Below are 280,143 nucleotides of genomic sequence, written 5' to 3'. Positions count from 1 at the left end.
AGAACAGAATCAGGACATTTTAAAGCCCCTCAGCCCCATTTTTTTGGTGTGTCAATCTATCCAAGCTCTTCTGTTGTGTAAAACCTCACTTTTTAGCTTTGGAAAACCTGAGGCATCGGTACTTCTCACCACTAACAGTGATTTCCAGAGCACCATCCTGATTATCCTGATTTGAAGCAGTTCCCATTAAGACGCTCTTCTCTTTCTCCAGGTTTTCTCTCTCCATCTTAAGCCTAGCTTCTTGTCGAGCAATCTCAGCCTGTAATAAGAATTAGAGTGAGTTAAGAGTTAATATACTACTAGTATCAGCATAAAACCCTTGATTTGTTAACTTAAAGGAAGTAAAGTTACACTAGAAAAATCTGAACAAAATCAGATGTTGCCCCATGTGATATACTAGCCACCATATTAATCATTTATCAAGTATTGAGATGAATATTAAGCTAATCAAGTTAATAAGCATTGGTATTTATCGTAGACCTACATATACATCATGATTTTGAATCAGGAAAATCAGGAGCACGAGCATCAAAACCACAAGGGTGCTGCAATTTTTGCATGGCTCAATACTGTAGAGTAATGTTAACAAAAGAAAGAACAAATCCTCAAAGTATAATGAGTAATTGTTGCCAAATCTAAACCACAAACAAAAAATCAATAGATTTCAGTAATGCCTTGAGAATTTGCTCAGAATCTAAGAATTCTAAATATCAAACCCTCCTTGTAAAGTTGTATGGGCCAGAGCCTAATGCCTAGAAAAATAATATGGCATCATCACTAGATCAAGGACACAGAAAATTCCAAGAAAGTGATCAAATAAGCAGGCTGAACAGTTAGGGAACTCAAAATCACTGACCTAGATGGTATATATCATGATAAAGAACCACAGAAGATTCAATTAAAATTGAAAGCAAGTGAAGAAGGAAAAAGGTACTAATATTCTTGAGGCAAAAATAAGATAAATATGTCTTTGGCTTGGAGTGCTCTACTTCCATGGACTAGACCACCTACTAAGGTGTTAAGTAGTTTGCATATAGAAAATAAAGAACTGACAGATCAACCTTACATCTAAACTGCTGACCCTGACTATCACACATTAGATCTCCATTTCTCAACTTATAAAAAACTGCAAGATAAAGGTTCTTTATGAGAAATTTTCAGCCCCATCAATCCTGAGTACGGACAGGAAAAAAAAAGGACGAAAAAGTTTCAGACTAATTTCTTGAAAAGAATTTCAAGTTCAGGACTAGTGAGAAGCATGAAGCAAGCTTAAGGAAAACACGTTAAAATTTCAAAAAATGCCCATATTTCAAAAGTGAGAGGCACCAACAAAATATGCTTCACAAAATGATAAGTTTGTGATCATGTACTCATGTGCTCTAGATGCAAACCAAAAACAATTACCCACTCAGAATTTTGTGATGAAAATTCTTATTCCCTTCTTTTGGTAACACTGATTGAAACAGCTAATTTCAATTCACAAGACGACATGAAGAGATTGAATGATGAATCTATCAAATTAGGGTGAGAAGCCTCATCTGGAATTAATCAAGCAGATTGACAAACATCTGGTCCTGATTAACTTCTACAAGTTCAACATCGCAGTTTCACAACCATCCATAATTCAATTACTGAAATGGTAGTAGATTCCCCAACAAGCATTGAATTTCCAAGAACAAATAAATCAATACGGGCTGAAATCTGGCATTGGGGTTTCAACACTGATGGCTGGTTGGATTTCCTAATCCATTTAAATATATTAGAATAGGAATGGTAGGACATGATACAGAATTATGTTTTTCATCAGCATAAGGAATGGAATGCAGCACTGAAGAAGGAAATGAGAGGTCTTAAGGTATCACTAAATGATTAAGTTAAAAGATGGATTCACTTCTTAGAGTGGGTGTTATAAGCTTAGTTCTTGGGTCCTCCTTAATAAATCCAAGGTATATGGAACTTTAGATTTAAACATAAAAAAGGGACCCGATGCCAATAATAACAAAAAGTATAAAGCCTGATTAAGAGTTATCCACTATAAACAGCAATTCAAAGGAAAACAACAGATTGAACGATCAAAACCAGTACTGGGTGGGGAAATAAATGATTTATCAGCAAGATATGGATGATATCTCCTTTGATATCAGGGGAAGATTAGGGCTCCAAAGAGGTGTTTCTTTTTCTAACCTGATAGATTTCGCTTTTAAGGGGGAAATGGGATTTTTAATAAGTTTCCTGGTTAAGCTCGTCTATGCTTCTTTAAGAGTCTTGTACTTCATTCTTGGTAATACTGTGCTCTGTTCTTTTAATAATAGATACCACAAACCCAAGAAAGGGGAAAGAAAAAAACAATCATCACTGCAGTTCTTGAATCTCTGAAGCAATTGTTAAGAATGTTAGGTTGTTCGTATTTACCTCTCGACGAGAAAGCTCGGCCTTCCAAGCAGCTTCTCTCTCGGCGACTTCTCTCTCCCTCTCCTCGATGTAGCTCTGCATCTCCCTTTCCTTCATAATTCGATCTTGGATATCAGCATCTAAAGCTTCTTTCAACTCCTTCACGAACTTATCAACAACTACTTTGATTCTCAGGGACATTTTTTTTCCCTGTCTAAAATCCCCCACGTCAAGATTTTCCCTAACCAGCCACCACTATTGCCGTATCACCCTCGCTGCATTTGGCACCATCAACCGTATCTTCCGATTAGGTTTTCTCACTCTGCAACTACTGAGGAATCTCAATGAAGGAGAGAAGAAGAAGAAATCAATTTAAATCCCTTGGGAGAAACAGAACAACAAATGTGTGTGCACAAGAAGAAACGAATCGACTGGAGACCATTCACAAGGGAAAGAAATGGAGATACAAATAAATACCTTACTTTTGAACGAAATTACCAAAACACCAAAATTCTTGAGAAAGACAAACCCTCGAGATTGTTTAAGGCTTGAAGACATAAAAGAGCCTCTTGGCGGCAAAATTTGGTGGATTACTATATTTTGTCTTTGAATTTTTCTCTTAGGTTATTTAGAAAAAACCCCCAAAGATTTCCAGTTCTTTGTGAAAATCTGTATGTTTTCTTTGCAATTCCAATCGAACCGATTTGAATTGATAGAAACTGATCCCGTTTCCAATTTCAGATTTTTATGCCCTGATGGGAACTAGTTTGAATAAGCAGATCCTTACTTTTGCCAATCCATGACTTTTTCTTATAGAAGCATATCAGACCATCAAAGACAAATTCGTGATGAACTCCTAATTTGTTATTTCATGGTGTTTGTGAGACATCGGGTTCCTGTCATCTCTTCTTCTGAACAAAGTTCCTCAGATTCATCCTCATTGATTGATTATTCAGAAGAATCAGAACAAGTTGGTGTCCAAAACCACTTAAAAAGAAAACGGTTTCAGGCTTTTAAACTAGAGGCCAGCAATCCTAATGAATTTTGAGATCAATGATCGCACCTAACAGCGCAGTTCACTTTTATTTTGGAACTGGTAGCTTTATATTAGGAGGTGGTGACTACCACATATACACCGAGAGAGTTGAACCTGTGACCTCTTCAATAAGAGGTGTTAGTCGTTCCTAACAGATGATACCAGTGCAGTCATCATTCATCAAGGAATAAATCAACGCATTGCCTCATTGGCCATCAGAATTGACCCTCAGGTGATGATAATATCTGGATTAGAACAATGTTCAGCAAGGGGAATACATGTTACATTTCATCAGTACACTGGGCATCGGAGATTGTGACCTCCATTAATGCATCTCTCTGTGTTATGATTACCAAGTGAGGAAAATCCCTCTTCCCTACACACCACAATGAAGCTGAAGCATCTGTGATTGCTATAGGATATTGGCCATGTTTACTATTTTCACAACTCGTCTCTAGAAGCAGCATTCCTTGTGTTCTCAGTGTAGGATGTGTATGCTTCGATGATTGACTCATATATTTCAATTCCTTTCAGGTATTCCACTTGATTTAGAAACTGCAAAATCATATAAAGTAGTTAAGAACAATATTAATTGGATACCAAAAAATAGTTTACTGGGTCAAACAAATAAATATAATAAACGAAAATGAAAAGATCAGTAACCCGGCAAGAAAGCAGATAAATAGCAACAGGAAAGATAATTGTATCAGTTAAGGAGTCCAAAAGTGTATAAGAAAATGTAAATAAAGGCTGCAATGTAAACATGCAAGTGAAAGAAGATTGCACTTCGACTTTAAGACTAGCACTGAAACATGCTCAAGGAAAAGATCTTTAAGGTTATATCTAACCCAGTCCAATTCCACATCCGATCTAGCCAGAGAATATTCCAGCCTAATGGCCTCCTGGCATGGAGGCAGGCTGATTCCTGAGTCACCATTATCTGAGATGCATTTGTAAAGTGGAGGAGGCTCAGCTAATAACCACCACACAGTAGGATTGATAGATGTAGCAGCAGATCATCAATAATAGAAGCTCGTAAAAATAAGATGGCTAACACCAAATTAGAAGGAAGCAAATTCTAGGTCATGCAACCGGCAGTTCAGTGTCAAATTGGTCTTGGGCTCCAAATTTGGTGAAGTTTCAATACGCAGAAGTGGAGGTCTAAGATGGGAAAAAGAAAAGGATGTTGGCCTCAAAATTAGAAGGTCAATGCAATAGAACCATTCAGCCAACAGGAAGGCCTACATCTGGGATCATGCAGGCCTCTTTTTAGTCTGGTTCAGTCCTCCAAAACCCTTCTGAGATAAGGCTAGAGTTTCAGAGAAAGGATGATCACTAGGAGTTACTGGCAAAGCAGGCAGAACTCTGATCGATCTGCAGGGGGGTTCTCAATTCTTCTCTGGAGGTGATCAGCAGCAGCAATCCTGGGTTTGATCACCTTCCAGCACTAGTTGATTGGAAAAGTAAGTTGAAGTCTCAAAGCGCTGCAGCAGTCAAGGGAATATCAACACCAGGGAGTCTAGTAAGGGGGACGATAGATCACAGGGGGAGGTGATAAGAGCGGGTTGCCTTTATGGGCAGGTTATAATATATAAGCTCAAGTATTGAACCCAAAAATAGCACGTTAGTTATTAGGCTGAGACCTAGATTAGAAGCAAGAAACTAAAGAAAAGGAAACTATTAGGTTGGCAGAAAGTTCTAAAATAGAAACAAGCAACTTAAATAAATACAAACAAAACCCATGTCAAAAAAAGAGGGATTTCCTCCGCAGTAGACCATTTCTATGTTCAATAGAATTTCCTCTGCAGTTATATCTACAGAAATTTGCAAATAGAATGTGAATTTGAAAAAAAAATGGAAAAGAAAAGAAAAGAAGAAGAAGAAGAAAGAGATGAAGAAAAAAGAAAGAAAAAAAGAGAAGCATAGATGGGAAAATATATGGGTACATTGAAAAGCTGAAAAAGTGACTTTACATAGAGGAAAATTTTGTAAAAACATTTCACCTCATTATGGTCGTGGAGCAGAATAGGAGTGTTTGCCATGGGAGAGAAACCAATTGCAGGCAATCCTCGTTCCCTGAAGTATCGAGAATCTGTTGAGGCAGGAAAAACTTCTGGTTTGCTAAGTTTGCCATTAGCTTTCTTTACTGCCCCTTCTAAAAGTGCCCACCATGGATTGGAGTCATCTGTAGCAGTGAAGACTGGCTTTCCAAACTTATCTAGAGTGGAAACCTTGCCTTTAAACTGTCCCAAGCATAAACAGTTAGAAATTTAGAATTGGAAAATTAAAATCCCAAAAAAAGCAAACCTAAAAGTTCTGATGCTTCTGCCTTCACAAATATATTGATAAGTTTTAAGTATGACAAAACATTCAAGCACACAGAGAGGAAGGATAAGAATAAAGACAGGGAAAAGGAATTTGGTCTCAGAGATGGCATATGCCAGCACTCCCATGACTTCCCCATGTGATAAAGCACCTTTGCTCCCTTATTTTGTGGAGGAGACAGATATATTACATGGGAGTCCAGAAATATGGTAGTACTGATTAAAGTAGTCAATCTGAAGAAAAGACAAGTACAGCTAGTACAGTGATGGCTGTAGTCATTTTCTTTACTCTCTTCCTTTCAATTGATTATGTGAACATAAAATAGTGGCAACTTCTCCAGTCCCAGTTCAATGGTAATGGAATTAATACATTAAACAGAAAAGGCTGGGTAAGCTGCCAGCACCTTATGTCGATCTCTCCCCCCTTTGAGGGTTAAGGGGGTCATTTTAGAAAAGCAAGGGAGGAAGGAGATAATAGATTTATAGGGGGCTACGCTAGCTTACAGAATACCACTATCAATACCCATCCCTCTCCCTGAATTAGATGCTTCCTTCTCACATTTCTAGCTATGTTCCCAAATTTTTAGAAAATCTTCCAAGTCCTTCCATACCTCAAATGTCATGTTGCGTGAAGAAGGCGCCCACTCCTCTTCAATCCGTTTCTCAAACATTTTCTCATCAGCAGTAGGTGGGATTCGAATGTCAAAACCTGCTTCAGCTTCAGATGGCTGCAGATTCATAACAAACCCCTGACAGAAGGAATACAGCAGTCATATCAGAAAGGTATACTAAAATCAGAAAGAAAAAGCTTGCAGGGTGGGGGTTGCTTAATAATCTGTTGATGGTTTTATGGAGTGCTTTTTCTGAACTTTGGGGCCATGGGGAATGCCAAGCCCTTGATAAAAAATAAGGCTACACTGCTATCCAATGGAAGTGGCAGGGGTTACATGTTGGGCCAAGAGAAAATAGTCTCCAACTGAAACAAATTCCACAATTCCTTTTAGAAATGGCACTTTTGCATGCCCTGGGCAAAAAGAAAATTTGTAATTGTGTATGACTCCTCCCAGGCATGATTACTCATTGTTCAGTTCAATATACACCTGTAAGTTGAGGTTTCATCCTCAGTGAAATTACCCCTTCTTTTTGCTCATCCTTAAACTGCTTGTATACTAATGTCTTCCCTTGTTTCAATGCTTCCTGTTTTTTTCATTGCATGGTTTTCACCTACTAAATATAAGCTTGAAAAAGGATAACTTCCTAAATCATCTCCTGAGTTTGATCAGTAATAATTAAAGTTGACAGATAGCTGTGGTTAGAGTACAATCAAAATATTGTTTCTGAGAAGCTGTAAGGTACAACACAAATAATTTGTCTTCTTCTTAAATTGAATTTTAGGGAATAACCATAAACAAATTGATTTACAATCAGATCCAGATCTGTCCAGATTCTATTTTGGGAACTAACACACAATCCAAATTTTCTTGAAAGGCAAAAAAATTTTGAATTAACAAAGAAGAAAGGAAAAGGGAAGGGAGAGATACCCCTCCTTGAACATGCACTGTGGGTGTTACCCATGGTCATTATTTAGCATTTTAGCCTATCTTAAAAGGGAGCAACAATTAGGTTGTTCGGCCCTGCTACTCCACTTTCCACTCCGCAACTGGATTGAAAGAAAACCCATTACTTCCCCGAGCTTGGTACAATTAGAAAATGCACATTTTACATTTTACGGCAAAACCTCCACCAGCCCAACTGTTATGAAAGGAACATAATGAATTATTTTAACTCCCTATGTTTAACAGCTCTTTTCTACTTTATTTTTGAAATCCCTTGATCCACCTCCAGTTAGAATGTTGCATCCTTCTTTGTAGTCTGACCCAGAAACCCTGTGGTAATACAGAATACTAAGAGTTCATCCTGAATCAAACCTCACTTGCAAATTGAAATCTACATATCAGGAAAATAAACTCATATTCCATGAAAAAGTTCAAAGCTAATCCTATCATGTCGACTGCATCAACAAATCCCCAAGCCTCCCACCTTATTCCACACACACCAAGACCTGAAAAATGCCACTTGAGCTAACTACGGAGACAGCAAAACTTATGCTAAGAACCAACCAAATCTCACCAAAGATTGATAGAATTCAATGAAAAAATGTATCAACACTAGGAAAACATCAGGGCAGGGATTTTTTTTTTTTAAATCTTTTTAAATAATTGATAAGTACCATATTATTGTAACTATATATAGAACTAAAATGCAGAGCATTTAGAAATCCCTTTACAGATTCTAACTTAAGCTCTTTTATGGAAACATTTATGTACACAATATTGGAATGAACTCTCTAAGTTGTAACGTTTTTATCGAGAACATGGATTTCGGAAGAGAAATCTCAATGCAGGAGAAATATAGAAAAGTATTCCAGACAGAATTTCAGCTTCTCCAATAAATTCAAATACGAAATATGAAAAGAAGAAACAGATTATTTGATAGAACAATTTCTTAGAAATCAGAGCAACAGTTATTGACTAAGATTGAGGAATTGTACACAAAGTTCGTCAGATTAAATAGGATATCAAGTGTTCCAATTCAATTAAAATTCTCATGCAGGTAAGTCCAATTTGAATTCTATGCACTACCAAAAATGCCAATATCTATTAGATGATATCTCAAATCACTTCAGCTTTATTAATAGGCAAAAACTCGTTATGGGATTTATAGGGCAATGAAGCTATGATCAGAGTGAGAGCCACCTATGAGACGGCAGCAGAAGCGTGGTGGTGCTTATGAAACCATTTAGGATTAGACCTTGATTGACAAATACTGATCTAATGAGTATTTTTCAAAATCTGTTATCCTAACAATCTTTCATAATTGTCAGTGAACTATTGCACCAAGACAAACTAATAGCTAATTCAGGACAGAAATATTGTTGTTACCAGAGAATTAGTTTGTCCCTTCTCTCCTCTTTGGGTAATTCATCCAAAAAAAATAGCTAATTCATTAGCTTACCGTTGGAGATGGCGTGCCAGCCTTCAGGGAGACCATATTCACTGATATGACCTCACCTGCTTCCTTCGAACCCGCCTTCACCATGTCAAATTGGGCAGCCCGGAATCTCATCACACTCTCGATGCTCTTCATGAGGTTCTCCATTGCACTATTGTCGTAAAGTTTTGATCCATGACCAGGGGAACCAGTAGCCTTGATCACAAGCCACCACGGGCTCCTCTCCGCAAAGAAAACGCGGTAATTTTCATTCGAGGATGCCAGTCCTGTCAGAGTTCACAATCAAAAAATTGAACCCTAATTCTATAAAATTCGAACTGATCTTACCTTCATCAAGAACGATGCCGACGTTCATTTTCTTGAATTCTTCCGACTCGGCTAATTTCTCAGCCCCATCATGGCCGCCTATTTCCTCGTCTGGAACGAACGGAACGTAAACAGTCCTAATCGGTTGAAACCCAGATTTCTTCAATCGGCGTATGGCTTCCAGGTATTGCATGCCAACACACTTCATGTCCTGCGATCCTCTGGCATAGATATTTCCAGCCTCATCGATGTGAGCATCAAAAGGAGCATGAACCCATTTATGGTGCTCGGCAGGTACCACGTCCGTATGGGAATACAGAAGAATGGAAGGAAGATCAGGGTTTGTACCAGGCCATTTCAAGAGAACAACAGGCATGCCCTTGACGAATTCAAGGGATTGCGATTCGAGGCCGATAGCTTTGGCTTCAGAGAGGATGAAATCGGCAGCTGCATGGTAGTCAGGGTTAGGGTGAGCTGTGTTAATTTGAAGATACTTCTGGAATCTTGAAATTATCGCCGATGAATCCTCTGGCAACGAAACAACTACTCTCGATGTGAAAAAGAAGCAGTAGAGAATGAAAATTCGAAACCTACGAACTGAAGATAGAGAGCAAGTTCTATAAATTCCCACCATTTTTCTCACGAGAGAGGTCACCGAAGAGCGGCGAAGTGGCACTGAGCTTTCAAGAGCTGAACTCTTCTTCAAGAAGAACGAGAATTACAGAGACCAAACCCACCAAAATGGCATGGAACAGAGCAAAGCTTTGGTGGGCCCGTTGCTATATCACCATCACCATCCAAAGTGACGCTGCGCTTGGGTCAGTTTTATCAGATTTCAGAATATTCAAACCGATGATGTAAATTTTGGCTATTAAAGAACTGCAAGTTGACATTTTACCTCATACCTCATTATGATCAAGGAGCAGAATAGGAGTGTTTGCTATTGGAGAGAAGCCAATTGCTTGAAATCCTGTTTTTGTGTAGTATCGAGCATCTGAGGCTGTTTAAACTCTCGATTGCCAAGTTTTCCATTTGCTTTCTTTACTATTACGTGTAAAAGTTCCCACCATGGATAAGAGCATATCTGTAGCAGTGAGGACTGGCTTCCCAAAGTTATCGAGAGTGGTGTTGAAAATACATTAGCACATGGGCAATCGTATAAGACAAATGAAACATATTCATAAGAATGAAGACTTATCTTATTTTGAATAGCATGAATGATCTCCTTGTTGAAAGCATTGTTGAATACATCTATCTAATGATGTACGAAAAGTTGTGGAGTTAAAACGTGCCGATAGTAGTCGCCACTTTCTTTAAGGTATTTAAACGCCCCGAATAGTGCACATGGGTTAAGAATGCGTTTTCATCTCCAAGATCAGTCAACCCCTCCATCACAGACAGTACATCCCGTAATCGATGGACTAAGAGATCCGTAAAGCTACATTCACCAATTATTTTCTATAACACAATTTAAAGAAAACCAATGCTTTTCAAAATGTTTGTGTCAGAATAAAAACCCCTCCCACCTTTATATAGAAGAGCAAGAGACACCAATGAAGGTTTTCTCTAGAGGTTATATCTCTTCCCTTAAGGCATGTTTGTTAGCAAAGACACCTATTGGTCATTTAGGTGCCTTTTAGGAAAAGACCCAACCTTTAGAAAAACAAATTGTTTGAATTTTCAAATAAATTACGAAAATTACAACAAGTGGAAGCCTTGCTTTTGAACTGTCCCAAGCAAACGTGTTTAGAATCAAAAATGCATTTCCCAAAACACAAAACTAACAATTTTGACGCTTCTGATCCTACTATGGGTATATGACACTCATGAAGGATTGCAAAAAATATATTAGCAGGTGATCGAAGTAGTACATTATAGATGGGGGAAGCAATTTTCTTTCACTCTTTTTCTTTCAGCTGAACTTCTTGATGCAAAAAATATTTGCAACTGCTCGAGTGCCACTTTAATTGCAATGAAAAATAATAATGAAAGGTTCTAGACCTTATGAGACTTGGTCTATTTCACTTTTAGTCTAAAAAAACTAAGACTTTTGAATCTGCTACTATATAAAAGGAAAACCTCCAACACTTGTGGCACGTATTTTCTTAGACCAAAATACCCCTCCTAAATAGACATGAACCTTCTCAAAAAGCCCTTTCGTGCAACCAATGTAACTTCTCATTGAACTCACCCTTTAAAAACATTACACCCCTTTCTCTCCATTTTTTTTTCTTTAAGGAGAGAGAGCACTGAGAGTAGTGAAGTTGTTCTTCCAACTCAGTCTTTAAAGAGGTGAACCCTCCAGTTTGAAACCATTACTCTAAGAGATTTCGAGAGATCAAACCAACGCAAAAGAAATCGCATGGAACAGAACCAAAAGTTTCCAGTCGACTAATTGGAGCAAAAACCATGCATTAGAAGGTTGTTAACGTAACAGATGCATGCAATAATCATGCAGGAAATATATATTGTTTGATTTAGCGATTTAAGGATTCTTTTTAATATTAAAAATAAAAATTTATGCATTTGATTCGCTTTGTGAAGATGGCACCAAGGTAGAGTGCTTACATCCGAAGAAGTAGAAGGAAGGGAGGAAGAGAGGGATAATAGGTAGTTCATTCCCGATTTCTGGTGGATATTTTAGCTGACGATTGTGGCTACAGAAAAAAGTAGATATTCTTGGAAGAAGTTAGTTATGGCCGTTGGTATCCAACCCAAGTATCGCAATGTTGAATTTCATATAAATTCAAATCTCCTGTTGAGAGGAAAATGGGAAAGATCATCCTGAAAACAAATTAAATTCCATCCAGGAAAAAGAAAAAGAAAAAGCCAAATAAAAAAGGGAAGAATTATGCAAGGTGCTATTCTCTTATGGCTTTTCTTAACTTCTTTTACCTGGACCGTTAATGGAGAAAGAATCCTTGAAGAAAAAGCAGTTGCACCGACCCCTAAAGAAACAGCAGTTGCACCAGGTGGCTCCGCCGGCACTTTCGACGTTATGCGTTATGGCGCTAAAGGAGATGGACGAAGCGACGATACCAACGTAATCAATCCTCAATTCTTAATTCTCATTCTTTTTTTTTTTTTTTCTTTTTTCCGGTTTTGCAGAGAGAGATTATGAACCCTAAATTGTGCAAAGCTTTCATGGCGGCTTGGAAGGAAACATGTCAATCTTCGGGTTCAACTGACACTTTCCATACCAAAAGGAAGCTTCTTAGTTGGTCCCCTTAAATTCAAGGGGCCCCGCAAAACACACGGATCCCTTCGTCCCGATGCAGGTGTATTTCTATAGCAAAAAAAGCATTTCTTTCTTCTCAAAACACATTGGATTGTCCCCTAACATGAGGTTTTTCGATTATCTGTACAGGGTGACTTGAAGGCAATCACGGATTTGAGCAAGTATGATTCGGATGACTGGGTCGAGTTTGGATGGGTGACCGGATTGACATTGACCGGAGGTGGGACTTTTGATGGCCAAGGAGCTGTATCATGGCCTCGCCAATAAATGCCCTAAAAGTCTCAAAGATTGTAAAGTTCTTCCAACAGTAAGTGGATATGGATTCAACTATTTTACTTGCTGGTTTTGTGTAATCTATCGTTAGGGTTTCATTAACAAAGGTAACTTATTTTGTTGCAGAGTGTGAAGTTTGTTAGCATGACCAAAACAATAGTGAAGGGGATAAAGTCTTTAAATAGCAAGTTCTTCCACATTGCTTTGCTCAGCTGCACAGACTTCCAAGGGAGCGATATCACAATCACTGCACCAGGAGACAGCCCTAACACAGATGGAATCCACATAGAACGAAGCAGTGGTGTTAGCATCTCTAATTCTGTAATTGGTACCGGCGATGATTGCATCTCCATCGGACAAGCCAATTCCAATGTCCACATCAATGGTGTCACCTGCGGACCTGGTCACGGCATCAGGTTGGTGCATGAATCGATCTTGATCTTAAATCCTGCTACAAAACCTCAAATTCATTCACGAATTTTGTTGATTTGATTGCTTCTTGTAGTGTTGGAAGCTTGGGGAAATACCCGAAGGAAGGTGATGTGAGAGGGCTTACTGTTGAAAATTGTAAATTAAGTGGAACAACGAATGGAATTAGGATCAAGACATGGCAAAACTCACCTGACGCCAGTGCGGCTTCTAACATGACCTTTGAACACATTGAAATGAAAAGTGTTACTAATCCAATCATCATCGACCAGACATATTGTCCTTACGCCAAATGTGATGAAAAGGTTAGTAGCTAGAAACCCCCAAATTCGTTCATTGCTACAACTTTTTTGCTTCGTTGAGGCGTTTTAACAAACACTTTGGAACATGACAAATGGATTAATATTGCAGGCACCATCAAAAGTTGCGTTGAGTGACGTGTCCTTCAGGCACATTACAGGAACTTCAGCTTCTCCAGTGGCGGTGACATTGGAGTGTAGCCAAGGGGTGCCATGTAAGAATGTGAATCTTGAAGATATTCACTTGGAACCTGCAACAGGAGGAACCGCAACTACGTCAACGTGTCAGCATGTCAATGCCAAATATATTGGAACCCAGATTCCTCCAGCCTGTAAATCCACCTTGTAAACATAGGGTTCGGCTCCTCTCCAGAGGGTGAATATCTCCCCCGGGGGGCCCACTGAAATCTAACATCTTGCCAGGTGGAATATACCGATTCAAGGACTTTTTTACCATAATTTTAATCTATGCCTCCCTTAGCCAATGGAGGGTTAGTAGGATGGCCAGGAACCTGACTTCTCTCGAAAGTGAGAGGTCGTGGGTTCAGCCCTGCCGGTGGCATATGTAATATCTCCATCCCCCAATTTCCCTATGTATAACCAACTAAGAACACTTAGTTGGTTAACAGTTAATTCAATAAATTTTATGATGAAAATACCTTTGTGTCCTTTTGGATTTCGTTTATTTCTTTACTAAGGTTGGGTCCCCTTATAATGTAATATATTATGTGTGGGTCCCAATCAAACTAACAGTATTTGTCGTGATTAAGTATATTCAAATTTCAAACGTGAAGGGACCAAAATGCCCCTTAGGTTATTTAATACATTGTGTTAATATATGGGCTTTTTTTTTTTTTTTTTTTGGGAGGGGGGAGAAAATTAATATATGGTTTTAAAAAGAGATAATTGGTCATTAAGCGTTAATTTTATGGTTAATATATACAATAACACAATGTATTAAATAATATGAGGGCATTTTGGTCCTTCTCCGTTTGAAATTTGAATATACTTAACGGTGGCTAACAATGTTAGTCTAGTTGGGACCCACACGTAATGTATTACGCTAAGGGGACCCAACATTAGTTTGTGGTCCACTAAGGGAACCCACATGTATGAAACACTTTTTTTTTTTTAACCTACCAAAATAAATACGAGGAAAAAAAAAAACTTACCAAACTAAACAAAATCACATCTTTCTTTCATTCTGATTTCTTTTATTTTATCTTTATCCTTATTTTTTTGGTAAGGGTTCTTACTTTTATTCGATCTACCAAACAAATTTACAAAAAGAACAAAAAATAAGAACTTGTCAAAAAATTCCCTCACACTAACGCAAGTGAATGTGCAGTGTGAAGCTTCAAACCTCTGCAACTTAAGGCGGAAGGCCAAGAATCTACTTCAAATCCATTGATTTAGTTCTTCATTTTTTGGTATTAAAGTCTTGGTTTTCAACTTTATCAGAGGTTTTGATCCTCTTCTTGAATCCTTTGTTGAGTTCTAAAGTTCAGCAGCAAGAGCTCTGATCACCATGAAAGAGAATCTGTTATGGGCGACGGTAGAGGCCTAAGTCATTATGGAGATTATTGTCAGAACAGACACCGCAAAATAGCGAATCGGAAAAGAAACAAAAATGAAAACACATAAGGATTTAACGTGGTTCACACATCGATGTGGTATACTACGTCCACGGGCGAAGAATAAGAGTTTTTCCACCTTGTAAATGAAATACAAAATGAGATCTTACAACCAATCGCTAAGAACGGCGTTACAAGAACTCTAATCAAAAGTCTCAAATCTCTCAATAATGTGGTAGGCGAACGTAAGATACATATCTATAGACTCTAATCAGGTAAACGGGTCGGGCCCAAGCCCACCTCTTCCACCACAGATCTCCGCAAACGGGTCATTCATGTCGCCCACTAAAATATATATGTGCGGGTTCATCTTCCAAATCGGGTATAAGAATTCGGGTCAAAGCATAACAATTCTAAAACCAGATTTTTATCAGAGGTTGCAACATCGAACGATTACTATTTACCTTACTTGATATGCTCTGATAAAATTTTAATTCATTTTGTTTTGTGTTGTACATGCTCGAGCGCTTTTGGTTGTCAAAATCCATGAGAAATAAAAATGAGATTTAACAGCAAGGGAAGAGACATTTTTGAACTCTGGGCCTTGACATTGAATAGAAAGTTGACTGCAGAGAACAAGTTCTTCTTTCGCAATTCGCAGGTTTGGTGAGTTTTTTTCCTTCTTATTTATTTGAAGAGCTAAATGATGCATTTAGTGAACAGTGGATTTAAGCAAACAGTTGGTCTTCCTCTTTGGTTTGAGAAGTTGCAGAGGAACGGTTTGTTTTTCACCATTGTTTTCAAACCCTACCATTTTTTGTAGGGAGTTAGTTTGATGATTGGGTTAAATAAAAGAAAGAAACTCGAAATAATACAAGGGTATTTTGGTCACAAAAAATTGTAAAATCAACGGTTTTTGTAAAGTTGTATATAGTTGCTCATTTCTGAAAACCACAGGGGAACCAAATGCAAAAGAAATATATTTTGAACAAAAGGTGACTGGAACAAACTTCAAAATGTCCAAATGAAAATTACTTTTTATCTTATTTTCTTTCCTTGTACCCTAATCAAGAGGTCCAAATTACCTATGCGAGAGAGAGAAATTGTACCAAATGTCCAGATGAAAATTACTTTTATCTTATTTTGAACAAAAGATGACTGGGCTCATTGTCTAGTTATTTTGAACTGATAAGACAGTGACCAACTAATAAAGCTATAACTCTTTTTCTCTGTTAGGAACCCGCGAATCGAATGCAAAATTGTTGATATTAGAGCGATCAATCACACACAATCGAATAGAAACCAAGAAAGAAGGAGACACGGATTTTACCCTGGTTCACCTCAGTGTGAGGCAATGTCCAACATTAGGTTTTTCACTATATTATTTCCCCTGTTTTGCTCAAATTTGAATTATTAGTTTATGTTTGAAACTTCTAATTAGTTTTAGGTCTGGAATCAATATCTTCATTCAACCTTTAAGAATTCTCTACTTTTTGAGACTTTAGCTTACAATTGGAGATGGTGCCCCAACCTTCAAGAAGTCTATGTTCATTGAAATGACCTCGCCTTCTTCCTTCAAACCTGCCTTCACCATGTCCAGTTGGGCAGCTTGGAACCTCCTCACAATGTCTATGCTTTTCAATAAGTTCTCCATGGAACCGTTGTCGTAAAGTTTTGACCCCAGTGGCTTTGATCACTAACCACCATGGACATCTCTCCGCAAAGAAAACACGATAATTTTCATTGGGTGATGCAATCCCTTCAGAGTTTCAAATCAAGGGTTTGCAATTCAAGGCCGATGGATTTGGCATGAGAGTGAATGAAATATGTAGCAGCATAGTATTCAGGGCAAGGTATTGTTGGAAACTGGAGATTATCTCCGTTGAATCATCTGGTAACGAAACAACTACTGTCGATATGAATAAGAAGAAGAGCATAATGGAAATTCTCTCCATTTTTTTTTCTTTCAGGAGAGAGAGCACTGAGAGTAGAGAAGTTGTTCTTCCAGCTCAGTCTTTAAAGAGGTGAACTCTCCAGTTTGAAACCATTGCTCTAAAAGATTTCGAGAGATCAAACCAACGCAAAAGAAATCGCATGGAACAGAACCAAAAGTTTCCAGTCGACTAATTGGAGCAAAAACCATGCATTAGAAGGTTGTTAAAGTAAAAGATGCATGCAATAATCATGCAGGAAATATATGTTGTTTGATTTAGCGATTTAAGGATTCTTTTTAATATTAAAAATAAAAATTTATGCATTTGATTTGCTTTGTGAAGATGTCACCAAGGTAGAGTGCTTACATCCGAAGAAGTAGAAGGAAGGGAGGAAGAGAGGGATAATAGGTAGTTCATTCCCGATTTCTGGTGGATATTTTAGCTGACGATTGTGGCTACAGAAAAAAGTAGATATTCTTGGAAGAAGTTAGTTATGGCCGTTGGTATCCAACCCAAGTATCACAATGTTGAATTTCATATAAATTCAAATCTCCTGTTGAGAGGAAAATGGGAAAGATCATCCTGAAAACAAATTAAATTCTATCCAGGAAAAAGAAAAAGAAAAGGCCAAATAAAAAAGGGAAGAATTATGCAAGGTGCTATTCTCTTATGGCTTTTCTTAACTTCTTTTACCTGGACCGTTAATGGAGAAAGAATCCTTGAAGAAAAAGCAGTTGCACCGACCCCTAAAGAAACAGCAGCTGCACCAGGTGGCTCCGCCGGCACTTTCGACGTTATGCGTTATGGCGCTAAAGGAGATGGACGAAGCGACGATACCAACGTAATCAATCCTCAATTCTTAATTCTCATTCTTTTTTTCTTTTTTTTCTGGTTTGCAGAGAGAGATTATGAACCCTAAATTGTGCAGGCTTTCATGGCGGCTTGGAAGGAAACATGTCAATCTTCAGGTTCAGCGACACTTTCCATACCAAAAGGAAGCTTCTTAGTTGGTCCCCTTAAATTCAAGGGGCCCTGCAAAAACACCGGATCCCTTACTGTCCTGATGCAGGTGTATTTCTATAGCAAAAAAAGCATTTCTTTCTTCTCAAAACACATTGGATTGTCCCCTAACATGAGGTTTTTCGATTATCTGTACAGGGTGACTTGAAGGCAATCACGGATTTGAGCAAGTATGATTCGGATGACTGGATCGAGTTTGGATGGGTGACCGGATTGACATTGACCGGAGGTGGGACTTTTGATGGCCAAGGAGCTGTATCATGGCCTGCCAATAAATGCCCTAAAAGTCTCAAAGATTGTAAAGTTCTTCCAACAGTAAGTGGATATGGATTCAACTATTTTACTTGCTGGTTTTGTGTAATCTATCGTTAGGGTTTCATTAACAAAGGTAACTTATTTTGTTGCAGAGTGTGAAGTTTGTTAGCATGACCAAAACAATAGTGAAGGGGATAAAGTCTTTAAATAGCAAGTTCTTCCACATTGCTTTGCTCAGCTGCACAGACTTCCAAGGGAGCGATATCACAATCACTGCACCAGGAGACAGCCCTAACACAGATGGAATCCACATAGAACGAAGCAGTGGTGTTAGCATCTCTAATTCTGTAATTGGTACCGGCGATGATTGCATCTCCATCGGACAAGCCAATTCCAATGTCCACATCAATGGTGTCACCTGCGGACCTGGTCACGGCATCAGGTTGGTGCATGAATCGATCTTGATCTTAAATCCTCGCTACAAAACCTCAAATTCATTCACGAATTTTGTTGATTTGATTGCTTCTTGTAGTGTTGGAAGCTTGGGGAAATACCCGAAGGAAGGTGATGTGAGAGGGCTTACTGTTGAAAATTGTAAATTAAGTGGAACAACGAATGGAATTAGGATCAAGACATGGCAAAACTCACCTGACGCCAGTGCGGCTTCTAACATGACCTTTGAACACATTGAAATGAAAAGTGTTACTAATCCAATCATCATCGACCAGACATATTGTCCTTACGCCAAATGTGATGAAAAGGTTAGTAGCTAGAAACCACCAAATTCGTTCATTGCTGCAACTTTTTTGCTTCGTTGAGGCGTTTTAACAAACACTTTGGAACATGACAAATGGATTAATATTGCAGGCACCATCAAAAGTTGCGTTGAGTGACGTGTCCTTCAGGCACATTACAGGAACTTCAGCTTCTCCAGTGGCGGTGACATTGGAGTGTAGCCAAGGGGTGCCATGTAAGAATGTGAATCTTGAAGATATTCACTTGGAACCTGCAACAGGAGGAACCGCAACTACGTCAACGTGTCAGCATGTCAATGCCAAATATATTGGAACCCAGATTCCTCCAGCCTGTAAATCCACCCTGTAAACATAGGGTTTGGCTCCTCTCCAGAGGGTGAATATCTCCCCCGGGGGCCCCACTGAAATCTAACATCTTGTCAGGTGGAATATACCGATTCAAGGATTCTTTTTACCATAATTTTAATCTATGCCCCCCCTTAGCCAATGGAGGGTTAGTAGGATGGCCAGGAACCTAACTTCTCTCGAATGTGAGAGGTCGTGGGATCAACCCTGCCGGCGGCATATGTAATATCTCCGTCCCCCAACTTCCCTATGTATAACCAACTAAGAACACTCAGTTGGTTAACAGTTAATTCAATAAATTTTATGATGAAAATACCTTTGTGTCCTTTTGGATTTCGTTTATTTCTTTACTAATGTTGGGTCCCCTTAATGTAATATATTATGTGTGGGTCCCAGTCAGACTAACAGTATTTTTTGTTATTAAGTATATTCAAATTTCAAATGTAACGGGACCAAAATGTCCCTTAGGTTATTTAATACATTGTGTTAACATTTTTTTTTTGGGGGGAGAAAATTAATATATGGTTTTAAAAAGAGATAATTGGTCATTAAGCGTTAATTATATGGTTAATATATATAATAACACAATGTATTAAATAATATGAGGGCATTTTGGTCCTTCTCCGTTTGAAATTTGAATATACTTAACGGCGGCTAACAATGTTTGTCTAGTTGGGACCCACACGTAATGTATTACGCTAAGGGGACCCAACATTAGTTTGTGATCCTATGAAACTCTTTTTTTTTTTTACCTACCAAAATAAATACTACCAAATCAAAATAAAATACGAGGAAAAAAAAACTTACCAAACTAAACAGAATCGCATCTTTCTTTCGTTCTGATTTCTTTTATTTTGACTTTATCCTTATTTTTTGGCAAGGGTTCTTACTTTTATTCGATCTGCCAAACAAATTTACAAAAAGAACAAAAAATAAGAACTTACCAAAAAATTCCCTCACAAAAACGCAAGTGAATGTGCAACTTAAGGCGGAAGGCCAAGAATCTACTTCAAATCCATTGATTTAGTTCTTCATGTTTTGGTATTAAAGTCTTGGTTTTCAACTTGATCAAATGTTTTGATCCTCTGCTTGAATCCTTTGTTGAGTTCTAAAGTTCGATTTGGGAGCAATGGTGGCAGCAAGAGCTCTGATCACCATGAATGAGAATCTGTTATGGGCGACGGTAGAGGCCTAAGTCATTATGGAGAATATTGTCAGAACAAACACCGCGAAATAGCGAATCAGAAAAGAAACAAAAATGAAAACATATAGGGATTTAACGTGGTTCACACACCGATGTGGTATACTACGTCCACAGGCAAAGAATAAGAGTTTTTCCACCTTGTAGATGAAAAACAAAATGAAATCTTACAATGAATCACCAAGAACGGCATTACAAGAATTATCACCAAAAACCCTCGAATCTCTCAATAATGTGATAGGCGAACATAAGATACATATCTATAGACTCTAATCAATTAAACGGGTTGATCCATCAGGTCGGGTCCAAGCTCATCTCTTCCACCACAGATCTCCGCAAACGGGTCTTTAAGTCACCCACCAAAATATATCAATGTGGGTCCATATTTCAATTCAGATACAAGAATTCGGGTCAAAACATAACAATTCTAAGACCATAAATTCTTATTAGAGAATGTACCATCGAAGGATTACTATTTACCTGAACTTGTTTTGTTCTGAAAAAAATTTAATTCATTTTGTTTTGTGTTGTAAATGCACGAGCGCTTTTGGTTGTCAAAATCCATTAGCAGCAAGGGATGGGACATTTTTAAACTCTAATCATAGACATTGCACAAAATCATTAAATATAGTAATGTTGAATGCAGAGAACAAATTCTTTCACAAGTCTCAAGTTTGGTGAGTTTTTTACTTCTTATTTATTTGAAGAGCTGAATGATGGATTTATGCAGACAGTTGCTCTTCCTCTTTGGTTTGAGAAGTTGCAAAGGAACGGTTTGTTTTTCACCTTTGTTTCCAAACTCTACCGTTTTTTGCAGAGAGTTAGTTTGATGATTGGGTTAAATAAAAGAAAGAAATTCAAAAAAACACTACGATATTTTTGTCAAAAATTTTGTATATAGTTGGTCATTTCTTCAAACCACAGGGGCACTTACAAAAGAAAACTATTTTGAACAAAAGGTGACTAGAGCGAACTTCAAAAGGTCCAGATAAAAATTGCTTTTTGTCTAATTTTCTTTTCTTGTACCCTAATCAAGAGGTCCAATTTACAAATGCGAGAGAGAGAAATTGTATGATTATATCAAATGATTAAGTCACTTAGTAATAAAAATAAATTAAATTTGAATAAAAAACATCTTTGACTACCTTGAGAAAAAAAAATAAGAGTCAATGGAAGCGTGCATAAGCATTGTCCTAGGTGATATTTCTTGTTTTAGATAACTAAATTGTTACTCTTGAACAAAAGGAAGGAAGAGAACAAAAAATTCTTTTCTTAGAACAGAAGACACAAGTTACCAAGAAAGTTTCAACGAAAATACACCCTTCTTCATCATTTTCGTATCTTCTTGGAATCAAATCGAATATTCTTCGGTCTCAAAAAATTAAAAACTACAGTCCACTAATAATATTTGAATCTCTCTCTGAATAATAAATCAATCTTATTGATTCGTCATATGAAACAAAAAATGTGGGCCATCCTCAGAACCCTTTAAGCTTCATAAAATATTAATCCAAATTTTTTTTCTAAAAAGTATCTTAAACCTAGAAATTCCAAAAAAAAATTGCTTAGGTCAACTTTGTCTCTATCACATCAACATAAATGTCCCTGTGTTTCTAAGTATCAAATACATTAATAGGTGGTGTAGTTGATATGTACTTTCCACCCAAAAAAAAACTATTGATGTGTACTTAAACCCTCATAGTTTTTTTTTTTGGTAGAAAACCCTCAGAGGTCAATGGAGGCATAGCAACACATTCAGTCTTTTTCTTTCCTGATAATACATGCATTGAATTTAAGCTATTTAAAACATCTTTGACAAAGAAATTCAAACTAAAGCATCAAAGCATTAAAGTTTTTCAAACAAAGATATTTTGGAATGCATTAAATTATTTCTTGTTAATTCACATTTAAATTCGAATTCAAATTATTCTTTCCAATATTTTCATATTAATTTATCATTAATTTGTATTTCGTCTCATGAATTTGGATTTTGAATTTCAAAGGTGACTTTACTTTTCGTTAACTCAAAAATTCATTCTAAATTTTCTTTAATTGTTATTGCTTTGTAACAAAAAAATTTATTGAGCTTTGTAACAATTAATGTACAGTAAAAACACCGCAACAAATTATCAAAAGGTTGCTCAATTGACAATCAATCAATGCCTCTATGTGAAGATGCCATGGATTTGAATCTTCTTGATGGTATATTTAAATTATATATAAAAGTTACATAGTAAATATAGTAAAAAAATTATGTGTATGATGTGTCCAAAAATTGTTTAATTCTCAATATATACCTGGAAAACAAGATTAAAAGTGTGCAAACTCCATAGTCAAGAAACCACCTCTGAAAGTTGAGTCAATAATTGATCACCAAAAAGCTTTGAGTAGTTGCAGAGTTTAACTGAATAATGATAATGGAGGGAAACAATTCAATTACTTCTACTTTGTGCGACTATTTAATTTATATAGGGTTTAATTACCTTTTATTCTTGATCGTTAGATTTATTCATAGTTCTCCTTTGTAGCTGTCCGATCTTAGGATTTTTCCCTTTCTATATGAATTGGTTGTAATTTCTATGCATAGCATGATCGCATATTCTGAATTTAACAAGGGCACACCTCTTTCTATAACTGTCGAGTTTCTTCACATTTACATTACTCTTTGGTTCAGGTCTTGAACCGGTCCCAACTAGAATCCCTGACCCAATCACGATCGACCAATTTGCTGTTATTTTATCCTTTATCAGTGTAAAACATAAGTAGTTAGACCTCCGATTAAGGGTGTCAATCGGTAGGGTTTTGGTGCGCTACCAACTTTGAATATCGAAAACCAGAACTATACCATGCCAAATTTACACCGTACGGTATGGTTTATGTATTTTCAACAACGGTTCGATATGGTTTCAGTATTAAATCAGTGCGAAAAAATGGTTTAAACACGGTATCTAATGCGGTACAATTTTAGTACGAACAAATCCATAGCACTTTTGTTATTAGTTCATTAAGATCCTAATGAAATGAGAATCTAAGAAGAGGAGTGAATGACGAAACGAAAAACTAAATCAGGAAATTAGGAATAGAGTAAAGGTAAAGTTTTTTAATTGTAAAATTATATTTATATTCCTTAATTTGGTACGGTACCAAATCGGTACGGTTTTGGTACATACTGGTAGTATGAGTACCTAAAATCAAAACCGTATCGAAGAAGTTTGGTTTCGGTATGTATCATACCAAATTTTGAACGATACGATTTTAGACAGTATGGTTTGGTACGGATAAACGATTTCAATACACAATTCACAATTCACAATTGACCCCTTACTTCGGATTAAATATAATTTTCATTTTATTTATTCTCAAGAAACAAACCAAACCTCTTTTATTAGGGATTTCATGAGCAAAGTAAATGTGGGCCCCACAAGTGGAATTGAAAGGGAACGTGCATCGAAATTGTAAGAGAAAGTGAGATGCAACCCCTTGGTTTCTGGGCCTGCCCTGTTGGCCACTTGTTGAGAACTTGAGATGACTCTTCACATATTAACAATTCTAATAATAAAATCTCACTACCAACCAAAAACAAGTAGAGGAAAATTCTAAGATCCCAGTGCTGTCATGGAACGTTGACGTTTGACAATTCCATAACCAGCTAATCTTGTCTAGATTGATTTCGTCGTCTACTACTTATAATCTTCTCCATCTACCTTCCTTATACGTATCAAAACACGACAGGTGTTGCACAAAACTAGCTATATCGTTATCTTCTTTGGATGGACACTATGTGGATTTCATTAAATTTCAGCGCATAAAAGAATGATTCGATTCAAATTAAGAAAAAACTTGGTTTATTTCATTACGGGTCATGCTTCAGTGCTATGCGATACTTGTACAATATTGAGCTGTCTGTGATCGAGATTTAAAGTGGTGATCGAGATTGAATCTGGACCACCCGTTTTGTTTTGATAAAAAAAAATCGAAATAAGTCGAAACAAAATTTAATCTCGACCACCAAAATTGATCCCGATCGTAGGCAGCTCAGTGCATCACATTAATTGCACAGCACTGAAGCCAAACATTTACATTACACCGATAGAGTCTAGATCACCTGTCGTTCGGAGGAGAACAATATGCACACAATAAGGATGTGACCTACCCATGAGTATTGACAAAAAAAAATCAAAAATAGACCTCCAGTGGGTCACAAGTGAGTTTTACCCTTTATTGTGATTGATAAAGGTTAGGAGAGCACACTCTTCTACCCTGACGGGGAGGTGATCCAAACTCTCTCTCTCTCGCTTCTGGTTTGAGCCTACTCACCTTGACTTACCATCAGATCCATCTCCCTCTTGCGTCTGGTTTGGCCCTACTCGCCTTGACTTACCAACAAACTGTAGAGTGGTGGAAGTCTTCTTACACTCTTCTCTGTCCTTTGCATATATATTAATGTGAGAGTTTCAAAGGGGGGATAGAGAGAGAGAGAGAGAGAGGAAGAAAGAGCAAATCCGACGAAGGTGAGAGAAGCTGAGAAGAATGGGGTTGAAGGTGTTATCAGCCCTTGACACAGCAAAAACTCAGTATTACCATTTCAAGGCAATCATCATCGGAGGAATGGGTCTATTCACCGACGCTTATGATCTTTTCTGCATTTCTCCGGTCATGAGACTCATCGGCCGTCTCTATTACACCGACCACACGATGAACCATCCCACGGTCGGCGTTACTCCTCCTTCTGTCGTCTCCATCACCGTCGGTATCGCACTTCTCGGCACCGTCATCGGTCAACTCGTTTTCGGTTGGTTGGGTGACCGGTCGGGCCGGAGACGGGTTTACGGTCTAGCACTTCTGCTGATGGTGTCGAGCTCAATAGGGAGTGGTTTCTCAATCTGCCGTACAAGAAAATGTGTTCTAACGAGTCTGTGCTTCTTCCGATTCTGGCTCGGCGTGGGAATCGGCGGAGATTACCCTCTCTCCGCCACCATTATGTCGGAATTCGCTAATAAGGCCACGCGCGGCTCGTTTATCGCCGGCGTTTTCTCGATGCAAGGGTTTGGGATTCTATTCAGCTCCGCCGTCACCATGATTATTTGTGCCATCTTCAATCGGGTTTCCGGTTGTCCTGAACAGGGTAACCCGACCCCGGATGAAGCGGATCTCGCCTGGCGTTTGATTATGATGCTCGGAGCTATACCCGCTGCGATGACTTATTATTGGCGGGTCATGATGCCCGAAACTGCCAGGTACGTGTGATCGATCTATAAGGAATCTTTCTTTCTAGCCATTCGATTTGCTGACTTTACACATCACGGTCTCACTTGCCACAAGGATTACCCTAATCTAGACCTCTTAAGAATTTTTTCAATCCACATGATTCAATTTTTGACATATGTCTAATCTCAGAACAATAGATAAATTCTATTTTAACTAATTTACTTAAAAAAATATATTGGTTTGAGATTTCAAATATGTCAATAATCAAACCGTGTAGATTAGAAAATTTTTATCTCCATGCAAATAGGGTTCCAACTTGAATACTGTACATTTAATGCGCAACATGTATTCTCGACCGTCCATTTCAAAGTTTTTGTAAACTGAAATGGACGGTTAAGATTTGATCTTGACCGTTAACAGCATAGTGTAAATGTGCAACACTGAAACTCAACCCTGCAAATAATGGAAGATCATGTAGATTATGGACAATGAGGTTTACTTGCAAATGTGCATGCAGATACACAGCCTTGGTGGAACAAAACATTCGTCAAGCTGTGAAAGACATGGAGAAGGTGTTGGACGTTCCCATGAATGAGATCAAAGAAGATGGAGATGATGATGAGTATCTACAAGAGACACCATCTTATGGGCTTTTCTCTAAGAGATTCCTTCAACTTCATGGTCGAGATCTCTTTGGTTGTGCCATTTCATGGTTTCTCATAGACATTGTTTTCTACAGCAGCAATCTCTTCCAGTCTCATATTTACGATAAATATCTCCCTGAACCCACCACAGTCAATGCTTACCAAGATGCACTGTCTCTTGCAAAGTTTCAGGCGATTATCGCGATCTGTTCGACGATCCCTGGCTACTGGTTCACTGTCGCCTTCATCGATCGAATTGGTAGAGCCAAGATACAGATGGTGGGTTTCTTCTTTGTGGGTCTCTGCTTGTTTGCTACAGGAATCCCTTACTATATGTACTGGGAAGGTCACAACAATGTTGGGTTTTTGATACTCTATGGTTTAACCTTCTTCTTCTCTAATTTTGGGCCAAACACAACTACTTTCATTGTTCCTGCTGAACTATTTCCTGCAAGATTTAGATCTACTTGTCATGGAATATCAGGTGCATCAGGTAAGGTTGGAGCCATTATTGGATCAATTGGGTTTTTATGGGCTTCACAGAATATCCACAGGAGAGAAGTAGCTCATGGGTATCACAAAGGGATTGGAATGATGACATCTTTGGTGCTTCTTGGTGTTACTTGCTGGGTTGGTATGATGTTTACCTTCTTCTTCACTCGTGAAACTATGGGAAGATCATTAGAGGAGAATGAGAAGGAAGAAGAGAATGATGGTGCCAGAAGCTTGTATAGATCTCTAACCATTAATTGTACCCAGAATTCTCCTTCAGCTATCAGTATAGTTGATGTTTTATAGTAGTAAAGTGTAAAAAGAAGGAAAAGCTAAACCAAACCCATCTCATCTCTTGTTTCTTGTATTAGTAGATCGAGTTAGAGGATGGTCAGCACAGGAGTCATGGAAATAGATTTTTTTTCCCCCTTTCTTTCTTTCTCTCAATCTCAACCGTGTAAACCATTGTATATAAAGTGATTAAATAGTTTTGAAATCTTTTCATTGCTCTTACTTCTTTGCCTGATATGAGATCCTCTCAACTAATAATAGAAACAGCTAGTTAAATTCAAATCAGCTGAGGTGGGTTGGGCTTACTTTTCAATGGCACTCACAAGCCCATAGAACTTGAATACTTGCAACCCATTACCATTTGGGCTTTTGGGCTGCCAATGAGTTGCATTTGCAGCCCATGAGTGGCACTTACAATCCATTATCGTTTGACATTTTTTTATTGCGAAAACTTTAGGAACACCCCCAGATAATTGATAAATTCGCAAAAAATAGACATTTCAAGACTATGCCAAATTGGCAATGACCCCAAATGTCTCTTAAATTTGTGCAATAGTATACTTTGTTAGTAGATTATGTTAATCTACGCTAAATAATTTCATAATTCTTAAATTGCGCTTAATCTTTTGTGACTTTACGATGTTGCCCTTGGTAAAATAGAATCCTAAATGTTATTTTTTTTCTCTTCATCCTTGAGTTTCTTCTTCTTCTTCTTCTTCTTCTTCTTCTTCTTCTTCTTCTTCTTCTTCTTCCATTCTTTAATATGCTATAAGATGTAGAATAATCCAACTAAAGGGTATATTCGTCATTTTCTCTAACCAACTAACGGTTTTAAAGGAAAAGTTGGCAATTGCTAATTTGACATAGTTCTGAATGTCTATACTTTTCACCAATTATCTTGGAATGTTTCTAAAAAAAATTCTCTTCATTTTATTTTGTCTTGCATGACAACCATTATTTTCCATTGGGTTTCATTTTGTTTAAAATTTGATTTTAGTTGATAACCTCAATTATTGATCTGGTTATACTGAATTATTGATGACATTACAAGATTCATATTTTTTTCAATTTATGGCAAAAAAATAGACCGACATGTCAATCAAACTAAATAGAAAGGAACACATGTTCAATCACCGTCGCGTGTCACGCGTTAGTTCAAGAGAAGTGATCAACATTCTCATTAGCCCTAGAGAAAGTATCAAAATCAATTATTGTTTTGTGTCATTTTCACATGATATATCTAACCTAACCAGAATCAATAAAGATGTGGTGAAGAGTGCAAATGAAGTCAAAATTAAGCTACAAGGGAGAAATAAGTGATGGAAAATTAAGATACGAGTGATTTTTCATCCCGAGACCATTGATTGAGGTGTGCCTAAGCTGGCCTAATACCTTAGTTCTAGAAAAATAAAAAGGCTTATTACATTTCAAAGTTTTTGCTTCCTACCCACACAATTAGTCCTAGAGAAAATAACAAAATCAATTATCGTTTTGTGTCATTTTCACTTGACATGTTCATACGAATAAAGATGTGGTGACGAGTGCAAAAGCCAACATTAAATGGAGCCAAACCTAGGTGTGCGTAAGTTAGTCTAGATACCTTACACCTAAAAAAGGAAAAGGGCTCGTCCACACTTCTAAAATCTTTTTCTCTTCCATTAAAAGGAAATCTAGATTGCGATTGAGGAGAAGCAACAACGGGTCTCACTGTATTATTTACAAGAGAAAGAGAAGAAAAAGTATAAAGTGAAAAAAATAGAAGCGGTTACTTTCCATGTATATATCGTCCATTCTACATCAATCTCTTGTATGATTGTATTCCACATTATTATGTAAAATGACAACTAATGTGAAAACTACATCTTTGGCATACGTTCAATCATGGTTTTTAAGTATCGATATTGCATCATTTGTTTAGGTCAATACTACATCAATTATTTGTTAGGATATAAACAACGAACGTAAAAAAAAATCCACTCTCTAAGAAATATCAAAAGTCGATATGTTTGATTTATCGATTCCCGACAATTCTAAATCTGGTACTCGATCAATCTCAACATTGACAATAACCATTTTGATACCAATCCCTAAACTGTGTTTGCCGACTTCTAATAAATGAGTTCGATATTTCTGAATGATATATATATATATAATAATCTTCACCCCCTTTTCACAGTAAGTTGATAGAAATTAAATACCCTCTTAAAAATAAATTATTTATCAAAAAAATAAAAATAAATATCTCAATAATTAAATGTAAATTTGTGGAGTATAATTAAATTTTTCTTGCTATCATGAAAGCAACCTATACCCAATTAGACAAGGCCACTATAGGTCTAAAACCATGCCCACCTCTCTTTAATTCTCTCTCTCTCTAACTGGGAGACAAGAAAACTAGAAAAGGAAAACACATCGAATGTGTACAAGCATGAAATTATGGACTTACTATAAAAAGAAGCAATTGGTACACGTCAAAGGGGCTACACTACTTGTCATCTAGCAGAGAAAGGAAAATATTTACCTGTAGCTACCTATGTGGTGTCCATTTTTATGGCATCAATTACCAGAAAGTGCCACATGCTTCAATAATTTCATGCCATTATTTCCAAAACATCACCATCTGATCATTAATTGGTCTTGTCCATTAACTCCCTTATCTTCCCCGGCTCCGTTCTCATTTCCATCATGAATGTCTCTTTCGCAATCTCTTGGGTGGCGTAATTTGTAGGTTTTGGTTATTTCAATGAAGGTTTAAAGTATCCTACGATACCATACGATACTAGTCGATATGTATCTGTATTTGACCCAACCGATTCGATACATTTCGATACGTATTTCCATTAAATTACATTAAAATACATTAGTCGAGTGATACAAGGACTCGATACAGGGCGATACGTCTCTTAAAATCACTTGACCGATACGATACTCGATACCGATACATTAAACCTTGATTTCAATAACAACTTCACATGCATGGTGAGAGAAAAAATCCCAATTACATATTTTTCTTGGGAATGAAAATTAGAGCCAAGAGCTATTCATTGACAAAGGTAGGGCATAGAACTTATGGATTGAAAATTTTGGCATAGAATGGAAAGTGACCACTCTGTGAGATAATTTAGGACCATTATGGTTCAGTGGTTCACTTGTTATCTCTTATTTGGCTCATGTAGGCTCACACTTGTTGGTTCTCCTTTTTTGATGTCGCTTTCTAAATTATTGTGGTCCACATAGTTAGAACTTCTCTTTTATTGAAGGCTCATTCCTCGTTGCAAACAAACTAATGGTACTGTCATTGCATTTGTTATTACCATTGCCGATGCAATTCGAGTTGCAGTTGCCATCTCCTCGCATAGCCTCTCAAAATAATTGATCCCAAAGATGGTAATTTTGCTTCTAAATTTGATACTAATTAACTTACTTGCATTCAATGTAGATGCAATGTGACATGGGTGCATGAGGTCTGAATCTGCTACTAATGAGTCACATTAGTAAATAGCATGATATTGTTCTTTCATTTTGACCAAAAAAAAAAAAGATATATTTTCTTTCATAAAAAATCCACAACAAGAAGTCTTGTTCAATTAAGTGGGATTGATTATATAAATTCTTGCTTTTCAATCAACTCTATTTGATATCAGACTAAATTATGATCCGAATGAAGAACATGCCAAAAGTGATCTAAGAATGAATAACGGCTGCTATAGAATGCCGGCAGCAATGCGTGGAAGGTTGAACTGTAATGAGTGTCAGAACATTTCAAAGGGAGAACCTATATGAACAAGCTTTGGTATTTCAACTTATTTACTATGATTTATAGGATTTGACAAGAGCATACTAATTCAAAATTTAGAGGTTCTCAAAAGTTAGCAAAGAAGGTGTTGTGCAGTGTCCTACCTATCACTAGAACTCGGTTCATGATAACTCACGAACTTGAAGTCTCCTACACCTCTACCATTGAGATAGGTGCTTCAATGGCCAAAACCTCCGAATAGATGAGCACATAGGATATGAGATGATTGTGAGAGACAATAACGACATCCCGCAATGTTTGCAATTACGGGAAAAATAAAAAAACATTTAATATCCTTTACACAGAGATTATTATAATTTTGGTTGAGATAGAGCATGCTAGAGCATTACTCTTAACATGACTTCAAGTTCAACCATTACAAATGGTGAAGAACAAAAAAACCAAATCCTGGATTCTGTGGAATTTTTTTTTAAAAAATTAAATCTTTCTAAAAATAAAAAAAAAGATATCATTATATCAATGGTATTTTTTTTTATCGGTCGTTGTTATTCAAAAAGTAAAAATAATAATAAAATAACATAGATGGTCAAGATTCAATCTCGATCATTGCTTTAAAACATGATTACCTTTGAATATTGTTAGGTTTGTGCGACACTTGAGTTTCCTAGGTGTGTTCTTGAAAAAAATGCATTTACCGATCGACAAGTGGTTGAAAGTAATGCATCTCCGCGCTGGAAGTTGGACTTTGGAGTTATGTGGTGGCGGCGGAAGCAAACAGAAAACGACAGACAGGTCCTCTCGCAGTCCAAGATAACACGATGCATGCATTTGTTTTCTTAGCTGTCCACTTGTTTATTATTCAAAGGTTATTTTAGTAAAAGGACTTACTAGTTTTCCGTAAATTCACATCAATCATTATAACATTTTTTGTCGTCTTGCGCGAACACTTGGGAACGTAACATGCGTAGTCTGGGACCCACATGCTACCAACTCCCACAGACGGTTATGCAAACTCTCCAACTCTCCTTAGCTGCGTCGAAGTCATTGGACTCCTTAGCCACATCTGTGCACTGAAAATCTGTAGAATAATTTTATTTATTTATTTTAGATTTTTTTTTTCTTTAGTTATCATCAGCCAATCATATTCATTAGGGGCCCACAGGCCCAAAGGAAGAGAGGATGGTGTTGTAGGGGCCAAGGTATGAACTCCATAACCTTTTTTATTTTATTGTCCCTACATAAGAATCCATGATAGAAATCTCTAGGAATTTTGTAACTAAGGCAAAATTTATTTGAAGAATTTAGACTGGGGTAGAAAAAAGTAAAATTTTTTCATAAAATCTCAAAGCCTTATTTTTTGGTTCAAAGATATAAGAACTTTTTGTTTTTGGTTCTGGTTGGTTTCAAATATGTGAATTTCAAATCTAGGTTATAATTTATAAAATTAGATGTTTGGTTGTGGAATGAAACCTGTGGATTACATCCTAAAAGACTATTTGATCGACGTGATTTTTGTGAATGTGTAAATTTATAATTTTTTTGAAATCTCTGGATTTCACCCCTTACCCATAAATCTACAGATTTATATTTTTAGTGTAAAAAGGTGAATCTCTAAATTTCATGAATCTAAAGATTTTTACAACCAAACGGGTTTAATTCGCAGATTCATGAATCTAAAGATTTGAAATCTCTGAATTCATGTAACCAAACAGGCCCTAAAAGAATTGAGGTGAAAAAAAATGAAATGTTACGTCTACATAAGCTTTTTTAATGTATGAAAATTTGTCTTCTCATTTTTTCATCCTAATAAATCAAACAATTTTAGTTTTTGAATTTTGTAATTTTTTTTCCAACCCATTTCAAATCTTCAAACAAACGATACTTAAAAGTAAGGAGGTAAAATGATGACTTCAAACCCTCTATTCATTAGGGTAGAGATCTCTACTCCCCCTTGTACAATTCCACAATACATTAGATGGGGGGGTGGGGGGAGGTGCTCACTTGGCATCCAATAGGGGTCCTATATCTATTTTATTCTGTCAATATTTAATTGTAAGCCCTGCACCTATTGTATGTAAAAGAGATATTCATGAGAAGAGCACATACCTCTATCTTGACAAGAAAGAAGATCCAGACTCTATAATTATTGTTCTATCTTTGTCCCTAAGAATTTGGAAGTAAACTCAATGAAGCCAAAATTTGTTTAGTAAAATTTATATCCATGGGATAATTCCATTCTACTGTAGACTTAGTTTAAATGTCATTTTCGCATCACATAAAGGATAAGTGTGTCTGATGATATATTTTCTCTACAACTGTAAAATCCCATTAATTCCTAATTCGATAACCCATTGTTTCAGAAGTTCAAGTAAAAGACAACTTTGGATCATTCGAGTTGAGTCAAATCATTGTGGATTAAAGTGTGACTGAAACACAAATTGTAGAGTTTATCAAACGAAAAAGTAAAGAAACCATCTTTTTCATTTTCTATGGGTTATTTAGGCTGGTAGTTAGTATTTATGTTGAAGAATGTTGGTAGGAGAGTAAATGATTGTTATTTAGTATTGGTTGGAGCTTCTTTTTATGCCTCTTAGTCTTATTGAGTGTTGGTTGGCCTCATTTCACCCATTTAAGACCGATCGAACCTTTCTAAGATATCCACAAGCAACTCTCTAATAAACAAATTGGAGTTTTTTATTTTATTTTATTTATTTAAGACTAATTGGGATGATTGGAAGACGTTTTTGGTACAATATTATTGTTTCATTAAAGTCCTAAAAACCCTTAATCAATTCAATTTCGAAATGAACGCAAAATGGGGCATTTTGATTGCAGCCCTAGGGGGTGATTGATCGGCCCTGATGAACTTGTTGTATACATATGACTAAGAGTATGAAAGTTTATTGTTGTTTTTCTTATTAATTATTTATTTTTATTTGTGGTTGATGTGAGAGAGCATTTATTTTTAATACACCAAATCAAGTTCAAATTTTAATACAAATCCAATGAAATTACAAACTCTATCATAGAATTCAAAACACAACAGAATATGAGAATTTGCATTGTAAAGTTGTTATAATTGGAAACAAAGATATAATTAAAATTATATAATGTTAAATTGAAATTATAATTGAAACAAAGATGCAATTGAAATTGAAATTATAAAGTAAGGTTGATTAAATCTATAAATTTATAATTAGAAATCAAATGATAAAGTAATATTTGTATATCTTTCTAATATTATTACACTATTTACAAAAAAGAAAAGAAAATAAACTTGATCGAAATCTAATTAGGTAAGGTTGTCATAATTGGAAACAAAGGTATAATTGAAGTTATAAAGTAACCCTCACTAAATCTATAAATTTATAATAAAAAAAATCAAATCTTAAGATAATATTTGTATTTCATTCTAATATAATAATTATTAATAAAAAAGAAAAAGAAAAAGGAAGCTTGACTAAATCCCTGCAAATGTTGTTGAAATTTTGATGACATTTCGGAATTTTGATGGTGTCGACAATACCAGCACCCTTTGTATCGATGACATTTTGACCCCTCATGTTGAATCTTGGATCAACCTTTTGGCCTTTCTTTTTCTCCATAGAAATATGGTTGCCTTTTATCTGAAAACAAGGGTAGGGATTGTCAAACCACCATTAAAACCCAAAATTAATTTGTTCCATTATTGAATGGAGTGATTTCGTGAGCTGATTCGTGACCACTTATAACTCATACAGGGCTCGTATAAATGTCAACCATTTCCTAGAAGGTGATCCTTCAATAATTTCATGTCGTTTTCCCAATTTTCTATCAACTGTCACACTTGGGAGGTTTCTCTAATACTTTTCTATCACACATTAAGTGTAGAATCCAGCTCTAAGTACCTAAAATGAATAAGAAATCTCAGTAAGTCATACTCTTATTGTGTGAAGGAGAGCAATAGATCTCTACCCAGATGGATAAAAGATTTGGGACTTTGAGAATAAGGATTACTCTACTCGTGTACTCCACAACACATCTAAGAATGGGATCTAAATATAAACATTGACACAATAAACTAAAAGTGGAACCCTTTTATGTATAAATGTATGGGAACCATATCCGTTCGCCCAGGCAGGCCTTCCGCCCATTCCCCAACACCCGCTAAACGGGCAACAGATGGCTTGCCTATGGTATCATGCATAGACCATCCAAAGTGCGCCAACCCCAGACAAAGAGTAGGGTCCAAATGTATGATGGAATTGAAAGATGTTTTCTTTTTTCAGTAAACATGATGAAAAAATGTTAAAAAGCACCACAATCCATTACCACAGGGTAGGCCACTCAGGATGCGATGGAATGGTCGAAAGGCCTGCTTAGGCGGAGAGGATTTAGATCCAAATGCATGATGGAAAAAGAATTTTTTTTTTGGGGTTAACTTTGTGGATAGAAGATCACAATTTAATATGAATAAGGCCCCTAATCATGGCGTTTTTGATTAACTTAAGATGATCCACTTTGCTATGAAGTGGTGGTAGTAAAGAAGAAGAAAAACTGGGGAAGATCAAGTATTGAATCTACAAAGCAGATACTGAGAATCACATAAAGTCTCAAACAGTATCTTATTAGATTCTGTTTAAGTGATTCTCAGCATGTTCAGGTGGCTTTCACATGGGTTATGACACTGACATGCTTAGAAGAAAATGCAAACATAAACTAAAGAAGATCAAAGACCTGGAACAGTGAGCTTTCTCTTCTTTATTTCACCCAAAATTTTTTATTTTCTTTTTATCATGTTCTTGATCCACTCAAAAAGATAGTTAATAAATTGATTTTGGTTGAGTTTTTTTGTTTGTTTGTTGGGAGTGGGTGTGTTAGAGAATTTTACATTGAATTTTCATTTCCAAAGCCCTTGGAGTAAAACAACCAAAATCTATTATGTCATTTTCATATGATACTTGGAAGAAGGTGAAAGCATGATGTGAACTCATCTTTGTTGGCCATTATTATTTTTTTTTATCATGATATGGTTGGGTTATAATTGATTACTTCTATTACTGATGACATCCAAGATCAATTCATACTTCAATTACATCCAAAATAATTTGAAATGTGGCAAAAGAAGCAAGAAGCCAAGATTATGTTAGCTATAATTAAAATAAGTAATGCTTATGAGGCGAGAGGCACGTGAAGTCGTACACAGTCTCAAACAAATCAGATCCGTATAGGTGGATGATCGATGTGGCATTGTTTTACTCGAGTTTCATAGTTACTCATATTTCATAATCTTGATCAAATTGAATTGGTATTTCTAATAGATTTGATCTTGCAAGGTTTCATACTTTCATTCAACAATTACTGTAGCTGAATAAGGATGGTTTAGTTAGTAGATATTAAGGTGTCATGTTCTTCATGGATGGACTTAATAGAATCCATTTATTTATAATGAAATAAAAAAAATTATATGTCAACGAAAAGACCAAAATGTCCTTATTCTATAGACCATCCAAAAGCATCCCAAAACACCATTAGGAACTCCCAAATAGTCATTTTGAGGCTCTTGCACTCTCCATTTTTTTCTTTTTTCTTTTCGGGGTAAAGGTCCTTATCACAACATGTTATTGTAGAGTCTGGATCTTCGATTTGAAGAGGTAGAGGATTATTCTTTCTTTGCATCTCTCAACCACACATTTAAAAAGAAAGCTCACTTTTTACTATTGCGATATTTTTATTTCTTGAATTTTTTACTATGTGATCTTCCGAGATTTGATTTTTGTGTGCGTGGTTTTGTCTTTTCTGTGAATATGAAAGAGAAAATACTCTTCTTACACTATGTTGTGACCCTGATGTGACAGATATGTGGAGTGGGAACCAATATCATAGTCAATATATAAAGATTGATACACTATCAAATTTAATATCAATTAATTGTTACAAATAATATCTTTGACAGCATAACCTCTCATTCAATTCATATGATATGAATTTAATCTTAGTATAAAATCTCATGGACATATAAAGGAGAAAGTCTTTAAGCAATAAGAGGAGTTCATGAGATTCTAAGGAACCTAAAGAGTTCTAGGGGAATTTTGTACCACACGTTAAGGAGACCAATGGTGTCTTATGTTTAACTCATTGTAGTAGTTTTATACATAGAAGGACGAGATAGATGCTAAAACTAACATTGTTTTTAATAAAAAAATATAAAAAAAACACTACCATGGTTAATCATGTGGTGGTTGTCCATTTTTTAATATCCTCAGGAGAGATCCACTAAACAATTAGACCCACCACACACTACCAATTCCATTATTTTTCTTGGGGTCTTCTCAAAGAAAATCATTGTTTTTTTTAATTTTTTTTAAAATTTAAAATTTTTTTTGTTGATTATTATAATGCATTCAATTATTGAAATTTTTTTTTCATTGTTAATGGTAGGCAACTTCAATTATTGATGATAGAACATGACTTTGTATAACTTTAAATGCCATTTCCATTGCATGACAAGTGTCAGAATTGTCTGGAAAGATTTTTTTACGGTATTCCTATTCGTCAACTTGGCCTACATCCATTGCATTTCATCATGTTTGTCAACATGAAGCAATTCTTAGCTACCACATGCGTCTCTTTTAAGTACATTCTCCCGGAACCTAAAAGAGTAAAGAAACCTAGTTTGTGATATTATAAAGAACAAGTTGATGAATAAAGAATCAAGATATCATTAAAAAAAAAAAGAATCAAGAATCTAAGATATAAGATATTATCTCAGCTATGCCAACAAGCTTAAGGAATAAATGATAATTTTAGGCTTTCATTATTATTTTTGGTGAATAACAACCATTCAAAATCTATGAGGTGGAGATGGGCTAGTGTGTTCAACACGTAATGGACACCACCTTTCGAGACAGAGAGTCAAGGAGACTGTTATTTTGTCAAGGGGGTAAAAGAAAATTGACTCGAAAACTTAATGAAATGAGCTTAATATCCTGCACAATAAGTGGGAAGCCATCAGCTAGTCAAAATAAGAAATAAGTTCCTACAATCTGTCTCACCTTCAATATTTATTAGTTGTTTTTCCCTGCAAAGAGCCTTCCCCAGTTGAACTACTATCATCTACATGTTTAGAGTTAAAAACTCAGACTTTCTACGAAGTCTGTCATCTAGTCTAGAATTCATGTTTAGAGCTAAAAACTCAGACTTTCTTCGAAGTCTGTCATTTAGTCTAGAATTGTCAGCAATGGGTAGGCTTTTCTTCTTTGTATCTGTTAGATATTTTGTTTTATTACATGTAAACGTAAAATTTGGATTTACTATACATATATAGAGATCCACTTGGCAACTCTCCTGGGAAGGAATCTCCAAATGAGAAAGTCATTAAGGAGAGCATCTAAACTTGCTCGAAAAGAGATAAGATGTAGATATATTTGTATATTATTTTCTAAAGTGTGTCTGCCAGTTACTTATTATAAACATTTTACTTAGAGAAATTGGAATATTTATCGGTAAAGTGTACCTATTGGTTACTAGTTTGAATTAATGACTCGTATAGAAAAAAAAGAAAGAATGAAGGAAAGAAGGAAGACGTAGACGCGGGGGAAGACACGTGGAAACTTTTGTTAGTCTTCCTGTAATACCAAAAAGAAAGTAAGAAATGCCTGGTGGGTCCCAACCTCACGTTACATGGAAATGGCATCGAATTTGGGAACCAGATCCTCTCTTAGTGCGCCAGAGTATCAAAACCCCATTGGACAACTTGGCAGCTCATGGAATCTTTTAATAGAAAATTAGATCTGTATTTTTAGTGGGTCCCAGGAAAATCATGATTTTAGATATCAATATTCAATACAATGGATGTATCAGATACCGTACATTATACCGATCATGATGAATCTCCTGTACGAGTTGAAGCACCTGATCCTGAACCATACTAATATCATGTGAATCTCTTGCAGGGTGGGACCCGGAGCAGTTTTGAGCCGTAGTGCATGATGACGACAAGTAACATGTGGACCGTTACGGCCATACCCATAATTCGGCAGCAGGACACGTGTACGTTCAGAAAAATCATTGAACACCGAAAAGCATATCTGCTATGGTAGTACATCTGACATGGCATCAACTATGATGCCAGCATTAGATGATCGCCACGTGGATTTTATTAAATCCCGATCCCAATCGCTTAAACGCGTGAGTCGACATTTTTAAACTAAAACCGATTTTTCGTTTTCAGATATATTTTGAGGGGATGAGATTTAATGGAATATTAACGTCGGCTGGCAAAATTTATTATTTATATTTATTATAATTAATATTCCTTCCACAGTAATAGGAGACAGGTGTCGACTGTCCATAGCATCTAAGGTCTTTGAAGTGCTTCACTTCTGCTACTTAAACCCTTGCCCTCTCCGCTCATTTCACCAGAAACACTGAAAGAGCTTTTCTTGATTTCCACTCTGCTCCAAGTCTGTTCATCATGGGAAGTTCTTCGGCATGGATTCGCCTTCCTCTGTCGATGGCTTCTTCTACCAGATCGAGTTACGGAGTTGAAACGAATAAGAAAACGTTCGAGAGTGGTGGTGGTGTTGATCATTTGAAGGTGTTGGAGAGATCTCCGGCATTGGTTCGATTTCCTCTCTTGAAGACTTCAAACGAATCCAATTCTTACAAAGCCTGCACAATTCCTTACAGATTTCCTTCTGATAATCCTTGGAGGCTCACTCCAACTGAGCAAACCTGGATTGATGTTTTCATGAACTCGGTTCCGTCTTTCAGGTTTGCACTTTCAGATCATCTCAGAAACTCATCTGAGTTTATTTTCTGAATAAATTTTTTATTCATTTCATGAAATGCTCAAGAAATTGTATGTTACATGGATATCCTGCTACTTCTCGCGTTCATGGATACTAGTCAAGTATGCTTGTGAGGATGTTAACATGGTGGTGATGATACCATTAATTATGAACATTATATATTTTTTTAACATAAAATTACTATTTTATCCATTAAATCCTGATTTAAGATTTTTGTTTCTTATTTGATTTGGATTACATTTCATTGAAACAAGATGCCAAAAATCAACGCGAATCACTTTTAAGAGTAGGAATTTACGCATGAAACTGAACAAGAATATTTCAGATTTATTTCTAAGCTGTGATTCTTTTCTTTGGTGAAATTTCTTAGCTGTGATTAAGCTTTTTTTTTTTTTTTTTGAAAGCTATAAACTGAAACGAGAAAAAGTCAAACCAGAAAACGAAAAAAATACAAAAGCAAGCAAAAGCACAATAGCGGAATGATGTTTGAGCGTGTGGGCGCGCTATAGTTTAGCCCACTAGGCTGATCCACAAGGGGCCCAGGTGGAGCCCATGAAGGCCCAACAATTATTCCAGAAAAAGCCAGACCATGCTCTAGGGGATGAATAAGGGTGAGTCTCCAATTTGAGGCTAATATTCAAAATCCACACCTTCTATTTCCTTATTTTAAGCAATTTATTTATTTTTATACAATTCATTTGCTTAAACTGTTCGGGTAATCAGGTCAATTTTTCTTTCCAAAAAAATAACTAAAAGGAAAAGAGGTCAGTTTCTATACCTTAAAAGAACTTATATACGGAAGAGAAAGATCCGGTTCCTAAAGAAATTTGAATTCTTTACACTTTATTTATGAAATATTAGTCTTTACTAATGGAGCCCATTCCTTCGGTGAGACACAAGATTTTGTGACTGGGTTGTCTAAGCCACCTAAGGTTGTGGAGTAAAATTCATGCAAAATAAATATTATTGTATATTAACCTTAATTAGTGAAGAATGATAATTATTAAAATTTTTCTAATAAAGAATTGTTATAATAATTGATTTTTATAATCTTTTAAATGTCTTTAATTTTTTCTTGATGTTTTTACCTACAACCTTGGACATGAGAAGTTTTGAAAAGTCCGGATCTAGGGTTAGAAGTGGGGTGGTAACTAAATTATTTATATATATATATATACTGTCGAGTGGGTGCGAACCTAAGACCTTCCCGTGCGAGGGCGGGTCTTTAACCTCTAAACTAATCTATCATTGACCTGTCTTAAAAATATTTTTATTTTTTTTTATTGACCTATCCTAAAAATATTAGTAAAAAAGTGTGAGAAAAATTCAGTTTTCTACCCTCGGATAGAAGACCCAACACTCTCTTTAAGAGATTAAAGATTTTAACTCTTTAATCCTATATTATTCTATAACTTAAATGATTTTTTTTTTTTTTTGAGAACACACTTAAATGAGCATTACATTGTGACATGGAAGAAAAACCAGAAATTATCAATTCTTTTGGATTCTCATGGATATTTTTAGATCCAAAACTTAAATCTAGACGTCGAAAATCAAAAAATCATGAAATGGAGGAGCTCAATTTTTTATTTATGTCCACGTCAACGTTCTTCTCCTTTAGTCTCCTCATCTCCAGTTCGCTACGCTTGGAACATTCCAATAAATGAAAAATTATAGTGCTTCAATAATTTCATGCCGTTATCCCATCCACAGCCACAGGTAGCCATACACCCCCAACTGCCAAATTCGTCTGCTACTGATGCTTACTCACTGGTCAATAACTGCTATCAACTCCTGCTTCTCTCAATTTCCAGATAGAATTTGAGGGAGGTCATGGAGTGTTATTCCACATTAGTTCGATTTCCTCTGTTGGAGAATCCAACTGGGTCGAAGTACAGAGCTTCCTCATTTCGTTACAGGTTACCATCTGATAATTCTCAGAAGCTCACCCCAACCGAGCTGGCATGGGTCAATCTTCATATGAATCTCATTCCTTCTTTCAGGTTCGCGTCTTAGTAAAGTTTGATATGGGATGAAGACCAGTTACACAAAATCTGGAACAGTCATTTAGACAAATATCTGACCTGCTGGATCATAAATTTTGCTTGCATTTTTGCAGTTTTTTAATATTAACGTTTAATTAACTCATTAGGTTTGTCTTGATGCAGGAAACAAGCAGAAAGGGACACAACAATCCCTGACACTCATATTAAAGCTGAAAAATTCGCTCAAAGGTACTTTACCTCTCTATCATGATAAAGGTGCTGTAGCTCTGCTTCTTAAAAATAATCCTGTTTTAACTGTCACATACCCATTTCTTTATTTCCATTTGTCTTTCTCCCAGTTTTCTTTTTTGGTAAATCATATATTTACTTTGCATATTATGTTAAACTTATGTGTGGTCTATGGCTGGTGTGAAACACTGGAACTTAAATTTCTTTGAAATGAGTCGTGTTCCAAAAGACTTATTTAACTTGATCTGTGACCGTGCAATGCTTTCTGGTACTTTGTGAATTTAATTAATTCGTTGGGCATTTAGTTTTATCTGTTTATGGGGTCATGATAACAAATAATTGTTCCCCAAGTATTCCAATTATCATCTGAAGCTATATTTTTTAAATATCTGTTGGTTGCATAAATAGCTGCAAGATTGTGGATCTCTAATTACTTGAATCTGTTTTTTCTTAAATCACTAGATAAAAACAGTGTTTGTGCTGCTCTATACATTAATTGGATTTTCTACCTACTTATATCACGCTCATAGACATTACAATGCCACACTTATTGGCTTTTAGTCCTCTCTCACAAATGCACATAATTACAAATTTATTGTGCTGTTTGGATATCAACTTCTCTAATTCTGTTTGGGATATTTGTATATGTTTGAAGGTATACAGAAATACTTGAAGACCTAAAAAAAGATCCCCAAAGTCATGGTGGACCCCCAGATAGCATTGTAAGTCAAGCCCCAGAATAGGTCACCAGAATTTACTCTGATGGGAACCTTTTTACATCCCCCCCGATAGAAGTACCATTTTATGACAAAGAGACTGAATTTTATTTTCTTTGTGTGCAACTGAAGCTTCTCTGTAGGCTTCGTGAGGAAGCATTGAGAGAACTAGGATACAGAGATATATTCAAGAAAGTTAAGGTAATTGTCAGTTTTATAGCTTGATAAAGCTCTGTCTAGTGAGCTGTTGTTTCGTTTTCTTCTCTTGGATGTCTATCTCATTTATATTTATATGAATTGAAATTCACTTGGACCAGGAAGAAGAAAACGCTAAAGCCATCGCACTATTTCCAGATGTTGTTCAGCTTAATGATGCCATTGAAGATGAAGGACAACGTGCAGAGAACTTGATTAGAGGCATTTTAGCAGGGAACATATTTGATCTGGGTTCTGCAGAGGTATACCTAGTACTCAGCGGCATGGATATTATAAATTTAACATTATCATACTGAATTCCCCCCCCCCCCCCCCTCTAATGGTATCATAAGGGATTTAAATTACTGTCATTTGAGTCTGCCAACACATGAAAATCAAGTTCTTAGATATTGCATTTTAACACGTCTTTGTGCTTTCATTTCTTGAAGCTTGCAGAGCTTTTCGCAAAAAATGGAATGTCCTTTCTGGCTACTTGTCAAAATCTTATGCCTCGACCATGGGTTATTGATAATTTAGACACATTTAAGCTCAGTTGGAGTAATAAGTCCTGGAAAAAGGTTAATACTCTTGCTACTTACAGGCTGATAACCTTTTAGTTCTCTGTGCAGTTCATATTTTGTGGACAGGAAGAAGAATGTATTACTGCTTTATAGGCCACTAATCAGCTTGTTTGGTTTTATGACAGGTTGTAATTTTCACTGATAATTCGGGTGCAGATGTCATCTTGGGAATCCTTCCATTTGCTAGGGAGTTACTTCGACGTGGTTCACAGGTTTGTTTCTAGTCCCTAAAATGTTTAGAAAAATATTGAAGTTCAACCGACAGCAGTTTAATTCAACCTAGAAAGATGATATTTCAGTAAGTCGGGACAGTAATAAATTGGACACGGGTTCACTTTTAGAATCAATTTGATTCTTATTAAGGTTTAATTCGATGCATCATGTAAATGAGTTTTAATGTGAAATAAGCTAATTGACCAACTAAATGAGTCCTCACTAATGATTTGAGTGAATTTATATGGAATCAAATCAAGATACTTGAATTCACCAACCGACCTAAGAATCAATGATTGCAGTTGAACTCTTTTTTGGTAACAGACTGCAATCAAATGCTATCCAGATAAAAAAAACTATGAACCTGGCAACATCTATATCAGAAAAGAAAAGGGTATATATATAAAGAAAACTCACAAGTACTGGGTTACATCTTTCTTTACATTGAGGTTGGATATTATGCTATGATCATGTATATCGATTGATTAGCATAAATTGATAAGTTCATTTTCTTTTTGGGGCTAGGTTGTTTTAGCTGCTAATGCCTTGCCTTCGATCAATGACATAACCTACCCAGAGCTCAAAGAGATCGTTGCTAAGGTAATGAGAAGATTCTCTTATCTTTATTTATGTGACATGCCTGTATCTCAAATATTCCTGACATTTCAAATGCAACATTTCAGTTGAAGGATGAAAATGGACAGATCATGGGTGTTGATGCTTCAAATCTTATAGTTGCTAGTTCTGGTAATGATTTGCCGGTAAGTATGGAGCATTGTTTTAATTAATGACATTTCTTTTTGATCCATGTGTTATCCATACTGTAATTAAGCAGTTGACCATGATCGTTGTGGTAACTGTTCTCTCTTGCTTATCACCTCATCATCTTCAGGTAATTGATCTCAGTATGGTTTCACAAGAGCTTGTTTACTTGGCAAGAGACGCAGAACTGGTTGTCATGGAAGGGATGGTAAGTAATCCAGATGAATTGAGCTTAGGCTGTGATCCTAAATCATGGACCATTCACATATCCTATGTTTTGCACATAGCTGGAATGAGTTCAACTTCTGCATTGTTGTTAATTGAATTCTTGCTTGTGTATGCAGGGACGTGGGATAGAAACAAACCTCGATGCTAAATTTAGATGTGATTCTCTCAAGATTGGAATGGTAATTGTTGCTCACTGGATTTCATCTTCTTTCCCCCACTCTTTTGTTTATGTTCCTTGACTTCCTCTCCCTTCCCCTCTCCATTCCTTCTTTTTGATGAAATTATTCTTTCTTGCAGGTGAAGCATCAAGAGGTTGCAGATTTCCTAGGTGGAAGGATGTATGATTGTGTCGTCAAGTACAATGAAGTTTCAAACTGATTGTTAACATGACCTCTGTTCCAATTACTTGAAGATATGGGGCTCTGATGTATACCATAATAGGGGGAGTGTCTCTATCATGGCTGGATATGATCTCTTTAACTTTACGGTGTTTCTCATTTCTGATCATAGTTGGGGGCATGTCCTCACAGTGAGTAGTCTTGTGTATTAGTGTTTCTTTCTTTCTTGCTGTTCTCCTATTGTAATTATGCCTCCCTCTTCGGCCTCTCTTTTGGCCTTCAAATAAACACTTTGCGCGAGATGAATATAACTGGGTTGATTCTTCTTCCTTTCTGCTCCTCTCTCTTTTCATTTCTCAAGTACATGGAAGCTCTGTTGTCATTGTACTGTTACATGGCGATAGAGCAATAATCAACCTCTGAGCCATTCTTCTTGACGTATGGTTTGGGAGTATATGTTACGTGCCTAATGGCGCTTAATTTGGTGTATGAGTACTAAATTCAATCTACTTATTATGGGATAGGTTGAGGGGCTTGATTCGATCTATTACATCAATTTTCAAGGCTGATCACAACTTTTTAAAGCTTTTGGTGCAGTAGTCAAGTACTAGCACTTGAAATTTTTTTTTTTTTTTAGAGATGAATCTACCCTCGAATTCAAGGTTGTTCAGCAACCTATGTTGCAATTCTCGAAGATTAGCCCTAGTTTATGTAGATGAATAGGGTTTTGCATCAACGAAGATAACACAATTGAATGCAGTTTCATTCTTCCTAAGGTTGATTACTATGTTCTAGTGGCAGTTTTTTCAGCAATTCTGAAGGTGTACCATTTCAGTTCCATTCATCACTGGGTCAATCAATATCAAAGTGATACCATGAACCATAGCCAAACGATGGGAAAGGAAAGATGGTAGTGTTCCCAAGTTCACTCCCAAGTGGTTTGGTGCCCCTATGTCTTAGGTTCGAATTCCCTCAACTCCTCTTATTTCTCACATTGGACAGTGTAGAGTCACTATTTACTTTTGGTAGTTTACAGGGTTAATGCTTGCATAGGTCGAACTCGAAAATCGAACATTGCCTAGTGGGGGCAAGGGCTCCACTATTGCGGATTTTAATTTGTGCGGTTCTCATAATGCCATGTCATCAATTTTTGATTGAACTGTTGAGATTTAATTATTGATTTTTGTTTTTATATTTTAAGGACTTAAATTTTATTAATTTACAAAAAAACGTCACTCATCTCCTTCCTCTCTGTTGTTGTTTTCCGTCTCTCCGTAGACGAATCCTCCCCCTTCAAGAATACGAAGAAAACGGACAGGCTCAAACCGTTCTTCTTCAAGAACACGGAGAGGCTCAGCACGCCTGTGAAAGTGATCTCTTTAAAATCCTGTTTCTGGAGTACCTAATTCGCCACCGCCTAAATAGCCACGAAGAACCAGAACGGTTTCAACCGATGATCGGTTTGGTTGGAGAAATTGTGCGAGTTTACCGAAGAAAAGGTTTTGATAAATGGAAGCTGAAAGACTTGAAAGACTCTACTTGTTTAATTAAAAATAAAAAATAAAAAAGTCCGGTGTCTCCAGCAGCAGCAGTGCTGCCATGTTTTTCGTTTTCAAGGTCATTATAGCTTTGTGGTTGCTTGCAAGAGTTTGGGTAGCCTCTCCAGCAGAAGAAATGGGTTTTACTTACAATGGGTTCCGAAGTGCTGATGTGCAAGTGGACGGCAGAGCCAAGATCGAACCCAATGGCCTCCTCATGCTGACCAATTCCACCACCAGGCTACGGAAGGGCAACGCCATCTACCATTCTCCGATTCATTTCCACGACAGAACCTCACCAGGTGCTCTTCTTTTCCCATCCTTCAGATCTTGAGAATTTACACAGAAACTGAAGACAGAGAGGGAAGAGAGAGTGATCTTGCCGTGCCGAGGAGTTCGCTGGATCTTCAGCTATCTGTCAAATACGATTATCTCCAGGAAAGCGATTCAGCATTTCAACGGCAACCAATGACGGCCGGTGCTCTGGTTTCTCTGAATCATGCTCTCAAATGGCGTCGGTGAGAAGGCAAATGCGAGAGGGCTTCGGTGAGAATGAGAAAACTAATATTTACAGATAAATCTTCACTAGTTGAATCTCAATCGTTCAATCAAAAGGTGATGACGTGGCACTATGAGAACCGTCAGCGGCAGCTGTTCCGCAAATAAAAATCCCACTATTCCATCCTTTTTATTTATCTTTAGAAAAAAAAATGGAAAAAGCAAGTCGAGAAGATACTAATGTTATTATACACGTGTACGTCGATCTGCGGTGCACGATTTTAACGCCTAGACAGTAGTGGGCCACAGAAATGACCATTTCCAATTTTCTATGCGAGGTGGAAGTCGGAAATCTGCTATTTTCTCGGATGACTCCACGAGCTCGTGTGATGTATTTGTCTTCATTTCATTTCATAGGTTCGCTTGTAGTCATTGAGCGCTGTCAAACTAGTGCTCGAAACTTGAAGGCTTGAAGAAACCACTTTTGGAATCGAATTGCAGAGAGAGAGTGTGTTATGGAGAGTTCGTCGGAAATGGTTCCCTTTCCTCTGCTGATGACTTCTATTGAATCGAATTACAGAGCTTGCACGATTCCTTTCAGGTTCCCATCTGATAATCCTCGGAAGCCGACGCAAACCGAACTGGCTTGGATCAATGTTTTCTTGAACTCGGTTCCTTCTTTCAGGTTTGCGTTTTCGATCATTCATTTCTTTCTTTCTTCAAAGGCCATATTTTTTTAGCTAATTCTGCATAGTTTAGTACAGTAACTTCTAAAGTGTGATCTGACGAAACGTTCTTACTTGCTTCTACCTATCTCCGGAATTCATGAATGATCAATGGACTTTAAGGAAATCGTTTCTTGTTTCTGAAAATTCATCCTTCCCTGAATTTTGGGCTTTGAAAACGTTTTTTTCTGTGCTTTTCTTCTGATCAAGATAAGTAATCAAATTATGCCGTGGTTAACTCATTTAGCATGATCAGCAAATTATGCCGTGGTTAACAATATCAATGACATTCTTAAGAACAGTCTCTTCTTCATGTCGTCTAAAACAACCCTAGTTGTAAAAGTTTTATCCTGTGTCACATGTGATCTTCTGATTCCATGAATGGTGACAACCGGAAACTGAAAAACTTAGTGGCAAACTTGGAAATTCAGTGAACCATTGCTTGTCATGCGTCATGGTACTTAGAGGTCGGTGACAATCTTTTTCTCCTTCAGTCGTTAAATGTATCCCTTGCTTCTGAATTTTCTCCCACTGATCAGGTGGTCAACAGCTTGGGTTTGTTTCTAAGATATCCAAATGAAATCTCAAATCAGAGGTTGTTGTCAGTTAACCAGGTAAAAAAAACTATGAAGGTAATTGATTTCGCAATTATGTAGGTGTCATTAAACTGCAACCCTTGCATTGACTGAGGCTCTACTAAACTGATGTTAGACGACCAGGGTTTACCATGGATATATAATCTTTCAAGGGACAGTGGCAGATTTTCTACTCCCTGTTGACCAGGATTTTGTACGAAACAATTAGATTTCCACTGTTATATAAGTGTTGGCTCTTGGACACTTCTTTTCTTCATCCTTTGTGTATAATGGAATGGCCTAGCTGAGGTCATCGAATTTCTATGTGGATTATTATTGACTGATAAGTAATTGATAGATAAAAAATCTACTGAATATTTGATTTAAAATATAAATGTTGTGTGTTTACTTCTCCTTTGTTCCTCCCTCCTATTTAATAGTGAACTGATTGCATTAATGACTAGGTACTCATCCAAGGAACTTAGTTGCATCATTTCTTAATGTCCAGGACTTGATCTCCTATCTAATTGTAGAATCCTTTGTAATATTCTGATAAGGAATGAAGAGCAGCTGTATTAATTAGGAAGAATCATTTGGAACAATATCTGAAATACTGGATCATAATTTTCTTTGTGATTTTATTATTTTACACTTTTCTCAAATTAGCATTTTGGGAGTTGAGATGCCTTTTGATTCATGTGGACCTAATGTTAATAAAATTAAACATTTCTACTGCATATAGGAGCATGAAAGCACTCACAGTAAAATATATTTACTAGACTATATATTTTGTACTTGGAAAGTGGGATACCGTAATCATTGGCTTTGTCTTGGTACAGGAAACAAGCAGAAAGTGACACTACAGTCCCTGATGCTCATATTAAGGCTGAAAAATTCGCTCAAAGGTACTTAACATCTTTCCTTCCATTTTTTTTAATCATTTTTCTCTACCATGATGAGCTGCTGGACCTGTTTTTCTTGAAAATGATCCTGTTCAGACTGAGATGAAACTCATTTCTCTGTTGTTTCGCCTTGTTATCTTTAAACCAATAATTCCTTATTTGTATCATGCTAAAGTTGTGTGAGACAATCTTATCGTGGTGTCTCAGAATCTGAATTCACCAATCAAATTTAAGGTCCTTTCCACTTGATCATGATTACATCTGTCTTACACATTACCAATGAGCAAGGTGGCTTATAGTTACAGTTGAGTGACAAAACTAGTAGTGAGGTTTCTTTGGGATGAGTTGTGTTTCAAATTATCTGGTCTTAACTCTGGATTAAAAAAAACCTTTTAGTACTTTTCAGTGAATGAATTTTTTGCTGAAGATGGTCGGTTTATGTTCTCCCCCATTCCCGACTGTCTCCCTAGCGATGCCAAGCCACAAGCATACAGATACTATTAATTCATGATGCTTGTTTCTTTATAAAGGTATGATGTCCTTGGAGATGAATGATGGAATGGAGGATCTGTATCTGTGGTTTTATGCTTTGTTATTTGGATGTGGTTTCATATTCAGTTATTGGGTAAAGCTGTCTTTGGTGTTCGACATAATTTTTGCATTTTCTACCTGCTTTTATACTCATATCAACGCATTCATAGATATCACAATGACACACTTATTGGTCTATTGTTATCTCACATACAACCCAATTAACTTCTCCATTTCTATTTGTGGTATTTGAATATGTTGGAAGGTACACAGAGATACTTGAGGATTTAAAGAAAGATCCCGAAAGTCATGGTGGGCCCCCTGATGGAATTGTAAGCCAAGTCCTGTAATATGTCCCTGGAATTACCATGTTGTGAGCATTTTTAATTTTATTTCTATAAATAAGACCATATTATGACAAAGGTTCTAAACCTTCCCTCCCCCCCCCCCCCCCGTGTGTGGTGGATAATTGAAGCTTCTTTGTAGGCTTCGTGAGCAAGTGCTCAGAGAATTAGGATTCAGAGATATATTCAAAAAAGTCAAGGTAACTCTAAACTATTTTATTACTTTGTAGAGCTCTGGTTATTGAGATACTTCATTTCCCATTTCCCCTTGAATGTATATTTCTCATTTATATGAACTGAAATTTCACATATATACCAGGATGCAGAGAACGCTAAAGCCATGTTACTGTTTGGAGATGTAGTTCGGCTTAATGATGCCATTGAAGATAAAGGACAACGTATAGAGAGCTTGGTTAGAGGCATCTTAGCTGGGAACATATTTGATCTAGGTTCTGCAGAGGTATGTCTGGTACTTAGCGGCATGAATATTATAAATTTAACATGTCATAGTGATTCCTTTTTTACGATATTGTAAAGGATCTTTAAGTGGTCTGTCATTTGAGTCTACCAACAGATGAAACTCAAGTTCTTCGACATTGGCTACATTTATTTCCAACAAAGCTTCTATTTTGGAAGAATACTACCTCAACAGAACTGCAATTACTAGTGGGGTTAAATAGTTAGCTAGATGGACGAGTTGCCAAGTTTTAGAAATTCTTTTAACGCTACAAAAGGAAAGAAATAATGGTCTCTGAATATGGTGCTTTCTAATATGGTAGTATGGTGTCACAAGTTTGGACAATGAAAAAAATATATGAGAACTTCCAAAATGCTTTCTATAGGACAGTCATAAGGCTGCTGTGATGCACAAAGCAGAATGTTGGACAGCTAAGGACTATCATCTAGATAGACTAACCGTAGCAGAGACGAGGATATTGAGATGTCCAGAAAAAGTAGGAATGACCATACTAGAGTTGACTTGGGAGCTGCCCAATTCATGATAAGCTCCATGACAGTCATTTGAGGTGGCATTTCCTTGTTCAAAGGAAGCCTTGGGATGCACCCGTTTGGAGGAGTGATCTGATTCAGGTTGAAGAATCTAAAAGAGCCATGGGTAGGCCTAAAATGATCCTAGTAGTAGGAAATACACGAATGGTCTAAGTCTTGTCTCAAGTATGACCTTGAATAGAGCTGATTGGAGGGCGAGGATACATGTAGCTGGCCCTATTTAGGTGGTATGTTCTTGAATTGTTGATTTCCTTTCTTTTTTACTTTGTCTTTTGCTTGGTTCCATCTATTCAACACCGCTTGGATGAGATAAGGATTAGCTTAGCATTGTTGTTTGTTTCTACCAGAAATGATAAATCTGGAAAGTGAATCTTGTCGGAGGTGAATCTTTTTCCTTTTAAGGCTTTACTTTCCGTTTTGAAGCTGAGTCAATTGTTGACATGAATTTTCATATGAAAATATCTAATAGTGGGATCATGTTGCTCAATCTTTCTACTAGTTCTACCATTTCCTATCAGTTTCTTCTTAATTGCGGAGCCTTGTGTTTGCATCATAGTGGGAATTGGGATTCCAATGTTCCTTGCATTTTGACATGTCTTTGGGCGCTTTCATTTCTTGAAGCTGGCAGAGCTTTTTGCTAAAGATGGAATGTCCTTTCTGGCTACGTGTCAAAATCTTATGCCCCGACCTTGGGTTATTGATGATTTGGACAAATTTAAACTCAGATGGAGTAAGAAATCCTGGAAAAAGGTTACTACTATCTTCCTTGCTAGTTTTTTTTCCTTTAGTAAACTGTTACTTCTCTGTGCAATCTGTATTTTAGTGATATAGACAGTTACAAGAAAGTACTGTCGATTTTTATGCCACTAATAAGCTTGTTTTGTTTTATGACAGGCTGTAATTTTTGTTGATAATTCTGGTGCAGATATTGTCTTGGGAATCCTTCCATTTGTAAGAGAGTTACTTCGACATGGTACACAGGTGAGCTTTCAGTGCCTAAAAAATTTAGAAGGGAAATAAAAGATCCTTGTTTTAGTTTCAAGCATGAAACACTCAGTTTGAAGTGTTCACCACAACATTCAGATCCAATGCTTCACATTGGATGAATGCTGATTTGTTCATCTTTTGGATACTTTCTCTGTGTGTGTGTGTATTTTCTTTTCTTTGAATCTGAGAGTTATTGCCAGTCTGCCATGATTACCATGGTGAGATAGGTGATGCTGGAAGCAAGTTTTGAAAATTAAAACCCATAAACTAGGATTTCAGAAAGCAGTGTAAATCATGTAGCAGAATGATCTTCTTGTTTGGAGGTTTTTGTGATTCAGGGGAAAGAGATATCAATTCTGGCAAGTGTTGTGGCAGAAAGTGCTTGTTTTGTGGTTTTTGTCTGGATAGTATGAGACTAGAGTAGAAGTTGGTGCTTTTATTTTTTTGGTACAAAGGAGCTTTTTATAAATAGGGAAATTGGGGATGGGGATATTACATATGCCGCCACAAGGGTTGAACCTACGACCTCTCCACTGAGAAGTGAGGTTCTCAACCATTCTACTAACCTTCCATTGGCAGAAGTTTGTGCTTTGCACATAGGTCAAGTGTTCACTGGCTGAATGCTTGGTCACGGTTTCACATCCTGGAAACAGGGGTAAGGGCTGTAAGGCTGCATACAGTTGATCCTCCCCAGAGCCTGCTAAGCTGGAGCCTTGCCACCGTGTGTGGTCCTTCTGTACAAGACTGGGATACTCGGATGATCCAGTGATCTAACTAATATTACATTGCCTGTGACAGACACTCCTTTTGGAACCTTTTTTCTTTTACTTATGCATAGATTGATCAGATGAAGAATGTGGTAGGAGTTGTACTAAAAATTTGGAATGTTTTTTCTATTGCCTTGTACATTACTTACTTCGAACCTTTCAAAGATGATAACAAAAAGTTGAAAAAACAACTATAATTGTTCTAGACTATCAACTGCAGACCCCTGTGCTGCTGCTTCCAATGTTTGACTGGTAGTAGCATTTACCAGATTCACGGTATACCTGATTTACCTGAGCTCAATTCAGTGTGAATTATGGCTAGCACTTGAATGAAGTTTTCAAACTACTTGTATACTTGGGATACACATGGTATCTGCCTTTTGAATGAGAGGAACTAATGTGTAAGGAAAATCTGAATTGTTGTTTAGATCAAGTTGATGAATTCTGCAGGTGAAACTAGTGAATTATAATAGTTGACTAACTAAACAAGTATTATCTATGATCTGAGTGATTTTTTGTGGAATTGAATATCTATGTATAGCACGGGCAAGGCGGGGGGTGGGGTGGGGTGTTGGACCTGTCAACTGTGTTTAAGCATCTCTAGGAATTCTATGTTTCTTCAATAACAGAACCAGTGGGTGATGCACTGCATCTTTCTTTATATTGAGGTTGGATATAGTGTTATGATATTTTCTTTTGATTAGGTTGTTGTAGCTGCTAATGACTTGCCTTCAATCAACGATATAACCTACCCAGAACTTATTGAGATTATTGCAAAGGTAATGAAAAGATTTCTTATCTTGATTTTTGTGATATCTGACATATAATTTTCTTCTGACATTTCAAGTGGAATGTATTAGTTGAAGGATGAGAATGGGCAGCTCATGGGCGTCGATGCTTCAAACCTTTTAATTGCCAATTCTGGTAATGATTTGCCGGTAAGGAAATGGAGCATCATCTTTATTAAACAAGGAGACTTAATATACCTGCCAATGTGTTGTCCATGCTGCAATTAGTTGATTATAGTTCTATGGTAACTGTTTTTTGGATATCCATCTCATCTTCTTCAGGTTATCGACCTAAGTATGGTTTCACAAGAGCTTGCTTACCTGGCAAGTGATGCAGACCTGGTTATCATGGAAGGGATGGTAAGTGATCCAGCAAAACTCAGTTGAATTCACATTGGCTTCTGGGTTGTCTAGAAACCTGTTCCTTGAATGTAGGTTAGATATACGAGTCTGCCAAGGGCCACAGTTGCAGTTGAGTGACTCCGATTGGTCAGTGTTGTCAGACACATGTTAATGACTAAAGAATTCAAATAATTTTTTGGTGGAAAAAGATCAAGGACCTCCTATTTCTAGAAAGCAATGGGTATATAGTACATATTGTGGCCCTCATGAAGCTTAAATGTGATGCTTACCTAGTTACCTCTAAAAAGGTAAAAAGGTGATGATGATCAATAACTTGAAGAAGAAAAAAGTCAAGACACATGATCCTTGAGCGATGTAGCAGTCCTAATATTAGTTACAGATTCTATGTTTTGCATATGACTAGAATGAGTTGAACTTCTGAATCAGATTGTTATTCAGTTTGTTTCCTCAATGTTGTGTAATATGTTTCTTACTTCCGTATGCAGGGACGTGGGATAGAAACAAACCTTTATGCTCCATTTAGATGTGACTCTCTCAACATTGGAATGGTAATTAGTTTTCTATAACATTTACTCATTGTTGATATGTATGCTCCTTTGTGAGAAATTCCTAGAAAAGTGTTACATACTGGTGCAAACATGACATTTTGTTTTCCTCTTATGTGGATTTTTTTTTAAAAATTTGCCCTTCGTTTTTCCCCCTTCCCTTTTCCTTTACTTCTTTTTGCATGAATTTTACATTTATTCTCTTTTGCAGGTGAAGCACCTTGAGGTTGCTCAGTTCTTAGGTGGAAGGCTCTATGATTGTGTCGTCAAGTTCAGTGAAATTTCAAGTTGAACATTACCCCTTGTCGTATTTGTTACTGGTGTGAGCTTTTTACACTGTTCCATAGAAGTGAGAATTTAAATATGTATGTATTGAAGTCTTGTGGCCTTCACATACAAACAACATTTGAAAATCAGACACTATTTACTTTCAGTCATGGATGTGACTGACCTGTCCACCTTCTGTTATCTTTTGCTTCAAATGCAGAGGGAGGTTGAGCAGAAACTTCTTTTCATGGAGGGAAGTAAAGAAAGCCAAGACATTTGAAGTCACAGGAGATGAAAATTTCTTGGTCATTTTGCTTGTAAAAATGTGCAGAATAGGTACGGAAACACCATTACAATTGATTCAGAAATGTTTGGTGGAACCATCCCTCGAAGATTTATGTTTCCTCTTGGGGAAAAATATTCACTTTTATGTGCATGAAATCAGATATGCATTCTAATGTTTTGATGTAGCTAATCTATCTGATTCACGACATTTGAAGTTGATTTTGCATCAGTTTTTTTGGTTCAGTGAAAGAATATGTACTGGCACGTCAGTTTTGACTCCGGTTTGATTTGTTCCTTCTTGAGTGTTCAATGCTTTTGGTTAGTAAAATTACCTGGGCATATCTAATGCACTGCCACTATGCTTTTATAATCAAAGGAGAGCAAATCCAAGCTGAGGTCACAAACCACTCTTATATAGAGGCAGTAAAATCAATGAGGTCTTAGGTCTTGGGCACAGTGTGTACCTGATTGATTATCATAAATTCCTTCACTTGCATAAGAGATTTGGGAAACAAGAAATGTGGTAGCGATGGTTTTGAGTAGCTTTATTGAGATCAAATGCATCGAATTAAAACATAATCAAACTAAAACAGTAGTGTTAAAGAAAGCCTTGAAGGAAAACACAGAAGGGTTTTAGGTTTGAGACGAGCAATCAGTTCTTCTTGGTAGGATAAGAAGCCATTTTATAGATTCCACATTGTCCTTCAGGTTTTCCTGTGTTCCTCTTCATGCGTATGTAACCTTTCTCACCCCATTTTGGTCCCCATGAGTTCTTCACAATGATGTAGTCCATATTCTTTGTGGTTCCGTATCCAACTGCTGCAACACCATGGTCCAGTTCAGTTCCACAGTGTCCAGTGAAAACTCCCTGTTGGCAAATAGAAGGAAGATAACCCAATCCAAGCAAAATCATGATTAGCCTTTTCTATTCATTTGGAAAGGTAGCTTGTATGACGAATTACAGGATCAGAGAGAGAAGAAAGAAGCATACCCCACTATAAAATTGAAAATCTCTGCCAGAAGCTTCAATAGCAACACTGAGAGGCTGGTGGGCCAATGCCTTCAAAAGGCTCTTTTCATCATTCTCAGGCACATCTTCATAACCACTGATTGTTACCACATCCACATCTCCCTGGATTACATAAAATAAAAAGTTAAAGCAATCTACCCAATTCTGGGTGTGTACTTGGTATCTTATTAAGCCACGGCAAAGCTTGCTTGGCCACCTCAATGGGCTTATGTTTTGATCATTGAGTTACTCTGGAACTAAAAAAGGACTAGTTCACAATCAAGAAGAGAAAATGTTTGCAAAACCCAGATCATGAAACTGTAAAAGAGTGTGAGAAAGCTTCTCAAAGGTGCTTTCTCATGCCTCACTGGCAAGCTTCCTATGCTACTATGTTAGAAAACCATCTCCCATTTATTTTTACCTTCATCTCTAAGTCACATTTGCCTTCCTCCATGATATAGGGGTAATCGTCTTCCATATGGAGTCCACCCTTAGAGACGATGTAGGCAAATGCATAATCCATGAGGCCTCCATTGCACCCATTGTTGTCAGGTTTGTCGCAATCTATCAGCTCTTGCTCTGACAATAGTGTCAGGTTTCCAGTCACTATCTGGTTTATGCCCTCAACTGCAGCCACAGTTGAAAATGCCCAGCAACTTCCTGCAATGTTCACCAAGAATTAATCCATGAACTGTTGAAAACTCTCAACGTGTTTGAAGAAAAGACAGAGAATAAAGGAATAGAGTCCTTACCACAACCACCTTGGTTCTTGACATGAGTGACAGCACCTTTCTTTCTCCAGTCAACAGATTTGGGGATATCAGACACATCTCTATACCTGAAAAAGTCAGAGGAGCCTATCTTTCTGGGCCTACCCAAATCGGTCTGCAAACCAAGGTACATTCGCTTGAACTCTTCATGGCTCAAGTCTGCAAATTCATTCAACCCAAGCCAGTAGCTTGTAACCTTCCTATTAGTCTCATCAATGTGCTTCAAGTTATCCTTGAAGACTTCAAATCTCTGCAACTTCTCCTCGATGCTCTCGTATACCTTTCCATGTTTTGACATCCATGACTCGAACAGTTCAATGAGTCTATCTATTGAACCCAGATCTTCAGACGAATAGCCCACTATAGAAAAATCGTGAGCGGAGGCAATAGAGATGAGGAAAGATGTTGAGAGGAAAAGGAGGAAGAGCTTAGATGATGAAGAAAAAACCATCTTGCACTTGTCTTGCTTCAATGAAGAGGGCAAACGTAAGAGAATAGATTGATGAAGAGAAGGTCATCTGTGTTGTTATTTATAGGTTTTGTTTCATTGGTTGCTTTCAAGTAAAGTTGGTGAAATGGTTTCTGGAAAACTGAATCTTTAAGCATCATTCTGCACAGACAAACTCTTTACTTCAAGTTTGTCTTCTCTGATAAAATAATACATATATTGCATTGAAAACATAACTATAGCTATGATGGGGATCACAGGTTTCCACATGAGAAAATAATATATTGCATTGAAACCATAGCTATAGCTTTGATGGGGATCGCAGGCTCCCCACATGAGAGAGACCAGGAAAACATTCCCCACATGAAGTTCCCCTCTTCTATTTGAATGAAGCCTTTTCACTTCCACACCAGAAAAAATAATAATAATAATAAAATAAAAAAGGAAAAAGAAAAAACCTTAGGACCGTTTGCTGGGTTTCTATTGAACATTTGTTATATGTTGCAGAGAAAGAACAGGAAAACAAATAAACCTAAATCCAATTCAACTTATGCAAGCAATATTGAGGGAACTGGGCCTGGGTTAGGTCTGAAAGTCTAATTCTAGCTAGTTTTGTTTTGATGAACATCAATATGGGCCACAAAAAGAAATGGGCCATATGGAAAACTTGTCTTGACAAGACTTTGAGCATCAATATGGGCCACTCAAAAGTGGATATCGGTGGGTGCTTCTGGCACGACGATGGTAGCTTTTTATGTAGAGGTAGAAAGATCATGGAGGTTTTTTTATGTTATGACTTGAATTCTTGTACCTGATTTCAAAGATGGATCTGCATTGACGATCGTGCCATTCGGCGAGGACTCTCTCATCTTAGAAGCACATGCCATTCGGCGAGGACTCTCCCTGGCACGTGATTATCAGCTCTCGAATGTCCCATGTGGAAAGCAATATTTAGGCGCTCGTGCTCACTATTCTTAATCCAACATCCCGACGCAGTTGGAAACTCCACCACTAAATCAATGACGTCATCAAGTTAGCTGAATCGCTCAGTACATGCACCTTCGCTCATGTTCTCCGAGAGGCGAATTTTGCTGCGGACGAGCTTGCAAAATCTGCAGCATTAACCTAAGATTGGTTTGTGTATAGACATTCCCAACCCCCCTTCTTAACTTGGATCCTACTCTTTGATTCCCTTATGTGTAGGCTTCCTTGAGACTTTCTTCTCAACAATAAAATACTTATTATCACCAAAAAAATCGAATATTCTTTAGTCTCAAAAAATTTAAAACTATGTCAGCTAACCTTGTTTGTATCTCTCTCTAGAATAATAGTTCAATCTTACTGATTCATCATATGAAACAAAAATGTGGGCCCCCCAAAAAAATTGCTTAGGTCAACTTTGCCTCCCATCACATTAACATAAATGTTCCTGTGTTTCTAAGTATCAAATACATTAATAGGTGGTGTAGTTGATTTGTACCTTCTACCAAAAAATATTGATGTGTGTTTAAGCCCTCTAGTTAGTGGCAAAGTTTAGTTGAACAACTTTTTTATTTTTTTGTACAAAAGAGCTTTATTAAGTTGAAGATGGGGATATTAATATGCCTTAACAAGAGTTGAACCCATGACCTCTTTACTAAGAGGTGTTGGTTTCAACACTAGGACAGCTCTGCATTAGTTGTAGTTTCTATGATAGGACGATTACATATCTTGAATTTAACGGGAGCACGCCTCTTTCTATAACCGTCGAGTTTCTTCACGCTTACATTATTCCTTGGTTCAGCTTTCGAACCGGTCCCGACCAAAACCCCGATCCGATCACGATCGAACCCGATTTGCTGTTATTTGCTATATCACCATCCACGCTTGGGTCAGTTTTGTCGGATTTCAGAATTAAGATACATTCAAACCTATGCCGTCAATTGGCTATTAAGAAGAACTGCAAGTTTGACATTTTACCTCATTATGATCATGGAGCAGAATAGGAGTGTTTGCTTTTGGAGAGAAGCCAATTGCTTAAAATCCTGCTTTTGTGTAGTATCGAGCATTTTTTGAAGCTGGATAAAGCTCTAGTTTGCCAAGTTTTCCATTTGCTTTCTTTACTGCTCCTTGTAAAAGTTCCCACCACGGATTAGAGCTCTCTGAAGCAGTGAGGACTGGCTTCCCAAAGTCACCGAGAGTGGAAGCCTTGCTCTTGAACTGTCCCAAGCAAACGAGTTTAGAATTGAAAAATGCATTTCCGAAACACAAAACTAACAATTTTGATGCTTCTGATCTTACTATGGATAATTGACACTCATGAAGAATTGCAAAAAATATATTAACAGTGATTAGAAGTAGTAAATTAAAGATGGGGGAAGCAATTTGCTTTTACACTTTTCCTTTCAACTGAACTTATTCATATAAAAAATATTTGCAATTGCTCCATTGCCAGTTTAATTGCAATGAAAGATAATAAATGAAATGCTTCAAATTAGTAAAATCTTTCAAGTTCTTCCATACCTCAAATGTCATGTTGCAAGAAGAAGGTGCCCATTCCTCTGCAATTCTTTTCTCCAATGCTTTCTCATCAGGAGTTGGTGGGATTCGTATGTCAAAACCTGCCTCAGCTTCGGATGGCTGTAGATTCATAACGAACCCCTGAAGGAAGGAACATGAACATCAGAAAGGCTTTAACCCAACTTGTGGGTATGCTCACCGTCTCTCTTGTTTCCCCTTCGTTTCTTTATCCTCTTCATTCCTCTTCGCACCTTTCTCTCCGATCCTCTCCTTTTTCTGTTTCTCTTCTCTCCGCTTTCTCTCTGTTTTTTGTCTTTCAAAATCTTTTCTCAGTTTCTCTTTCTCTTCGTTTTCTGTTTTTCCCTAACTGGTGGAAGTTTCCGGTTATCAAAAAAAAAGGGAGATGCGAGATCCAATCGTGCATTCTGCACATCTAAAGTTTTTACGCCAGACCTAGAAGTGTCTCCCGCGGATCTGAAAGTTTTGCTACTACGAGCGTCTCTTGTAGTTGGTCGCCTTCGGCATTTCTACGCCGGGGCTTTTGTTTCCGCCCTTGTGGTGTGTACTTCTCTCCGCCCATGTGGCGTGTATTTCCGTCTTTGTGGTGTGTGTGATGAAGGATACGTATATCATATTTCTTGTGCTTATTTGTTGTTGTGGTTGTTACAATCCTTTTTCAATGGACTTATTGGGCTCGACCTATTCCTTAGCCTGGATGACCTTGTCTATTGCATTTATGACATTTGATCAATTTCTATTCCTTGGTTCGGACCGAACCTTGTGTTTTCATGCATTTGTCTTTTGTATTTCTTATTTTCTTTGGTGTGTGTTTGTATTTCCTTTTGAGTTCATGAATGAAGATTTTCAACTTCTTACCAAAAAAAAAAGAAGAAGACTGGGCTCATTGTCTAGTTATTTTGAACTGATTCTCTGTGACCAAGTAATAAAGCTGTAACTCTTTTTCTCTGTTAGGAACCCACGAAAAGAACTCAAAATTGTTGAGATTAGAGCAATCAATCACACACAATCGAATAGAAAAAAGGGGAGAAGGAAACACGGATTTTACCCTGGTTCACCTCAATGTGAGGCTATGTCCAACATTAGGTTTTTCACTATATTATTCATGAAAATAACTACATACAATGCTCAGTTACAAGAGAATAAATATATAGGAGCTTAGAAACCCTAAGCCACAACTATTCATGGGCCCAGGCAAAAACTAAAAAGAAACTTCGAGGCCCACAAAAACATGGACCCTCTATAGGCTATGGAGGCGCTGCCTCCACACCTCTGCCCGCTAACCAGGTAGCAGGACCCCTGCCTGTCGGCAACACAATGAGAAGCATAAGCCATACTCAACAAAAACTAATGTTATTTAATTGATAGAATAATGATAAATTGGTTATAATTGTACCAACCACCCTCAAAGCACTACTCACATTTTATCGGTATTTATAACCCATAATCAACCTTAATCCCCCCCCCCCTCTCTCTCTTTCTCTACCACTTGACATTATCCTGGGGCCTATCATTCTCCCGTCCTATTGCTTATATACAGCTTTCTCCTCCCCTTATTCTTCTCTTTTGTTGTTTTTTTGGGTAATTGGACATTCTATGCTCCCTTGTTTTGCTCAAATTTGAATTATTAGTTTATGTTTGAAACTTCTAATTAGTTTTAGGTCTGGAATCAATATCTTCATTCAACCTTTAAGAATTCTCTACTTTTTGAGACTTTAGCTTACAATTGGAGATGGTGCCCCAACCTTCAAGAAGTCTATGTTCATTGAAATGACCTCGCCTTCTTCCTTCAAACCTGCCTTCACCATGTCCAGTTGGGCAGCTCGGAACCTCCTCACAATGTCTATGCTTTTCAATAAGTTCTCCATGGCACCGTTGTCGTAAAGTTTTGACCCCAGTGGCTTTGATCACTAACCACCATGGACATCTCTCCGCAAAGAAAACACTATAATTTTCATTGGGTGATGCAATCCCTGCAGAGTTTCAAATCAAGGGTTTGCGATTCAAGGCCGATGGATTTGGCATGAGAGTGAATGAAATATGTAGCAGCATAGTATTCAGGGCAAGGTATTGTTGGAACTGGAGATTATCTCCGTTGAATCATCTGGTAACGAAACAACTACTGTCGATATGAATAAGAAGAAGAGCATAATGGAAATTCTCTCCATTTTTTTTTCTTTCAGAGAGAGAGCACCGAGAGTAGAGAAGTTGTTCTTCCAGCTCAGTCTTCAAAGAGGTGAACTCTCCAGTTTGAAACCATTGCTCTAAAAGATTTCGAGAGATCAAACCAACGCAAAAGAAATCGCATGGAACAGAACCAAAAGTTTCCAGTCGACTAATTGGAGCAAAAACCATGCATTAGAAGGTTGTTAACGTAAAAGATGCATGCAATAATCATGCAAGAAATATATGTTGTTTGATTTAGCGATTTAAGGATTCTTTTTAATATTAAAAATAAAAATTTATGCATTTGATTTGCTTTGTGAAGATGTCACCAAGGTAGAGTGCTTACATCCGCAGAAGTAGAAGGAAGGGAGGAAGAGAGGGATAATAGGTAGTTCATTCCCGATTTCTGGTGGATATTTTAGCTGACGATTGTGGCTACAGAAAAAAGTAGATATTCTTGGAAGAAGTTAGTTATGGCCGTTGGTATCTAACCCAAGTATCACAATGTTGAATTTCATATAAATTCAAATCTCCTGTTGAGAGGAAAATGGGAAAGATCATCCTGAAAACAAATTAAATTCCATCCAGGAAAAAAGAAAAAGAAAAAGCCAAATAAAAAAGGGAAGAATTATGCAAGGTGCTATTCTCTTCTGGCTTTTCTTAACTTCTTTTACCTGGACTGTTAATGGAGAAAGAATCCTTGAAGAAAAAGCAGTTGCACCGACCCCTAAAGAAACAACAGCTGCACCAGGTGGCTCCGCCGGCACTTTCGACGTTATGCGTTATGGCGCTAAAGGAGATGGACGAAGCGACGATACCAACGTAATCAATCCTCAATTCTTAATTCTCATTCTTTTTTTTTTTTTTTTTTTTTTTTTTTTTTTTTTTTTTTTTTTTTTCTTTTCTGGGTTTGCAGAGAGAGATTATGAACCCTAAATTGTGCAGGCTTTCATGGCGGCTTGGAAGGAAACATGTCAATCTTCGGGTTCAGCGACACTTTCCATACCAAAAGGAAGCTTCTTAGTTGGTCCCCTTAAATTCAAGGGGCCCTGCAAAAACACCGGTTCCCTTACTGTCCAGATGCAGGTGTATTTCTATAGCAAAAAAATCATTTCTTTCTTCTCAAAACACATTGGATTGTCCCCTAACATGAGGTTTTTCGATTATCTGTACAGGGTGACTTGAAGGCAATCACGGATTTGAGCAAGTATGATTCGGATGACTGGGTCGAGTTTGGATGGGTGACCGGATTGACATTGACCGGAGGTGGGACTTTTGATGGCCAAGGCGCTGTATCATGGCCTGCCAATAAATGCCCTAAAAGTCTCAAAGATTGTAAAGTTCTTCCAACAGTAAGTGGATATGGATTCAACTATTTTACTTGCTGGTTTTGTGTAATCTATCGTTAGGGTTTCATTAACAAAGGTAACTTATTTTGTTGCAGAGTGTGAAGTTTGTTAGCATGACCAAAACAATAGTGAAGGGGATAAAGTCTTTAAATAGCAAGTTCTTCCACATTGCTTTGCTCACCGGGCACGAGACTTCCAAGGGAGCGATATCACAATCACTGCACCAGGAGATAGCCCTAACACAGATGGAATCCACATAGAACGAAGCAGTGGTGTTAGCATCTCTAATTCTGTAATTGGTACCGGCGATGATTGCATCTCCATCGGACAAGCCAATTCCAATGTCCACATCAATGGTGTCACCTGCGGACCTGGTCACGGCATCAGGTTGGTGCATGAATCGATCTTGATCTTAAATCCTGCTACAAAACCTCAAATTCATTCATGAATTTTGTTGATTTGATTGCTTCTTGTAGTGTTGGAAGCTTGGGGAAATACCCGAAGGAAGGTGATGTGAGAGGGCTTACTGTTGAAAATTGTAAATTAAGTGGAACAACGAATGGAATTAGGATCAAGACATGGCAAAACTCACCCGACGCCAAATGCGGCTTCTAACATGACCTTTGAACACATTGAAATGAAAAGTGTTACTAATCCAATCATCATCGACCAGACATATTGTCCTTACGCCAAATGTGATGAAAAGGTTAGTAGCTAGAAACCCCCAAATTCGTTCATTGCTGCAACTTTTTTGCTTCGTTGAGGCGTTTTAACAAACACTTTGGAACATGACAAATGGATTAATATTGCAGGCACCATCAAAAGTTGCGTTGAGTGACGTGTCCTTCAGGCACATTACAGGAACTTCAGCTTCTCCAGTGGCGGTGACATTGGAGTGTAGCCAAGGGGTGCCATGTAAGAATGTGAATCTTGAAGATATTCACTTGGAACCCGCAAACAGGAGGAACCGCAACTACGTCAACGTGTCGCATGTCAATGCCAAATATATTGGAACCCGATTCCTCCACATGTAAATCCACCCTGTAAACATAGGGTTCGGCTCCTCTCCAGAGGGTGAATATCTCCCCCGGGGGGCCCACTGAAATCTAACATCTTGCCAGGTGGAATATACCGATTCAAGGACTTTTTTACCATAATTTTAATCTATGCCTCCCTTAGCCAATGGAGGGTTAGTAGGATGGCCAGGAACCTGACTTCTCTCGAAAGTGAGAGGTCGTGGGTTCAGCCTGCGCCGGTGGCATATGTAATATCTCCATCCCCCAATTTCCCTATGTATAACCAACTAAGAACACTTAGTTGGTTAACAGTTAATTCAATAAATTTTATGATGAAGATACCTTTGTGTCCTTTTGGATTTCGTTTATTTCTTTACTAAGGTTGGGTCCCCTTATAATGTAATATATTATGTGTGGGTCCCAGTCAAACTAACAGTATTTGTCGTGATTAAGTATATTCAAATTTCAAACGTGAAGGGACCAAAATGCCCCTTAGGTTATTTAATACATTGTGTTAATATATGGGCTTTTTTTTTTTTTTTTTGGGAGGGGGGAGAAAATTAATATATGGTTTTAAAAAGAGATAATTGGTCATTAAGCGTTAATTTTATGGTTAATATATACAATAACACAATGTATTAAATAATATGAGGGCATTTTGGTCCTTCTCCGTTTGAAATTTGAATATACTTAACGGCGGCTAACAATGTTAGTCTAGTTGGGACCCACACGTAATGTATTACGCTAAGGGGACCCAACATTAGTTTGTGGTCCACTAAGGGAACCCACATGTATGAAACACTTTTTTTTTTAACCTACCAAAATAAATACGAGGAAAAAAAAAAAACTTACCAAACTAAACAAAATCACATCTTTCTTTCATTCTGATTTCTTTTATTTTATCTTTATCCTTATTTTTTGGTAAGGGTTCTTACTTTTATTCGATCTACCAAACAAATTTACAAAAAGAACAAAAAATAAGAACTTGTCAAAAAATTCCCTCACACTAACGCAAGTGAATGTGCAGTGTGAAGCTTCAAACCTCTGCAACTTAAGGCGGAAGGCCAAGAATCTACTTCAAATCCATTGATTTAGTTCTTCATTTTTTGGTATTAAAGTCTTGGTTTTCAACTTTATCAGAGGTTTTGATCCTCTTCTTGAATCCTTTGTTGAGTTCTAAAGTTCAGCAGCAAGAGCTCTGATCACCATGAAAGAGCTCAGACTTTTTTTTTTGTACGATCATATCTCAAACTTACTAGATGAAAAAATTGGTTGAGGGTAAGGTTTTTTAGTTCAAGATTATTCATGTCCTTTTGAAATAATTAACTTGTTTACATCAGCACATAATTGTGATTTCCTAATGGACTAAGTATCCTTGATATATTTTCCCTATAGGGGGGATCTGATTGATAAATTAGATAACTTAGGGGATGACATTAATTTTAGGGGATAACTCAAGGGGTGGTGCTGAAAATTTTTCGAAAAAAGATTTTTAGTGGCCAAGAGGCAAGAGTCGAGCTCGTGAATCCTCTATTAATCATTGTTTAATTTCTGTGTGGATAACATCACCATTTAATGAAAAACGAAAGAGATAATTATTAGTGCTCCCTTATACTATAGTTTAATTATTATTTGATCCCCCTATACTATTTGAAATTACTAATCCAATCTTATACTTTGCTTAAAATACTAATGCCCCTTGCCAATGTGGATCATCTCTCCTGACGGGTTCTGATGGTATTATAACCACAAATTATATGGAACTCACAAGTAAAAAATAATAAAATATTAAAATAAATAATAATAAAAAACTCCATCCCTAACCCCTAGAAGAGACTATCCGGACTCGTTAAGCTCTGTTAATAACGTGGCATCTTTATATTTTTTAGAACCCCCTAAATAACTTTGAGATTTTTATTTTTTATTCATCTAATCTAGATTCAACTCCTTGAAATCCAAAATAACCGCACCATCTAAAATAGCACCATACCACACCGTTCAAAATTTGATACGATATGTACCAAAACTGAATTTCTTCGATACGGTTCCTATATCAGGTACTAATACTATCAGTATGTACCAAAACCGTATCAAATTAAAATATATAAATGTAATTTTACAATTAAAATACTTTACCTTTTACCTTATCCATAATTCTCTATTTCAAATTTTCATTTTGTCATTCACTCATTCACTCTATTACAATTAAAATACTAATACTACAGTATGTAGGTTTTGTCTCTATTAATTATATTTATTTTTTTTTGTCTCTATTACTATCAAATTCTATCGATTATTTGATCGCAATTTTTTTTGAATCTTAATGAACTAATAACAAAAGTCACATGGGTTGGTTTGTACCAAAAATACCGTGTTTAAACCGTTTTTTCGTACTGATTTAATTCTGAAATCATACCAAACCGTTTTTACAATTCTTGAAACTGAACCGTACTGTGTAAATTTAGTACAATAAATTTCTAATTTTCAATATTCAAAATTGGTACCATACCAAAGTACCGAAATCATACCGATTGACACCCTAATTATCCCAAAAAGAAAATATTTCTACAAAGGTCGACCATCTATTCATATAAATTTTTTTTTTTTGGGTAAATAATCATATAAATTGAAATATCGACTCACTAATCAAAGCATCATTTTTATTACTGAGCAATAAAAGCGCCAGCTGGATGCAGCTGGCAACTTTTTGACATGATCTACCTGTAAAAACACGTGTTCCTTTACAATGGTGACCGGGTTGTCCAAATCCGATTCATGTTCAAATGACTGATTTGCCCTCAGTGAACAATCAAATAACGAAAATGCCACAGAATTCCTATTTTCCTGGTCCGTGGATGATCTCCTGGATATTCTACATTGTCGGAATACGTTGACCATTTGACCATTCCGTCAGTTCTCGATACTGAGTCTGGATCATCCATCGGTCAGAAGAGAACAATGTATTTTTCTTACACTTCTGTACCACACAACAAGAATCAGATCCAGCTTTGAACATAACAAAATAGATAAAAGATACGACTTACAATGGATTCAACGTAAATCCGACCCTCATTGTTGTGTGGTTGAGAAGCATCAGCAGAGCACATTATTCTCTCCGCTCTCATCCGGACTCAAACTTCCATTCGGAAGAATCGCTTTAAACTAAGAGATGGAGAGAACATGAGCTGGAATTGGACCGGCTTTGTCACAGTCTCATGGCAATTTCGTTATTCTAATCAAACGTTGAGGACAATCTCGGAATGGAAAAGATCTCTGACGACCCTACAGAGACGAAGAAAAAGACTTTTCAAAACTTGTTGGCCTTACTCGTTTTTTCGGTTTCTGTCAAATCTTCAAACAGATTTTAAAGACTACTCGATCACAATGGTAACAAACAAATAAATTAACACGAACCCACATTTAAAAGCGGAAGTTGCAGAGTTGGAGCATTGGATTGAGCTAGATTTCTCAGGAATAACACAGAAATCTCCTCGAATTTTTATTGTATTTGATCTGTAGATGAGGATTTTTATGTGTTAGTCCTGCATTTTCAGTTGGCTTCTGCTGCTAAAATGAAGAAATTCATTGAAGGGCGCTAAGAATTTTCATTCTACTCTATTCTTTTTCCCCTTTTCTTCTTTTCTGTCATTTCGAATTTTCCCGTTATGTTGTTTCCCAGATGTTATCGGTCAATGGGTTTTGGTCTGTTTCTGGATTCATAGTGCAGTATGTTTATGGAAGTTATTAGTAAGTGATTCAGGTTTTCAGTTTCTCCTTTTCCTCGGTCATTCTCTCCTTTTTGATTTCGTAAATGCTGGGTACTACTTAGGGAAAATTTTCTCCAGAACAACGCAGAGTTTTGTCTCATTTTTTGGATCTGGGTATTCAGGTCCTTGGTTTTGGTGCTTTTTCTATTTAGGTTCCATACATTTTGTTCAGTTGTTCTAGAATCAATCATCATGGGTTCCTTTTTCCAATCCACTGAAGAGGTTGTTGGGGAGATTATGAGAGCTCACAAATCTTTGCCAATGAGGCCTGGCGTGGATGAGGTTGGAGCTGCTAAGTGCTTGATCTTGAATGTTGAGAAAGAAGAACAATTCAGAATAGATGTAATATCTAAGAAGAGGAAGGGCCCCAATATCCCAGATGAGTTGTTCTCTATAATGCAAGAGATGCAGAGGAATTTAGTGCTTTTCCAGGGTAAAGAACAGAAGAGAGAAGCTGTGCAACTGCTTGAACTTGAAAACATCCACGCCTTATTTGATGAATTAATACAGAGAGCCTTAAATTGCATTTCTTCCTCCTCCAATTCTTATCCACCAGATTGCTCTAACGGTTCAACTTCTAGCAGTTACTCTGCAAGTAATGCTTCTGTATCTGTTGCTGGTCCTGAATCTTCAGTTGCTTCATCTGTGTTCTGTACTGGGAAAGACTCTCTAAGGGGTTCTGAGATGTTTCTTAGAGATGATAGTTATTTGAAAAAGTCGAAAGCATCATATTGCAGTGAAGGAGTTCAAATTGTTCCATCTGGACCCCATGTCTTGGATTCATCTCTCAAATATGTATCTACTTCTGGTGAGTTTATACTTCCCCAACAAATTTGGTTCTTATCTCTGCTACTTGTTCCTTGGATCCTTTCCATTCTCCAGAACGATGAGTCATTTGTATTCCAAATTATTTGAACCAGGTCTCTGGAGAGATGATGTTTTAAATATACAGACATTTCTGCTAGCTCTCCTTTGAAGTGTTTGTGGATTATTGGTGCAATTGGGTTCTTTGGATATATTGTGATAAATATCAATTATTAATTTATTTACTAGAAAATACTGTGTTCTAGTTAGTTTTCTTATGCCTTAAAAGTATTGTGGAGTGCAGCTCAAGATGGTGAGAAGTTAAGTTTGATTAAACTAGCCAGTCTGATTGAGGTCACCTCGAAGAAAGGTACCAAGGAACTCAACCTCCAGCACAAATTGATGGATCAGATACAATGGTTACCGGACTCGATAGGGAAGTTATCGGGCTTAGTCACTCTTGATTTGTCTGAGAACCGGATTGCAGCTTTGCCAGCCACAATCGGAAACCTTTATTTGCTGACAAAACTAGACCTGCGCTCAAACAAGATAGCTGAACTACCAGAATGCATTGGAGATCTCTTTAGCCTGGTTTATCTGAACTTAGGAGGGAATGGATTCACCTCCCTGCCTGCTGCAATTGGCAGATTATGTTGTCTTGAGGAGCTTGATGTGAGCTCAAACAAGCTGTCATTGCTCCCCGAGTCAATTGGAAACCTTATCCACTTGAAGAAGTTGAAGATTGAGACAAACAATATTGAAGAAATCCCATATGCTATTGGCAAATGTGCATCCCTTGTTGAGCTAAGAGCAGACTATAACCGGCTGAAAGCCATTCCAGAAGCTGTAGGGAGGATTGCATCACTTGAACTTCTCTCTGTTAGGTATAATAACATCAGACAACTGCCTACCACAATGGCATCCCTAACCAACTTGAAGGAGCTTGATGTTAGCTTCAATGAGCTTGAAGTGGTACCAGAGAGCTTGTGCCTTGTGACTACCCTAGTCAAGATGAACGTAGGGAGCAATTTCGCTAACCTACAGTGGCTACCGCGGTCTATTGGGAAACTTGAGAAGCTGGAAGAGCTGGATATCAGCAACAATCAGATTCGGGTCCTTCCAGAATCTTTGGTGATGCTGTCAGGGTTACGGGTGCTTCGTGCAGAAGAAAATCCTCTGGAAGTACCACCTAGGCATGTTGCAGAAAAGGGAGTGCGGGTAATTCAGTTTCTTAGCAGTTTTCGGTTTTTGCATAGATGCCACTTTCAAGGCTGACCACAGTTTTGTGTTTCCAGGCAGTCATTGAATACATGACTGAACTCATCATGAGGAGGGACAACAAAGTACAACCAATCAAGCGAAAAAAGAACTGCACTCAATTCTGCTTGTTTTCAAGGCCTAACAAAAAGAAGCATGATGGTGGTCTGCACTATGTGAAAGCCTAATATTGCAAGCTTGAAAAAGGATTGAACATTGCACTCTTCTGGGTAATTTTCCTTTGCTTATCTTCTGATTAATGTGGCCTTGTCCTGGTGCAGCTTTATATAGATCTAAAAGTCTTTAGCATTACCAAGCATTGCAATAAAATATGATCTCCGTAAGTTGATGTAGAAGATCAAACTCTGTTCTTGATGCACCCAATGGAACAGTTGCTTGTGTGTGTTTACTCAACTGAAGAATATCACTCAACATTTTTCATGTATCACATTATTACACTTCATATCATATCATGTCATTTCATCATCTCTCATCTGATTCTTTCTCTCACCCATTTTTGCAGGGAGATTGGGTTTCAGAAGTTTGATGGAAGCTCTTATCAATACAAGTAATCCCCCAGGTCCAAGAAGTGGGAGCTATGCAGTTTATTTCTCATCATCCGTTGTTTTATCACTACTATCTTTTTGTCATCAAAATGGTATCAGATATTCAACTCAAGTGTTGTATTCCTCGCTCATCAATTGTTAAATGAATAGATATATATATATATGCCCTTTTCACCATTATTCATCATAAAATCCATCTAAGAGATATTCTATACTCTTTTCCTTTTCAAGGAAATTTCAGTTAAAGATTTGGCTTTGAATTGGGCATTGTATTTCACACCCATGGCCTTGATGCAATCTGTTTGGAGTCTCCTATTGTCCATTCATCTGCTGAATTTTAGATTGAAAAAGAAAATCTTCTTTACAGTAAAGTATCTGATGCATTCCTTGATGAGTACTCAAACTAAATGTCTTATTCTCACCTGAATTTTGGGAAAATTTGTCCTTCCAATCGGTTGTGATTGGAAGATTGGCCATAACTTAACTAACCCAAAATGCTTTGATTCTCAGTGCAGGCCTAAGCGAGAATCAGCTTGGACTTTTAACCAAATTGGTGGTAGCCTAAGTTCAAGAAGGTTTTGGGTTCGAACTTCCATTCTACATATTTCTTTCTCCCACCCTTTTCTCATCTCCTATTTTTAGCTTTGAATTGGGCATCAAAACGTATGATCTCTAATTATGCTTTTGTTGACACATGCACTGATTCATAGGCCATTTTCTAATTATTAAAGTTAAAAAAATGATAATTGTAGGAAAAAAAGGCATCTGATAAGGGGCAATTCATGTAATTTGCAAAATGCCATTTAGGAAATACTGAGCATAGGATTCCTTGAACAAATAATAGGGGTGAAAAGAATCACTACTATAAAAAATAACGGGAAGACATGTGAATCTCTTAGCTAAATCTAAATTGTCGAACAATATTCTTAATTTTTCTCTTTTAAACTTCTATTGTTGTCTCTTTGGAAACGATCAATGAATCTTGGGTTAGTCATCAATGAACCTGTAGTTAGATGGCAGCGCAGAAGAATGGTACAAGAAGAACAACAACACCAAAAATATAAAAATAACATCGGTGGAGGTTGTGGTGGTGGTAGTAATAATGGGGGAGATTGTTCTTCCAAGAAGAAAATCCCACAAAGAGGCCTCAGGGTTGCCCAACTAGAGAAGATCCGAGCAGCAGAAGGACGTGGTTCTTGGGTGTCTCTCCTTGTTTTGTTATTCCACTACCTCCTCCTCCTCCTTCTCACCAGTCATCTTCTTCTTTGCTTTCCTTGTATCTTCAATTGGTACAACTTCTCCATTTGGAAGCCCTTTTATGGTTCTATTCCAACTCTTGATCTGTTGGTTCCACCACGCGTTTTCCAGCTCCATGAATTATCGTCCCTTGGTGTTGCCGGAGCTGAAGAGGAAAACTATAAAATGAGATAGGAGGCATTGGTGCCCGTGGTGAATCGGTGTTGCCGGAGGTGGAAAGGGAGACAGCAAACACGCGAAATAGGAGAGAGAAAAGTAAGGGATGAAGTGGTTAAAATCCGGCGGAGGTTACTTGAGTTTCTCAAAAAAAAAAAAAATGGCAATAACTGGTGATGAAAATTACCCGTAAGTAGTGGGAAAAATCTAAAACTTTAGAACAGTTCAAACTTAATTCTAAAGATTTGACGGTAATATATCAACGAGTGTTCAGTCAAGTCAATCTATGCATTCAGCTACACTTTAGCCAAAAATAAATGCATAATTAATGAGAATTACCACACACAAAATTACTAAATTAAGATGTGCCAATGAAGAAATTCTCATAACCTCCACTGCAAAACAAGAAACACTCCATGAAATTCTTCCGCGATTTCTGATTACTAAAAGCAAATTCTCAAGTTGGGTTGTAAAAGAAGTGATCGAATTAAGCAGTGGTGATGGAGACAACAAGTTTGCTTAAGGGGTTTTCTCCCTCTGTGAAGCCGAGTCTGGGTATTGCGAGGAGAATGTGGGTGGCGACGAGGAGAATTGCGATGAGATTAAAGAGAAAGAGGCGGAGATTGATGATGGTGTCCGTAAGAAAGATGAAATGGGTTTCTCTGCAACTGAAGAGAAGGATTGGTAGGGGTAAGAGATTAAGAGGAAAGAAAACCCAATTGAAGTACGATGGGTTGAGTTACGCCCAGAACTTCGACGATGGGAATTGGCAAGAGGAAGATGAGGATTTCTATCGTAGCAGATCCTTTGCTTATAGGTTTGGTAATCCCATTATGGATTTCTGAATTTCAAATTTTCAGACTCAAAAGTTTCAATCTTTTTAGTTTTTTTTTTTTTTTTTTTTTTCTCTCTTAATGATCTTTTAATGGGTTTATGGATGTAATCATCTTGATCGATTTTACTAAGGGGGTCGGTTCAGAATCTTCAGATAGGAAGCTGAAAATCAAAACATTCTAATAGAATAAATTAATTCGGTATTGATTTGAAAACTGGAAGCTTTTCTTGGTTTTGATTCATCCAATGATTTTCATGTACAGCATGCATTAAATATAATCATATAATCTTTAAGTTAATTTCTCTATTTTCTCCAAGTTCTGACAGCCAGTAATGATAAACAACTGTATTATTCATTTGGTCATTCCATTCTCGATTTTCTAACTCTAATCATCAAGTCCAAAGAGTTTTGATATTTTTCTTTTCTTTTTTTGAATTTTCTCCTGTTAGTAAGGAGTAAACCTCTATTTTTTCATTACAATCAATTAATTAATCAAGGATCAATGACAATACTTTCAAAAGAGACTTCTCAACATGATCGATTGCTAGTAGGTGTCTAGACAAATGTTCTTTGCATGGAGTTCACAGCCATTCGTCGAGGACTAGTGCTAGCTTTGGAACATTCTATCCAGAGAGTCCAGATTTGTTTGATTCATATGATTTTAAGTAGGTTTATCATACCATGGTATGCAACAGAGGATGTCTATGACATCCGAGACTCATTGAAATGGTTATGCCAATATGGGCTTCATCATGTTGTCCGTGAGCTTAATGCTGGGACAGATTTTTTGGGTGGGCTTTACCCATATGTACATGAAATTTCTCTCTCCTCATTCCTTACCGGAATTGTCTCGTATAATAAAAGATGATGCTGAAAGAAATACTTATTTTAGATTGTAGAAGGACTCTCTTTAACAGAATATATCATTTCCTGCTACGGAGCCCGCAAGGGGGTTGTGGATACAGCTGTCCAAACATCAGATGTTGGATACCTCACGCGCAGGCTTGTTGAAGTAGTTCAACACATTGTTGTCCGTTCTCCCTTGCTAAGGGTGAGCCTTATGTCCTAAGCCAAATTCATGCATCATGTAGGGATTTCGAACCGTTACGCCTAGGAATTCGACACAACTAACGATAAAGTGTGCTTTAAAACTGTAACTTTTTTTTCTTCTTTCTAATACACAGCTATCTTTTTTTAAAAAATAATAAAAAATAAACCATTGACATTCGTATAATATTTACTCTCTCTTCTCTAGTTGCCATTCAATCATATATCATAGACCATTCTCCTAACTAGAACATTTGCCGAGGAAATAGCTTGTTTTTAAGAATAAAGGATTTTTTGGCTAGCCTCTTTCTTGAGGCGTCGTTGATCCATTTTGATCCAGGGGGAATACCTTCTGCCCTCACAGATATTGTCCGTGATGATGCAGAGGGAAAAATTTATTATCAAATGTAATTTTTGTACATTATTTTTCTAATATTATCCGCTACCTATTCCAAAAAAAAAACTTGATCACAAGTTTTTTTTTTCCTTCCTTGGTAGAAGTAAAAATTACAAGGTTGAAACAAGGAAAAGAGATATCTACTTTTGTCTGTTGAAAATAAAGAGAGAGACCCATAATCAAGACTCATAATGAATTCTACCACCTAAGGCAATCAGATTCAATAAACAAGTGTGCATTTGTTTGAGGCAGCTCTTCCTAGAACAGCGTAGCTGATGGAGACACCTTCCCCACCACATTCCATGTGAAGTAATGCATAACGGACTTTGCTAAATGAATCCTCCCTAGCCCATCCCTAACCACCACTCCAATGCGACACTTCTTAGTCTCTGGGTTAGATACAACATAATAATTTTGCTCCTCAAATGTCCCATCCTCCGCCGGCTAAAAATGTTCTGATCCATAGTGAGAAATTGGAAACGCATAAGATTGTATTAAAGCATATAGAACATAAACCAGCATATGAGATTTCTTACCTATAGTTTATATGCATTACTTTGGTATCATCAGCCTTTCCGAACTCTCAACCATTTTCCGACCCCAATCAAGCCTATTTTGAATGACTATTATCGATTTTCATTGGAAATGCAACTCTCACCCTCTCGGTTGGAGCTTCAAAATCTGACATCAATATCTTGATTAGAACCCCCTCGATAGTAGATCATACAGAAAATAATAAACATAATCAAGTAATTACCCAAAAAAAACGCTTTCAAACAAAATGGCATATTCAGTGCCGAAGGCTTCGACACAAGTAGAATATGCATGCCACAAGCCTACAACTATGGGTTTACGATAAATTTTAAGTCGAAATTGAAGAAAAATATCATAAAAAACTTACTTATAAAAATCCACACTAGTAGTATTTTTAAGTGAAAAATAAAAATAAAAACTTGTATCTCAATTCAACGATGCTCTTTCTATTCAACAAGAAAAGTTTTAGATACAGAATGTAAAATACATAGATCACACATCTTTAGAATGAAGACCATACCCTTGGCAATCATGCAATTGATATTAATTGAATAAATCAATATTTAATTTTCCATTGCAAAAGAAAAATTATATAGAATAGTCATGCATCTCGCCATGGTATACTAGACTTCTACAATGGTTAAGAGCCTTGATCAGCTTGGTGCCATTCAATACCATTTATTTTCTTATCTCAAATATCATCATGAATTTCATACCAAAAAAATTTATATATATCATCATGAATTCAAGCAATAAATTAACTGTCAATTTTTCTATTAAAAAAAAAAAGTGATCACAATCATTCACCCACTTTACTTTTTTTTCATTTTTTAGGAGAAACTTTATATTTTTATCTAGTGAAACAACTTTACTCTTTTCTACTGTGGTCTCTCTCGCTTGATGGTGTTTTCCTTACATTCTTATTATAAATATTTTCTCCAGTATTGTTTCTAAATCCATTCTTACATCTTCACCAGAAAAAAAAATCCATTACATTTGTCGTAGGGAGATTAACAGTTGTGCTAACTTCCTTACTAGAAAGGCAGTCTCATTGCCGAATAGGATTGACTGACATATTTAACCACTTGGTTATCCATACTTTGTAACTCAAACTTATCTTGCTCTCTTCTTTTAGAATAAAGGTTGATTTACCCAAAAAAAAAAAAATCATTCCACGTCATCATTTAACAAACAAAGCAAACGATAAGGGGTTTGATGATAGTAAATATGTAAAGCTAGAGGGGTTTGGTGATAATTCTGCAAAGTGTAGAGGGTCAATTAGTGATTTTGTTGAAGTCCGACATATTAATAATTATCCGTAAATAATATTGGTATTCTCTAATTTTTAAGAATTCTTAAAATTAGGTTTTTGTTTTAACTCGACCCGATCTTTTTTATGTTTTTTTTTTTTTTTTTTTTTTTTTAATATTTTTGGAATATCCATTCTTCATTCAAAGTGAGGAGGAGTGGAAGGCGAGCATAACTCAACCAACCATAGACTGAAAAACAACCATTTTTTCATGTCTAACACCGAAAGGTGCCTCGAGATCCGCTCCTACATTGGAACTCCTAGGAATATAAGAAGAGGCAATGCTCAAATTTCTCATTAAGGAACGGAATGTCTTGAATTAGAGGCTCCAGAGTTTTCGGTGGATGCAACTTCATACGGGAAGATTTCTACCCGACTGAATTAGACTCGGGCCTGAACCAAACTCTAGGTCAGGATGGTTGCCGACCGTCTTAGGCTGGGCGTTTCTTGCGCTAGGCTTATATGGCAACAATAATTAAGATGGAAAGTCAACTCAAAGCATGATTGAGCACCAACGACAAGGAGCGTAATCTCAGGAGAAACAACAACCCTCGTCGGGTAATCTTACCAAATCTAGAAAAGGTAATGCATACACTATAAAAGCAAAGGCTCACCCCTCCGTAAAGCAACCAATACATTCTGAACATTATCTTGTGTAGCTCTTGCACGGGATCTTAATATGTTCACCGTCTGACTTAGCCATCGGAGGCAGTTGCCCGGCATACGAGCCGGCCCGCGTCTAACCTTTTTTGCAGGATTTATCGTCTCGACCGCTAGAAGGGGCTTAGTTGGAACCAGAACTATAACTGTGACGCATCACAAGTCTACTAACAGATATTTGAGAAGCTGTTTGAGACTCAATTAGGGGACCTAAGCAAATCCACACCTCAATGCCTCGAAGAGACCTGTTCTAAATGCTATCATCTCTCCTTCTTCTGCAGAATTGTAGTTTTCTGGGAACGATGAAGCCCATAGAGGCTTTCCCTCATGATCTTGCTCCTCCCTTCTTTGGATTCTCTGACCACAATGTGTCTGTGTTGACTTTAACAAAACCATAAGGTAGAGGAAACCATGTGCGATTGCAACAGGTTTTTCGTAGTTAAGGTGACTATAACCCCAGATTTTACTTGTCTTAACTCTTAAGGTCTCTTGATGAACCTTTAATTAAGGAGATGCAAGATTTCTCATGTATGGAGAGGTCCTCTTTAATTAATACATACATGTACATTGTGGGTTCTTTGTTGAGGTTTTCATAAACATTAGGAATTAATCCTAATAAATATAGGATTTAATCAATTTAATTAAAGTAATATAGATATTGATGCGTCACAGTTATATCTCTGATTCCGACTAAGCCTCCTCTCGTTCTCGGGACGATGAGCCCTGCAAGAAATGTTAGACGCGGGCCGGCTCGTGTGCAGAGTAGCCGCCTCCGATGGCTAAGTCAGACAGTGAATATGTTAAGATCTCGTGCAAGAGCTACACAAGACTATGTTTAGAATCTATTGGATGCTTACCGGAGGGGTGAGTCCTTGCTTTTATATTTTATATATTACCTTTTCTGTATTTGGTAAGTTTTCCTGACGAGGGTTGTTGTCTCTCCTAAGATTGTGCTCCCCTGTCGTTGGTCCCGCAAAATCATCCCTGAGTTGACCTTCCATCTTGGGCGTTGTTGCCAAATAAGTCTAGCGTACGTAATGCTTTGACTCAACTGTTCGGCAACAGTTCCGACCTAGAATCACGTTTAGCCTCATACCCGACTAGATCCAGTCGAGTAGAAATCTCCCCATATCAGATACTTTACATGGGATCCACTGCTTTGTATACCCTATTATATAATTAGTAAGGGAAAGTGTACTCTCAAGTAGTAGTGTAAGCGGATCAGATTCGGATCGGATAGTGGTAATACCATATCCGCATCCTATTATATTCGGACAAGTCCGGATAATATCCTATCGGTTTTCTTACGGATTCAATCGGATTCGGATGACAATCGGATAATTATTTTTCTCAAATAGATTATTCTAAATGGGTATAAATACAAGTTTTCAACTACCATGTTGATATCTTTACCATTTTATTTGTGAGGGTTAAGTTTGAAATTCAAGAATTTAGTAAGTTTGGTATTTATTTTAGTAGAGAATCTAGAAAAATAGTCACACATTTCAAATGAAAGGTGTATAAAAATAAGAAAACAAATTCAAATGAGTAACTTTATTTGATAATTTTATCGGATGATAATAGCCGGTAAGAAAGGGGCATATACCGTATTCGCATCCTATTAATAATCGGAGAGATTTGGATACCCCTAAACAAATGCATATGCAAATTCGGAAGCAGATTTCGGTTATCCATTTACACCCCTACTCTCAAGGATAAAAGCTTATGTATTTCTCATAAAAATTTTAGTTTTATTCTCTCTCCTTGAAAAAATGTGACCAAGCATAGGTCACTCCACTTATTCAAACTAGATCCTCTCTGTCCTTCGTCTTGTTCGTCTGACTGGCAGATAGGTAACATGTGGATTGGTTTAATTACACCCATTGGATGAAGAGATTGAAACAGAATTAGGTTGTTTTGAAACGAAGAATCAATTTGCTTTCAAAATGTGTGATTTCTCTCCATGTGACGTTTACAATTAAAACAATCTACACATGCCCATCCGATAATTAGACAGACAAGACAACGGGCAACATGGGACGAAAAGGATCTAGATCCATTATTTAGGAGACTTGTCCAATTTAATTAGGCAAAAAGAGGATGATATTATTTTTATAGAAATTAATGTCAAATAAGTTGTTGAAATGTCTATATAGCAATAGATGGTTGATAAATTGTCACAGTTATAGTGGTAAAAAAATTTAGTTTGAAAGGATTTGTGAAGAAATTTAATGTGTCAAATTCATAATTGTGATATGATTTTGTTCTTGTCAATTCAAACTGAATCAATGTACAGTTGATGAAGATGAATCGGTCAAAATATATCTGAACCCTAGGTTCTAATCAATCAAACCTTGACAGGATTGAAATGGTTCATTGACTACTCCAGTCCCTATTTTGTTCATTCAATTGGAGTGTGAAGGATCACCATAAAATGTCATACAATTATAATTTTACTGTCTTGCTAATTCCAAACTCCAATTCAGATACATGACTAATACAGTATTTCTACTAGGGGCATTATTCATGGCTACCACAATGAATTTGTTCTTATGAGTTGTTTGAATTCATTATTAAATAAGAAACCAGATGAGATGAAGTTGTATTTGCAACTACTACTAATACGTGACAGTTTTAACAAATAAAATGAATTCATTTTTATATTCTTATAGACATGAAAATGTGAGAAGCAAGAACTGAAAGTGGCCTACCTATCTGTAGTTCAGCACAAACAAAGCTGTCAATAAGTTCCTGTAGAAGTAGAAGATTACGTTACAACCTCCCACAGATACAAACCCAGATTATAAAATTGGAAATTGGAAAGATATAAAAAAAAAAATTGCTTTCTAATGCTTCACAGCACAATGGCCATGGGTCCCCATCAAGTCCCCCACATCAACCCAGAAACCGAATAAAACAGCCTGTATCAGAGCTGTGAACACTACATCTCACCTTTTTTCTTTGTTTCTCCATCTTTCTTCTTCCCTCTACAGCACCAAACCCATCACATTTCACAACCACAAGAGTTGCAGGAGAGGCTGAACTCAATTACTCTGTTTTCTTCTTTTGTGGAGTGGTTGAGGACTTTTGTCGAACATCATGAGTTCAGTTCTTGAGAGTTTTCAGAAGCGAAGCTTCTTTCCCTCCAGACCCACAAACGATGAAATCCCAGTATCTCAAAAGGGCCCAAAAGAGCAAGGATTGCGTCGGAGGCTCTCCTCAATTTCTCTGAGAATCAACCCAATTCCTTCCAATGTTTCTTCATTCAACTTTCTACCCAGATCCAAATCAATGTCGGCGTTGGGTGAATCAGCTACTGGATCTATAAGAAAATGGTGGGATTGGGGATGGACATGGATCCAATCAAGAAAACCAGCATTCGCCAAAGATCTAGAGATGAACGAAGAGGAAAGCACACTACTTGGCTACCATAACAAGGGCAGCTTGAAGCATGTGTTCTATAAGGTGAGATCTGAGCTCAGAAAGCTTCTGGGTTCTGATAATGTTGGGTTACCTCAGACCTTCAGGTATGACTCCTACAATTACTCCAAGAACTTCGATGATGGCAAGACGATTAAACCCTAGTTAAAGCCTCTCAAGTCTACACAATGGTGTCTTCTTTCTAAGAAATTAAGATCAACAACAATCTTCATCAACTCCTGGTTTTGTTGAATTAGTTTTCTTTTTTTTGGTGGGTTTAATTAATTAATTTTTTTTGTTATATTTGTTCAATCCATGGTGATTGTTAATTTTTTTTTTGTATTTGAAGTCAGTGAATTGGGTTCGGTGGCCATGAGAAAAATGTAAGATTTGAGGAAGGTGATGGTGGCGTGCAAAATTGGATCTTATGGCTGCTTGGCTTCGAATTGCTTCCGTTGTAAATTATCATTATATTTTTGCATTTCTGTATAATAAATGTCTAGTAAATGTTCAAGAGATCTATTGAAATGCTACCACCGTTCTTGTGGTCGATGGCTTCTTTTTCCTTTTTTGGTAAACCAGAATTCTTTATTAAAGCAGCAAAGCCTAGGAGACTGGAGAAGGCTTCCGCAACCAAGGAGTGGAAGATGGCCGAACGATTGTGCTCACAATCAACCAGGCCTTCCGAGTTAGGAGATCCACAATAACGTTAATCTTTTTAGGAATACAAGTTTAAGAACAAGATAAAAATGCAGAATTTAAGTGAACCATATCCTCAACGCCAGAAGTAATATTCGAGGGAACACGGTTGTTGGAGGATGTAACATAGTTGATAAGTGCCGCACAATCTGACTCTACTTGTATATGAAGTCGATAGCTCATTCTCTAGTGACGGTGAGGTAGTCTATTAGTTCGGATCACTTTCCCTTTGAGGGAGCTCATGAATGTTTTTTCATCCGAAAATTGGTATGGAACCTTCATCTAATTAATAATAATAAAAAAATAAAAGTGGGACTCCAATAAGTTTCACATGGAGGGACTCGCAACCTATGGCAGCTCTTCCAATGGGGAGGGGATCTGGACTCATACCAATCAATCCGCGTTTGTTAGAATATGAATCACCACCCTGTCAAAAAATACATGCTACTTTCTTAACACTTCTTTACTATATAATAAATATAAAATTTATATTTAAATACTAATAAAATAACTCACAAGAAAAGCAGGATTTTGCACCCAAGAGGAGGGTCATCACTCATCAGGTTCCGTTTGTTATGCCAGAAATAATTGTTGAAATTTTAAAAAGAATCATTTTAAAGACTTTACAGTGATTCTCTTGTTTTGATTCCCAAAAAATATTCTCTTGAAAACGAGGCTTAACCGGCGCGAGTCTACGTGGCTGGGCGATCGTCATGGGTCCTAATCATTTGCAAAACAACAAAAGAAATGGTAAGATGGGAATCCTAATCATTAAAATGTGTGCATTCTAATTTCTAAATCCACCGACACCGTCTTCTTCACCTTCTCCGTCACCGTCACCGTCACCGACACTTTTTTTCTCTCTCTCTTCGACGTGTCACCGACACCTCAAAATATAAGAAATGACAATCTCACATGCAAAGCCGCAGCATTCAATCAAATACTCAAAATTCTTCTTTTCTTTTTTCCCTCTGGAAAACTAAATTACATTACAAGCCCTTCACAACTTGTAAAATCACATCCATACTGCAACTTGTATTTAACCGGATAGTCAAAAACTTCGGATGAAACAGGTTGAATCACGTCCTTTACTAGATTGGCTCAATCTAGCGCCCATACACTAAATTGGACCCCATTAAACACGTATCATTTAAGTCATCTAAGTAGCTATTATATACAGATATGCCTAGATATGCCTCTTGCGAGTTGAATAAACTACCACATGTCTCTACAGCTGCATTTTCCTTCTTTGAAATGGTGGAAGTTGCAGGTATCTTTGATAACCAAGTCACGACCAATAAAGGTTGACATGAACTTGCAAGTAGAATGACAATCTCCACACATCCGGGCACTCTTAACTAGGCGTATCGGCATTCCATTGGGTAATGAAATCAAGCCAAAAGCTAATGCTTTGATTTCAGAGTGATAAATACCTTTCCCACATTCTCCCTCTTCTGAATTGTGCAGCAAGTGGTTTCTATCAGCTACATAACCCAATGTCTCCATCTTTTCTTCCAAATCCACCAATTCAGTCAAGAATTCTTTCACTGGAATCTGCTCTGAAGTGAACTCATAGATGGAGTTTCTAACTTCAATCCAACTAGAATTATCTCTAACAAGATTATTTTTGGTTTTAGGCTTCAAAGCATCTTTCCAATTTCCTAATCTCAGGAGAACTTGATCTAGCAATAGATTGGCTGCAAAATCACCAGGTTCAATTTCTAAAAGCTTTTCAATTGCATGTTTTGCAACTTTCATATCTCCATTTACCCGACAGCAAGAAAGGAGGGTCCTCCAGACTAAGTGCCCTGGTTTGAATGGGATAATCCCATCAATGAATTCCAAAGCTTCTTCATACAATCCAGCCCTCCCCAGAACTTCTACCATGCAGCAATAATGCTCCACTGATGGTTCAATCCCATAAACCTCATCCATCAATTTGAAGAAATGAAAGGCTTTATCAACTAGACCCTTTTGAGCACAAGCTTTCAAGATAGAGGTAAATGTGGTTGAATCAGGTGACTTGCTCTTCCATAGCATTTGGTTAAATAGATCCAAAGCCTCCAATGGGTGACCATGATCAACTTTTGCAGAGATGATGGATGTCCATGAGATGGAATTCTTCTCATGCATCCGGCTGAAAGCTGTGATCGAAGCAGCAATCTCACCACATCCAGAGTACATTGTGATGAGAGAATTGCTCGCGTTGGGGTCAAAGATGAGACCTCTTTTCATCAAATAAGCTTGTGCCTGTGTTCCAACATTAAAGAGGACTGGGTTGGCACAAGAGCTCAAAACCTGACATGAATACATGGGGTCAAGTTTCCCTCGAGATCTTTGGATACTGAGCAGTAGTTTGTGGATTGACTCATAATCTTTGGCCCTAAAGCAGGCTTGAATCAAGAAACCCCAAGAGACGGACTCAGGAATTGAAGTGCAGAGCTTGAAAGCTTGGTGATGACACCATATCTCTGAGTAAAGTTTAATCAAAGTATTCACCACAGACACATTAGATCCAAAACCAGTTCTTAGTATCCTGCAGTGCAACTCTTTCCCTCTTTTCACATCCACTAGAGCTAAGCAAGCTAGAAGCACAGATGTATATGTGTATTCATTAGCCTTTGCTCCAGCAAGCAGCATTTCCCTGAACAATTTAAGAGCTTCTTGAAAATGTCCATTCCAACAACATCCTGCAATAATTGCTGACCATGTAACTGTGCCAGGATCTTTAAATCTCACAAATACTCTCAGAGCTGCAAGTATCATCCCACACTTAGAGTACATGTCAATTAACGAGCTGACGACATATGGATCAGCTGTTAAATTAAGTTTTACGATATGGGAGTGGAACATTTGTCCCACTCGGTCATCAGACTGTAAAGAACACCATTTCAAGATGCTTGCAATTATAAACTCATCTAACACCCCTTGTTTTAAGTGTACTTTAAAGAGCCTACCTACTATTCTATCCATCTCATCTAAATAATTGATATCTATGCACTCAATGTACATAGTCAAAAGTGAACTAATCAAATAAAGGTCTGATTCGAAGCCAGCTCTAATTATATATCCATGAACCTCTCTGCCAAGATTCAAAGATCCTAAGCCAGTGATAGCTTGAAGCAAGCTTGCCAATGTGAACTCATCACAATTGGAAAATTCACACATCAGAATCTGGAAAAGATTCACCACTTCATAGTTATAGGTATTATGAACATAGCCTGAGATTATTGCGTTCCATGAAACCAAATTTCTTGCTGGCATGATGTCAAAAATTCGCCTTGAAAAACCCATATACCCACATCTACCATAGAAGTCTATTAGACTGTTAAGCATAAACAGGGAATAAGTAAAACCCATCTTAATGATAAAACAATGTACCTGCATTCCAAAATCCAAGCAGCTCAACTTTGCACAAACCCCTATAACCATTGAGAAAGCAAATGCATCGGGCTGGACTCGAGCCAGTATCATATCACAGAACAGACTTAACCCTTCTCTCTCAAGCCCATTCTGTGTATATCCACTTAGCATCGAACTCCAAGACACTAAATTAGGCCATGCAATGCAAGAAAATGCAAGTGACGAATCTTGAAGAGCCCCACAACTAGCATACATGGTTACAAGTGCATTCTCCACAAATGAATCCATGATACCATCTGTTTTTAAAATCTGGCAATGGACCTGACGGCCGTAGATGAGATTCTTGGTTGCAGCACATGCGCGCAAAACAGTGGAAAAAACAAAAGAATCCGGTCTTAACAAAGTGCTGCTAGAGTCTAGAATCATATTTTGGAAAATCATCAAAGTTTTTATTGCAGGACCATGACGGGTATATCCTGAAATAAGCATGGTAAATGAAACCAACGTTCTCTCGGGCATTTCGTCGAATAGTGACTGTGCTTCGTTCATCAGACCCGCGCTCACGTACGATTGTAGGTACATATTGAACAGGAGGAGGGTTGACCTACCAGCAAGGTTTGGTTTCAGTGTCGTAACATCGTGGACTGTAATGCCATTTCTGTTGTTTTGACGATGAAGACCAAGACGGGGGTTTTGGTGGGTGGACGGAGGAAGGGAAGAAGGTGACAGTGAGAGTTGAGCTACGTGAGTTAGTGCTGATTGCATTGGCGTCGCTCCTGAGCTTGAGTTCCTTCTGACAGAAGAACACCCAAGTCCAGAATAAGAAGAACCAAAAATGGATGAGAAGAAGAACAGCACGTATAAGGGACATCAGTAACGTCTTTTTCCTTCAATGGAGATTCTTAATTCCAGAGATAATGAGATATTAACACGAAAAGAAGATGAGACGCGAATCAAAGAACGGAGAGCTGTTTCGTCCCTCCATTATGGATCATGATGTTTCAAAGGCTATCCGAATCTTGTAAACGTGGCGGGACCTTGCTTGGGTAGTTCGTCGTCTGACGTGGCGGTGTCTGTGGTGCCTACGGCGCGTCACGTGAATTCTATTAAATCGTAGCCGTTCAAAACATGATTTGATTGATTTTAAAGAAAAATGGGTCTTCTTTACTTAAATTAATTATATGAGCATTTTTGAATGGGGGGATTTAATGAAATTCACGTGGCATTCATCCAATGGTGAGCACCACAGACACCACTGCATCAGAGGCACTACCTAAGCAAGATCAAACATGGTAGTCCTGAATGGATTTTACTAGGGTAGTGCCGTTGACTTGATGGTGCCTAGCGTTGGATGGTTGCAACATAATTTTCATTAAATCTCAGCCACTCAAAACACCACGTGTAAATATAACCAACTTTAAAACAAATCAAACCATGTATGAACGGTTGAGATTTAATAAAGATTAGGTGGCAACCATCCAACTCTAAACACCACAGGCACCACCATGTCAGTGGCACTAGCGTTGACAGCCACTAACCAAATAGCGAAAGTTTAGGGCATGATACATGCCTTGAAAGGTTTAAGCTCGAGCCAAGCCTAAAGTTTGCTCAACTTAGTTAGACATGAAAACAAACCAAGAAGAGTACATACAGTGTATTTTGAGTGTTTGTGAGAAGATTTAAGTGTTTTGGGTGAAGCGAATATTACTTAGAATAGTGGATTTCACAGGTCACTACACAAGGGTCACATTGGATGAATTTTTGAGTAGTCATCCAATTGTTTTCTGGGTTCGACTTAAACTGAAGAAACGTAGTTCATGAAGTCTTCTTTCCAACGCACTTTTCAGATTGTAATTTCAATATCAAACAAGGGAGTTATGAGGTTTCTCATGAGAGTGTGCAATATGGAAGCAAATCTGGGCATTGTAGAAGAAATATCAAATTTGGCTACTATGATGTAATCTACTCTTAGAAGTTCGTAAATAATTTTTAAGAGTTCGGGGGTCTTTGTGAAATAAGTTTTACATCTCAAGGAGGAAAGTGTAATTCTGAAAGATTGAATGATACAATCTAATGGTCATTAGAAGGACGTAAATGAAGATCCAATTCTGAGAGTCGAGATTGATGCACTTGGTTTTCAAGTGTCAAAGACGCAAAAGATTTCATCGCGCACCTTTTGGTTGGTCGAAAGCATGATAATATGGTGCACTGCAAAGTATAATGATCAACATGATCCTGTGTATCGCAACTTAAAGGTAAAATTAGAAAATATTCCATTTGAAATAATCTGGTGAAGGGTACTCTAATCTTACATCACTTAAAGGATCTGACGGCCCAGATCTCACCCACCTTTTTTTAAGTGGATATCCAACGGTTGTGGGATTAGATTCTCTTTGGGACTCATTTAGAAGATGAAATCCAACGGTTCCTGTGCATCAACGTTTATTCTCTTTAAAAGCTCGAATTTGAGCGAAACAGAAGTGGGTTTTTGAGTTTTTTTGGCTTGTGGAAACTAAGAAAAACGTGAAGGAGAAGCCAAAAAGCAATATGCGTATGGAGAACAAGCTTGGATGCGTATTTTGGTGAAAACATTGAAGAAGAAGGCGAATAATCTATTGTAATCTCCCTTAATTTGAAAAGTTTCACCTTTCAAGTAATTGTTTGTTAGGGTTAAATTGTTTGAGGTTGTGGCCTCATACTTTTGTGAGTACAAGAGTTAATACTGGAGTGGATGATCTCTGATCATTGTAGTGAAAAGTTTCACCTTCAAGTAGTTATTTATTAGGGTTGAGTTGTTTGAGGTTGTAGCCTTATTCTTTTGTGGGTGCAAGAGCTAATACTGGAGTGTGCTCTCTAATCATTGTAGTGATCAAAATTTTAATTGAAAAATATTGAATAAATACGAAACTTTATTTAAGGCATGACTTCGTGGATGTAAGCAATTTGGTTGAACCACGTAAATTTAGTGTCTTGCGTTTCTAGTTTATTTTTCATTGCATATACTGGAGTGCTTTGATTGCAGAGTGGTAATGCATTGTCTAGTAGACCCAGCCACATTGTAGTGTTTGGTAAACATGCCTTTGTGTAATTGATAATTACAAGATTATCTTGATCAACATTGTCAACCTGAGAATAACAGATTGAGCTCGAATCTATGTAGAAAATTATGCTTCCCACACTCGTCCATCCGATAAAAAGAAGAAAAAAAAAGCCTACATATAACCATTGATAAGAATACATTTATTGCTTTTTAAATATGTAATTTGTAATAAATATGTAACAAAAATATGTGAATAAATATGTGATAGAAAAATGTGAAGAGAAGAGCCTAGACCATCCCCAACCCATCAAACTCCATATGTAAAAATTCAAAAAAGAATCTTTAAATCTCAAAAAATTTCTGGTAATCTCCATTCAGATCTAAGTCGGAGAATTTATTGGTGTACTTCAAAATAAAATTGGCCGTTGAGAGAGAATCCGGATCATCTTCCCGTCATGGGAGCACAGAGTGCTCCCGATGGCTTCCTAATCACAAAAACCAGTGGATTCCACTGGTGGGAAAAAAAAAAAAAATTTCTTTTCCAAAAAGTGTTTTTTACTGTGGCCTCACTGATCTTTGTGATCAGGAAGCGTCCTCCTTGTCGGGGTCGCTGATCCGGACTCGTGATGTTCTGGAGTTGGCCCTGGAGATGAAGATTCTGAGGAGTCAGAAGGCGAGCGTCCTTTTTTTTGGGCCTCTTGCTTGCCTCGGGTGCCCTTAGATTTGTTTTCAGATATGCGGGAGAAGCGAGTTAAGAGAGCCAGACTCAGAGAGAGAGAGAGAGGAGACACTGAATCGCACTTCAGGCAAGACAAAGAGAGTTAATACTTAATAGCTAGCAGAGGAGCAGAGGTATCTGTAACGTGTGCACGAGTCATTCTGCACAGACGTCTCGTCACGTCGAAGCTTTACACCTTCACACGTGTGCCACCTTAACTATCTCTTGACATCTATCCACTTGTCTGCAAAATCTACCCAGCACCGCTGCAATAATACCTGCCCACCTGCCCAACTGCCCGTGCCCATGCCCCGCATGTACGAGAATGAAGAACCTTCGAAGTTCGAACCTTCCCCCCGGTTGTCAGCCGGTCTGGTTTGATTCGAGTTGAATTGAGTTGGGTTGGTTTAGTTATCTATTGATTTCATTATCTTTGGTTTGGTTCGGTTAAGGTTCAGTTTTGTAACGGATATAATTATGGAAAATGTCTCACATACCGTTTTCGTGAAAGACTGAAAGGGGGGAGTGAGCAGACCTGGCATCTGAATTCTGAACTGGGCATTTTGGAAGGGACGGATCACACAAGGAAAACTGAGCACTCTTGCTGCCTTGCAGGGTGGAGTTATGGCTCAGCGTACGATTTCAAAAGTTATTGGTTAAGTTGTTAATAAGAAGATCTATCCATCCATCACTCACTCACTCACCCATTCATTCATTTTCACAGAAGAAAAGACACAGGTGAAGGGAAAGGGAATTGAAAAACTAGGGTTTCTTATGTAGGCTCCTAGGTTACGTGCAATCTGACTCTTTAGTGTCACGTGTCAAAATTATTTGACAAAACAATCAACAGTAGAATTCTAGAATAGGGGTGCTAGCTACTACAAGGCCCCAGTGCAATAACTCTATAGGATATTAGGACACAAGGAAATACTATTTGCCCAATTGGACAAAAAGTAATGGCTAATGACTCCTCCACTTGCAATTTATGATATTTAGACTTTCCATTTAACTTCTAACCAAAATATATTGACTAGGTGCCTAAACATGCATGACCATCGAGCCAAGATTTCGGACCATCAGATCCAAAATTTCAATGGTTGAAATCGAAATTTTGAACAGAATTTACATCCGACGGCCCAAAGTGTGTGGTTTGATGGTCCTGCGCACTTAATGCGCAAGACCCGTCCATGTCAGATTATACGCATCTCAATTAACCGGAAAATTTTGAAATTTTCCCTCTAACCCTATCTTCATGTGTAAAATATAAGCATTGGGCCCCCCTACTAATGTTTTGAAATTTCTCCCCTCCCCTTCTTGGTTTTTCTAAAATTTTCCCTAGAAGCCCTCTTTCTTTGTGTAAAATATTAGTACTTGCCTCTCCCTCCCCTCCTTTAGATCAGAGAAATTTTTTAACAATAAAGATAGTGGTAAAATATCAGTATCCAATCCAATCTCGGCCCCTGCCTAGGGCTAAAATATTCCAATATTACTGAGCTGAACTGATACCATATCCATAATTATGCAGAACCCCAAGTGTGAAAATTCCATCATTGTCCAGAGGACAACCTCAACCCATAATTCAGGTCATTATTGTTCAGGAGCAAGAAAGCAGCTGAAAGCCTACTGAGCTGCACTAGGCTACACGGGCAAGTTAGAATTGGTTCAGTTGTCCATGAACTTTAACATGTACTGTCAAAACCAGTGTCCGCATTTATTCATATCAAGCCCAGAATCTCTAAAAGTTCTATCTTCTTGATAGATCTTGATAGAGAGATCATTCTAAGGTAACATATGCATACTCACATGAGTAATCCTTGCTGTGGTTGAATTAGAACTGTTTTTGTGTAACCTATCTCTACCTGAAGAAACGTTTCTGTGATGGTTTTGCCTTACTGTTGTCATTAATTCAGGTGCAGTATATAGTCCCACCAGCAACAAAAACAAGGAAAAAATGGGGGTACAGAACCTCTAGGGTACACTTGTTTATTCTGAATTCTGAAAAGGTTCATGACAACATGCTCACACACGCACGCATAAATCTCTGCAACTGACTTCCCATTTTCTCCCACCTTCTTTTGTGTTTCCCATTTTTCACCTCTTTCTTCTTTTCCTGTTTTGTACACTTTTCCCAGCTGTGCCTTTCTGTAGGCCCACTTTGAAGCATTTAATGAACCCAGATCTCCCTACTCCTGCACCTCTTTTGTCTTTCCTCCAAGCCCTCTTGGCCATCTTTGGTTTCAGTGTTCAATAACTTCTACTCATCATATATTTATATAGAGTTACAATTACAAGACCCAGTTCACCCATCCCCACAGATATCCTACTTACTCTTGGTCTCTCTCCCTCTCTCACAGACATTCATATCAGTGTTATGATGTTGGCCTTGGAGGAGATTCTATGCGAAGTGCATGCAAAAGATGCAAAAGATACAAATGAACAAGGTTTGCCTCCTGGTTTCAGGTTTCACCCAACAGATGAGGAGCTTATAACCTTCTATCTGGCTTCAAAAGTCTTCAATGGGAACTTTTATGGTGTGGATATTGCAGAGGTTGACCTTAACAGATGTGAGCCTTGGGAGCTTCCAGGTATGGAAATCCAATTCTTTCTTCCTTTACATAATCAGATGTGAACCTGGCCTTATTCTTCATTACCTTACCTTCGTTTGTCTCTCAGACGTAGCTAAGATGGGGGAGATGGAGTGGTACTTCTTCAACCTTAGAGACAGAAAGTACCCAACTGGGCTGAGAACCAACAGAGCAACTGAAGCTGGGTATTGGAAAGCTACAGGCAAAGACAAGGAAGTTTACAGTGCTTCCACTGGAACCATTTTGGGTATGAAGAAAACTCTTGTTTTCTACAAGGGCAGAGCTCCCAGAGGCGAGAAGACCAAGTGGGTCATGCACGAGTATCGCCTTGAGGGTGACTTCTTTTGTCGTCGCACTTCTAAGGTAAATCCAATCTCTCTCTTTTTCCTAATTCTTTTGGTTGGGGTGGTGGGATATTTCTCTTGTCTCTTCCTCTGTTTATAGAGTTACGTTAAGAAGGAAGTTTTTGCAGGAAGAATGGGTGATTTGCAGAATATTTAACAAGGCAGGAGGACAGAAGAACAACCCATTTCTTCAAGCTCACAGACATCTAGTAGAAGCTGCTGCCTTGTCCCACTCAACTGCGTTGCCTCAGTTAGTTGATTATCAATCTCAATCCCAAATGAAAATTTTCCAAAACCCTATTGAAGTTAGTAATATCAAACAGTTCAGAGACACAGTGGAGTCTCAACCCCAACTATTAGGCATGAATAGTACTTTGCAGGCGTCTTTTTCACCCATCACCACCATAGACCCTATGCACATCAACAACCCATCAAATCCTGAGTCTAATAGCATCAAGTCACTGATCTCACACTCAAATCAACAAGAGTGGGCGGTGAAGGAAGCTACTGTTTCCAAACAGTGCAAACCAGAGTCCTACCATTCCCATTATGAACTACTGGGTAATGATAACATTCAACGATGGTGGGACGGTGGCAAGGTTCATCAAGTAGAAGGGACTATGAGTAGCTCATCCAACTCATCGTGTCAAAACCAAAACTTTTTGTTTATGGAGATGATGGAGAGTGGGTTTCTGGGACTTACAGAAGCTGTTCATGAGATGTCCACCTCACCATTTGCTCTACCAACTTTCAGATGAAGCTACATCAGAGATAAATGCTTTATGTTTCTTTTTCTTTCTTCCATTATTGAAGGTACTATCATATATAATATAAGATAATATGTACCTAGCTTCCATGTATCTACTACTGAACTGTCAATCCATATGCAATTGGACTCTTGTGTAAAATATTTTTAGGAAGATTTCCTATAGATATAGGGCAGAGATTGCCTCAGGTTTTGGACTCTGTTTTGCTAGGGGATAATGGAAGGTATTTGAAACTAAAGAGTGAAAGTGATGGGGATGAAGGATGGAATTAAGGGAGTATTATGATTTGACATTTAGGACTGATGAAGCGCGCCCATCAGCTACTGTTGTGCATACGTGTGCTACCAATCCCAGGCTGCTCAGGCCATTAATGATTTTAAGTGAAAGATACCAAGAAAAAACTCATGGGTCTGTAACATTGAGTTTGGATCCTCAGTAAAAAGAAAAAAGCAGGGTACTCAATGTGATTCCATATTTCTAAATGTGATTAGCACTTAGCTCAAGACCATCTTGCACTTGTTCATGATGCAGTAACAGAACAAACTGCTCATTATTCAACGAAAAAAATCAAATCCAGGTACAAAAGACTGTACTGGGAATCTACCTGCAGACATTTGGGTTAAACAAAACCATGTATCTACGAGAATTATTGCACGCCCCACCAATCTTGTAGATCTCCATATCTTCGTCACATGCATCACCATGATGTTTGAACTTTTTCTGCATCAGAATAGAGGTCATTAGTTGCAACAGAAATAACCAAATGGGATCCAGAGACTAGTTATGGAAAGAAATGTTACAAAGAAAGGGGGGAGAAAAGGGGGGCCAGAGAAAGGAAGAAACCAAAACTTGAACAAAATAATTGAAAATCATCAGGACAGTGGAAGCTGCCACTATGAATGATAATATGATACCATCCCCCAGAAATGTTTAACCAAAAAAAAAATTTGATTTCTAGAAGACCCATAGAGGTAGAGTTGCAGAAATGACAACACAAAAAATGGGTTGGTTTGTATTGGCTGTAATAGGGTAAAGGACAAATCAGGATACACATTTAAGCATACAGCAGAATTAACCTTGAATTGGGGTGGACTTGGGTGATCCCAGCATAAATTAGGGAATATCATTCCTACAGGTAGTGCCTGGTCACATTTGAAATCTAAGATAAAGCAACCTCATTAAAGGAGCAGAGTTTCAGATAATTGTGTGACCTCTTGTTTTAGGCATATAACAGAATGGCATTGATCTCAATCTCAACTACTTCCAGACGAGGTATGCAAGGCCCAATTTCCAAATGATGTTACAATGAAGGATTTAACTCTACAGGAATAGTGGTCGTTAGTTGCAACAGAAATAACCACATGGGATCCAGAGACATTAGTCATGGAAAGAATTGTTCAAAAAAGGGGCGGGAAGGGGAAGGAACCAAAACTTGAACAAAATAATTGAAAACTATCAGGACAAAATAACCAATGGAAGCTGCCTAATGTGAATGATAATATGATACCATCCCCCAGAAATGTTTACCCAAGAAAAAATTGATCTCTAGAGGTCCCATAGAGATAGAGTTGCAGAAATGACAACATGAAGAATGGGTTGGTCTATTTGGCTGTAATAGGCTAAAGGACTAATCATTATACACAATCAAGTATGCGGCAGACTTAACCTTGAATTCGGGTTGACTCGTGATCCCGGCATAAATTAGGCAATACCATTCCTCCATGGGAGACTGGTCACATTTGAAGGAGCAGAGTTTCTGATAATTTTGTCAACTCTTGTTTTAGGCATACTGGAATTCGATTGGTCTCAACCACACGCAGACGAGGTATGCAAGGCCCAATTGCCAAAAGGGGTTACAATGAAGGATTTAACCCTAAAGTCATAGCCATAATCCATTGCCAAACGCTAGTCCAAATCTCTGACTAATTTCACAATTTGCAGCCGAAATCCCACATCATCCAATAGTGGTCACAAATCTGCAGTGGAAGCAGAACCTCTCATAGAAGCACATGGTTTCAAGTTTCAACCAAATGAAAACCAGTTGATTAAAAGCATGAATTAAAACTCATCCATATACATGGAGATGAGAATGCACTAAATAGATCATGCTATTATGAACAAAGTATAGTGTGGATGCCGCGGCAACATCTTTCACAGGCCTTGGATGGAGGATACCATATCAAGCCTGTCAAACTGATCAAACTCATTTTCAGCAAAGAATGTTCCCCATTTTCAGTTTTTCTCTTTTCTTTTTCCCTGCTATCAAATGAACTGGCTGCAACTGCAAGTACCATTAGAATATCATTCCTCCCCTTGCCCCCCCCCCCCCTTCCTCTTTCCCCTTCTAAAGGAGGAAAGAGGAGCTGTCTATGCACATGAAGGAGTAGAGAATCTGTAATTCCAGTTTTTGAGATTTTGATTTCCGATGAAGATGTAGCTTCTAGTATGGGATGACTGATTGACAGGATCAAGTTTAAGAAGGTAAAAGGCCCTGTACTTCCAACATTATCCCGCCCTCCTATTAGAGAAGAATGAAAGAAAAAAATGTGTTGAGTCAAAACAGATAGTTAGACATCCTCATACATCTAAATACCCCAGCTCCCTCAGTCTCATCTATGTCCACAAAGTGAAAATACCTCAATCATGTACAAAATTATAGATGTCGCTAAAGCTACCAGCACCTCAGGCCAATTTCTAAGAAAAAGGGCAAACTAGGTGCTGCAGACTTCCACACAAGCAAGAGTCCGGGGGATGGGGGGCAATTTACCTACGCAGCCTTACCCCAACAATTTTTGCAGAGAGCTTTTTCGATGCTTTGACCTCTGGCTACAACCGTGGTCAATTGACCATTGCGCTAAAGCCTGCCCATCTTAGGTGAACTTCTCTAATCAATTGTTTGTCTCTGATCATCTTTCAATTTGGTCTTGTGATTACAATCGTACCAGAAGTTGGTCCAAATCCTAAAAAATTCGCCTACTTAAGATAAGTTACATAATTTAGCTATCCTAAATTTCTTCATTGGGTGTCACGCGCAAATGTCTAGCGGATCAGCCATCAACTTCTACAACAGTTCAAAACTGCTAAGAACATGACAAGCTGAGGATGCTAAACTACCTTCGGAATCAATTTAGCACTGTGAAGAATCTAGTCAACCAATAAATTCATTACATGGTTCGTTTAGAAAACCCAAGATAGGATAAATTTCCAGTCGTTTATACCAAAAAAATAAATTTCCAGTCGTTATGTAATCCAACATGGAGATTCATATCAACAAACACGGAAAACGGAAATCCCATTGGAAAAAAATTGCTAGGTACAGCAATAAACAATCCAACATCAAATATCAAGAAAAGCAGAAGATCTAACCTTCGAAAAAGAAAAAATTCTACTTGGAACCAGAATCATTCTTCTTGTTAGGGTCCTGCGGCGGGGAGAAGATCAGAGCAGCCGCCATGGCCCCTGGAAGAACTCCATATCTAGCCAGCACCGCGAGCTTCGCAATCAATGGCTCTCCTCTCATAATCCCCATTAGAGAAAGCTCAACAACGCTTTATCTCTCTCTGAGTCTCGAGTTTCGAACAGTGGATGTTCTTCTTGCAAAATCTTCCGCGAAGGGCCTGAGGTCGTCGTCTTCTATAAAAGTGTATAGTAAATTAATGGACAAATATACCCCCAAAAGTTTGCAAAATAACTAACAAGTCCCTAACTTGAACGCTTTTGACTCGTAAGAGCCACAGACGCCACGAACTTGGCTAGCTTTCTGCAACACTAGCCATTGGCAAAGTCGAGCCAGAAGGAAGTTCAAGTAAATGGCGTTTTCTGCGAATGTTATCCTTCAGAACAAAACCCTAGTTCCTTTGGATTTCCAGGTTTTGAAGCTTCGCAACCCTAAATTCCCCGTAAATTCTCCAACTTTCTCTGCGCATCATCAAACCAAGAAAAGAATTTTGGCCTCTGCATCCACGACAAACGTTTCTAGTGACTTCCAACTTCAGGAAAATAAACAGACTCCAATCAACAGTAGTAAATTTCTCTTCTGACATATCAATTGATCCTTTTAGCACAGAATTTCTTCCATTCGTCAGTTGGGTAGCACCTGAATTTTACGTATTAGACATTTCTGTTGTAAGCCAATTGAGTTATTGATGTCTTTTAAGAAGTATAAATCCTTCTAATGCTCAATCTTGGTTTAAGTTTGGGTTTTTTCTTATCTTTTCTCTTCTTTTTGTTTCTTTCTTTCATAGACTGGGGAGTTTTTGCTGGAAATGTATCTGGTGAATGGGATGGTCACGGAGCAGATTTCACAAGTGAAGGAAAACCAATAGAACTTCCTGAAACTGTGGTACCTCAAGCTTTTAGGGAATGGGAAGTTCAGGTGTTTGATTGGCAGACACAATGCCCCACACTAGCAAACCCAGAAGAACGCATCCTTGTGTACAAATTGATTAAACTACTTCCAACTGTAGGCTGTGAAGCTGATGCTGCAACTCAGTATAGTGTTAATGAAAGGAACATAGGGGGCACAAATAACCATGTTTCTGGATTTGCTTATCATCCAAGTGGATGTTATGTAGCTATATGGCCATTAGAGGATGATGGTTCTCACAGATTGTTTGAGTTGGAGCATTGCTTGGTTGATCCTGGAAATCGTGAGTCACGAGTGAGGATAATTCAGGTTATACATGCAGAGAATACAGTGTTATCTTTGCAAAACATCAAGGTCTTCAGAGAACAATGGTATGGGCCTTTCAGAAATGGGGAACAACTTGGTGGATGTGCTCTTCGTGATTCTGGGTTTGCTTCTACTGAAGCACTGAAGGTCTCGGAAATTGGTGGTGAATGGGAGGCTTCTGTTGCTGTTGCCAACTTCCGAGGAGCTCAGACGGTGAGTTTCCAGCTTCCTTACTTGTTCTTCTTTTTGAATCTTCCGAATATATTAGCATGAAGCCTGGATATTTTGAAAAGACTTGGTGCTACAGTGACCTCTGTAGTCAATTCTTGTTTATGACATACTATGTACAGATTTCAATATTGATCTTCCATAGCATTTCTAAGTTGTCAATTTTGATTCTTTTTATGTGTTTCAAGATTGCAATCCCAATATCACAGTCTTCCAACTCAACTTAGGGGGGTGTCTTAGATTGTTCTAATAATGCATGGGAGAGGGGAAAGCTGGTTAATGACTGTTTGAAGCTAAGAAGGGTGTTCCTTTTTGTATCCTGGCTTCTGGACAACTCCCCTGCCAATTCCAACCTATCATATTCATTCGGTTTTGTCCTTTGGCTCCATTGGTGGTTGCGAGGAAGTAAAGTGGAACTTCCAGACCTAAAAAGAAAAGTTCTGTAACCATTACCTCCCCCCCCCCCCTTGAAGATATTAGTAACCCCAAATCATTCTATATCTGGTTACAAGAATTCACTTCGGTCTCCATTTATATTTCTTGAATTTGAAAGGTCAATAAAGTATTTCATAGAAGTATTTAAATATGGTAGGCAATTTAAGTAGTTTGTACAATCAAATGGATATTGATTACCAAAGTTTCATTTTAAGTTTAAAATTTTTAATTTCCTCCCCCTTTAATTTCCCTTGCAACGAAGTTTAGCCTTTATGAATTTTTTTTTCCTGGAAGGGGAATATCGGTGAAACACCAGTTGTGTGGCTGACAGGGGTTTGTTGGATTGAATTTGAGAGATGCTTTTCATGCAGCCAAATATATGAATCCCATAAAAGTATATTGCATGAACAGTATCATGTGGCTGACATGACTTTGTTGAGTAGATTTTGAAACAGAGGGAGAGAATTCTACAATCTACACCATTTAGTAAATTGTCTTATGTGAATAGTTGTACCTTATGTTTGTAGCTGTGTGCATCCCTGCAAATTGGTAAAAGTGTAAAATCTTTTGCCATGCCTTTGGGCACGTATTTTGCTTGTTTTAGTTTTACTTCTAGCACATTCATTTTGATGTTGGAAAGCAAAATAAAGGTTCTTCCTCCCCATGCTATTTTGACTCACCAATGATAGTCAGATGATTAATGATTTTCAATGAATTTTGATGTGAGATTGTAACTGTAACTGGATTTGATCCTCCAGAATATTTTCCAAGAACTTGTAGTAGACAAGCCACAGAAGTCAGTAAGAGAACAACAAGGTTTAATACTGCTTCCAAAGCAGTTGTGGTGTTCACTTAAAGAAAGCGACAATGGCGAAATTTATGGAGAAGCGGGGTGGTTGTTAGATCCTGGGCTCTCTATCACATCCAAATGTTCCATCTCAAAAGACAGGAAGTTGAAGGCAAGTTCCTCTTCCAGTCTTTTTATGCTGCTCTTGCTTAGATTGTTTTCTACTACATTTGCCTTCCAATGATTTCATTTGGGATCTAAGCTTCATCTTAAGTGACACTACCAAAGGTGTAACGTCCTTGCAGTACATGTGAGCCTCTCAACCAATCACCTAATGAGTTCTACGTTAGGATTTTCAACCTTGTACAGAGTTTTTGAGGATGGTCAGATCCACATGGTGCCATCCCTTTCCAGCAAGCATTTATGTTCTGCTACAAATCTCAGATGAAACATGCAAATGGGTTTGGCCGAAGTTTGTCACAATGCCAACTGCTAATGTGATGCATTATTCCTCCTTTATCCAGGCTTGGGACCAGCAGTATAAATCGCAGCTGAAACTTGAACTATAAGAAGATGTGATGCTAAAACACAGTAACATAAGATCTTAATTTTGAATGAACAGTGACCCACCTACCTCTATATATGTAAAACACCCTATAATCTTCTGTAATCTATTTTTGTGCTGTTCGCATTATCGTTTAATTTCTGATTTCCTGCATTAGCAGTTTAACATTTATGATAGTCTCTCTATGTGGTTTATATTTTACCTTCGATTCTTTTTTACCCTCTTCTTCACCTCCCAAACACTTTGACTTGATGGATAACCCAAAAACTTCCATAGTTGTATGGCACTCATTAGTTAGTCCACCTGCCAATACTATGCCTTAGTGATATCTCTTGGTCATTTCCATATTACCATGTACAACAGATATGAACCTTAGCAGTTGGTTTTAATGTGATATAGCGCTGCATATGCATTGTTTCAAGAGCGTTCTATCATAATGCACCATAAGAAAAACACACACCTCTTCACATCTATGAACTAAAAGGGGGGGGGGGGAAGAAGAAGAAGAAAGAACATAATGATCCCAGAGATCTTTAATTGTCATGGTAACTACAGTAGCTTTTAAGACTAATCGATTTACTTCAAGAACTGTCAGTTCTTTTATGCTGTTGTTGAACTTTTGCAATTGACAGATTTCCTTTTTAACTCTCTTATGCTAGATCTTGTTAACTCCTTGCTTTTGGAAGACAAGGAGTTTCAAGATTTATCCATGAAAAACTGCATGCTTCTACTAAGATTAAGATGATGCCTGGCTTCTCTTGACACTATTTTGTTTTTCTTCTGCAGGAAGTAGCAATAGCAAATGAAACTGCAGTTTAAGAGGAGAAATAGCTGTCAGTCACAAGTTCATTCAGCGCATCCCCACCAGAAGCCTTCAAATATGTTTTCATAGAATCATAATTATCAGGTTAAAGAAAAGTTTTTCCCTTAAATGTTCTATTGTATCTTGTTTAATGAAGACTGTCAATAGAAAATTGTTGAGAAGAAAGTGTACCATTTGCATCAAAGTGATCAAAACAAAATATCGAACTTCAGGTGCCATAGGTAACACAAAGCTACCTTTAACTTACAGAACAAGAAAAATGTATATTGTGCCCCTTAACTGTTGAGGATGATAATAAACTGTATACAGTGTCATCGTCTCTCTTTTTTAGTTGTTACATGGACTTCAATGCATACCCTGTTTAAGGAGATTCGTTTAGGTTGGCCAAAGTTGCCAGGTAATTCAGCCAGTAAAGTATTGGGGGTCTCTGACGAAAGATCCTATATCAGCTTCTATCATGTTTTGACCGAATTCTTGTACCCGATTTGGAAGATGGGCCTGCACCGACATATTTTAGTGGGCAACCTGAAAAACCTATTTGCGGAGACCAATGGTGGAAGCAGAGGGTTTACACTTTACCCTACCCAATGGGTCGACTTGTTTACCTAATTAGAGTCTTTATATATGTATCTTATGTTCGCCTACCACATTATAGAGAGATTTGGGATTTTTTATGGGTTTTGAGTAAGAATTCTTATAACGTCATTCTTAACAATTAGTTGTAAGATCTTCTCTTCTTCTTCTCCATAGTGAAAAACTCTTCTTCACCCATGAACGTAGCATATCATATTGTTATGAACCACTAACGGCTTCTATCTCTCAGCTACCAATACTGCTCTATGCTAGCGTACACGTTGTAATGCTAACTTTGCACCTTGGGGGTGGGGTTGAACTGGAATGAGCCAAGGATGGTTGGATGATAATCTGGCCGATATGGGCTTGACCTAGGGGTTTGTTATCAGTCTGCCAGTGGTTTACTATCACCAGATTTGGATGATTGGAGCTCTGAGATCATCTTAACTTCCACCATCTGTTGTTGAAGTTCTAAAACATTATTCTTTTACTCAGAGAAAAATGATTAATCTTCTATATCTAGAGACCATCTTTCCACCATACTTGACCATACTTGCAGGAAAATAAATGGGTCACAGGGTGAGTACTGAGGCAACCATATTATACCTTCCATGTACAGAACAGGGTATTTGTATCTAACTCGAAATTGTGAGATCTAGTAATCTTTTTATCAGGAGGGATTTGTACAGAAATCATGTTCACATCATACTGCTTTGCCATGCTGTTTATCTGGAAGTTCTCAAGATACACCACCGAGGAACAAGCTGAGAACCTGAATATGAAGAAACCCAGAGTGATGTGTTTCTGGTGATGTCACAAGAGGAGCATATCGATCTTTATTGGGAGTGTGGTACAGCTTCAATGTTTAGTCTGGGTTCAAATTGCAAACAAGATTTAGAGGCCCTTTCTCCAAAGTTTTCAAAGTTCGATGATCCGTGTTCTCCTGATCTTTTTTCACCACACAACAAGGGTAAAGCCTACCTCTGAATACTGACACGGTAACAATTAGTCAGAAGTGAGACTCCAATGAGCCCTATAAGCGCTCAACCCTTATTGTGTGATTGAGAAATGTCAGGGAACACGCACCTCTCCCTTAATGGGAAGGTCATCTAGACTCGACTCTGGACTGGTCTGCATCTGGCTTGCCATCACGCATAAATTTCTTGACCAATGATAATACTGATGGAAGGAAAATATAGATAGATTAAACTTGCCGGTACTCAGGGTAGAGCTTGATGCATCTTAGGCTGAACCTTTTGTTCAGTACCCAGTGCATTGCCTATGACCTGCAAGCCTGTGTCAGATTCATATGCAGGTACAAGACTAGCTACAAGGAACTGTGCAGAAAAGGAAGTTGGTGAACAAACTTGTGACTTTCAATAACAGAGCACCTTAGTTCAATAAAATCATCTGAAGATTCCACTCACCCAACCTGAATTTTAGAAGTTAAGAAAGAGAAAGAAAAAAAAAATTACTTGGCCACAAATAGGCATGGCTAACTAACAACCGAACCTTCATTCCCAGTATTTTTCTTTGTTTCAGAGTAGTGGAAGAACCGAAATTGCACAACCAAGACACCACAGATCTTAATCTTTTCTGGCCTTGCTGTACAACCCAGATCCTAATATCTTCTGGCCTTGCTGTACAACCCGCCAACAATTCCCAGCTTTAGCATGCCTGCCAACAAGTCCCAGCTTTAGAAAACACGAATCACTAGTAGAATTTAGGCTTTAAAGACGAATATGATGTGGAAGGCAGCTTTCAAAAACAAGAGACTACCTACCAAACAAGGAGACAAAATATATTGGAAAATAAACAAAAATGAAGCGTCACAAGATGGACTAGAACAGGCAAAATCATTTTTACGTTTTGGGACAACCGTCTGAATCACAAATTCACAAACCTGACAAATTTTCCCATACAAGTAAGAATGGAAACAAAAGAAAAAATGGTATTATAGACTATATATAGCAAATGAAAAAGGTCCTACAAGACAATAAAGTGGATAAGACAGGCAAGATATAAGATACTACGTCCAACTGCTTTCAGAAGCCACAACACAGGATGACCTTTTTGCTCACTGGCCTTCATGAGAAAGCACTAAAATACATGGTGTGTGAGAAGACATAGGAAAACTATCAATTCATTTCACTCTTAAGGGGTTTCCGTTCATGTGATGATGATATCTATCACATTTTAACTTTCTCTTTGCAACCAAAACATCAGTAACGGGAAAAAGGAGGGAACAAGATGGGAGGATGAAACATTAGTTCATCCATAGTTATAGGCATTCTGGCTCCTGATCCTGTGATCAGCCAATGAATGGGGAGATACCTAAGAGTTCTTCTTATCCTCATAACTCCTTCCTACCTAAACTAAGAATTTAAGTGTCCACCCACTCCCCCCCACCCCCACAGAAAAAAGAGAGTCATCCACTAAAAACTTTTTACCAGCTGTGAGACTGAAAAATAAACTAGAAAAGAGATCTTTTTCTCACATTACTAGTCAATTCCCTACCTGATCCCCATGGTGACTCTTAGATGCCCACAAGCAACGAAACCCAACTGATACATTCTATGGTGGTAACCCAACTGTGAGTTTCTAAGGTAGTGTCCATCAGTTCTCACACCACAGCTGCCTTGAACATCAGAGCACTGAACCATGTGCCTACAGCAATGAACCACCAACCATCCTTCAGGGAAAACCAAGCCCACTTCCCTACTTAATTTAGCCTTGCCCACAAAACAGTACTACTGCATCTTTTATAACTTCTCAAAGAAATTCTCTTTCGTGTAACTCCAGCAGGACAGGAATCAATTCTGCAAGGAGGTGAAGTACATGAAATAGAACAGGCCAAATTAGAGTTGCTCTCCACCTCTGCATATATTTACCCTTTCAAGCAGCTAGGTTGTTACACGCTTTTAAGACTTGCTCCCGACAGTGATCTAATGATAACGCAAGTACCCAGCTCAAGAGCTCATGTATGGAAACAAAATGCAGCCTATATGCCAACATCCATAATTCCATATCATGTTGCAACTTGTAACCGCTTACCCAAATCCTCAAGATATTAGAAAGAGCACACAACAATGCATACAATAAAAACTTTTCATCATTTCATGAAATGCTGTTCTTGTGAACATGTTGCATAGGTTCACAGAAATCCCACACAAAAAATAAAATAAAAAAATAAAAAGAGGAAGAATTTCTAAATACATTCAGATACACTATTTTTCAATCTCCCAAAAGATCAAAAGATAATCTACAGATAATATCCTTTTAAACTCTCGAAGGACATGGGAACCAAGATAAGACATTTCAGCAAAAATATCGCTGAAACGATATTTTGCCGTTTCAGAAGTTGGCGAAATGATAACTACACAATGTTGCTGAAAAATCGGTGAATTATCGCCAATAAGTTCGGCAAAAAATCGAAAGTGCAGGTTTTGTTTACCGTTTCCCTTCAAACCCTAACCTCCACTGTAAATCATTCATGGCTGCCGCTACTGCTACTTCCTACCTCTCTGACTCTCTCCCACCTTTCTTGCAAAACCAGATAACTTTCCCATCTTTGGAGCTGTTCAAGTTCGATGGTTTCATTCCTGACCGTAGAAGTAGATGGAACCGCGGAAACGGTGAAGGTAAGTAGAAATGGGGAACTGGGAAGCTATGAGAGCGACAAATTCCAGGCTCCAGCAAATCCCAATAGTGATCATCAACGGACAGAACCAACAGATCGAGAAGATCGAAGCAGTAGCAGTGTTGCTTCTGATTGCTGCCGGCTTACCATTATCTTCTCCTCCTCCCTGTATACGACAGAATCCCCAATGTCAGAAGCCTTGTAATTGGCTCCACCATCAACCGATGAACTCCTTTCTGTATGCAACAGAAGTCTCGTGAAGAGTCTAAAGACTGAAGAGTTGGGGAAGACACTGTTTCTTCCGACCGAAATACCCCTAAAATGTTGGCTAGATTTCGCATCTTGAGGGGAACTCCACCTCAGAAACAGGCCACAGTATCTCCAAGGGGGAAAAATCAAACCAACCAGCAATATAAATACCTTAAAATCATATAACTGCCCCCCCCCCCCCCCCCCAAAAAAAAAAAAAAAGAAGGAAAGGAAAAGAAAAGAAAAAGAAACCCACCAAGAAACTAAGATATGGTGATCCACTTTGGATTAAAAAAAATAAAAAAATCTCGAGGGTGGACTTGTTGCTAGCACCACAATGAAATGGCTATGCACATGTATGTCCCAAATGAGATCAACGGAATAACCCACATGTTTGTCATGTGTACAAGTATGCTAATAGCCATTAAGCAAACATCCCCTTCTGCTGCACTCATTGGGTATTTTATACCTATCTAGTAGGCACAAATTGTCTTCCATGAGTAAAATTCGTATTCTCTTCTAAAAAACTATATACAGGAATTGTGCCCCATACTTCAGTTCACCGTCTAAACACATAAGTGGGAAAACTTACAGTTTGGTGTTCAGCTTCATGTAAATTACCCATATTTTATCCTCCAAAGTAAAGAACAGTAAACATTCCTTAAAAGAAGAGAAAAAGACATTACAAGGTATATGAATTAGTAAAGTACCTGTACATGATGCGTGGTTAGAAATCAACGAGCTCCTGGTACATCTCTCAAGCTCATATTCAGACTCATCCGCATAGTTCTTCGTCCAATTCCAGCATTACCTTTTTGCATCATGGCAACAAACTCACCATAGTCTATCCTACCATCCTGAACATACATAAAAAAACAATAATATAAGGATAGATCACAAGTTGATCAAAACTAAAAAGAAATAACAAGAAGAGTACAAAGGAAAAAAGAATATAATGTCAAATAACAAATGCATGTTTTAAGTTACCACAAACAATCATGATTGGGCCTTGGCCCTGACAACAGCACCCACGACCATCCACAAACATAACTACAAAACAGCTAGTGGGCTTGCAAATACAGTCCAGAACCCACACCATTCAGAGGTTATCTGGAAAGCCCATGTTTTTTTATGACAGGATCCCACATCCCCAGACTTGCTTTTAAATACTAAGCCAGCATAATGTAGGTTTGCTAGAGAGTATATAAGATTATAAACTATAATGCATCTTCAGTCCAGATGTTCTCGTTCCATAGGCCCCCACTGAAGATCCATTAAGAGAGAGGAAGAAGTATCCTTTTTTAATGGCCAAGAAGGCTAGCAAGGAAAGCATGCTTTGGGGATATGTAAATAACTGATTACAAGTAGATAATTACAACCTTATATGGAAAAACTGCATTAGTCTAGGCATGAATTAAGCAATAGCAACAAGTGATCATCAAGTTGCATTGGCAAGCCTTCGCACAACAATTAAGTTGTGCTATTGCAACCGACAGGTTGCATGGAGAAACATGATTACAGCCTCTCTGCGAAGCACATGTATGGCTGTGAACACTTGGCACTCCCAGACCCTTCAGTAACATGAGTCTCATGCTTTAGGATGCTCTGTGACAAGTGAACCACTTATTGCTCAATAGTAGATGATTGAGATACCTTTAATCTTCTACACACCATCCAATGGAAACAAGTAAACTTACTTCCTGAAAGACACAACATAAGCTTTCAAAATTCTCATCACTTACGTTGTCTTGATCGACTTCTCTGATAATATCATCAAGAAGAACATCAGTCATGCCATGTTCTGCACAAGCCTGCTGGAGTTCATCAACTGTAATGTAACCACTTCCATCTTTGTCGAAGTATGAAAATGCCGCAATGAGATGTTCCTCACGCTCCAATTTGTTAAGATGTACAGTTGCAGCAATGAATTCCCCATAGTCAATGGTCCCACTGTTGTCCACATCAGCCTGAGGTGATCAAACTCAGTTACCACAACAGAATCCAGTACAGAGAATCACAATCCTAATTAAAACCTCACTAAACCAGAAATTTTATCATTAAAAAGGTTGAAACTCCCCATGAATGTAACAGTGAAAAGGGTAAAAACCTTATCCATCATAGGGAGACCAGATGGCTAAATTCATATCTACTCGCCACAACTTAACCCTTCACTAATATATTATAATTAATTCTTCATTCACTCATCAAGAAAACTTAAATGCTATAACAAGATCAAGATAGATACTTGAGATTCAAAATGAAATAGTGAAATGGGGGAAGCATAAGAGGCAAAAAGAGATGATCTGAAGCCACCATAGAAAAAATTAGAGGAATAAAGGGCCTGCATGATAAAACTTCTGCTATTTGGTTATGCTTACACTCCAAAATAGATTATCTGTATTTCTTTTATGGACCAAATTTCTCTGTGTGCCTTCCTTTTTTTTTTTTTTTTTTTTGGGTGGTGGGGGGGTTGTTTCAGTGATGCATAGTAATTTCTATTTCTATGCCAGAAGAGGAAACTGAAGTGTGAATGATATTTCTATGCCAAAAGAGAAACTGAAACGTGTATGTTACGTTGTGAGGTGCTGGAGGTGGCAATGGTGGCGGTGAATTTGTATCACTCCCCTATATTCCCATTCTAATAACTCAAACTCCCCTATCATGAGTTTCACCGCTAATTTCCCAAAAGAGTGAACTCTTACATCTTCTTCTCCCCTGCTTTTTCAATGGCCCTAAGGAATATCAACATAGGGCTTCATATTTAGTCCCCAAATTAAATTATTCTGATGCAGCAGGATTCAAGCATTTTTCATTGTTTTCAAAAGAGTTATTACTTTTGTTTTCTGCAAAGGAGATTATCTACTTTTGCAAACCTATCTCTCAAATCATAGAACCACATTAATATCACAACAGAAAACGGTTTTCAACAATATCGAATCATAAACAACCATGAATTTTTTCCCCGTTTTCAGAAGAAAACAATTAATCTCACCGCATCCATAAGTTGACGGATCTCTGCCTCCTTCATGGTAGAGCCATATCTTCTCAAACCAGCCTTTAGTTCATCAAACGTGATTGCACCACTGTTATCAGTATCCATTGCTTTGAACATCTCTTTCAAACCAGCAATTTCCTCCTCAGATAAGCTTTCAGCTATAACCTGATAAAACCAAAAAAAAGATAAATACTGGCCTTCAGTAAACCTAAGAATACGATCCTTAAGACCATAACTGTTTCATTGAATAATCTTCCATGAAAATGATAGTTTACAACCTAACCTCTTTTATTAATTAACATTAAAAGGAACATTGAAAATCCTACTTTACAGGGAAATTTTCCTTCTCTCCCATTCTACATGGCACAAACAAAGCATAGAGAAAAGCTACATAGTTTTGTCCACACAATGAAGAGTTAGGAAATGCATTGCAAACACCAAATGGTCAACTATGAAACAGAACTCAACCATAAATAATAACAAAATAAAAAATGCAAGCAGGAATTAGCTCAAAAAATTTGACATATCAATGCTTCAATTCCTAGGAATCTTAAAATGTAATCCTCTTTTTTGCTCCTGCTGTCATGCGACCCTGATGCAGCACAATTTGAGATGGAGTTCCAACCACATGAATTTTCAGTCTATTCTTTGAGGAACTTACTTGCCGAGAAGATAATTGATTTGAAGGGAAAATATTTCCCAGAATTATCTATTAAGTGTTTCCTAATCATGTGGGCCCACAGCCAGTTACTTGTGATCAAGACTGAAGTTGTATCACAAAAATAAGACTCTCAACACTTTTCACACTACAGTGACGTGAACTATCATGGGGTTTTTTTCTTCATTATTTTATTGGACAAATATGTAAGCAGTTTTTTCTCTTCTTCTCACGAGTGTTATTCTGCCTCCTCTTCCTAAAGTTTGATTCTTCTCAAATTTCTCCCCCTTCCTCCCCCCTGCCCCCCAATCTTTCATTAACCTTCTTTCTTCTCCATTCCGTCCCTCATCCCCCTCCGGCTCTCCCCAACACCCCCCCCCCCAATAAAACAAATAAACAAATAAATAAAAATGAAAAACATAAAAGCTTCCTTATGAGCTCCTTGAAATGTGCAGGGCAAAAACTACCACCACAAAAAACCAACCCCATCTCCCCCCCCCCCCCCAAAAAAAAAAAAAAAGAGAAAGAAATTTAAAAGAAAAAACAAAGGCAAAATGGTGGTTGTGAGAAAGTCATCCATTGAGAAAGATTTGAAATGATAATCTCAAAAATGATACTGGATGCCACCCCCAAAAAAAATCCTACCCTACTGGAATTAATTATTGGACAATTATGACATATGGCAATATTTTGGATTCAACAATGGCACTTCTCATTATATTGAATGCTTTAAGCCTTGTTGAGGTCCTCAAGAAGTTGCCTTTCCTTATTTTCCAATCAAGAATCCAGCATTCAATTTTCACATCAACTCCTCTGAATCACCGAATCCAGATTTATTTCTTCCCTTTTGGGGCTCTTAGTATAGTTTTTTTCATCCAAAAAGATAAAGTTTTGAACATATCATCAAGACAACCAGGAGACATGATGAGTATAGTATCAAATGAAAGTTGTCCCAACTAGGACCCCCAACATTGGTTAAAGCATTAATATGTTAATCTACCTCAGTGTACATTCATCTTATTGAATACAGTAGCAAATTACTCACCCGTAAAGCCATCTTCTTTAACTTATTCATGGCAGAGAACTGTTTGAGCCGAGAAAGGACAGCAGAATCCAAAGCTCTGTCAGGAGCAACTCCATTTTCACATATCCAAGGATGACCTAAATTAGCATGAAACAGAAAAATATTATCAACACTGTCTCCCACTTGAGCAAAATGAGGGAGACCATAATTCCTGTAAGCACTTCACTAAGATAAAAGAAAACGTTTTCTTATTCTTAATTTATATTGTATTCTATTAGGGTGTGTTACAATCATGTTATGGAAGGTTAATCTAATTGACGGGGAAAATAACAATTCCTACAGAAACACCAGAAAGTCTTCAAATGGACTAACAAAAGGTGCTGATTTATGTCTTACAAAGTACTTCATGAGCAGTAAAACGGTCAGATGGCTGAGAACAGAGCATCTTTCGGATGAGATCCTTCCCACTGTCAGAGATTAGAGGCCATGGGTCTGATTCAAAGTCAATATGTCCCTTCAACACTGCATCAAATATCCCCTGCTGCGTTTCTGAATTCCAAACAAATCCAGTTTTCAGTATAAGATGCAGAACGAATCAGTAGCTTGTGCAGCATATGTATCAAACCCAGTATACCTGCCCAAAAAGGTGGTACACCACTCAGCAATATATATAATATCACTCCTGCTGTCCATACATCAGCTTCTGGCCCGTAATGCTTGCAAAGTACCTCAGGAGCTACATAATATGGGCTTCCAACCACATCAGTGAAGATTTGACCTATACAATCATAAAGTCATAAAGTAAAGAAGGGTCAGACCATCCAAAATATGGAAACTTCGGAACCAATTCTATGAGATCATATGTTATAAAATATATTAGATCCAGACAGGTCACACGAGACTACGAGAGCCCATCCCTTGACAGAAAAACGAGAAGTGCAAACTGGTGGAACCATCCGAGTTGCAGAGCACAATGGCCAGCGGACAAAGAATACTTTCCTTTTTTTTCTTCTTCCCTTTTTCTCTAACGAGAAATACTTAACCGCCATTTCCAAGAAGCTTTTCAAGAAATTTATTACGATTACCAAGTGGGCAGCATCTAAAATTTTCTTATGGTAAGCTAAAATTTCTCGGAAGCATTCTTGGTGAAAACTAGTTTCGTACATTTTCTCGACAGACGATTAAAGAAAACATAGACAACAATCGGAATATGATTTACCTGGTTTGAAGAAGACAGAAAGCCCAAAATCAATGGCTTTGAGTGAGAAATCATCGTCTTTGTTGACCAGCAAGAAGTTCTCCGGTTTCAAATCCCTGTGCATAACCCCAAGGGAATGACATGCCTCGACAACACCCACAATGATCTTTGTCAACTCAGCTGCCTTCCTCTCACTATAATGCCCTCTCTCAATGATGCGATCAAACAATTCACCCCCAGCACAGAGCTCCATCACGATATGCACATACAATTGATCTTCATAAGCTCCTTTAATAGTCACAATGTTCTTGTGACCAGAGAGATGATGCATTATCTGAATTTCTCTCCTGACATCTTCCACATCTTCTTTCGCGATGAGCTTCCTCTTGGTGATAGATTTACAGGCGTATTCCTTACCAGTGGCGATCTCGGTACACAAGTAAGTGGTACCGAATTGTCCTTGACCCAATTTACGACCCAGCGTGTAAAGGTCACGGATGTTCGCAGTTTGGTGACCTAACACGTAATAAGTCTGGTTGTCGATCCCTCGTCTCATGGTGATATCCTTTACGGTTGGACTGTTAGGCTCTTTCTTGTGATTTTCTTTAGCGAATTCCTCAGCAATCAGCTGCTGCGCCTTCAAACTGGTTGGAGAATGATCAGAAGTCGAATGGTCAGAAGTGTTTCGTTTAGAGATCGACTGATCCACAGGCTGATTATATTCCTGAAAGTATTTGCTCCCAAAAGATCCTCGGCATGTGTTTCCCATGAAACAACGACAACTCTCTAGGCTTCAAAGCCTTTCTCTCATCAACCAATTCTTAATAACCAAAACTGACAAGTGGAACGAGATCCAAAGAAAACCCTAGTATCAGAATTATCTAATTATCCTTTCAATACCCGTTTAAAATAGAACCCCAAAAAAAAAAAAAAAACAGAAATCCCCTGCAAGCTTCTAAAGGCCACAATTCAATCTCAGCTAAAACACAAGGAAATGAATCAGTAACAACTCGAATTTAGCAGAATTTCAAAAAGTTGAAAACTGTCAGATGATGCAATGAACAGGAAAAGTGGAAAAACAAGAGAAAGAGGAAAACAGAGAAGAGGATACCAGAAAAGAAATCAGAAAGAAACTCCTTCTTACCAGCTGATATGCAGAAACAAAAGCGAATCTTTGATTTAAAGGTGATGACTGCAAGAAAGGATCTTTCATGGCGGCTTCATTAGCACAATAGAAAAGAAGATATAGGTAAAGCTTCCTGGAACTTGTTGTATGGTTTTCTCCGTTTTATATTTTCTTTTTCTTTATTAATTTTTTTTTTTTTTTAAATCCCCTCTCTATGTCTTCTTGTTTTCGTTTCTTTCGCGACCAGCAAGAAGTGCTGACCAGCTTGCTTACCGCTCTGTTTCTCTCTCTCGCTGACGCGGTTTGAAAAGTTTTATTTTCACAGTGACAACAAAAGGTGACCGGAAGAATCGGTTCCGAATAGAGGGGGAGAGGCCATTTCGGTGGGAAAGGAGACGAAGGGATTTGACCGTTTACCTGATGATTAATTTCGAAATTACAAAATTTCTTTAAATTAATTACCTTTTCTTAATAATTACGGATAGATCTAAATTTAGGTCAATCTTTTTCAGGATTTTATCTGGATCCTATCGTGACACGTCAGCAGAGTTTTCGGGTTTCCGCTTATCCTAATTAAATAACTCTTTTAAAGTCTGTAAAAAGTACTATCACGTAATTAAACACGTGTTACTTAGCCATAGGAGAAAAGTCTGGGTATGAGCTGTACAGGTGACCTGCTCTACCACTCAGCTTCTTGTCGCTTTGTGGATATTTTATTTACCGTAGGATGCGAAACAACCGGAGCCCTACCGTTATTGGCCTTTTTAAAGATCCCTGTACTGGTGGGACCAATGCATATTGAATATCTGTTAATTACTCACAACTCCGGTTCGCTTTAAATGGTTTGATTCGGATCAATCAATACAAGGCAAACCAATTACAGTGGTTTGTAGTAGGTTACGTTACTGTGGGACTTCCCTTCAGTTAATGCGATTCATTTCGATCCGTCGGAAACAATCGAATATAAATCTCGACCGAAATTTCGCTTGACATAGATGTGCATGACTGAAGCAATTTTGGCCAAATTCCAAATTCCATAATAGACCAGACCGGTTTAGAAGGGCGATTTCAGCTTGTTGACTCAAATGATGGTCGAGACACCCCAAGCAGGGGGTTTCATTGATAAGAGGCTCCTAGAGTCAATAACTCTGAATGTACCCATCCTCATACGAGGAGCTTGAAGGGGATTGAGACCTAGCTTTTTATCCCAAATAAGTAGTACAGTTTGTCCTTACCTATCCGGAGGTATGATATTTCTGTACATGTCATAAGATACATTGACCTTACCCCAAATCTTCCTATGCCCCAATCAAATTGTCGGGAGAGCATGTTAAGCCCTGACAATATCATTCTTAGCATGCGTTCAGTAAAGGCCAAGGAATAGTTTTTAGACTTCTTTTCGTTCTCAGAACACCAAAGAACTCCAAAAAAATGTTTGGTAAAATAAATCGTTTTTTCGTTTTTAGTAAACGAAACGACTAAATTTTCTTGTCTGATAAAGCTTTTTGCAAAACAACTTTCTTGTTTCGTTCTCAAAAAACAAAAAGCACATCAAAGAGGGACATTCAACCCAAACTCCATTCATATGCAACTTTTAACTCATTTTCGCCTTCAAAATTTTTATTATTATTATTTTGAATATCCATCGCTTCAAATGTTTTCAGTGCATTATTTACCAAACAGTCAAAATTGTGCTCGAATTGTCGTTCTTTGATAAAAACGTTAGGAAAAAAAATTACAAAGAACAACGTTTTTAGAAAAGATTGTTACCAAATGCACCCTTAATTGCATTGTCTATGTCAAGCCTATATCCCTAGACACGCTAGACTATTATATGCTTAGAAGCCATGTGTCATCCCCATAGGAGATTTGGGACATGTTAGACGATCTGACAACTATGAAAACATCATGTTCCACTATAAGTACCCCTCATCCACCCATCACCGTATGCTTATATAATATTTATATTGTTCATTAATTTTGTAGTTTCCAAGTCCCTGATCTCGAGCCGTGCTATTCTCAAGTCTGTCTTAAGCCTTGAATATAGTTGATCACTCTCAGAGTCAACCCATACTTAACCTCTCTCTCAATCTATGTGAAGATGTTTTGGAGCCAACCAATAGAATTGATCAAGGTTCATGTGAAGGGATTAGATTTGAAGCAAAGTCCGACATGTCGGTGGCTGGCGACACCACCGACACGGCCACATTTCTCATAAATGTCGACGATTTTTTATAAGGTGTCGATGAAAATTTGACCCCTGATTTCGAAGGGTGTTTGGTCATTTTGACTTGATTTTTGTTGTGTAACATAATTTGATACTAATAAACACATTGGGAACATTATTTTGACATGAAACATCACTTAATCTCAAGTTTTTGATTGGCACATGTCCGACTATATGCAAGCAAAACTGGGAGTTTGGAAAATTCATATAAACTAATGTAAACATGCAAATATAACACACATGCACAACTAGTGAATAGATGTACTAAAGTTTACAATTCATTATACAATTATGTTGAGTATGGTTCATGTTTCATATAAGCTAATGTAAACATGCAAGATAGAATAAATGCTCCACATGATCGATTGTTATGGACCCCACGTATGAGCAACTACCAATTAGAAATAACATAAACCTTTTTTTTGATTCATTTGAGCTTCAATCGACAGGTAGTGTCCAAAATAAGTACAATTATGCCCTTCACCTTTCCTCTCTATTTCTCAATCTTCGTTATAATTCATGTCTGAGAGAGTACCGAGAAGAGGAACATGAGAAATGGGAGGAAGAGCTTGAACCGAATCTCACTTCCGAAACGCCGGGGGGTTGGTCTATCAATTCCGATTTGTTGAGCAATTCAATTTGATTTCAGTTAAACCGGTTTTTGGGTGAGTAGTTCAGTCAAACGGTTTGGATTTAGAATAAGCACCCTTTAAGTTGGAAGTTGACCATGGATCGTTGAATGGTTTTTAAAAAAGAGGAAAGGAGACGAAGAAACCACACCCCATTGTTGGAAGACCAACGAATAAGGATTAAAGAAAGTGAAGATCATTGTCCGCTAGGGCTAATGGAAGGGGCACCGCAATTGGTATGATAACCGGAACCGTTTGAGAATAAATGCTCCACATGATCTGATTGTTATGGACCCCACGTTATGAGCAATTACCAATTAGAATTGTGATATGGATTTAAATAACATAAACCTTTTTTTGGGAAATCCAGTACAATTTGCTCATTTCATTTTATTGTTTTTCTTTTTCTCCTTTTGCGGGAAAACGCCTTTTCAGAGCTAGTACACATTGAGCAAAAAATATCTTGTGCTTTCTTGTCCTTGACCAAAAAATAAAAAGGAAAAATATCATCGACTTGTGGTCCACTTTGTTCTTTTAGAAAAGAGAAATAAAATGTTGCACCTTTTTGTTTTGTTTTTTTTTCTTTTTCTCTAGCATTATAGTGGCCTACTTGGATATGATGATGTATTTAAAATTTGTTTAATTATAAATGCATGCATGCAAAATAAGATTAGGAAGTGGTCGATTTGACGGCCGGAGAGTTACCTCTGAAGGTTAAGTACAATAGTGAATCACCACAAAATTTTGGCTAGTTGTAGAACTTAATTGAATGACGATAATGGAGGGAAATGATTCAGATATTTAGAGTTCATGTGGTATTTTTTTTTTTTGTACAAAGGCGCTTTTTATAGGGAATTGGGGTTGGGATAATTACATAGGCCCCCGGATTGAACCCATAATCTCTCCACTGAGAGGTGAGTTCTCAACCACTGCACTATCCTTCCATTGGCAGATTCGTTTATGATCTTTTTTAGTAGCCGTTCGATTGTAATATTTTCCCCCTTCTTTCGGAGTCAATTGTGGTTTTTATATATGGTACAATTGTGTATCCCGAATTTAATAGAAGCACGTCTCTTTCCATAATTGTCAGGTCCCTTCACACTTACATTACTTACTGGTTCAACCCTTGAACTAGTTCCAACCGGGATCCTTGACCCTATCATGGTTGAATCCGGTCTGCTATTATTTTATCCGTATCAGTTGATTTCGAATGAGATTTGATTTCATGAAACAAAATTTTGATCAATAAATTGAATTGATTTGTTTGCAATCATATTAATCCTTAAGTTGCAACAAGAAGGTTTTTTTTTTCATCATCAGTCAAATCTTGAGGATTGGTGCCCATGGTGCAACATATAGAAAAGGAAGGTTTAGATGGACAAAAGTTTAAATCCAAACATTGCTTATGTTATTGCCTTTGCATATGACATATTCCTCAAGACTAAGTGGCATGTTTTCATTTCTTTTTGGTTTTATATTTTAATATTTTTAGTTCTTTGTGCAACCTCCACAAAAGCGCACACACACAACCTCCAAAATCAAGGAGAGGTTTTTTTTTTGAGCAATTTTGTGCCTTCACCACAACCAACTTTTTTTTATCCTCGGTAGCTTGAAGCATGTATTTGAACTATAACCAGTAAGATTAGGAATGCATCATAACCAACTCAATCTAGTCATAGTCCATCAAATCATCGATTATCTATAAACGTAATTCTTCACCCATCATGGACTAAAAATTTAAACTCAAATTTGGTGATACGATGACTACACGAGAGGTTTTGGATGAAATGGCCAAGAACAATGTTGTTTTGAGGTATTTGGTGCTTTTGTGTTTTTATCGTATTCCATTCATTGAAGATCTCTATTCATTGGAGACTATACAATAGACAATGAAATATTTGAGAGTAGAGTTGTTTTCTAGTATTTGTTACCATCAAATGTTTGTTCAGTTGACAATGACCAATGCTATTACTTAAGAGGTTATGCGTTAATTTGTCATTGTGACGATATTTAAATTTAAATTATATAAAAAAATTATATTTAAGATACAGTCATGGGCATAAGCTAGTCTAAGTGAACTGTAAATTAAAAAATAAAATAAAAATTATATTCGCAATTCAGTGCTTGACATGAAATGTTGTGTATAACAAAATTTGTAAGGTCATTGTTTATCTCCTCCTCGCCCAACCAAAAAAAAAAAAAGTTTACAAGGTCATCGTTGTTTTCAACCATCCCTTACCCTAAAAGGCATTTTCTTCATTAACATGCAATACAATGCTTAGTGTACCATATTTACCCAACCCATGTATAATCAATGTCTTTAATATGAATGATTTTTTTAACAAAAAATAAATATTAATATCATATTATATTTATTAAACCATTTGTGACCAATGTCTTTTATTTTGTAAAAGTATCATTGTTATTTGAGACAATACGATACAATATAAAGTTTATTTTTGGAAAAAAATAAAATAATAAACAGCATAGTTTCGATTTTAATAAACATTGGAATGTGCGTCTACTATCCAATTTATTATTATATATAAAAATGAAAAGGGAATTCCATATTTTGAAAGTCAGACTTAAATAGCTTGAAAAAGAAAAAATTAATAAACATGATTTCAGAATGTTATTTGTCCCACATCGGATGCCAAGTGGGAATGATATAGAAAAAAGTGCTATAAAAGGTGAGACATGGAAGCATTGAAAAGCATCTTTGCGCTTGGGGCAATGACGCAGCTAGTGAGGTAATAACCGAGGCGCGTCAATTGCTGGTTGAAAACTATTTCCAAACCCCCTCTTCGGCTTGGGTTACGCTCAAGCCGTCGAGAATTTCTGGAAAGGCTCCCTTTAATTAGGGTAAAGCCTTACAATGCAAGTGGTTAAATGGTTCAAATATAAATATCTGAGCGACAGAATCTGACGCTTTGGTCATGGGTGGTGGGTGGTTCATAACTTCTTTTCTCAATGGTGGGCCTCCATAACCGTGATCGACCTTAAATGAAGTGTTAGCAATGTTACATAACGTGTAGGATCTGTCATTTGAAACTTTCATTGGAGGCCCTCCTGACTCAACTCATAGGTTAACGTACAAAATGTCTGGCCTGTAAAAGAACTTTAATTATGGTGGAGGGCCGTGGGCCTTGCAATGCTGGTCTGGTCAGCCTTGTGAGCGACAGAATCTGGCGCTTTTGTCACGGGTTCGTCTAAGCATTAATGGGTCTCTTGTACCCTGACCGACCTTAAATAATTGCACTTTGCACCCCAAAAGTTATGAAGTGTTGGCAATTTGGGGCTCGGTTTTGGGAAAATTGTTTTTTCTGGGGGGAGTTGGTATTTTAATATTTAGGGGGTGCGTCTATTATACATACCAAATTTGTAATCCTCATTGGAGGCATCTAACTCTCTTAGTTTTTTTTTTGGTAATGATCTAACTCTCTTAGTTATATTCAAGATATGGGTATGAAATGTCAGCCGATTAGGGGGTTTCATTTGCCTGAAAGCTTAGATATATCAACGACATGTCACCAACATAAGGGGTTTCTAGTCAACTAAGCTTTGGACGGTTTAGATCTATTAGCCATTGGTAGTGTTTCACACTTTCACTTTCATATGCCGATCTGCATTTCTTGGTTTCGCTCTCATCTTCCTTCGTCTCTTTTTTGTTTCCTCTCTCGTATTCTTCTTCACAACAACAGCTTCAAAATGCTGAGTACTGACTTTGCAAATCAAAATAACAAAATTAATTCTTCTATTTTTCTCCCATTCTCTCTCTTCTCTACCATTTCTCAATGACGCACAAAGGAATAAGATTGTTGAAGAAAACCCCAATAATCTGCGTGATCTATGGTTGTGTGTGCTAAAATCAAAAGCAACCAGCTCATGATTCTAATGTTTCTTCAAACTATGAATTGGAAGGATAGAAAGCCACCATTGGGTTTCGAACAAAATTTTTACCTTTCCTTGCTAGTGGTTCTTGTTTCCTTTTCTGCTCACATCTTCTTTGCTTGGAAGCTTTCACAAAAGCAACAATAGTAATAGCAAAAGATGAAACGGCAATTGAGGAACCCATCGGAAAAGGTAATTTTCCGCGACTTAGGGTAAATTTAGTTTCAAAGATGAGTTTCATGTCACTATATAGCAAACGACAAAATATCGCCGAGTTTCGGTGAAATATCCTTCCTTTCTTACATTTTCAGATTTTATTGAGATAATGGGAGGTGAAAACAAACCATAACTAGCTTAATAGGGAGGTAAAGAACTAGAGCAGAGTTTTGAATTAAAAGGTCATGGGTAAAGGGTGTCAATTGTATGATATAAGTCAGTGTTTTGCAAAGATACTTCATCAGTATTGTATCGAATACCAAATGGTACAAATATGCCATATTGTTAGTTGTTACCATATTATATTTATTCAGTGTAGAATAATTTACCCTTTAACATTCTAGAAGAATTCTCCTCTTTGCTCATCATGGTCTAAAAGAAACTCGTGGAAACTGTCAAAAAATTGAATTTTATTGAGACCCAAGAAAACGTATCTGCATCCATGATTTGAACCATAGAAAACCATATACCATGCATTACACGTTACACCTAATCCTTCCTGAGAAGCAATAACAAGACCAACCTAATTTTTTGAGTAACATCGATGGCATGAGTGCCAAGTCCACAATCTTCGTTCTGAAGATTTGATAATTTTGGTCATTCGTGATGTGTGATTCATTTGTTTAATGCTCCATTTATGACTTTTCTATTGTTTCCTCTCTATTATTCTATGGTTTATGGAGTGATTCTACCTTTGCTAGACTTGTTCTTACCCACACTCCTCAATATATTCAAAAGGCAAGGTTACTTGTTAGATGTAAACATAATGGTTTTTTCAAACAAAAAAGTATTAATTCGCTTAGATTTATAACTTAGTATATGGGTTTTTATTTGCAGCTTGCTAAGGCGTTCTTCTTCATTTTTGACTTCAAATTCATTTCACTATCAAGGACAATTACTTGCAAGTTCTTAAGTGTTTCTTGGGTCTTTGTAATGGATTTGATTCAATTGCTTGAAATCGTTTTCACGTTGGAATTTGAAATCCTGATTTCATGGTGTTTTTATTTTATTTATTTATTTTTCAATATATTTATTATTTATCCATATGTCTTACCTACTGTGTTTCTAATTAAATTGCAGATGAAGTTCCCAGCAAGAGAATGAGAGTTGTAGGGCAATTAAAATTGATAACGTCCATTATTTTTAGAATAATATTCAATGGAGGGCTTGGGTGGAGTAGGAAAGAGATTATACATCTTAGTTATGTTCAACTAAATCTGATGCAATATATATGGGCTTTGCTTGGGTGCAGTGGCTACACTTGCAGCCAACGCCAAGATGGGCAGCTGTACACCCATCCAACATCTGAGTTATTGAATTAAATGGCTTGGATTAATATGTGAATACAGCTGCTACCCATCAAGGCGTTGGCTGCACGTGCAGCAGCTGCTCTGAAGCAAAACCAAATATATATATTCCATTTCGTCAGTAGTAAAAAATCAACATGTCATAATTCAAATATCCTTTCCCAGTGTCAATATGAGAATACAGGCATTTATGCAAAGATCAATGTTACTTTTATTTATCCCACATTAAATAGAAAGGATAAGAGATGAATGAAAGCTAGATTATAAGAAGAAATAGGGAAGTAACTTTTAAGTGTAGGGGATGTATTGCATTCGTGCTTTTATTTTTGGTGGTTCCCATTTTAGATATATATGGTGGACAATTAAATGGGGTATTGTTTTTGGTGGGCTTTTTTCGAAATATATGGTGGACAATTGAGATGTAGCACTTTAGATCAGATTTTAAGAAAGATTCGCATAGCCTCCATGAAAGTGGTGGATAATAAAACCTTGGAAGGTCTTTGTTTTTAGGGCTCTGTTGCAGGATTTCAATCTAATACCCTCGCTGCTCGGAAACACCCAGTGCTGACCACACTGAGAGACACGAAAGTGTAGGTAACGCCAGTTGGCTAAGTGGCGTTAAGCATCTCTAGCGGTACGAAAAGAGAGGTCGTGATGATATCATCTACGTCCTTACCACTCCTCGTGGAGAGTAGATCCCGCATTCAACCAAGCCTTTGACTAGGGAACGGGAGAATTCCCAATACTAGAGAAGATGTTGGAGTTGGAATGAGGGTTTCATTTCGTAAATTTATGAAACGTAGCGAGATCTCTACCATTGGCAGCAGCTATTGCAAATAAAAATCCGTGATTTGTGGTTCTGCTTTTAAAACCATTCAATGTGAATGTAAAAAAAAAAAAAAGTCACATTTACAATTAAACCCCTAATTTTTAACCCCACATTGGATTTTCTTTTATAGGCGTAGCGAGATCTTCACCAGTGGCAGTAGCCGGCAGCTGCTGCCGCAAATAAAAATCAATGTAAAAATTACAATTAAACTTGACTTTTAACCCCACTTGGATTTTCATTTATAGACGTGGCGAAATCTCCACGATCGGGCTGCCGCGAATAAAAATCCTGGTTCTACGTTGCTCGCCTTGTCTGTTTGAGACTTCGGAGAAGTGAAAAAAAATGGCGATGCTGCAGTTGTGCGGCACAGTAGTGAAAAGGGTAATGGCAACAGGGCAAGCTGCAGCGCCAAGAGCAGCAGCAGCAGCTTCGGTGCCAGCGCTGTGTGGTCGAGGGGACAAGAAGACGAAGAGTGGAAAGCGGTTTAAGGGTTCGTATGGCAACGCAAGACCCAAGAAAGAAAAAAAGATCGAGAGGATCAAGGATAAGGTCGAGGTGCCCAGGTCTACTCCTTGGCCTCTTCCTTTCAAGCTCATCTAATATTGTTTCAATTTCTTCACTGTATCTCTCTAGCTTGGTTGGTCTCTTTCTCTGATCTCTGTTTCTAGGGTTGGAGTTTTTGATTCTATGCACGTGAGAAAAATCTCTCATAACTGTAATTTCCTATTGTTTATGAGTAGACATTTTTCCATCCAAATTTTTTATTTTCTCCAGAAATTTGAACTGGGATTGAGAATTTTCTGGGTTAATTAATGCAAATTTCTACTTATGTCAAAGAATCGTCTGAGGAAATCTTTTGAGGGTTCTTAATAAAATTGCTTCTTTGCAAGTAAAGTGGGCATACAGGAACTCTGCAGAACTGGTGTTCTGTAGAAAACGTAGAATGTAGCAGTTTGAGTCACCGCTGTTTGAAGGTAAGACTGAATTGCTTGTTTGTGTTGAGTCATGTGACTCTGACTTCACTGCTAAGTAAAAAGGTAGTTTGCTACTGCAGAAGTGTTACAAAGACGACAGCATTAATCAACCATACCATGAAATTTGCACAATCAAGTGTCTTGACTGGTTGACTGATAGGATTCAAGATCTTCAGTTCTGTATTTGGCAGTTATTTCACCCTAATAAGAGCAGCTTGTTTGACTTGGCAATTGAATTGATATTCAAGGTTTTGATTGAAGGCCTTGCAGCTCTGTGTTTGGCTGTTTTTTCACCTAATTTAGATAAGATTCTAGCTTGTTTATTTTCTTGGCAACCTAAATGATGATCTAGGTTTTGACTTAACACCATTGAAATCTGAATTTGCAGTATTCACCTTAGCAAAATACCCATCTTCTTTGATTTTTCATGGCAATCTGAACGATGTTCCTTCTTTGGATTTATGACTTTTTAGGCCCTTAGTTGGCAGTTTTTATCCTATAGTATTTGTTGGGTAGGACTCAGCCTCTTTGATGTTCTTGGCAATCCAAGTGATGAGGTCTTTATTTAAGTCAATATAAGGGGCAGGGCAAAATAGGAAGGATAAAGTAAGAATCATGTTAGAGCTGGTATCGGAGTAGTGGCTCCAGTGACGCGAAGTCATTTGACATGGCATAGCCATGTTCAACGGAGACATTTAAATGCCCCATACGAAGGAGTAATTTAAACTAGATTGAAGGAACTAGAAGAGTTAGGAGCAGGCCTAAATAACCTTTGGAGAAGTGGTGAGAAAAGATATGCATCGCTTAGGCCTTGTACTCAGTATGGCCTCAAATTGAGCCGATTAGGAGGCAAGGATCCATATTGCCAGCCCCCTGTATGGGATAGGTGGTTTTCTGTTGTTGCTTGTTTCTTTATGAGGGGCAGGGCAGAGCTGCATTTTGAAGAGGACATTCAAAAACTGAGTGTTTGATCAGACAATCAAAATTTGCTCATATTGATCGTAAGACGGCGTATCTTTTGAAGGTAGATTTTCCTGGGCCTCCCCAAGTTTATCAAAAGGTTAGTGTCATCAGATGTTTGTTTGCCTACGACAAAATGTCATTTGGACTCTGAAGAAGAGCCCCAAATTCTGGATCCATTGTCATGAGAATGCGAAGTCCTTAGTAGCACTCTTCCCAGTTGTAGACTTGTAAATGTGCTACTGAAGTTGTGGAAGAGGAACAAGAGAGCAACATTAATTCATGGAAGCTTTTCTCTTTGGGTGGAGGCTGGGAGAAGAGGAATCTATGGAGATGAATTTCTAACAAGATAAATATATTTTTGGAGGAAAGTGTCCAAGTATTCAACACTAGAAGGCACAGTCTGGGTAGCCTGTTGGCTATCTGAGTCTCTCTTACAGTAATAATCAATCAAATTTGAGTTATTAACCTCTAACTTATGATTCATATGCAATATATACGAATCCATTTACAATATTTTCAGCAAAGAAGATAAAAAGACATAACAGGCATTGGTGCAACAGTTAGGTTGCTCTAGATTCAAGTGAAGTCTGGAAACAGCCTCTCCGTGAAAGCAAGGGTAAGTCTGCATAAACAGTATTGACCATTCTTGATTGCTCTGTCTGTTGAGCTATGAGAAAATCTGCATTGTCTTTTCTCAGGCTGCTCTAAGGGTTAGTCTGTTGCTACTTTTATGATACTCCTGTGCCGCCTTCGTTTTATTTCGATGTGACGAAATTGGCTTCTAGCTTTACTGCATTTGTACTGAACAATCTGGAATAACTCATAATGAAACCTAGTATCAAGAAGAGCCAGCAGGAATCCAACTTTGCACATCTCTACAATCATGACAACTGAACTGAGCAGGGAACAATGAGCTTCGTTCTTGCGAATCCAAGAAAATTACTTCAAATGAATGAAGAAGCTCTTGGAAAACTTTGATCCACCATTATGTCATCCATTTATTGTCAAAGGTGGATGAACTGTCTGATATTTACTCCATTCCTGCTGGACCATTGGAAATTCGGATTCATGAATGGGAAATGATGACTGTTATCAATACCATGTATTTTCTAACACATTCGTTTTGTTCTCACTCTCTCTCTTGCATGACTTGACCCTCTCCATGTATATCAATCAGATGATAATTCTAACAAAATTGAAAACTGAGTGCACATGTAGCATCAAACAAACAGGCTTTCTTTATACTAAAGCAAAAACCAACCTATTGATTTGGGACTTCTTAGGCCTTTATTTGGCAGTATTTTACCCTACTGTATTTGGGTAAGACTTGCCTTGATACATTTATTATAGTTTGTAGATAAGGATTGCATTTATGGTAGTTTGTATATTCCCCAAGCGTATGTTCCTTCCTCCCATTATTACTTTGTAGGGATACATTGGGAAGTGAACCATTACATTGAAAATATGATAGAAATTAATCATTATTTGTAAATGATTATTATGATTGCACTTATTAATAAAATTATACTAGTAAAAGTGTGACGTGCAAATGCACGAGGTATTTATCAATCACCATGTATTGGCTTGAAATTGAATGGCCTATGCATAAGTGAACCTGTTAACAACAGCTAAAGTTGGATTTTAGAATAAGTTTGTCTTTAAAATGCGTGATTTTGATTAAACGTTTTTAATGCAGTTTTTTCTTCATCAATTAATATTTCTTTATTTTCGGGAGAAATTCTTCATATTCCTTTAATTGTTAATGTTTCTTTGAAAAAAACAAGAAAGGGAAAAATTGAGAATTAAATTGATTCAAATAATTTCAAGAATTTTAATTGACCATTATAGACATCATTTATTACTAATATAAAGGTCTACTTGATTGAATAAAGAGGGGTATTAGAGGGAAACAAAATGTAACCGTGTCCCTTGAGTTCATACTTTTATAATAGTAGTATGATAGTATGATGATAGTATGATAGTATGATGTGGTGGATAATTTAGATGGGTTTTTATTTTTGGTGGGTTTCTTTTTTAGATATATATGGTGGACAATTGAGATGGAGCACCATAGATCATATTTTAAGAAGTAAGGTGTGACTAGCTAAGTGTGTTTTCTTTAGCAAGTTGTACTCGCACCTTTAAATGGATGTTTTAGGGTTTGGTTGGTTATCTGAAACCAGAGATTTCAAATCTTAAGATTTATGAATCGAAAATTTATACCTGTTTCGTTGTAAAACATTCCTGGATTCATGAAATCTAGGAATTTTACTTTTTTGCTTACAAATGGGAATTAAATCATTTTTGGGTATTAGGTAAAATCCATGGATTCTATATAAGTATAAAATTGATGAAATTTGTGAATTCATGTGGAGTAATCCAACGGAACTCTATGAACTTCGATAGATTTGAGGTTAACCAAATGGTTAACTTTTTAAACAATTGATCCGTAGATTTGAAATCTAATTTCATTTTAAATCCTTAGATTCATGTACCAAATAAACCCTTAAAACACTGACACCTTACTTTATGTTTAAACAACACATACACCCTAAAATTAAAATTTTATTGGACATATTAGTTTAATTTGTCACTAAAAACTATTAAATCACTATATTTTTTAATGACACGTTAATATTTCTGGTTGTAGGCCATTTCCAGCTTTAATTAGGGCAAGGCCTTATAAAAGCTTGTAGTTAGAAAAAACGTAATGCTATGCCAATGATCGGTTAGTCAAGTGGTTAAAGACCCACCCTCCCACGGGGAGGTCTTGGATTTGCACCCACTCGACGGTGTATATTAGTAATTTAGTTCCCACCCTATAGTAACAAGCTTCCTTTTCCAAAAATAAAAAACAATAATGTAAATCTGGCACCGGGAGAACCTGACCTGAGTTCTTGTTCGCAGCCTCTAGAGCCAACACGTATCATCTTTTAATTGAGCAGGGGTAGTTTGTTAATTAGATATTTAACTTTGATTGAGTAGGGTTAGTTTGGTAATTAGCTTTTTAACTTTGAGCGGTAATTAGGTTATTTAAGTTAAAAGAACTTTTCAGATTTACAATTTGAACACTCAATTTATTTAATTTAGTCGCATATACCCATTTCATGATTTGGGGAAAAATTGAATTGCAGCCTTAACCTGGATTTTTATTTGTGGTAGCCCTAGTGCTTGCGGCAAGTGGCCATGATCTCACCACATATACTATGTTGCATTTAACGGTATTGTTAATGAGTAAAATGGTCATTCTATGCCTTCTGGTTTATATCCATGGTTGGACGGTCCGACTAGGTTCGTTACCTAACAAGGTTTGACCAGGCGATTCATGGTAGGACCGACCATGATGGAAAACACATCCGCCAGCAAGATGAGGAAACCTTATAAAGGTAGACCCCTATCATCTAACGACTGGAGAAGATAGTTAACTAGGTAAAAGAACTCTTTATAGAGTTACTTTCCTATAAACAACTCGTAATAGAGTCACATTTCGAATATAACTCTATTAACTTACATTATATAAACACCTGAGGTAAACCTTATTAGGCAGGTATTCATATTCTGTGTGATCAATTACTTGAATTCTCTGTTGAGTAGTTGAGATCATATCATTGGTACTGACTTGCTAGTCGGAGACGTACCTCGATCCCCCAAGGTCGAGCTCGTATTGTGTAGGTTCGTGACAAGGAAGGACGAGCGAGATTCCGTATCAACAGGTATGAATCAAAAGTAAATAATTGGGCTAGTAACTATAAATTTTACTTTTTACCTTTTAAGGGTTTTAATTTTTTTTTTAATTTGCAAAAAGAAGTCCCTGATTCATATCTGACTCTGAACCTCATTCTCCCCATCTTTCTTCTCGTAGCCTGCAACAACATCCAAATCACGTTTGAGCTTTAATCGACAACCTGTAGGCTTCACTAACAATTCCTTCTTTCCTTTCATTAGTTTCTATTCAAATTTTTTTTCTTGATGTTCTCTTGAGGTAGTTGTATGTGGTTAGCATCAGATGTTGTTTCTTTGTAAATGGATCTAGGATTCAGAGCCTTTGCCTTTATGTAGTTTTTGCTGGTTTTGGTTAGTGAATCTAGCTTATGAAAAAAAACAATCTTTCAAACACCGCAAATCCAATCAGTTTGATAGATAACACCACTCCAAAGCTTTTCAATATTAGAAAGGAAAAGAAGAGAGGAAGAAAGAAAGCGGAGAAATCGAAGAGCCTCAAATTGCTAGAGTTACAGGGAGTTCTTTCTATAAATTTCAAAAGATTTTGTGTTGTATGATTAAAAAATTGTACTTACACTTAAATTCTGAATTTTCATTTACAACCGTTGGATTAGCAATTGGGCACGTGGCGCGATAGTAGTGGTCGGCTGATGAAATTAAAATCCCCCTAACCCTAGGGCAAATATAGGACCAATTTGGATTTCATAAAATGAGCAGGGGTACTAACGGAACCCTGCACATGAACAGTAATTTTTTTTGGGGGTAGAACGGTAAACAACTACGATTTAACTGTTCCTGCGGGCGTCTTTTCATGCCGCACGTGTATAAAATTTTTCTGAATCGGTTTGCGTGCGAGTCAACTCAAGTCCTTACATGCGTGCTTAAGGCTTAAAGCTTCGAAGCTTGTTCGTCTTACGAGAGCTCTACATTGTAACCCTAATTAGGAAGCGAGATTCTGTGCTCAAGGTAAAAGTTCATTTGAGAATAAATTCTTCTCATTGTTTCTCGATCCACGTCGATATCTGGTTTTGGAGAAAAAGGAATGAACTTTTGACGTAATTCGTTCATTATAGCACGAAGAATTCGATTGCTTGTGCTTGATTTGATATTGGGGTTAAATATTCTAAATTGTCCCCTGTTCAGTGTTTATTGAATATATCCGCAAGCTTTTTGCTAGCTATAGTTGTTTCAATAGAGAAAACATTCATTTGTTTTCCGAATTGATGACTCTGAATTAATCCTTGTTTCACTTACTGGTTATTTCTCGTGCTTCGCTAAAACTGTAGGTGCTTTAATCTGTTGTTGCAGGTTTTCTTTGTGATTATCTGCAGTTTGATATTCTCATCGTGTTATTATGGCAAACCGTAAGTTCACGACTTATTTATTTATTTATTTATTATTGTTATTTTTTGTTTTTGGGGAGTCTGCTGTGTTTATCTGAAGCTTATTAGTAGCGATCATGGGATATTATGATGTTCTAGGGCTAAATGAATAATGGCTCTGTATTGATAACTGGGTATTTTATCTAATACCCTGTACAGTGTTCTCCATTCGAGAATCTGTTGGGTGAAGCTTTTCCTAAAGACTGAAGCAGAGAAACCACACAAATATATAGAAAAGTTATAAGTCAAGGACGCAGGGGAGATTCATTTTCCTCTAATAAGAACCACAGAGAGCTAAAGTATCTTCAAGAAAGGGAAGTTAGATGTAGAAATATATCTGTTTTCGGCTACATGACTTTGGATAACCGAATACATGGTTGGTGATTCAGGCAGCAATGGATATGTTAAAAATAAAAAGAAAACATACCGGAGGCACCTTACTGGAATAATTTGCCCAGAGGGTGTCCTGGACCAATGTACTAAGGACTTGCATTTTGCTGTATGTATGATTTAATTTTAAATCAGTGCTTTTAGTCATATGTAGACCTTCATTTGATGAAGTTGTACCTGTTATTCTTTTCTTCCCTTGCTATTCTATATTTCACATATAAGTGTTCAATGCTCCATCATGGATTTACCTTAATTTGACCATTTCTCTTTGGGCCTGAGAAGCTATGGAGTTCACAAGAGCCTCCTTGAATTTTTATGGGGTGACTTGTATAAAAGGACATAAAACAAGAAAAATTAATGAGTGAAAATTTCCCAAATTTACTCTAGGTTTTCTTCAGCCCAAAGTGACAGGATGGGTACTTTCCCTTTGCAAAGCTGACGCTACCAACATTACTCATTGATCTCTTCTTCTTCTTCTTCATCCTTTTCTTTTATTTTTTTCCCAGGGAGGTTTAGGAAACTGGGAAACGTTGGACCATTAGTTTTATGGCTCTATCAAGTAATCTTTCATGTAGTCCTACCAATTTATTTATTTTTTTACTCGAAGTGCCCTTTGGATTAACACTGCCAATGGTCTAGTATGGCTTCTGGCAGCAAAATGAAATTCTTGAATGTCAATAACTGCTTTGGCTGCTGCTCTCTTTTGAGATATCTGAATATGGGAGAGCAACTCATCCACATCCCCATTTTCTTTCTCTCTTTTCTTCTCAACTCCCTGGAGATCAGATCTAAAGTGTTGGCATTCTCATAATGTTTCACTTTTGATTTCTCCCTGCTTCTTTTTGGCCTGAATTGCATTTATACTTCAACTTCCCACTATTCCCCTTGAGCTAGAGGAATTGTTTGTATCTCCTATTCACTTGCCATTTAGGGAATAGGACTTTCTGTATTTTGGAAAAGGAATGCCCCTGTATTTTACTTCCTTTTTCTTTTCTATAACTGGCTCAAGTAATCTGGTTGAGGGGAAGTTGCTATTAACTAGTTCATAGTGCAACTTTTGTTGCTTAGAATGGGAGGTAGGCAACAGCAGAAAAACTGGTTTAAATAGGTTAGAGCTCACCACATTGTTTGGCAAGAGTTGCAATAAGGTTTGGAAGCCATGGTAGCAATGATGTTTTAAAATTGAACAGGCATTTTTGTTCTTCTGTTTCTGTTCCATCTTTCTCGGCCCTGCTCCAAGGATATGAGAAAATGTCTTATCTATGGATAGATAATAGAGTATAAGGTTCCAAATTCGAAAGTCATTGTCTTGGTGACTTGTATCTTGTCATTACTGTTATATGTACAGTTTAAGGTTTAATACTGGACTGTTTCACTATTCTTGCTTGAACATTCATATTCTTTTATATGATGGAACCTATGCAGGACTCCAGTTTGAAAACTCCTGTGAGGTAGGGGTTTTCTCCAAGTTAACCAATGCATACTGTTTGGTTGCCATTGGAGGCTCAGAAAGCTTTTACAGGTTACAATGTTCAAGCTTTATTCACCTTACTTTCTTTCCATTGCCATTTTGTGTTAAGAGGATGCTGATGGTTTCCTGATTCTCTGGCAGTGTATTTGAAGCTGAGCTAGCTGATGCTATTCCTGTAGTTAAAACATCCATAGGAGGCACTAGAATTATTGGTCGGCTATGTGCTGGTATGTGATTTGAAGTTTTGAACTATAAATTCATATAGGCTTGAAGCTGATAACCATCAATTTTTACAATGTGTTTTGCTCATGTATTGCTTATCATGGCAGGAAATAAGAATGGGCTTCTCTTGCCTCACACCACTACTGACCAAGGTAAACTTCAACTACGATAAAGTCACTGGAGATGTAAAAAATTTATTTCCTTTTTTGAATAAAAATAAAGGAATGGTTTAACGGGAAGAAGCGATGAGAAGTTATGAATGGCTTTGTATTGACAGTAAAAATGGCCTGAAATGTCATTAAAAGTCAAAACAGGATCCAACCCCACAGTTGGGAGAAGACTTGTTTAACGGGATTGTCTGTATTCAGGTTTAGTGGCCTTTCTCTTGTACTTGGGAGTGGGAGGTTTCCAGAGTTGCGCTTGGCTGTGTTTATGCTTGTAAAGATCATCCCCCCCCCCCCCAAAAAAAAAAAAAAAAAAAAAAAAAAGAGTAAGTCAGGGTGGTGAAACCTGCCTGTTGCAGAGGAACTATCCTCCTTTTTTAAGTCAAGTTTGTCTTCATGTTAATGAAATGGCAGCCTTGTCAAGATAACCCTCATGAAGTAAATAAGTGGAAAAGCCAGAATAGGGAGCTTGTACATGTTATTTGACTGTCAGAAAATATAAATATTGCTTGACATAACATCTTTGCTTGCTTATTTGTTTATTCCATTTCAGAGCTTCAGCACTTGCGGAACAGCTTACCAGATCAAGTAGTTGTCCAACGTATTGATGAGCGTCTGTCTGCTCTTGGTAATTGCATAGCTTGCAACGACCATGTTGCTCTTACACATACTGATCTTGACAGGGTATATTTATTATCATTCTTTGGCAAACTGTTATCCATGCACGAAATCCACAGATTAGAATTCGGTGGGAATTAAGTCGATACATGCTTCTTCCACAAAAGTTGGCATTGCATATTAGTGGCCTTTTAGTGATATAGCTTAATTTTTGTTTAGTAACTTGCAATGATTGATTTGCTTGGGGTAACTTTCATCAGGAAACTGAGGAGATGATTGCAGATGTTCTTGGCGTGGAAGTGTTCAGGCAGACGATAGCAGGAAACATTCTTGTAGGCAGTTACTGTGCCTTCTCCAACAGAGGGGGATTGGTATGGAAAAAGTACCTTAGCACAACTCTTGCTTGACAGTATGTTTTTCTTTGACTAGTCAATGAGAAAGTCTACTGAAACAGGTCCACCCTCATACATCCATTGAAGACTTGGACGAGCTTTCTACGCTTCTTCAAGTTCCTCTTGTTGCTGGTACCATTAATCGAGGTAGTGAAGTCATAGCTGCTGGCATGACAGTCAATGATTGGACTGCATTCTGTGGGTCAGACACAACAGCAACTGAGCTCTCTGTAATTGAGAGTGTGTTCAAGTTAAGAGAAGCTCAACCAAATGCCATAGTTGATGAAATGAGAAAATCGTTGATCGACAGTTATGTCTAAGGTGCCGATCTTTAATTTTGGCGCAGGTAAAGGGAAGAGTCATTGGATTGTATTGCAAATCTTATATTGATATGATGCTATTTTCATCCTTCCAAGTTTACTGGTTGCAATGACCATATACTGGATTCTCACATGTATAGACTCTTTCTTTTTTGTTGTAACAGGAGTTTGGCATTTGATGCATGCAGATATGCAAACCCTCCTTTCGTTTGATCCTGAGACGAATGTCTTGCGACCCAAAAATGCTCTCCGAAGAAACCTGAACTTGATTCATACTCTGAAGAAGGATAATAATGTTCTGATTATGTATGAGTGCCAATATAGCATCTAGTTCATCAAGTTAAATTGAAGCAAGGTAGATAAATATCTTACTGGAGTATGGATTGCGTCTTTCTAGGCTATGCTGCCTTTGTTTTGCTTGTAATATGGATTGCGTCTTTCTAGGCTATGCTGCCTTTGTTTTGCTTCCAAAATGAGTTAAACTCTCTAAAAATCTTCATCAAAATTGTGTCATCTTGCTTGCCTCTGTGCACTATTCTTGTTTATGAAAGAAAGATGTCATGGGCTCCATGAATATCTGTTCAAGGTTGTAAATTTTATACCTTAGAGAAGTATTTGTGAAGGTAAAAGTGGAAAACTGCAATCAGCAACCGATTCCAAATTGAATCGGCTGAACTCAATTCGAAACTCAGACCTTGCCCAGCTTAAAAATCGGTGAATCGGGTAACGAATCAGCCGGTTCATATTGCGGTTTGCACTGACCGGTCCAACCATCCTATTTACACTAAATGAGGTTCGACAGATCATTAATTGTCGATTCCGGAAGGGCAACCTTAAACTGCAGATCTCAAGACATGGTAGAAGATGGTTTTTTTTTTTTTTTTTTTGGGCTTGCCAACCCCGAAGGGCTACTGGCTCCTGCGTAAGCTGGTGACTCTCCTCTATGGCGGCCCACCAAACGCCCTCGGGGCGCCTTCTGACCCCCCCCGCCCGTGTGCTTGCCGCTCGCTCCGCCCTTTTCCGGCCCGGCGCGGCCCGGCGCCGCCCTTCCCTTTAAACCGGTGTTCGACCCGCGTCGCACACCTAGCTGTGGTGGGTGAGTCTCCCAGCGGAGATTTTTTGCATCCACAAGGATTCGATACCAAAACCTTTGTTTAAGGTAACCAAGCTGCTTATCATTTGGACCAACTCCCATTGGTAGAAGATAGTTGGTTACTTATACTCATTCTAGTCCCATTGATTAGTCTCGGTTTCCACTTGGTTGCAGTAGGACTTCAAATTTTGATTAAAAACTTGAGATTATAAAATTGTTATAAGATTCTAAACTACTAGTAAAGGGCACAACTAATATTAAAAAAAAATAATAATAGCAAAGCATATTTCGGACAAATTCAATATTTCAGAACAGATACAAGAAATTACTTATAAAAAGAAAAGAAAAAATAGCTATAAAATTAATTTTGAAAGTCCGGTTAAGCTTGATTAAAGTAGTTCGATCAGCCGGCATAGCTCGACTAGGTCCAAGATTGAACCAAACCGATGATTAAATTGGTTGCAGAAGAACCAACCTTTTTGGATCAATAGACCCGATTAGGCACGTCGAGGCCCACCTGGCCTGGCCGATTGACATTCAGGTTACCTAAAATTGCTCGGGTGCTGAGAAAAGGTTGAGATCGAGATTTCGATATTGACCGTCCGTTGCTTAAAAGTTTGAACAGACGGTCGAGATTAAGATTCGCAACAGTGTTGTGAACGGTAGAGACCGAGATTTTGATATTGACTGTCCGTTTCTCAAAAAGTGTGAACAGACGATCAAGATTGAACACAATGCTGCGAACAGTCGAGACCGAGATTGAACACAATGCTGCAAACAGTCGAGACCGAGATTTCAATGTTGACCGTCTGTTTCTTAAAAGTATGAACAGACATTGATATTCGCAGCACTGTACTATTGAGCATTAATTGTCTACTATTGAACATTAATTGCGCAGCACTGTAATCGACTACCTCCCGTTACCGGTCGTACCTGCCAGTCTTCTCTCAAGTGCAGGCTGGTGTGAACTGCATCATGAACACGTGTCGACATCTGCTGCATGTGGGGCCGTGAGAGTAGCCAATCATACAGACCAGACAAAACCAATAGCTTGCGCGGGAGAGAACGAAAAACAGTCCATTTCCGCGCCCAAACAAACAATAAATCTGGTGGGACCGGATTTTCTCTTCTGCGTTTCTACAGAGCAGCTGAGAGAGATAGACAGAGACGAGAGATGGCAAACGATGCCAGCATATGCTCCATACGTTCTACTGACCCAAATCCTCTGGTTTCCATGGCAGCTCCTCCACCTCAGAAGCCAGAAACCGCAAAATAATTTCCAAATCCTTATCCCAATAATGTAATTCCATCTTCCACTCTTCGTTCTCTGATCAATTTCTACTCCATACTCTGCTGCTGCCGCCAGTAATTTCTTCTTCAATGGCGAAGGAGCTCCCAGGAAGACGCAGCTCCAATTCTCAGCTCCTTGAAGAACTCGACGCGTTAAGTCAATCCCTCTATCAATCGCACCCAACCTCCCGAAGAACTGCTTCCCTTGCTCTTCCCCGGACTTCGGTTCCTTCAATCTCATCCACTAATGCCACTGTAACTGTGAAAACAGAGGTCGACAAACCCCAACCCAAGCCTCGTTCCAGGCGCTTGTCGTTGTCGCCATGGAAATCCCGGCCGAAATTGGATGATGAAGAGGAACAGGACAGGGTGACTTTGCCCTCTGATCGGCCGCTGCAGTTGAAGAAATTTACTGATGATAAACCAGCTTCAACAGAAAAGAAAGGAATCTGGAATTGGAAGCCAATTCGAGCTCTTACCCACGTAGGTATGCAAAAGTTAAGCTGTTTATTTTCTATTGAAGTAGTTACTGTTCAAGGCTTACCTGCATCTATGAATGGGCTTCGGCTTTCTGTTCGTGTAAGGAAGAAAGAGACCAGAGATGGAGCAGTACAAACGATGCCTGCTAGGGTTTTGCAGGGAGCAGCAGATTTCGAAGAGACTCTCTTTGTTAGGTGTCATCTGTATTGCAGTAGTAGTGGTACTGGAAAACAGGTCAAATTTGAACCACGGCCTTTCTGGATTTATGTAATTGCTGTTGATGCTAATGAGCTGGATTTTGGCAGAAGTTCTGTGGATTTGAGTCTCTTGGTTCAGGAATCCATCGAAAAGAGCTATGAAGGAACACGGGTTAGGCAATGGGATATTAGTTTTGATCTATCGGGAAAGGCAAAAGGAGGAGAATTAGTTCTGAAATTAGGATTCCAGATTATGGAGAAAGATGGAGGATTTGGAATTTATGGTCAAGCCCTCAGTCCTGGAGCAGCTAAAGGGACGGATTCCTCGTCTTCTTTTGGTCGTAAACAATCCAAGTCTTCCTTCAGTGTTCCCAGCCCAAGAATCTCTCGTAGAATGGAAGCCTCATCTCCTTCAAAGACTGGAAAATCAATGGATTTTCAGGCCATGGATGACTTGAATCTTGATGAGCCAGCTCCAGCTCCTGCTCCTGCTCCTGCTACTTCCTCTACAATTCAAAAACCTGAAGAGACGGAGCTGATCAACGAGGACCTCGATTTTCCGGAATTCGAAGTTGTGGATAAAGGAATTGAGATCCAGGAAAATAATGAAGCAGTAGACACTGCAGATGGGAGATCAGTTTCCAGTGAGGTGGTTAAGGAAGTTGTGAATGATCAAATCCGTCTAACAAGATTAACAGAGCTTGATTCAATTGCTCAGCAAATCAAGGCTCTTGAGTCTATGATGAGTAGTGAAAATTCAGTTAAAGCAGATGATGATGCTGAATCACAACGATTAGACGCAGATGAGGAAACAGTAACGAAGGAATTTCTTCAGATGCTCGAGAATGAGGAGGCTAATGAATTCAAATTTGATCAGCCTGACATTCACAGTCTCAAACTGGAAGCTCCTGAAGAACCTTCAGAGGCTGAATCCAAAGTTTTCCTGTCAGACCTTGGAAAGGGGTTAGGTTCAGTGGTCCAGACAAGAGATGGAGGTTATTTGGCTGCCATGAATCCTTTCAATAATGAAGTAACAAGAAAAGAAACTCCAAAACTTGCTATGCAGATCTCGAAACCAATGATTTTGCCATTGCACAAATCCATGAATGGGCTTGAGATCTTTCAGAGGATGGCAGCTGTTGGAATTGAAGAACTTAGCTCAGAAGTCTTATCTTCCATTCTAATTGATGAATTGATGGGTAAAACACCAGAACAAATAGCTTTTGAAGGCATTGCTTCAGCAATCATCCATGGAAGGGACAAAGAAGGTGCTAGCTCAAGTGCAGCCCGTACCATTGCAGCAGTAAAATCCATGACAGCTGCAATGAGTACAGGCAGGAAAGAGAGGATCTCAACTGGAATTTGGAATGTGAGTGAGGAACCACTGACAGTAGAAGAGATTTTAGCTTTCTCAATGCAAAAAATTGAATCTATGGCAGTCGAAGCTTTGAAGATACAGGCAGATATGGCAGATGAAAACGCTCCTTTTGATGTTTCTCCACTTGTTGAGAGGACAGAAATAAAGGGGGGAAATCCAAGCCACCCCTTGGCCTCTGCCATTCCTTTCAATGATTGGTTGAGAAATGGAGGTCTAACTACCTCTAAAGGTAATCCCGGAAACCTGGAAACAGTCACACTATTGGTAGCTGTACAACTAAGAGATCCATTGAGGAGGTATGAGGCAGTGGGAGGACCAGTAATTGCACTGATTCAGGCCACTCATGTAGATGCCACAGGATCTAAATATGATGAGGACAAGATGTTCAAAGTAGTGAGTTTGCATATTGGAGGTTTGAAGGTGAGGTCAGGAGGGAAGCGGCCTCAATTAGATACTCAGAAGCCACGGTTGACAGCAATGCAGTGGTTGGTTGCATATGGACTAGGTAAAGCAGGAAAGAAGGGCAAAAATATCCAAGAAAAAGAACAGGAGGATTTACTCTGGAGCCTGTCTTCACGCATAATAGCAGATATGTGGCTAAAGTCGATGCGGAATCCAGATATAAAATTCCCCAAGCAACAATAGACATATCATGTATGATCACTTCAACCGGCAACATCTTTCACGATGATTGTGATCATGTAGTAAGGAAAATGTGTGCTTCAATACATCTGTAATTAGGAAAATGTATTTGTTCAGTTAATAAGTTCTACTTCCTACTTAGTTCGTACTAATGAAAATAAGAGCATGAGAATTGGTGCCTAGGAGTGGTCCTATTGCTTTTTGGAGTGATTTTGTGATCATTGTTTGATTCCAATTGATAGAATTCATAATTTGCTCAGCAGTGCCAAAGAGCATGGATTTTTTTTTGCTTTTTCTGTATCACCTAGACAATTCAGAGACAGGAACAATGTGAATAGGCCCTGTGATTCCAAAGATGAAGTGAGAATAATAGAGGTATTTAACTTCCTTATTATTTTCTGTAAGCACCCAAAAATTCATTGGCTTAAGTAATCTGGTCAGAAGGAAGTTAGGTTTCATGTCATGGACATGTTTGTGTAACTGTTCGTCAAAATTAGATTCAACATTCCAAGGAAGCTAGGGAAGGATGATAGCACAGAAAGTTTGCATATTTCTGGTTTGCACATTCAAGATTATTTTATATGATGAAATCTGTGCAGCACTCCAGGTTGAGACTCTGCGAGATATGGTTTTGCCAAGTTGACCATTGTATAGCTTTAGTTTCTAATGGAGGCTCAAGAAACTACCTTTCTTTCTGTTGCCATCTTGTGCAAAGAAGATGCTGATGCTTTCCTCTCTTGCAGCATATTTAAGGCTGAGCTAGCCAATGCTATTCCTGTGGTTAAAACGTCCGTAGGAGGCTCAGAAGCACTGAACTATTGGTCAGATATATTAGAGGTGGGTTTTGTAGCTGGTTCTAACTTCTAAATGGTTTCTGGGCTTTTTGGTTCAAGTGCACTCACAGGGAAGACTAATATTGAAAGATATCAGAGAAATTAAAATACAAAGGGGTAGGTTGAAGGTTACTCGGGAAGAAGTGTTGAGAAGATATGAATGGCTTTTGGGTTGACGGCAACATGGCTTTAATAGAGTTGAATGGCTGAACAGGATACAACCGTGCAGGGGGGAACAAGATTTGTGCAGGAGTTGAGTCCGTGTTCAGAGTGTTTAGGTTTCCTCTTTTACTTGGGAGGATTTCCAGAGTTGTGGTAGATATGTGTTTATGCTTGAAAATAACTGCCCACCTCTCAGGACAGTGAAATCCTTGAGGCTGAACCAGCCCTGCATTTTGGTCTGGGAGGAGAAAGGATAACTACCTCAAGTTATTGTACATAAGTTTGTCTTACTGTTAGATGTTCTGGCAGTCTTTTAAGACAACCTTAGTTAATTTGCAGTGGAAAAGCCAGAATAAGAAATGTGTATCTGTATATATGTATCTACTTTCTGAAAATACACTTGCAGAACAACTTACTCATCCAAGTTGGTCAATGTATTTGCAAGCAACTATTGACTCTTAAGGGATTGTAAAGCTTGTAGCTACCATTTTGCACTTCCACACACTGATCTTGACTGGGTTAATTCGTTTTCATTCTTTAGCAACTGTTTTTTATGTACCAAACTTCAAAAGTCATAAATAAATTGGAGTGTACATGTTACTTTAAACATAATTAGCTGAGTGTGTTGAGGCTTTGCAGTGATGTAGCTTTCTTTCCTTGTATGCAAATACAAGGATTGATTTGCTTGGGATAATTTTTATCAGCAAATGGAGGAGTTGATTCCAGGTGTTCTTAGCATAGAAGTGCTCACGCAGACAATTGCAAGAAATTTTCCTGTTGATTGTTGCTGTCCCTTCTTTAACAAAGATGTACTGGTATTTAGGAGCCTGGGGAAACCTTCCACAACTCATGTTTCATTAACAGTATACTCTTTTGACTGACCACCATGAAAGCTTTGTTCTACCAGATGCAACCACATACATCCACGGAAGTCGCAGGTCAATTACTGATTCTGAGTTTGATGGATCAGCCATGGCTAGTAGCCACTACCTCATATGAGCATAAAACCTATCTGGAAGTTGTTTTTGTTGTTTTAACCCGGAAAAAAAAAAAATATTTTGCTGAAACATTTGAGACATAATTATACAACTGTTGGGTTTGAGGGCACAGAGAACGCTGCGTCACCATTGCTTATGGGAACATCAAAATTCAATGTCCAGTAAAAAAAAAGGAATCTCTAATCTGTTATGGAAATCTTCTGGGTTCTTTTACATTAGCTACAAAGATGTTTTCAGTTCCCATGGGTTTAGCACTTGATCCAGTTTTTTTTGGTAATCACACTTGATCCAGTTGGAATCAAAATTTGATTCTGAGAAGAAATTGAACCAAACAAAATGTTTATTTGGACCTTCTTCTACACCAAACCCAACTGGTCCACCCTGAAACCGATACACAAAGCTAGATCCGAAACGAACTCAAACCTAGTAAGAAACTAATAGCTAACACAAACTCTCTTTTTTCTGGTAGAAAACACAAACTCATTTAAAGGAAGAAAGAGAAAAAAAAACACACTTTTCTGTAAAAACATTGTTTGCATGGTGAACCTATGAAGCCGAAACTGGTGTAGAATCAATCGTGTTGATTCTGGCAAACCTGATTTTCTTTAATTCACTGCTTGATGTTGTAAGGAAAACTACTCAAGAATATGTTGATTTGAGTTCTGATCCAGGCTGATTCAAAGACCAATCTAGATCAGGCACCATTTTTGGAATCACAAAAACCATGTATGTATATAGTGAGAAGTGACAAAAACAAATTTCACTAAACTGGGCTACAAAAAAATGAAACCTTGTGTGGAGGAGAAAGGAAACAAAGAAATGAAGAATCATATGGATTAAACTAACTGCATTCAACAAATTTCACTAAATTGGACTACAAAAAAAAATGAAACTTTTCTTACACAAGAAACGAGGGGAAAGGAAACAGAGAAATGAAGAATCATATGGACTAAACTAACTGCATTACAGTATCGACAAAACAAACATTCAAAGAAAGAAAAAATCCAAACAGACAAGCAAGCTTAGTGTCTTGGAGGCATGGCAAACAGAAGCTCGAGATCAGGTGGATTGAAGTAGCCATTACTGGGTGGATCTCTGCTTATCTTCCCATAATAAACAGCTTTCTTCTTTGGTGGCGGCGGGCAAACCATAGCTTCCTGGATCCGATACTCTCCTCTCTTTGGTGTCTCCCAACCTTGTTCTATCTTCTCCGTCTCCATTTCTATCTTTCTTCCCATCTCTATCCAGAACTGGTTCACCACAAGTATGAGTAGAAGAGAAAGAAGAATGAAAATGTCGAGTACTGTGAGGTTCTAACTTCTAAGCTCTAATGGAGAGGGAAGAGCTTATTTATATAAATCTTGAAAAGGGTTATGGAAGAAGATTCATAATTTTGATTTGAACGCAGAAATACGGAAAAGTGGAGGGAAACTGAAAACATGTTGCGATCGTGGCTTATTTCAGAAGCTTGAAACCTGTTAGTTGACTTCACTCCTTTTAACCCTCAACCCCACAAACCACAATCGTGACTCAGTTCATGACGTCGTGTGTGGTCGACCGAAGAAGCCACGTCAGTAACCTTTGCTTTTCATTTCTGGAAACCTGAAGCTTCTTCTTCATTGAATGATCCTCAGGATTTCATGGCCGCTCTTGAAACCCTTCTCTTCTTCTTCTACTTATGGACTCTTCCGTTACTTATCTTCCCAAGAAGATCTCGCAAGAAAGGGAATGGATTCCTACATGGGTTTCTCCCAGAAACTTTCTGAAGCAATGAAAGCCTGTGGAGATCTCAAATCTATATCCGATGCTAGGAAGCTTCATGCGCACCTGATATCAACGGGTTATGGGTCTTCAATTTTCCTTCAAAACCATCTGTTGAATATGTATTCAAAATGTGAATTAATCGAAGATGCACGAAGGGTTTTTGGTGAAATTGAGAAACCTAATGTTTTCACTTGGAATACGATGATAAATGGTTTGGCAGATATGGGTCGGTTTACAGAGGCAGTGCATTTGTTTGAGGAAATGCCTGATAGGGATTCTGCTTCTTGGAACTCAATGATGTCAGGTTATATGCAAAACCTGCAATATGAAGAAACTTTGAAGACCTTTGTTTCCATGGTTAGAGATTTTCAATGTAGACCAGATTCATTCTCTTTCTCCTGTGTGATGAAGGCTTGTGGTATTCTCCAATTCCTTGAATTTGGTTCGCAAGTGCATTGTCTTGCCTTGAAAGTTGATTTTGTGAGAGACCCATTTGTTGAAACTTCGCTTCTTGATATGTATATTAAGTGTGGATCTATGAAGTCGGCTGACCAAGTGTTTCACCAGATACCCAATCCAAGTCTTTTTTGCTGGAATAGTATGTTGTTTGGCTATTCGAAATCTTCTGGTGTGAAAAAAGCACTAAGATTGTTTCATGAAATGCCCGACCGAGATGATGTATCATGGAACACAATGATTTCCATCTTGTCTCGACATGGGCTTGGTGCCCAAGCTCTTTCTATGTTCATACAAATGTGGAATGAAGGTTTTAGACCCAACTCTATGACTTATGCTAGTGTTCTCAGTGCTGCCACGAGCATTTTTGATCTGGAATGGGGTAGACATCTTCATGCCCGGATTGTTAGATATGAATTCGAAGTTGATGTTTACATGGGTAGTGGTCTCATTGACATGTATGCAAAATGTGGATGCTTAAAAGAGGCGAAGCAGGTGTTTGACAACTTACTTGAACGTAATGAAGTCTCTTGGACTTCTTTAATTGGAGGATATGCACAATCAGGCTATGAAGAAGAAGCACTGATGTTGTTTAACCAAATGAGAGAGGTTCCAGTCGCCACTGACAGGTATACTCTTGCCACTGCTCTAGGCATGTGTTCAAGTAGAGAAAATATTTCTGTTGGGACACAACTACATGCCTATGCAATCAAGATTGGACTGGACTCCTGTGTTCCAGTTGCAAATGCTCTGCTTACAATGTATGCTAAGTGTGGTAGTGTTCAAAATGCAAACCATGTATTTGACTTAATGCCAACAAGAGACATAATATCATGGACGGCAATGATCAGTGCCTGGTCCCAATTGGGTGATGTTGATAGAGCCCGAGAATACTTCAACAATATACCTGAACGGAATTTAATTACTTGGAACTCAATGTTGGCCACATATTTACAACACGGGTATCTGGAGGAGTGTCTGAAATTGTACACTTTGATGCTAAGAGAAGGAATGAATCCAGATTGGATTACTTTAGCAATTGTTTTCGGTGCCTGTGCTGATGCTGCAGTACTGAGACTCGGCAACCAAATCATAGCTCAAACTACAAAATTTGGATTTAATACTGATGTGCCAGTTGCCAATAGTCTTGTTACAATGTATTCAAGATGCGGGAGAATTAATGAAGCACGAGAAGTTTTTGATTCAATAATCAGTAAGGATTTGGTCTCATGGAATGCCATGATGACGGGTTATGCTCAGAATGGTCAAGGGAAGAAAGTGATTGAGATTTTTGAGGAAATGTTGAAAGTTGGACAGACTCCTGATCATATCAGCTACATTGCCATTCTATCAGGTTGTAGCCATTCAGGACTTGTATCAGAAGGTCAATATTATTTTGATTCTATGACCAAAGATCATGGACTTTGTCCAAGGTCTGAGCATTTCGTGTGTATGGTTGATCTTTTTGGTCGCGCTGGGATGTTAGAACAGGCCAAGAACTTGATTGACAATATGCCAATCAAACCAAGTGCCAGCATCTGGGGTGCTCTTCTTGGGGCATGCCGCATCCATGGCAACACAGAACTGGCTGAATGTGCCATCAAGAATGTGCTTGAGTTGGATCCAGAAGATTCTGGAAGTTACGTCCTTCAGGCTAATATATATGCAGATGTTGGCAGGTTAGATGGTGTTGCAGAAGTAAGAAAATTGATGAGGGAGAAGGGAGTCCGGAAGAACCCTGGTTGCAGCTGGATTGAGGTTAATAACAGGGTACATGTGTTTACAGTAGATGACACAAACCACCCACAAATAGATGATGTCCTCAGGATGTTAGAAGAGTTAATTAAGAAGATAGAAGATACAGGACTATATGTGAACAAAGTTAGTACCAGCAGATCTCAAGGATACCATAGTGAGAAACTTGCAGTAGCTTTTGGATTGATCAACTTGCCCTCTTGGATGCCAATCCATGTTATGAAGAATCTCCGAATCTGCACAGATTGTCACATAGTGATGAAGTTGATATCTCTGGTCACCACCAGAGAATTGATTGTTCGCGACGCCCTCCGTTTCCATCATTTTAAAGAAGGATATTGCTCTTGCGGGGATTACTGGTAATCTACGATATGTAGAGTATCTTCCTATTAACCAGATCCCCTCCCTTCCCCTTCCTTTTTTTTTCTCTAGCTTCAAACTTGCTCAGTAATTATGTTGTTTTATACCGGGAGCCTCCCTCAATAATAAATAGGAGAAAAGCAAAACAAAACAGAACTTCCAGATGTTGGACTGTTACATGATGTAATGGCAGCCATTTGAGTTCAGAGTCTTCTGAAAATCATAACTTTTTCTGGGTAGGGTGTTGAAGTACAAAAACCTATATCATTCTCACTTTTGTTCAGAGTCAATGACTGTATATGATACTGCTAAAGCAGCTTTTCTCACATTGTTTTTCATTTCTGCTTTCTGTATATGTGGAGGAAGAAAAAACAAATTTGTGTTTGTTCATGCCAACGTAATTAGGAAGTTAATGATGGCATATCAATGGAAATGAACAAGCTACAGGATACTTTTAGACACCGATTTTTATGCATTTGTTTTCATTAATTTGATCTAAAAGCCAATGAGAATCATCAGGCGGAATGGCAGTGGCCAAGGGATTGTTTGAATCTTTCACACTGATTACTTAATGTCCTTTCAACAAGTGGAGAAACCCTGAAAGGTGCATCTTTATCTGCCATGCCTGCATTTATATTTGAAGCTTTGATTGCCATAAATTCAATTTCTTACACTGAAAAAGCTAAAAATTACAACCATCATCACTCATCGTTTTCTCATATACGAAATCCCAGTTGAGATCCTCTTTTTCCTGCCTGTACTCATTGCAGCAGTCATCAATGTTACTGCTGTGATGGTCACAAGCTGCAGTACTTGAGCCAGCACCTTCTTTTTCCCTTTGGAGTTCTCTTTCCTTATTACCTCTATTTTTTGAAAGGATTCAATGATTCTTTGGTTTCATGGTCTGCATCTAGTTTCTGTGATTCAGGTCCATTCCTCTGTTTTAGCTGGATTATTATAATCAATCATAGATTCAAGAGCTTGACCTGCTGAGTAGTTGAATTAAGCTCAGTGATCTTGGTAGGTGGATTTGAATATTCAAAAGTCCCTTAACTACCCATGTAGAAGCTGATCTTTCATTTGCAGTATCTTCAGATATTTCCTCTTCTGGCTCATTTTTGTCTTGGATCTCAAATCCATCATCCACATTCCCCAACGTCAAAATCTGATTATATAAATAGTTCCTTCTAGGATCCCTTCGTAATTGAAGTTATTCCATGTTTCTTCAATGTGATTCCGTTGACCAGTCAAAACAACACTCTGGTAATTAAGATTTTAATAACAACACTGATATCTAATAAATAACTAATCTCACGGATCATAATTACTCTGCCAAAATCTATTTATTAAATCAATTTCACTAAGGTAAATTAGGGTTTCATAAAGTAATCACATGCACTTCCTTGAAAGGGGAGTAGGTCCTGCAATTATTGCTTGGTAGTAGTGTTCTTTCTCCATGGCATTGTCATACATGCTCAAACTCAACACTCATAGTAGTCTGAAAATCCAAAGTCTGGTTTTCCATTAGCAGTCATCATGTTCACCAATTTTGAACCTTACCAGCCTCTCTTTTTTTTCCACTATATATCACTAAAGATGGGCCACGCCACATCGGCCAAGTAACGAAACCAGAGCTCCATCTCACTAATCCTAAATAATGGCATATAGATCACTGCTACCAGAACGGAAGAAGTTTGGGTGCCTGAAGCAAGCAGACTTACAGCATTATCAAAGTAACCAAGGCAACACTTATCATTAATATGAATTAATATCTCAGCTTATAGCTTGATACATGAGCAGAAAAAGCAACTACAAACCATACCAAATCCACAAGCACACACACTAAATGTCAATGTCCAAGGTCAGAAACCTTAATCTTCTGAGAGAGCATGAGAGGGATTTTCTACAACATACAAAATCCCCATACTTCTGATCGACGAGGGAAGAAACGGGCAGTGCTCAGAGTGAGTTACGGTTGTTATTATGATGCACTGCACCAAGAAAAGTGTCACTGCTGTTGTAGTCTCAAAAATCAATCTGCAATTTTTGTTGGAGAGCCTGATAGTGACAACTAACCTGAAGCAAAAAAAATGCTAAACAAGCCTGGGAGTATGATTGCCTATTTACAACTCGAGCTTTTCAGTTCACTTCTCTTCTAAGTGACTTTTTACAATCACCACTTGTAGGCCTGAAAGAAATATAAGAACAATACACAATCTATAAGAGATTTCACTGTGGAGGAAATTTTTAGATAGGTCCTCTTTAGGATGAATAGCTGAAGAACTGTAAAATAAATTCTGAAAAGATGACATAAAATCCACCAACAATATATACAGGATTTTAAAATTCTGTTTATGTAGACTATTACTCTAGAACTTAATCCCACAAACTGGATTGTGACACCACCACTCCTTATTATGCTTAAAGACCTTTTCCACCCTGATCTTGGTCAGACCATGGACACTAATGTACTGACTAGAAGAATAAAACAAGTGTCTGAGACCATTTTCAGGTATCAGGCCTAGGTGAGCTGTTCGGGTCAACCAAGGTAGGCTGGTGACCATCGATCAAAACAGTTCAGATACTGGGCAGATTTTTGGTACCTTGTACACATTTAACTGTTCCTTTCCTGTCCACTTAAACGGGAATACCAAGTCCATAACCCATTTTCAAAATCCCTAACTCTGTAGAGAACTGCTGCATCATCAATGAGCTAAAAACGAACTCATTATCAAACAACTAAGAGTGGTCAATGCAGTAAATAGTCCCCAGACCAATAAATTCTACTCTGCTTTGCATTTTATTCATGGGCCAAATACTAAAAAGAAGCACAATGCAACCTACAATCCATTAATACAACACAATTAGTAGAAAGAAAATGAAGTTATTGTATATGTAATAGACAACATATTACTCACAGGCAATAATATTTGTTGCACAGTTTACAGATGTAATAATCAAAGACACGACTGCTTTTTTTTTCTTTCTTTAATAATACATGACACAATAAGATAGGAGCGAGCCTTGATGCAATGGCTGTGGACCACAATTGTAGCCTGAGGTCATGGTATAAAAACTGCCGGGGTAAGGCTGCATAGGGAAGGTCCCTCCCCTCCCCCCAGCTGGAGTCTGCTTCTGCTGAAGCCTTCGGCACTGGGTTCAACCTTTTTCAAGAAGATATTTCATTAAAATAAGAAAGAAAACACAAACTTACAGTCCACTTAATACTTTGATGGTGTCATAGAAAAACCATTGCAAGGTTACAAGTGGCCCCACAAATGCGATCCTAATAGGTAGACTTCTTGTGAACAGACCGACAAGCCCAATATTCTTCACAGCCTGAGGATAATTAAAATCCAAATAACCCCAGAGTTTTTCCAGATGTTTAACATGGACCAAAAGCAGGTAAACCAACAAGAAATTACCTGAACCACATTATCAGCCTTTTTGTGATAAATGGATGAAACAATATTATCTGCAGGATTAGAAACTAAGGTACCAACAGCTCCGGCCGTATAGCCAGCTATACATGTCACACCCAGCTGCTGAGCTTTTGAGCAGTTCTCTTTCCTTCTTTGAATGATTTCACGATATAAAAATTCCACTGAATGCTCATACGTCGAAAACATAATCATAGAAACTGCCCTCACATAACATTGAGAAAATGAGATCAATAAATATTCGGAAAATATTGTGCATCAAAAGTAGGATAAAACAAGATTTAACATGGACTCTTTGGCCATTTAGTATCACACAATCTTTGTCCAATAACGGTAAATCATATCATTTCACATTAAAACTGCATTTAGTACTCTCAACATTTTGAAAATCCCTTTTTACCCCACATTGAACTACACTAGGTTACAACTTCTAACTTTCTCCACTTTGATGATAACAAGTTGTCCCCATAGATACAATAATTAGTAGAAGATGCACTGCAGATTAATAAACCACTGTAACATGAAAAGATCAAGAGCAATACAACAAGAATCTAGTCAAGCTTATAACTAGTAACTAGAGGAAGGATCTTGTGTCAGAACGAGATTGGATACTCCATAGTGTATCTAGGGCAACCCCAGCAAATAAATAGACAGAATCCTTGAAATTGAGAACAGTGAAGGGTCCTTGTGAGATAACCATAAGCAGAAAGTACCAAGCCATTCCTTGAACTAATTTTGGGATGATGAGATTAGCCCAGAATCCTTCCCCCCCCCTTCTTTTTTTAGGGGTGGGGGGACGACTAACACTCAGAGCATCAGTAGTTTCATCAAACTGGTAAAAGTTAGGTTGCTTACTAGGTGCTCAGAAAGGAAGACCATGAGGACTTGGGGTTATTAAAGCCAATGCTCAACTCAATTGGACTATCAGCGCAGAAAGGAGGCCACTAGCTGTCAACCTGGTGTAAAAACTTGTTGATTTTTCTATCTAATAGGAAAGGTTGATGTAAGACATTACTATTAACAGACAATGATTGACACAGGAGAGTATCTACAAGATAATAGGCAGAAGAGCAAGCACCCATTCTACAGGTGTCTACCTAGGCATGTGCAGTACATGAATATATGTAGCAATGGTAACCTTTTATATAATTATACTTGTATCCATTTATCCAATATAGAAGTCATATCCATGAAAATATGATATAATTCTGTTAGTAATGAGTGTCAAAAGAGCATGGTGTTGTATTTGATCCAAGAAAAAGCCTAGCCGCATAGGCAATGGCCTTGAAAACTACGGAAATATTACTCCTCGGATGGACCCCTTGCTACTTGGTGTATAAGTGACAATTGACTTTTCCCATTGACATATAAACTTTGCAAATTAGAATACATATTTAAGTAGCATATCATGCATCCAGTTCCTATTTCATAATGATGCAAAAATAAAAACACACAGAACAGGGAAAGAACAATTACATGGAAGATTCCGACCCCAAAGCGGAAAAAGCCCCTTGTAAAAGCTGAAATCAAATAAAATGGAGTAACCCTTTAAACATCTACAATAAAAAAGAAACAGAAGAAATATACATATTCTTGATTTTTTTACCCAGAGAGGCCTTCAGTTGCATAAAACTTTGGAAATCCATCACCCAGGCCCTTAGCAAAATTAGGTTGTGTTTGAACACGAACTTTGACAGCTTCAAAAGGGCACAGAGCCACATCAGCAAACACCTGGGCAGATGCACTGCTGATGAAGTAGATGAGGCTCCTGTTCTGGTTTATCAACACATCAGAGTAAAGCTCCTTGAAATATTCATATAGACCAAATCTGCAGCCGCCTTGAACACCATATCCAAGTAATTTCCCAGTCCAACCCCTCCAAAGGGCAGAAGGGCCTCCTTCCCTCACGAGGGTATTTAATCCAGAATAAATGCTGTTGTACTTGATGGGATTCACCTAATTTTGATTTCTTTTCTCATCAGTACCACAAAATTTGTTGTACTAGAGAATGAAGCTCGAAATTAAGAAGGATACATATCTTGAAGTAAGATATAAACTGACTGTAACAGATTTCAAATTGGCAAATTTGTCTGGTGCTAACAAGTTTTCCTAGAAAAAAAATGTCAGAAAGAAATGTAATATAGGTAAATCTTTTTCTTTCAAATTAGCAAATTTGTCAGGTGCCAACAAGTTTTCCTTGACAAAAATGTCAGAAAAAAATGTAATATAGGTAAAGCTTTTTCTGTTGTCTATTTTTGTTTTGAAAATGTCAGAAGCTACTTAATTTCAAAATATTCAAGTAGAATAGTGGGCCTCACTAAACCTTTACATCCATTATTGCATTTATTGATGATAATGATAAAAATTACTTATCTTTCGTATACTTCCACCCATTTGCATTGAAACAGACAAAAACATGAGGGGAAAATAGAGATAATAAGAGCCTTTTTTTTCCCAGAGGAGAAAAGTAGATGGCAAGAAATTGAATAATTAATGGCAAATATCTAAGGTTTTTAAAATAATAATAATAATAATATAAGCCACAGATCCTATCTGCACCCAATTCTACCCATGGGAGCAAATGATGGCATCACCAATTCACCATGGTTCGCCAAGGAACCCATTCAAACTCTTTGGTGCTGCAAGTTTCAGTTTTGAACAATACCAAAATGAGATTCAACTCATCTACCACTCATCCGAATAAAAAATAACACACGAAAATTAGAACGCTAATCATCAGTGGGCAATAGAGCAATATATGGTGCATGGGCTGAGACACACAGAGAGAGAGAGAGAGCAAAGCTCATCCAGAGGGTCCTCCAACGAACTGATTATGGATTAACCATGTCAGTGTCAGCATGGTAAAGAACCCTTGTGACTCAGGTTAGAAGTATGCACTGGTAGAGCAGAGCTTTAAGAAGAACAATAATAGTTGGAGAAATGGGGGGATAAAAAGTTGAAAAGATGATGCTTCATATAACAAATGATCATTTGAATATCTTCTGGTTTTGGTTTTTTGTTGGTTCAGAACATTGATATCACCACAGAGTCAAACGCACCAATATAATGTGTAAACACTTTGACAATTCAAAACTCGATCATGTTTAAGCTCCAATCATGCACTGGATCAATTGCTTTGAAGATAACACAAGGTGTCAGCGTGATTCTAATATTGTTATTATCCTTTCTGATGTCTAATTAGACAAGACTCTTTGTTGAAAAGTGACTAGTGGAAGCTACTATTAAACTTGATTGACTCGACAACAGCTCTGAATATAGGCATCTACATTTGTTAAAGAAATTTGGGTTTTGGTAGTGTCGAAAAATAATACCAAATGTGATACTAACAAGAGGAAGACCAATCCAAAGTCAATGTATTTCATCATCATTCTTCTGAAGTTCTAAACCTTTTTCTAACACGTTTTTATCCATCCAAATACCAGTTAGGCTTTCATGAAAATTTCAGGATGATTGCTAACCCCCAGAATTAGCAAGAATCCAGAACCCGCCCAACTTCCAGATCAGATAGTTATTGATGAATTCTATGAAGAGTCAAACAAAAAATGTATTTTCAAACCACAAAAAGATGTATAGAAGATCACATAGTCGAGTCAACTTCTTGAAGATCAACGCTTAACAGTGGCTGTCTTCCCAGATCATACTCACCTGCATATTCACTTTCAAGACGTCAAAAGGAGTAATAGCAACATGGGATGTCCCCGCACTGAGCATTCCACCCAAGGCGCAAACCCCGTAATAAGCTGGTGAGAATTCCTCACAGAATCTTCCATCAACAGCTCTCATAGTGACCATCTTCTGTTTGTTCTAATTCCTCTGTATTTGGAAACACCTCTCTTACTCACCCAAGAGTCTCTCCTCCCCAACTAAAGATCTTGGGAAGCTCCAAGGCAATCTACAGGGTTCATGAGGTTGTTTACGAGAAGGGAACATAGAAGGACCATTTTGTATATTTCAAATTCGGTCAACACACACTCCATGATCAGCTTTACCCGCTGGAGAAAGCAAAACTGAAAATGGTTAGGGTTAGCAAACGAACCTTTCATGAAGCAAATCAGATGATGGAAAACCTCCATGTAACAAATGCTAACGCACCCGAATAAACCTTAAACCTAATAAATTTCTTAAGCCCTAAACCCTTCACGAGTTGACATTTGACTCATGGTGTCATTATCGTTGAGAGAAACAGAGGACACACTGGGTGGGCCTAGGCTACCGAACCTTATAAGGCTTTGGGCCTTGTGGGCCTTTTGCTTGGATATCCGTGTGGGCTAAACTCTTTACACACAAGTCTAAGCCCAGTCCAGTCCAGCCCAGGCCTTTATTGAAATGACAAAGACAATGGATTTGAGCAAAAGGGTTGGGATTTTTTTTCTAAGTAGCTGACAATATTAGATAAATAAAATACAAAAATTACATTCTATAATAAATCTTCCCTTTTGCATCATCACCAACAATATTCGTGAAGGTATAAGGGATTCCCCAGGATCAAAATGGATCAACGACGCCTCAAAAAGGAGGCTAGCCAAAAAATCCGCACTATAATTTAACTCCCGGACATGATATATGAACACCCAGTCCATGAAACGCTACTGTAGGGAACTGATCTCATGAATAGGTCCAGTCATTGGATGAAGGCCACATGGACTATTTAAATTCACACTGTCGAATTTCTCTCATGCACAGAACCAGAAACTGAAAATCTAGCAATGTAGACTCTGAGGCTTCAAGTTTTAGTTTAGTTTATGTGCGGAATCAGACGGTGTGAATTTAAACAGTCCACATGAACTTCATCAAACCAAAAAGGTCAAACATATACGATTTGAATCCAGAGGATTATGGGGTAGGTACCAATTGCCAAGTAAAATTAAACCAAAGTAAAAGTAACCAACTAGGAGATGATGATGTAGCCAAAATATTCTTTTCTACGAAACAGTCGATATGCCTAGAAGGCTAGAACGAAGGTTTGTGGAATTGTGGGAGGGTTTTATCTCTCTTTAGTCCATGGACGACTTTCGTGTGTTGTAGTTTTTTTTGAATATTTTTAGAATTACAATAAGTCAATTTTACCTTAACAAAATAGGGTCAGTTTACATGGATTGATGTTTGCCAATCAATTTTATTTATTAGCTAAAACAAACACCATTAATTACTTATACAATTCTTAAATTATATTAATGAGTCTTCCTATTCAGATAATTCTCACCTAATGTGTAAAGCGAATGAAATGAAAAGAATGACTACTAAATTTAGTTAAACAATTTTTCAAATAAAATTTGGTTTGTTCATAAGTCAATGATACCAGCTTCAAATCATGCATTTGTTTGCTTTACCAAAAAAAAAAAAAAAAAAAATCATGCATTTGTGTGTTGCTTGAAACATCTAGAAAAAACAGTAAAAAGCATTTAAAACTTCTCTCTCTTGAACATTATTATTTTTTACTCTCACCTTCTCTTGAAATAATTTATGTTATATTTATCAAAATAAAATAAGTATGTTATAGAAAAATAAAAAATAAGAATTAACTTCAAATTGTAAATAATAAATATATTTTATTTACAAAAATATATGTCATTATGACTTTAATTATTCATTCCATTATAATATTTTATTTCATTTCAATTAAATTTTTTTGTATTATATCAATAATACTTACATAATATGAGTTTCAAATAGCACAAAACCTATGATAGATGTAGAATATCTAAGAAAAAAATTATCCCAATTATATAATCTACATGGATTTGAAAATATAGTTTTAGTTCCTAACTTAAACTATAAACAGAGACAAGTTAAGACATTTTACATAAACTCAAAATTATTGAAAAAACATAGCAACCAAATCTAGGCGGATGGTGGGGGGTTGAGTGGGTCACATAAATTGAAAAACATGGTAGGAGAACTTCAGGGTCTGTTTGGTTACATGAAACCAGAGATTTCAAATCTCTGAATTCACAAATGGGAGATTTATGCCCGTTTGGTTGTGTGAATCCCTAGATTCATGAAATCTAGAGATTCACCTTTTTACACTAAAAACATTAATATGTAGATTTATGGGTATGAGTTGAAATCTAGAGATTTCACTCCTATTATAAAAACATTAAACATTTGAACCATCATTCCATAGATTTGAAACTTATAGATGAATCTACAGATTTCATTCCAAAGATTCAGAGCTAACCAAATAGTTAATTTTATGAACCATGACTCCATAGAGTTGAAATCTCTAAATTTTTGAAATCTCTAGACTCAAATTACCAAACAAACCCAAAGAATTGGCTCATTTGATTAAGATCAATGCCTCGTAGAATGAGATCAAAAGTCTACATTTCCAAAAGGGCATGGGTGAAGTCCTGTCATATATTTAAATAATTATAAAACTAAACTCCATAAAATATAATGAAAGTGCACATATTTGGGGGGGGGGGGGGGGGAGCCCTTGTGAACATGAATTTGTTTCGGTTCAGCCTGTCAGATCAAGATCTTGGTTTAGATTCGGTCTTGACAAAGTCTCGATTGTTGAAAATCAATGGTCGAGATTTAGTTGAGACAGATCTTGATCGACAACTATATTGCTTAACGATTGAGTGCATTAATGACGTTGAACCGAAGCTTAGAAAGAGACATTCTCACCAACGGAGGTTGGTCCAAGTAGTAAGCAGCTTGGTCCGCTTAAGCAATGTTCTGGTATCGAAACCTTGTAGATGCGAAAAATTATTACTGGGAGACTCACCCACCACAGCTAGGTGTGCAACCCGCGTCGAACATCTGATTAGTCAAGGCAAAGCCTTGAAAATTGGATTGGCAAACAAAAAAAAAAAAAAAAAGGAAATGGACATTCTCAAAATCAAATCTGTAGCAGTGACTATCACCAAAAAGTACATTGATGGTGATGGGTGAACATAATTAAGATCCACCACCTCATATCTCTGTAAGATTATTTCTCATGGATCGCACGTTCTGATGTTGTATGTTGATGGGCCTGGCTGGCTGGCCCACTTTTAGTTAAATCCTTAAATTTTCTGTCGTTTCGATCTTTATGGATGTACTTTTAGAATTTATCACATAAACAATTCTTTATTCCTTAAGATTTTCCCGTCAAATGTGGATCTGATATCTCTTTGCTATATAAGTATAAACTATACACCACACAAGCACACGCCTTGTTTTTCTACATGATTCGTTTCATTTGGTTTATTTTTTTTTTTTTTTAATATGAATAAAAATATAACGAGTGCATTTAAATTAGAATATTACATATTGCCAAATCTTATTTTTGTTTTTTTGGTAAAATTGTTGAATCTTATAACTCACTACCCAACCCTACATCATCTAATAGTTGTTTAGGTATTGTGCAGTACCATTATTTCCTTTACCCTTAAAGAGTAAAAAAAATATTGCTGCTTGAGATGAACTGGCTTCACTTTCTCGTATGATTGAGGACAATAAAAATCCTCTCTGTTCGAATAGTGCTCTGCCCATACCCCGCCCATCCATGGGTGGACAGATTGGCTAGACGAAGAAGATTTTGAATTCAATCAAGGCTTTTAATTCAGTTCTGCAGTCAATGGATGGTAGCCACATGGTTAAGTTTAAATCCCAACTACTCGTTGCATCTTTTTTTTTTTTTTTTGGTGTCTGTGGTTCATCCGGGCCAACTTGTGCGCATCTCGATTACATCATTTGAGGGAGCTTTATTGTCGGCAATGGTCGAACCCATGACTTTTCTACTAAAAAGTATGAATTTTACCATTCTACCAACCATACATTGAACCCCGACCATGTGACGACTATCCACCGGCCCCATAAAGCTTTTCTGCATTAATTAGGTAGGAGTGAAGCAAATTGGCAGGGAAGATAGGTACGTGACAAGGCATGCATGGTGCTTCTCCCGTGACGGTTAAGCGTGACGCGCCTTGAACTGGTTGTGAACCCCATGAGATTGGAGATTAGGAATTGGGATTCGGAGTCTGTTTCATTTTTCTTAACTGTCACTCTGACCGTGACAGTTGGAACCTACACTTCCAAGAATAATTATCATCAATTCATAACAATAGTCGAGGCAACCGACTACTTCTTTTAGAACCAATAGGTTGGCCTCACGTCCTTTCTTTCTTCTCACATCTCATCTCATCTCACTCTCTCTTTCTATTTATTTGTAATATTAAAAGAAAATCTATAATATTCGATAAATAGAAGTAAAATCTAAAATATTATTTATAATATTCTATTTATTTGTAATATTAAAAAAATTTTAAAATATTATTTATAATATTGCTGTTTCTCTAGATTCTCTACTCAATGTAGGTGAAAATAAAAACAATTCAATATGCTAACTGACCCTTTTTTTGAAAGATAGGGTATTCAGATCCAATTCCATCATCGTAGGAGTTCGCTTCACTGCTGGATCAAACCCCAACTAGGATGGATGGCGATAAATTGTGATGGCTCTATTGCTTGGATGCATGGTGATTATGGTTCTATTGGTAGAATTTTCACTGGTCAAGTCATTTTGCAGCAGTCGGTGGAAGTCCTATTGCAAACGTTTTGAGAATGGAATTAAAGGCAATAATATGTGGGTTAGCACATGCTCACCAACATGGTGCGATTAAAATCCAGGTGTGGTCTGATTCCTAACTTGCAGTCCACAATGTCACTGGCAGGTTAAGTGCCCCTTGGGCAATGCTGGACCTCGTGGAAGATATTGCCAATCTTCAATCGACATTCCAACACTATGTTGTCCTTCATCATGTGCGTGAAAAAAACCATTGTGCTTACTTCCTCACCAACTTTGCAAAATTCTCTCCTGAGATAAGCCTAAGCCCTACCGCCCTCCCCCATAGGCTAGGTGAGCTCACTCAGTCTGACGCTAAGGGGAAATGGTATCTCATAATACAATATTTCCTCTTTTTATTTCTCAGTTCAATATAAAAGCACCCTTTCCCAAAAATAAAAAATACAAAATACAAAATAAGGAACAAACTAACTCAATATCATCAGATTAGACCCATTAAAAGTTAATTTAATAGGTATCTCAATATCATAGATTTAATGTTTTTTATGGTATATGTAATAATTCTCAAAAAAGTGAAAATTAAAATAAATTGATTAATTAATCATGATGATTATTATTTTTTTGTAAGTTTCATGATTCATTTTTATTCCAGTAGTAATTCTATCTCGAGTAGTGATTTCATTAAAATTCAATGGCAAAATAATAATAATATACATGCATTGAGAATAAAATAACTTTAGTTTCAATGCATTTCCTTTGCAGATAATAATCATTTTTTTAATAATATTTAACAAATTTCATTCGGTTGAAAAACAGTATTATAAATATTATATATTCTATTGATGTGCCATTCTATAAAATGTCAAAACATATAATAGTAAAAAGTATTCGTAATATAAATTGTCAATAGGGATTATCTAATATTATAGCTTAATTACATTATTTTGTGGCTAATTGACTTTATTTTTCAATAATATATTATTACTCTCTGTTTTCTTCCTTCATGTATTTTTGGCATAATATTGCTTTAAAAGCAAAATGTAACATTAAATGCTTTGATCCATTTTTTTTTCTTGAGGAAGGAGGAGTGCACAATTGATTTTCTAAAGGTTGGTCTCTCTAACTCTTCTTCCTCTTTGTAAGAGAACTACTTAAATTTAGTTGTTTTGATTCTTTCTCTTTTAATGTTGATGAACCAACAACAAATACTCAAGTGTAGATTGTGCTTTGCAAATTTTATGTCTAAGTGTAAGAATTTCATAATTAAGAGTTTCAATATCAAACAATCAAACCCAAGTAGAGGTCTATGTTTTCCTCATATTTATCTATTACACATTAGAAAGAGACCTACTGAGGGTTTCATTTTTCATTCATTTTATCAAAATTCAGAAGTAGGGTCTTCGGCTTGATGATATGTGGTGAAGACGAGAGAAAAGCACAGAGACTTTTTCCTAACACATAAGGAACATCATTCAAGACATCCAAGCTCTATCATTGCAGTTTGATGTCGTTTCCTTCAAATATGTCAATAGAGAGTGTAATGCTGTAGCATATTCTCTTGCTTGCAAGGTTGTGTCCAAGGTGTGTTGGACTCTTAGGCTTGTTTTATTTTTATGGTTTCATGATATCTGTATTTTTGATGCCATGCATGGAGCACGCTTAAATATATAGCCCTCTTTGTACCAAGAAAAAAAAAAAAATCCGAACCCTATAACTTTTTGGGTAAACCCTACCTCCAAGATTCGGAGAATATGTACACATTTTTATTTCCACATCAATATTAGGTCCCAAAGTGACATGGAAATTGCTTGTTAATATGCATGACTGTTAAGTTGAGATTTCGGACTGTCAGATCCGAAATCTTGCTCAAATTGAATCTTGAACATTGAATTTTAATGGTCTAGATCAAAATTTCGACCAAAATTTCAATCTGACAGCCCATAGTGTGTGGTTTGATTTAACGCGCAGTATCCAAACACGCCCCGCCACGCTGAACTTAACGACGTGCATGACTATTTTCTGGTAAGATTGTAAGAATCTTTATTCTATTAAGTGGGGTCCACGACATTTCCATCATTTTGTAATTTTGTTTGGTTTGGGTTTGGATTTACATGTCGACCGTTTATGGGTTTTGGACCGTGGAACCACGCGCGATGTTTTGCCGTTATTTTCTGCGCCACTTTTAACGGATCCTTACATCGTTTTTTTGGTAAGAAAAATAATAAAAAAGAAAAGCGTATATTTTGGTAAATACGAAACTTTCTGTAACCTCTCATTTTCCCAAAAGAGTCAAGATATTCCAATAATTTGATCCGTAAATGAAAATTGGTAAAACAGATCAATGCAGCCACGTTCCTCTTCCGTAGCTTCTGCTTTCGGATTGGAAATGGTGAGAATCCTCGTTTCGTTCTTCTGACAGGTAGATTCTTGTATTCTTTTTTCACTTGCAATGAATTATTAGAGAAAAAGAAAAACGAATTTCTTTTCCATCTTTCTGACGATCTTGTACAGTAGAAACCAGAAGATCAAAGCACATTGTTTTGGTTTTCATCTCAATCTCTATACAGTAACTTTAGGTTTTCTGGTGCGGAAATTTGTGCTCTTAAAGAATTAGAAAAGATATTAATTTAATGATTTGGACAGGAAATCGAAGAGTCAAAAGATGTTTACGTTTCCGTGGTCAAAACTATCAAGGTTTTAACGATCTTTGATCTGTTTCCCTTTTCTTTTCTTTTTTTAAAGATTTTGTCAGTCACACGGAAGGTGTAAATGTAAGTTTCACGAGGAATTTTTACAGTATTGATCAATGCCAGCTTGGAATCTCAGGAAGGTCTCGACATTTTTGAACTGGTGGTGTGGCCAAGATTATAAAGAGTTCGCATTGGCAAATCATTTCTAATACGGAGATCTGTGATTGTTTGTTTTGATTGAGAAACTCCAGCTGCGGCATTGTCTTGCAAATGTGGCCTGAGAAAGTTATATAAATGAACTCGTCTTTTGCAGATTTGAGACATTAGAATTGAAGACTGCATAGATTTTTGATCGGTTATCAGTATTCAACCTGTGATCTTTGTACCTATTTTAGAGTTGAAAATTTGCGTTTCTTTGGGTTGTTTCAACTCGAATCTGGATACAGTTCGTGTCATGTTTATTAGGAAGTTTCACTTTCGGAATCTCCGAATTTGAAGTTTCTCCTCAGAGCGTGAGTGGTGGCTAATCTTAGGCGGTTCGCTTCGCAGCTGAGCTATAGCAGCAAAACGCGAGTTCAAGAAGAGAGATTCTGGATGCTGACGTCCGGTAGTGAAACGGAGGTTTAGGTGTCATACAGTCGAGGCTTTTACAGGGGAGCTTGTAACTCTGGTATTTCGACTTCTGAACCGCTTTCAATCCGTAGATTTAACCATTTTTTTCGTCAATTGGTTCTTCCTGACCATAAGAGAATCCTGTTAATTTTCTTGCTGCACTGACGCAACGGTTACATAAGCAACAGCATTGCTCCTAATCGAACAATCTATTTCCATTCTGTGGATAATTTTTTTCCTTTTTGTAATTACTTGGTCTTTTTTATTTTGGTTGCGGAAGGGGAATTGTGCCGATCCAACTGTAAAGTTGTGGTTCACGCCTCGATAGTGAGAAGCGGGTCTAATGAGTTTTCATTTAATGTTGAATGTTAAGGATTGTGCTTCTTTTTAGAATTTCTCATTGTGATTGGTTTGTATTTAAATCTTTGCCGATCTGGAATTTTCCTTTGCAGGTTGGTCACTAGTGGTTGGGAGCAATTAAACTGCAGGAAAGATGAGGGGTGCTGTTCTTGTAGCTATTGCTGCTGCGATTGGGAATCTGTTGCAGGGGTGGGATAATGCAACGATTGCAGGTGAATGTCTGTCACTTATGTTATTTCTTTGTTCTGAAAATACATGTTTATTAGGTTTGTCAAATTCAGAAGCCAGGAAGATAGAACCGTGGGACTGTAGATCTTCATTGCTTAATACATATACATACTGAAGAAGAAGGAAAAAAACAATTGAAAAACTTGAAAGGGCCTTATCTGGCAGACAGTTGTTCAAAATAGTTGAGTCTTCTTTACAGGATTTAAGGATTGTAGACTTAACTCTACCTTGTCATTGAAACTGTTATCTGTTCTGGCGAAGAAAGTTTTTATGTTTTCTGCCTGATTCTTCATTTTCTTCAATAACTATCCTTCCCTTTATGGAACACAATGTACAAGTGGAAGTAAGACATTTAACTAAATTAAAATTTGATATCTACAGGTGCTGTTCTTTACATAAAGGAGGAATTTCATTTGGAAACTCAGCCAACAATGGAAGGGCTGATTGTAGCTATGTCACTTATTGGAGCTACAGTTATCACAACATGCTCTGGACCCATATCAGATATGCTTGGCCGGCGTCCAATGTTGATTATCTCATCGATGTTCTATTTTGTTAGTGGTCTCGTAATGTTATGGTCTCCAAATGTTTATATCCTTCTCTTGGCAAGACTTTTGGATGGATTTGGGATTGGTCTCGCTGTTACTCTCGTTCCTGTTTATATATCTGAGACAGCCCCACCGGAAATAAGGGGAATGCTAAACACCCTTCCACAGTTCACTGGTTCTGGTGGAATGTTCCTGTCATACTGTATGGTTTTTGGGATGTCACTGATGCAAGCACCAAGCTGGAGGTTGATGCTTGGTGTTCTTTCCATTCCATCTCTTGCTTATTTTGTGTTGACAATATTTTTCTTGCCTGAATCACCACGGTGGCTTGTCAGTAAGGGGCGGATGGTTGAGGCTAAACAAGTATTGCAGAGGTTACGTGGAAGGGAAGATGTCGCAGGTTTGTTCTTAAGAGCTCTTTCCAAGTAATTATTGAAATACTTCCTGTATTATGCTACACAACTTAACTTCTTTGCAATCTGCTGTGGGGAAATTTAAAATAAGATGATCAATTACTTCCACTTATTAGTTAATGAAGGAAAAACATTAATAAGAGTTCCATAAATGATTTCATAGCTCAGTTATTGACCCTATATAAAGAGCATATGAGTAAGATTGTTTGTAAGTTGAAACTTCTGGGGTTTGTATATATACTCTAAGCATTATTCAAAAAATGACATTTAAAGTAACTATAAGAAATTGCTCTAGTACTTTTCCCTCTTTGTTGCTTCTTTCCAATACTGATGTGTTGACATTTGTGAAAACCATGAATCACTAAAATCGGTTCTACTTTAATTATGTATATACAAGAAAATACTGCCACTAGTAATGGCCCACTCTTTATTTTTGTAATCTGGTAACACAGGTACCTTAACCGAGAAAGTTCTAGTAATAATATACTAGAAGTTGTATTGTGGGGAGCCTTGTGTACTATGATGGCCTTTTTTCTTTTTCCTAATATTTTCACATAAAGATCTCTTTTAATGATTTGATCATAAGAATGCAATGGCATCAATTAGAATGTCAATTGCCCCTCCCCTGAACCCCCAATTGCATATTTATTATGATTTTCAAAAGTCACAAATCCTAGATAGGTGTATTTTTCCAGTTTACCGATATGATTTTTCAGAGGGTGTGTAAAAGGTGGATATATCTCTGATCTAAGTTTGGTGCTACAGATTTGGGGTTCTTTATCATCACGTCTCAAAATTTCCCTTAGACCTGTGTCACCTGAAATTAATCTGTCCTCTTATAGCCATCCATCAAGTCCTATGCTGGTGTAAGGATGGCAGTCGTCCATGGGATCTGAACTTCTGTTCCTCGAGGCAGTACTCTGATGTACATTTTCCTGTTGTATTTTATATGGTTGAGACATGGGAGGTATATAATCTTAAAATTTGGGCTCTTTTGAAGGGATTGGTCATTGTGTGTGGAATATCGATCTGCTTGGTTTTTCTTATTTAAACTTTAGGGGAGGAAGTAGTCTCTTCAACCCTACGAAGTTCTATTGAGAAAGATAAGTTCCATATGACCTCTCTCAGGATTTTTGTTCTATTTTTTATTTTCAGTTGAAGTTTAGAATGCTTAAGGAGAGGGGTTTAAAGGTTTTGTTGAGGTTTTCTTTTCCTTTCCCTCTCCCCCTTTTTCTAACAACAACAGCAACTCAGCCTTATCCCAACTAAGTGGGGTTGGCCACCTCCTCTTTTTTTTTTTTTTTTTTTTAATTGTGACAATATCTTTTACCCACTTCTAGTAGTGGATGTATTAGAAAAATCCGTGCAGTTTTGAACTTGATGATGTCGACTTTTATATGGATGCCACCAAAGTGATTTTCTAGTTGTAGATATTACTTTTGGAACAGCTGATGTTAATTTATAGTTCAATGTAGCTCTATAACCCTGTATTGAAAATCTCAGTAAACTTTCTATGCTGTATGCTGATGCGACATAAACATGATTAACAACTTACCGCAAGGATTAGAGTGATTCTTTGTGTGGGATCCTCACCTGAAACTGACAGCTGAAGATAGAGAAGAACTGTGATTATAATGAGTCAATCTTTGTTCTACAAATACTTGTCTGAACATTTTTTTCTCTATCTGTATGTTATGATTTATCAACCATGTTTTCACCTCCATCCTAAAATCATAAACCTGGTTCTTGTTCTATTCATAGAGGTTTTAATATTTGTATTCTTCTACCATAACAAATTTGATGACTGCTGGTACTGGACATTACTGAAGCCTCTTGCGTCTACAGGTGAGATGGCTTTGCTGGTTGAAGGTCTTGGAGTTGGAGGTGAAACTTCAATAGAAGAGTATATAATAGGCCCAGCCAATGATCTAACAGATGAACATGACCCAATGGCTGCCAAGGACCAGATCAAGCTGTATGGTCCCGAAGAGGGTCTTTCTTGGGTTGCCCGTCCCGTTACTGGGCAGAGTAGTCTTGGTCTTGTGTCACGCCATGGGAGCATGGAGAACCAGAATGTTCCCCTTATGGACCCTCTAGTCACCCTCTTTGGTAGTGTCCACGAGAAGCTTCCAGAGACGGGAAGCATGAGAAGCATGCTTTTTCCGAACTTTGGTAGCATGTTCAGTGTTGCAGAGCATCAGCATGGCAAAAATGAACCATGGGATGAGGAGAACGGGCAGAGGGATGGTGAGGATTATGCATCTGATGCTGGTGGTGGTGATTCTGATGACAATTTGAATAGCCCATTGCTCTCACGTCAGGCAACAAGCATGGAAGGCAAAGACATGGTGCCACCTCTTCCAGCCCATGGTAGCAATTTAAACATGAGACGCAACAGCAGTCTCTTCCAAGGAAATTCTGGGGAGGCAGTCAGCAGTATGGGTATTGGTGGTGGTTGGCAGTTGGCATGGAAATGGTCTGAGAAAGAAGGTGCAGATGGAAAGAAGGAAGGAGGATTCAAGAGGATTTACTTACATGAGGAGGGCATCCCTGGCTCCCGGCGTGGCTCTCTTGTCTCACTTCCTGGTGGTGATATTCCTGAAGGTGGTGAATACATTCATGCCGCTGCTTTAGTAAGCCAGTCTGCTCTCTACCCCAAGGATCTTGCAGAGCACCATCCAGTTGGACCTTCCATGGTTCACCCATCTGAGACTGCTGCACAAGGGCCAAGATGGGGTGATCTTTTTGAGCCAGGAGTCAAACATGCATTGATTGTTGGCATAGGGATGCAAATACTTCAACAGGTAAGAAACAATTTCTAATGTAGTATTTGGCTGTCATTTGCTTCTGAATGTTGCGTTAAAAACTCATATGGTGAATCAGTTCAACTTTTTCCAACTTATGAAATGTTCAGTAGTGGATGTGAGGTGTAGGACATTTTCTGTCTCATTTGTTCAAATACACATTTTAATTCAGGGCTGATAGAAGAACTAACATGATGTACATCCATCACTAGCTCCCCCCACCCCCCCTCCCAAAAAAAAAAAAAAAAACCTTTATTCCTTTCTTGTTGCTTTGATGAGTGATGGTCAGGTAGCTTCTGCATGTAACTTTGTTGACATTGGCATAATGGGGTTCCATTCATCATACTATTGGTTACACCTTGGAGAAATGTCTTCCCATTCCATGATGTATCCTAAACCTAAATTTTAGGCACCACCTCTTTGATACCCTTAGTAATTTATTTTATTTTGAAACTTGAAGTTTGTGTCTAACTTAATAAACTTCTGTGTTTGTTTATCAATTCATGGTTCTTTTTCCTCCAAATGTTCAAAGATTTTACCATCTTTTTCCCCGTAAAATTTTCATGGTTAAAAATAATGTAGTAGTCTTCTACTCTAGTTCAGGGTTTTGATTTGGTGATAAAAACAGTTTTACTTTTGCAACAAATTGAAGGCAACCAATTCAGTTTGACATACCGCCTGAACTCCAAATATTATTTCACAAGTCTTCTATTTTTCCACCTGTTGTTTTTTCTTACATTGCGTTACTAAATGTGGTCCAGAAGGAGTTGGGTCTATAAAAGTGGGTTCTTTTTATTTGGGTTGTCGGTAGGAGAGTTTCCTTATTTTTCTTGTGCTGGCTTGTTTTCTGACAAAGATTTTATGCATTTTTTCTTGTGTATACAGTTTGCAGGCATAAATGGGGTCCTGTACTACACTCCCCAGATTCTTGAGCAGGCTGGTGTTGAAGTTTTACTTTCAAACATGGGCCTCAGTTCTGCCTCTGCATCTCTACTAATTAGTGCTCTTACAACCCTCCTGATGCTTCCTAGTATAGGTGTTGCCATGAGGCTTGTGGACCTCGCTGGAAGAAGGTAAACCAGTCCTCCCCATCCTCCCTCCTCCCATGACTAGAGCTGCAATTTACTTTTGATATACAAGACATTGTCAAATTTTTTTGGGTGTTTCATAGTGTACTAGTTTAATTGGCAGATTAAAATTCTGCCACTAAACAGTGTGCTGAGAATTTGAGATGGCCCATTTTAGGCTTTGAGCACTAGCCTTCAATTTGGGTGTTTCATAGTGAGTTTAGTTGGCAGATTAAAATTCTGCCACTAAACAGTATGCTGAGATGGCCCATTTTAGGCTTTGAGCACTAGCCTTCAAGACTATTAACTCCTCAGTGAGTTGAAGATCTAAGTAGGGTTATTTTCTTCGAACTTTGAGATCTGTGGTGATTAAAATCATTTACTCAAGTTATGATTGATATAAAACCCTTTTTCCTATATACTTATTTTGAATACATGCTTCCTTTTAATACCTTTGACTTGTGCCACTATCTTGGAGAACTGGGTCTTCTTTGTGATTACTGATTGACTCTGTTTGTTTTTTGGGCCTGGGAGGGGGGGGGGGTGATCTCTTATGCTCTTTTGTTCATAACAGAATATTCATTCTAGCCTGAGTCTGCGTTGGATTACACAGGCAGGATTCATGCTATAAAGTGGCTGACCCTTTATTGGTACGGGCCCCACTTCATGGCTAGGAGGATCCCTGCCTTGTGTCATCCGTTGCATGATATGTGCTTCAGAAAGCAGTGCTTCACCTTTTATAACTTTGTATTAATGATATCGGTAGTAATGATCTCCTTTTCCAACTTTTGTAGCCTTGTCTTTAAACTTTAGTGCTTTATACATGTGTCCATATTTGGAGTTTTGACTCCTGAATTAAACTCTCCTGTGCAAAGAGTGATGCCAGATATTACTGGAATTGATTATTATATTGAAAATTTTGGCTTTTGGTTGTTGAACATTAAGCATTTATGACGATGGTGTACCTAAAATTGTACCAGTGTGTTACTTGTGTAGTAAAAATTTTAATGATAATATGTGGTACCAAGGTAGATATGGTCATGAATTATACCATAGAGAGTTTATTATACTTCCTCATCACATATAGTATTTCTTCCCCTTAAAAGATATCATATGCTGCTATATAGTGCATACAATGTCTTGTCCTCTAATTTATCCTTATTGCAGGGCACTGCTTCTGACCACAATTCCCGTATTGATAGTGTCACTCATCATTCTTGTCATTGGCAACACTGTGAGTATGGGTACTGTTATCCATGCTGTAATTTCAACTATCAGTGTTGTTGTCTACTTCTGCTGCTTTGTCATGGCATTTGGACCTATTCCCAACATCCTCTGCTCGGAGATCTTCCCCACCCGAGTACGTGGGCTATGCATTGCTGTATGTGCACTGACATTTTGGATATGTGACATCATTGTTACCTACTCACTCCCAATCATGCTCACCTCCATTGGGCTTGCGGGTGTCTTTGGTATCTATGCTGTTGTATGTTGTGTCGCTTGGCTGTTTGTCTTCTTGAAAGTTCCAGAAACCAAGGGCATGCCCCTTGAGGTTATCACAGAATTCTTTGCTGTTGGTGCAAAACAGGCTGCTGCCAAGATTGAGTAGTAGTTTAGTGGTCAGGAGAAGGTGCCATTTTTCAGCATTCTGAGGTGCCAAAGTTGTTATCCTGCTGCCAGCTGCAGATTGCCTGTGCTGTTTGGATTTTAAGATGATAAGATGGTTGGTTGGTTGTGGTGGTGATTATCTTTAAGAAGAAGAGGTAAGCATCAAATGGATGGGGGAGTTGGGTAAATGAAGTAATTAGTGTCTTCAAAGTTTGTTTGTGTTCTTCCCTCCTCTTCCACGAGTTTTGAGAGCAAGATACTTTGATTTCTTTCTCCGGCATCACAAATTTTTTCCCCCTATTTGTTATTTCTGGGTTGAAGCTATATTTGATTTGTGTATATGCATGTAAATGAGAGTGCAGCATTTGTGGTCTCAACACAAATTTCTTTTGAAGAATATAACATCTAAAATAAAAGCTGCCAATAATTGTGGGAAGAAATTCTTTTAATTCTCTTATATTTTGCTTTTGTCAAAGGAATGCCATGGAGTGACGGCTATGAAATCTGTTAGCTATTAATCTCTCTAGGGAAGAAAGAACTATTACCATCAAGCAGTTCAGTTAGCTGCTTTGATTCTTTTTTTTTTTTTTTTTGGTAGAGTACTGGTGGCTATAAATGTTTGCTTGCAAATCCCAGAGCTTCAGTGACCTCCCTCATTCCTCTTGCCTGTATACCAACAGTAGTTGGCTTGGAAGTTTTGGCAATGCATTTTAAACCAACCCTTTCCCTCTAAAAGGTTGTCTGAGTGGATGCTTACAGAAGGATGATTTGAGGATTTGGAATTAGATCACCGATCATTGTCCAACAGATCAGAACTGGATGATCTCAAATTCCAACTCTGGGTGGTTCTAACTGATTGGAAATCCATGTAGGCTACTCCCTCTCACTTTTTCCATGCAAATAAGTGGTTTTATGGTAACCTTTTTCATTCGTCTCCTGTTTTTAGGTAAGAAACAGTTTTTCTTGTTTCTAAGCATTTCATGGTTTCTGATTGCTGAAATCTTGTATGGCTGTATTGGAAAAAACGTTTTTTATTTTTTTATTTTGAGAAATACTAATTTGGCGTTTCTCAAACTGAACTCAAAAGATGTCAAAGCACTGGTTGGTTTCAATATGTACTGTTTCTGTTCCAAATTAATTAGAAAACAAAAAAAAAAACAAAAAAAAAACGAGAACGCTGTCATACAGTGATACAACTAAGCTTCTTTCATGTGGGAACCTTATACACATTTAAGTGAGAGGTGGCGTGAGGATTAGATTTATTTTCCTTATAAAATGAATTAATTGGAATATTTTCATTTCACATCTACATGATGATGTCATTTTAAAATTGTGCTTTATATTATTTTTATACTTGTAAATAATTTTTGTGAATGTAACACAAAACACTTGACTAACCAACTAAAACAGAAACTCATATGTAGATGGAGTAAAGATCATTTTGGGAATTAAAAAAAAAAAAGAAGATAATTTTTTATGGCTACTTGCAGCATGGGTTGCCAAGGGTCCACCTCTGCTTGCTCTTACCCCTGCGTACTGGTTTTTACTCTGGGTCTGGTGGAGGTGTTGGTGTAAAGTGTGAACGGGTCACTCGGGTTCTCTCTCGCCATATCACTAGGGGTTCTGGGGGTGTAGGTATTTGGAAGGTTTCTGACTCATCCATTGCAAAAGATTGTTCTGAAGATCTTCAAGTCTTCGTTAGCGTGCAAGATATAACCTTCGAATTTCCATTCGTATTCGTTTAAGGGTTTCCAAATTCAAAATTTTTCAGATAATTTCTTATCAATTAAATAATATCCGATTAAAAATTTATCTAATAAGAGTAATATACATATAATTTTTTTTTTAATGTTTATGTTTTAAATTGTACCTCATCAAGTGAGATTTTGACCGTCACTAAAGTTGAACCTATTAACCCTAATTAATAGGTTTAACTCACCCTGAATCTCATCAATTATTTGTAGCCAATTGGCCAAACTATGAAAAAACTGTTAGACTAAACATTTTTCCCTTTTTAAAGGGGTTGGTAATCAAATTCGGAAACGGGTAATTGACAACCAGAAAATTCTAAATAAAAAATGACAATCAACAATTAGTAATTGGATAGTTTATCGAATTGGATAATTATTGGATATTCGATAAAATTCGAGGTTCAAATTCAGATACCTTTTGTGAAATTTGGTTGGATATTGGAAAGGAATAGTAGTGTGTCCAAGCCTAATCCGATTCAACTTTTCATATCCAACTTATATAAATTACTAAAAAAATCCAATATACACAAAAAAAAGGGGGACAAAAAATCAAAATTTTCATGAAATCTTAAATGTGACTTGTTTGATTCAATAGGATGAAAAAATTAGCAAAAATTAGTAGTTTGTCTAAGGATGTGACATACTACTTTTTCCACCACATCTCTTTTCAAAGTTCTACATATTTAATGAAACTTAATGAAAAAAAATGAGGGAAATAACAAAAGTGAGATTCACATATAATTTTTTTTCCAGAAAATTCTTTCCTTTCAAATCTTGTTCCCCTATTTCACTTCATATGAATCTCACATATTTATTTTCCCTAATTTTTTTTGGTCCATCCCACTTGTGCAAACAAATGGTGTCTTAAGGTTAAGGGAGAGGTATGTGTTTACCTACGATATTTTCCACGATACACTTAGGGGTGGAATTCAAGTGAAAACCATCGGAAGTCCGACTCTTATTTATTCTGTCAATATCCAAAAATACTCTTTATCTGATGTGGTGAAAAAGTGCGAGGGGAACACATACCTCTTTGGTACTCCCCGACGGTATTATCACCACAAAATCGGTGGGCCCCACAGTTGAAAAATATTAAAAAAAAAAAACTCCCATCACCCACCTCTGGCCCCCTGTATTTTGGGGTGGAAAAACCGTCGAGGAGCACACGGGGTCGCAGATCCGGACTCTGGTTCACAAGTTGCATCGAATCAATTCATATGAGATAAAAAAAAAAGAATAAAAAATAAAAAATTCCCCCAATAACGTTCGCAGGACACAAGAATCCTTACGTCCCTCTAGTACTCTTCGGTCCATCAGCCGCCCCGGTCATGTAGAGAGAGACTGTCTGGGTGAGCGGTGAGCATGTGAAGGTTGGAAGCAAAGGAATTTTTCGAGGAAACTTCTGTTCAGAGCTCTTCTAGGGTTTCGAAATCTGGAGCAATTGTTGGGAGGAGAAATGTCTCCGCAACTCGACAAGCTTCCACTGGAGAACAGGCCTGGGATCCTTATGGTTGGATCACCCAACGTTGGCAAGCGAACACTGCTCTCCAGTTAGCACTCTGTCCTTCTTTCTCATTAGATTGTTTTTTTGCAGTTGCAAGAATTATAAATCCTCTCTGCTATTCTATTCCATCTAGGGCTTTAGGCTACACCTTTGGATGAAAACTTATCGTTAATTGCATCTACATTTGTGTTGACATTGAATTAATACTATACAATCATGTTTTCTTGGCACTTCTGCCTTGTTTCCTAATCGAGATACCTGGATGTTGATTTTGTTTATACTTATTAGGTCCTTGAACTATACTGTCAGACTGATTTGGCTGCAAAAAAGAGGAGACTCCTTAATCCCGCTTTAGCATGACTGTTTGCTAGTGTTTTCGTTTTATAAGATTTAGATAATCAATGGCAGTAGTTGGAAATACTGTCTTCGATGATTTGTTCCGAACTAACAACAATTGAGCAAAATTTGTAATAGTCGAAAGATTATGAAGGTTTGTTCCTCCAATTATGTCCGTTCTTCTAACCGGTCTAATGTAATTTACAAATGTCTAAGAGATTACAAAGATTGAGTTTGTTAGCGTCATCTAATTCTTATGTTTGGAGGAACCGCAGATTCGATATTTTTTCGATCATGCATATTAGCAGCAAGAAACATGTGCTTTCTTGTGCAATAATTTTTATATTATAATATTTCCATTTCTTAATGAAATTAAGAAACCTGCTCTTAATATTTTACATTTTGATTGTAGGGTTGCTTTCTGTTGATTTTGATGATGCCTGCGATTCATCCTCTGAAGTACTTAGCTATGGGTATGTTGAGACTAACTCTATAATAGAATCAAGCCTCCACCCAAGCGCACCCAGAGTTTAACAATCTGAATATGCCTTTCAGCCCTGAAGTATGTTTGGGTGAGATAAAAATAAGAAAAGGGATAAAAGTGGCTCCTGAAATTTAGTTAGTTCTGTGATTTTGATGAACAGGTGGACTATAACTACAAAGTACTATGATGCTGATGTTTCTGTATGGATGGCTCATCTCGATGATGATTTTTCGATTGGGAAGCTGCCAATTTCTAATCAGTTAGCTGCTTTGGTGATGGTTTTTGACATGAATGATGTTAGCCTTATATCCTTGTCCTTTCATTTTCTTTTTTCCTGAAGATATTATGTCAAGTTTTCCACTGTATACAGTGTCCCGTCTCCCCTAACCCAAAAGCGAAAGAAAAGCGAGTTGATATTAACTGTAACACTTATGTTGCTATTATTTTCAGCTATCATCCTTTGCTGTTCTCAAGGATTGGGTTTCTCATACCGATATCCAACAGTTTGATATATTACTATGCATTGGTAACAAGGCAGATCTTTTGGAGGGTCACCCTGCTCATGCTGAATATAGAAGACGACTGCAAAAGTATGGAGAGGCATCCAGTGATCCTCATCCTGAGTTCTTGGATTATGGAATTCTGGAAACTGAGGGAAGCAGCCTGTTGGGGGATGAAGAGCCCTCCTGGGAGGTTAGGAGATCATGTTTGGAATGGTGCAGTCAATACAACATCGAGTTCATTGAAGCTTGTGCATCCAATGTTTCATTTGACAAATGTGAGAGCCACTTATGCCCTCTTACCTTAGAGTTGCAACTTGCTTCTTTTTTTTTTTTTTTTTTTTTTTTTTTTTTGTTTTGGGGGGGGGGGGGGGTTATGACTTGAGCACTTCTGCTACATCTATCAACCTTGATTAAAAGTATTGATTCCTACTCCTGCTAGGTCTTTGTTATAAGCAAAGTGACAATTGCTAAAATTATTCATGCTTGAGAAAATTTCTCCTTCATTATTTTTCTAATATTAGTAGCAAGGTTCATACTCAGAAATTCTGTGGAACAGAAAAATGTCAGTTGGAGTTGCTGGTAATGACTGATGGTTTTGAGGCTCAAAATGGCCAACTTAATCACTGAAACTTCTAGATAATCTTATTTTAGATCCTTCAATATTGTGGAACCTTTGGATTGTTAGAAAACACAACCAAAATGGTATTTGGGCTCTGAAACCTAGGTTGGTAGTATCATTGTGCAATATTGTATATAAAATTTAGTACTAGAAGTAGATCACATGACCAAAACTACTTAAGGATGCTTTAAAATGAAAAATTAAAATGAAAATAGAATTAGAAACCATTTCAAGATTATCAAATCTTATACATGACTCATAAGTAAGATATGGAAGTTATTTGGCCTAGTATTACAAAAACTGAGGTTTTAAGGAAGTTACTCTCTTATGGAAAGGTACAGAGAAATGTAGGAAAGACCTTCCTATGATTTTTATTGACATAGAAAAGGCTTATGATAGAGTTCCTAGAGAGTTAATTTGGCATTTACTAGAGAAAAGAAGTGTTGCAAGTAAATTTGTGGACATAGTTAAGGATATGTATGATGGTTTAGTGACAAGTATAAGAACAGTGGGGGGACAAAATAATGAATTTTCAATTATAGTTGGGCTACATCAATAATCCACTTTAAGCACATATTTATTTGCACTTGTAATGGATGAATTAACCAAAGACATTCAAGACGAGGTCCCTTGGTGTATGCTTTTTGCTGATGATATTGTGTTGATAGATGAGACTTTATTGGGGATTAATACCAAGTTAGAATCATGGAGAGCAGCTTTGGAATCAATAGGCTTTAAATTAAATAGAAGAAAGATAGAATATCCAGTTTGTAACTTTAGTCATGATCGGGCAGACGATGAGGTGGTGAAACTTGATGAAAGGAGATTCCTCGAAGTGATTGTTTTAAGTACATAGGTTCCTTAAAGTGATTGTTTTAGGTACCTAGGTTCAAATAGATGATATAGAGGATAATGTTTCCCAAATAATTAAAATAGGGTGGATGAAGTGGAGAGGTGAGTCTGGGATCTTGTGTGATTGACGTATCCTAGTAAAGCTTAAAGAAAAATTCTATAGGATTGTCGTTCGATCAGCTATGATGTAGGGTGTAGAGTGTTGGACTGTTAAAAAGAATCATATTGATAAACTTAGTGTAATAGAAATGAGGATGCTAAGATGGATTAGTGACAAAACTAGGAAGTATAAGATATGGAATGATCATGTTAGAGTTGGTCTGTGAGTTGCTCTCATTATAAGGGTGTCAATACGGTACCGAAACCGTTTAAAACCGCACCGTACCATACCGATTCAAATTCGGTACGGTATGTACCGAAACCGTTTTTTGGAATTTTGTACGGTACGGTTATGTTTTAGACGGTATACCGTTGGTATGTACCGTATACCGTACCGAATTACCGAATACCGTTTTTAAGGGTAGTTTTGTAATTTTAGTTTAACCTTTGAACCCTAATAGGTGAATAACCAAGGTGTTAAAAGACTATAGTTGTAATAGATGGTTCTTCCATTTCTATAGATCTTAACCAATTAATCTCTAAACAACTTGTGCTAATTTTGGATTGTATTTATATTATTTGTTTCCCCACCAAACAAGTTGCCTATTTGCCTAATAACCATTAACCTCCTAGCAGCAAGAGCCAAGAAAGCATAGCGTTTCATTTGTATTTGCAATTTTCCAAGCATTTCAAGTATGAAATTTATATGGATGTTTCGTTATATATTGGAAGCCTAAAAAATGTTGTCTTGTATAGGAGAGAACAGACAAACATGTAGGCAACTTTGAATTCTAGAATAGCTAATGTTGTCTCCATTTTTTTGTCTCATTCATGTCCTTCAAGCTATCTTAAGGTATGTTTTCCCTGGCTGTTATTTGGCTTAATCAATCTCTTCTCTTTCTCATCTATTGGAGTGCCCTTCTAAATTAAGGTTCATTAGCAAAGTGATATGATTTTATACCGAATTCATACCATACCATATACCGAACTGTTCCATTTTTGTCGTACCGATTTCATACCGAAACCATACCGAACTGTTTTTAAAATACCGTTTTCATACTGTACCGAATTTATATGGTACGATACGGTTATGGTTGGACGGTTTGAAATGCGGTACCGTACAGTACCGTACCGTACCGTGTTGACACCCTTATCTCATTAGTGATAAGCTTCAAGAAACTCGTTTAAGGTGACACAACCACGTTCAATGGAGACTTATAAATGCCCTTGTACGGAGAAGTGATATAATCCAGATTGAAGGAACTAAAAGAGCTAGGGGCAAACTTAAGATAACCTTAAGAGAAGTGGTGAGAAAGGATATGCATAGCTTACGCCTTGTATCTAACATGGCCACAAACAAAACTGATTGGAAGGCTAGAATCCATGTAGCTGACCACATTTAATTGGGACAAGGCTTATTGTTGTTGTTGTACTCTTTTTGGAGTCAAAACTAGAAATATTAACTCAATTGGAACCATGCATTAAATAAAATGGTTTAAGATGGTCAAAATTTCACCTTTAACTGTGATATTTCAGCTGAAACAGGGTAAAATCCAGGTATCACAGCTGATATCTATTTGACAAAGTTGGAACTGAAGATTTCATGAAACTTGGTCGTTTTGACCAAAATTTTGAATTTTGAATGGTAATAGCTGGAAATGATTGTCTTGTGTTGCTTAGTCTTGTTGTTTTTGAATGTTCAATCACTAATAGATGATATATTGTAGATCTTATGGGAAAATAAATCTTCGTTTGCGACCTTATTAAAGTATAAGATATAGTCTGTAATCAATTATTCATTTAACAAAACCATTTAGGTGTATTGTTATATCTCCTCTATTTGGTGCATGGCTGATTTCTTTTCCTTTTCAAATAGTTGTTCTTAAAAAGAAGGAAAGTATAAATGGACATCCACAGGCACATCTGCACATCTCTAGTCGACAAAGTATTATCTCACCTTTCCTTAAAAGGGGGAGTTGCAAGTTAGACTTAACTAGTGAACCATGTTCCATGTAATCAGCCAGGGTCGTTGCTGAGGCTATGGGAATATATACATACAGCATGTGTTATTTTTGTATTCACATGATAATATTAAACTTTCATTTCATCTTTTTCCCCGAAATTCTCCACTTAAATTTTTCTCTTCCCCCAAACTATAAAGTTATTAGAACAAGGTTCCCATACTATTTTATTGTGTGTTAATCTTACCTTTCTTTTTTCTTCTTTTGATGAGGTTATACTCAATTATCCATTCATAACTTTAAAGGAGATTAAAAGGAAAAAAAGTTGTTCTTATCAGGTTTATCAGTTGACGGTGATTTACAAGGAGTCGAGCGTTTGTTTGGTGCACTGTCTGCTCATATGTGGCCTGGAATGGTCCTTAAATCTGGCAATAAGATAGTTGAACCATCTCTGCCTGATAAAGAAGGTTTCATCTTCCGGAATATTTCTTTACCTTATGCCCTTATTCAGATATCTTCCTGATATTTATTTATTTATTTATTTTTTCTCTTGTGGGGTTCCCTGGTCCAGAATTATCTGAAGAAGAATCTGATTATGAGGTAGAATATGAAATCTTATCAGCTGGTTCAGCGGAACCATGGGATGGAACAGATGAAGTATGGGTCAGTGCAAGTGGTCAAACTGCAACTACAGAAACAGGTAGTTCAAGTGCTGCTCCAGAGACTAAGGACGTCAGCCAGGAGCATACAACTAATGGCAGTGCAGAAATGCTGCTACCATCTGCCTCTCAAACTCCTTCAGAGAGAAGCATGGCGGTACCTGAAGCGATTGAAGCTGACAAAGCAACAGATCCAGTTGAAGGTGTCCATTTAGGGCTTGAGGAATTGGAACAGTTGATGTCTGAAATAGGGATCATTCGTGACAGCTTGAGATTGATGCCAGACTTTCAGAGAAGGGAGATGGCTGCAAAGCTGGCAATGAAAATGGCAACCTTGTTTGGTGATGACAGTGATAATGAAGGGAATTTAGACTTATGATTAGATCCCCTGGTAACCTAAGTAATTAGGATCCCCGTCTTCGGGTCCAAAGAAGTTGACCATCGTGAGTTAGGGAGAAGTGATTGGGTCAGTATGGCTAATGTTCTACATTGTCTGCCCACCTCTCCTTTGGCTATCTAATGGTGCCTGTATGTAGGTAAGCCTCAATTGTGCTCTTCGTCCAGCTTATGAGGATTACATCTAGAGGATGGAACAAAGTTTCTATCTTGCTCTCAGCCTGCCAAAATTGTTGATGGAGTTTCTATATGCAGGCGGTGATAACTAGGGGTTGTTTTCCAGTTATTGTTGGTTCTGCGACTCTACACCTCGTTTCACTAGGCCATGGCTGGGATTTGCCATGGAGACGCAGCTGCAGCATGGCCATATAGGTGTGTGTTGGGTGATTTGTATCTTATTTCAGTTTTGATTTTTGTTGGAACAGGGGAAATAAACTTTTTTTTTTGGGAGTGGAAAAGGCAAGACAAGACAATTGGGACAGATTGCAATAGTGCATTGGATATAAAGCCCTGAAAAAATTAATGATTTTGTAATGTGCCCATCGGTCATGTGTTTGTGTTTAGGTCAGTATTCGGGCCTGCTTATGCTTTACATAATTGTTCTATTAGGTTTTTCAGATCTTTTCCAACCCTTCCCGACTTCAAAAACCAATATGTCTGAATTTGAGAAGCATGTCCTCATTTCTCCAGGTGTGCTCGGCTATGCTTTGTTTTTCCTTGCCTTGCATGGATTATGTGTAGGTCGGTTCCTTCTGGTTTTTGATGATTTACGTACACCTTCTATTAGTGATTGCAATGGCTAGCAGAAACTGGAATTATTGCTTTTATCAACTCATGTACAAGTAGCAAGCCTACTCCTGCAACACAATCTGGGTTTCTTTTTCTTCCCGGGTTATGATCTGTTACCTTCCCAAATCCAAGTGATGTACCAAACGCTTGCTGAAATATGCAATGTCTTTGTGTTCGTTAAGCACAGAGCAGGTTATGAGGCATCAAATCTGGGAGAACCGGAAGGTGTTTTGTGATCAACACCTCCACTTGTGCGTATTGCTTGGCAGTTTCTACCGTGACCAAATTAGAGCCACTTCAATGTGGTTTATTTCCTCTCTAATGATACAGATCTGACTAAAACAATTTATGATTGGGACAATGTCCACAAAAACAGGGAAAATCTTCAAAGGATATTATCAGTTTGCTCTACCCATACTGCTAATTCTACCAGCTTCAGATGCCATACGTATGTGACTCGCCCTTATACGTCTTAGGGATCCTCGCATTAGTCAAAATCCATTAATCTAATCTGATCGTAAACAATGACAGAAACCCAGGTCAGGTAATCTCAAGGTTACACATTAATGAAGAGGAGATCCTGAGCACGAGGCAACATTAGCAAAATAAATAGAGAAAACAACCTCCGGAAAGGCTACCCATTCTGAAGTTTGATTGAAGTCCAAAAATTATACTGAGAAAACCAAAACACAAACTGTTCCAAATGAATACAACTCTCTACAACTTTAGACAACACTACAGTAGCAAACAATATAATGTTTGCATCTATTTACAAAGCCAGCCTTTCCCTGTGCTTAGTTGGATTTTTCTGCTCGGGCTTCAAAACTGTTAGTTTCATCTACGAATGATCAACTCATACAGATGTTCAGCAGCTCTTGCATGCAGCTGATATCAAGATAGTCCCAAATGTACCTCACAGTTTCTGTAGCTCCTAAGATGGGGTGTTGGATTCCAAGGAATTGGGAGCCCTGTCTGACTTGGGAGGAAGGGAAACACCATCTTGATTAGCGGATGGATTATGATCTAGCTGTTCATGAGATTTGGAAAATGACTTGAATGGTCTTTCAAAATCTCTGGCACTAGCTGGATCAATCGCCAATTTATTGAGTTTTTGCTCCTACAAAACCACATGAAATAAGTTGCCTCGAAAAGAAAACCTTACGATTGGGTTTGTGCAAGTGACTGGAACGATGAATAATAGAACACAACAACCATTAAATTAATAATATCACATATATCCAGCATCAAATCCTGTGGATGAAGAGATTCTCTCTTCACCACGAGTTATTAGGAACTGGGTCATATTCTATTTTTAAGGACCTGAAATAGGACAAAAGCATATTGAACAACTTTCTAAAGAGGGAAGAGAAATGGACCATTTAAAATAAATGTAGAAAGTATGTGCAAAAGCTAATAAGGTAGGGGCAGTGAAATGGGAAGAGGGTTAGCAATAACATATATAATAAACAAAAGCATACAAACAGATTAGCATCTGAGGACAGTGGATCCTAACAGGTAAAAGTTTGTAGTAAGGATCAATACTGCTTGCGATAAGAGACTAGATGTAAAGGTAAAATGACTAAGGTGTTGGATAGCTTTAGACTTTGGAATACAGGTTTTGAATTAATAGAACTAGAGCAGGCATCACAGGAGGAAAAGATCCAAAAAATGACATGGTCGATGATTTTACTGCAGATGGAGATTGTCAAGATAATTAGGGTTTATGCACACAAGTAGAACTGGTAGAATGCAGTTACAATTTTGGTAACACACGGATTGATTAGAAGGTTAAAAGATTATTATAATGGATGATCAAAACAGACATTTTTTGGGAGAGGTTGTAGAGGCCTAGAGGGTATGAAGGGATATATGGAGGCTATGGATTGGAAGAAAGGAATGAGGGGTTTAAACTCCCTTTAAGACATCATGGAGAGACCATGAAGACTATCAAGACTTTGATGCACATATTGTCCAAATACTCTCTACAAAATGCTCAATGCTTAACAGTTGACATAAAAAGAAGAAATAAACCTGAATGATAAGAAAAACTTACACCCTGTAGAGCTTCTAGCTTTTTTTGCAATGCATCATGCTCAGCCTGAATCCGGAATGGGACTCCATGCTTTTGATACACATTGTTTTGTGCCAATTCCTCATCAATATCACTGACAGTTGTTGCAAATGGATGATTTGCTGGAATCCATCTAACTGTGTCCGGGTCAACATCTGGGGGCATTGAATCCCCTTCCTTCAAAAATATCGTCGGTCTCTTCCATTGATATGCTCTCGACCTCCGTTTCTGATGGCTAGATTGTTCCTCTTCTGTAAGAGTCACGGGTGCTAAACGATACACCTTTCCACACATCTCAACAGACGAATTACTCTTACTTATCTTCACGAACGGGTTATTGAAAGGATCCTCATACTTGAGAGGTTTTGAACTGTAAGCATCCAAATATACAAGTATGACAACAGTTTTAAAAGAAGTACGTGATGATTTCAGTTTAGAATTACAATCCCAGCATTACACATGCCAGTTTCTTACACCAAAACTTTAACCAGAATATCATAATAAAAGGGTAAGCTCATCATGTTTAACATGGTGGAGTAATTTGATGCATGATTCATAAAAAAAGTGATTGGCAACAAATGGCGGTTAGAGAACATACATGCCTCTTCTATCAGACCTCAACTGGCCTCGTTTGACAAGATCAGCTACAGAGCCACGTTGATTGTGCCTAGACTTGGAAGCTGTATATTGTTTGACAGCAATAACAAGAAATACAATTGCGAGACAAAACCCAACAAGGAAATTAGTGTCATGCCGCCTTTTCATCTGTGACATAGAAATACTTAACAATGTGAGCATTACAACAAACAACAACAAAATTAAAGCAAGGCTATACTGGCAATGTCTATGAAGATAGATCATTAAAAAAAGATATTAAACCGCCATACCAAGAAAATAACCGGAGGAAGAGATTTTATAGCTCCTCCCAAATTACTGAATGAGTCATTAGAATTCATGACATTCCTCTCCACCAGAGATTTTATGGCTATTGGGAAACTCCTGAATGAATCCTTAAAGTCCACAATATTTCTGTCCCCCTTGTCCCCAGAACTCGTCGAACTGCAAAACACTCGAATCGCAAGATAGTGTTCTCTTTTCGGAGGGTTCCAATTCATAGAACTTCCAAAATTAAGCTGTACTGCGGGTCCGAATTCTACTGCATTTCTAGAATTCCGATTCCTCGAAGCCCATGATGCAGGCTACAAAGGAAAAATTTCCAGTTTCAATATTTTAAGAAGATAATAACACACAACATAGTCAAAATGTGAGAAGAAAATTGGCGAATAAGAATACCTGGAAAGTGATAGCATGAAATTGAAGAGTCGAAATCGATGCCATTGTTGCGCAGAGATCATTCGGCTAAAAACAGAATTAGGGTTTGACGGCTTGAGAATATCGAAACATCCATGAACGATACAACTGAAGATTTCCCCTTCTCCTGATTGTCGCTCCTGCGACGAGAACTCATCCACTTTCAGGTTGTGTTTGTTTGGCAAGAATTGAACCTAAATGTTTCAGGTGTTATTCACTATTTCATCACAGCCATCCAAACGGAACCTAAATAACTGGGCCTTTAAACCTTTTACTAGTGGGCTGAACTTGGGCTCGCTGATAAAACCCAGACCGTAGGGCTTGGGCTTGGGAGAAGGCCATGCATTCAACGGAACCTAAATAACTGGGCCTTTACACCTTTTGCTAGTGGGCTGAACTTGGGCTCGCTGATAAAACCCAGACCGTAGGGCTTGGGCTTGGGAGAAGGCCATGCATTCAACGGAACCTAACTGACTGGGCCTTTACACCTTTAGCTAGTGGGCTGAACTTGGGCTCGCTGATAAAACCCAGACCGTAGGGCTTGGGCTTGGGAGAAGGCCATGCATTCAACGGAACCTAAATAACTGGGCCTTTACACCTTTTGCTAGTAGGGCTTGGGCTTGGGAGAAGGCCATGCATTTTACACCTTTTTCTAATGGGCTGAACTTGGGCTCCTTGATAAAACCCAGACTGTAGGGCTTGGACTTGGGCTTGGGCTTGGGCTTGGGAGAAGGCTATACATTCAACGGTAATATTGGGTCGAGCGTTTTATTTTTCCTACGCAGAACTATTTCCATGCATTCATCCGTAATCGTTTTCTTCACTTACCCTCATTAAAATAAAATAAAATAAAATAAAATAAAAAAGTCTATCTTCCTCTAATGTGAGTGAAAGATTTTACTATTTGGAATCCAAAATGACAAGAATACAAGGGTAAAATTAATTTTTTATATTATTTCTTTTCTAAATGAAGAAAATATTGTCTTTTAGCTTCTTAATTCTAAAATGATAAAATATACATTAAACATTCAACCATTTATTAATACTGCTGGAACTGAGGGGACAATAATGATTTCATAAAGAACATAATCATATAGTAATTAAGCTATAATTATGGGGGGCAGTAATTATCTCTATGATTTAAATATATTATGGTGTTTTATCCCTGGTCTCTAAGAGTTTCAACTTTGACCTCATATTATGAGACATTGATCTTTGCTGAGGCTGTTTCAATGCCTTATTTTCAAGCTACATTCATAGTCCGTCTCTATAAGTTGGAGAAAATGAAGGCCATGATAGGGGAAGGATGTCAAAATCAAACCAATCGATATCGGCAAAGGGGACCACAAATGCACTTAAATTAATTTCATGTTTTGATCTGTTCCTTTTTTTTGGGGGGGGGGGTAAATATATATTTATTCATAAGAAACCTGAGGAGTGGCCGAGCAAAGCTCCAACAATCACCAGTTGGAAATAGGCCACTCAACCTTGTTTGTAAGGTTGATTGCCTTCCTAAATAGGATATCCGCAATTACATTGGATTTTCTAGAAATGTGCCTTGCTCCAAAATCCAAGAATTTAAAGTCTAGCATTCTATATATCCTAGACTATAGGTAGAATATATGGGAGAGGTATGGACTCATTCAAAACCAAATTGATTAGATCCTAACATCGAGTGAACCTCCACATGTTCATAACCTTCTCCAATTGCTTCCAAAAGTCCAACGTGCATGGCAAGGGCTTCACCTTCCAATGGGAACATAAAACTTTGTGGATTAGAGACTGCTAGCAGAGGTTTTCCATCACCTCCTCTAATAAGAACTCCCAAGCCACATTTTTTTCTTTTGGCTTCCGAGAGGCATCTGTATTGATCAAAACAGAATTTTGTCTCCAGAGAAATCTTTGTAATGGGTTAGCTTTTGTATCATTGTTCACACCTCTTTTTTAAGTTGAATTGTGCATTTGTGAGCTTTTTCTTGTGGTCCCAGCATTCGCCATGGGTACTAAAGCTTGTTGAATAACCTCCTCCTCTGTCTATGTACGGTTACCAACAACTCTATCATTCCTTGCCCTCCATAGATTCCACACAATAAAGGCACAGAGACTTCTTAGTTTTGTTGCTTCTTTCTCTCCCATTACATCAAATCGATCCCAAGCTTTAATCCATAGATTCCACACAATAAAGGCACAGAGACTTCTTAGTTTTGTTGCTTCTTTCTCTCCCATTACATCAAATCGATCCCAAGCTTTAATCCATTTTTCTATGGACGATCCTCCTTCATTAATGCACCATGTTAGAGGGCAAGCATAGTACACTTATCGTGCCAGAGGACAATGGAATAAGACATGCTCAATTGGTTCCTCTACTTCCCCACACGCCTCACATAAAGTCTCTATGTGCATATCACTGATTTTGAATCCTTGGGCTGTTGCCAGACCTTCATTTGCCTCCATGGTTGGCAGTGTTTCTGCATAAACTAACAAAGTGCAAAGATTCCCATCCTTTTGCCTGTCTCATTCTAGGAGATAAGATCTACAAAGAGCTCAACATAAAAAAAACCACTAGACCAGGCAATTCAAAACCAACACAAGAAGTGTATTGAGAATAGAATCAATTTGATAGATTTTGTGTGCCAAAAATCTAAGACAGAAAACTTTAGTATATGATTTGAATCTCCTTTTTTAATGTGGGTCAAGCTTTTACACAACTTGTGGAAAAATACGAGTTTTATAAAGAAAAGAAGAAGAAAAAAAACACCCTTTTCGCTCATTAATTTGAATACATCTGTAAAGTCTTCATCTGTTGGATAGAAACTCACATGGTGAAATGAATTTAGATTGCCATGTGATTATTGATATGATTTTGAGCTTTTGAGACATCTTTCTCAGAAGTATCACAAGATTTTGTCATGATCTTCCTTGTTTCTTCATTGATTCACTTAGTTCACTTTAAGTGATAAATTCTCTCTTTATGGCTCTGTCCTATATTCTGAATTAAAGTAATTGTTGTAGGGCATCTTGTCCCAAGAAAAAGAAAAAGAAAAAAAAGTAATCTTTATTTTAAGATGAAAGCCTCCATTCTTTTGTTCTTGAATTTTTTTCCTGTAGCCTAGTTGGGTTGTTTTCCGCTCATGGTTTTCGTTTTCAACAAATTATCTTTTTATAAAAGGTAAATATAAATAAATGAAAAAATAAAGGCAATCTTGAAAAGCATAAATTAACTATGTAAAGTGACATTTTGATGATTGGGCCAAACCAACTTTGGCTATGGTACCAGTTCCCTACTTTGTGGAAGGTGCAGAAAATTGTTACCTTTTAACTTCAAACGAACAATCCAGCAGAGAGCAGACACAAGCTTCAAGAACACTACACAAGAATATAAGCCCATAGATTAACAAAATAACCCATTGGAAATGAAGTGTGACCTCCTAGATTAAATCAGGTTTAAGACATTTCAAATAGGAGAAGAAACCAAAAACAGTTAAAAGTGGATTTGTACTGTTGAGGAATAGAGTGTTTCTGTTAATAAGGAATCTAGTTATTCAGCTTAAAAGAGGTAAAAGCAATAATAATGTTTTGGTGTAAAAAGAAATTATTTATTCAAAAAATTTAGGGGGAAAATGTCTCCAGACCTGGGGATTGTAGGATTTACGATGAAAAAAAGTGGTAAAATCCACCAAATTTTAGACAACTTCATCCTAGAGGAGCCAGATGCAAAGAAGTTAATCAGGTAATGTCGAAAAAATGTTTAAAACTTATGTATAAATATATGATTTATTTATGTCGTTTTATCTTATGATTTCTATGATAGAATTTAGGTCATACATCAGATAGTAAGGAGTTGGTTATTTTATTTATATATAATAAAAACTATATAATATATCTTTAAGGTTAAGAATCACACTCATGTAAGTTTCCATTCAGAATTGAGATAATGACATGCAACTATTGTACATAACCACTAGCTAAAGGTTGTTAAACTTTGTCAAAGACTACAACAGCATTTCTACAAGCCTCCATTTCTAATGCTATTGTTCAGAAATCATATTCCCATAGTCCCCTGACCTCCCATATAACTCTGCCACCTGCTTGGTCACTTTTTTCATATTTGACTTTTGTACCACACCATTATGGACCATTAGAAAAGATTATTTATTTCCACTAAACCCACTTTTGAAGGATCTTGAGGCATAAGATCTGATTCCCTTCATTCAATTATGATCATTCATTAACAATTATTAAAATCAAAGCTAAATAACTTATGGTGCTAACAATAAAAGTTTTGTCTTGACTGGTGTGAGGAAGAAGAAACCATCATAGAAATTCCCTTAAAAGACTAAGTTAAACAAGAGACTTAAACATAGACTCAAAGTGTTTAACAAAATTAATAGAACAACAAGTCAACAATTGAATCCAGACCATGTTCAACCATAGGCTAATTGAAAATCAAAGTACACGAAACAAAACCTATCTTACTCAATTAAAGACACTACAGAGTTATCAACACGCAATGCAGAATTCTGAATTGAGATCCTCTACCTCAAGGTGAAGTGGGCTATCTCTTAATCTCTGACTTTCTGTTGGGTTCTCTTCCTGTGTCTTCTTCTGATCTAGTCGTCTCTTTGTTTCTTCCCTGTTGATAGTCTTCTGGTTTGGAAGTTTAAACTCTCAGTCCCACACTGTACATCACTGTTTGGTATTAATTGCTTTACCATTTTTCAAACCCAGATCAGATTTCCATCATATCATAGCCTACTAAAACAAGGAAAGAAGAGTTATTAGTCTAAGCAAAGTAAGCAGCAGCTTGTGCTTTAAACACATGGGGACACACATTAAAAACTGAGAGGGATGTGCAGGTCCCACCTTACACAACTCTAGATGGAGTCCAAATTCTTTTTTTGGTGTAAGGTAAAGACGCATGTAGATCAAATTTCAAAAATCACAACAATCACTTCCAATATCTGATGAGATTTGCATTCACTTCTACCAAGAAAACAGTCGCATTGCATTTATGAATGAATTTCTATTGCGAATTTATCCAGAAGTTAAATAAAAAAAATAAAAAAATTCTATTGCATAGATGAACAATCTGAAGATGACGAACTAATCTTGATTTAAATCTCCAATTATATTCGTATAACAAACATATTTACATCTCCCTACAATTACAACATTTCAAATTCCAAGAGGAAGGGGAATAAGAACCCTAATTGGAAAGGAATTCCTGAACAAGAAAGGGGATTAAGAGCCCTAATGGGAGAAGATTATACAATTTTGGAGGACAGAGAAATTTTCCGGTTGATCTGGAGGTTAGGGTAAAAACCTATTGACGTCATCTTCTCTTGATTTCGCTCCAGATTCTGTGTCAACGCCGACGCCGGAGGTCGCCGGTAATCCACCGCACTTTTGACACATGGTGACGACGAGAATCTGACGGCAAGAAGGACAGGAAGAATGGGACCCAAGCCAGGTATCGATGCATCCGACGTGGAAGGTGTGACCACACTGAGGCAGCATCCGGATCTCATCTCCATCCACGAAATCCGTCAAGCAGATAGGGCAATCTGCAACTTTTCCGTTCACGTCAACGTTGAAGGTGAGCTTCGGAAGTGCTCGAAGTACTTTCTTCTTCAGTCCTTTATTCGCCGAAGCACGCGGCTGTGACCGTCCAGCTTCACCGGAACTGTCCGAAGCGCGGCGGATCCAGGCGCAGCGAGCTACTGCTATTAGGCCTACAACACAAATTAGGGCACAAAGGAGAGCTGCGAGAATGACCACGAAATCTGAGTCGACGTTGATGGAGCTCGGTGGTTCTGCCGGCAGCTGCTTTGACGAGGAGGAGTTGTTGATGCTTGTTAGGTATCTTAACGGCATGGTGAATCACTGAGAGATCTCAGAAGAGAGAGAGAGAGAGAAGAGAGAGAAGTTAGGTGAGAAGAAGAAGAAGAAGAGAAGTTGTTGGGGTTTCTTTCTTCTATGAGATTTTCTTGAACTTCTCGTTTCATAGAATTGCAGTCAGTAGCTTCTGGTCTGGTTGATGCAAGAGACGTTTTTATAGGGCAGATAAGGAACAACCGAACTACTAACTGTCTGGCCGCGTAGAATGCCCAACTACACTTTTTGCATTTTTGTTCAATGAGAAAAAATATATTTTCAAGAATTAACCTTTTTGATTCTATTTTATTGGCTGCTAACAGGGATAGTAATGAAAAAATGTTGATTGCTACCATTTCTACAAATAAAATATTATACGTGACTGAATCTTATAATTTATTGGAAAAATCTTTCAAAAAGAGAAACCATAAATGTCAATGGAGAGAAGCTTAAGTGGAAAGTTTGAAAATCTCACTTCTCAGTGAATCGCGAGTTCAACCCTTGAAAAGTCCATTTGTATCCGGAAAAAAAACAAGCTAAATACGTAACTCTTTCATCAGTGACCGAGTAACAAAAATATTCATAGTATCGAGTTCCGTTTTTTACAGAAAAACTTTCTCATGGGCGTATTGATCATTTTTTATTAGCTAAGTTTTATTCCTTTGTGTAAGAGCTTTCTCACACTGTCCTAATCATTTAGTGTATCTTGGTCTCTCGTCTGTGCATGTACCAATATCCAGTCTATTCATTGTAGGTATGTGATATGTGTTCCAACATCACATCAAAAGATTGAGGTCTATTTATAAACCATATTATTTTAAAAAAAAATTAATCACGACTCTTTGATGTGACTTATAAATAAATTATTTTAATCATTTGATGTGATGTTAGGAGTTAGGACACATGTCATACATTTATAAAGAAATAGCTGGTTGGTGTCACTATGTCAAAAATGGATTGGACAAATTTCCACATTTGCATTGCTAATTTTATCCTATAGAATGGTAACCTTGTTTTTCTTAACAAATAACAAAAAAATTATTATTTTAGATGTACATCATGTACTTCTATTTTCTTTGATAAAAGGAGACTACCCTAGAAATTCATGTTTGAACATCTTATTAATATCCATGTTTAACAAGAGGTTTGAGTTCATTCCATTCCATGCTATTGCATCCCTTGTACTTTGCTTACCTTATTTGAGAAAAGAACCCTTAGAATCTTAGAGTTCTATGACTTGAGGTCCAATTCTAAGGTAATTAATTTGATATAGTTCCTAATTTATGGCTAGAAACTTTAGAAATTTAGTGTTTTTTTATATAAGGGTTAATTCTAGGGTTTTTGGAATGATTCAAACCTTTATTCCATTATCTCAAGTAGTTGATTATTGGATACAACACTCAAATAAATAGTAGGTAGAAAGATGGTATACATTATATGGAACACCTTGAAAGAAAAAAACAACATTGCTATTCTCTTTATTTTTATCCTAGAAAAGTTGGTATTATGGAGATACCTACTCTTGTTAGCAAATAGAAAGAAATACAAAGCTCTTTTTTATTTAAGATTTCAAGCATTAAGCATGACGCCATTTAGTAAAAATTAATATTATAAATTAATAATTACATACAATAAATAACAAATCAGAGTGGCGCAGCGGAAGCGTGGTGGGCCCATAACCCACAGGTCCCAGGATCGAAACCTGGCTCTGATAGAGTGGCTTCCAAATGATTTTTTTATTTTTATTATTTAGTCCAAGAATTTTAAGTCTCATTAATAAGTTCTTATTTCAATAAACGATTTAAATTTTCTTCAAGAATCTAATCATGCTAAGAGACTGTACTAGTTATCTCGAAGAACACAAGAGTCGAGTAAGGATTGGATGAATAGAACACAAGAGTCGAGTAAGGATTGGATGAATAGACAGTGCAGGATGTGAACGGTTAGCGGAAGAAGTTGAAAGATGACAGAAAATGGAAAGCTACCCACCAAAACAAATGTCTTTCGGTAGTATTATAATGTGGCATTATTCATGCACGATGATTTCTATGAAAAGATCGTAAGATATTTTAACTTAAAAATGATGAAATGTTTGAACCCTTTTCCCTTCAAAAAGGCTGGAGATCTAAGTTGTTAAAGTATGTTAATTTAGACATATACATTTTATTGATACCAATCAAAATCACTAGCACTCTTCATGATGGTTTTTTGGTCCCCCTCATTGCTCTTTGTTTCATAGACAAAGTACTCATTTTTTTCTTTAAAATTTAAACTATATTTATTCTTTCATATGAACATTTTTCTTTTCAAGGGTAATATTAAAAAATAGACATTTTATTGATTTTAATAAAAGAATAATTATACATGACATGAAACATATTTAAGTATGGGTAATAATTCTTGTCAATTATAGTACAATATATAAAAAAAAATGCGTCAGTGTGTCTCGCAACCTTTCCCACATAATAAATAATATGGTTCGCGTCAATATTCTTATAAGTATGTCAGAATTATTCGAAATACTTGACACTCTCATCTTCTTTTTTTCCCGTGAAGTGGGATGGGTTTTGGAATGGAGAAAGAGATTTGATTACTATAAAATTGCATAAATATCTCTATAAAATTATTTTTTTATATGAAAATCCCCATAAAGTTCATGTTGCAACTTGCAACTTCATCTAATTTTGTCTACTTTCAGTGCCCTTATAGTGGTGATTTTATAAAAATTTGAACCAAAATTATTTAAATTTAATTATAGTGATAATCTTACATCAAAAGTTTATAGTACAAGTCAGATTCTAAGAATGAGAAGGGTCTGGGTCAGGCATCAATCTTTGTTGTCTTAGCTTTCATGAAAATGAATGTAAACTAGGAACTCCTTCCATGTGAAGTTTGTCTCAACAATGCCCAGTTGGCCCTACCTTACTTACAAATTGCTTTTGTTCCAAGTCATCCAGCCATGAGTGGTTACCGGCCATGATGTCGAGCTCGGAATCAACAATGCCATCTTTGCTAGTTTATCGGCCAGGACATTGGCCATTCTAAGAACATAACAAAAACTACAACTCTCAAATTGAGAGCTAGAAAAATAGACATTTGAAACTATAGCTTGGACTCTTAAAGGAGTTGGTTTGTTGCTGTTATTTAGGATTGAGATCAATTCTTTGTTGTCTGCCTCAATCACCGATGTCAAAATGCCCAACTCTAAAGCTTCTCGTAGCCCTTCATGAACTGTCATTGTTTCACCATTTAAAATATTCAAAAACTCCACAGGAACCGATTTTGCAAGCAAATAATGATCCTCCTCATTTCTTATAATAACACCTAGACCGGATTTGGCTATGGCCTTGCTAAGAGTAGCATCTATGTTCACCTTAAAGGGACCTTGTGGAGGAGGTGTCCATGAGACTGATTTGTTGACTTGTAGCCCCTTTCTCCGCGACCCATTCTTGATTGAGTTGTTGTCTATAAATTCTTTTGCATATCGTGAAGCCTTTGTTATCACCTCCGCTGATTGAATACGACAACGGCCTTTAATGACTCTTTCATTCCGTGCTAACCACAACTGCCACATTATAAAAGCTGCTAAACATTCGGATTGCTGCCCCTCTGCCTTTCCATTTATTGAAAAGAATTTTCATTACGCAACCCACCCAGCCATTGGCATGTGTGAATCCATATCCATATTTTTACTTAATGAACTGCTACAACCAAGTGGCTCTAGCCAAGGATGAATGGAGATTGAAAAGATGTTATATGCCTAATGGTGTTCAATTTAGTGTCTAGAAGTTAGATCTAGCTAGCTTAGTGTGAGATAGATTAAAGAGCTTGATTCTATATGTTTCATCAGTTTTGGAGTTTTTGATGCACTGGTTAAATACTTAACATTTGGTATAAAAATTGACACCACATTAAAGGTTCAAATCTCATAAAAGAATATCTAGTTAAAAAGAAGTCCATAGATCTTCTTCCTGATTCCTGATAAGAAAGTTAATTAACCAAGTGCTTAAGGTCTATTGCTCCATCTTCCCTTTTTTTTTTTTTTTTTTACAGGGTTGTGTTTGGATAAGAAAAAGGAGGAATTTGAATTGCTCTTTATGGTAGAACCTATGCCCTTGCTCTCCAGAGAAGAAAAGGAAGTAATTTTCCCAAGGACTTATCCTCAGAGGACTTTTAACAAACACATTGGATAAGATAGTAACATGGATAATAGCATCATGGGGTCATGGGCACGGCTGCTGCCACTAAAAGCAACCGCCACATAAAAGAGTTAATCATCTTTGTGAATCTGAATGTGAATGAAGATTGGAATCCAAAGATGGGACCCATCAGATTTTGATTCCTATGCCAACTCATGAATGTGTCAATTACATCAAGATTCAAGGAAAGAAGCTAGTTGGCCTACTACATCTATCAACAAAAGCTCAGTTCCAAGTGGGAAAGGGAAATAATTAATTGGAATTTTCTACCAAATTTTTTTTTTTTTTTATTGAAATTTTATGTACAATTTTGATATGTATTCAAAACAGAACTTGGAAAAGGATTATTAGTGAGAGATTAGAAGGAAGAGAACAAACCAAAAATGGGAGTTGGAGTGGAGCTGTTATTTACTCTGCGCTACTGTTTATTGCTCTAGTTGCGATAGCGGCTTTTGCGGGCGATTCTGTAACCGCAGGCAGCCCAGGCCCGACTTAATGAAGGCCGAGTTTCTTTTTGTCTGGAGGGAATCATTTTTTTTTGACTGGTGTGTAAAAAGTTTCAAAGTCGATAAAACATGTTGAAATGCTTCTGCAGTCATCTTCAATGGCTCCCACTCTAAGCAGCTCAGTAGCAGTAGATAGTCGTCTCCAAGAAGCTGCAAACTGCTCATTTTTTTACATTTTTTGTAAAGCAGCAGATAGCTTTTCTTGACAATTTTCACAGCTTTCACACTACTGCAAGTAGCTTTCTCTTATGCTGATAGCTCTGAAGTTAATAAAATAGATCGAATCAAGCACTTTAATATATTTGTACTAGACTCGCCCAATTTAACACGTATAACTAAATTGGACCCCATTAGTCATTATAACAAAAGCTCTTCGAGACTTGAAAACGATAAGTCACAACCGCGCACGCATCCTTCTTTGTAGCACAGCTTTGATTTTTCTCTTTAGGAACATGGTCATCCACTTTCACTACCATTCATAAATAGAACAGAAGAAACTCTCTTTTTTTAGGAAGAAACTTGGAAGCCTACATAAAATGAAGCTTTTCTAGTGCTCATTCTTTTCCTCACATGGTGGAGTGGAACATGTTTGTCTCTCTTCCTCTATTAAAAATTTTCTTCATTTTGAAAACCCAAAGCAGAAGCAAATGATATGATGAGTGGGCCGGTTATAAAAGATTATTGTCCATAGAAGATGCATTGTAAAGCTTGCTTGTCAAAGTGCCACAGCACTAACTTTTTCATATTCATACCATATGGTATGAAACCTAAGACTAATACCCACAAGATTTCTATATAAAATACACACTACTTTAAGGTAATGGGATCAGATCTTGGCCATCTGAAAGTCAATTTTAATACTATTCAAAGGGAAATTTAAATATAAAAAAGAGGTAATGGAAGTACTATATTTGGTGATAGAGACCCTAGAGATTAGGTCAAGTGAGGTCTAATGCTTCACATGCCAGCCATGTATCAGCACTTGTATAAAAATATTTTTTAATACTCGGTTGTCTTCACTTAGAGTTGGTATCAGAGCTAGAGTCAGTTTACAGTGTATAGCTCAGAGGATCATCTTGACGTCTATACTGTACTCAACTACTTATCTGTGGATTGAAAACTACATCCCCAGATTTGCATCACTTGCTACATTTTCTTTTACGAATCATCATGACGCTTTTCAATCGATGTCGGGATCGGCCGGTCCCACCATTTCCAATCTCCATATGCTAATTTCTACTCATTTAGGACTTCCTTCCTAACACAAGTCTGACCCGTAAGAAGGCCAAGTCCAAGTCCAAGTAAACTTATAAAGCTTTTTGACCGCCGGCCAAGGGAAGGAGCCTTCCTTGGGGCACCTTATGTCTCATTTCACACAACTTTCCGGCACTGGATCATATCTAACCACCTTCCTAAAAGATGAAATAATTAAATAATATCACAAGTGGCAAGACTAAAAAGTCTAAACTCTTATCTTATTTACCTAATTAAAAAAGAAAAAAATATTTAGAGTGTATGGTGGTTGATGATATGATATTGTAAAGATTGCCAACAGGAGCCCTTTCACTTAGTGAAACTTGGCATGGGTGGGTCCATGCTGTTCTCTTTCCTGTTCTAACTGAATAGATCTCATGTAGAATATCCAGATTCCTTCCCACTAATGTTAAGGGAAACTCATTTGCCTTTAATCAACTTTTTTATTCATTTTTTATTTATTATTTTTATATATATTTAGAGAGGACCTAAGTCATATTGAAGCTCTTAAGAAATGTTACCTAACCAGTATTGTTTTTTAAGTCCTTGTTGGTTCTAGTAGGGTGTTAATTTGCAATTCAAATCGTTAAAATCAAATCAAATCGAACCAACCCATTGTCGCCTAAACTGGCTCAAACCAAATCTTAATGGGTTGTATTTGGACTGAGGGGGCAAAGTCCAAATGGTTTTTTATTTGTAATTCAAACCGTTAAAATCAAACCAAACTGAAACAATCCATTATAGCCCAAATTGGCCCAAACCAAACCTTAATGGGCCGTGTTTGAGATGAAGAGGGAAAGCCCGAATGGTTTTGCACTTGTCCAGGCCAACCCGTAATGCCTGTTAACTTGTTAGTTCTACTAAGATATAGTTTTGAAGAGATTTGTTAAAAAAAAAAAAAAGAAAATAAGTGAAAATTTCAGTAGACTAGTTTTCCATTCAATAGCATCTACATTTATGTAACATCCATAAGTTCAATTTTGAGCTTCAGCCCTCTAATATATTTCGAGTTTAACTTACACCCAATGGCATAATAATATATTTTGCTTCAAATGTTCCCTATTTTCTACTCAAAATCTATTGTTTAGTAATGGTCTCTCAATTGTTCCAACCCAAATCCAAACCATTAGTATGAACAATAGCCAACCTGAACCCAAATAGCACCAAACCAAAATCGTTATTTTGCAAATAAGCTGTTTTTGAGCTTAGTGTTTTTCAGTCCAAAAACGTCAAGGCCAAACCGAAACTGCCGCAAACCCAGCCGTTAACAACTCCTAGGTCCCAGTCTAGTTGATTGGAAATTATTGGCATCCAAATTAACAGTCTATTGATTCATGAGTACCTGTATTGATTCCTGCAATGAGCTTTGTAGCCTCCCAATTTTGAGGTAGGATGGGGAGCCACTGTTTGACATTTCTTTGAACACAACTTATCTTTGCTGGTGACAATACATCAGGCCCTGACCAAGGGGTTGTAGCAGCAGAGAACAGTAAGATTCGGATATAGAACTGGAGGGATGATCAAAGATTTAGCTACTACCAAAATCTAGTGGGGTGGCATGGTCATGGGGGACATTCAGATTTCTGCTTGATAATCATAAGGATAGTTGTAGCTTTTGGATATTTAAGTTGCAGGACAATGGTTTTGTTGGACTTACTTCTGCCTTGGCAATGAAACAAGAATCGGTTGGAGGAGGAGGGAGTGTGGCACCATGCTCTCTCTTTATTAAAAAGAGAAAGGCTTCCAGCCTGCAATGGTTTTTGAAAACTGTGGCCAAGTTTGCAAATGCTCAAGTTGTATACTGGGTTAGGTAGGAGGACTGGACACCAATTGGTCCTAAAAGTCAAGCTTGAATTGGTAGTATCACAGAGGCAGCCCTAGCAGATTTCTCAATCCATTTGCATTGCATTGAAGTCCAGAGTGATGACTTCAAATGGTGAAAACAGGATTAAGCTTTATCTGTAATCTAGTGGCCTTGTAAAACAGGCATACATCCTCCTTGGTTACATGCCACAACAAGATGAACTTTAGTTCACAAATTTTGGAACTAAGAGGCTTCAAAATCAATAGTAGTGTCTATGTTCTAAGATTTTAAAAAATAATAGTAACTGAAGACCTGAAATAAATGAAGGTTTTCGTAGCCTGTATCTTGGCCAAATGCTAGCAATCAGGATAGAATTTTCATCTCAACATAACAAAGATTTACCAACTGCTAACAAACTAAATTTCTCTTTTACAGATCATATCTCACATACCATCTGCGGTTCATGTCTACATTGAGCGTCCAATTGTTTTCCCTCACCTGCAAATATGGTACCTGCAATAAATCAAAGTACCAAACAGACTTAAAGACTGAAAGCAGAGGTGAACAAGCAGTTTTTTTTAAGTTCAACAGTTAAGTAGACAATCTTTACAGGAGAATGATACTCCATTCATCCCAGTAGCAAGAACTATCCTGCTTTGGAATTGCAATCCAAATAGAATTGCTCAACAAACGCGCATCGAGAATGGAAAACTGAAACAATTATTAGAAAAGGAAGGAGAATCTTTCCACAAGTAGTTCAAGGAAAAAGCAAATAGCACAATGTAGTGACATTAGGGTTGCAATATTTGCAAACATTAGCTGGGCATAACTAACATAGCTTTAGAGATGCCACACAGAGATCTGCTTGACCTTTTGAAGAGTCATACCTAGGGAATCTCCTCCAGCTAATAGCTACCAGGAAAAGATAAATTACATATCAATCTTCAACCCTTGTTTCCAGCTAAAAACCAGATAAAAGGAAAATCTCATGTAACTCCTTATCACGCAGGTCCTTTTGTGTGATTTTTACCAGAACAAGGAAGCAAAAGGAGCCTTGCATAAGTTGTCTACTTAGAAAGTAATAATAAGAAAAGAACACAAAACTTTACCCCCGCAAAAACATATCAGAAAAGAGGGTGTCCATTAACTTCAAGACAACATTGGAAAGCTTCGCATTCTAAGTAACAGGAAAGCACATGCAAGAAGGAACGAGGGTTAACATGCCCTTTGTAGGAACCCTTGCCCACACACCAATCTTTTCACATGGGGAAGATGAACGCCAGTTTTCCCAAGGGATAGATAGGTTCCATAAATAGGCCACAAGTCAAATCCAATGGCCCATTTTGGCTGTATGGTTCACCTTGTATGCAGCTTCTTGTGTTGTTTTCACAATGCTCCTGCTATTTAAACAGTTTCCAAAGTAAAATAATGGTAAGACATGATGACAGCCTAGTCAAAATTTAATACCACTGCATTTGGTTGATGTCATGGCAGCCACTTGACAGGTTATATAAAGGTTTTAGTTTACTCTTTCTTTCTTTTTTTCTTGGTATTTTCCACAATTGGCATGCCAGGACACCAATACAGAAAACTTCAAAGCAATGATGAGCTATGCATATTTGTGTTCCTATGTTCACGTGCATACCTTATTGAAGATTTCATAGCCAACTTTGAGCCTTACATCTTGGTCCTTTTGAAAATTAAGTATACTCCAACTTAATTCTGCAGCTCCTCTTGGCCTCTTCTGTGAAGGACATCAGATCATAGTGGAGACAAGTATCAGAATAAACCAATCGTGTGAAGGGTACAACCCTCTTTATCATTTACTGTTGCATTGTACCCAACCAGAGGTATGAAACCAAGATAAGAAAGATGCATAGCTACAGGAACTATACAATGACCCCAAAAATCAATGGCATTCTTTTCCTTGCTAGTAGGACTTCGATTAATGCAGAAGGAGAAAAGCACATGATACCATCAAAAATACCACCATCAGACTCATGAGGCAGCAGTTGAAGAGAGATTCAGTGGTACAAGTAAGATATTACCAGAAACTGGATGAAGATTGCACAAAGAGAAAAATCTGTTGGGAGCCAGGCCCCTCTGCGCAATTAGGCCATTCAATTAAAATTAACCTCTGGTGCATCATCACTGAATCTGGGGCAGGCAGAACTTGACATGGGAAGTATGTCTGCACTAGGTTCACTTGTTTAGGTCCAGTAAGGTAATAAATCATTCACAACAGGAACTAGATCATCAGTTCCAATGTAAATAAAGCATCTGTTTTAGCATTAAGTGGTCGGTGGTTAAAGGTTATTCAAAAATTGAGGTTGAAGAGTTTTATGTCTTCATGGGTCACACCAATATGCCATGGAAAGTTAGCCACGTTGTGTGTCTTCTTTCTATTGTACTTACCACTCGTCCAAGATTGCCTAATTCCATGAAAGACAATCTGGCCAGGGAAGGGTCATCTAGAGATGTGGTTTAAGATAGGGCATTATGCATTACTGACACAAATAGATACACATACACATCTAATGGAGCTCCCTGCTCCATCATTCTTAGTATTCAGTAAAATCACCTTTTTTAATTATTTTTCAACTTTCAATATGAATCTAAAAGGGTAAAAAGGCAAAAAGATCTTCAGGATTCAGGTAAATAATGGATTGCCAAGTCTTGCTCTAACCGGGTACCGTAGCAGATTGCCCTACTTGGATTCAGTCTGCCAATATCTATCACTTGAAGCTCCTTCAGGTATGGTTGATCTCTCTCTCTCTCTCTCTCTCAATTTTTCTTCTTCTTCTTCTTCTTCTTCTTCTTCTTCTTCTTTTTTTAATTTTTTCAGAAATCTCCTTGCTAATCAGTGGCTTCCGATGAAGATGAAAAAAGAATGATAATCTGGAAACTCTATTTTCCTTTTTCTTTTCTTTGTTGGTTCATTGTATTGTAGAATCAATTCGGATCCGGTTATAGAACACCACTTTGTTTATGAAGACAAAGGAGAAGATGAGAAAGAAAAAAAATTATGGAAAACGAAAAGGGAATGTAACTAGGTGGAAAAATGGTCTTTCTAAGTTCAGACTTAAAACTAAAAGTTGTGGGGACAGTTGACATATCTATATTCCTGAGGGGTGTTTGTAAGTAAAATCAATGTTTTTGGGGTGTCAGTTTGCCCTAGTTAAAAGGATATTTTTCTGGTTATGGGTCTTTAAGACCAATATATAGTGTTGCACTACAAATGTGATAAGAGAATCAGGGACCAGAAATTGCTTGAAGAGATTGTCAACCAAAGTTTTTTTACTGAATTCATTTGAATTGTTGAAAAGAACCCAGTAATGATTCAAAAAGTGCTGGAAGCATGCCCATTTTTCTGTTAAATTATCTTCAGGCCCAATCTTCTTTACCATGTGAAATGTAGTGAGCTATGAAGATCTCGAGGCCCAGACCCATCCAGAATCCCTGTAGCACCCAACAGCCCAATATTCACCCTGGAAACAAAAATCTCTAATTTTACTCCTGTCAAAGATAACCCTCAAACTGAGTTTTGACTGTGCTACGTATATCCCTTGTTATCTGAGACAATTTGCTGTATTTGCATCAGGTTCAAAAAATAATCATTAAGACAAGCTTTTGAATTTGTTGGAGAGGAATGAAGCACTCAAAAACCTCAGGTATCAACTAGGAGAGTTTATCCCATGTAGCCCGAGATCAGTAAGAGACAAGTAAGTTGCAATTTTGGGAGGTTGAACTAGTGTAACATCTAAAATCGCCATGATTTATTGTTTTGTCCAAGTCAACTGTCTATGTCAATGTTGATTCAGGATCGTATCTATACTGATCAGTCTTTTTACCAAATCTAACTCCAATAAATTGTATAACTTGATATTTTCCAGATTGCTCCAACATGCGAAGTGCCTTTTTCATAGACTGAGAATTCTGCATGAACTATGCTATCTAAAATTTGTTCTTAGTAATAAAATGATTCAAAACAAAGTCTTCAGTATTTTCAACTTTGTATCCTCTAAGGCAAGAAGAGAAGGGAAAAGTAAAAAAATCAGATTGACAGCTCTTAAATATATACTGAACTAAAAGTAATTTTTCTTCAAGTTTACATTTTCCAGCTCAGACCACGTACCTCCTTAAACTCTGTATTGCAATCATACCTCCCCTTGATAACAAAACTTAGTAGACCATTGTCTCTGAGAGGAATTTTAGTCTTCCCACGCGCTGTATATCTAGACTTATCTTGTTTGTCATACTCTAACCCAAAATCAAGGTTGGTTGAAAACTACAAAACAGTTAACCATCACATATCTTATCATGAGAAAGGAACAAGAAGGAGAAGAAACAATGTAGAGAAGTAGGAGGCACCTTAGGGGAAAAGTTTCTAACAACCCCACTAAAATAACCCAGATCTCCACTTCCTGCATCTAGTGCTGCATGGACCTGCCACAACAATCACCTTTATTGTTAACAACAAAAAAATGTTGAATAATAGCAAGTTATGTACACCTAGTATGTACTTTGAAAGTCTATTAGGAAACAAATGAGATAATGATAGCGATGCAGCCAATAAAACCTAAGGAGCATAAAGAATGAATCACTCCATAAGGACCTGCTCCCCCCCCCCCCCCCAAAAAAAAAAAGCCTCTCTCATCCTTTCCCGCCCCTCCCCCTCACCCTGCTTGGTCTGCCTCTGCCTCCTTGTTTCTGTGTCTGATCCTCCTGGTTGCTTTTTGTTTTTGTGGTTTGGGTTTCTTCCTTCCCCTCTGGTTGGGTTGTCTGTTTCCCTGGCTCTTTCGTTCCTGGTGGGTCTGTGGTGTTTCTGCCTCCCGGTTTTTGTGCGGATCTTTCGGTCTTTCAATCTGAATCAGCGACTCCTCTAAAATGGAGCACCTGAAGGGCTCTATTGAAATCCAACAGTGAACCTATATACTAGAGCAGTAAAAATCAAAAGCACTTTATGGGTGTACCATCTGATGCACCATGTGGGTGCACCCAAAATGAGAAAAAAAAATTGACCAAAGCTATCCATCGACTGGTTAGGAAAAGCTTCAAGATCTTCTTTGCTCCGCATGGTGGAAAAGGGGCTTTTCTAGTGTTGTAATGCGGGTGTGAATAAGACCACCACCTTTTTAACTCTATCGATACTTAAGGTGCTAACTAGTTTTCCTACAAGAGGAGTAGGAACCAAAAAATCATTGTAATTGTCATAGTTGTTTCGTCTCCAATAATACGATGAAGACCATACAGTAAAAGTTTCCTCCCTTCTAGGAGTTAGCACCAGGCCCATGAACTGCTATGGTGCATCTTTGTATTGGGTGTAAGGTAATAGTTAATAGGAGTATAGATTTCTTCATTTTTTCCCCTTTTCTCTTTTCTGGGTACTTTTGGGTACCATTAATTTTCCATTTCTTCTTTTGTCCTCGTCCCTTAGCAGTGCTCAACCATATCCAGTTTAAATACATCATACACGGTCACAGCTCCTAATCTTCCTTTATCATTCTAGCCATCTTATAGATAGCTTTCTCTTCTTTGTGCTCATATTGTCATAAAAAAAATCTTTAAATTTATTTTCCCTTGCTTTCCCTACAATCATTTTAGCTACATTTCCAGCAAATTTATACCTTATTTGATCCTCTACATCCTCTTTAGTTTTGCCATGTCTTAAAACCATCTTTCTTAGTCTTAGTAGCCACTTGAACCTCATCAACCCACCTCAATGTCTCCCAATTGGCATATCATTTTGCTTTCAAATCCTCTAAGGCTTCTTTAGCCAACTTGCTAGATGCTTGTTAACATCTCACAGTCCAACACATTGATGTAACCTTAGAAGTCCTACTTTCCTTGTTTGACCACTTTATTAGTAAATGAATTCAACCATTCAAGTAGTTTTTAGGCTCCACAACCTAATCTTAGGGCAAACAGGCTCCCCTATCATATGATTTTGAGAAATGAGGCACATATCTATGCCCACCAAACCTACGTTGAATGGCTAGGTTCTCCTCAGGTTTAACCTTATGCCCCTTTCAGAGCAATCTATCCGACCTTCAAATTAGGAAGAAATCTATCTAGTTGATATAACAACGACTTTAGCAGGTGATGTTCCTCTCTCTTTTCAAATGAAGTGTTCACAGTGGATGATCAAAAGCCACCAGAAAATCCAATATTTAAATCTCATTCCTTTCTCCAAAACCATTACCACCATAATAGCCTGTATGATCTCTCGTATGTGGCCAAGACTCCCCCCCCCCCCACCCCAAAAAAAAAAAAAAAAAAAAAAAATTCTATAAACATCTTTTCCCTTGAATAAAATCTCACTTTGATCCATCCATGTGTTCTCAAAAATATAACATACTATTTTTTTCCAATTTGACCTGGAGTGTGTAAATGCTATTTATATTAAGAACCTACTTCTCCCAGTCTTATAAATCCAAGACATCATTCTTTAGTTCTTAATCCACTACTATGGCCACTCCACAGGTTCGCACAACCAAAACCATGAGGGCAATTTGTTTCTTGGGAATTCTAACAAATACAAATCAACTTGAATCCCAAAAATTATTCCAAGTGAAGGAAGCTTAATCCACCAACCTGGATAATGATACATGATTTACATTAGCAAAACGGGAGGAAATAATCATCAGTTGGAAAGACCCACTTTAAAGAACTGAGTTGACGGCTGTATCTAATGACAGCAGCTTAAGCCTCTTTGTTGTAAAGGGACGAGGCCCTTGAGTGGATTGAGTGGATTATCTGGACCTGGACTAACGAGTGAGCTAAAAGAATGGTAGGGAATACGATAAGAAAAACAATTGGAGGCCTCAATATGATAGCTAGTTCCCAAAAGCATCAGCTACCGAGTGAGTTCCATTATAAAGTTTCTGATAAAATTCATTCTCATAAAACACAATGAACGAATTCAACAGAAACCACCATTCTATCAACAACAATAAAATCTTGTCCAGTGAAGCATAGGTAAGATTGAGAAACTGATGAAATCAAGAAAGAGGTCAGACACGGAACCCAATGGGAAACCAGTAGCAAACGCGAATCAAATTGTGCGAGCACAAAGTAACATAACGTGATAAGTGGGAGATGATTTACAAGAAAGGAACAAATAATGAAGAAATTATACTACTAGTAGTGCGGGGAGAAGCTAGAGAAGGAGAATATAAATAGAGTGACAGGTACCTGGATGTGATGGTTGGTGATGATGGGTAACTTCTCCTTGGCATGGATTCGAAGAGCTTTAGAGTCTCCGCCATATCTGAGAGAAGTCTCCATTTCTTCCAAGTTTCAGAGCTTCTGGTCAGACGAAACTGGAGATTAGAGAAAAGAAGAAAAACGAACCCTGTGCTTTAGTGTGAGAGAGAAGGTGTTCGCTAAAACTAGTACGAATTTTCAATTGAGATAGAGCGAATTTCCAGTAAAGAGATTCTTTCTTCCCCCACCGGTCAAAAAGTACGCCACACGGCCTGTTTGGCTGGAGGAAGAGTGTTTTCCGTGGAGATTTCATAAGTTTGGAATCTCCATTTTGGATGGATAATCGAAATCCGTTTTCATATCCGTATCCGTTTAGGGGTATCCGAATCAATCCGATTATTAATAAGATATGATTATGGTATAACCATTTTTTATCAATTATTATCCGAAAATATCTGATTAAGTTACTTTTTAATTTTTACAAAATTTTACCTGTGATATGTGACTATTTTTTCTAGATCTATTAAAATAACTACCAAAGTTGTTAAATTCTTAAATTTCAAATCTAGCCTTGACAAATAAAATGATAGAGAGGTAAATAGGCAAGGGTGTAAATGGATAACTGAAATTCGCTTTCAAATTCGCATCCGCATCCGTTTAGGGATATCTGAATGTGTGTCTGATTAGTAATAGGATGCGGATATGGTATACCCATTTCTTACCGATTATTATCCGTTCGATGAAATTATCCAATTAAGTTTTTTATTTAGATTTATTATTCTTATTTTTATAAAATTTTTATCTGTGATATGTGATTTTTTTTTTTTTTTTGCCAAATCTAAATTTTCTACTAAAATAGATACAAAAGTTGCTAAATTCTTAAATTTCAAACATAGTCCTCACAAATAAAATGATAGAGAGGTAAATAAGTAGTCGAAAACTTGTATTGAATCTATATTCATGCCTATTTAGAGAATCTACTTAAGAAAATAACTGTCCGGTTATCTTCCGAATCCATAAGGACCATAATATTATCCAAATCGGTCTAAATATGATAGGATGTGGATATATTATTACAACTATCCCATCTGAATCAGGTCCGTTTACACCCTATTCCATCCACTTTGATCCAGTGGTTTAGGTTGGGGTCGGTCCCCAAAAACCTTAGTACCGGTTCCTTTGTATCTGAAAATCCAAAAATGCGACCCAAAACCCTGAGTTCTCGATCCCCATGCTTGATAAATCATATTTTCTGATTTGATTTTCAGGAAGGAAAATTAACTTTTTTATTATTCGATCTCATTAAATCCTATTGTTACGGGTAAAATATCCAACCGCCGAGTCAGGCCGGTTCACCCAGCAAATCCACGAGAACTCTAGAACTATAAAAAAGTAGTTAGGGCCATTGAATAAAAAAAGGTACAACACAAGTCATTATTCTTGCTCATTTCCATGTTGTTCACTTTCACTCGTATTAACTCTCTACAAACATGTAGGCACAGCGAAAATTAGTGAATCCAAACAACTCATTTTTCGTGGTGCTCATTGATCCATCTTGTTCACTTTCACTGGCCTATTAGCCACAAATGATTCCAGAGCATTTAAAATTTTGGTTCTTCCATTGTCTATACTTGTCTTTTTTGGAAAAATCTCTGGAGATTCATGAAATCTAAAGATTCACCTTTTTACACTAAAAACATGAATTTGTAGAGTTATGAGTAAAGGATGGACCCAAATCCCCTAGGGAAGTTAAGTCAAAAAAGCTTTAACATTTCGCATATTCACAAAAATCACGCCGATCAAATTGTTTTTTCGAGGATTAATACACAAATTTCATTCACCCAACCAAACATTTAATATTATAAATTATGAATCCTTAGATTTGAAATCTCTAGATATTTAAAATTTCCAGACTCATGTAACCAAACAGGCCCTAACAGAATTTTCAAATTTTTGTAGAGAAACAAAGTGAAATGTGTGTTTAACGAGAGAACCCTAATGGGAGATTCAATGCCGACACCTATTATAGCAAAATACTTTTTTTAAACAATAAATATCTGTACATTACAAAAGATAAAAATACTTTTATCAAAAAATAAAGCTACCATATATGTCTTTTTTCTTGCTAGGAGTATCACTTTAAGTGAAAAATATATACATATATATTTTTCCCCGAAACCCTATTCGTTACTTTCCTAGCAAAATTGTCACAGAAAAAACAAATATCTTCAATAATTTTCCTTGCAACAAAACGTAGGTATAGTAAATCATTACACCAGGACAAAGAGAATCATCAAATCGGAATTTATTAGACAACAATTAATATCCGGATCACCTCCCTAAAGATAAATATGACTTCCCCCAAAAAGTTATTAAATCAATACAGATAAAGGGTGGAGTCCATATATGTACTTATTATAGAAAAATAATAACAGAAAAAATAAGTGGACCCCATTCAATCCTCTCCCCTGCCAAGCATCTGATAGAGAGAATTGATCTAGACTAACAGGAGACCCAAAGAGTCTGGATCACCGTCATCGAGAGAACAGATCTGCGACTCCGTCGGAAAGCCGTTTTTGAATCATACAATAGGGGCTGAAGTCCACTTGTAAATATTAAAAAAATAATATATAAAATTTTGGTGGGCCATACTTTTAATGGTCGCGCCCTACCATGTTTGTGGTTCGAAAAACCATCGGCGGGGGGGCTGATCTAGACTCAGGCCCAAGAACCTGTTTTGGTGACCGGTCGAACCAACTCCCAACTAAACTGCAAACATATTTTAGCAAATTCAAGTAACACAACGGTAAAATAATTTTCAAAGTGGAAAAACTAATGCTCATCAAGAAGAAGAAAGAATTCCAGGAAACATTTGAGTACCCCATCAGGATATTCAACTACGAAACAAAATTCTGATCCAAGCATATCCCAAAAATTAAATATTAGAGACATCACTGAAGAATCCTATTAGAACTATCTATTAGATTTCGTCCAAACAAAACAGCTCATCAACTAAGAGACAGATTTTGATCAAAGCATATCCCTAAAATTAAATACTTAGAAGCACTACCCCAGTGAAACAGAAAAAAAATCCTCAGCTTCTGATCATATAAATAAAACTATCTATTAGATTTCATCCAAGAACTCTAGTAGTTCATCCACATCCTGCCTCAAAGCCACCAGTTTCTGTTGAAGAGAAACAATCCTGTTCTCGATTTCCTTACCCCCTGATTTCTTTTCATAGCTATCCACCACTGCTGAGTGTTTCAGCATTAGTTTCTCTTGCATCTCTTTCTCCTTGGAGACCAGGTCCTCCACCTGTACCAGAAAATCATAATTTTAAACATTGTTACCATGCCATACTGAAATAGGCAGAGCTTTGCACAACTTCACAACCGTATCATACAAGTGAGCGAAAGCAACAGTGTAACAACTTGGAGGAGGTAAAAACTTTACAGATTAAGGGCCATAAAGGGGAGAGACAATGCTTTTATGGCAGAGCAGACACTTGAGCAGTAATGGAAAACAAATTATATGATTTTCTCTGCATTTGCTAAGAAATGCTCAGAAGATGCTCAAACTATCAATAAACATAGTTTTTTTAAGAAAGCTATCAATTCCTGATAAAATATATGTACAAGACAGGAAGATGCTACGAAATATAGAATAAACATACGAAAGAAAGTTCCAGATGTTGCAATCTACAAACGGAAGGAAATTGAGTTGGTGATAGGATGCCCCAGTTTGGAGGAGTTATTTATTCAGATGGAAAGCACCAAAAGAACCAAAGGCAGGGCTAGACAACCTAAGAAGGTGACAAGGAAAGAAATGCAAAGCTTAGGCATTCTACCAAATATGATTTCAAATAGAGCTCGGTGGAGAGCAAGGATCGATCCAGACTTTTTGTTGTAAACCCATAGGCTGACAGTTGGAGCAATTGTTAGAATCTGATGTATTCATCAGTTGGAATAACATCACAGTTAACATGTAGTTTCTACCATCCAAATAGGATGCTAATCATATTCAAGTCGATTTGTTTAAACAAGAAATGTGAGATTGTGACCTTTGGTTGAATATATCCATTTCTCCCAGTAAACCAGAAAAAGGATCCAATTAATAAAAGCAGCAGCATTAGATATAACCTATCCAACCTTAGGCAACAGCTGAGCAGCCTGGGGAGAAGAGTGCAAAAATGCTAGCACTGGTTTCAACTCTTTTGCCAAATCTTTCAACAAAGCATCAGCTGCTTTACGAGCTGCTTTACAAGACTGTACATCCCCTGTCCTCGAGAGGTCTCGCAATGATGCTTCCAGTTTATCATGGACTGCTAGACACCGATTGATGTTGTTTAGGACTTGTTGTATTGCTGCTTGCACCTGAAATTAGAATGCATCCAAATCACAAAAGAAAGTAATAGAAACTACACATCCTTCTGGACTGGCATTTCATGATCTGAATAAATTTCTGTTCACCTCATCCCACTGTAGTTTTGCCAGATAAGAAGCAGACGATTTGGATATTGTCACATCGGCATGCATATATACAATGCAAGCAATGAAGAGGAGGAAGAACCCACATATCAACATCAATGGCTCTGTAAGCAACGAAATAGTATTGAACCTGTAATAAACCTGAAATACAACCAAGTACAATTCAGCAAAAACAATCCACAGGAAGAGTAACTATGTTACCAGAATTGGCATGCTTCACCATTTAAACCAACATAAGCTACTACAAGAAAGAGAAAGGAAAAAAAACCCTTCACATAAACTAGATGAAGCCATTTCTTCCAATAACAGCAAGACAGCTTTAAGATTACATACATTAAATGCTGTCTGAAGTCTGAACATGACATTTTTTAGGCATGTTGAAACCAGTCAGAAGCTACAGAACACAATCCTGATCAGAAAAAGTGCCAGTATTGCTTTTCATATCGATGAAAAGTACGAAAGTGCAGAAGTATCCCCTTGCCCAAGGAAAAATAAAATTCATTCATTGAATGTAAACTATGCTGTTGGATTCGCCTGCAAATTAGGGCCCATCAAACAAAGCCTCCAAGCACATCCACACACAATGAACACCAACAACAACTAACAAAATAAAAAATAGAACAAGACAACACAGAGATCTAATATGATTCACATACCACCTAGATGTACTATGTCTACAGAATAAGAACTTTCACTATGTAAAGAAAAAGACCATGATATGGACCCTCAAAATACCCAACGTGGTGAGAAGAACTCTTACCCAAAAACCCCAAGTCAAAACTCCCCAAATCTCAATGACTTTACAAGAACGTGAGGTACAAATATAGTATTCCAATTGGGTGAATGGGTCGAACCATTGGATCCAACGTCCCAAGCCCTCTGTTTCAGTCATAGATTTCAGAAAAAAGGCTATTCAGGTTGCCTCCTAAGATACATCGGAGCAGGTCGATCTTCCAAAACTAGCTACAAGAATTCAAGGCATACATGACAATACCAATCGCAGTATTTTACACATGGAGAATTGATGCACTGACCACTCCAAGAAAAAATAACATCCTTCACTTGGAAACAAAGTTACTATTCTAATATAGGGCATTCACCAAGACCATGTTAAGCAAAAAACATCAGTCAGTACTTTTCCAGCTTGTTAATCAGCGGGCACCTAAATTGTTAGGAAGTTAAAACAATGACTGATGAAAATAGAATCTGTCCTTTCTTTCACTTACCTTAGGCCCTATACTTTCATGGGAAACATTGTTCTCAGGTTCACACTGGTTTTTCCCCCCTTATTTCTGTTTTTTTTTTGGGGGGGTGGGGGGAGGAAGGGAGGGCAGCGTTGTTGTGTGAACTATGAAGCTGTGCACTGTTGTCAACAATTAAGAATTCATTACAACCAGTCAATGTACAAACAAGATAAAAACTGTACACTGTTGAATGGGTGGCAGCACTTCTGCTTGGAGTTTCAGAGAGCCCCAACTACCCCTGGTTTAGCAAGTTGGGTCAGTAAATCTAGAGAAGGCAAAACAAGCACTATTGGTTTTCTGCCCTCACAGTTTGGCACATGCTACAAAATAGAATCTACTCCATTTGGTCTTCTACCCTCAAAATGGACCTTAGCATTTTATCCCAGAAAACCCCCAAGATATCTCTTGACCTCCACAGGTTTCAATTAAATAAAATTCCACTCACCAATATGAAGTCATGGGTTATACAAAGTTTTGCTAAACAACTCAAAGCTGTATATTGCCACAGAATTCTTAGCAGAGACCTATTTCCCAAAAAAACAAGGGCAAAACTCAAAAGACACAAGAGTATAGTGCAAGCACACAAGGTGCTGTGAGTCTTAAGCTCAACGGTTTTTAATTTTGAACCTTTGATATGATTTTTATGGTAAAAAAGTTTGTATCAATATGTGACAAAGGAACAGTGCTGTTTAACCACCACACCAACATGTGATCCTTAATGGCAAAAAACCTCATCAATATAGACACCCAATTGATTTCATAACCCCTATGCTTTCAGGATACATTTTGGTCTTCCTCCCCTACGAAGACCAAGGTATCGCTTCTTAGAAACCCCAACACCAAGTTCAAGATCCTTTTCTGAAAGAGTTTTTGACATTCAATCGTATAATATGCATTGATACAACTACCACCTAAAAGAAACTAAACACAAGTACACAACAACGACCACCTTACCATGAAGTCCATTAAGGATGGAACAAAAACAATTGACAAAAGAAATATTAATTATCAGAAGGAAAAGCGGGAAAAAAATAACCTGGAAATGCATGTTATGTTCTGGCACAATGTTAGTCTTTTCTAATACAACCACTGGCCTGCCTGCAATATCTAAGTGGGAATACTTGATCTGCATAACACATCAACCCAGTTTTCAGATATAAGTTGGTTAAAAAAAGTGAGCAATATAAAAGAAAGATTCCAGGAAAATATTTATGACAAGAGACAAAGCACTATATACCTCTTTCTTTTGGTTTACCACAAATGGAACAGAAACAGAAATGTCCTTTGACCCTTCCGGCAAGACGACCTGCCATCAGAGGAGAACATGTTAATGCCAATAACAAAGAAATTCACAATGCACCACAGGTTCAGGCAGTTCAATGCCATTCATAGATTACAGACTTCACAATTGCACGTTGGAGAAATAGACAAATAATATAACTAGCACCTTACATATGGTAAAATTGCTCCACTCTGACCAAGTAGTCACAAGGTCTACTCTAGAAGCAGCCTCTTTGATTATATTTGGAGAACCAAATCTTATGGAGAAATGAGATCACCACTAAGGTAACCCAAATTTTATGCTACTTCATAAACAAGTTTAGATGTGTTGGGCATTGGTTAATAAAGCAGGTCCATATTCACTAATCAGTAGAGCAAGATTATAACAAAGATCAAAAGGTTGAGCTTCCCTTCTAGAGTATTAAATACCAGCCATGAAAAAGTAAATTATAAGACGACCAAAGTTAGAGACATGCCGAATAATCTAGTACAACAGAAATCTACTTGCCTTTACAATGAGGTTCTCGACAACCACATCATCTATTGGGCATCCAAAGGTAATATTGAGGAAACGGTTCTTTCCAGATACAAACAAAAAGTCCTTGAGTGGTAAACCATAACCAATTGTAAAAGCTGTTTTCCAGCCTCCAAGCATTGGATAACGAGGTTCAAACTCTAGTTCTGTCTGCATGCAGATAAATGTTTGGGTTAAATCAAGAAACAGATACAGTAGTCAGGACAAATATCTAAAGCAGGCAACAGAGTATTTACCTTTTTAGAATCACCCCATAGATGGGACGTTGATATATTCCCAATCTCATCTCTATAATAAACAGAACGAGCTCTTGGGGGCAATTTAGCAACAAGATGCCTAAATGATGATGAACCCCTAATATGGGCCCTGACTTGATAATCAAGTCTGCAGAACATACACAAAATGCCAAAACTTAACTTTCACATCACATGTAATACAACAGAAATGATGAATCTGTGCATGAAAATGTAAGCAGACCTGGAAAATCCCCCTTTGTTTTGAGCACCTCCATGTGCAAGGTTGAAATGCTCTGTGACCTGTACATTGCCCCAGTGGGAGATCTCTATCTCTCTTACCAACTGTTGAGCAACAGCAAAAGGTCTGTTGTTTTCAAAATGAATAATTATTGGTGAGTACAAGAAGGGAGAAACTTTCTCATATGGGCCGTATTTGATCTCTGAGTCTACTTGCTTTGTATTAGGAAGTTTTGTATATTTTTCAACTCTTGTATTCGGTAGTTTAACAGTGAGCGACTGGACCCTGACTTCATAAGGAGAAAGATAGTATGCACTATCCTGGTACAAGACAACCTGTGAATCATCCTGAGTAATTTCCACAGGGAATGGTCGTACGGAATGTGTGAATACAGAAAAGACATCCAAATTGAAGCTCTCTCCCTTCTTTAGTGCATTGGGCAAAGACACTGAATAGAAAACCAAAGATGAAGGCTTCCCTTCAGGACTAGCAACTTTAAAAGGAAGATTGGTAGCAGAAGATTTTGTTTTCCCTTTTCCTTCACTAGTAGATACTTTCATAAATGCTAAGTTCTTATCCAGGTGATCAGGTAAAGCCAATAAAACCTCTGAGACAACAGCAGTGCCTGCATTCTCCACCTACAAAACAACAGCCATTACAAAACACAAACGTTGAAAAGCATTATCTAGATTTCTTAAGAAAATATTCACATACAAAAGCAAAATTCATCCCAAAAAAAAAACCATTTCATTTAATCAAATTCATGAAGTACTCAAATCTAATTCAAGCAATGTTTATGCACCTTCAGTGATGAGGTGACACGAACAATCTGAGAAGTTAAGTCAATCTGCAAGAAAGGATTTAACATGGTCAGCAGCAGAAGATGGCCCATAGAATACACTCATGAAACTCCACTACTTTTTGGATGAAAGAGACGCAATAAAAGAAAATTATAAAACAAAGGCCAACAAGGAAGTGGAATGCAGAATGCTATTATAAAGAACTCTTGCCAACCAACCAAGTCCAGTAGATTGATGTCTAAACTGAAACTAAGCTGCTGCACTAAAAGCCTCCACTCAGCCTCATCCCAGCTAAATTGGCTGGCTACATAAAGTTGAAAATTTTGTTTCCTTATGGAAGGGAGTATGACAAAGATCAACTTCCATTGTTTACATGCACGTATTATTTTGCATTAAATCTTAGACGCACTTAGATATAAAAGATGGCTTCTCTGTCCAACACAGTCAGTCATTTATCAAATATCAACTCCCACTTATTGTTGTTTGAGCTGGAACTAAAGTAAGACCATATCGAAATTTGTGTTTCAAAATTTTGTTCTGTAGTTCTATGTCATAAAAATTAGAAGATGGTTAATTTCCCAAGTTGACCAACTTCTAGACATAACTCGGCATGTAAGCTCCACAAGTTTCAGCATAACACAAGATAGTCCTTGGCAGAGTGATCTACTTAATCATCATGATTCAATCATATAAGCTTCATCCAACCCAGCAAATCCCAGAAGTGCCAAATATGCCACTCAGCTGGCTAACAGAGTGCAGCTCAGTCTCGTTAGTGTAATATTCAGGCTCATAAAAGTGATAATGCAATCACACATATTCTTAACATCTGACAGAATCCCACCAACAATTTATTTATTTAAGGGTGGGGATGGAGGATTTATCAACTTTCACTTTAAGAAATTTTTTAGTGTTTAAACAAATCCCATGGAGCTTCACAATAAACAGAACTCAGAAATCCTGTAAAAAGCAAATTGCTAACCTTGACCGACCAGTAGAAATAAACCTTCACTTCCAAGTGTTTCACTCAAGGAAGAGGATTCACCAAGAAAGAAGCATAAAGAGAACGCACCATCGAGGTGTGACAGAATGGTTCTGTACGTTGGAGAGAATCAAGGACATTTCATGTGAGGATGAGTGAAATAGATAAAGAGGGTGCTAGCATACCTTCCCAGGTGACAGATAACCTTCTACTTCTAATTAAATTATACATGAAATATCTATTATGACATGTTAGCCATAGACATCAACACAATTTACCTTCCAGATAATCTCTCTCTCACACAGATTGCCTTGTCACTTCTACCAGTGTTGTATAAGCCTCATGAGCAGACAAATCACAAATAAGCCAAGCAAATAAGATACTGATTCCCATTACCATATGTACCTTAACTGTCGCCTAGATATAAAACCCACTCATTTATGCATTTTCATAAGTCGTAACAATTCATTTCAAGTATCTAATTTTGAAACGAAGGTAGGCCAAAGCCCATTATATCTACATTCTAGACATGCCTGTTTATGCTCATACATTGTATATGTTCAAATGAATCATTAAGATCGATGATCCACAAGTAACGCTGGAAGAATAGCTAAATCCATAGCTGAAAACTTTGAAGGTAAGAGAGATCAAGAACACTTTTTGGACGTATTGCTGTTAACTAGATCTGAAGAAGGAAATTACAGATAACAGAACTCGTTTTCATGAGAAAGGGAACTTAACAGAACAGAAGAATGGTATCAAAGTGGATTGAAGAACAACTTACCCGTCGATCAACCCTTGCGAGTATCAAGTCGGAGAGCACAGGTGTGGAGCAAATGGCAATCAAAAACAGGAAAAGATTGAGGCGAAACCCCATCCTTCCTCAGTTCCTCTCAGTGCTTCGTGGTCACAGTTGGATTGCAATTCTTTCCCCTCAAAAGCTCTGAACCTCCGACGAGCGATGAGTAGCAGAGACGTCTCTCGATCTCTAGACGTGCCTTGCTTGTGGGAAAGAAGACCATAACCGAAGACCGTATAGGTAAGAAACGGGCGGAATTTTATCGCGGTCCGGCCCGTTTGAGTTGACCCAACTTCAGACCGGGTTGTCGAAAGGGTTGATACTGGCCAATACCGGTCCCGGGTTAAGGATGGAGGGGTATTTGCAAGGTTTTGATTTTGGAGGGGATGCGATTTGTTTCCTATGAAAATGAATGAGGCTCTTGTAAAAAACTCTTTTTATTAATATATATTACGAAAAGAGATTGAAAATGTTCATCAGTAGCTGTTTTGATCTGAGTCCAATGCTAGCATATGTAATAAGAAGTTTACAAACATTTGATGGTTTTCGCTGATGATATTGTATCGATAAACTAAGATTAAAGTGATGATTTACCAAATTAGAATCATGGAGAGTATCTTTGGAATTAAAAGGTTTTAAATTAAGTAGAATGAAGACAAAATATTTAGTTTGTAACTTTAATTATGATCAGGTAGATGATGAGATGGTAAAACTTGACCATAAGGAATTTCCTCAGAGTGATTCTTTTAGGTGCCTAAGTCCAATCATAAATAAAAAAGGTGATGTAGATGATGATGTTTCCAAAATAATTAAAATAGGGTGGATGAAGTAGAGAGGTGCATCCAGGGCATCGTGTGATCGACATATTCCGTTAATACTTAAAGGAAAATTCTATAGAACTGTCATTCAACCTATCTATGATGTATGGTAGAGAGTGTTGGGTTGTTAAAAATAATCATATAGACAAACTTAGGGTACCAAAATGAGGATGTTAAGATAGATGAGTGGCAAAACTAGGAAGGATAAGATAATGAATGATCATATTAGAGTTGGTCTGGGAGTTGCTTTCATAAATGTTAGGTTTCGGGAATGTCGTTTGAGGTGGCACAACCATGTTCAATGGAGCCCTATAAACGTCAATGTACGGAGAAGTGATATAGTCCCGATTGAAGAACTATAAGAGTTAAAGGTAGACCTACGATAACCTTAAGAGAAATGCTGAGAATGGATATGCATAGCTTAGGCCTTGTATCTAGCATGGCCTCAAACAGGAATGATTGAAATGCAAGAATCAATGTAGCCGACCCCGTTTAGTTGAGACAAGGCTTATTGTTGTTGTTGTTGCATATATACAAAGTGAAAATGCCATGCTATTCGTGGCTTCAAAATAAAGTTCTCCAATCTTGTCAAGTGAGTAATGACTCGGTGAATTGTTATTCTGAAATTGCTACTCGTGAAAACCCCTGATAGATTTTTACCCAAAAAAAAATATATATATAATCAATCAATCATGGATAGAGCATATTTGGCAAGATAATTGGAAACCAAAGATGTGATTAAAATGTATACGGTAAAATTGATTGACTCTTGCAATTGAATCCAAATATATGATTGAAATGCATATTTGAAGACTGACGCTTGCAATTAGAATTACAAGATATAACAAAAATGCATATGGTAAGAGAAAGAACAAGGTTGAATTGGACCCAAAAAAAAAACCCCACAGAATCTGCAACAACAAAAAGCCTAGAAAAGTTGGATCAAATAATCCATTATCAGGATCAGATGTAGCACATTCCAATCTGAATCGGCCAATCTTGTCATGATTCCTCATGCCAACTTTATCTACAAATGCATAACAGATCCAAAAATATTTCTCTCCAGAGTAACTAGGTTTTTTGTGTATCCTGAAGTATATTCATGTATACACACCTTAAGATTTGACTTGAACTCCCAAAAATAACAGCACTTCTAAGTTCTAATCTTGAAGCTTCGTTTGATCACTCAGAGCTCACCCAATAGTCTTTAACTTTCCATACCCAAAAAAAAAAGAAGGAAATCCCAAGTTGCAGTACCATAAGGAACATTTGCAACTGCTTCAAAAAAAAAAAAAAAGAAGGCTGGCACTCAGCTAAACCATATCCCAAGACCTGTCCAAATCATTGTATTTGTGGTAGTAGAAAATGATTCCAAGAACCACTTCTAACACGTCTCAACCATGAAAACAGCATACACAACATTTTCATCATTGCTGTCATCATCATCATAAACTTAGTAGGTCTGTGTTATGGTGATTTGCATCACGACGCTGCCGTTCCTCTGTTCCAGGTTGCGGACAACCATTATCCACGGCAGCCATCAGGTTGGCTGCTGATGAGTTGGGTGATGTTTTAGTTTGCATGTCTGATAATTCACAGCCATCATTCTGGAAGCCAGGAGTTGGATCACCAAGGGTATGAACTGCTGGCTGCATTGGCTTTGTCTTATGTACAGCATTCAAGTGCCACTTCTTAAGAGCCTTATTCGTGTGCTCATCAAATATGCTTTTCTTCATAGTTGATCCCATCTGTGCATTCCCATATTATAAATGGTTAGAGAACATAATCACATCAAACTTGCAATTATTGAAGAACAATGATTCACTAGCAAAGAAAACTGAATATTATGATCGGGTTGGCAGGTTGATCTTCAGTGCTACCATTCACCATCTATGGTGGGAGCATAACCTCAGGAGATGGACTTCCAAATCTCACTCTACTGACTTGATTTGGAAAACCATCTATTTTGATGTTTCTTCTAGGCTACAGTCTATCCCCATCCCCTGACACCCCAAGGAACACGCTTATTGTTGTTACCTGGGGTCTAACCTCCTCTTTTCAGCCTCTCCCTTGAAGGTTGGATCCCCCCCCCCCTTTTTGTTTCTCCTTGTTGTTTAATATACTATTTATTCATCCAAAAAAAAAACTTCCAAACAGATTCATGAAATCAGAGAGAATGGATTTTCGTGTGAATGTTTAAGTATTAAGTCAGGTCAATCCCAGTCAAACTGACAATGCTGCATAGTCTGGGAATTGATCCCTACAAATCAATATGTTGACAGAAAGTGGCAGAAAAAGGAATCCAAAAAGTCGGAGGCCATAAGTTGAGTTGTCAAACACAATTTGAGGATCTGTTGTACATTCAGAATATAATTATCAAGAAATCCATTTAACCCAATTGTGCAATGAGTATAAATTCTAGCTTTCATCAAGATCGTCAATTTCTCACCTGATTAAAAAGGGGAAAAGAAAACGTTTGCAATTGGAAAGACATTCAACATGAACAACTTTAATCTCATTCATACCTGTGTTACCAGCGCATAGAGGGGGAGAGTTATGTAACTACACGTCACTTGGATCCCAATCCTGCACCAATCAATATAATTGGTTCAATAACTCATTTCAGAAAGGTAGGTGTCACAATGTTGCAATCAGAGAATGCATAATAAGGTTCTGTGTTGGTGCAATACTCCTGGATAGAACTAATGCAAATTGCATAGAGAACAAAATTTCTGCCACAGTTGGATCCAGGAAGGACAGATGCACAGATGTAATACACCAAGTACTTCTGAGCAACATATGATCCAAAGAAGTTAATGATATCCTCGACCCAAAGTTGCAATTTACTAGACCAAGTGGAAAAATAAGTTTCAGAAATCAAGTGTTACCCTATAAGAATTCTTATGACTATAAGCTGCAAGTTCTCATGGAAGCAAGATTTCAATCCAAACTCGTACTGCAAAAAGAAATATCCCCGTTAAGCTTAGCCTCAAGAAAACTTCCATAGAAGTAGTGCTGAAGATATAAATGCTGTCTCAAAGTGGAGAAAAGAGTCCTTACCCAAATCCACAAGAAATACGTTATTTGGAATGCATTCTGCACAAAGAATATGACCATAAGCCAGGTTCAACATCTCAAAACTTAGTGACCATACCAAGAGCAACTCTCAAGACCTCTGCCTCGGATTAAGTAGCTTTAATGAGAAAAGAAGTGAATAAAAATAGATGAAACAAACTGAAAATTTAACTCCAGGGAGGAAAAGCTAGTTGTTTCTTGTCTGGTATATTCAAGTGGCACATAAATTTAAGAAGGAGATCCACCATCAGTTGATTCTATACCAGTGGAGCTCGTAAGTCTTTGATTTCAAAAAGTACCGGACCTACTCCCAAGATCAGCTATAGCAAGACAATTTCCTTAATTTATCTTAACCAGTTTTCTCCGTCATCCATCTCCACTAGGCAGCATGATTGTTCTATAAAAATTTCCTTTTTAAGTTTTAATAATCCCATAGAAAGAAGAAGAGTAGAAGCAAAAAGTAGTTTAGGCCTGCTTTGTTTTGCTCTGGTTTTGGCTACCTTTTTCTTTTCCCCTTGCTCTGCTTTTAGCCTAGTGCCCGTGGGCTTTTGGTTGGCTCCTTGCCTTAGTTTCTCTACTGTATTCTCCACCCCTTTCTCGTTTTGGTTAATAAATTCTTCATTCATCCCGAAAGTTAATTTTGCATTCTTGAGCTTCCTAATTAACAAAAAATTATAAACGAAAAAGAAAAAAGAAAGTCATTTGAGGTGGCATGCCCATGCTCAAGTGTTTGGATGCTCCAGTATGGAGGAGTGACTTGATAAAGATTGAAGGAACTAAAAGCACCACTGGTGTACCTTAAACTCCTTAGGAGATGCAGTGAGGAAAGACATGCATAACTTAGGCCATGTATCAAGTCTGGACTCTAATAGAGCTGATTGGAGGGTTGAGTTGTTGTCTTATGACTTATGAGCAATAGTTCAGTTCCGTCCTTTACTGTAATTACACTTCACAACTCACTAATACAGTGGGTTATGAGACTCAGCTAAACTGTCCATTCTAGCCATGATTTCTATTCTCTCCCTATCTCTAGTTTTCCCTACTCTCTTCCTTTGGTGGTTCTTCTTTGTATTCTCCTCTTTAACTGCTGTTTTATTAGGCCAACATTTTTATAATTAATAAAGAGGAGAAACAGTTTTTTACCTGAAACAGAACAAATTGGATAAGATACAGAACTAACTTAGGCCTGCCAAACCAAAAGTGCTTGTCACTGACTTTCACAAGAGGAATTCCTTGAACCACTGCATGTCTTTCTTGAATTTCAAGAGCCATTTGTATTACAATCGACTGAAGCTTGGTTCCAACAGCCAACATTACCTACAGCCAAATCAATGATCATATTTTTATTTGTGACCAAACCAAAAAATAGTGACAATGATCAAAAGATTGGATATAACAAATTCTTACAATAAGAGGAATTGTGGCTTCCCAATACATTGCATGCCATCCTGAAGGGCATAAAATGAATCACCAGGGAAGAGTCAATTCTATTTTAATTTCCTACAGTGAAATGTTATCTTAGAATATGACTGCAGAAGTGACTCACCTTTCACATTGCACAGCAAAAATAACACAAATGAACCCCATAACACAGGACTGCAAACATCATTTTCATTTGTCATAAGGATAAATTGAGATGTAGGAAATTAGAGACACACCTGCTTTAATATAAACAAGATTGGGCTCGGAAAAATACCGTATACATAATAACTCTTTACCTGATTCCCACGACTACTTTAAAATCATCTTCTAGTGACCGTTTGATATACTTCTGGAAGTCAAACTTACTTCCTGGAGCCAAATGAACCTATAAAAATAAGATTATCAACATTTCTGTCTGCTATATCATTCTTGGTTGATGTGCATGATAAAATGATTGATCCCCACCCCATTTAGTCATCCTCAAAGCTAATAAATGTGCCACATAATCCAGTCTAGGACTTAATTCACTTAAAAAATGGCATCGCCACTTTCTTTTCTTGGTTTTATTCCATGATCAAAGAATTTTTCTCCCCCTGTGCAGAGTCCCACTTGCTACTCCCGACTGCTCAAGGCAACAGACGACAAACACTTTATTTTGAATGAGAGCAAAGCCCCTAGTTTTGCAATGATTCAACCTTCTCTACCTTGGGATAAAGGATGACCTCCTCTACCCCCATATCAACTTAAACACATGGATCTAACTTTTAAAGAATAGGAAAAAAGAGGTACAACAAGAAAAAAAGTTGGATTACGAAAATCTTCAGGTTGAACAAGCTTACTGTGACAAATCCATGACGCATAGTCAAATAGTCAGCCCTACGAACAGACCTGAAAAATTGTCGGAAAAAGCAAACCTGCCAGAGATGGAATTATTCTTCTTTTGGTAATTAAGGAATGGATATTTTAGGAAGCCTCATATAATGAAAATATAACAGGAAAATACATGCAGAAGTACTCAAGCTTTTAGTATCCTTCAATGTTCGTTAATATTAAGACATGTAATATATCATTAAGATACAGATATGATACAGCAGTGATATGATGCCTAGAAAAAATTTTTGGATGAATAGAATTATATGTAAAAAAACCAATGGGAGAAAGGAATGGGGTGAATTCAAGGATGAGGTGGGGGTCTCAGTGGGATGGAGGGGCACCAAGTCAAAGAAAGCCTTGGGATGGACAATAAAAAACAAATCTAGGCCCTTAGGTAACAGTAAGACTGTTCCCTGAGGTAACCAACAAGGGGGCTGGGGAGAGCAACGAGTGTTTTCAGCAGAAATCATTACAGTCTATAGATGGACACACAAATCCAGTCATGAGATCTGGATTTGATAGTGCATTTGTGATTGTGCAAGCTGAGCTCCAATCATGGGAAATGCATGCACCAAACATCAGCTGCTCATGATCTATTGATCATGGTGGTTTTGAACTCTTTATTCACCACATTATAAGTGAGATGAAGAATGAATGAAAACAAGTTAGATTTGTCGAAGTCTCTGTTATATTAGACAACCAAATTAAAAGGAGGAATCTCTTTTGCAATCAGTTGGTTTTTGGTAGTTACTTAATAAAATATTATAATTTTATCTAATCATGTATTACTATTTAAGTATTAATGTTAATTTGTACCAAGTTGGATTGGGCAGATACATGTTATGGGTTGCTTAAAATTAAAATAAGAAAAATATGAACAGAATCATGGCACACTGTTGCATCCTTCCAAATACTTTGCTTGCTTGTTTGCTTTCTTTAAATAAATTCCAGTAATTAGAAGGTGGGAAAATGTAAGGATAGAAGGTAAATGATGTATTTCTTACAATGACAAAGAAGAATGGAGTCTTAAGCAAGGCGCTGTTGTGAGCTCTCACAAAAGATGTCTCATGAGTAAGCCTGAATCTTGATGGATCTGCATAATCAGGATACCCAGTTCAGCCTAAAGCAGTTGCTGGTGAGAGGGGATGGTCCTCCAACATTAAAGAATTGTCACCAAAAATCTCATATCGAAAAAGCAGAGATTGAAAGTAACAAAGAAAACTAAGTCATTGCCCAAACCCAAATATTGAAGTTCCACTTTGTGGACATACTAGTCTACTAGCTGGCCAGACAATAAGTCCACAAATCTGGCATTGCGATGGTGATATATCTGAGCTCTTACAATTGTTTCTCTAGGTTGCCCTTAGATCTGCTTGCAGACCCACTAGTAAAGCAAATCATATATGCCAGCAAACTCATTTATACCTCATATGGTCATAAACTACTTAGCCGTGTAGCACTTGAAGAGAAATCTGCTCAGTGAACTCTGTCCAGAGTCAGTGTATGTTGGAATGATTACATTTTCTCCAGAAAGGATATTTTTCTGGTAATTAAAAATATTGTTTATAGCATACTGCCAACCAATAGTACTTCATAATAGGGGGAACATTCCCTACACGACCCATCAAGGAAGCCTTATCGGCTTACCATCTTCCACTTGGCATCTTTGTTGGCACTCACCTTTCATGTCAAAATCCACCTTTGGTGGAATACTCAATGTTGGTGTTGTCATTTACAGCACAAGGGCAAAATCCTTAAATGGTGGGCCTTGTGGCGTTAATCCTAGGCCATCCAGGCAGCCTGAGATGGTGGACACCTAAGAAAGCCTACTTTTACAGGCTGTTTAATTATGTGAATGATCTTTTCCTTGATTTGATGGAAAATATTGACTAGACTTAGCAATCAAACTTTACTTTTGATGAGCTTAATTAAATTAATTAATCAATTGTTTTCTTATACAGTGACTTGGCTTTATTAGGGTCAGTCAAATGAATCTACTAGACAACAAGAGAGACGAAATCTCTATCCATCCTATTGCTTTTATTTTCATGTCATTAGATTCTACATTAGTTCAAGTTCCTGAAATCACTGATTCTGATTTGTTGAAGATGAGATACATAAATCTATTAGAGTTCCAGTTTTCATGCTCAACAGTTTGTCTCTCTAAAACCTCCATAGTCACCTAGCAACCAGGCTTTCTATTAGAGGTTTCCCTACATATCCAAAACCTAAAATCCTTAATTTTTAACAGAAATTCTTGATCCAAACTATGTTTGTGTTTGCGCAAGTGTGAGTTATATATTCTAATTGTGAAACTCTTTGCATCCCTACCTCCCCACCTGACCCCCCAACACCCCCCCCCCCAAAAAAAAAAAAGAGAGGAGAAAAAGGGATCAGAAAATACCATTGGACAGTCCTTTCTCAAGTGAAGTATCAACTTCCCATTCTTTCCATCCACGTATCTGTATCGAACAGTTTGTTAGTAAGTTGGTCTAACATCAGACCTGTCAAGATTGCAGTATTAAAAGAAGATTTTCCCAATACAACAGATCCAAGCCAGAGTAGGCCAACTGGGCTGTATTGGTCAGAAATTGAATTCCAATTAAATTTTGATTAGGACCAATCTTGGACCAGAAAGCAGCATTGTTTGTGAGCATACGTTTATCTGACAGCAGCAGGTTGTGAAAAATGCTGGCCTGGCCTGGTTGCCAGGTCCAGACTCGAGGCAAGGCTTTTTACAATTACATCAAACCAAGTGAAAGTGCTGGGATCAACCATTTATTTCCAATGAATCAATCTATTATGTCTTCCAGGTCTAAAGTCAATAGCATCAGAACTTACTGAATTCTGAACATTTCATCCAGTTTTTATCCATCCAGAATATTCAGACAGAGAGAACAAATATCTCAGAGAACCAGATAGACATTTTAAATACATTATATCCTGGAACTGGATGAATAAATCAAAAGATAAAGTATAACCACCTGTACTCCATGTGCCAGGATATAATGCTCAGATTCACAGTCTGAGTATTAGAATTTAACAAAACAAGTACTTTAAAATGTCTATTCACCTTTAGTCTTCCAAGCATCATCACTGTCGCACTGAACAGTACATGAAAGACTGCTAAGAAGAATATGAAGATGTGCAGTTGATGTAACCCATTTACTGAGATAAGGGGCTCATAACCCTGTTTTAGGAATCAAGTTAGACATAATTTGAGAAAGATGTAATTACATAAGAGAATTCAACTTTATTATTTAAATACGATATTCTAGGTAAAAGTCAATCTCCAATGATTCTATCGATGTTGAATCGATGTTGACAAAAAGAAATGAGTATGTAGATTTAGGAAGGATCAACCTCCTACACAATCCAGCTAGGAAAGACTTTTGCACATGGCTTAAGTATCTACCATGTGGCAGCTCAGCCGAAAAACAGATAGATCCCAAGCAAAGCTAGCCATATTGGAAAGTAGAGCTTTCAAATCAAGGACTGCCAAGAGGCTGTATGCAAATATAGGAATGAATGAAAAAAACGGGAGGGTATATAATTGAAGTAGGCATCAAAATTTGATTCTTGGAAAATCCAGATCATGCCCTTTTTGTCAAAAACTCAGAATTGCAACATCATTCTTTGAAAGACAAAATGACCTTTCTGCACCCCAAAAAGGAAAGGCTTCCTTTGGCCAACAGTAATGAATAAAAAGTTTTTAAACCGAATAAAGGAATTTTATTTCAAAACCAACATATAGATGAAAAGCAATCTATATAGCTGTGCTCTCAAAATTGATAATAATGATTAAAAATGAATAACCAAATAGAAAAGTTTGAATTGAAGCAATATGAGACAAAATGACTAATCAAAAATGAAAGTTCAACTATTGCTTCAGGTAATAGTATAGGTATATGGAAAATGTACACCCAATCCAATGACTTCTTATCTCTAGCACAAGACGCATCCCTCTTTGTTAGGCCTCATCTTGGGAGAGCGAGGTAAACATTATTGTTCAGGGCACCATTTAAATATCTAGGACCATTAATGTCTCCTCCTTTCAAGGAAAAGTGTTGACTAATGAATGAGGAAAGAGTCCTCAAAAATCTCTGGAAAAGTTTAAAGTTATGGGCCGGAAAGGTGTGAAGCACCTAGTCCACCCAGTGGGGCGAGTGTTAAAAGGTTATGCAGTAATGGTACCACAGAAACTAGGTGTCAACTAGTTGTGTTATATTTTATTTTTTTCGTTTTCACCTTTTACTTCCCTTCCCCTCTCTGGATCTTCAAATTCTAACTGGGCCAGATCTCCTCCTATTTGAACCATTCCTGAGATCATTAGTCCTCTAATCAGTCCAGAGTGAACCACCATGTATAATCATCCTCATACAACAGCAACGGATCCTTTCCCAGTGAAATGGGGATGGTTACATGGATCCTTTCCTTCCAGTCAATTTTATTCAAAGTCACACGTGATACAAGGCCTAAAGTATGGATTGCTTTCCTCACAAAGGGCTAACTAGAACTAATTTGTGGTAGGCCATGGTTAAGAAACTCATTCTCGACAACTATGAACTCAGTTACTTACACAAGTTCTCCTGCTTCCATTTCTAAATAAAACAGGAAGAAAGGAATGACCAATGTCCTTCATGACTAGTGAAACTTTCAACGGTGCAACTATTCTTTTTTGAAAAGATTAGTAAGCCACTCCTGAAAGCTTGGAATGTGTCTAGTCCTCGGTTTGCACCTCATCAAGCAGTAGAATTTTTCTACTACTTAAAATTAGTACTTTCAGAAATTAGTTACACATGCATCCAAATTACCCCACATTCTGGAAACCTTGCATCCAGATTAAGCATGTCATCTGTATTGATCGACTCCTATTGATGAGCTGTTCCCTGTTGCATTACGACTTAAATCAACCTCCAGTCACTAGATATCTCACATCAATAGCAGTCCTCACATGTGTTATGTATTATCTATAGTTTCTCATTGAAATACAAGAGCCTGAGAAGCAGTGTCCACTAGGACTACAGTAGGACTGTAACTTTATTAATCAAAACTATTCTTAAAATCTATTATTAGAGTGAGAATAACATAAAGCATGAGCTTAACAATATTGATAACTTGATCAACTGCTCCAAAAATCAGGTGATCAGTTTCTTGCATTGATTTCCTAAAGTCCTATGGAAATTTTGACAACAAAAAAGTACGTGAGGGGAGAGGTGGGCAGTGGATTCAAAATTCATTATTTAGTTAAATTTGTGGCTGGAAGCCTGAACATATTCTCCATTTAAAGATTTTTTTTTTCTTCATCCAGGTAATGAAATTCTGGAATTCAAATCTTAGCACCATTGGTAATTGCATTATCTTGAGTCATTCTTCATGAAAATGGGAATCTAGGATCCCAGATTGCATGTATCATCTTTTTCGTTCTTTTTCCCCCCAAGTAAAGGATTGAATTTATTAATAAGAAAAGAAAGGATTTAAGACCAATCTTCAAGGGTTACAAATAAAGTATAAAACCTCCCAAAAACCTACAAATTAAGTCTCCTAACCAAAACGAAATCTTGATTGCATTGCATGTATCATCTTTGAAACCATTACATTGCAATAAGAAGTATCCAAAAGTATATGTCATTCAAGATGAGCTTACTTTTTTGCACTTGACACCTCCACCACCACCAGCTAAGAATCTACGTTCATCCCATAAAAGCCTCCGGTGATGTTCCTCCTCCTCCTCGTCCACAGGGTGATGCTTCCCTCTAAAACGGCAAGGCAACATTGTATTTGCAAACTCTAAGGGAATGCATATTCTGGCGATGTAGCTCTGACAGAATGTCAGAAGTAAAGAAATGAAACCTAGAACCATCAACTCTGCAAAGATTACAGTCAAATGTTTATGGTTTCCCACCAAAAAATGAAACGATAATTACTTGAAGAGGAAAGGACAAATTGATCACCACCCACCCCAACCCACCTCAACCTCTTTTTCCCTAGTGACAGATAATTATTATGAAGAAGCATAAGTAGTGATTTTACCAGCTTTAACCTTCTCAAGAGCTTCATAAAGAGCCTTCTTGTTTCTTTTTGTAAACCACTGAAATCAAAAGACCAGTGATGACCAGTAAGCCTAACCCAATGGAACATCATTTAAAGGCTATTGAATAAATGAAGAAAGCAAATAGGTTTGGCAAGGAATAAAATGCATGTCAAAGTCTTCTGGTGACTGCCTAGCCAAGCTTGGCTGCTGAACTCAACCAATGGAAATTTTTATTAATGCAAATTAATACCCAGATTGATTTTTTTTTTTTTTTTTTGGGGGGGGGGGGGGGGTTCTCTATTCATCTGATTGTGTTATAGAAGAATCAACATAGAAAAGCAAAAGTGTAGAACCAACATCCTAATCTCTCTCATTTTATTCATGAAACCACATAAAACAGGGGATCAAATCGAAGAACCAAACAGAGGAGATATAAAATGGCAAAGGTTTTCTGAAATGCTAACCTCTCCAACCTTGTGAAGAACTTTCTCCAAAACAATGGAGATAATAACAATAACAGCACAGACAGTAGAAACGGCCCATGTGGGCGTCTGATCGAGCTCCCTCTCATGGGAGTTTCCTCCTCCTGCCATGACTAAGACAACCAGAACTAGCTGTCCCAAAGAAAGCTGAAAGAGAAAGAGAAAGAGAGAGAGAGAGAGAGAGAGACCAATATCTCTCCTATGAAAACGGTCTTACTAATAATATCTATCCGGTCTTCTCCATCAATGCCCAGAATAACGTGCACAGATTCAATTCAAGGGTTCTTAATGCACAGACAGAGAGAGGGAGCAAACATCAAACACGGTTTCATGCATCCATAACTCCCAACTCCCATTAGTTTCATTCCAAAGCTTCCAAACAGAAATATTATATTCGGTTTTGAAGTTCCCAATTTTCCTGTAAATGATACGTTCAATGTGGCCGTTGGTGGGGAAGTAAAACCCACGTTTTGAATAAGTGTATTTATGAATCAGCCATTGTTAAAACTCTTTACAGGAGAAGGAGCTTTAGTAGGCATTTTGTTTGGCAGCTTGTGGTCATAAACTCGTAACATCCCAACCGCCCAAAGTTTAATTTCAGCTTCTTTGGAGATTGGATGGTGGCTAGCACATTTGATCATAAGAATTCCAATTGTTTACACGTTAAACTCTCTTCCTCCATTACAAATGATATACATGTAAGGTGTCACGGTTTGGCAATGACGATATCTTTTTGATAATCGGCTTCAATTTTATTATTACACTTTTTTTTTTTTTTTTTCCTGGTAAATTTTGATTTCCCACATATTCGCAGTTAAGGACCCTAGTCCTTATTTTATATTCAGATCCTGTACCCGTGTCAAGGATTGTACTTATTATCTTCCTTCTAAATGTGTGGGTAGAGAAATGACAGGTAGAAGATTCCAACTAATTATTTTGATGTTCGAGAAAAAGAAAGGACATTTTGGATATCTAACAAGAGTGCTCCCTGACAGCTTCTTGACAACACAAACATGTGAGACCCATAAGTGAAAAACACTTTTTGAAAAAAATACAAAAAAAATTTTAATTTTTCACCTGTGGGCCCCACATGTTTGTGTGGTCGGGAAACCGTTGGGGAGCACAGACGGGTGAGGATTCGGACTCATCCGACAAATGGGGTGAAGGGTTAAAGAGGGTGAACTCTTTAACGTAAATTTCACAAAAACTTTCCTTTTGTTATTCAAATTTTTTTTTTTAATATTAATAATAAAAGGGAAAACTTTCTCTTTCCAAGAGAATAAGGTGGATAAGAAAATTGTTTCAGAAGAAGAGAAATGAGATTGAGAAATATTAAGACCTTTTACCTCTTTGCTCGATTTAAAAATAAAAAATAATAAAAATCCTTTTATGAGGTATTATTTCCTTTTTTGTAGAGTTTTGATCAATTTGAACAAGCACAACCATCACCCAAAATCTCCAAAACAAAGATTAACCGAAGGCCTATAGCCAACCATGATACATAAATAGGAGTGCATAGGGCAAGTACTTGGAAAAACATCATACACAGCAATGCACATATATGCCAAATAACTGGAAGCTGCTAACCACGGTAGTGAAGACTGGTGATACTCCGCTCGTTTATTATTAGCATTTTGGAAAATTGGAAGTAGTTTTCAGACTACTGATCGCATGTCGCATGTTGCATGTTCAAACTGGGATGCTGAAGTATACCTTTGTTTAGATGATCCATGGATGTGTAAATGATGAACAGGGCATAATGTGTTAGTGCACAAACTGAGCACAAGAAGGATGATGAAGATGGATGAAGGTTCAGTAAATGCTCCCAAATAAAGGATGATTGAAAATTGATATATATACAGACAATCCAGCAGGTTGAATCGTGCATACATGATGATAGAAGAAGACAGCACATACAAGAAAGAAAGAAATGCTGGTTTAACTCAATTATATACCTGGAAAAAGAAAAGCCCGTCTGGTTGACCCCTCAGGGCAATCTAGAAGAAAACTCATTCACCTGAGAATCACTTGGAACAAATACGGGAAGTTGGCCTCCTCTCTCTGGTCTAGTCTGATAATTTGAGGTGGAGCCTCTCCCCACACTGGTTTGCCTCATTGAACTGCCACTTCTAGAGCCTCTGGTCAACCCTTCATTCACAAGAGGACCACCATAAAAGATTGACTGACCTGTGTAGAGGAGTTCTGGTCCCTGCGAAGAGGACCCAACGGTTCTGGAAGTAGTTGTAGACACAAAGCGTCCTGCTTCTTGATCCCAAACCACTGAAGATCTAGAATTCTCCTGAATATTTCTGTTGCTTCTGTTAATTGGGTCCTGTGGTATATGGAAATTATCACGAGGAGCAACCTCATCACCAACACTTGCTTTTGCTGACCAAGGAGATTGATCTGCTGAAGACTGATACATCGGGTTGAAGTGTTCCCTGTTAGAAGTTTGCTGCTCCATGGGGGAAGACATGAGATTGTTAGTGTGCTGAGGGCTACTGAGGTTGCTGGCACTATGAGTACACGTTTCAACATCATCCTTGCTAGCCTGGCTTGGTGGATAAGAACTCCTGAGTGAAGGTAACCTTCTAGCCCCCATTCTAGAATCCCTGTTGTACCCATGATCCGTACTGACTGGACTGCTTCTGCCACTTATATTGCTACTTGATAAATGGTCTGCATCATATGGCTGCTGACGAGAATTCACAGGACGCAGAACTGAGGATGATGCTCTAGCTTCGGCAGCAGCTCTAATCGCCTCATTGGAATCCAACTTTGCAAGTTTCCATGCACTAATTCTGACTGGGCGCTGGGCCACTTTTTTTCCCTTTTCAGATGTTCCAATTGCATCTGGATCAACTGTCGATGGTACACGTCCTGGCCCCAGGTGTGGGATGATTTCATCCTGCAAGGCAGACAATACAGATAGGTTGAGGTCTCTATAATTTGGTCAACAATTAATGCTCAACAGGTACAATATGAACAGCACCAAAAACTAAGAGAACACCTGAAATGTAAAATAGGAAAATTGTTTGCGGCAAGCAGCAGTATTGTAAGGTTCCATGATCTACACCTTCTGCCATCTGGAGCCAATCATCTGCCCATACTTTCCTTTTGGGTTGAAGGGGGGGGGTAGAAAGGGTATATTATCGGGTCATTCTGACAGAGAGATATAGGGAACCTTATAATTAACTCAGTGGACCACCATTAATCTCCAAAACTCATCAACAGGCCAATCTCTCAAACAGAACTGATTTTTAAAGTAGATTTTCAAATCATAATGTTGACATGTGGGGAAGTTGGACAGCATAGAAACTTTATCCATAACAGGATTGCCACTTACTTTACACTAAACAACCTGTGGCAAGGCAACAATAGCATCAAGCCATTGTGGATAAATTTCGAAGAAAATAAGTCAAGCTTGACTTGTGCTGTTACCTAGGTTTAGGCTCAACTATGTAAGAGTTATGTTCCTTGCTACAAATATGCATTGGTTGATATCACAGAACACATATTCTAGTGCGAAACCCTTTTCTCCCATTGTTCTCTCTTATTCTCCCTCAAACTTTATTCTCTCTTCTCCTTACCAGTACTAGTCATAGGTTGAGGTTTACAAGATTATTTAGACTATTTCAGAAATTTCGTTAAGAAGTAGACATTGAGGAAAAGCTGGGTAAACTGTTGATAGGGAGTTAATTGTTCAGTTGTCTACATGATTTCAGAAATTCCATCAAAAGAATTTTGTTTATGCTTGCAAATTTCAGAACAAAATGTTCGAAACATTCTCTTGAAAAGATTTGGTGGGCAAAGGATCTGAATTATTGACAAAATATAAAAGACTATTTTTGGAGTCCAAGTTTTCTTTTCTGGGCGACTTTTTATCTACCAAATTATTCACTAACTAATCAGGAACTCTAGGAAAAACCATCAAAAAAATTTCCCAGTTTGTTCAAACTAGTTCAGACTCTCTGTGAATTTTGCCAAAACTTTCGTGAGTTTCCTACCTATAGTTGAAACTGGCATGAAATCGGGCATTGTTAGTGACAGAAACAACTTCTAGGAAAAGCTTGCTTGTATAAAAGAATCAGCTAATTTTGGTGCTGTCAACAAAAGTATACAGACCTTGGAGCATGTAACCAACAATATAAGAATCGAACGAATTGTGTTGGTTGAGATCATACATCATTTAGCATGGATCCATTATCTATCTCTTGGTTATGGTTTCAATGGCCTAAAGTTATTGTATCATACAAAAAAAAATTGCCTGCATTTTGAGGTGAATGATTCACTACAATGTGCAGTGCTGAGTATTGTACTATAGATTATATCTTACCTGCTGATCCACAAAGATTCTTGGAGGCGTGCACCAAGCCCCTTTATATTGCAAACCTAGCCCAAGGGAGCTTCGTCCACTTATGGCAGTCACAGCCGAACTTGTAGGTGAAGATGGAAGACTCTGCTGGTCCCCTGCATCTACAGATGGCCCAGGTGGTTCACTTTGCGTTCTCATAGCAACAACATAATCATATGTTGTAATACCCTATACAAAGGAAATCCAGGGGAGGGGGGGGGGTATCAGAATTGTGTTGTATTTTCCTGCAGGCATGTAAACACAAGATAAAGAATTAAAGGAACAGACCTTTCGAATCAAAATCACATGGAAAAAGAACAGCTCTCCCAATGGCACGGTAGCCAGAAAAGAAACAGCCGTGCAGAGGGCCTGAAACATAACTTAATACATCATTAAAAATAAAAGATAAAAAATAAATGTAAAGTGGACCCTAGATTTTTCTCTGGATCCCTTGCTTTCCATTTTCTATCCTATGTGTTTTTACCATCCAAATGAACAAAATTGATCAATAACATAATTATCCCATGGCTTTTTTTTTCCATTTTAATATTTCACTGTGACCTCCATGGTGGACTTCCATTACGCTCGGCAAGATACCATGAATTTTCCATTTCCAAGTTCAAACAGATATTTTAGCCCATCATAGCTATTGGGGAAGGAAGAGAAACCAGAAAGTCGACAGGCTACATACAACTACTGTAGCAAATGGGGGCCTAGAGAATCCAACTCCCAGCCTCTCAATTATCTGATTTTCAGTACCCTTTCTATCAACAAAACACCGAACAAGGACTGCTGTTCCAACTCCGAATTCAACAATGAGCTGCCAAAAAGAAGAAAAAAAATGAAAGAAGGGAAGTGCAAAATCTAGAAGGAGAAGAGAGAAATGCTTGCGGGCTAAGGGAAGTAAAAAATGACAATATTAAACAGCACCTTATTCTCAGAACTTACCCATACAAGACTCACTGCCATAAGGCACACAAATGTGATATAATTTTTTCTCCCCACGCAATTATTTAACCACTGCATCAGAAAGACAAAAAGAACTTATGATGCCCATAATAATCCCAATGCATAGAAATGATAAACATAGTCAATGTCAACAAGGTAGCAACTAGCAATAAAAAATCAAATATCAAGATAAACGGTATATTCCGCAATGAGTGCTGAAGATGCAAGTTCTAGAGAATACAATGCTCACATACCCTACAATGATGATCAAATCCATCCACACATTTGTCACAACTTCTGCAATGCTTGCTAAACTTGCGCACCTATCCAGAGGGGGAAAAAGCAAATCACTGTAAATTCATCCAGCATTAAATAAACCAGGCAGTGCATCTACATGATAAGATTACCAGTTAGGCTACAGATGCAGTTGAGGGATAAACAATTAAACCATATGAATCAAACTGAACTTTTCATGTCAAATTCCATTTGGTTCAACACATAATTGGATATTGTTTGATACATGTCATGATCTCTGTTTCAGGTTTTGGGTGAAGGGCTCTTAGTTCACAATCCATTGTCTGCAGATCACTGAGTTCCTAGATCTTTATCAATTCCCAACACGGCATCACAAATTCTAACTAGAATCATGCCCCCTAAGTTTCACTATTTTTTTTTTATCAAAGTCAAGTCAATTAGCATGTTCTTTCCCCTCCCCCCCCCCCTTCCACACTTAAATGAAAGGAAAGATATACTCTACCTCCGCATTGCATAATGTGCAAAATAAAACATCTTCCTCGCCAGCTTGCCGATTCATATAATCTACATCGCTCCGGCAATCTTCTCTTACTAAACACCCACAGAAGAAGCCTCCAATTTTTGAGCAGCAACTAGAATTATCCCTGGTAAACCTTTCTCCATCCTTCATTTCCACTTTGTTAAGTTCTTCTGTTGGAGCAGCATTCCCTGATTCTATGACAAAGTTTTCATGAAAAATAAAGAGATCAAAGAAAATAAGCTTTGGAAACTACAGAATTCAATTTTTGAAAAATGGCTGAAAACTGATGAACAACTGAAGATACAAGACACAATGCGAATACACAGGGCTTAGAGCTACATGACTGAATTTAGATTTGGAGTGTGACCTATAAGGAGCATGCCTTATCCATACAATTGTCTGAATTGGCACATTATCCTTCCAATGGAACAATTAGATGGACCACAACCGGAAGCCTTTATATGTAGGCCACTGAAAGAATTTTTTTTGAGAATCATATAATTTAAACAGAAGGAGATAAATGTCAACACACAAGGATGGACAGAAGCCAGTCTGCCAGCACCTGTCATCCATGTCGCTCAAACCAGACTCGATATGCAGAACTCCTGGGAATTTTACCAGGTTGTTGTAACTATCCGATCTAAAACCTCATCTCAGGACATCATAGTTCGTTTTATAAATATTTAGTGGGGGTTGTTATTGATACACTTACTGAATGGGGTTCCAAACCTCCCAGAATTTTGAACTCCCCAACCAGGATAAGTCAAGTTAAAATCACTCACCAGGCATCTCATTGTTATTCTGAGCCCTATAAGCAGATATCCCCTCTCCCCCATTGAGTATCCCAGAGTCAGCTGGATTAATGGCCGTGCATCTAACATAGAGAATAAATACTGAAAGAGCCTGAAATTTAAAATGATAATAATAAAAAAGAGTTAATGCATGACCCAGGGGGGAAAAAGAACTGCCCTCACTATAAAGAATCTTACTTACCAAGAAAGAATAAACACCAGTAGCCACGAATTCGTAAATGTCCCTACCAAGAAACGGAGCAAAAAAGGCATAGTATGCAACCGATAGCAAGAAAAACACAGTTATAGCCACAACCTGGAAAGCAAGGATAGCTGATATGAGAAGAGAAACTCTTGTAGAAACTAAAGTTTGAGTTTTGGAATGTTCCCACAGACTGTTCAAGGTCTCAGATAATTGGGACTCACCATTACCAGGAAAACTAGGAACATCAAAAACTGCTTCGAAGAATACTCACAAAATTGTGTCAAAATAACAGATCATCAAAGAGTCCATGACAACGGGCCTACTTGTTCAAACACCATGGAACAGGAAACCATAGGCTAGACCTAACAAACAAATTGATCCTCTCTGACTAAACGATTAACATCTAGCTAGCACTGCTTTAAAAGAACAATATACGACCAAAATTCAGGAGTTCAAGTGGCAACCAAGAACAATGATTAACTGGCCCTCTAAAATACCATTTGTAATTTTGTACTCAAATGATCAACTTATCAACGACGACATGATTTCTATCTTCTACAATAAGGTTATTACCGCTACGGGGCCAAGCTTCTGAAGATGTGTCATGGGACAGATGGAAAAGACCTCTACTAAGATCCAAGAAACAAGTAGAAACTTCATCGCGTTAAGAATCATACAGGAGTACCAGGAATACTACAAGTGCTGAAAACAGGTTGTACATACACCAAAGTGCAGAGATTCACCAAAAAAATCCACTTAAAACCATCTGTTGGCTGAGGTTTCCTTCATCAAAAGTCACAACATTCAGAAACTTTAAAACCTTAAAACATAAACAAAAAAAAAACTATCTATCCTAGAGTACCAATTTGTTCCATCTCCCATCCTCTAAACAAAACCCACATTGCAGAATTCGCCTGAACAGAGAGAAAAAAATTCGCATTGCACACCAAAATCTAAGGAGCTCAAAGAAATTAAATAACCATGATCATACAGTCAGTATTGTCGTAAGCCCTAGTAAAACCCAAAACTCCAAATCTGATCTGAAACGAACGACGAAACAAAATAACAATGCACCTGAAACGTGTGAGCCGGGAGCTGCCATCCATGACGCCTCACCATGACTGAAAAGCGAAAACCACTTTAAATTGTGCTCCCTACCAGCACTTACATTTCAATAACTACACCCAACTATACTCTGAACGAAGTGAGAACGCCACAGTAACCCAACAAACAACATCTATTAGATCAAAAACTGATCCACTCCATTTTCTCACTGTCCAGATCACACACTCTACGCCCAGTCTCCAGTTAGTTTTCAGAAGACTTCGATCTTGAGTTCTCGACCCACTAGTATAAAACTCATTTAGAGACGACCCATGAACTTGATTTACAGTTCTAGGGTTTCTTCAGTTTGAAACATCGGACATCGACAGGAAAGCCATGGAAGCCAGCAAGCAGAGCAGAGAAGACACTCTCGTAATGGTTTTTACTGTGCTCTACAACCGCAGCGTTTTATCATTTATTAAGCATTTAGGGTGTGGAGGGTGGTGTGAGACCAAAAAGCCGATCTAAGTAATTTTCATTTGTTTCCATAATCATTATTATACGAATTATGATTATTGTTTTTTTTTCCAAAATCATTCCTTTTGTAGTTTCTTGTTGACTTGACCATAGAAAAAAAACAAAAGACGCATATATGACATGTTTGCCCTTTATGGTAATTGTATTACTGGACCATCTGCTATGTAAATTTGGCTTTTCTTTCTATATTGATTGTAATTAAAGTTGAGGTCAATTTTAATTTTCGGTAAGAGAAATTTTGGTACATAAATTAGGGGTATAAGTTTGGTACTGACGGCCCTAATCTTCTTTAAGTCCGAATAAGGCTTGGGTTCAAGAATTTGGCTCTGAGGGCAGATTAAGACGAAACTATTTTAGCCCTGACTAGGACTAGGGGCACACCTGAGATTACTCTTTGGCCCAGTAGGCCTGTCTTGATCCGTCTCTAATTTTTTGTCTTAACTTTTGCTTTGATTTTAGCCATGATTCTGGCTTCTTTTTTTTTTTTTTTTTTCTCCTGATGCTTGATCTCAATGAGTTAGGAATAGGGACAATGATAAAGCCAAGTATAGGATCAATTAGAGGCAGAGACAGGGCCAATCAGGATAAGGGCTTGGCTTAGCCTTATAGGGCTTCAGGTCAAGAATAATAATCATTGCCATAAATTAGAGTCAAAACGAGAATGAGCTTAGATTATAATATATAGGGTTGGGCTTGGGATTGCAAAAGCCTAGCCCTACCGCATATTTTTTAACCACATATTAAAAGGGGGCTCACCTCTATATGTTAATGAAATAACTTAGAGGTGAGCAGCTTCCTAATGTGTGATTTGGAGGTGTAAGAGAGCATAGACCCCTATTTTGAGAGGTAGAGAATTCAAATTCAAATTCATTATGGGCATGTTTGATTACATTAACCCAAAGATTTCAAATATCTGGATTTCATGAATGTGAGATTTGTACCCCTTTAGTTGTGAAAATCCCTAGATTCATGAAATCTAAAGATTCATATTTTTCCACTTAAAACATGAATCTGTAAATTTATGTATAAAAGTGCTAAACATTTGCGCATTCACAAAAATCACATCAACCAAACAATTTTTTAGAATGAATCCACATATTTCATTCCACATATTCAAGTTAACCAAACAGTTAATTTTATGAATTATGACTCCATAAATTTGGAATCTATAGATTTAAAATCTCTAGATATTTGAAATCTCCAGATTCATGTAACCAAACAGGGCCTAAAGTTTTAGTCTAGATCTTAAATTTATAATTATCATATACATTGGCTCTGCAATAGAGTTTGCATTAAGTTTGAATAGGGCCTGAACTTAGAACCCAGTGATGGGAAGAAAGAGGAGGAGGGGGAGGAAGTGTAAAAGGACAAAGATTGAAACTCAAGACCTCCTTAGTCTTTCTGTTTCTTGTTGTAAATATGTTTAAAACTTTATATAAATATTTTATTTATTTTAATTGTGTCTTTTATCCATGGTTTTGTTTAGTCCCACATCGGGGTGTCTAAATACCTTAAAGAAAGTACTTCATGTACGATTTCAGCTCTAAAGAAATACTGTGATTACAACAACAGTTTTGGTGTGCGTGCAAATCCCTCAGACGTCAATAACATTTCTGTATAGGAACTACCATTATTATGCCAAAAAGCATTAATATGAATTTTATAAAATGTTCATATAATTGAATTCATTTAAAATGCAAGGGGAGGGGGAGGGTTGAATTGATAAATAGACCCACACACGAAAAAACATGGATGATTTTACTATTTTTGTTTCAGCTTTGACTTGGGACAGCTTTCCAAAAGCTGATATTATTTAATTACAAATTCTTTGCATGATGAATAATTTAATTAAGAGGAACATGGATCTGATTTAAAAATAAATTCATTTGCTTATTCATTGCTTATTCATTCTTTTGATTCTTTTCTGTAGTGCATGTTTGTGTCTTATGAAGGAAGCATGACAGAAAGTGTGAATACAAATCATTATGATTTATGACACTGGGATGGCTTGATCATGGCATAAACATGAACTCCAGGGGTATCTTCAACTATCAAGTCAAATAACTCTCTCTCTCTTTATGGTGCACTCAAAAGAAGTCCAAGCAATGAAATGAAGATGCTAGTGTGAGCTGTTACTCAATACTCATGGCCAGAATGTAAAGTTGTCCCCCCCACCCAAAAAAAAAAAAAAAAAAAAAAAAAAAGAGGAGAGGTTTTCTCTTTATTGGTAACCTCTGAAAGATGGCAGGATTGAGGATAGATGATGACATTATTCTTACATTCTTTCCCGTACATTTTAAGGGTTTTTTTTTTTTTTGTAAGCGGTACTTTATTTATTAAAGAAAAAAAACTACAGACACACAGCTGCATGAAAACACAAGGTTCACACCGAACTAAGGAGCGGAAAGCGACCAAATTGTCATACATGCAATAGACAGGGTCATCCTGAGTAAGGGTATCTAAACACTAGAAATGTGGAACCCCTCTCCTAAATATATGGTGAAGAAATGTCAGGATGGTGTAATTAGACTTGTTTTGATCTCCTTCTCTTGAAAGTTTGGGGCTTATGCTTTTCTTTACACTTCTCTACCATGTGTTTATAAGGGTTTCTACCTCTGAGCATTGATTTTCTTGAGAGTGTGGAGACTATGCTTCTTTTACACCTTTCTATCACATGTTTAGAAGGGTTTTCACCTCTTGCCCATTTTATCAGTGCTTAGAGATAGGTCCTCTCTTAAATGTGTGATAGAAGAGGGTGTGGGGGGAGTACGATCTTTTACATGCAAGAGTAAAGATCCCAACTCTTACATTGAGGGGTATACATTCAATCATACCATCTATACCACACAATTGAGTGGGACCCACCTCTAAAAATTGGCATAGTGGGACCTCTTGAGTTTTGTGATTGTTGGTCATATAGGTGGAGTAGTGTCATGCATTATCCTCCAAGGGAACAAAACTAGATTCTAAAAGATACTGACAATTTGCCTTCCTATATACCCATGCAGGGTCCATACTACTTCGGAGTCTTGATCACCTCTCCGGCGGTGGAAAACGACATGCTCCTTGGATGGTTTTCAACAATATAAAACAAGGTAGGACCATGTGAGACTCATTGGGATTTTCACTTTTTATTTTTTTAATATTTTTAGGTGGGCCCTCCCACTATTATATAGTTAAAAATCGTAAGAGAAACACATTGTTATCCCTTAGGGGGAATTGATCTAAACTTGCCACTTTGCAGCATGTTTTTTGAGCTTGGATCATCTTCCAAGTTCCACCCAAGGAGAACAGTGTGCTCCCATGACACATTACCACCATATAATAGTAGGCTCCCCTATAAATATTAAAGAAAAAAAAAATTTAGTGGGTCCCACGTGGTTCAAAAGCGTGTACTTCCTTGACGGGAAGCTAATCCGAACTCCATCTTTTTCTCTATTTCTCAGATACATGGCCAAAACGAGATTGAAGCTAAAACTGGGCCCCAAGCATAACCTGCCCTAGATCAGTATAGAATTCGGATCATCTCCTCGTCGGGGGAGAACAGAGTGCTTCCCGTCGGCTTCCTGACCACAAAAACCAGTGGGTCCCACTGGTGGAAAAAAGTTTTTTTTAAAAGTTTTTTACCAAAAAAATATTTTTTACCATGGGCCCACTGATCTTTGTGGTCAGCAAGAGTTGGGGAGCACAATCCCGTCGGGGTCTCTGATCCGGACGCGTCAATATAAGTGTGCCAGAATCATTGTTATACAAGTTATACGACCCCTAAAAATATCATCGAGTTTCGCCATCAAGCCCATCTAAAAAGCTTTTTTGTTTTTTCATTTTTGGTTGAACGATCTAAAAGACTAAAACGCATCAAACATAAGATCGAACAAGAAAAACAGAAAAAGGAAAAGGAAAAAAAAAAAAAAAAAAAAGAATATCAAGCTTGGTCATCGTTTCTCTGATTAGCTCCATTAGTTCGATCTCTCTCTGTTTCACTCTCGATATTCGAAGTACAATTTCAGCTATGGCTACTCTCGCGAGTCCTCGATTGCATCTTTTAAATGGTAATTCTGCTCTGAATTTCTGTTTTTGATTTCATCGTTAATGATAGTTTTCTGATGAACTTCGGAATCTCTTTCTCCAGTGGTTTAGTTTTTGCGCAACTCTTAGTTATCGTTGCTGTCCATATGGCTATTTCCTTGCATTTTCTCTGGATGAAGTTTTTGTAGGACATGGAGTTAGGAAGTTTATTTGAATTTAACGCTCAGGATATTTGTCGTAGATTTAGATACCAAATTGGATATGAATTTCTTAAATGATTAAAGTGCCCATGATCTGTTACTCATGGTGATATATTTTTCTGCTTGGAGTTTCAAAATTTTAAGGACGTGTTAGTTACTGTGGACTAATAACATCCCCAACTACTGGAGTTTAGAAATTGCTGCAGAGTCAGTAACATTCCCTACTATTGGAGGTTGGGAGAATCATTGGTTGTAGTGTCTCCTTCCCCTATTCAAGCTGAGGACGTGAGAGTGACACCCCCCCGGGCCACTCCGTTTCTGTTTTTCCATCTTCTATGTTATGATTTAGTAAGTAGTGATATATTTTTACAAGTTTTGCGGCCCTATAACTTCTAACATCCTAGGAACCCTGATACCTGTGTAACCAAGAAAGTTACAGGATTTTTTTTTAAACCCAGTGAATTGGGAAATAGCTTGCATTGAGTTCAGTTTTGATCTTCAAAATGATAGAAAATCGTGGAAAGTTAATAAATGTTCAAAAACTTGTTACTGTTTATGATTAAACTTTAGGGTACCTAACATTAATATTATCTTTCATTCATGATGATAAAAAACACCACAATCTCCGTATAAGAGGAAAATTAGGAGTCTCCTAGGTGCTGCTGCTTGTCATCAATATGATTTCACTTTAGGTCTGTGCTACACTGGATCAATGAGTTATGCACTTACGTATATTAGTTGTTTTGTACATTATGTTTAGAGTTTACTTGGAGCCTTGGAATGTATGAACTGATCTAATTTGTTTACTAGGTCCATCACTGAAGCCAGTGGATCAATTTACTGTGAGCAGCAGCCCCAGAAATTTAATCCTTACGAGGAAGGCAAAACTTTCAGCTTATAGAAGGCCACTTACAGTTCAGGCAGCATATAGGTTTTACTTTTCTCCTACCCTGTAGATTTTTATGTATTTTGTTTTATACTTTTTATCCTTCAGTTTCCTCTATAGTCCAATTTTTTACCCCAATGCTTTATCATGATTTGCCATTCCAGTTTGATGCGATGTGGATGAATGTCAGGTTCCTATCACCTTAGTTCACCATATTTAACTTTGAGATCTACAGCCTGTTCACTTAGATGTGCTATTATGGTCTTTTATGGTATTTTGTGCATTGGTTGTTGATGAAATTATATGTGTCATCTCCACTGAATATCTCTCAATATTTTTCCTTGTATAGTGCTTTTTCTCCTCTCCCTTCTTGCCCTATGTTCTTAGCTTTGGTTGTTTCTTCTCTCTTTCAAAAATTACACTTGTTTTACTGCAACTTTGTACCTTCTTTGCGAATGCAGTGATGGTGAAAAGCCAAACACTGCAAGCATCTTTGTTGGTGGATTTGTACTGGGAGGCATAGTGGTTGGGGCACTAGGCTGTGTATTTGCACCTCAGGTAATTTCTTTTATTTTTGCTGCATGTATTGATTGTAATTTGGTTGAGGTTGTATTGGTGGTCAAAGTCGCTTTTCATTCTAACTTCCATTGCAGAAGTGCTATTAGCTAAGTAATTTTTTCATCATTGGGTATCTCGTTATTGAATGCTCCACTTAGTCTAGCAATTTGAGTGCTTCGATTTTTGAATGGGACTTAGTGTGAGCACTGGATCCCTTTTCCCAGACTTGAATAACTTGTGGTGACTAGGAGTTTATTTAATCATCTGAAGCTGCCATTGTTGCACATGCGCCTGCCTATCTAATTTGGGAATATCTTGTTGTGCTTGTAAGGTTGGAGAAAAAGAAGTAACCTTACTTTTTTACCTTTTAAATATGGCATACTTTTCTATTTTCCTACGGATAAAATTCTGTCATTTCACATGTTAAACCTGAAAAGTGTGCAACACAGACTCAAAGAACTTTGGGGAATAAGTGATGCAGAAGTTGGGTACCAAAATCCTATTTGGGTTCCTTGTATGTGTTAATAGAAAAACACCAAGAAACACGAAGAAAACAAACACAGTGCAAACATGACACAGATCTATTGTGGTTTACACACCAATATGATGTGTTAAACCCACGGGCATAATATACCATGTGATAGTAGAAAATACAATGGAGATCTCCTAAGAGCACCCAAGGGTTGCAGCAAGAACTCTCCCCAAGAAAAATGTTAAACTGATGAATCCCCAAATCTCACTTCTTGTCTTGCTTATGTAGCTAGCCCATGAACAAACAAATACTAATTCAAGTCAGATTGGTCCATTGGCTTACCATACCATGAGGGCTTCACGCCTTTCATCCACAACATGAATTAGTGCTGGACCCTACCACCTCTTGTTGCATGCATCTGAACCATGACTGCAGAAAAGTTTCACTGTTAGAATCGATTTCCACATCAATGGCGTCAGGATTATCAACATGATCAGGTGACAGAAGGCAAGCAATCTCTGCAATTCTCCAGAGATGTCACTACTGCAAACAGAAAACTCAGTTAAAACTTGAGAGAGTTTGAGGAGATCGGATTCAGGAATGGATGACTTCTCTGGCTTATTTGTCTCCATAGTGAGCTCTGTCAGTCTAAAATCGATGATAGATTCAGACAAATTCTCAGAAACTGCTCCAGAATTACCGTTGGTAGCAGAAACAAATGAGTGACAAGAATCGTTTTGGAAGAAATTGTAACAAATCGTTTGCATGGAACAACCAGGAGTTCTCTGAACCCTAGAACCATTGAGAGAAGAGATGGCAGTGAAAAAGTAACGATTCTGTGCTGTTGAGAGAAATCGATTGGAGTGAGAATCTCTTACCAGTGAAACCATGGTGGAATGAGAGATCAATCTGCTCAAGTTGTATGAATAAGGAAGTGAAGCATCAGAAGAGAGGAAGAGGATTAAATTACGTTTGGTTAGATTCTAAATTATCCAACATTCTCTCCAGTTGTGGTGGAGTGAGTTGCAGATGGGAGTTGAGATGGAGTGAGACAGTGTGAGTTTAAGGGCGTTTTCTTAATATTACCCACCTTAAAGGCATTTTCGTTGTATTACCTACTATAGGGGCAAAGTCATCCTTTCGGATTCAAATTTTGAATTTTTTTAACTGTAAAGGTGAGGAATGTTAACAGTAGGTAACGGGTAATTTAGGGTTTTGTAGAAAGTGGGCAACCAGTAATTTTTCCCACTTAAGTGGGCTACCAATAAAAAAATCCTTCTTTTTTTCTTGTGGGCAGGGGGAGGGGGTACCAAAGATCTTGAAAACAGAATAACAGTTAGGAAACTAAACTAGGACTAATCCTAATTATGGTGGAAAACTGTTTCTTATTACAAAGGGATTCTTTAACAAACTTAGAGAGATGGAACAAAACCATCCACTATATGTATCTTTATCAATAACAATAGATCTACCCAAGTGTTAGACAACTCAGATCGAATGTCCAGCAGTAATCCTGTGATTATTTTGCAATCTAAAGAGAAATACCAGAACTGTAAATGACCAGAATTTCAAAGATAACTGAGTGGTTAAGTGGTGAGAAGGATTGAGAAAGGAGATAAAATAGACAATGAAATCAAATAGAAGATAAAACAGAATTTAGATTGAGAAAAGCAGTGCTTTTGGGGACAAGGTATAATAGGAGGATAAATAAAATAGATGACACTAGAGCTATATTTGGATGCTCAAAGAAAGAAAGAAAGAAAAAAAATTGATTCTGAAATTTTCAAACTTGAGGAAAGGATAACAAATAAATTAGTCATCATCATCATGATTTTCTCATTATTTTTTATTTTCTTGGCATCCAAACATAGCCTACAAGTTGTTTTCTACTGTCGGATGAGATTACTTAAAATTAGGTGAAACACAACCTCTTTTTGAAGTGAATCTCCTCCTAGAAACCTTTGATTGAGCTGGAAATTCTGGTGGAAAGTCATTACCCAGAGCTCAAGTTATTCTAACTAAAGACACTGAAACAGAGATCATGAACTCAAGAAAATACCTGCAAGTTGGTTGTTGTTGTTGTTCAGATCTAACAGTATTTCTAGAACCAGTCTGATTTTAGATATGTTTCTCAACCCTGAGGTATTCTTTGGGACTCAATTGGGCATGATAAGTTGAACCTATGAGGTTTCAACATATGAAGTCTCATGCTAGAATGAGAAGAATCAATAGCATTTGATATGAATCTTTTGGACTGTAAGCCACAAACAGATGATAAAAGTAGAGGATGGTTCAATTGTTGACAGCAGGATGAAGATATAACTAAAGGGTGTGTAGAAGAATGAACATACCACACCTAATAAGGAATCGATTCTGAAGTTGAGTTGAGGAAGAAGACAGCCATATATCCGCGGCATAGCAATTCAATTATACGTTAATCCAAAACCTCAAATTCATTTCACTTGTTCAATGGCTACATATGTTAAGAAAGGAAAAAATCAAGTTCTTGATCAAACTGCAAAACCTAAATCAGAATTCTAATTACTAAGTTGCTAAAAACCTGTCTGATCTCTTATGTGTAGCCAACTTCCCTAACATAGAATATGGCAAAATTTGCAAGGTACTCTCAGTCAAATGTTAAGTATAAAGTCCTTAATATCCTGTGACAGCATCAATAAGATGAGGGGAAAAGAAAAGATAGAACTTCTAAGTTTTTCATTTTTATGACAGCAAGGACTCATCTAATTTTCCTTTATTTATGGATAAAATTAAAATTGCAGACAACACTCTGGACAAATCCACTGTCTGAATGCTTGCATGATGCATCAGTACAGATCAAGTAGGTATGTAGTTTAATTATGCCCTGGGTAACAGATCATATTATCTACAGATTAGCAAGGCATTAGCTGGGACTGACAGAAAAGATTTGATGAGGAAGCTGCCAAAATTTATATATGATGAAGAAAAAGCTTTGGAGGTGAGTACTTTCACTTTTGCTTATTATTAGATTTCAATGAGCTCTACTTTTAACAGGAGTAACCACTTTGATTTGTTAATCTCATTTTCTCTTTTGTGTTCTTTATGCTTTTCCACTTGCTAGTAAATTATAATAGAGAGATAAATTTCTGAGAAAACATTGTTGGTTGATAATCTTAACACTGAAAATATTTCCTTCTTTTGTCATTCAGCTGGATCACTTCTGGAGCTTTGATAAGGATGGTTGTTAGTATTTCAATTTTGATGCTTTTGGTTGCATAATCTTACCTAGTCTGTGCAACATATTGCATTTGAGGCTTGTAGAAGTTATAGCATCTTCCCAATTGCTGTATCGTTTTCTGAGACCCACCTTGTGCATGTGGGTTTGAGTTCACTAGGAGGGGAAAAAAATTATAGTGTGACTTTTGATCGGTTGCTAGTTCACCAAGCAAAAAATGGTTTTGACTCCAGATTTGTGGCAGAGCAGCATAATTGTATCATAGAATTTAGATGTCTAAGTCCTGTTTACCACCTGTGATTAGAGTGTAAGCATAAGAATTTAAATGTCTAATCCTGTTTACTACCTGTGATTAGAATGTAAGCATGCCAATAATTTTGCTTAGACAATTAACATAGTTTTTCCACTTGAAAAAATAATCTGATATTTCCCCACCTTTCTGTACTTAATGTTTTCACTTTAGACCATCAATTCCCTTTCTCTCACCCACCCCCCAAACTCCTCTATATATATGATGTAGGTTATGCCATATGTAACATATCTAATTGAACTAGATAGGACTTGCTAAGTGAAATATGTTTGTATTTCTCTCAGTCTTGTACAGATATAAACCATTTCTTCATCCATCTGCTTAAAACAACTGAAGTATCTATTAGCCAACATTTTAAATGGTCTTGGTGCATATCATGTTTGAATCCCATTTCCCTGAAACCTGCACTGACATTTCTCTGCATGATCCATTGATATCAACAGAAGACAAGGAAGATACTGACAGAGAAGATTGCACAGCTGAACGCAGCCATTGACGACGTTTCGTCTCAGCTCCGTGCAGACGATGCTCCAAATGGAGCAGTGGCCTCTGATGAAATTGAAGCGACTATTTGAGTGCGTTCAATTTGTTCCATAAGAATTTTCAGACACATTCTGGATGTTATCCCAGATGAAGGGCAACTATTTCTTTGTACTTACAATGCTTTTGTTCATTATAGTGATGAATGTTATTGATGGACCTTTCTTCCATAACCTTGCATTAATATGATCTTGCATCTTCTGGTATATTGTTTATCAAGGATACATTAAATTTTTTCCTTTTTTTTTAGCATGGGATAGCATGAAACCTCTTGTTTCGCTTTTACAAAGAAGCTATGGAGAAAAGCATGTAAGAGCAAAGAATCCACAAAAAGAAAGCCTCCTTTTGTTGGGTTTGCTGGGCAAGCTTAGTAGTGGCACAGCACTAGAATCCATGCCCCCTTTAACGGTCACTAGTTTATTAGTTGCGTCCACTTCATACTCTACCAGCCCTGCAATCATACAATTCATTAGGTTTTTTTTTACAAAATATAACTTGTGATTGGTTGCATTTTTAGAATAGATTCTAGGTTTCCAAACCATTCTGAAATTAAAATATTGAAAAAAAATGTGTACCAAACGCACTTGTATTAGTTTCATATAAATAAATCATACATAAGGTACTAATTACTAACCGTTTATTTTTGAAACAACTTGTGATACTCTATCTCTGCAATGTCTGCAACGTAGGTTAGCTCTCATCACAATTACCTGAAACTGCATTTTTACCCCAAACCAATAAGTTAATCTCTATTTACATCCCATAATTAGTCACAAGTTTAGGTTTTCATGGCAAAATGTGCATCTTTTTCCCTCTTCTGCAAATGTTCATTTGAAGGGGGAAAATCCCTTCCAATTTAATGTGATTGATTCAGTTCTAATAGCTCAAAGCTTGCTAGGGATGTGTGCTTAAGAGTTGGGATGCATAGAGGACTATGCTCCCTATAAATTCCTCTATCATATATTTAATAGGAGATCACATTTCTGGTCTGGCTTTTGGTCCACCTTGTTCAAAGACAGGTTCCCTTCCTAAAATGTATGATAGAAGGGTTTTAACGAGAGCACAACCTTCTATCCTTGTGGGTAAAAGATCTAGACTCCAAAACCCACTGATGATAAACTCATGAAGCATGAATGAAAGAAAGAAAGAAAGAAAAAAGAATATTCTAGGTCAATGGTGTTGGCTTATTAGATATCATGCTTGACAATTGCCATGACCCAAGCTTCAATGGAATTATAAATCACTTTCAAATTGAATTATTTTTATCTTCCTTAGCACAATGATCATTGACATACAATTTAATAATACAAATACAAATGAAAAGATAAATATCTACCATAAGATCGCATTAAAGCAGTCCTAGAAACATTATGAAAATAAACAAAAAAATATATTATCACAAAAAATATAAGATGATGGGTTTTTTTTTTTTTTTTGGTTCAAGTTCAAATCAAAAACCCATTTAAAGGAAAGAAGCTTTTGACATCAACCAACTTTGCAGAACACCCTTTTTTCTCAAGAGAAAAAAAAAAAGGATGTCCCAGAATACTGTTTAAGGCCTTGGCCTAAAATTTTTCTGTTATGTTTTCATTCTTCTTTTGTTGCACGAGATTAAGAGAATAGAGACAATTTTGTGATTTAAGCGTGGGTGGATTGAAGGCAGCAACGTATGTGGCAGTCATGACTCATCCAGATTCCAGTATTCCATAGCCATTACAGTTTTCAAGCTTGGCATGGCAGATGCAGAGGGAAACCACAGATTTGTTGGTTTGACAAGATTAAAAGTTTGCATTGCCAAAAACAAGAAAATGGAACACAATAACCAGATTGAAGAAACAATATATCTTTGATCGTATAAACAAAGAAAAGATTTTGAAGATTGTTTTGAGTGAGCCCACAGTAAATAATAATCAGCCATTAAAGCTGAACAGAGAAACAGACGATTTTGATCACCATTTATGAGAACTATAAGACGAGACAAAGTTCTATGGATTTGAAGCTTACCGATGGAACCGTTAAATTCTCTGCAACTTTGAGAGCTTGTTTTGCTACCTTCTCCATCAGTTATCGTTTCTTCTGTTCTTTGACACAACTCTCCCTTTCTGTTCTCTCTGGTTTTCCCTCTCTCAGAGGGAGAGAACAGGAGAGGCTTGCACTCTTTCCCTTGTTGACTTGATCCTTTATGATAAATTACATCCCACTTTTCTGTCAATCTGAATTTTGAAGTAACATATAGCCATCAACACCCAACTTGATCTCAGTTTCCTCATAAGACAATTTCAGATAGCATATTACTTAAAAAAGAAGACTTTTATAGCTGTTCTACATGTAAATGTATATCTGGGTCATTGTTATTGGTGAAGTCTCCTCCCAGAGAAATTTTCTAGAGATGTTTAGTGCAGGGGAGCAGTTATTCCTTTTGGGAATTTGGGTTTTCTTTGTATTCTAATTAATACAATAAACTTTCATATATAGCAGTGATCATGCAAGGAAGCGGGTATATCTGGGTTTATCATTTTTAATATTTTTTTTCCAAAATATTCGAAGCTCTGGTTTTGATCACGGGCGTTTGGATCAATCTTGTGAATCATTCTCTTCCATGTCTTATGATTTCTTAAATATGGATCATTTATCTATCAGTATTCTTCTTATGTTTCTCCACCATACAATATAACTGAAATGTATGATTTTCATGGGTTCTTTGTGAATCTCTCCTTCTACCATATGGTGTAGAGGTGTCATGAGAATACAGATCTTTACGGCTCTACCCATCAGGGTTTAGTGTTTAGATCAATTTGCTCAAAGTTCATGTGATTTGGAGCTTGGGGTTTACCCTAAAGAAAACCATATTGAAGTATAAAAAGTATCCCATCTCACTGGATCTAGTCCATGGTGGAGCGTTTGTTTAAAATAGACAACTGATTTTGTCTGTTTAGCTTTATTGACACCCTATCCTACCATGAATCTGTCATGAACATGCCAAATCATAGAGAGAAAGAGATGGGTTTGGTTAGCGTATGGATACTTTGGCACGTTATACCTAATACTATTATTCCTTAATACCTTATACCTAAAATACATCTAGAGCCCATCAGGTTCACTTCAAATTACTTAGGTTTGATTAAAAGAAGATTCAAATGATGAAAGTATGGATAAAATTAATATTAACTGTCACTGTTTCTTATCATGTTCATCTCCAACTCACAATCCATACAAGAAAAATAATAAAGAAAGAGAGGAGAAAGTCACCCACTAACAGATCAACTGTGACAAGGGATGGAACTCGGCAAGTTTCAGTGAAGTAGCCTTAAGTAATTCATCATTCTTATAATACCACCCAGAAGAGTATACTGCTGGGTTTTTCTTCATTGGAGCTCCACTTATTTACATTATGAACTGGTCAAAAAAAAAAAAAAAAAAAAAAAAAAAAAAAAGAGCAATTCAGTCTGGCTAAAGTTTTTACCATTTTGGTTTTATTCTCGAGTGTCACCATTTTGGTTTTATTCTCGAGTGTCATGCAACTGATAGAAACTGGAACTGAACCCAATCAATCAAACCCAGAAACAAATCTACTTTAGAGAGAGAGAGAAAAACACACCAACAACAAAAAATTGATAGCAGAACCAACCCTCATATTTAATTTCTGCTACTCAGTTTTAACTCCAATACGGATAAGACACACAGGGGAGCGAAATGAAGTGTAAAATCCATACAACTCTCTTCCATGAAGTAGAAATGAGGTGACCCAGTCTCTAATTATCAAACATGGATATGTAACAGAACAATTCATGGCTCAAGTTATTCACATCGCATCAATTCACTCTTAACCAGTACTTAACAACCTCGGATTACAAGCAAGGTTCAGAACAAGAACATCTATTCAAAGCCTTTACAAATTAAACCCCCAAAATAGGATGTCTTGCACCACAAACTTCAACGATATACACCCACTCCAATATGAAGCCATTACTTCTAGTTTGGCTTGAGCATGTATCAGGATTTGAGAACAAGTGCAACCTCCAAGGCTACAGTTTCCTGGCAAGCATATGAACTAACTTTCCCCCAAACAACCTCATTATGCGGCCGCCCTGCAATATTAGACATGCTATCAGATTCTCTTTGGCTTCTGAAATTAAGACAGCCATGTAGTACAAAAATATTTACATTACAATCAAAATCAAGTATGTGTATTTTATCATTTTATCAAAACCACCACATGGCCCACCTTGGGCATTTACTACCAAATGGTTCTAACAGAGGTTTAGAGAGGTATTCTGAATCACTAGAGAATAACCGAAGGCAAAAGGTAATTCTAGTAACTTCAATAATGTGCCCAAGGCTGAAGCATTAACAGTCTTAAACAGAAAATGCTATTAACTGAACTAGACACTAAATAAGAAACTGGAGCTAATACTAACCAACAACAAGAAATAAGAATACTAATAAAGACTGATTAAAACTCCAAAACCAACCATGAAACAGAATACTAAAACAAACCATGGAATTTCTTCCTAATCACAAGCTAAAGAAGTGCCATACCGACTAGAACTCACACAAATAGGGTAGGAAAAAAATTGGAATTCATGACCAGCCTCCAGCATTTTCAAGGAAACTATGATCAAGAACACTGTCCCAAAGTCAGAAAAGCAGGACCATTTTCTGGTCTGGTTCTTCTCATTTACTGGTTGGGTGTGCCCTAAGCCCTGAATTTGCATTACCTATAGGTTTGATTGAATGTCATAATGATAAATCACGAGGATGCATATAGTTTTTGAAACAGCCACTCTTCAGTTCACTCTTTTTTAATATTTGTACGGAGGACGGGGATCCACAATCATCCAGACTTTTATTTAACTGCTTCATTGTTTCAGACCCAAGTGGAGGCCTCAAAAGTTACAAAGATGAATCAGAAGAAAAGAAGGGGAAGAGGATGGGACTGCTCCAACAGATGCGGAGGCAAGTAGCATAACTATCACAGCAAAAGTAGCACGCAGGGATATCTTCAGACTGAATCTCCTATATACAAACATACATCATGAATACCTGCTAAGCAAATCAAATAGAATATGTTTAAAAGACCCAGTACCAGTAAATGCAACGCAAGTTCCTGTGGGAGATGATTAATCTATTGACATTCAAGTTGTTTGTTGATCAAAACTCAACTTACAGCCCATGCCTGCAGAAATAATCTAGGTAAGAGAAATGGAAAAGATGGATAAGAAGCACACTCTTATGATGTCCTCCAATAAAATAGAAGCCTAAGAGGAAGGATAGATATAAACAACTTACCTAGACCGTTTGGCACTAAAATTGGTTCCATCTCTGCTGGTCTTGCCCAGGAGCAGAGCTCGTTCCCTCTCCTTTTCTCTCTTCTCTCTCCTTAGCCGCTCCTCCCTAAGTTCCTCTAGTGTCTTCTTCCCTGATTTCTTACTCTCCCCAGGCTTCCCTGATCCTGATGAAACTCCATCACTCTCAGGTTTCACATCATCAGATGGTCTCAAAAGGTACCATGGTTTTTTCACGCCTTTTCCAGCAACACCATATCCCAACCTGTACTTTTCATCCTCTGGCAGAACCACTTTTGGGGCTTTCTCTTCCTTCTTTGCTTTCTTCTTCTTGGAGCTCTCCCTTTCAACATCTTTCTCTTCCTCATCACCCAAAGAGGGAAATATTTTTAGGCCTTCAAAGAGATTGATATGACTTGATTTTTGTTCGGATGAGACAGGAGCATTTTGCTCGGATGAGACGGGAGCATTTTGTTCGGATGAGACGGGAGCACCCGCTTGATCGGCAGGAGGTAAACCACGGTTTTGCCTGAGCCTCTCTAGACGGAACTCTGCTTCACGCTTCCTGGCTTGTTCTAGCTTGAGCTGCTCTTCTTTGGCTGCAGCTTCCTCATCAAGTCGGACTTTTTCTCTGTTTTCAAAGTTATAGACATTCCAGCGCTTTTGCGGCAGAATGTTTAGACCTCCATGACCTCCCATATCTTACCTGCAATTGACTCACAATTCAGAGATAATATTTTTAGGACTTCATGAATTTCTTTGGTTGGAAGAAGAAATAAAGGGGAAAACACTCAGGGCAAAAACAACAGAAGAAGGAGAATTAAACTTGTAGATTGGGATTTCTGATGAATGGACATAACAAGAAAAAAAACCAAGTAGGGAATGGGGGTGTTAGTCAGTTCTTTTGAAGGAAGCATTTTTCATTAAAATACCATATGACTGATATTCAAAGTCCACGCAAGCAGAAAAATAATTTTGCACTAGACATAGGAAGCACAATAAAAATTATGGCGGTAAATTAACATAAATTATGTAAAGGCAAAAATCAGGTTCTACAAGAAAGAGAGGACAAGAAGTGTTTTAAACTAACAAGAGATTAGTGATGGAAACCAAACTGCAGGCAGCAAGTAATGCTTCATACTTTGTTATCCTTGCCTGCAGAAATAACAAAGGCAGCAGAAAGAACAGTTCACTAGTTCCAATCAGCTTCTTTGGAACTCCTAAAGTCATAATGGAAGGGAGAAAAAGTAGCTGCTGGAAAAATGGACTAAAGGGCGTAGGAGCTTTAGATGACAAACACTGCAAAAATAGTTAATAGAGACAAAACTCATGACACACTTGGTATATAAATTATGACAAAAGTAATGCAATCACAAAGTGTTAACTATTAACTATTAACCATTAGTCAGACCCATTTGTGTCTTGTGATTGCATTAATTTTGTCATAATTTATATACCAAGTGTGTCATGAGTTTTGTCTACTGAGTTTTGCTGGGTCTGATGGCAAGTGAACCATTTGAAGGCAAGAAAGAATTTCTGCACAAGAACCAAAGCAAAAACTGGGTCTGATTGCAAGTGACCATGCCATTGTAGTACTGAATAGCCCTTCCTTTTTTTTTTTGGTGGGGGTGGAGGGTGTTTTGGGGTTTTTTCCCTAGGGGGATCAAGGTAAAACATGGGCGAATTTCACCTGATTCGGTAAGTAGCGAACCGAAACAACCTCGAATTTCGAAAATGCAAAATATTGCTGATTTTTCGACGATATCTCGCTTTTTTATCAAAATTTTCACAACTTTTAGCGATTTTTCACCAACTCCTCTCTCCTTCTTTCTCTCTCATGTCATCCGGGGTTGGGTGCCACAAATTAAGAAAAAACAAAGAGAATGTATGGTGTTGAGGAATCAAACGTGGCTAATGTAATTAATGTACACTTCACCCAAGAGTTTACCTTATTATTCACGCTATTGTATTCTCCTTTCTCTCACCTTCTCTTGTTATTCACATTATTTTTTTCTCCTTTCTCTCACCTTGTCTTATCTACTACCATTAAAAATCGTCTTTTGAGTTTTAACTTGTCTTGTCTTCATTAATTTTTTACATTACATTGTCTTTTGATGAAAGCAACTACAGAGGAAGCCAAACGGAGTAATGTCATCTCCGTTGAGTTGAAGACATTTATTTGCAGAGATCTAATGAAATGGAAGAACAAATTTCCAAAAATCTAATTGTTGCTGCTCCTCTTCCCCTTCTGGTTTTGGATTTTGGAGAGGTGTACTTGAAAGATATAAGGTGAGTCTTTGATTGAGATATATGCTTAGTCTCAAGAATCAATATCGGGTAATAAAGTTCAAGTGTGGGGGATCTTAAATCAATGGTGAGAAAAATTGTCATAGCTATTGATCCTGTATGAGTGCTTACCAATTGTTAGAGTTGGAATTTGCAATGTTTTATTTTGAACTGAATTGGAATTTTGGATGTATATTCTCTGCAAACATCCACGAGACAAAACTCTTCCTTTAGGGGTAACCTCGTGGTTTAAAGGCTTATTGCACATGCTAATTGTAACCGTGATTCCTACGAAAGTGAGTTAGAATTTATTTTGTTGCATTAGTTTCTTACCTACATTTGTATTTTTGCTTGAGGACAAGCTTAGTCTAAGTGTGGGGGAATCTGATGAGCACATTTATGTGTGAAATTTTAGGGCAAAAAGCATGCCTTTTACCTTGGGGTATGCAAAACTAGGGGGTTAGGGATCATCTAAAGCCTAGTAGAGACATCAAAGTAGATGACTTTCCAAACGTGTCCAAAGATCTGGAGTTGGAAGTTTATCTTCTAAGTTTCCAACCAAAGATGAGAAATGTAGCACCAAAGACTAGCTAACCGACCACAGCACAAATATAGGTGCTGGAAAAGGATCTCAAAACCCAGGATCAATCCCTGAGAAAGCCAAAAGAACACCTAGAGTGGCACTAGATAGACTGGGAGTAAGGATAAAGAAGAGATGGTTGATGACTGAGAGGTCCTAAAATATGCAAAAACAACATAAAACCCAAGGTAGCTCCACTCTAAGTGGGTAAAATGCATGCTTTACGCCCTAAGATTCCACACATAAATGTGCTCATCAGTGTTCCTACTTTGTGAAGAAAAGAGCAAAAATATATAGATCAGAAGATTCAGATCGGGCTCAACAGTTGACGAACTGGCTGCACATACCGTCGACAAACCTATTTCTCAATCGACGAACTCAGCGAAACGGCAAAAGACACGATGAGTTAGGGGGCAGACTGAAGGAGGAACTACAAACTATCGGCGAAATCTCACCCATTTTGCTGGTTTCGGCAATTATGTCTTGACAATGTTCGCCGAGTTATTAATTTCTGGGGGATACGGTTTGCATTTTCTTTCCTCCCCCATATAATTAGGGCCAAGTCTTGTATGAAATAAGGGGATCTTGTCTATTGCTTTGTATGCCCAGCAACAACATGAACTTGAGGAGGCCCCTTTACAATTTCAAGCCATGAAAAGGAAGCAAAAGGAATCAAAATCAGTCTAGAAATTAATAATCAACATTGTCAAGACATAATTTTTTCTGGCTTCATCTTTGGAAATTCCAAGGTTAACCCTTCCCCCCTCCCCCTAAGTCTCGCTCAATTTTGGTCCTACCTTCCTTCCCTACACCCCTCTTCCCTTGACCAAACCATCTGGCTACGTTCCCCTACAGGCCCCTTCCCCACTTCCTTTGCTTGTAAGCCTTCTCACTCTCCTGGTCCTCAAGTCACCCAGCACCCTCTGGTTTGGTTGAGGGCCATAAACCCCACCATTCCTTCACTTTATGGAGAACCTTTCACCATTACCTTGCCAATAAATCTTTCCCTAACAGCAGGACCTCCCAGTCATTAACCATCTCTTCTTTGCCCTTTCTCCCAGTCTATTTAGCGCCACTCTAGGTGTTCCTTTGGCTTTCTCAGGGATTGATCCTGAGTTTTGAGACCTCCCAAAGGGGGGGCCTTTCTCATCCGCTTCTATTAGAGGAACCGGAACCCCAACTTGGCCAATCCGGGGAGAGCCTTTCACCTGAGCTGCGCGCTTGCTTAAGCCCTTTGCCATCTCTTTCCAGTTAGCACCTCTATTTGTGTTGTGGTCGGTAAGCTGGTCTTTGGTGCTACATTTCTCATCTTTGGTTGAAAACTTAGAAGATAAACTTCCAACTCCAGATCTTTGAACATGTTTGGAAAGCCATCTACTTTGATGTCTCTACTAGGCTTTAGATGATCCCTAACCTCTTAGTTTTGCATACCCCAAGGAAAGATTGAATGATGTTGCCTCGGGTCTTGGTTCTAATTTAGTGCCAGCTAGTCGTTTTAGTCCTCCACCCCCCCCCCCAACGGGCCCTTTCCCCTGTTTTGGTTGCCCTAGTTCTAGGCTCTCCTCCCTCTTTTTTCCTCCCCTGCTCTCCTTTTTGTACATGCCTCTTCCTTTCAAGGCTTTCGGTAATGGGATTTTTCATTCATCTGGAAAAAAAATCACCTAGTACAAAAATATGATCTCCATCAAGCTTACAATAAATATTGCAAGTATCACAAACAACCTTGACTAGTTTCAACTAGCGACAGAAAAACTTAACAAGTCATAGTGAAGCATAAGCATTTGACGAATAAGTAACAGTAAACCATTCGAATTTCAATTTATTCATAAAACACACAAAGAGCAAAATGATTTGCTGAAACCACGAAATTGTAACTCAAACCTTAACTAGTAGTCGAAGAAAGACACAGCCAGCTCGAAGTGGACCAATTCAAACGAAACCTGCGAAAGATAATAATAAGAATACGATATTAGTAAATCAAGCAATTATCCGGGTTTCGCGGAACATCGGTGGCAACCGCAAGGCGCGTAAGTTGGATTGGCAAGGGAGTAGCGGATGAAGATCGCATACGTAGCCGGTAGCCCTGGCGCTTGACCACCGGTGGAAGTGTAGGTTGAGGTTAGCGTTAGGGTTAGGGTTTAATGAATCGATAACTGTAAGATCAAGGATTAAAGAGAGAGATAGAGAGGGGGAGAGGCGTGGTACCTGTGATGCCAGCGATCGTTTGTTTTTTCGCCTCTGCAACAAATCGAGTTGAAGAAAACGCTTTACCAAAAAAAAAGAAAAACAAATCGAGTTGAATCGCGAGACAGCGGGTTAGTCCTCCTTTATATACAGCCGCGCTGTCTCACCGCGAGCGGGAAGATGCCACATCGATCAAATGGCTCATCCAATACCATCATTCCACGTATGTAAATTTAAACGTATTTAAAAAAAAAGAGATTATGTTTTGTAGGCCTATCAAAAATTAATGTTGGATTTTTTCAGTCAATGTAATATGTGTGGCCCCAAGGCAAGCAACTATGAAATATATTCAAATTTCAAACATGAAGTCACTTAAATTAGTCTTTAAAGTATTCTCTCATTCTTAAAACTCTCTCTCTCCCCTCCCCCTCTAGACTCCATCGGATAACTTGGGTGTGCAGCCTCTCTCTCTCTCTCTCCCCCTCCGGACTCCATTGGATAACTTGGTGTGCAGGTAAGTCTTCACTTTCTTCTTCTTCTTCTAACGTTTGTGTTGTTGTTCCTGCTTGGTTCTTGGTATTGTGAATATAATAGTTTTCTTTCTTTGGTTATGGTTGGGGGGGAATATTAACCTAGTTATGTCCTCTACTTTGGTCGTGATTCTGGCTTTCTCTTTGGTAGGGCATTCATCATTTTTTGATAAGAAAAATAACCCTTATGGGTTATGTCCTCTATTTTTTCCTCTGCAACGAGATCAAGTTAGTGTTACTAGAATCAGACTTTCAATCTTTGGTTATGGTTGGGCATTCATCCTTTTTTTGATAAGAAAAATAACCGTTATACGTTCGAGAGAGAGAGACCAGCCAGTCTAGGGTGTAAATGGTCGGATTCGGATTGGATGGTGACAATATCATATCACATCTTATTATATTTTCGAATAATATTTTTATCGGTTCTTGGACAAATTTAGTAGATGATATTCAGATAGTTATTTAAAAAAAAAAAAATTATTCTAAATGAGTATTAATATAGATCGAATACAAGTTTTCGAATACCTCTTTACCTTTTTGTTTGCGAGGACTAGGTTTGAAGTATAGAAATTTAGCAACTTTTCATTTTTCTCTACTCTTTTGAGGCTTTTATTTTCTTAAATTTTTTATTATTGATTTTTCTTTGATTACATCATCAGAGAGAGCTAGGAGGATGTAATCAAGGTGTGCAATGTGTAAGGAAGCTGACAGTCTATTCAGAGACCATAATAGCTGAGACGCCGTGGCTCTCTCCCATTTTCTCTTTGGCAGTAAGGAAACCATTTCCCATTCCATCCGGTTGAGTTGATCCAAAAAATACTTGGTGTAATCCCAGATGAGAAACTTTGCTTAAATTCTGTTTTTGATTAATTTTCTTATAATGCAGAATGGCAGATTTTACATTTGATCTCAAACTTGTCATCTTGTATGAGATCTGCAATAAGATACAAAGAAATTCAAGTTGCTGAGGAACCAAGGAATCCTAACAAAGATTTAGTTGCCAACAGTGAGTCTCACCTTCTCAGTGAAGTTTGTTTAGTTCAAACATCTGTATCAATGTTATCAACAAAGCCCATTAATGAGGATAGCGGAAAAGATTTTGTAGGCTCCCTTTCTGCCATTAATATTAAGGATATAAAGAAGAATTTTAAGAACATAATCTTGCTCTCAATCCTTTGACATGTCCCATGATTTCTTGATGCAATATGAAAAACCAAGTTTCCTGACTGTTGTCTGCAATACTATTAGGTTGTGGCTAAGAGTGGGTCCTGGGGAAAAGTAACAGGGTTTCTTTACCAGATGGAGGAGGAGTTGATGGCACCACCAACAGTTGCTGCTGTCAGTGTTTTTGAGTTACTAAATCTAAGAATCTGCCTAGTTAAAGAGGCAAGCTTACCTTCTCTGTATCCTTACAGATTTTGTGGGATTCATCTTTGGGTGTGTCATGGCTGAAGAATCTTCTTATCGACACTCGACAGAACTGCTCATCTGCAAGTGGTCCAGGACTCAATTAAATTGCTTGGGTATGTTTTTTGCTTTGGAATTCTGTCAGTTTCAAATTATTAACTTTTTTCATCTTAATCATGAAATCTTTCTTAGGCACAAAAGCTCACATTATTCAGAATCATCTTCTCTGTACTTATCTTGGTGTCTCTGTCTGTATCTACTACTACTACAAAACATGTACATAATGCAAGAGAAAAAAAGTTAACAACACTTGAAGCTAATCACTCTTTTCTCCTTTATATGGTCTCATCTTACCTTGGATTCTCATTCTTCTATTGACATAAGATCTTCTGTGTAGAGAAGGTGCAATTCCCTGCAGCACCCTTATAGTAGGAGCTAACCTCATTGAAGATGAATGAGAGATCTCTTTATTTATCCAATTATACATGTAAATGAAAGCATTGATCTTCTACCAAATGTTCTCTTATGCAGGTTTACGCTCAGCAAAATTGAAGCCATTGCTCATCGTAGGAGTTATTGCAGCGCGATATATGATATTACCAGTAATTGGAATTTGTGGTTAAGGTCGCGGGCAAACTGGGTTTCTTCTCACTGGACCCTCCCTATCGATATGTCGTAATGTTACAGTTTACACTTCCACCTGCAATGAGCATCGGTATTTACTCAATTCCAGATTTTATTTCACACTTCAGTAAGGCTTTAGTCATGTTCATGGTGCCTAAAACCTACTCAGTAGATATCAAGCATATATCATATGAAGCCCTTCACTTCCATTAACAGAACATAAACTGTGATGCAGGTCTGTTTGATGTTGAGAAAGAGGAGTGCACAGTTCTATACTTTTGGACATACCTGGATGCATGCAGCCCTTTCCCTTACCCTGTGGTCTACAGTGTTCATGTGGTTTCTATCATGAGCGTGATAGAAACTAAGCAAAGATTTTGGTAGACCAGAGCTGCTGAGAGATCCTGATAGTTGAGGCAGTCATTCTTTTACATGTTTGATAAATTACAGTTTGCTTTTTGTTCTGATTTTGTTTGAAATATATTTAATTAGAATGCCAAGGGAAAGATAAGTTGCACCATTATGATTAAGCTCTCTCATGACCTTGGATAGGGTTTATCAAAAAGATTGAACTTCTTTCAGTTTATACACACAAAGTAAAATTTTGGAAGGACGATAAAATCAGATCGCCTATCATACTCGTTACAGTTGTTTCGGAGGAACTACCAGAGTCTGTTACTGCAGTTCTAATAAAGCGCATGTTGCCTGGAAGGATTGAGCTCAAAGATCAAACAGGTGGTGATCAACATTGCAACTGTATAATGAACTAAGACCATAATTTCTAGAGTAGACACAAGAAGTAAATTATCAACTTGAAATCTCAAGCTCTCACAGTGTTCTCTTACTGCCAAGCTTCCCAATGAATTTAACCATTACTGAAAACTGATAATACAATAAATGTGAGGTCTGTTTCTCTAAAGGGTCAGTAACTGTATTACATGTTGCTAGACTATTCAAGTGCGACTGAATTGATTGAGAAACTCGTCAGTACTAGAAAGGTTACAGGGTAATCAAAATAAATCTATTCGAAACGTATACAAAAAGTGAATAATGATGAGAGAGCAACTGATATTTGATATTTTCCATGCTACAGCTCCAGTTGAGTGAGTCTTGATCATCAAACACAGTATAACTTACTATTTCTTTGAGAGAAATACCTAAACAAAGGATGCATTGTAACTCGTGACTTCTAGATAAGGTCAAGCCGAAGCTTTGGCCGGTTCGGCTGTGGCTCCACAACCTCCATGTGAATCCTCACAGTCTGGAGGATGCTGTAACTGATGCTACCATCCATCTTCTTCACCTTCTGCTGTACCTCATCCACGAACCAATCACCCCGTGCCTTATCTCCCTTTTCTGTCAAGTAAACAGGGCCTTCTATACCATATCTGCAACATATTAAAGCACACACAAATTCCATCATAAAATCTCTGCTTCAGGGATTCAGCAACCGTCGGAAATCATTCTCCAGAACAAGCAGAAAACAGCAGCATTTGAGTACGGAAACTCATATAGGCGAACAGAAAAAATCACTAGATCTCCAAAAAGAAAATTTGTTTGATGGCCCACTGGGGCCACCCAGGAAGGGGAATGTAAGATGAAATTGGAGCTCCTAATAATCTTTCTCCACAATCTGAAAATGTTTTTGAGAATAATAATGTGTAATCATAGCCCAAAAAAATAAAATATAAAAGGCATAAGGCATACTTGGGCACGAATACAATAAAGCCATTGGATCTTATCTTCACAATTCTAGCCTCAGTGTCTGTAGGCCTGCAAGAGAAACAAAACTGCATTAAACAGCTTTCAAAAACAGAATATCTACTTGGGTAAGATCCGTGCTCAACTTACCGCTTCTTGAAATAGATGAGCGTATGGAGCTCCACTGATGCCCGACTAGCCATCTGGGCATTCCTATGCCTATAGTTCAAATCTGAAGAGATTCACAAATAAGTAATGACAGCACAAAGTAGCAATCTGACTAGGTCATTGGCAGCTTAGTTATCACATCATTGAGAGATATTTTTAAGACGTATAATACCGCAACCACAACATTATGATACAACAGCAACTTAAGAAATTTGAGGAAAACTAAAATAGGAAACCATAAAATTTTTTCTCAATTTAAGTTGTTGTAACCCCCCCCCCTCTTCTCTCTCTTCTATTTGGATGGTCAAGCTGAGGTAACTTTTTTCTTTTAAAGTGGATATTTGACTCATAGAAAGCTATTTTCTTTTCTAAATAAAAAGTAAATGTAAATATCTGGCCAGCATGAAATTTTCCATCCACACAAAGGAACAAGGAAAAAGTTGGATATACTTTCATAGCATTGAAAACAAGAAGAGACAAATTAAGATATTTTTCTATGAAGAACATGAATGCTCTTACTGTCAGCAATACTGGTGAGTTGGGGTCTGTCTTGGAAAATTGGTGGAAGCTTTAATATCCCTAAAGCTGCAGCGAGCAGCCTGTGCACAATAACATCTGCAGGAAAAGAAATTAACCCACTCAATTTCAGAAGTCCCAATTCCCCAGGTTGACATTCCCATAAAAGAAAATAAATCGTCTGTTCAATAGTTACCACTAACCTGCATATCTTCGAATAGGAGAAGTGAAATGAGTATAGATAGGTGACGCAAGTCCATAATGGTGAAATTCTGGAGGAGTGAGATCTCCACTACAGAAATAAACTGCCTGAAGGTGCAAAACAACAATTAATTGATACCCCATGAATGTTCCTCACTGCCAACAAGAATTAGCACCATTTTATACTAATTCAAGTGACAATACCTGAGTCATGCATCTGGTTGCCAATATCCTCATCAGCTTATTGAAATATGGATCATCACCCTATCACACATTTTTAAAGGCATAGGTTAGAAATTTTATTTCTTAAAAGAAATGGGGAGATGGGGTAGGTACACATATGTACTCAGATAGCATATCTGTATTCCAAGGAGAAGAGGGGGGAAAGAGCACAGCAAATCCCAGAAAATGTCCAATAGACGTTTGCCTGCCAAGATTGTGTACGTGTTTGATCCTCTCTTGCTGTCGGATGGTTCTTAGACAAAAGAATGGACAGTAAAGACCAAATCATCTCTTGAGATTGCCAAGTTGATCTCCAGTAAATGAGTTAGATAAACAGAGGGTACCAAGTAATATTTTGAGTTATGCACATATACCTTGTTAATATAACTATTAGCTATTGAATATTGGTTATTAAATGAGTTAGCATTCTATTATAGGTATTTTTCATTTTTCCTGTAGTCCCAGTTTTTGGCTCATGCTAGCCTTACAAGGAAGTTTGTTATCTTCCGTTGTCATGTACACATACCTTGTTAACATAACTATGAGCTACTGACAAAAATCCGTATCCGATGCCGAAGCCACTCTCACCATGGTAACCATATAAACAGGGTAGCTAATCCAAAAAAACTCATATAAGTACATAATCTTACCACAGCACGATCAAGAGAATCAGCCAATGCTTTTGATGATGATGCATCCAAATCGAGACCAACAGCAGCAGCTGTACGCAGCAATGGTTCTAGCATCTCTTTTGTAGGACTAGGATGACGCCTGTGTGTGCAATCAAGAACTGTAAGTGCTTAATGACAGATGGATACCGGCAATTATGCAGTTCAAAAGAACAAGGCCAATAACAAACCAGCCCATTGGACTAGACCATGGACTGATATGTTTATCTGGTATAATGGGTCAGAAAGACCATAGACTTGGTACTTTTGGGGTTACTATTGTAATAGACCAATTCAGTTTGTCTCAGCATTACTGTTTGATGCATACAGGTTTAATGTTAGTTTCTATTTATTTAGTTGCAAGCTTTTTTTTAATGGACTTTCTTGAAGGATAGGGAAAGTAGGCCACAACTCAGCTATAATTTCAATCTCAAAAGGACACTAACGGTCCAAAGTATTCTCCTTACCATACCTAGGACTTTTCCAATTCTACTTGTTTTATTGATGTTATAAATATAGTGCTTCAATCCAGGGCTGAAACACTGCTAAGGTTCTCTATGGGTGCACAAGAGATATAGCCAACTTATAAGAGGGTAATGGAGTCTCATAAATGTGAGGTTTACAATCTAGTTAAAAACATGGGATGCCTCTTGCTTACAGCATTTGATTTTTCCCAGGCTCTCGTTTCTGCTTGAAACCAAAAAAGAAAAAAAAACGAAACTGTCCCCTTCCAAACATGAATACTCCGTTGCTCTAGTTCTCAAGCATTTGTTTTTGCATAAGATATCTAATCCACTCTTTGGACTCATATCAAGTGATATATCGCATTGCATTTGATATTAGGGAGGAAACTACTTTCAACTCCCCAATACAGAACCTCAAACTGCAGCAATAAAATGCATGGTCTAAACTGCATACACTATTTATACCAGTCCTCTGAAACAGAGGCCCTAGTTGACACCAACTGGAATGATGTGCAAATACCTTAGCAGTGAACATTGAGGGAAGTGTTTCAGGATTTTTTCTGCGACTGAAACATTAGCAGCAAGCATAAACTCCTCAACCATTTGGTTTGCTTCACGAATCTGGTACATTCCTGCAGAAAGTGTCCACAATAATTTATATGACTAAGGAAAGCCAAATAGACCAGAAAATAATGGTAACTGTGTAATACATAAGTTGGAGTTTACAGTCAAAGCATCTTAAGCCATTGGTAGATTTCTGTATGATGCAGCATTGTGGACATACAGCAAGAAGAGGACCAAAAAGAAGGCCAGGCCTAGCATCGCCTTTGTGTTCAATTACTTCAGTATTATTACTGTTCTGTGTATGTTTCACCCAAAAAATTTTTGTTTGTGGTTCAGTAAGTTAGCTAACTAGTACTCTTTTGTTACTGTTTAAACCACTTCTATTTGGGACACCCTCTAAAAGTTGCAGTGGACTTCTAAAAGGAGTAGCTGTTGTAATGCAATGCCAAAGAAACTCTGTTAGGACAATAGGATGAGGCCAGGTGGAATGAAGGTTAGTTAGGGATAGTTGAGATAATAAATAGAGGGAGAAGAGTGAGAGAATGAGGGTTAGTTAGGGTTAGTTGAGATAATAAATAGAGGGAGAAGAGTGAGGAGAGAGGATCGAATGTTTGGAGAGTCCTGTGGGCAGCCGTAGGCTTAGGGAACATTGTGAGGTGTTGGGGGTGACTAGCACCATAGAAACCAGTGTTATCTTGTTAATTCTAGCATTCTTGTATGGATTTTAGGAAGTATTAGTAGGGTTTTATCAATTGGCATCAGAGCAGTTCGATCCTAGAGAAGGATGGTATTGCCGCTGTTTTCAGGCACAAAAGATGTGCAGAGTTGGTTTCTTGAGATCCTGTTGTTTTGTTGGGAACGCAACATCGAGGATGACCAATGATTAGGCATAGCTCTCCAACACTTGGAGAGAAAAGCATTGGATTGGGTATACAAAAGGGCTTGGCCGGAGTTTACCTGGGCGAACTTCAGTAAAGCACTAGTTACTAATTTCAGTGATGGAGAGAATGCAAAGCTTCATCATATCGAATCTGCATTGGTTCTTGGAGAGGAGGAATGGCAGCACCACATCGATCAAGCGCAGGTAAAGGCGCAAGAAGTGGCCGATGGTTGTGATCGATTAGTTGCAGCAGTTGTTTCTCACCAAACCATGAGAAAAATGCCACATAGAGGGTTGAAGGTTGCGGAGGCTATTGATCTTAGCGGTAAAATGAAAAATGAGGGTCACAAGGGGAATGGAAGAGAGTCGGAAGCATCTGGCGGAAACCGGCAGGCGGCGGCAAAGCTTTCTGTTCAAAGGAAAGGAAGAAGAAGACGATGGAAAGTTAGGGTTTTTCGAATTTGTTCGGTTCACCTCAAATCGGTTCGTGGGTTTGGTTCATTCATTAAGAGCCATAACTTTGGCCCAACTCAGGTTCGCCCATCCTCACACTTAGGGCCCAAACGAACCAAATTTAAAGATTGGGCCGCTTGGTTCCCAAAGAAACCTTCTTGGGCCCAACCTATTTCTTTAAACCCCAGCCCATTTTATTCCATTAGCCCAATTCCCAACCTATCTTCCTTCATCCACACTTTTAAGTGTTTAGTCCTAGCCCATTCAAAAGAATTAATTTGGGTCCATTACGGTTTAATGACCCAAAACCCAACCCCTTCCATCAAACCATTACCCAGCCCATTTATCTTAACCCAGGGTTTAAATTGGAACCCCACCAACTCAAAAGACCTACTATGGGCTTTAAAAGACCCAACTAAAACCCACAATGGGAAGACGTTGGACCTGAGTCTTGGAATTGAGGTTCGCAAATGGGTTCTTATTGGTTGGGTTCTTATTGGTTTCAAGCCCAGCCCAGCAGTTTTGTTTTGGGTATTGTCAATCGAGGCCCAGCTTGGAAACAACCCATTGACAAAGCAAAACTGCCATGGGCATTTTAGGAACACTACTGTTCCTCCTCCTTCTAGCTCCAACCAAATGCAGTGTGAGGCTTGCGTCGCAACGGCAGCAGCAGCGGCAGTGGAAACTGAACAAATTGGCCACTGATGCCCTTCTTCCAACCACGTGCAGGTTCCTCGGACTTCTGCTAGGGCTGTGGCATTTGGAGTTGGGTTGTTTAATGGAAGCGGAAATCTTGGAGCAGGAAGGGATTGTGCTTTTGCTGTAATTTTCAAGGTTTTCTTTTTCTTCATATGGGCTGCTTACAGTTGCGAGGGTACCCAGAGTATGGGAAGCCAAAGAAGGCTATCAATCAAGATGCTGACCTAGTGTGTTTACTTGGCAAGCATGTAGAGGGCTAAAAGTCTTCAAAATTTCCATCACCTTGAGGACAAGGTGATTTTCGAGAGGCCGGTAGTTGTTAGGACCCTAGGATGAGGCCAGGTGGAATAAAGGTTAGTTAAGGATAGTTGAGATAATAGATAGAGGGAGAAGAGTGAGAGAATGAGGGTTAGTTGAGATAATAAATAGAGGGAGAAGAGTGTGGAGAGGGGATCGAATGTTTGGAGAGTCCTGTGGGCAGCCGTAGGCTGAGGGAACATTGTGAGGTGTTGGGGGTCCACTTGTTAGGAATAATGGATGCACAACCACGAAATGAGAAGAACACAAGCAAAGCACACAAGAGGGATTTAACATGGTTCGTCAAAACCCTGTCACGTCCACCAGAGAGAAAAAAGAGTTTCACTATTTCCAGGAAATCTCACACCACTCTCACACTCACAAAGTATTACCCTTTGTTTGCCCCCCATCCTTATCCTCAGGATGGGTTCCCCAATCCCCTAGAGGGATTAATTCCCCAATCTCCTACAGAGATTGATTCCCATAGGTTATCCCACAGAGACTATTTATAGGGAAGCCTAAAACCCTAATCCCAATGTAATTACAATTTTACCCCAGTATTAGTAATTGACCCAAACCTTGTTTCAATTACAAATACAACCAAAACCATAATTACATGGACCCATAGAATACAAGACACCCAAACCCAACAATCTCCACCTTGGCTTGAATTCTACAAACCACCTTGAAGAAAAGCGTTGATGATGTCTCTCTGCAATCACCAGTCTCTGTGTATCCACCACACCTTACCGCATGGCCCACATCCCCTCCTGGGATGCTTTTGTTACCGCCATCACTAAACCAGCATGGCGCACACCCCCCACTTGGGGTGTCTGGTACAGCTCATCACCGCTATATGACGTGACACATATCCCCTCCTTTTTGGATCTTTGCACACCTCCGGCGACGATCCACCGAACCTTGCTCTAATACCACTTGTTAGGGATAATGGATGCACAACCACGAACAGAGAAGAACACAAGCAAAGCACACAAGAGAGATTTAACGTGGTTCGGCAAAACCCTGCTTATGTACACCAGAGAGAAAAAAGAATTTCACTATTTCCAGGAAACCTTACACCACTCTCACACTCACAAAGTATTACCCTTTGCTTGCCCCCATCCTTATCCTCAGGATGGGTTCCCCAATCCCCTAGAGGGATTGATTCCCCAATCTCCTACAGAGATTTATTCCCATAGGTTATCCCACAGAGACTATTTATAGGGAAGCCTAAAACCCTAATCCCAATGTAATTACAATTTTACCCCAGTATTAGTAATTGACCCAAACCCTATTTCAATTACAAATACAATCAAAACCATAATTACATGGACCCACAGAATACAAGACACCCAAACCCAACAACTGGCACCATAGAAACCAGTGTTATCTTGTTATTTCTTGCATTCTTGTATGGATTTTGGGAAGTATTAGTAGGGTTTTATCAAACTCCAACACTAATTAATGGATATCAATAAATAGAAGTTTCTTTTTTTAAGTGTGTGTTCTCATTTTTTATAATTTTTCTTTTGGGCTGTTGGTTTCTTTTCCTTTCTTCTTCTTCTTCTTCTTCTTCTTCTTTTTTTTGGGGGGTGGGGGGTTGGTGTCATGGGAGAAAGAACTGGTGCTCTGGTCCTTGAATAAAGAAAGAGATGTGCCTAATCAAGGAATCAGTTGGTGTTAGATCCAACCAAGCACCTTGCAGTGGGAAGCCCAGTTTCATTTCTGATTTTCCCAGCATTTCTGCCATTACTAGTACTTATGTTTCTTTGATCCTATTTCCACCAAGAGTTGCTAATTTCAAGGTGAGATTTATAGCTAACTTACATTCCTAAACACAGAAGATCTTAACAGTCCACGGTCTTCATATTCTGTTTTCAGATTCAATGTCTGTTGGTTAATTCATGGAGTTGACTTCGAGTAGGAACTGTTTAAAGCTATTGAATATTGGATTCAGTCCTTATGCCTGATGACTCATCGCTTCTGTTTTAACAGTATTACATATTAAATCTAGTGTGAACTTAAGAATCTCTAATTGGATCTTTCTCAGAATTTTAATTTGACAGTTTCATCCTTTACCTACTATTAATAGGATTCCTCTCAATCCTGATCTAGCCATTAGATCTTGCTTTACTTTTCAGCAATAGTACGCATCACTACTAGAATATCGCACTCCAGACTGATATATAGAACACCACAGAAAATCTTAACAGGAATGAGATAACTGAGCTTTGGCACATAACATTTGCAAAAGGGAAAAGTAATTTCTATGGGTTCCATCGGTAAGGTTGCCTTGTTTGCACTCAAATATTGTGGACACATCATCAATGCCATAATTTATTAGCATTCTGAATTTCAACACCTAATTTTCCCATGTCAAGATATAAATTTGTGACAACTAACTAAGGGAGGGGGGAACTTGACGGATGGCAAATTCTAGCAGAAGAAGGGCCTCCCAATTCAATGGTTCTAGCCCTACATATGTCAAATATTAGGCATCCCACCAAGTATGTATGTATTGATACACATGTATTCAGACAATTCCATTTGGAATTAAAGATCGGAAATTGAACTTCCTATTTTGGGGGGAAAAAATTCTATGGTATTATCATGATCAATTTTACTAGCTGTATGGCTGAGACACTTCCATTATTGGTCCAATCTTCAAATGAGGCATTGATGCAGATCAAGTAGATCTGCTGGTGATGAGTGAGTGAGAGAGAGGAGGAAGAAGAAGAAGAACAGAATCTCAGGTTGTAGGGTAGTAGGAAAGGATAGGAAAGGAGAAAAAAGTGGAGAAGTATGGAAGAGAGGAGGGAATGAGAGCAGAGGCAACAACCTCATTCAATCCAAACAAACTAAATCCTTCAGTAAACCAAAACCACAAGGGTCTCTTAGAGATATCAAGGTATTTTCAAATTAAAATTAAATAAATAAATGATATCTGAATATATATATATATATATATATATATATATATATTAAGGCAGCAAAAAGTCTTCCATCACTTACACCTAGCATTATCAACGATACATACTAGATAAGATAACTTCAAAACAATTGTTACCTACTCCAGCCAATAAGGTAATAACTATAAAAAGAATTTTCCGAGTATAAATCTAAAAGACAAAATTCTAACTCCTAAAATTGGATTCTTGTTTCAAGTAGAAACACAACAGAACCATGCCTTGGGCTGAGAGTATGAGGGTAAACCAAACTTCACCCAAGTAACCCAACCATGGACCAACCATGTCCTGGATTATACATGTTTCAAGCTACATGGCACTTAGAATATCCTACATCTTTTGCAACCGCCAATTAAAAAGAAAAGAGATTGCCACATACAAGACATTCTATTCACTCATGGCTGGGGAAACAGTATAAAGGCCCAAAAAAAAAAAAAAAAAAAAAAAAAAAAAAAACAAGAAGAAGAAGAGGAAGAAGAAAAGAAAAGGAAAGAAAGAGCAGGCAGGCATCTTGTAAAAAGACAAATGCAACTATAAAACAGCTGGAACATGATGACACTGTATAAGATACTAAAGGTTCAACCTTTATGAGAATGTTTGAAGTCAGTTGTGCATTGGAGAACTCTTTACAGTTTACTCCCACTTTTTAGTAGCAAAACAGATATTCAGCAAAAACCAATATCATACCAATATCTAGAGGATCATGAGTTTCTGTATCAATCTGAAATTTGACTTCAGCTGAAGCAAGAGTTATAGCTCCTCTTTCAATACGCCTGAGCCTCATGATCTACACAATTGTATTTATAAGAGAATTTAAATGAAAATCCAGATAACTATCATAAAAGAGAGAGTATTAGTGACTTAAACCTATGACCAAAGAAGGTGAAGATATACACACACACCTTTGCTAATCCGTTCATATTTCGCAGATCAGTAGTTAAAGGATCCATCAAGCGACTGCCAAACATAGAAGATAAATCAACCTCCATGAATTATGAATGGTAACAGTTTGGGGGGGGGTCAAGATAACAGCAACTACCTATGTGAAGAGAAGTAATCTAAACTAGGCGTGAGATTATTTGTAACATGCATGAGTTGAGATTCTGCAATATCATGCTAATATCTGGGTTTGGCAGATCTTGAACAAGATCATAAGTGATACAGACCGCTCCAAGTCACACAAATACCATATTTCAAAGAAATTTTGACTTTCGCCTTTGAGAAGGGAAAACACCTTTCTAAAGGCTTTGTTCGACTTTCTGGGCAAACATCACCTCCAAGTAGTGATCAAAGCTTGAAAAGTTCAACATTGAAGCTCCCACATCTTTCATTCTCTCTTGATTGATCTCAATCACACTGCTAGGTATCCTTTCAGCTCAATAATGACTACTTTTTCCCATAAAACATGATTTAACCTTGTCTGTTGACTATGAAGTTATTCTATGAGATACAATTCCACCGATGCATGTATCGATGGAAGCTGAGATTTTTTCTTTTTGTAATTTTATTTTTTATTTTTTTATTTTCTCTAAAATAAAATGTTTTTCTTGCAGATACAAAATAAAGGGGAAAAAGAAAAAAGGACAAGTTTATTTTGAAATCCTAATGCTTAAATTATTTACACCTTCACTTCCATTATATGAGTTACTACGTTCTAATTCCCAAAAGCTATGTGGCTTAGCCTAGGGTAGAGCTCAATTACAGCATAGACCATCAACCTAGGGTCCAAAGTCAAAGAACCATTTTGAATTTGTAAAAGTTAATGTTTCCACTGTGCTTAGCAGGTCTAAAATAAGGTGGATTTCAGTTCTAAAATGTTCCCCACCCCCAACCCCACCCCCCCAAAAAAAATTCAAGCTGAGACAGGGGAAAGAGATACGAGCTCTAGGTATATAGGGATTTCATCATCTGATGAAGCCAGGGATGAAACCAACATCCAAAACCATGAAAACATGGTAACAAGCAATATCGCAAGTGCAAATATACTAAATCAATGTTAACGATTTACTTCATTCATTCTACCCCTAACCCTTCCACTGATGGTAAGACACCAGTGCTTTAGCATCAGAAACGAGCATGAAACATAAAGTATTATCTGCCCAAAGAGAAGTGAATACAGAACCGGGTGTTTTTAGAATCCACAAATTAAAATGGAAAAGAAGTCAATGCCACCCAGAAAAAAAATACAATAGCACAAAAAGACGAGGGAGGGAGATCACCTATCATCCATCCTGGCTTGAGCTTCAACATAAGATAATGCTGCACACGACTTAATGACACTTTTAGTGTATCTTGTAGAAATTATCTCTGCCTCAGGAGTCATTTCCTAAAATTCAGGCAAAAATTACAACCATAAATTTAAGATAATAAATTACCAAATAAGCCAAATCACTGCTGAGAAAAAAGAAGGAAAAAAAACCCTGAGAAAGTAGACTTTTTTATTTTATGGTGGTTCTCCACCTAATCATGCAATTATAGCATGTAGATTACATCCATCTGTTTAACACAAACAATGTAAACTTTGGATGACATTTCGAGTTGGTTTACTTGTTTCATTGCTGACGAACCCATGGAACTATCAAATGTGAGGTGACCGCTAAGGATGTAAAATCAGCATCTACGGTGGTGACCGCTAAGGATGTAAGATCAGCATCTACAGTTGAGTCGCACACTTCAGTTCCAGGCCCAAACATTCCACATTATTAAGGAGCATCAAAGATGTAATGCTTTTGTTGGGTATTGTCATTAGTCAATTGACAATCACCCCAACCAACGTAGGAGCACATCCTTGGACTAGTATGCCCAGACAGAGAAGAATGGATCTAACTTGAATATTGAGTCCAATAGGATACTTAAGGATTTATTTTCTTGTTTGTGATTATCTTGTAATATTTAAAAGTAGGATTGACGTAGGTCGCCACATCACCCCAAGAAGACTCCCAAGGCCTGCAAGAATAACTAGGCTTGCTGCCCAGCAGCCTAGGGTACTACCAGCAGCATTAGAAGCATAATCCGGCAGCAGAATGTTTTGGTAATTTTGGCAGTCCTACTCGAGCTCTCAGATGGGCCTGATTGTAATCAGGAGTTTGTTAGGAGTCAAAATCTGTTTTCAAATTGTTACTTAAGTCAGTCTAGGATGACACAAATAGAAGTCCTATTTAAGTTAGGAATCCTATTTAGATCCTGTTTTTTATGTTAAGTACTGTTAGGAGTCAGTAACAAAGGCTACAATAGCCAGTCTATGCTTGTAACAAGACAGCTTTGATGAATAAAATTATTAAGAGTGTTTGTTGCAGCAAGAGCAGGATACAAGTGGAGTTTAGACTTTAGAGTTCAGACTGAAGGAAGTTCTTTCAGTCAGACTGAGTTCAGACTGGTCTGCCTCCATTCATCTATCATCCCTTCCAGAGCTTTCTAAAACAGTTTAGTATTAATTGATATTAACTCTACACCTTGCCCCATTGCTCCTTGCTGTCCTTTTCCCTCCCTCACCCATTTGGCCATCTCTCTTCTCCCTCTTCTCCCCCAAACCCTAAATTTCATATTCCTCACTACCGTTCCCAAAATTCCCTTTCCTTAGAGATCCAACACCACCCCCACCCCCCCAAAAAAAAAAAAAAAAAAAAAAAACACTACATGCTCCCATTAGCACTCGATCCTATTCCCTGCCCCAGTTATCTTCTTCAAACCCTAATTTCCCAAGCCCTAAAACCCAGAAACTAGAATCTGAAACTGCACTCAATATAGTTCAGGTTCTTGTTTCAAAAACCCTAGGCCTATAACCCTAATTCAAACCCTATCCACCCAGCCTAGAAACCCCAAAGCCCTAAACAGCCTTGAAACCCTAGCTGCAGGGTTTGTAAGCCCTAGTTTGTCTTCTGATCATCAAGGATCTTAGTTTATTGGCCCTCATCTCAGTGAGACTACATCAAGGATAATGCATGAGATTGATTTCTTGTTTGAGGTAATCACTTAGTTTACCAGAGTTTTATGTTAGAATACATAGCAGTTTTTTCTCTCTCCCCCCCCCCCTCTAATTTTCCCCTCATATACTAGAATAAAATTTCAATGAGGAATACTTAAAACATAGGTTAGCAGTTAGCACTACGAGCGTTGCAAGCTTCCCCTCTCTCGTATCCCTATTCTCTCCCATGCCTTTGCTGCGATTGTGCCATTCATCTGTCTCTGCGTACTTCACTTTTACTGTCCGGTGGAAACTGTCAGCCAGAAATAGCAGCCATAAATGTTGACATCGATCTCTCTCAACTGTTCTCCTTTCTTACCAAGAGTTTTGAGTGTAGATCCTGGAGTTTAATCTCCCAAGACCCATCCACTTGACAGAAATTGAATCAGCAATAATGTCGTTCCTGAGTTTTCTGGCAGACCTGAGTTGCAAAGATTTTACCTTGTTTTATGATCTCTCCCGGATGTTTGTGTGGAATCCATAGGCCTGCAACCAGTAGAGTGAGTTTTCTCACTTGAAACAGATGTTTGGTCTCAGCACTTGTCACTTTCTTGATCTTTTCCTATCATATAGGAGTTTGAAGGGGATGGTGATAATGTTTCCAAAATATTTATGTCAGCACAATCCTCCTCTTTCCAACGTTACCTTTTGTTCTTCATTTAATCAATTGAGTCCTTACTTTATCTTTCATTCCAAGATACCCCTGATCAATGGACACAAGTCCTTTACAAGAGTCCTCCTATTTACCTACCTGCCTACCTCTTTCAGTTTGTAGTTAATTAGAGGACTGCAAGGAGCAATCCAAACTGGATCTTCTAGAGCCCAGGCTTGCATTACCCCATTGTAACCAACAATAGCACATACATGCATACGAAAAACATAAGAAAAAAATAACACTACAATATATGGCTATATCCCCAAGCAGAAGTAATACATCCACCAAAAAGGAACTGTAACACACTAAAGCGACACCTTTGCAATAGGTTAAACAGGGTCACCTTCTGTCTGGAAACTCTCCTAGATGACGTAAGAAGAGTAATACTAAAGCGACACCTTCTGTCTGAATTAGAAAGCTCAGTTTAGTAAGAAGAGTAATACCTAGTACAGCATGAGCCAGTGTCACAAAAAGTGTGGAAGTGCAGGAACTGCCCCACGAGTACATATGGATCAGTCAAGCAGTAGCTACATTTTGACCAAAGTTAACAATTTCACAACTTATGTTCAACCCAAAACACAAGATGTTGACTAGGTTTCAAGTTTTTCTTTTTAATTGAAGAAAAAACTATATGTGTTAAGGAAGGATAAGTTAAATAAAGATTCCAGCAGACAGCTCATGTTTTACCATAAACAATATAGCAAAGCATTTTATCTAACATGAGAGCGCAAACACAAAAACCAAACCCCACAAGAATTTGCAAATGCAGAAAATCTGCGTCAAATTGGGAATCATGTAGCTGCTGTTCATAATCCAAATCACATAGTTCAGCAGAAACTAAGATTTGCATTCTATAAAATTGGAAAAAGCTAAGATCATATAGTAACCATTTATTAATACAAGTCACAGAATTCAACATATACCATGTATCAGAATAAACATAACAATCAATTGCTACCTCTCAAGAGGTGAAATAAAAGTAATATTGATGCTCAAATGGATCTTTTCTATAGGCATACCCAAATAACAGAAAATGCCAGCCTCTCCACATCGGATCGAAGAGAACAAATATCTGCAAAGAAAACAACGGATTAGATGATGCAAACACAATGGCTATCACCAATCAATACTAGAAGAAACATTACCTTCTGTTAAAGGTTTTGGAAGCATGTCAATCCGGCGCTCAACCAGATAAACAGATGTTCCCCTTTGTGAAGCTTCATCATCAAGTGGGGTCCCAGGGTGGACAAAATTTGTAACATCAGCTATATCTAATTAATGGCATTAAAGAATTACAATATTTCAATTGTTTCTAATAGCCAATACGTGAAACAAACCCCAAGAAGCATAAAGAAAGAGTAACTTTATCTATGGACAGTAACCAGGAATATTAAACCATAACCGAACCACAAACTCATCAAAGGATGAGTTTGTGGTTCAGCCATGATAAGATTTGGAACACAAAACCATCTGGAGCTCCAACTGAACCCTTCAGCCATGATGTAGAGCAAGGTTGTCAAGGCGGTAAGGTGACCAAAGTGATTGGGGTTCAGACTAGGTGATTAGGCGACAAAGCAGCATCTAGGCGGCAATAAGGCGACCAAAGCGGTTAGGTCAAAAATTTTCAATACAACTACTTTCTATAATAAGCTAAACAAATATTCAATAGTCACATTCATCCCAAAAAAACAACCATTCAAGAATCATAATTATGAAAATAAATTCAAAAAAAGAATACAAACATAAGTTCATTTTATCAAACCATGGTTGTCAAAACATCTGCCTTGGACTAGGAGTTTACTGATTCATTGATTCTTGATGCTGAGTATGGCTCATGCTTCACATTCTGTTGCCAACGGGCATGGGCGCCCCTGAGCAAAAAAATAGGTCCTATGTCACTTTGGGCCTTGGAGTTTCTTTGTAATTTGGGCGTCAATTAAGCGGTTCAAAACAAGGTGGTTGAAAAACCGTCTTGCCGCCTAGGCGGACGCTTTGACAACCATGATGCAGAGTCCTCTTCTAGTTACATTGTGCAAATGGTCAAATGTCATTGGCAAATCAATTACTTCATGGGGCTGTAGCTTAGGGTTGAGAAACAACTAATGTAGGTCAATACCAAAACTAAGACACTGCTATCCCTCATTTACTCCACTGGAAATACCACCACAATGTCCTTATCAGCCACAAATCTCATGCACAGGGATGAACAAAACAACCACCACATACAATTATCAGTCAATGACATATCAGCAAACCAGGAAAAGACAATCAAACGTGCTACAATACTAAGCAATACATGGAAATAGTTTTTCCTCCAATAGAATCACTCTTTCCATCAAACTGTAGTATCAGCCAAGGCAGGACACTTGAGAGGAAGTTTCAACTGCTTAATTGAAATAACTGTAAAAGCCTGCATCCATCTTATCTGAACCATAGAATTGGCAACTGTCATTTCGCTTTCACAATGCAGACTTATCACAAGATGAAATGAAGTTTCAAGTATGGTAAGAGTCCTAACGAATAACTTGGGTCCATTTTTATCATTTTCAGTAGAATAAGATACTAAAGGAGTTTTTAAAAAAAAATGAGGATACGAACTCCCACTTCAAAATTTCCATTTGGAAGAGCTGTACAGTGTAATGCATCATCAATATCCTTGCATCCTGCAGAACCAGATGCATCAAAGTAATGTTATAAAGTGAATCATAAAGCCCAGGAGAGAATACAGCACAAAAAACATCACATGTAGCATGTGATAAGGGGGGAAATAATAAGAGATTTAGACAAACAAGAACTGAAATAGATAATACAATAGATACGTGTACTTCTTTTTTAATTGTTTTCGGTAGAAGATCCATGCACATATGACTCTATACCTGGAGGATCCACACTAAAAACACGCAAATTTCTCAGATCTTGTCTGTTAGGATTAGCCAAATCCATTGGAGACAGTGACCATGGTAAGGGTGGCAAGCAAGACAATACTTGGGCAGAAAATGGTCGTGAATCTATGTCATTTTCAATCAAGACTACCTGCATACATAAGATGATTAAGGTAAACAAGTAAGAACATCATATTTCCTACTATGATAGCCCAATAACACAGGGAAATTTAAAATGGAACATTAATAAATTATCTTTAAAATGGAACATTAATAAATTATCTTTAAAATGGAACATTAATAAATTATCTTTAAAAAATTAAAAATCTTAAAAAAAATTAAGGAAAAAGAGGTTCTGCATGTGGAAGAAATTACTGCTTTTTGTTACAGCAAACCTAAGTGGAAGACCCTAAAATTACTGCTTCTTGTTGTAGTGCACCCAAAAGGAATGAAGATTAAGCAAAAACTTGCCTCACTTTCAGTATCTCTGTCACCAATTTCACCCACGGTCCGCACATAATGGCCAGAAGGGTATCGAGATAAACGGTCCCAAGAATCAACAGCCACAATAATTCTCTTGTCCAGAAGATTCCCAAGCTGTCGAGTTTGAATTCGAATCTTAGGAATTCTACGATCTTTGGAGACAAACAAAGCATGAGCAACACCACCGTTACCTGCAGGCATAGGCATTGGCTCCAAAGATCCACAGTAACTGCATTAAACCATTTACTTTAGATAAGCAAAAAATATCTTGTCAACCGAAAGAGCTACCCTCCACCAAGAAATTCTTTCAACAGGTTTCAGGCATGTGTGATCAATAGATGAAAGGAAAGATCCCAAATTCAAGCTAAAACCTCATAAGTTCATCTATATATTTGAACGATAATCTACTCAGAATTCAAGCACAATATTCTCATCTGTTAACTGGAAGACAGTAAGAAGTATTTTTACAACTTCACGTTCACTGTAACATTTTATTACATTTAAGACACACCTAAACATGGCATTCTAACTTTAACCACTTGAATCATTTTCTACTGAACTTTAGGATCAGAATGGCATCAATGGGTGTCTACTGTGACCAAGAAATGAACAGAACTGCACAAATATCAGTTTTAATTTCTCTGAATTACTTTACCAACTCGTAGAAAAATATAGCCTACTATGAACCTGCTAACTGCAATGACAATAAGTAAGAAAATTCATCAAATAACAAAAAGACTGCTAGGAACTAAAAAGAATGCAAAAAGAAAGCATCATTCCAAAGTAGAACACCAAATAAAGAGGGAGAGAGAAATCATAATAGAACAAAAAGTAGTGCTCAACCAACCGTCAATTAGCTGGACTACACTTGAACTGACAACATAAAAGCTGTATTCCATAAAAGGTACATTTAAATGGCAACCAAACATCCTATTGACAATATGGGAGAGGTTCTCCAAGCAAGCAGCATATAGAGTTGATGTACTGAGTAGGGGTTTTAGTCCTTCATTGGTAGGGTATTGCATGCAATTACTGGACTTGTGACGTTGGAAGGACCTCTCAAACTTGAAGCTCAGGCTTTGGACGCCATTTGGGTTGTTTCTACACCTGCCACGTGACTCAGAATTGGGGGAGTCAATGCAGTGAGTGCACTCTACAGCCAGGAATACGAGGGGTTTAGCTCCACATTGGTCAAGTAACATGTTAATGGACGCCATTTGGGTTGTTTCTACACCTGCCACATGACTCAGAGTTGGGGGAGTCAATGCAGAGAGTGCACACAATAGCCAGGAATACAATGGGTTTAGCTCCACATTGGTCAAGTAGCATGTGAATATGGCTCTTCTGACCTTGGAAGGACCTACCCACCCTAAAGCTCAGACTTTTGGATTGGACGCTAATAGAGTAATAGGAGTGCACCAATGAGGAACGAGATGGTTTTGGAAATAGGGGGCATCTTCATAATTTCCAAGAGAGAGATGGACAGAGATTTTGATGCAGGGAAGTTTACAAATAATTCCACAACAAAAATAAAGACAAGGAGAGCATGCCTTAGTGGACCAAAACAGGCTTCCTTGCCTTTGATATTTCTGTTGATCTGGGTCTACTAGAATGTGGGATAGTTATTTAGTTGTTGATAGCACCCCATTCCTTGCTTTTCTTTTTCCCCCCCTTTTTTTTTTTTGGATCTATTGTTTTAGAAGTAAAGATGCTTTAGGACTCCCATGTTGGAGGTTTGAAGATTTCTTTTTTACATTATCTTCAGTTTCCTAACAGCTTTTTAATTTTGTAATTTAGTTTCATACATGTTTATATTAATTCTAGCCATAAGTTGTGAGAACCTAAGAGCTTCTCCATGGTTCTTACGAGAGAGAATTTATTTTGCCTCAACTTGGGTACTGTGAGACTTAGTTAAGTGAGAAGTGGAAACCCAGAAATCCTCAGGATCACTGGGATTCTAATGAAGGTATGGCGGTGGGAAGGCAAATGTTATATTCCTCCTTCCTATGCTCTGTTTTCCTTCAAGTAAGTGTTGTTGCATCTGTCCAATTCAAGTTTGTTGATATCCAAGTCCTGAGTTTTGGTTGGATTCATCACTTATCATTATTGCTGCCGTGCTGGTTGCATGCTGTTCATACTGGGAACTAAATCACAAGAAGAACCCTCTCAAAATTGACCTGGCAGATACCCTGGTTTTGAGACTCTTCTGCTGAAACCAACATTGTTTGTATTGGAGAATCTGTCCATCAGATTTCTCCCATACTTTGTGGCATCAAATTATAAAGGGGCCCTTTGACCAGTGTCAGCTTAATCCAAATCTATGATCTGCCAGGGTAAAAATTTCCCAACTCCGTCCTCTTCTATTTCCAGATTTCAGGATTCGATTTGACTTAATCCTACTGTTGAATTGTCCTGGTACTTTAGGGTATTACCATTCTATCAGCCTATAACCTTCTATCAAAAACTGAGCCCCACCCATAAAGGTTGAGTTTGACCCAATTAAAAAGGGGGTACCTAGTGCACGAGGTTCCTGTCACTGTGGATCTGGGAGGATCATAAAGCAAGCAGCCGTACCGTTGCTTCCACATGGAGACTGTTTCCAGTCTTGAACTGGAGAAACCTCACTGTTGACTTTGACCTAATAAGCCAATCAAATTTCTGGCTTAAGGTTTTCTTGGACTAGTCCAAGGGTGTATAGCTCTAAACATAGGGTTCATCCTACATAAACCCCATCCCCCACCAGGGTGCTCACGTACCTTTCGTGGTCAACTCAAATAATCTTTTCCTTAGTAAAGTATACAGACGTTCATCAGTATCGTTTTCCGATTGGAAGCAAAATTGAAGTGATGGTCACCAAAAGAAGCATCATTATAATCTTGTTGCAGAAAATCTAACTAAAGAATATATTTATTCAGCTAAACTTACGAGTTCCAATTCCGCTTGATAATACCAACAACACGCCCAGATGGACGACATGGAGCAGACTTTGCATCTCCAGTAGATCCTGGACTCGAAATTGTATTTCTAGGTGCATCATCAGCACTGTTTGGAGCTAAATGAAAATCTTCTTCCTCCTCATCCTCTGAAAGGGAGCAAAATGTTTATAAATCTCCGACTTAAAAACATATTAATGTGCATAACACATTGTACACACAGTTGTATGCTCTAAAATAATTTTAAAAGAAATTAAGCAGTATCAGTTACAATTGCCTAAAGATTGAAAATTCTTAACATGTGCTTTTTTGGGGTAAAATCTTAAATGTGCTTTGAATGATTCAAAATGTTTACAATATTGACAGGTACTCATATAATTTGAAATGCTAAATGATACAACAGATATAGTCAAAATTTATTACCAGTTTTAGTTAATTTTCCAACTAAATAGTAAATAGGAATGGAGCAATCTGTGAAATGCAGGTCTAGCCAATTTCTCAGAAAGTCAAAATTTTATTCTAAGTCTATATAACAAACAAAACAATAAGTGGCTTAACATCACAGTAATCATGTGTTGTTCATGTTACCCTTCTTGAGCTACAAAAAATCTGTTAGTATATGTATACCAATTTACCTTTATAATGGTCGCTGCCTCAAGTAGTTAAATAGTTGAATTAAGAACCAACTGGACTAACAGATGTTTAATGCATAATATGTGGTCACCTTCCACAGCCATTTCAACTTAACAGTGATTTGCAGAGTCTTATACATATTCAACACTTTATAGTGCACATCAAACTACATCAATCTATGTACCAACGCATTCAAATTTGTGTTTAAATATGTATCCACATTCCCCAGGAGATGTATGTATCCACATTCCCCAGGATACATCTCATAAAAAGCTAACTTACCATCATCTGCAATAGAAAGAGACTTCTCCTCGTGCCACTGATCTTGAGGTAAGAGCTCTACTGCCACTATGTCACCGTCAAATGCCCTATTCATGTTACCCCGACCATAGATAATTATTTCATCACCAATACTCTCACTTCCAACGTATGCTTCAAATGGATTGTAACGGTTAACACGAAGTTTTCCTTGATGGTAAATACCACGATGCAAGCCCGAAGTGATCTCCGACATGGGTTTGTGCTGTAAAAGATTGAAAACTTGCAATTCCAGTAAAAAGTCTCTTGAATACTTAAATCAGTCAAACATAGATGTAAGAGGACGTAACCAAGAAGTAGGCAAGAACATAACAGGAAACAAGAGTACCTCACTATGTATGATTTTCTTCTTAGAGGGCCTCTGATCTTCAACTTCCTCCATTGCTACATCTTCAGAAGAGGGCTGCACAAGGAGGTCAAGCAACTCTGGTTGACCCAATGATTTAACATATGATTCAACTGTAACAAGCAGAATGTACCACCAATGAATTTGTACACGATGAATCAGTTACTATCAAACAAATTATGCCATTGCAAAAATGAGATAATGTGGGAATACAAAGATGTTCTAAAAAATATCAGAAATAAACAGGAATAGCAAGTGACATAAAAAGGATGTGCAGTACCTGTCTCTGCAGAAATCCCCTCTTCATTGGCCTTCCTCTTATTTTCCCTGTCATTAGTTATAAGTAATACTTGCACATTGCCTCCAAGATGACTTTGATACCATTGAGTCGCCACACGAATTGCTAGATGCAAATTGGAATTTAAAACTCAGAAGTTGAAATTTTAAGGCAAAGTACCCCCCCCCCCAAACAAAAAAAAGAGAAAAGAATACAGCAATAATTGTAGACAAGATGCTTTGTTGAGGAACAAAGATACATGCTGAATCATTTCCCATCCACTCATGTCTACATGAATTCTAACTGTTGCTACCATTATTAACTTAGAGTTACTGTTGCATTATCGATTACAGTTATTGGTTATTAATAATGCAAAGAGATAATTAATTCCTTCTAGACTATTAAGATACACACACATAAGTAATTCCTTCTAGACTATTAAGATATATGTGTGTCTTGATTTGACACTCAAAATCTGTAATTCTGTCAAAGAGATCAATCTTGTTAACAAGGAAATGATTAATGGATGACATGCGATGCCCCTTCAACCTGATTTTCCTCCCTCTCTTGACTTGGAGACATCAAATATGATCCCAAACCAATACTTTAAAAAATAATAATAATAAAATAAAATATATAAAAAATAATAACAACCACTTAAAAAATCACATGGATTGAAGGGAGATTTGTTCTCCCATTTGTTATTACATGACTGGAGGACAATAGGACACTTTTCATATTGCAGCAGCAGAAAGTACTTCTGACATTGCAATCAAAAACCACTTAAGATATCAATGACCTTCATTCAATTTCAGAAAGTATAAAATAAAAATTGGAGGACTGAAGGAAAGAAAATTTGTCTTGATTTGCTCTTTTCCATTCTTTTCGTTTATAATGGCATTGCTTAAAAATATTTGATCCGGGAAGTAAAAAAACTGGAGGTAAAGAGAGTGGAAGGAGATGACAACGAATAATATTGCACAAGAGAAAATAGCATACCTCTATCATTTCGATCATTTGGACTTTCTCCGACCATGGCCTTGATATATGTGTCCCTGTGAAAGCAATGTCAAAGACAAGGAAAGTTTAAAACCAGAAAAAGGTAGCATCCTGAGGTTCACTAGTCGGTACTTCAAGAGATCAAACATTAAGTGATGTAACCAGGCCCAGCTCACATAAAATCCATCAAGAGTTGGACCCTAAAACAGACCCCAAAAGGTGCACCAAGGACTGGCCAAATTCTGTCCAGGGGTATTTTGGTCATTCTACCCCCTCTTTTTGGAGGCTACTCAGATGCAGACTACTGTCAGGAGTCCATATCTACTTTTATTGTTGAGTTTGGTCGTGTTTTGGTTAAGTTATTCAAGACTCCCAGTTTGGGTAGGAGTCCCAATTAGAGAGGGATTCCCTTAGTTAGAATCCACTCCTTTCAAGGATCCTGGATCCATATCTACTTGTGTTCTATAATTTGGTTCATTCCTTGATGAGTTATGATAGAGTCCTCGTTGGACTAAGAGTCCATGTCTAAGCAAGAGTCCCCAATTGGAATCCAATTTTCAAGTAGGATTCCTTCCAGAAGTTGGTTGCTTATTTTTGCAAGTTACTTTTGATTAGGAGTTTACTTGTTTTATTTGAGTTATGGAGTTGTAACGGGAACCTAATCTAAAGTGGATTCCCTAAATTGAGTCCAAGAATGTTTTCAAGTTAGATAGGCCTACTTTAATTTTCCTTCAATATAAGGCTATAAAGAGAGCCACCCCCTCATGTAAAAACCACATTTGACGAAATAAAAAAACTGAATTGAAGGAAGTTTGGAGAGAAATCGTGGGTTTCCCAAGGTAGGAGGCCTACAGCTGTATTGTGCTACTGTTTTCTGCAAATTCCAGACACTGCAAGTTTCTCTCTCCCTCTCTTACATTTGCGGCAGCTCTGGAGACCCAAGGATGTTCTGAAATTCTTTAAGAGACCTTCTCCCATCAAGTAAGTACAGCCCCAGCCCCTTCCAACCCCCAGTCCCCTACGCTAACCCTTGCGCAAAAGTCAAAACATCCCCACCCCTCCTTCATCCTTGCAGCACAGCAGCACCTCTCCCCTCCATTAAAATCCTAGTTCTTAATCCCTTTCACAGTCTCACTTCACCATTAGGATTGCACCCTCCCTTAGCATTATCTCTACTTCCATCTTCATCAATAGGCCTTCATCCCAACTAGTTCAGAATTTTCTGCAACATCTTCTTCCTCTAGTAACCCTAAACCATAGTTTCACTAAAACTCTCATAACTCCTAGACCTCTCCACCAAACCCTAAACCCTCTTAGGATTACCTTCCCCTACACATTCTCTATCTTTCCCTCCAAACCCATTCCCCTCTTAACCCTTGACCTCCTAACCCTAGACCCAAGGTTTGAAAGTGAAATAGGCTCGGCTCATCTGAAGGTCAAAATTAGTCAAGTACAGCTGCTGTCCACACTAGAAACTTAAATACAGAACTTTCAAACCCTAATTTAGCTAAGAACCCTAAGTCACAGGGTAAATTGGAGTTTTATCTAGCTCCTATTCACTGAGAACAGATTCTGACCAGACCTAAACAGTGAGATTTAGTCAAGTACAGCTGAGATTTAGACCCAAGGTTTGAAAGTGAAATAGGCTCATCTGAAGGTCATATTTAATCAAGTACAGCTGCTGTCCACACTAGAAACTTAAATACAGAACTTTCAAACCCTAATTTAGCTAAGAACCCTAAGCCACAGGGTAAATTGGAGTTTATCTAGCTCCTATCCATTGAGAACAGATTCTGACCAGACCTAAAACAGTGAGATTTAACCCTAATTGTACTGCTGGTTCTATTCGAGAGGATCCAGAAGACTGGCCCAGACCCTGGGTTACATCAAGTAAGAATTGGTACTAAACCAATGTATAAACCTCCATCTGATTACTTCTTCTATTCCACATTCCAATAGCTCTCCTGAACTCGTGTAAGTTTACAAAAGAAAAAAAAAGGCAACGAATACAATAAGGGGACGAGAGGAAGCAAAACCATCAGCTTTAATGCCATTGTCCAAGTGAGTATCGAAATAATCTAATTTGCAACAGAAACAATTAACTCACTTGTGGTGCTCATTGGAAAAGACAAAGAATTTTCGCATAGAATTGCTGCAAATGGCCCTCATTCTGTTGTAAACCGACATATTCTTATTCTTCACCTCTTCCAGCACAACCGAAAGTACAACCACGTCATCGATTGCCGGATTCTCAAGCAAGTCAATCTGAAAAAGAAACTAGCTAAGGTTCAAGACTGAAACTTGAAAACCACTTAAATTATAATCGAAAAACAACTTAAGAATAACAAAATAGTTGAACTGAGGAAGCATAACCTGATGAAGAACAACATTGGTATCAACAACAAGAATTGTTGAAGCAGATGAGCTCAAACGAGCAACTGAAGAATCGCACACTTTACAGATAGAAGCTCCGCAGTAGATATCATCTCTAAGGTAGTGCTCTCTTACGACCTGACAAGAGGAAAGAAACCCTTTTGATTCCTTCAAACAGAACAAATATGAAAACGTAGGGTAGAAAATAAATCAAGTATGATTCATACCTTGATTACTTTGCCTTGCTTCGTCTTCCGGACGAACGATTTGCTCTGCAACATCCTTATTATTCTCCAATTGCTTCCAAAGTAGTAAATCGACGGTTCAGAATTTCTTCTCCAAACAAAATTTCTTCTCCATACAAAATTTCTTCTCCACACAAAATTTCTGCCTGTTTGGTCTGTTTTGGTAAACTCTGCCTTCTTGTTTAAAGCTTGGCAAAGCTTACGAAAGCAGGTTAAAGGCGGAGGGAGGGTTAAAAAACGGAAACGGTGAGTCGGCAGATTCGGGTCCTGTGCCGGTTCCGCTTTACATCTATCGGGACGTGATCGATTTTAACATCAATGATCAAACCCTAGACTCTTTTTTTTTTTTTTATTCGATCAACCCTAAACTCTACTGTGGACTCGGTGACGCAAGATATGGAATGAGTTATACTCCTAGAGTTCTATGCGATCTCAATTTTGAAATTCTGTATTTATTTTTTATATTTATCAAAATAATTTACAAATATATTTTTTTTGAAAAAAAATGTATATTTATTTTATTATCCTTTTAATTTTTTTCACATTCAAAACTAGGGGTAAAGAGAAAAGCAAATAAATTCTAAGATAAAATCATATAAATAACGACTCTCTTACAATATAAAAACCTCAGTTTTCTAGTCCTAGATAACTTGCCGTGGCTGCCATTCAAGTATCACCACTGTGTAAAGGCTAGATAACCATTTCATATATACAATGCTTTATTCTTCGTTAGGGATCTAGTATAGGGGTGTAAATAGATCAGATTTAGATCAGATAGTGGTAATACCATATCTGAATCCTGTTATATTCGGACAAATTCGGATA

General features: G+C 37.6%; 30 protein-coding genes, 2 non-coding genes and 5 pseudogenes across 47 annotated transcripts in view; 20 read left to right on the top strand and 17 right to left on the bottom strand.

Annotated features, from left to right (window-relative positions):
• Window positions 1-3,474, bottom strand: part of LOC149015021 (uncharacterized) — a 4,268-nt gene extending 794 nt beyond the window's left edge. Inside the window, exons 1-2 of the mRNA XM_089155543.1 lie at window positions 2,413-3,474; window positions 1-259 (exon numbers count right to left, since the gene is read on the bottom strand). The exon at window positions 1-259 is cut by the window's left edge and continues 794 nt beyond it. Of these exons, the coding sequence (XP_089011669.1) occupies window positions 86-259; window positions 2,413-2,592 (354 nt within the window). The 5' untranslated portion in view covers window positions 2,593-3,474 and the 3' untranslated portion in view covers window positions 1-85. The remainder of the gene's footprint in view (window positions 260-2,412) is intronic.
• Window positions 3,475-3,642: 168 nt separating this feature from the next.
• Window positions 3,643-9,836, bottom strand: LOC149015020 (uncharacterized). The gene is made up of 5 exons (XM_089155542.1): window positions 9,091-9,836; window positions 8,767-9,029; window positions 6,363-6,500; window positions 5,431-5,670; window positions 3,643-3,982 (listed from the first exon to the last, which is right to left on the bottom strand). Exons 1-5 carry the CDS (start codon window positions 9,701-9,703, stop codon window positions 3,869-3,871), a joined length of 1,368 nt encoding a protein of 455 aa, XP_089011668.1. The 5' UTR covers window positions 9,704-9,836; the 3' UTR covers window positions 3,643-3,868.
• Window positions 9,837-11,920: 2,084 nt separating this feature from the next.
• LOC149015019 (exopolygalacturonase-like) lies at window positions 11,921-13,657 on the top strand (annotated as a pseudogene).
• Window positions 13,658-17,465: 3,808 nt separating this feature from the next.
• Window positions 17,466-19,195, top strand: LOC149015018 (exopolygalacturonase-like). Its single transcript, XM_089155413.1, has 6 exons — window positions 17,466-17,657; window positions 17,745-17,885; window positions 17,975-18,151; window positions 18,244-18,533; window positions 18,624-18,852; window positions 18,959-19,195. Exons 1-6 carry the CDS (start codon window positions 17,466-17,468, stop codon window positions 19,193-19,195), a joined length of 1,266 nt encoding a protein of 421 aa, XP_089011539.1.
• Window positions 19,196-24,715: 5,520 nt separating this feature from the next.
• Window positions 24,716-27,231, top strand: LOC149015017 (putative inorganic phosphate transporter 1-8). Its single transcript, XM_089157217.1, has 2 exons — window positions 24,716-25,629; window positions 26,118-27,231. Exons 1-2 carry the CDS (start codon window positions 24,923-24,925, stop codon window positions 27,040-27,042), a joined length of 1,632 nt encoding a protein of 543 aa, XP_089013343.1. The 5' UTR covers window positions 24,716-24,922; the 3' UTR covers window positions 27,043-27,231.
• Window positions 27,232-39,170: 11,939 nt separating this feature from the next.
• Window positions 39,171-45,180, top strand: LOC149015016 (damage-control phosphatase At2g17340-like). Of its 2 annotated transcripts, none has more exons than XM_089156348.1 (12): window positions 39,171-39,538; window positions 41,745-41,810; window positions 42,466-42,532; window positions 42,659-42,727; window positions 42,844-42,984; window positions 43,171-43,299; window positions 43,428-43,514; window positions 44,041-44,115; window positions 44,199-44,276; window positions 44,408-44,485; window positions 44,622-44,684; window positions 44,803-45,180. In XM_089156348.1, exons 1-12 carry the CDS (start codon window positions 39,240-39,242, stop codon window positions 44,881-44,883), a joined length of 1,233 nt encoding a protein of 410 aa, XP_089012474.1. In that variant the 5' UTR covers window positions 39,171-39,239; the 3' UTR covers window positions 44,884-45,180. The 2 variants fall into 2 exon arrangements, with proteins under 2 accessions (XP_089012474.1, XP_089012475.1); XM_089156349.1 differs by lacking the exon at window positions 39,171-39,538 and adding an exon at window positions 40,819-41,579.
• A 922-nt stretch (window positions 45,181-46,102) lies between these two features.
• LOC149015015 (damage-control phosphatase At2g17340-like) lies at window positions 46,103-55,293 on the top strand. Of its 2 annotated transcripts, XR_016173534.1 has the most exons (13): window positions 46,103-47,564; window positions 49,019-49,084; window positions 49,878-49,944; window positions 50,088-50,156; window positions 50,276-50,416; window positions 51,586-51,714; window positions 51,859-51,945; window positions 53,423-53,497; window positions 53,579-53,656; window positions 53,789-53,866; window positions 54,355-54,417; window positions 54,626-54,779; window positions 54,902-55,293. XR_016173534.1 is itself a non-coding variant. In XM_089156350.1 (12 exons), exons 1-12 carry the CDS (start codon window positions 47,395-47,397, stop codon window positions 54,704-54,706), a joined length of 1,104 nt encoding a protein of 367 aa, XP_089012476.1. In that variant the 5' UTR covers window positions 46,103-47,394; the 3' UTR covers window positions 54,707-55,293. The 2 variants fall into 2 exon arrangements, 1 of the variants encoding a protein (XP_089012476.1); XM_089156350.1 differs by having other exon boundaries at window positions 54,626-55,293.
• Window positions 55,294-55,460: 167 nt separating this feature from the next.
• On the bottom strand, window positions 55,461-57,232 carry LOC149015014 (cysteine protease XCP2-like). The gene is made up of 4 exons (XM_089156351.1): window positions 56,728-57,232; window positions 56,397-56,635; window positions 55,958-56,098; window positions 55,461-55,834 (listed from the first exon to the last, which is right to left on the bottom strand). Exons 1-4 carry the CDS (start codon window positions 57,194-57,196, stop codon window positions 55,619-55,621), a joined length of 1,065 nt encoding a protein of 354 aa, XP_089012477.1. The 5' UTR covers window positions 57,197-57,232; the 3' UTR covers window positions 55,461-55,618.
• Window positions 57,233-59,122: 1,890 nt separating this feature from the next.
• On the bottom strand, window positions 59,123-61,675 carry LOC149015013 (uncharacterized; annotated as a pseudogene).
• Window positions 61,676-62,506: 831 nt separating this feature from the next.
• Window positions 62,507-64,272, top strand: LOC149015012 (exopolygalacturonase-like; annotated as a pseudogene).
• A 3,338-nt stretch (window positions 64,273-67,610) lies between these two features.
• On the top strand, window positions 67,611-71,003 carry LOC149015011 (plant intracellular Ras-group-related LRR protein 4-like). 2 transcript variants are annotated; one of them, XM_089157172.1, is made up of 4 exons: window positions 67,611-68,816; window positions 69,102-70,030; window positions 70,108-70,299; window positions 70,593-71,003. In XM_089157172.1, exons 1-3 carry the CDS (start codon window positions 68,201-68,203, stop codon window positions 70,255-70,257), a joined length of 1,695 nt encoding a protein of 564 aa, XP_089013298.1. In that variant the 5' UTR covers window positions 67,611-68,200; the 3' UTR covers window positions 70,258-70,299; window positions 70,593-71,003. The 2 variants fall into 2 exon arrangements, with proteins under 2 accessions (XP_089013298.1, XP_089013299.1); XM_089157173.1 differs by having other exon boundaries at window positions 69,117-70,030; window positions 70,593-71,000.
• Window positions 71,004-79,929: 8,926 nt separating this feature from the next.
• On the top strand, window positions 79,930-80,415 carry LOC149015010 (uncharacterized). The gene has a single exon (XM_089155412.1). It carries the CDS (start codon window positions 79,930-79,932, stop codon window positions 80,413-80,415), a length of 486 nt encoding a protein of 161 aa, XP_089011538.1.
• Window positions 80,416-81,624: 1,209 nt separating this feature from the next.
• On the bottom strand, window positions 81,625-85,284 carry LOC149015009 (pentatricopeptide repeat-containing protein At4g13650-like). The gene has a single exon (XM_089156216.1). It carries the CDS (start codon window positions 85,075-85,077, stop codon window positions 82,165-82,167), a length of 2,913 nt encoding a protein of 970 aa, XP_089012342.1. The 5' UTR covers window positions 85,078-85,284; the 3' UTR covers window positions 81,625-82,164.
• A 5,115-nt stretch (window positions 85,285-90,399) lies between these two features.
• LOC149015008 (protein CUP-SHAPED COTYLEDON 3-like) lies at window positions 90,400-91,757 on the top strand. The gene is made up of 3 exons (XM_089155411.1): window positions 90,400-90,655; window positions 90,744-91,018; window positions 91,128-91,757. The coding sequence occupies exons 1-3, from the start codon at window positions 90,442-90,444 to the stop codon at window positions 91,755-91,757; spliced, it is 1,119 nt and encodes a 372-aa protein (XP_089011537.1). The 5' UTR covers window positions 90,400-90,441.
• A 3,746-nt stretch (window positions 91,758-95,503) lies between these two features.
• On the top strand, window positions 95,504-99,779 carry LOC149015007 (glycerol kinase). Its single transcript, XM_089156933.1, has 4 exons — window positions 95,504-95,789; window positions 96,011-96,651; window positions 97,860-98,060; window positions 99,240-99,779. The coding sequence occupies exons 1-4, from the start codon at window positions 95,576-95,578 to the stop codon at window positions 99,270-99,272; spliced, it is 1,089 nt and encodes a 362-aa protein (XP_089013059.1). The 5' UTR covers window positions 95,504-95,575; the 3' UTR covers window positions 99,273-99,779.
• Window positions 99,780-100,454: 675 nt separating this feature from the next.
• On the bottom strand, window positions 100,455-110,895 carry LOC149015006 (calcium-dependent protein kinase 26). Its single transcript, XM_089156932.1, has 9 exons — window positions 110,758-110,895; window positions 109,635-110,447; window positions 109,050-109,193; window positions 108,812-108,964; window positions 108,437-108,552; window positions 106,731-106,898; window positions 105,481-105,705; window positions 104,449-104,595; window positions 100,455-101,526 (listed from the first exon to the last, which is right to left on the bottom strand). Exons 2-8 carry the CDS (start codon window positions 110,380-110,382, stop codon window positions 104,473-104,475), a joined length of 1,677 nt encoding a protein of 558 aa, XP_089013058.1. The 5' UTR covers window positions 110,383-110,447; window positions 110,758-110,895; the 3' UTR covers window positions 100,455-101,526; window positions 104,449-104,472.
• A 5,415-nt stretch (window positions 110,896-116,310) lies between these two features.
• Window positions 116,311-116,465, top strand: LOC149015005 (U4 spliceosomal RNA). Its single transcript, XR_016173856.1, has one exon. It is a non-coding gene; the product is annotated as a U4 spliceosomal RNA (small nuclear RNA).
• Window positions 116,466-120,078: 3,613 nt separating this feature from the next.
• LOC149015004 (small ribosomal subunit protein bTHXm-like) lies at window positions 120,079-124,060 on the top strand. The gene has a single exon (XM_089157183.1). The coding sequence runs from the start codon at window positions 120,181-120,183 to the stop codon at window positions 120,436-120,438; it is 258 nt and encodes an 85-aa protein (XP_089013309.1). The 5' UTR covers window positions 120,079-120,180; the 3' UTR covers window positions 120,439-124,060.
• Window positions 124,061-126,367: 2,307 nt separating this feature from the next.
• On the top strand, window positions 126,368-131,041 carry LOC149015003 (eukaryotic translation initiation factor 6-2). Its single transcript, XM_089156875.1, has 9 exons — window positions 126,368-126,464; window positions 126,807-126,862; window positions 128,696-128,792; window positions 128,883-128,968; window positions 129,071-129,115; window positions 129,681-129,811; window positions 130,006-130,116; window positions 130,200-130,483; window positions 130,622-131,041. Exons 2-8 carry the CDS (start codon window positions 126,853-126,855, stop codon window positions 130,455-130,457), a joined length of 738 nt encoding a protein of 245 aa, XP_089013001.1. The 5' UTR covers window positions 126,368-126,464; window positions 126,807-126,852; the 3' UTR covers window positions 130,458-130,483; window positions 130,622-131,041.
• A 1,663-nt stretch (window positions 131,042-132,704) lies between these two features.
• PMI1 (plastid movement impaired1) lies at window positions 132,705-135,921 on the top strand. The gene has a single exon (XM_089156854.1). It carries the CDS (start codon window positions 132,931-132,933, stop codon window positions 135,538-135,540), a length of 2,610 nt encoding a protein of 869 aa, XP_089012980.1. The 5' UTR covers window positions 132,705-132,930; the 3' UTR covers window positions 135,541-135,921.
• Window positions 135,922-138,312: 2,391 nt separating this feature from the next.
• LOC149015001 (cyclin-dependent kinase inhibitor) lies at window positions 138,313-138,768 on the bottom strand. The gene has a single exon (XM_089157076.1). It carries the CDS (start codon window positions 138,766-138,768, stop codon window positions 138,553-138,555), a length of 216 nt encoding a protein of 71 aa, XP_089013202.1. The 3' UTR covers window positions 138,313-138,552.
• Window positions 138,769-138,847: 79 nt separating this feature from the next.
• On the top strand, window positions 138,848-142,296 carry LOC149015000 (pentatricopeptide repeat-containing protein At2g13600 pseudogene; annotated as a pseudogene).
• Window positions 142,297-143,609: 1,313 nt separating this feature from the next.
• On the bottom strand, window positions 143,610-149,435 carry PHT3;3 (phosphate transporter 3;3). Of its 3 annotated transcripts, none has more exons than XR_016173596.1 (7): window positions 148,972-149,422; window positions 146,912-147,261; window positions 146,782-146,825; window positions 145,291-145,505; window positions 145,080-145,204; window positions 143,942-144,053; window positions 143,610-143,856 (listed from the first exon to the last, which is right to left on the bottom strand). XR_016173596.1 is itself a non-coding variant. In XM_089156913.1 (7 exons), exons 2-7 carry the CDS (start codon window positions 149,116-149,118, stop codon window positions 144,005-144,007), a joined length of 930 nt encoding a protein of 309 aa, XP_089013039.1. In that variant the 5' UTR covers window positions 149,119-149,218; window positions 149,363-149,435; the 3' UTR covers window positions 143,610-144,004. The 3 variants fall into 3 exon arrangements, 2 of the variants coding, with proteins under 2 accessions (XP_089013039.1, XP_089013038.1); XM_089156913.1 differs by having other exon boundaries at window positions 143,610-144,053; window positions 148,972-149,218; window positions 149,363-149,435; XM_089156912.1 differs by having other exon boundaries at window positions 143,610-144,053.
• A 6,706-nt stretch (window positions 149,436-156,141) lies between these two features.
• LOC149014998 (monosaccharide-sensing protein 2-like) lies at window positions 156,142-164,658 on the top strand. Of its 2 annotated transcripts, none has more exons than XM_089156063.1 (6): window positions 156,142-156,257; window positions 157,593-157,712; window positions 158,110-158,676; window positions 160,535-161,493; window positions 162,379-162,566; window positions 163,728-164,658. In XM_089156063.1, exons 2-6 carry the CDS (start codon window positions 157,634-157,636, stop codon window positions 164,167-164,169), a joined length of 2,235 nt encoding a protein of 744 aa, XP_089012189.1. In that variant the 5' UTR covers window positions 156,142-156,257; window positions 157,593-157,633; the 3' UTR covers window positions 164,170-164,658. The 2 variants fall into 2 exon arrangements, with proteins under 2 accessions (XP_089012189.1, XP_089012188.1); XM_089156062.1 differs by lacking the exon at window positions 156,142-156,257 and adding an exon at window positions 156,293-157,198.
• A 2,538-nt stretch (window positions 164,659-167,196) lies between these two features.
• LOC149014997 (GTP binding protein) lies at window positions 167,197-174,198 on the top strand. Of its 2 annotated transcripts, XR_016173431.1 has the most exons (7): window positions 167,197-167,469; window positions 168,172-168,232; window positions 168,404-168,539; window positions 168,694-169,021; window positions 172,616-172,744; window positions 172,849-173,472; window positions 173,588-174,198. XR_016173431.1 is itself a non-coding variant. In XM_089155448.1 (6 exons), exons 1-6 carry the CDS (start codon window positions 167,376-167,378, stop codon window positions 173,313-173,315), a joined length of 1,215 nt encoding a protein of 404 aa, XP_089011574.1. In that variant the 5' UTR covers window positions 167,197-167,375; the 3' UTR covers window positions 173,316-174,198. The 2 variants fall into 2 exon arrangements, 1 of the variants encoding a protein (XP_089011574.1); XM_089155448.1 differs by having other exon boundaries at window positions 172,849-174,198.
• A 519-nt stretch (window positions 174,199-174,717) lies between these two features.
• On the bottom strand, window positions 174,718-177,680 carry MCD1 (multiple chloroplast division site 1). Its single transcript, XM_089155450.1, has 5 exons — window positions 177,486-177,680; window positions 177,080-177,391; window positions 176,791-176,957; window positions 176,175-176,562; window positions 174,718-175,238 (listed from the first exon to the last, which is right to left on the bottom strand). The coding sequence occupies exons 1-5, from the start codon at window positions 177,528-177,530 to the stop codon at window positions 175,053-175,055; spliced, it is 1,098 nt and encodes a 365-aa protein (XP_089011576.1). The 5' UTR covers window positions 177,531-177,680; the 3' UTR covers window positions 174,718-175,052.
• Window positions 177,681-179,049: 1,369 nt separating this feature from the next.
• LOC149014995 (RING-H2 finger protein ATL8-like) lies at window positions 179,050-183,546 on the bottom strand. 4 transcript variants are annotated; one of them, XR_016173640.1, is made up of 3 exons: window positions 182,827-183,546; window positions 182,043-182,258; window positions 179,050-180,869 (listed from the first exon to the last, which is right to left on the bottom strand). XR_016173640.1 is itself a non-coding variant. In XM_089157059.1 (2 exons), exons 1-2 carry the CDS (start codon window positions 183,375-183,377, stop codon window positions 182,249-182,251), a joined length of 561 nt encoding a protein of 186 aa, XP_089013185.1. In that variant the 5' UTR covers window positions 183,378-183,546; the 3' UTR covers window positions 180,909-182,248. The 4 variants fall into 4 exon arrangements, 2 of the variants coding, with proteins under 2 accessions (XP_089013185.1, XP_089013184.1); XR_016173641.1 differs by having other exon boundaries at window positions 182,043-182,255; XM_089157059.1 differs by lacking the exon at window positions 179,050-180,869 and having other exon boundaries at window positions 180,909-182,258.
• Window positions 183,547-185,019: 1,473 nt separating this feature from the next.
• On the top strand, window positions 185,020-185,091 carry TRNAM-CAU (transfer RNA methionine (anticodon CAU)). Its single transcript has one exon. It is a non-coding gene; the product is annotated as a tRNA-Met (tRNA).
• Window positions 185,092-190,850: 5,759 nt separating this feature from the next.
• On the bottom strand, window positions 190,851-198,531 carry LOC149014993 (outer envelope pore protein 21B, chloroplastic-like). Its single transcript, XM_089156829.1, has 5 exons — window positions 198,335-198,531; window positions 195,512-195,586; window positions 195,276-195,428; window positions 192,786-192,884; window positions 190,851-191,653 (listed from the first exon to the last, which is right to left on the bottom strand). Exons 1-5 carry the CDS (start codon window positions 198,425-198,427, stop codon window positions 191,570-191,572), a joined length of 504 nt encoding a protein of 167 aa, XP_089012955.1. The 5' UTR covers window positions 198,428-198,531; the 3' UTR covers window positions 190,851-191,569.
• A 2,674-nt stretch (window positions 198,532-201,205) lies between these two features.
• Window positions 201,206-209,162, bottom strand: LOC149014992 (Ribophorin I). The gene is made up of 10 exons (XM_089155741.1): window positions 208,934-209,162; window positions 207,173-207,217; window positions 206,374-207,008; window positions 206,133-206,280; window positions 205,870-206,046; window positions 205,318-205,386; window positions 205,117-205,206; window positions 202,819-202,977; window positions 202,498-202,722; window positions 201,206-201,664 (listed from the first exon to the last, which is right to left on the bottom strand). The coding sequence occupies exons 1-10, from the start codon at window positions 209,024-209,026 to the stop codon at window positions 201,473-201,475; spliced, it is 1,833 nt and encodes a 610-aa protein (XP_089011867.1). The 5' UTR covers window positions 209,027-209,162; the 3' UTR covers window positions 201,206-201,472.
• Window positions 209,163-210,675: 1,513 nt separating this feature from the next.
• On the bottom strand, window positions 210,676-222,211 carry LOC149014991 (MLO-like protein 9). The gene is made up of 15 exons (XM_089155313.1): window positions 221,635-222,211; window positions 221,170-221,227; window positions 220,784-221,004; window positions 218,210-218,326; window positions 217,541-217,598; window positions 216,141-216,229; window positions 215,103-215,177; window positions 214,560-214,648; window positions 214,388-214,437; window positions 214,249-214,289; window positions 213,985-214,158; window positions 212,827-212,862; window positions 212,655-212,722; window positions 212,292-212,352; window positions 210,676-211,514 (listed from the first exon to the last, which is right to left on the bottom strand). Exons 1-15 carry the CDS (start codon window positions 221,761-221,763, stop codon window positions 211,212-211,214), a joined length of 1,569 nt encoding a protein of 522 aa, XP_089011439.1. The 5' UTR covers window positions 221,764-222,211; the 3' UTR covers window positions 210,676-211,211.
• Window positions 222,212-223,052: 841 nt separating this feature from the next.
• Window positions 223,053-230,253, bottom strand: LOC149014990 (DHHC-type zinc finger family protein). Of its 2 annotated transcripts, XM_089155966.1 has the most exons (10): window positions 229,800-230,253; window positions 228,723-228,836; window positions 228,512-228,632; window positions 227,712-227,923; window positions 227,209-227,277; window positions 226,955-227,026; window positions 226,698-226,826; window positions 226,295-226,375; window positions 225,989-226,195; window positions 223,062-224,560 (listed from the first exon to the last, which is right to left on the bottom strand). In XM_089155966.1, the coding sequence occupies exons 1-10, from the start codon at window positions 229,842-229,844 to the stop codon at window positions 223,640-223,642; spliced, it is 1,971 nt and encodes a 656-aa protein (XP_089012092.1). In that variant the 5' UTR covers window positions 229,845-230,253; the 3' UTR covers window positions 223,062-223,639. The 2 variants fall into 2 exon arrangements, with proteins under 2 accessions (XP_089012094.1, XP_089012092.1); XM_089155968.1 differs by lacking the exons at window positions 228,512-228,632; window positions 228,723-228,836 and having other exon boundaries at window positions 223,053-224,560.
• Window positions 230,254-234,077: 3,824 nt separating this feature from the next.
• LOC149014989 (uncharacterized) lies at window positions 234,078-240,721 on the top strand. Of its 2 annotated transcripts, none has more exons than XM_089156372.1 (5): window positions 234,078-234,358; window positions 235,346-235,466; window positions 235,883-235,979; window positions 239,342-239,428; window positions 240,419-240,721. In XM_089156372.1, exons 1-5 carry the CDS (start codon window positions 234,319-234,321, stop codon window positions 240,548-240,550), a joined length of 477 nt encoding a protein of 158 aa, XP_089012498.1. In that variant the 5' UTR covers window positions 234,078-234,318; the 3' UTR covers window positions 240,551-240,721. The 2 variants fall into 2 exon arrangements, with proteins under 2 accessions (XP_089012498.1, XP_089012499.1); XM_089156373.1 differs by lacking the exon at window positions 240,419-240,721 and adding an exon at window positions 239,640-239,693.
• Window positions 240,722-240,801: 80 nt separating this feature from the next.
• LOC149014988 (copper transport protein ATX1-like) lies at window positions 240,802-242,961 on the bottom strand. Its single transcript, XM_089156374.1, has 3 exons — window positions 242,520-242,961; window positions 241,150-241,231; window positions 240,802-240,966 (listed from the first exon to the last, which is right to left on the bottom strand). The coding sequence occupies exons 1-3, from the start codon at window positions 242,574-242,576 to the stop codon at window positions 240,809-240,811; spliced, it is 297 nt and encodes a 98-aa protein (XP_089012500.1). The 5' UTR covers window positions 242,577-242,961; the 3' UTR covers window positions 240,802-240,808.
• Window positions 242,962-244,011: 1,050 nt separating this feature from the next.
• LOC149014987 (leukocyte receptor cluster-like protein) lies at window positions 244,012-250,969 on the bottom strand. 4 transcript variants are annotated; one of them, XM_089157048.1, is made up of 4 exons: window positions 250,737-250,845; window positions 250,548-250,606; window positions 245,805-246,506; window positions 244,012-245,691 (listed from the first exon to the last, which is right to left on the bottom strand). In XM_089157048.1, the coding sequence occupies exons 3-4, from the start codon at window positions 246,497-246,499 to the stop codon at window positions 245,679-245,681; spliced, it is 708 nt and encodes a 235-aa protein (XP_089013174.1). In that variant the 5' UTR covers window positions 246,500-246,506; window positions 250,548-250,606; window positions 250,737-250,845; the 3' UTR covers window positions 244,012-245,678. The 4 variants fall into 4 exon arrangements, 3 of the variants coding, with proteins under 3 accessions (XP_089013174.1, XP_089013175.1, XP_089013176.1); XR_016173639.1 differs by having other exon boundaries at window positions 244,017-244,603; window positions 245,602-245,691; window positions 250,548-250,845; XM_089157049.1 differs by lacking the exons at window positions 250,548-250,606; window positions 250,737-250,845 and adding an exon at window positions 250,872-250,969.
• A 1,102-nt stretch (window positions 250,970-252,071) lies between these two features.
• On the top strand, window positions 252,072-253,763 carry LOC149014986 (protein PIN-LIKES 7-like; annotated as a pseudogene).
• Window positions 253,764-254,247: 484 nt separating this feature from the next.
• EMB2763 (ribonuclease II family protein) lies at window positions 254,248-279,521 on the bottom strand. The gene is made up of 24 exons (XM_089157288.1): window positions 279,301-279,521; window positions 279,074-279,211; window positions 278,808-278,965; window positions 276,701-276,756; window positions 275,705-275,827; window positions 275,407-275,537; window positions 275,043-275,283; window positions 274,120-274,276; window positions 271,167-271,423; window positions 270,706-270,894; window positions 270,424-270,492; window positions 268,975-269,100; window positions 268,849-268,901; window positions 265,430-265,536; window positions 264,113-264,167; window positions 263,898-263,997; window positions 257,872-257,983; window positions 256,870-256,990; window positions 256,202-256,261; window positions 256,000-256,105; window positions 255,800-255,895; window positions 255,263-255,344; window positions 255,119-255,184; window positions 254,248-254,799 (listed from the first exon to the last, which is right to left on the bottom strand). Exons 1-24 carry the CDS (start codon window positions 279,352-279,354, stop codon window positions 254,601-254,603), a joined length of 2,856 nt encoding a protein of 951 aa, XP_089013414.1. The 5' UTR covers window positions 279,355-279,521; the 3' UTR covers window positions 254,248-254,600.
• Between the last annotated feature and the right edge of the window lie 622 nt (window positions 279,522-280,143).

Source organism: Hakea prostrata, chromosome 5, assembly GCF_041222555.1.
Source record: "Hakea prostrata isolate BN-2017 chromosome 5, UWA_Hpros_2, whole genome shotgun sequence".
NCBI lineage: Eukaryota > Viridiplantae > Streptophyta > Magnoliopsida > Proteales > Proteaceae > Hakea > Hakea prostrata.
This window is presented reverse-complemented; position numbering and strand designations above follow the sequence as displayed.

What these genes read in the sequence shown, in the direction of transcription:
- LOC149015020 (XM_089155542.1), bottom strand. Translation starts at nt 9,703, where the DNA reads ATGGTGGGAATTTATAGAACTTGCTCTCTATCTTCAGTTCGTAGGTTT. An exon ending in CTGGCACGCCATCTCCAACG is followed by an intron (nt 6,501 to 8,766) that starts GTAAGCTAATGA and finishes TCCTTCTGTCAG; the next exon opens with GGGTTTGTTATGAATCTGCA. An exon ending in TGCTCCACGACCATAATGAG is followed by an intron (nt 3,983 to 5,430) that starts GTGAAATGTTTT and finishes ATGATTTTGCAG; the next exon opens with TTTCTAAATCAAGTGGAATA.
- LOC149015018 (XM_089155413.1), top strand. Translation starts at nt 17,466, where the DNA reads ATGCAAGGTGCTATTCTCTTATGGCTTTTCTTAACTTCTTTTACCTGG. An exon ending in ATTGTAAAGTTCTTCCAACA is followed by an intron (nt 18,152 to 18,243) that starts GTAAGTGGATAT and finishes ATTTTGTTGCAG; the next exon opens with AGTGTGAAGTTTGTTAGCAT. An exon ending in ACGCCAAATGTGATGAAAAG is followed by an intron (nt 18,853 to 18,958) that starts GTTAGTAGCTAG and finishes TTAATATTGCAG; the next exon opens with GCACCATCAAAAGTTGCGTT.
- LOC149015017 (XM_089157217.1), top strand. Translation starts at nt 24,923, where the DNA reads ATGGGGTTGAAGGTGTTATCAGCCCTTGACACAGCAAAAACTCAGTAT. An exon ending in ATGATGCCCGAAACTGCCAG is followed by an intron (nt 25,630 to 26,117) that starts GTACGTGTGATC and finishes ATGTGCATGCAG; the next exon opens with ATACACAGCCTTGGTGGAAC.
- LOC149015016 (XM_089156348.1), top strand. Translation starts at nt 39,240, where the DNA reads ATGGGAAGTTCTTCGGCATGGATTCGCCTTCCTCTGTCGATGGCTTCT. An exon ending in TCAAAGAGATCGTTGCTAAG is followed by an intron (nt 44,116 to 44,198) that starts GTAATGAGAAGA and finishes GCAACATTTCAG; the next exon opens with TTGAAGGATGAAAATGGACA. An exon ending in GTTCTGGTAATGATTTGCCG is followed by an intron (nt 44,277 to 44,407) that starts GTAAGTATGGAG and finishes CATCATCTTCAG; the next exon opens with GTAATTGATCTCAGTATGGT.
- LOC149015015 (XM_089156350.1), top strand. Translation starts at nt 47,395, where the DNA reads ATGGAGAGTTCGTCGGAAATGGTTCCCTTTCCTCTGCTGATGACTTCT. An exon ending in GTGGGCCCCCTGATGGAATT is followed by an intron (nt 49,945 to 50,087) that starts GTAAGCCAAGTC and finishes GGATAATTGAAG; the next exon opens with CTTCTTTGTAGGCTTCGTGA. An exon ending in ACTCTCTCAACATTGGAATG is followed by an intron (nt 54,418 to 54,625) that starts GTAATTAGTTTT and finishes TCTCTTTTGCAG; the next exon opens with GTGAAGCACCTTGAGGTTGC.
- LOC149015014 (XM_089156351.1), bottom strand. Translation starts at nt 57,196, where the DNA reads ATGGTTTTTTCTTCATCATCTAAGCTCTTCCTCCTTTTCCTCTCAACA. An exon ending in AATGTGACTTAGAGATGAAG is followed by an intron (nt 56,099 to 56,396) that starts GTAAAAATAAAT and finishes TATGTAATCCAG; the next exon opens with GGAGATGTGGATGTGGTAAC. An exon ending in ATTTTCAATTTTATAGTGGG is followed by an intron (nt 55,835 to 55,957) that starts GTATGCTTCTTT and finishes ATTTGCCAACAG; the next exon opens with GGAGTTTTCACTGGACACTG.
- LOC149015011 (XM_089157172.1), top strand. Translation starts at nt 68,201, where the DNA reads ATGGGTTCCTTTTTCCAATCCACTGAAGAGGTTGTTGGGGAGATTATG. An exon ending in CAAATATGTATCTACTTCTG is followed by an intron (nt 68,817 to 69,101) that starts GTGAGTTTATAC and finishes ATGCCTTAAAAG; the next exon opens with TATTGTGGAGTGCAGCTCAA. An exon ending in TTGCAGAAAAGGGAGTGCGG is followed by an intron (nt 70,031 to 70,107) that starts GTAATTCAGTTT and finishes TTGTGTTTCCAG; the next exon opens with GCAGTCATTGAATACATGAC.
- LOC149015010 (XM_089155412.1), top strand. Translation starts at nt 79,930, where the DNA reads ATGAGTTCAGTTCTTGAGAGTTTTCAGAAGCGAAGCTTCTTTCCCTCC.
- LOC149015009 (XM_089156216.1), bottom strand. Translation starts at nt 85,077, where the DNA reads ATGCAATCAGCACTAACTCACGTAGCTCAACTCTCACTGTCACCTTCT.
- LOC149015008 (XM_089155411.1), top strand. Translation starts at nt 90,442, where the DNA reads ATGATGTTGGCCTTGGAGGAGATTCTATGCGAAGTGCATGCAAAAGAT. An exon ending in TGAGCCTTGGGAGCTTCCAG is followed by an intron (nt 90,656 to 90,743) that starts GTATGGAAATCC and finishes TTTGTCTCTCAG; the next exon opens with ACGTAGCTAAGATGGGGGAG. An exon ending in TTTGTCGTCGCACTTCTAAG is followed by an intron (nt 91,019 to 91,127) that starts GTAAATCCAATC and finishes AAGTTTTTGCAG; the next exon opens with GAAGAATGGGTGATTTGCAG.
- LOC149015007 (XM_089156933.1), top strand. Translation starts at nt 95,576, where the DNA reads ATGGCGTTTTCTGCGAATGTTATCCTTCAGAACAAAACCCTAGTTCCT. An exon ending in ACTTCCGAGGAGCTCAGACG is followed by an intron (nt 96,652 to 97,859) that starts GTGAGTTTCCAG and finishes TTGATCCTCCAG; the next exon opens with AATATTTTCCAAGAACTTGT. An exon ending in CAAAAGACAGGAAGTTGAAG is followed by an intron (nt 98,061 to 99,239) that starts GCAAGTTCCTCT and finishes TTTCTTCTGCAG; the next exon opens with GAAGTAGCAATAGCAAATGA.
- LOC149015006 (XM_089156932.1), bottom strand. Translation starts at nt 110,382, where the DNA reads ATGGGAAACACATGCCGAGGATCTTTTGGGAGCAAATACTTTCAGGAA. An exon ending in TTCTGTCTTCTTCAAACCAG is followed by an intron (nt 109,194 to 109,634) that starts GTAAATCATATT and finishes ATGATTGTATAG; the next exon opens with GTCAAATCTTCACTGATGTG. An exon ending in TCCGTCAACTTATGGATGCG is followed by an intron (nt 105,706 to 106,730) that starts GTGAGATTAATT and finishes TGATCACCTCAG; the next exon opens with GCTGATGTGGACAACAGTGG.
- LOC149015004 (XM_089157183.1), top strand. Translation starts at nt 120,181, where the DNA reads ATGGCGATGCTGCAGTTGTGCGGCACAGTAGTGAAAAGGGTAATGGCA.
- LOC149015003 (XM_089156875.1), top strand. An exon ending in TATTGGTCGGCTATGTGCTG is followed by an intron (nt 128,969 to 129,070) that starts GTATGTGATTTG and finishes TTATCATGGCAG; the next exon opens with GAAATAAGAATGGGCTTCTC. An exon ending in CACATACTGATCTTGACAGG is followed by an intron (nt 129,812 to 130,005) that starts GTATATTTATTA and finishes AACTTTCATCAG; the next exon opens with GAAACTGAGGAGATGATTGC.
- PMI1 (XM_089156854.1), top strand. Translation starts at nt 132,931, where the DNA reads ATGGCGAAGGAGCTCCCAGGAAGACGCAGCTCCAATTCTCAGCTCCTT.
- LOC149015001 (XM_089157076.1), bottom strand. Translation starts at nt 138,768, where the DNA reads ATGGGAAGAAAGATAGAAATGGAGACGGAGAAGATAGAACAAGGTTGG.
- LOC149014998 (XM_089156063.1), top strand. Translation starts at nt 157,634, where the DNA reads ATGAGGGGTGCTGTTCTTGTAGCTATTGCTGCTGCGATTGGGAATCTG. An exon ending in GGATAATGCAACGATTGCAG is followed by an intron (nt 157,713 to 158,109) that starts GTGAATGTCTGT and finishes TGATATCTACAG; the next exon opens with GTGCTGTTCTTTACATAAAG. An exon ending in GTGGACCTCGCTGGAAGAAG is followed by an intron (nt 162,567 to 163,727) that starts GTAAACCAGTCC and finishes TCCTTATTGCAG; the next exon opens with GGCACTGCTTCTGACCACAA.
- LOC149014997 (XM_089155448.1), top strand. Translation starts at nt 167,376, where the DNA reads ATGTCTCCGCAACTCGACAAGCTTCCACTGGAGAACAGGCCTGGGATC. An exon ending in CAATGTTTCATTTGACAAAT is followed by an intron (nt 169,022 to 172,615) that starts GTGAGAGCCACT and finishes TGTTCTTATCAG; the next exon opens with GTTTATCAGTTGACGGTGAT. An exon ending in ATCTCTGCCTGATAAAGAAG is followed by an intron (nt 172,745 to 172,848) that starts GTTTCATCTTCC and finishes TCCCTGGTCCAG; the next exon opens with AATTATCTGAAGAAGAATCT.
- MCD1 (XM_089155450.1), bottom strand. Translation starts at nt 177,530, where the DNA reads ATGGCATCGATTTCGACTCTTCAATTTCATGCTATCACTTTCCAG. An exon ending in AGGTCTGATAGAAGAGGCAT is followed by an intron (nt 176,563 to 176,790) that starts GTATGTTCTCTA and finishes GGATGCTTACAG; the next exon opens with TTCAAAACCTCTCAAGTATG. An exon ending in AGCTAGAAGCTCTACAGGGT is followed by an intron (nt 175,239 to 176,174) that starts GTAAGTTTTTCT and finishes GTGGTTTTGTAG; the next exon opens with GAGCAAAAACTCAATAAATT.
- LOC149014995 (XM_089157058.1), bottom strand. Translation starts at nt 183,377, where the DNA reads ATGCCGTTAAGATACCTAACAAGCATCAACAACTCCTCCTCGTCAAAG.
- LOC149014993 (XM_089156829.1), bottom strand. Translation starts at nt 198,427, where the DNA reads ATGGAGACTTCTCTCAGATATGGCGGAGACTCTAAAGCTCTTCGAATC. An exon ending in GCAATACAGAGTTTAAGGAG is followed by an intron (nt 192,885 to 195,275) that starts GTACGTGGTCTG and finishes TGTCCTTCACAG; the next exon opens with AAGAGGCCAAGAGGAGCTGC. An exon ending in GCTATGAAATCTTCAATAAG is followed by an intron (nt 191,654 to 192,785) that starts GTATGCACGTGA and finishes GATTTATTGCAG; the next exon opens with GTACCATATTTGCAGGTGAG.
- LOC149014992 (XM_089155741.1), bottom strand. Translation starts at nt 209,026, where the DNA reads ATGGGGTTTCGCCTCAATCTTTTCCTGTTTTTGATTGCCATTTGCTCC. An exon ending in AACAAAGGGGGATTTTCCAG is followed by an intron (nt 206,281 to 206,373) that starts GTCTGCTTACAT and finishes TATGTTCTGCAG; the next exon opens with ACTTGATTATCAAGTCAGGG. An exon ending in TGGTAAACCAAAAGAAAGAG is followed by an intron (nt 205,207 to 205,317) that starts GTATATAGTGCT and finishes TGTGTTATGCAG; the next exon opens with ATCAAGTATTCCCACTTAGA.
- LOC149014991 (XM_089155313.1), bottom strand. Translation starts at nt 221,763, where the DNA reads ATGGCAGGAGGAGGAAACTCCCATGAGAGGGAGCTCGATCAGACGCCC. An exon ending in TTCTTCACAAGGTTGGAGAG is followed by an intron (nt 221,228 to 221,634) that starts GTTAGCATTTCA and finishes TTTTGATTTCAG; the next exon opens with TGGTTTACAAAAAGAAACAA. An exon ending in TGCGTCATGGATTTGTCACA is followed by an intron (nt 214,649 to 215,102) that starts GTAAGCTTGTTC and finishes TTATTTTTATAG; the next exon opens with GTTCATTTGGCTCCAGGAAG.
- LOC149014990 (XM_089155966.1), bottom strand. Translation starts at nt 229,844, where the DNA reads ATGGTGAGGCGTCATGGATGGCAGCTCCCGGCTCACACGTTTCAG. An exon ending in CTGGTGTTTATTCTTTCTTG is followed by an intron (nt 228,633 to 228,722) that starts GTAAGTAAGATT and finishes TTTAAATTTCAG; the next exon opens with GCTCTTTCAGTATTTATTCT. An exon ending in ATGTGATTTTGATTCGAAAG is followed by an intron (nt 226,196 to 226,294) that starts GTCTGTTCCTTT and finishes TCCTTTGTATAG; the next exon opens with GGTATTACAACATATGATTA.
- LOC149014989 (XM_089156372.1), top strand. Translation starts at nt 234,319, where the DNA reads ATGGCTACTCTCGCGAGTCCTCGATTGCATCTTTTAAATG. An exon ending in TCGATTGCATCTTTTAAATG is followed by an intron (nt 234,359 to 235,345) that starts GTAATTCTGCTC and finishes TTTGTTTACTAG; the next exon opens with GTCCATCACTGAAGCCAGTG. An exon ending in ATGAAGAAAAAGCTTTGGAG is followed by an intron (nt 239,429 to 240,418) that starts GTGAGTACTTTC and finishes TGATATCAACAG; the next exon opens with AAGACAAGGAAGATACTGAC.
- LOC149014988 (XM_089156374.1), bottom strand. Translation starts at nt 242,576, where the DNA reads ATGGAGAAGGTAGCAAAACAAGCTCTCAAAGTTGCAGAGAATTTAACG. An exon ending in AGAATTTAACGGTTCCATCG is followed by an intron (nt 241,232 to 242,519) that starts GTAAGCTTCAAA and finishes GTAAAAATGCAG; the next exon opens with TTTCAGGTAATTGTGATGAG. An exon ending in AGTTGTTTCAAAAATAAACG is followed by an intron (nt 240,967 to 241,149) that starts GTTAGTAATTAG and finishes GTATGATTGCAG; the next exon opens with GGCTGGTAGAGTATGAAGTG.
- LOC149014987 (XM_089157049.1), bottom strand. Translation starts at nt 246,499, where the DNA reads ATGGGAGGTCATGGAGGTCTAAACATTCTGCCGCAAAAGCGCTGGAAT.
- EMB2763 (XM_089157288.1), bottom strand. Translation starts at nt 279,354, where the DNA reads ATGTTGCAGAGCAAATCGTTCGTCCGGAAGACGAAGCAAGGCAAAGTA. An exon ending in TTTTCCAATGAGCACCACAA is followed by an intron (nt 276,757 to 278,807) that starts GTGAGTTAATTG and finishes TTGCTTTCACAG; the next exon opens with GGACACATATATCAAGGCCA. An exon ending in TCCAAAACCTTTAACAGAAG is followed by an intron (nt 268,902 to 268,974) that starts GTAATGTTTCTT and finishes TTTTCTTTGCAG; the next exon opens with ATATTTGTTCTCTTCGATCC.